This window comes from Vipera ursinii, assembly GCF_947247035.1.
Source record: "Vipera ursinii genome assembly, chromosome: 2".
NCBI classification, from domain to species: Eukaryota; Metazoa; Chordata; class Lepidosauria; order Squamata; family Viperidae; genus Vipera; species Vipera ursinii.
In genome coordinates this window covers 167,763,510-167,972,819 of record NC_139513.1, presented here as the reverse complement: position 1 = coordinate 167,972,819, position 209,310 = coordinate 167,763,510, and the positions used below count along the sequence as shown (strand labels likewise).

At 42.8% G+C, this 209,310-nt stretch overlaps 6 protein-coding genes across 10 annotated transcripts; 4 read left to right on the top strand and 2 right to left on the bottom strand.

The window, feature by feature from the left end:
- Nucleotides 1-6,035: 6,035 nt before the first annotated feature.
- On the bottom strand, nt 6,036-11,871 carry VMA22 (vacuolar ATPase assembly factor VMA22). The gene is made up of 6 exons (XM_083352134.1): nt 11,731-11,871; nt 10,234-10,362; nt 9,830-9,933; nt 8,246-8,352; nt 7,650-7,811; nt 6,036-6,385 (listed from the first exon to the last, which is right to left on the bottom strand). Exons 2-6 carry the CDS (start codon nt 10,360-10,362, stop codon nt 6,264-6,266), a joined length of 624 nt encoding a protein of 207 aa, XP_083208260.1. The 5' UTR covers nt 11,731-11,871; the 3' UTR covers nt 6,036-6,263.
- Nucleotides 11,872-13,169: 1,298 nt separating this feature from the next.
- Nucleotides 13,170-26,047, top strand: IMP4 (IMP U3 small nucleolar ribonucleoprotein 4). Its single transcript, XM_083352786.1, has 9 exons — nt 13,170-13,315; nt 13,895-14,003; nt 15,476-15,559; nt 15,681-15,790; nt 16,250-16,382; nt 17,132-17,286; nt 19,941-20,035; nt 22,940-23,013; nt 25,725-26,047. Exons 1-9 carry the CDS (start codon nt 13,313-13,315, stop codon nt 25,835-25,837), a joined length of 876 nt encoding a protein of 291 aa, XP_083208912.1. The 5' UTR covers nt 13,170-13,312; the 3' UTR covers nt 25,838-26,047.
- Nucleotides 24,357-73,426, bottom strand: PTPN18 (protein tyrosine phosphatase non-receptor type 18). 2 transcript variants are annotated; one of them, XM_083352784.1, is made up of 17 exons: nt 73,057-73,426; nt 58,819-58,927; nt 56,506-56,582; nt 55,214-55,309; nt 54,648-54,686; nt 54,448-54,516; nt 52,959-53,021; nt 52,232-52,374; nt 49,884-49,950; nt 47,025-47,102; nt 45,569-45,658; nt 37,163-37,242; nt 36,252-36,592; nt 34,262-34,344; nt 33,116-33,143; nt 30,794-30,892; nt 24,357-24,413 (listed from the first exon to the last, which is right to left on the bottom strand). In XM_083352784.1, exons 1-17 carry the CDS (start codon nt 73,147-73,149, stop codon nt 24,364-24,366), a joined length of 1,605 nt encoding a protein of 534 aa, XP_083208910.1. In that variant the 5' UTR covers nt 73,150-73,426; the 3' UTR covers nt 24,357-24,363. The 2 variants fall into 2 exon arrangements, with proteins under 2 accessions (XP_083208910.1, XP_083208909.1); XM_083352783.1 differs by lacking the exon at nt 24,357-24,413 and adding an exon at nt 26,282-27,947 and having other exon boundaries at nt 73,057-73,401.
- An 11,699-nt stretch (nt 73,427-85,125) lies between these two features.
- MON1B (MON1 homolog B, secretory trafficking associated) lies at nt 85,126-106,811 on the top strand. 3 transcript variants are annotated; one of them, XM_083352780.1, is made up of 6 exons: nt 85,126-85,173; nt 96,195-96,299; nt 97,768-98,226; nt 102,281-103,079; nt 104,774-104,921; nt 106,583-106,811. In XM_083352780.1, the coding sequence occupies exons 2-6, from the start codon at nt 96,215-96,217 to the stop codon at nt 106,802-106,804; spliced, it is 1,713 nt and encodes a 570-aa protein (XP_083208906.1). In that variant the 5' UTR covers nt 85,126-85,173; nt 96,195-96,214; the 3' UTR covers nt 106,805-106,811. The 3 variants fall into 3 exon arrangements, with proteins under 3 accessions (XP_083208906.1, XP_083208907.1, XP_083208908.1); XM_083352781.1 differs by lacking the exon at nt 85,126-85,173 and adding an exon at nt 85,267-85,475; XM_083352782.1 differs by lacking the exons at nt 85,126-85,173; nt 96,195-96,299 and adding an exon at nt 100,773-100,882 and having other exon boundaries at nt 98,124-98,226.
- Nucleotides 106,812-107,133: 322 nt separating this feature from the next.
- Nucleotides 107,134-162,242, top strand: LOC310634418 (synaptonemal complex central element protein 1-like). The gene is made up of 12 exons (XM_083352787.1): nt 107,134-107,204; nt 127,495-127,557; nt 131,294-131,353; nt 133,438-133,512; nt 139,361-139,408; nt 147,968-148,022; nt 149,145-149,234; nt 150,448-150,511; nt 156,858-156,915; nt 160,177-160,291; nt 160,767-160,856; nt 161,785-162,242. The coding sequence occupies exons 2-12, from the start codon at nt 127,518-127,520 to the stop codon at nt 161,840-161,842; spliced, it is 753 nt and encodes a 250-aa protein (XP_083208913.1). The 5' UTR covers nt 107,134-107,204; nt 127,495-127,517; the 3' UTR covers nt 161,843-162,242.
- A 6,202-nt stretch (nt 162,243-168,444) lies between these two features.
- CXXC1 (CXXC finger protein 1) lies at nt 168,445-202,597 on the top strand. 2 transcript variants are annotated; one of them, XM_083355049.1, is made up of 15 exons: nt 168,445-168,577; nt 169,155-169,270; nt 170,659-170,759; nt 174,254-174,396; nt 178,024-178,182; nt 178,347-178,373; nt 183,639-183,746; nt 188,060-188,244; nt 188,830-189,037; nt 192,754-192,864; nt 195,635-195,684; nt 200,125-200,221; nt 200,765-200,917; nt 201,200-201,350; nt 202,041-202,597. In XM_083355049.1, the coding sequence occupies exons 1-14, from the start codon at nt 168,575-168,577 to the stop codon at nt 201,344-201,346; spliced, it is 1,608 nt and encodes a 535-aa protein (XP_083211175.1). In that variant the 5' UTR covers nt 168,445-168,574; the 3' UTR covers nt 201,347-201,350; nt 202,041-202,597. The 2 variants fall into 2 exon arrangements, with proteins under 2 accessions (XP_083211175.1, XP_083211176.1); XM_083355050.1 differs by lacking the exon at nt 178,347-178,373.
- The last annotated feature ends 6,713 nt before the right edge of the window (nt 202,598-209,310 follow it).

Below are 209,310 nucleotides of genomic sequence, written 5' to 3'. Positions count from 1 at the left end.
CCCTTCTCCTTGTCACCCTGAAATTTCTTCAGTTCAGTTACCTCCCCAGTCTTTTTTGTATTTACTCCTCTACCATCCCCTACCATCCTGTCATTCCTTGTCCCTCTACAATTTGATAAATTGCTCCCTAGTTGTATTGATTTGAACTCTTAAATATTGGTACTCTTCACCCTAACCATTTAAATTACTACTTGCAATCTGTCCTTGCTCCCAGCAAGGGGCTGGGGAGAGGTTTATCTGCTTCCCTTAGATTCCTAATATGGTGCAGATAAGCAGTAAGATCTTGCCATCCCATGGTTCACTTCCCAATAGTGGGTGATACAATCTTTTGAAGATTTGTAAGTGGGTTCCAAGGAATACAGGCTTATCTATAGCCATTCCTTGGTCTCCCTTCCTTGCTACCCAAGCATGGTTCACATTTATCATCTCACCAACCCCCACAAAACCACTCTTTGGATGTTTCCTTCTGCCCCATCACATCCCTGGCCATACCTCTTCCTCGTCCCCATTCCCTTGAGGCCCTCCCAAATATTTCTGCCCTCCCTTCCCGTCTCCGTTGCTCCATCACCTTTCTTTCCATTCTAGTCTCCCAGCCCCTTCATTATACCCTCACCCAAAAGCCCTAGCAGCAGCATCGGGACCCAGCTGCCCCTTAAAACCCCTCCTCCCGCTCCGATAAGCCTTGGCACCTGCCCATCACATTCGGATCACTTCCTGCCAGAAGCCGAGCATCCTCGCCTGCTTGGATTGGGCAACGCGTGGAGGGGAAAAAAACCGGTGCAGATAACTTCCGGCTGATTCTGGAAGCCTTCCTTTCACTGTTGCCATGGTGACCCTTAAGGAGCTGTTATCCTTTGTTTTTGTAGCGTTCGACAAGAAAACGGAAGAAATCGTTTTGCAGCCGGTGGGGTGCAAAAGGGGAGAGTAATCTTTTGCATCGCGTGCAGAAGTTAATACGTTTGCAAAAGATCCGGACGTTTAATCTCAGGCACAGGTCTGAGGTCTGCCCGCAGACATCGTGTGTAGGAATTCTGTGCCTGGATAACCCCGTTTTTACGAGGAAAGCGGTGTGGGTCGGTTCAGCTGTGCACGTACCCGTGTACGGGGGAGGAATTATATATCTCGATGCAGTTGCACAATTGAATGAAGGCAGGTTTAAACCTGGGGTCTTCAAACTTGGCCCTTTTATGACTTGTGGACTTCAGCTCCCAGAATTCCTGAGCCAGGCACGCTGGCTGAGGAATTCTGGGAGATGAAGTCCACAAGTCATAAAAGGGCCAAGTTTGAAGACCCCTGGAACTTAAACCCACCCGCCTAGGTTGGGAAAAGTTTGATGTGCTTATGTCTGGGAAAGTTAGACACAGTTCCTAAATCTTCTCCATAATCCCGTTTGAAGGCATCTGTATGAGTCAGACGAAGGACTGCCAATGTCCTCCACTGATTCCATTCCAGGAGTGGCAATTAAGGTAGCCGGATGGGATTCCTTTTGGAAGAGCCGTTCAATTTCCTCTAGAGCTGTAATTCTCAAGCTCAGATGCGTGGAAATCAACAGCTCCGAGAGTGGAAGTCCACGCATTTTAAAGTTGCTGAGCAAGTTGTCGAGAAACGCGGCATGACAATGGTACCAAGAGTAATTTTATTCGAAAGGAAGTGGTGAAGCGGGAGTGAAACTGACAAGGAAAAGACGTGTCACAGGTTCCCTAATCAATTTTTCTTAAAAAAAATCCCTAATTGGTTTTGCACATTTTACTTAGGCTTGGAGTTTCAATTTCCAAACAGGCGTATATCAATGTTTAAAACAGGGGTCTTCAAACTTGGCCCTTTTATGACTTGTGGACTTCAACTCCCAGAATTCCTTAGCCAGGCATGTTGGCTGAGGAATTCTGGGATTTGAAGTCCACAAGTCATAAAAGGGCCAAGTTTGAAGACCCCTGGTTTAAAACGTCAATCTGCCACTTTTCAATTGAAAACCATCAGAATTTACAAAACGTTTACGCGAAGGCAGTTGGATTTTGAAGGACGACTGCTGCAATTTCCTAAATATGCCTATAGAGGGCAGAAACGATTGTTTTGGCTTAGATTGGACCACCATTTCCTGGAACCGTTCAGCAAGTCCTTCCCATATGGTCTAGCGGTTAGGATTCCTGGTTTTCACCCAGGCGGCCCGGGTTCGACTCCCGGTATGGGAAGAAAGATTGTTTTTGTGCTTGTCATTCTGATTTTTAGGAATACTGTTGCAATTTTTTCCCCCATTTCAAAATACCATATAGTTTCCTCTGTCTTTTAAAACCGAAACTACACATATTATTGAAAATGAAAACGAGAACGAGTGCTACAATATCAATTTCGTTTACAAGAGACATAATTGTGTCTTCTCCCATATGGTCTAGCGGTTAGGATTCCTGGTTTTCACCCAGGCGGCCCGGGTTCGACTCCCGGTATGGGAAAAGAAAGTTTTCTTTTTAAATTTTAAAATAAGATTTCTTCCCTTACAAATACTGTACTCTTCCTAATTAAAACCATTAAAACCCACTGAAATTTCAAACTTACTTGATTACGAAGAGCAGGGTATCAAGTTCTAAACTCTAAAGCAGGGGTCTTCAAACTTGGCCCTTTTATGACTTGTGGACTTCAACTCCCAGAATTCCTCAACCAGCGTGCCTGGCTGAGGAATTCTGGGAGTTGAAGTCCACAAGTCATAAAAGGGCCAAGTTTGAAGACCCCTGCTCTAAAGTGTTACCTTTCAATAAAAGCAAGATTCTTAAAAGAGGACAAACACAGAGTTGATACATCAACTGGGCAAAAGGAATTTGCAGGTATTAGTTTCCAAGAAATATCCAGATCGTTGATTTGTCAGAGGCTTCATAAAACGCGTCTGCTGTAACTTATAGATATAAAATAGGAAGCTCCCTTTCTTCATTTGAGAAAAAGACAGCAACAGGGTGCGAAACTTCGTGCTTTCGTTAATTGCAGAGAACGCAGAGAATACAGAATACAATTTTACCATAAAATTCCAACTTTCCCATACCGGGAGTCGAACCCGGGCCGCCTGGGTGAAAACCAGGAATCCTAACCGCTAGACCATATGGGAGAGGGCGTGAAACCCTTTCAGCCACCAAAAATTCAATCTGACGATCTGGGTTTTAATTCTGCCACTACCAGATTTGCAAGGCTTAATTCCTCGGGCTGCCCATGGCTGAGCAAGAAAAACCTGGGGCTGCGATTATATAATGTGCGCATGGACTGCATATGATGACTCTCCGATTCACTTCGGTATCGGCCCTTAAGTTTGACAAAGTTCGCCTTGAACGAAGCTTTGGACGACCCTGCGTGTAAACTGTGCTGCCTGCCGATGCTCGCGATCGCTTCTCCAGCAAGGGAATGTCGGACTCGGGAAGGGCGGCAGGCTGGCTTCCTCATGGGCCGCGCTAAACCGGGCAGAGGAAACCCTTCCCGGGTTTAGTCGCTTTGCTGAAAGCCGGGGGAAAAAAGTGACTGGGAGGCGGGTGAAGAGAAACCAGTCCCAGCTTGATCGCTTCTAAGGACTCAGCTGGTGCTTAAGGAAGCGATCCCAGCTGTGGATCCAAATGCAACTTCCCCTCCACCTTCCCCCCCACCCCACCCCAGCCCAGTTGCCTTCTCCTCTGCTCAAGTCTCCGCAAACTGAGGCTCCTCGTCCCGATTAATTTATTTGCACGACAGACTTGGAGCTCCTATTGCAAGGGGTCTTCAAACTTGGCCCTTTTATGGCTTGTGGACTTCAACTCCCAGAATTCCTCAGCCAGGCAGGCACGCTGGCTGAAGGAGTTCTGGGAGTTGAAGTCCACAAGTCACAAAAGGGCCAAGTTTTGAAGACCCCCGTGGACCTATTGCAACTTTGGAGGCAATTTCAGTGCTAACGTAAGAAGAGGCACGCGAACTGTGAAAATGTGGTCACGGCGACCTTCTTGTGCCACGCCAGGCTAAGTTTGCCCTTTTAAGACCCCCGAACTCGGCCTCACCAAGAACAAGGCGCAGGCAAAACCTTTCCCTTGTTCCACCTTGTCCGCCGCCTCCCTCGACTCCCAGTTCCGTATCGCAGCACTTTTTGAAAGCAGCTATAAAGGCGTAGCGACCCCTATTGAAAGGCCAGGGAAGTACGCCTTTAAAGGGCCCAACTCGTGCAGATCTGGTCTCAGAGCAGCCTTTGGACGCCCGGGCGTTGTTTTTTTTTTCCTCCCCTCTCCCCTCAAATGTATTCTTTCTCTCGTTCATGTCCTATCTACGCACACGTGAGAACGAGTTAACTATAAAGAGGCCAAACTGAATAATTGTGGCTTCTCCCTAAACATTTCTTTAAACAACAACAACACAGCAACAGGTTTTTTTCGAAGATTCACTTCTTTTAGGGTCCAGAGGGACGAAACTGTCTTCCCATTCGTTCTTGATCCACTAACAAAAAGCAGAGGGGTTGCTTTCGTTGTTTTGCTAATGCTCGCGTCTCCACGGTAAATAACTTAAGATTTTAGAAAAATGTAACAAAGTTAATTTTTTCCCATACCGGGAGTCGAACCCGGGCCGCCTGGGTGAAAACCAGGAATCCTAACCGCTAGACCATATGGGAAGAAACTGTTTGGTGTGTTACACAACTGGCTGATAGAGATAACAGCTCAATAAAGGCAGTCACATATACCAGTATCTCTTGGCCAAAGGTCTTTGAATTTCTTATACCAGTTACTATCCAATTTTTAAAAATATTGGTAGCTTTGGTTAGCATCTCTAATGCACCAGGCTATACTTTTATCTTCTCACCCACTCCTCAGGAATAAAATCACTAAACTTGAAAAACTTATTAAGCATTTTCTGATCTTGCTTCTTTCTTGCACTTAGATAAGTAGGCTTGATGGTGGTAGACTTTTTTTTTACTTTTTGTACTAAGACTCAAATATACAAAAGCTTTGTGCTCTGTGAAGGATGGGTATGAATCAGCCAGGTCTTTTTAAAGACATTCTGCAGCAGCTCAGCATAACTACATGTGTCTGTCTTCTTTTTCTCCCCTCAGGGAGACTTGCAGTATGTTTGGGTTCATCATGACAAACTCTTGCAAGGGAGGTACACCTCTTCACCATTTGAGCTTACCTTTGTGGGGACCCTGTTGCTCCAATTTGCTGGACCAACTCCAGCAGATATAAGAAGGAACATCCCCACCTGAAACTCACAAAACCAGTTTCCTACTAAAATAGAAGAGGCAACCAGTCATTTTTGAATAAGCTATGATAACTAGGTTTACCCAACAACACACTGATTTAGTGTGATGTCAACACATTGGTAGCTTTATTAGATTTGAGGCAATTTCCAGTATTCCTCTAGTGCCCTGTCTCTCAGTCTCAGTAACTTTAAAAGACCGATTTAGGGGCTCATTTTCAAAATCATCACAACTTTGGTCCTTAGAAGAAATTAAAATATCAGTAACCACAATAGGCAGAGGACAAATTTATATTAAAATTAAAACCATTCCCCTGCATTAGTTTCATTGTTGAACTTTTTCTTGAAGAGATACACATCCAAATAAGGCAATATAGGGGCCTATTTCTCTGGAGTTTCCTTTTTTTCCCCTTCAAGATATCAAAATTTAAAAACCCATCACAAATTATGGGTTTTGTTTTAATTATTGTTTTAATGTAATTTATCTTCTGCATTTGGGCACTAGGGTTTAATTTGTTTTCAATTTCTGTATTTGGGCATTTTGATATTTATGTCCCTGTTCACTGCCCTGAGTCCTTCGGGAGAAGGGCGGTATACAAATCAAATAAATAAATAAATAAATAATAAATAAATAAATAAATAAATAAATAAATAAATAATCAAAACCTATGCATCATGTAACTGTTTTTGGTTTGATGGATAAAAAAGTTTTATGATGAAAGCATATAAGATATATGAAAATATGCTACAAATCAAGGACATTTGTTTCAATACTTTAAGAGACGTATTGCCTCAGACAAATAAGAAAAAAAAGTAAGATGAAGAATATACTGTATACACTAAGCTAGATTTTCCATCTATGCTTTATTTTAAAATAAATACATCCATTTTTAGCTTTGTGCAAACAAATCTTTCTAAACGGCACCTATAACTTACAAAGCCATTAATAATTATAATTATCTTTTACACAGAGATTTTAAAACAGTTTAGAACAAACATGGAGATTTCCAAAACTACTCCAGTAAATATGAGCTATACTTTATAGCTTATATTGTATCAGCAGAGATGATCATTATTGATCAAGAATACTGCTTCTTTCCAGCTACCACTTTTTGTTTTTTTTCCAGCAGTGACTGGTAATAACTTCGAGTGGCTTCAATTTCACTTTGTATTGAGGCAATTTCTGCAGCAAGGTGGATCCCTGAAACAGGACAAGATGAAAAAGGAGTTATCAATAGGCAAGTCTAAATAGTATTTATAAAAAGAGAAATTCCATTCTACTCTGCCCCTAAATTGGACTGCTTCCAGATATGATAGAATGCCCAACTTCCATGTTGCCAAGCTCTAACTGGGAATTCCAAGAGCTGGAATCTTCATTTATCCGTGTGGCATTTTGGTTGGAAAAACTGTTTTACGAATGGTGAAGATCTCTAAAAAGCTCATCTGATTTTGGGCCAGTCACTCTCTCTTAGCCCAATCCTCCACAGTTGTTGTGAGGAAAATCAGAAGGAGGTGGAAAATTAGGTATGCTCACTGCCTTGAGTTGTTTATAAAAATAATAGACAGGATATAAATTATATATATATAAATAAATTATATCTATATATCTATATATCTATATATCTATATATCTATATATCTATATATCTATATATCTATATATATATATATATATATATAATTTATATCCTGTCTATTATTTTTATAAACAACTCAAGGCAGTGAGCATACCTAATATATATATATATATAGCATACCATTATATATATATATAATGTTGAGTGTTTGTAAAGTATTTAGAATATCTTGCTAGGCCCCAAACACGGGACAAATCTTATTTCCTGTTTCAGCCTAACCCAAGGCCATCCACAGGCAGTAGTCACAACAGTGACAGCTCATATTTGTGTAATTTTTTTTGGATTGCTAACAAAGAATTAAAAGGAGACTGAAAAGGCCATTTCAAACTTATTTGTTCTCATCAGTCAGCCATACCCTTCTGAGATTCGAACCTGGGCCGATTGCACATTAGGCAATTGTTCTAACCTTTAGGTCACTGGCTCTTTCTCGCTTTGTTAGCTGAGAAGCAAGGGAGATATGTGTTAAGTGTTTGTTAAGTATTTAGAATACCTTGCTAGGCCCCAAACACGGGACAAATATATATATTACAGATCTGGAGCAATGCCCTTATTGCATGTAGGAAGTGCCACAATATACGATAGTAGGTTTGGGTTGAATACCAGAAATTTAGTCAGATTCCTCAGAGGGTAACTACCATAATATGAGCAGAACTTGGCCACAGAACACCTCCCCCAACTGATGATCTGCCGCCCAAGTGGCAGCTTTCACATCAGAAAACAAGGGCTGCATGATAGTATTTATTTCTTAGATCTTTAGACAAGGAATCAGAAGGAGACAGAAGCGCAGACAGTGTTCACTCTGAGTATCCCAGCTGCCATTTTCCTCACCTTCTCGGAAAGTCTTCTGAGCTTGTCGGAGGCTTTGAGGCACAAGGATGCCAAACCAGTTCAGAGGATCTTGTTGGCCTAAAGTCTCCGCAGGCTGGGATGCTGTATTGTGGGGTTGGGCCACATCCTCTGCTTTTCCTGGGCCTTTTCGTCGTCGTAGAACTAGAAGCAATCAAACAGTACCTTCAATCGAAGGGGACTGGCAAGCAGGGAAATGGATGTTGTTGAACTACAATTCCCAGGATGCCTATTGTAGGTTATTTTAGAAAGTGCAGTTGAACAGTTCTCACCTCTATCTTTGAAGAGTGATTGAGGCTGGTTTCTGGTATTTTCAATAGCTACCTTGCATTTGAGTGGTTGTATTGTAGTTCTCATATTATTGGGGACAAAGAATTTCTGATTTGTGTTTCTCTTATACAGAGTTTATTTTCCCAAATTGTTACATCTTTGGTTTTTATTATTAATATTGTAACCAATAGTAATTTTAAGAGGCATCTGGCAGGAAAAGATTCCAACACACCTTGGCAAAATGACTGCAGTTTCTTATCATTTTTGATCAAGTGGATTCAAAAATCTTGTGGGTTTTGTTCCTTTACCTTGTTCACTGGGGCCAATCTCTTCCACAAAAGCTGGACTTTCATCCTTCCCTTTGAAAGAATCTTCTGTGATCACCTGAAACTGAGTCTGCCCATTTTCTGCCTTGCTAAATGGAACAAATAGAGTGTCATATGCAAGACTGAGCATTTAGCCTGAAACCAGTTCACTTCCAAGGAATAGGCAATAGTGATCATCATTATTTGGGGCTCTGGGAAACAGAGATCATTTCAGTTTTAGCTCCCTCTTCCTCCATAGGTGCACATTACATTTGCCCCTATCAATGTTATTCCATAACAAAACTGTCATGTTGATCAGGTTATGAGGGAACTATTTTCCAAAGAATTTTCTACACAGAATGGAGATTTGAATTAGCTTTCTCCAGTCCTCATCCCAAAATCAAAGAAATAAAGCAATCTTCCAGAACTGATTTTATCAACAAAGCCATCCAAATGATCCATAGCAAAACTTCTCTCACTTGCCTAAAACCTTAAGAGGACACAAAGCTCTCATAATTGAAGCATGATTGAATATAGCCAAGTGATACAATCTCTTCTTACAAAGGGAGTTGGATTAACCATTTGTGGAAATATTAGGGTGACCTGATGCTTTGGAACAGCTATTATGGAATGGAGCAATCTTCCCCAATCTGATGCATCTAGCTATTTAATTCCTACTATTCCCCTGCTGAATAGCAATGGAAATAACAGCACTAAATATTTGAAATAATAGCTTAAATATTTGCAGGGAGGTTCCAATAAAAAGACCACAAAATAGATGCCGTCTGGTTTTAGAAAAAATAAAAAGGCAAGAGCATTCATTATACTGGTTAGCTACTTATTATTAGCCCCTGGATTAAGAACATTTTATTTACAGACACCTTGCACTTCTGAATGGGCTGGCTGTTATTAAAAATGGTGGGTGGCATTCTCCTTCCTTGAGATGATGAACCACTGAAGCCATACAATGTTTTCATGAACCGTTGCAGCCTTGTGAATTTTTAATGTTGGATAGTGAGATTGCCAGCATATAAATTTAATAATAAATAATACAGAGCCTGTTTTCAGCAGTTCATGAAAACATTGTGTGGTTTCAGTGGTTCATAGGCTTGAGGAAAGAAAACTCTGTTCAGCATTTGTACTAATAGGCAGTCTGTTCATAAGTCCAGGTTCTGACTTAGATAGAAATCTGAGATAAAGACAGACAGATGATTGGAACTCATTCTTAACTTGAGGACTGCCTGTATACCTATTTTAACACAAATATCCATTTAATGGGTGGGTCAGTCAACAGAGAGAAGAAAGTAATGAAATTGGAAATCTTCAGAAACTAATATAAAAAGCTATAGATTGTTCTAATACCATTGTTCTCTCAATGACAAGATCACACATCAGATTAAACATGGTTGACTGAGTTTATATAACACATTAAGCCATAAGCCATAATTCATTAAGCACAATGATTGTGTCTGTACAACTAAACTAAAAGCAAGGCAATCAGATTTTGGTTTAGCATGATGTATCATTGCAGCTGCTGCCTACCACAGAATTTCCCTCCTTGCCAAAATCCAAAATTTTCCTGCTCACCTAGTTTCTATCCGAACTAGTGGAGTCATCTGGTGTCCATATTGCAGAGTACTTACAGATTTGTTACCCATGGCATAGCGAGATTTGGAGAGTGAGAACCAACCCTGGAGAGGCAAAATCAAAAACACACCTTACAGCAGTCTTTCTGATCAGATAACTCTTAATTTATTTATTTAATTGTGAATAGTTACAAATACCAGAATTCTTAGTCATCATGAAAAGAGAATGAATGATTCTGGATTTTCTGCCATTGGGAAGACAAAGGCAATCTTTGTGACACAGTTCCCAAAAAGGAATCAACAGCTCTGCCCAATTGCAGCAACAATTGGGGAAAGGGAAAGTGACTCCATTGTTTGGCAGCCTGCCCTTGGCCTTTACCCAGGTCTTATGTGCCATGTTCTCACCTGCTCGACCATGCTATTGAAAGTTTCTCTTTTGGTCTGGAGCATTTCCAGAGCATCAAAAATGTGAAGGATAATACGGTCCAATTCCTCGCATATTTCAATTTGTCCAACGTCCCCTGCGGGAGCCATCTAAATAAAAAATTATGCAATTGATCCTACTTGACCTTGTGTCATGTAAATTGTTACTTTATATATTTAATTTGCACATGGTCTTTCCATTAGTGTTCAAAACCACTTAAAAGCAAAAAAAATACAAATAAGATCACAAGTTATGCAATTAAAGCCATTTGCAACTGCCATTTGCAACTGTATGAGACGCATACAACTGGTGGAAGCAGATTCCCTGCCTTTGTCCCAACAACAATATTTTTTTTTCCAAAATATTGTAAAGGAGATGGACAAACCCACTGAATGGGATATGCTCCTGTGGAGGAGGAAGGATCTCTGAAAACAAGGCAAAGTGGGGAATGCTGACAGAATGATTTTTTTTTCCTAAGGATCCCACTATCTCCTCAGGCCCTCTAGCCCATTTGGCAGGACCTTACAATGGTTTGTGCAACATTTGGAAAGCATTTAGGACCATAAAAGAAAGGAAAGGTGAGAAAAGCTTGTTTCTTTTCATCCAGATATACATGTTTAGATCTGTGTCCATATTTGCAAATTACTCTAATCAGCTAAAAACCTGTCTGAATCAATACAACTTGTGCTGATGGAAAGGCATAAAAGAAGACTCAGAATAAGCTTCCTTTGGCAAAGAATCTTAGGAGCTATCACAGTTATTGTGGTGACAATACCAGCCCAAAGCTCACTGGACTCCGGAAGGCTTACTTCTGAACAGACATATCCAGGATTGCTCTGCTTCGTCAGGCTGAATACCACCGCCCTCACCTTTCCCTTCCCTTTTAAAATATGTAAACTGCATATCCAATACTTTATTTTTCGAGCCTTCCTCCAGAGTTCAAAGTGGTTACAGTATTTGAGGATCTTAAAGAGTTCTGACCGATCCATGAGTTTATTCTGCTTCGCTTCACCCGTCATTTCAAGGGGCAGATACCACACGAGGGTTTTTGCATTACTGTGAAGCTGACGAGGGATCCGTGTTGATTTATTAGAGAACTGCAGTGTTGCTTATGACGCCCCAGTAAAAGAAACCTGAAATGTCACAAGCCTCTCGTGTCAAGGTATAAATCACCTTTGTAGAAGGTGAAGGACCGTGCTTCAGAGGATGCATGATGTGCATGAAGGAAGGTAATAAAAAAAAACACGCATAATCTTACTAAATACCTTTTAATTACAAAAATATAAAAACTAAATATATATTATAAAGAAAGCTAGCTGACTACATCCTAACGTAACAGACAGTAACAGCAAAGCGAAAGACAATAAAGAAATAACTGTGAGAACTGACGAACAAAAAAAAACGTGCAGTGACATCTCGTTCTTTCTACCTGCATCTGTGATCGGCTAATCGAAAGAAAGAAAGAAAGAAAGAGATACCTTCTTAAGCAAATATATCAGAGTAACTTCGTAGCTTTTCCTCTACCGAAGGAACCTTGGCCGACCAACCTCCTCTCAATTCTCTCACTCGACCCGATCCGCTTTTCTCAATTGACTTCCTGCCTTTGAAACATGACTCCACCTTCTCTTCTTCCACGGCCAATAAGATCAGAAATGTTAATCTTTGGCCAATCGGCTGTAAACGAGGTAGAGAAGCGACAATACATCTTGGAATATTAGACCGATTGTGAAGCTTTTCGTCTGTCTCTAGGATGGCGATTGTCAGTCGCAGTAATTGTGTGTGGGCTTCAAGTCCCAGAGCTCTCCAACCAGCTCGCTTTAAGTCCGCATAGGTTGAAGTTGCTGAGGTGGAGAAACATTGTTCTAGTCTAGAGGCTTAAGCAGAAACCATGTCTATTTAAGGGAGGTGTTGTTTTTTTGTGCAGGCTTTTATGTATGCTGTGCCCTCTGATATTTCGGGCAAGGGTGGTGATGGGCTCTCTTTTGAATCCATAAAACTGACCAAATAGAGACACACACCCCTTCCCAAAGGCTGGGAAATATATGGGTATCGGATCTGGGCTGAACAAATCCAGTGGATCAAAATATTTGCTGTGTGCTGTCTCGCAGTGGTAAGAATGCTGGCAATTCAGTTCTGGTTTCTCTCCAAGGAGCCCCCCCAAGAGCATTTTCATTTCTCCTTCAGATTAGAATTTTATGGGGGCAGAAGTGTGGAAAAATATGCGAAATATGAAACAGGATCCGTCAGGGGTAGGCGACCTTGGCTCTTTTTTGACTCGTGGACTTCAACTCCCAGAATTCCTCAGCCAGGCATGCCGGCTCTAGAATTCTGGGAGTTGAAGTCCACGAGTCATAAAAGAGCCAAGGTAGCCTTGCCTCTGCGCTAGATCTTTCTTCCGTATTTATGCTTTTTCGCCTATTGTTGGAAGGGAATCGATCTGGAGAAGCACAGAAAGAAAAGAAGGCGGAGGGGGAAAAAAAACCTAGACCCCAGTATTTCAATATTCCATTAGGAAATAAAATCTCAACAACGTTACCCGGTATTCAGCAGCCTATTTTTTATTTATTTATTTATTTTATTTATTTTTATTTTTATTCCATTTATATCCCGCCCTTCTCCGAAGACTCAGGGCGGCTTACAAGCTTAGCAGTATAAAGTTATGAAGGCTATAAAGCACTATGAAGCCGTATATTGCTAAGCTTGTAAGCCGCCCTGAGTCTTCGGAGAAGGGCGGGATATAAATGGAATAAAAATAAAAATAAAAATAAAATATATAAATCTAAGCGTTAGTGCTATTGCTATTCGGAATAGAATTTGCATCCCATCTGTGCGCGCATTTTAGTGACGTCACCGTGGGTGCGTCGGGCACGCGTTCTTATTACGTCACCTTCCCTTGTTCTGCCATGTTTGGTGTGGGCCTAAGGCTTCCTTTTGGGTTTTCATTCTCATCTGTTATAGGCCGTTTCTCCTGACCAATGAGAACCGACATCAAGGGCGGAAGTGATTGAAAGAAGGTGAATCGTGTAACGTGGTCGAGTCTGGGGTGTTCTAGGGGAGATCATGGTAAGAATTCATTTTTGTGCATTGAGCAATATATTTTTTTTCTGGAAGAATGAGCAGTAGTTGGTTTTGCTTTCTGGTTAAGAGAGGGGAGACAGAATTTCAGTTTAGACTTTGTCCAACGTCGAATCAATGAAGCCTCGGTATAGTAGACATTCCAGAATCTGACTAATTCGGAGCAGAGAGCATAGATTTTGTATACGCTGTTTAGAAATTTACCTGTATTTTAATCAGGCTTCTCGGCCTATTTCTTTTTAGGTACATTGAATTACAGTAGTTGACAATGTTGGTTAGATATTTTTTTTTTTGAAATTGCCCCATAATTCTTTAAATGTCTATTTAGCAATCCAACTAAATTTGATGGGATTTATTTCCAAGGAAGCAGCTGTAGGATTACAACCCTAATCTGTTTTAATTGTGGCCTGTCTGAATGCATGTAACTCAAAAGTTAAAATTTCAGGATTTTTAACAAATGTTTCAGGACAGATCCGTTTTCTCCCATCATTAAGTATTTTGAAGTCAGAAGGGAAATGGAAAAAAATGGTATTAATGAATCTAATTGCTGCTTTTGTACTTTTTTAGTTGCGTCGGGAGGCTCGTCAGAGGCGGGAGTATCTTTACCGCAAAGCTCAAGAAGAAAAACTCCGGAGTCTCCAAGAAAAGAAAGAAAAAATTAAAAAAGCTCTGGATGGTACATGTTAATGACTTGGAATTGCAATATATAGCAGCAGGGTCGTATTTTGTGGGAATGTGAAGTTCGAGGGCCAGTTGGCTTTTAAGTAAGCCCTACTAAACTTAATAGATCCTATCCAAGAAAGTATGTATAGTTTGTCCTATAATTGAACCAATGTGCCTTTTTTATTCACATTACAATTGTTCCCCATGTTTCCTTCTATTTACTCGAGATTTCTCCTCAAAAGGTATCTTCACAAATAACTTTGAGAGGTAGACTAGGTGCACAGTTATCCATGAATTAATAGCTTTATGGAGATTTGAAACTAAGTGTCTTTAGTGCTTGTCTGGTATTCTAATCAAAGAAGGGCTGGGTTTTAAGAAGAGATATGCTGATTTATTAAGCCAAGTTATATTTCAGCCATCCAATCTCACAGAATTGTTGAAAAGTAATTTTTGAGAAAGCCAATATAGTGTAATAATTGTACTAGGACAGTGATGGCGAACCTTTTAGAGACCGAGTGCCCAAACTGCAACCCAAAACCCACTTATGTATTGTTGGGTGCCGGGTAGGCATGGCCCATTGGGTGGGTGTGGCCAATTGGGTGGGCATGGCTCATTGGGTGGGCGTGGCTGCGGTGGTAACGGCAGACTGGGAGGGACTAAGAAGTTCAATCAATCAATTCCAACTTTCCGAGATCTTTTTTTTTCACGTGAGAAGTTGAAATTGATTTGATTGATTGAAACTTTTTTTCGTTTTTTGCACATGGCGGCGGAGGCCTAAAGTGAAAAGGTTTTATAAAACCCAGCTGAAGGCCTAGGACTGGGGCGATGGTGCACGTGCCCACAGAGAGGGCTCTGTGTGCCACAGGTTTGCCACCACGGTACTAGGATAAGGAAGGCCCAGATTCAAGACCTGCTTCAGCCCTGGAGTTGACATTTCACCAGGCAGTTTCCCTTTACCAACTTCAAAAGATGTCGATTCTGGGTATAAAATTAGAGGAGAAATAAGACGTACACTTTGTTTTCTGGAAAAAACAGTATAATTCTGATACATAAAAGAGGTGGGAATAGCTGTTCTTGTAAACTCTGCAAAAGTCTGTTGAAAGAGCTAGGCCTTGCAGTTCTTACAGTACTTACCTAAAACAAACAATGATGGGCATGCTAGCTGGTGAGTGGAGGAATCCTCTCACCCCAGCTTTGCTTCCTCATAAGGATGGAACTAATCTTATACTTGTCTTATTTTTTTCTTTTCCCTATTTTTTTAATGTTTAGTCTGCTTGAATTATTGTATTTTATATATTCTTTTATACTACACATACTGCTACGTATACTACAAATACTACAATCACAGCTGTATTTGTGCAATGTTTTGTGATCTTTACTTTAAATGGTAAACCATCTAGAATTGTTGGGAGTTGGGTGAATCAATAACGCAATAATATAGATTTTTACAATCTTTTAAAAGTCATCTCTACTTTTCCCTTCCAGAGAACTGCCTGATTCCCACAGAACTTCGTAAAGAAGCCCTGGTCCTCCAGAAAGCACTTGAGTTTGATGACGGAGGGGCAGAAGGTGAGTGGGTCATTGGAGCCAAACCTCTGAGCTACTGTCCCTAACCTACAGCCCTCTAAATAATTTCTGGGGAATATGTCTATCTCTGGGAAGGTTTGTAATTATAACATTGGCCTGGCAGGAGTCACGAGTCATGTGGATGATGAATATCGCTGGGCTGGAGTGGAGGATCCCCGTATTATGGTTACCACATCCCGTGACCCCAGCTCCCGCCTCAAGATGTTTGCCAAAGTAAGTAAATAGCAAATGCTTTGTTCTGCTTTAGATAGAGGCACAGGTTTAGAAAGCAGGTTGATGGGGCAGAGTGGCTTGGCTGAGTGGTTTAGTAAAAGTCTTACTTTGCTCATTGGAGGACCTGCAGTCTTTCTGGGAATACTTCATACCAAATCTGGCTACGAGCCTGTAAGAAGGAAAACTCATTGAAGAGCTTTACTTTGAGCCAGACCTCAACCCAGTTCAGCTCAGTCTTAGGAAGTTAAGAGATCAAAGCAAATGGTTTAACAGAGGCTCTGTGCCAGGGGATCACCTAAGATCTTAGCTCAAGCTTTCCAGATGAAAAAAAATTCCTTTCAGTAGAGTGAATCTAACCTGTGTTATCGTTAGGTATGGCGATATTGGTTGCTTCTGCTCAGACATCTGATTGCAAATGGCTCCTTATAATTTCACGTGTTGTTCCCGTGTTCTGTTTAGGAAGTGAAGCTAGTTTTCCCTGGGGCCCAGCGAATGAACCGGGGCAGGCATGAGGTGGGTGCTTTGGTCCGTGCCTGCAAAGCCAATGGGGTCACCGACCTGCTGGTGGTACATGAGCACAGAGGGGTGCCAGGTAAGAGTTTTGCAAGCAGTACAGACTAGATAATTGTGGTTTGCATCCTGTAGCTCTGAGAGCATATCTGGCAGAGACTCAAAGGTCATTTTATTTCATTTGTCCTGGACTTGAGGAGGGCAGTTTGATGGAATCGTATAGAACAGGGGTGTCAAACTGCTGGCCCGTGGGCTGGACGCGTCATGCGGAAGCCGTGCCCACCCCATTGCTGGTAATGGCAAAACTGTCCCGATACATTGCATGATGTCACGTGATGTTGCATGTCTGATGTAGAAAGTGCAGTTTTGCTCATTTGGAAATGGGCTGAAGTTGCTTGTTCGATGTCATATCTATCGGCAATGGCTCTACTCTTCAGAAGCAATTTAATGCCTTCCAGATACTTTGTTATACTGTAGTCCAACAATCCTTTGCTAGCTTTCCTCAGGTTGATGAGAGCTGAAATCTAGTATGCTGCTTACTTGACTCGGTAGAAGTTAACATTTAGTGGTAAAGTATATAGGCTGCGCACCCACCTACTCCCAGGTTCAGTCTCTCCAGGTAGAGTTGGGAAGACTTCCATCAGAAGCTTTTGATGATGCTGACCAAGATGGAGTAGCTGATTATAAGCAAAATCGGTGGATAATGCATCATTCCCACACATCAGGCTGTGTCATAATACGTTTTTTTCAATGGGTTCATTTTCTTCCATTGATAGCAACTGGGCCTAACTAGTTTTCTCTTCTCCTTGTTCCCACTTCTTCATTACTTAGATGGACTCATAGTCAGCCACTTGCCTTTTGGCCCCACTGCCTACTTCACCCTTTGCAACGTGGTCATGCGCCATGACATCCCAGACATTGGCACTATGTCAGAAGCCAACCCCCACCTCATCTTCCACAATCTCACATCTCGTCTCGGACAGAGGGTAAGATGAAGTGGAAGGTCAGAATGTTGTTTCCTCGGTGTTAGAGAACTGTTTAGATTGAGGTTGAAAATCGAAATGGAGAAGGTAGCTCTCCAGGTCTGCAAAAAAAGGGCTGGATCTGAGGGATGGCGGGGCAGGAAATCTTTTTTGACTCTGCAGTAAGATCAACTGGCAGAGGTGTGTGCCAAAGTCACTTAAATATGATTGCTGTTTTCTTGGTTTACAAAATGTATCATAAAGCAGATAAATACACTAGGTCAGTGGTGGCGAACCTTTTAGAGACCAAGTGCCCAAACTGCAACCCAAAACCCACTTATCGCTGGGTGCCAGGTGGGCGTGGTCCAATGGGTGTGGTGGTCATGGAAGATTGGGTGGGTGTGGCCAAGGTGGGTGTGGTCACCTCAATGTTGCTCGTGGGGAGGGACACCTGTGGGGGTGGGCAGGGTTGGGGGAGCTCCAGGAGGTCTCTGGCAGTGGGGCGGTAGGCAGAAGACTCATCCTGTGGGGTGAGGCGAGGCAGGGTAGGGGTGCCATTCCCATGGGGCAAGGGCTGGGGCAGCTGCTGCCTGACACCATCAGCACCCGCACACAGAGGCCAGCAAGCGCATGGAGGCCAGCTGTGTCCGTCAGTAACCACAGCCTGCTGGCCCCTCGACAGGTGTATTCTGGGGCTCTGCAGCCCATTACCAGCAGTTCAAAGAAGCTCATCACCAGCAGTTCAAAGATGGATGGTTGGCCAACAGCTGAGGAGGTGATGCAGTGGGTCGTGCCTGGGAAAAGGAGAGCATGCAAAGCCAGGAGGGACAGGATGGGGGGGGAGGGAAACCAGCTGTGCAGGGATGCATTCAGCCACATGGGATCTCAGTGAATTAGCAGGCGGCTGGTTGAAGAAGGACAGTTGCCACCTCCGGGGCATGGCACGGGTGCCCACAGAGAGGGCTCTCAGTGCCACCTCTGGCACCCGTGCCATAGGTTCGCCACTACTGCACTGTTCTTAGCTGCAAAGTCGTGTCCGACCCATCGTGACCTCATGGACAACGTTCCTCCAGGCCTTCCTGTCCTCTACCATCTTCTGGAGTCCATTTAGGCTCACGCCTACTGCTCCAGTGACTCCATCCAGCCACCTCATTCTCTGTCGTCCCCTTCTTCTATTGCCCTCAATCTTTCCCAGCATTAGGCTCTTCTCCAGTGAGTCCTTCCTTCTCATTAGGTGGCCAAAGTATTTGAGCTTCAACTTCAGGATCTGGCCTTCTAAAGAGCAGTCGGGGTTGATCTTCTCTAGGACTGACCGGTTTGATCGCCTTGCAGTCCAAGGGACTCACAGGAGTCTTCTCCAGCACTTCCGTTCTTTGGCACTCAGCCTTTCTTATGGTCCAACTTTCACAGCCATACATTGCAACTGGGAAGACCATAGCCTTGACTATATGCACTTTTGTTGAGAGGGTGATGTCTCTGCTTTTTAGTGTGCTGTCTAGATTTGCCATGGCTTTCCTCCCCAGGAGCAAGCGTCTTTTAATTTCTTGGCTGCAGTCCCCGTCTGTGGTGATCTTGGAGTCCAGGAAAATAAAATCTGTCACTACCTCCATTTCTTCCCCATCTATTTGCCAGAAAATTGAGAGGGCCGGATGCCATTATCTTGGTTTTCTTAATGTTTAGTTTCAACCCAACTTTTGTACTCTTCTCCTTCACCCGCAACAAGAGGCTCTTTAGTTCTTCTTCACTTTCTGCCATTAGAGTGGTATCATCTGCACTAGATCTATTCAATAGACTGAGCCACAATTAAAAAACAACAGGTTCAAAGCCGCTAGATCTTTTAGTGTCCTAGGCTAGCATGTTGTGAACTCAGCCCCTGAGAGCAATGGAAACCACTCCTACAGAAATGAGTATGGGATTATCGCTTGAGCCTGGATCCATCAGCGTTTTTTTTATATGTAGTTTGGGCAAAGTAAAGATGTGAGTATTAGAGAAGTAGCATAACTCACTTTTTTCTATACCAGAAATCATACAAGTAATATTTTAGTTGAGTTGCTAAAGATTATTCTAGCTGGGGATTGTGGGAGGTCTGTGATCAAACCTATTCAAAGACTCTCGTGTGAGTGAAGTCTGATTTATTGGCCGGATCTTGCAATTGTGTTCAGTTATGTATTTCTTTAAATCTGATTCCATTAAGGTAGACATGTCAAACACAAGGCCTGGGGGTCGGATCCGGCCCGTGAAGTGGTTTCATGTGGCCCATGAAGCCATCCTGGAAACAGTGAGGGAACGGCCCCCGCTGCCTTGGCCCTGGCCCAGCGACCCTCCTCCTGCCAGAGACCCTCAGATCTGTCCCACTCCTGCCCAGCCCCCCCCATAGGCACCCTTGATGCGAACAATGTAGAGCTGGCCACGCCCACCCAGTAGGCCATATGCACTTTAGCCACGCCCACCCAGTAGGCCACGCCCACAAAGGCCACACCCGCCCGCCCCCCTGAGGGCAACCGCAATGCTGATGCGGCCCTCCATGAAATTGAGTTTGACACCCCTGCATTAAGGGGAAACTTGACTTTCAGACTATAGGAACATTTGATACTTCATTCACTGTTGTTTCCAGCTTTCATCACGCATCATCCACTTTCTACCACCAAGCTTCTGGCATTTTCCCTTCTCCTTCACAGGTCACTAGCATTCTCAAGTACTTGTTTCCAGTACCTAAAGAAGAGAGCAAGCGGGTCATCACCTTTGCCAACCAAGATGACTACATCTCCTTCAGGTATGAGTACCTAGTTTGGATTCTGAGTGAGGCTGAGGAGAAATGGTTGTGAGAGTGGAGCCAAGAAAATGCGAACTTCTCTGGTGCTAGATTCACTCCTTGTTGGTGCCAGTTGTGAGGTCTTATTCATGGACAATACTCTAGGTCAGGCATGTCAAACACAAGGCCCGGGGGCTGGATCCGGCCCGCAAAGTGGTTTCATGCGGCCCGCGAAGTCATCCTGGAAACAGTGAGGGAACGGCCCCCACTGCCTTGGCCCTGGCCCAGAGACCCTCCTTCTGCCAGAGACCCTCAGATCTGTCCCACTCCTGCCCGGGCCCCCATAGGCACCCTTGATGCGAATGATGTAGAGCTGGCCACGCCCACCCAGTAGGCCATATGCACTCTAGCCACGCCCACCCAGTAGGCCACACCCACCCAGGCCACACCCACCCGGCCCCCTGAGGGCAACCGCAATGCTGATGTGGCCCTCCATGAAATTGAGTTTGACACCCCTGCTCTAGGTGTTAGTACACACTTCCGCAATTTGGTCCCTTCTGAATAGTTGGATTATAATTGCTATACTTGTTGTGGATTGTGGTAAATGAAGTCCCAAGACATGTGAAGGGACTCAGGCCAAAGAAGGATGAGAGAACATTTTTCACGCTGCTTTGGAAATAAGACGGATGGGCAGCCACGGAGAGCATTTTGGGGCTTATTTGCGGATTTGCTTTAGTTCTGCACTTTATTGATTCTTTCAAAATGCAAACAGAGGGAAGCCGTAGCGCTTCTCTTTAGCTAGCGCTGTCTGCCACCAGTTTGAGCTTATCATTATTTAATGAGAAATAATTGCCACTGACTTCCAAATGCAACATTTATTTATTTATTTATTTATTTATTTATTTTATTACATTTATATACCGCCCTTTCCCGAAGGACTCAGGGCGGTTTACAGGGTGATTAAAAACAAAAATACAAAAGTTAAAAACAATTTAAAAAAAATTATATCCGTCCCTGAACAAAGAAAACCCAAGTTAAAATTAAAATTAAAATTAAAATTCTCAGCCTGGGCCAGAGAGCTCGAAGAGCCAGGTCTTCAGGTCCCGGCGGAATGAACGGAGGTCGGGGGCAGTCCTAAGCTCCACTGGCAGCTGGTTCCAAAGGGCAGGCGCACCCACTGAGAAGGCCCTATCCCTGGGTGTCGTCCGCCGGCAATCTCTTACCGGTGGCACCCTGAGAAGACCCTCCCTGTGGGAGCGCACTGGACGAAGAGAGCTTGATGCTGGCAGCAGGTGTTCCCTCAGATATCCCGGACCCAAGCCATTTAGGGCTTTATAGGTCATCACCAGCACCTTGAATCTCACCCGGAGGGCAACAGGGAGCCAATGCAGCTCACGGAGTAGAGGTGTTACATGGGAGTATCGGGAGACCCCCATCACAACTCGTGCGGCTGCATTCTGCACCAGCTGAAGCCTCCGAGTGGTCCTCAAGGGCAGCCCCATGTAGAGAGCGTTGCAGTAGTCTAAACGGGAGGTCACAAGCGCGTGAGTGACTGTGCGTAGGGCATCTCGGTCCAGATAGGGTCGCAACTGGCGCACCAGGCGAACCTGGGCAAAAGCCTCCCTGGTCACAGCTCCTATATGGTCTTCAAAATTGAGTCGTGAATCCAGGAGGACGCCCAAGTTGCGAGCCCTATCAACGGGGGGGGTAACACCTCACCCCCCATCGTTAGAGATGGAATAGTCTGGTTAACCCGAGATGCCGATATGCACAGCCACTCAGTCTTGGCGGGATTGAGACGAAGCCTGTTTCTCCCCATCCAGACCTGGACCGCCTCCAGGCAACGGGACATCACGGCGAGGGCATCGCTGGGTTGGTTTGGGGTGGAAAGAAAAAATTAGGTATCATCAGCGTACTGATGATACCCCACCCCGAAACCACGAATGATCTCACCCAGCGGCTCATATAGATGTTGAACAGGAGGGGTGAGAGAACCGACCCCTGAGGAACTCCACAAACGAGAGGCCTCGGGGCGGATCTCTGCCCTCCCGTCAATAGTTCGTGCAAGTTGCTTCTACAGAGTTTTCAGTCAGTCACCTAGTGGGCAACTTTATTACTTTTATGTGTGTACCTGGCCACAGTTCAGGTACCCAGTGGCGGGCAGGATAAAAAGTTTGTAAATAAAGAAATAAACTTTATTCCTGGCTTCTACTCCATTTGTGGTATGCTGCCGTTGGGTTCATGCAGTGTGTAACACCAAAATATAGTTTCATCTGAAGTTTAATGTAGAATCAACTAAAGTCAATCAACAAGTTGCATTGTTAGCAATGGCCTCAAAGCCGATAGTGCTGTTAATTGTAGAGGGGATGAATTGAATGCAGATATGCACCCTGGAGCTGGCTCTGCCATGGGGAGAATGAAGAGATTTTATTTTATTTTATTTATTTTAATCCCATTTATATCCCGCCCTTCTCCGAAGACTCAGGGCGGCTTACAATTTAAAGCACAAACCAATGTGCTTAGCAATAGCCTTCATTCTGTGTATATGCCTGCTTATTAGGGCTTTTTGCCCCCTCAGATGTGGTTCCACTTGATGGCCTCAGATGTGGTTCCACTTGAAAAGGTAGACAACTACCAGTTTGATTTATATTTCATCATCAAATACGAGGAGAGACATTTGCCAGTATGGTTTGTGTGGGTGGCTTTTGCTGCTTGGCTTGAAATGGGGAAGCGTTTGCCCTTTGTCCATGTTTTAGCAGCTGGGATTTGGGTTGTACTTGTGTTTAATGGGGGGAAGAAACTCAGGAGGAGACGGGACCAAAGAGGCTGATAAAAAGTATAACAGAGCCTGATTGCTGGGGTAGAGGACTGCTCTTAATTCTTCCCGGTGCTTACTCTGTAATTTTCCAATATTATCTGGGGCAGGCACCATGTTTACAAGAAGACTGACCATCGGAATGTGGAGCTCTCTGAGGTTGGGCCAAGGTTTGAAATGAAATGTGAGTATCACCATCAAAGTGTGAACTGTGAAATCAGAAACTTTGTCTCCATCACTGACTTGCCAGACCAGTTTTAACCGAGTCACTCTTCTCTCAGCCTCTGCCACATTTTTATATATTCCTCTCCTGCCTTTGTTATTTTTACAAAATAATTCAAGGTGGTGAACATAATTCAACATACCTTCCTCCTATTTTCCCCACAACAGCTCTGTGAGGTGAGCTGGGCTGAGAGAAAATGACTGCTCGAGGTCACCGGGCTGGCTTTCGTGCCTAAGGCGAGACTTGAATACATGGTTTCCTGCTTTCTAGCTTGGTGCCTTAACCACTAGATCAAACTGGGTTTATATATATATATCTCTATATGTATGTCGCATGGGGATTGGGAATCCGGTTAAGTGGTTGGGAGAGATAGAAGTCCGAACATGGCAGCTGGTTGGCAAGTGGACTGAATCAATATGTGAAAAATAAATGCAATGAACAGGAGGGGCAACGTCAACTTTGTAGCAATAGCACTTAGACTTATACACCACTTCATAGTGCTTTATAGCCCTTCCTAAGCGGTTTACAGAGTCAGCATAATTGCCCTCAGCAATCTGGGTCCTCATTTTGCTGACCTCGGAAAAATGGATGGCTGAGTCAACCTTTTGATACTGTATTTGATACTTGATACAGTAAGTATCAAAAGCATTGAGGAAGGAAAAGGAGGAGAAGGAAGAGAGATGAGGAAATTCTGGAATAATTTTCTATACGTTGGAGCAAGTCCTACTGGGAATTCTAGGTATTGTTCAGCATCCCTTGGATGGGCAAAGCTAATACAGTATATTTATAATGTCACTACCTTTCAGGCTTAAATGGAATGGCTTTTTCCAGGTAAAATCTCCAAGTCAATATTAGAAATACCAAGCTTTAAGTAAACACGTGTAGAGAGGAAATCCATCTTTTTCTCTGACTTTCTTTGCTCTGTCTTTTTGAAAAATATGGCTGACTCCTCAGTAAACAATTGTTTACTACTAATTTACTAATTGCAGCAAATAACAATTAAACAATAAGACACAGTGTACTGTATACAGATTGCAGTGTTTTTAGAGCACACGGAGTCCTCAGTTATTTTCCCCACAACTAGGGTCAGGGGCTATAATCTGATTTCCCCTGTGGTTAACAACAATGTTTTTCAAAAGGATCTCAAGTTCTAGCATGAGTCAATCTGTCTATTTCCTTCCTAACAAAAAGAGGCAACATTTCTGACAATTTTTGCTTTATTGTACTGCAGATGACATAATTTTCTGCTGATGTTTACTGTAAGGCTGCTTCTTAAATGAATGTAGCTTCCTTGTTCAAGAGCAGTGCCCTCTAGTTATGTCTGGTCAAGTCTTGTAATTCATAGGCTATGGCCACAATGGCTGGAAAGGATGAGAATTATGGTTTACCATGTTTGATGGAGCACCACATTTGAGAATGCTGTAAAAAAATCTTTTGTTGCCATGCTTCTTGTGCTTTTATACATAACTCATACTACATGGATTTTCACTTTAAAAACTGGACCAGTGTGTAAATTTGTCCATGACTCTTGTCCTTCTGGGAAAAAAATCCTTTCTGTGCATTTGCTTCAGGGAAGAGAAAAACTAACATAATTGTTCAATATTTATGGATCACAAGGTTCTTCAAATGACTGCTATGTCTGTTAGAACACTAGAATGGATTCAATCAACCTTTTCAGAGTTCAGTAGGATTCTCTTCTTGTTCCTATTCTGATCTAAAGACAATGTGGTTAGGAGCACGTATAATGATGAAGAAGTTGCTGATTCAGATCTCAGCTGACACATGAAGAAGCTGACAGGCTTATTGTAAATCAGAATCTTGGCCTTTGTCCAACTGAATCATTGTGATATGGGGAGGAGGGTAACTACCATTCAATAATGGCTTCTGGTGACTGGGTTCACCTATTGCAGTGGCTTCCTCAACTTTAGAACAATATGTTATGGCTTACTCCGTGACTCATCCTTAAACATACTGTTGCTTAATGTAATCTGTGAGACTCAAATGCTGGGGATAATTATTGCGGTTTCAGGGTTTGCTTTCAGGAATACCTGGCTGGCTGTTTGGAGGTTGTTGTCCTAGAAGACGATCTGGGCCACTTAACTGCGGCTTAAAGAATAATGGTAGTTTCAGTTCACATATATTGCAATTCCCTAACCACTGGTTGTGTTACACTGGCTAGGGTCTCGGCATACTAAGCCAAAATTTAACAAACCCATTAACGTTTAACTGCATGTGTGAACTCAGCCACAGCAGAAAATGCTCTTGAATTTTAAGGATTCTTTCCATTTGGATAGGGTTTATCTTTCCTTGTCCTTTGTCCTAAAAATTCATTTTCTGCAGACCTGAAGACCTGGCTCTTTGAGTTCTCTGGCCTGGTCTGAGCATATTAATTGGGATTTTAACTGTTTTTTAACGGGTTTTATTGCAAGGTCTATATAATTCTTTTTAATTGATTTTAAGTTTTGTAATTGTATCTGTTTTTTTTTAAAAAAAAACTTGTGAACCGCCCTGAGTCCTACAGGAGAAGGGCGGTATATAAATTTAATAAATAATAAATAATAATAATTCAGAGGCTGCAGTTACGCTGGACTGAAAAAAGAATGGTGGGGTTTATTCCCTGAATAAAGCACAGAGCACAACAGCCAGGTCAAACCTTTCTTCTCTTATTGCAGTATATATGATCAAACTGGGGACCTTGGAGCAAGAGAACACCGCTGATGTGGAATGGCGCTGGCATCCCTACACCCACACAGCCAAGAAGCGGAAATTCCTCAGTGTCGAGTAGCCGTACCTCAAAACTGCCACTTTCTCATCAAAGAAGCAGACCGTTGGACCTTACACAAACTGGATTCTTCAAACTTGTTCCCATAAACATGTATTTTTTGTCTTTCTGCCTGTTCTCGGAGCGATCATCTCTTTGGCTCACCCGGGACTTCCCCATTCTGACATGGAACTTGTGATGTTTGTCCAGCAAAAAAGGGGGCTCTTCCACTTCCCTGTTCTGTGTTCCTGGTTCACTTGTGTATTTAATTTAGCAGAAACTGGGTGTTCTGTCCCAGCCTACATACGTCTTTGTTACTTCACAAAGACAAACCCCTCTTTTAACAAGTGGGCTGGAAAACCAACCCCTTTTATTTGAGCTACAGACCTGATAATTGTCCCAAAAGCAAAACGGAGCACGAGTCAAACAGAAAATAGTTCACGGGCAAAGCAAACAAAACATGAGCCCTTGAACCTGGAATCCTTTGCAAATGGTTGCCTTCAGCAACCAGCACCGCCTACACCTTCCCTTTTTATTATGCAGCCCCAAGGCGTAGCTTCTCAATGCCTTCTCCTCCCCTGGAGCCGCCCCATTGCCTCCCTCTGTCCTGCTCTTGTAACCTGTTGGCGTTTGCAAGTGTTTATAATGTGTTCCAACAGTGCGTCCTCATAGTCTGACTCAGCTTCCCAGCACATCTGAGTCTCATCCTGAGCCCGAGTGGAGGGGCCAGGTTCTTCATCAGATTGTAAGTCCAGAGGCTCATCAGAGCCTTCCTCCGACTCTGATGGCTCCCCAGGCCCCTCCTCCTCCTCCTCTTCTGATTCCCTGGACTCAGCTGCTGCGTTCACAGGCTGGCACGGAATCACAACATTGGAACTGGCTGTCCAGTTCTAAAAACATCTATGGGGAATTGATATGGAAAGCTACATTAGCAGCAAAGAAGACAGTCAAACAGCAGTTGTTAAGACTCACGACGATGGAGCACGTGTTCACTGTAATTTACCATAGCATTTTATGACTCTTGTCCTTTCTCAGCCCTCCAATTGGTTTTTATTACTTCATGCCTACAATTTTTCTACAACAACTTCTTTCCTCTTTTGTTGCCTATTGTAGTAATGTTACCTAAACATATAAATAGGACTAAAAGAGATAGCAAAATGGGGTAGGAAACTTTCCTCACCTGCTCTACTATTTTTGCTTTGCTAGCTGTGTCTGTTGAGTTCACCCCAAATGTCTGGACTGTAATTCACTAAACTAACTAATGCACATGCAGCATGATCACTTTTAACATTACAAGGTTATCCGAGTTACATTGGGAGCTCTGTTGAAGAGGAGTGTGTGGGAGAATGAGTTACGAGATTCCTTTCAAAATAGTGTAGTTATCTCTTGGTATGGTCACGCAGAATAGCTTTCTTCTGAAGACTGAATTGACCAAATCCATTCTGATGCAATTATTTGGAAGTGTGTAGTTGTATGGGAGGCACCCTTTTTTCAACACCAAACTTTTATAACTTATGTACAAGAATCCTCCCTTAGGCTCTGGTTTCTTTTTTCTATGCTTTCGATTAGAAAGTGAGACCATCCAAGTGTTGGCCCCACGTTACGCTCACACCCTATTGTAAGTCAAAGCCATCAAGCAACGTAAATGCTCAAATACAATAAGTAGCATCTGACTGGCTGTAACCTAAGGAGAACGTTACATTAATAGCCATATATTTTGTTTCACTGGCTAACTGTTCTGGATTTCCTTGGCATGATTATACCCAGTATTGGGTCTAAGTAATTATTGTTGAAAATCTCCAAGCCAGCCACACTCTTGGCTCCCACAAGTAAACAAGATCTGGTAAAGAAAAGTTAATGTCAAAGTGAGTTCTTCTAAGTGGAGGATTCGGTCGACTTAGAAATGGTCTGAGCTTTAATGCTCATAGTAGCTGTTTGTGGTCAGAAAAACCTGTTTTTGCGTAGTTGCTCCTTATGAAGGAGGTGAACATGTAATATTTAGTGCTCTTCTGCAGAAGCAACAGCTTTCCTTCCTGCTCTTAAAAGAGTGTCCTCAGAAGTGCAGCCTATACCCTGCTCCACTCAGCCGGAGGGTCTCTTGGTCCTTTCGGCTTCCCGATCCGGATGTTAAATCCTATGAGAGAACAGGAAAGACGCTAAATACCATACTGAGAGCTTTGATCATTTTTTGAAATAATGATTTTGCCCATTTCAACTTTTTCCTTACATATCTCAGCCTAAGGTGCACTGTATGCTGTGGAAAATAAAAGACGCAAGGCCTGTGCAGTACGTGGAGGGCCATTCATATAGCATTTGTCAGCATCTCATTAAAGCAGCTGTCTCTTTCCTACAATTGCAAGCCAGCAATGCAGGAAAAGATGCAACTTTTGAAAAGGGTTGCTGAAAGTGCTGTGTGAATGAATGCACCAAAACCTCTTTTCCCCTTTAAATCCAAAGTAGTGAACAGCCCGAGTAGATGCTGACAGAAGTCTTTGCCCTCTTTCAAATTTTTTGAATAATTGCACCTCTTTGTTATTGAATGTCAGAGCTTCACATTAGTTCTATTGACATATAAGGGGACTCGTGAGTGAACAACTAACACTAGTTTGGTGTTTTATTTCATCATAAACAAAGTCACCCAACATGAAATGTGCCACTGTGAAAAAACTGACAAATTCAATTACTAGTTGCACCACTTTTAGCTACAATGACTGCAACGAAATACTTCCCGAAACTGGTAACCCGTTCTCTGGCATCATTGTACTGAAAAGTTTGGGGCATTCTAGGGTGAACTATTTCAGCTAAGTAGCAGGTTTTTAGCATAAACTACTTGATTCAGGTCATGTCCTAACATTTCCATGGGGATTAGGTCCTCTGTAGAATTTTTTGATAAAAGCGTAGCAGTGATAGAAGTGTTAAGGTCCTGAGAAAACAAAGTATTCCCAAACCATCCTACTCTTCTGTACCAGCCTGCTACCGGCCCTGCAGAAAAGGCAGGGACAACCCCTCCACAAACGGCAAGAGGCTGGAACGCCTGCCAAATTTATAGCTACAAAAACAAACAAGACACAACCAAGAAACCGGAGCTTTAAGAAACATGAACCATCCGAGCGGTTGCCTTCAGCAAACCAGCCCTCCCAGACATTCCCCTTATATAGAGTTCAGGGCGTCGCTTCTCTCTGCCTCCTTCCGAGAAGCCCCATTGCCTTCCTCTGTTTACTCCTAATTGACTGCCTCCTGCGTTGGGCGTCCTTGAACAGGGCCAGCTGTGGGTCATCTTCATCCACACTGTCAGGCTCACACAGCTGGGTCTCCGTGGTGACCAAGTGGGAGGGGCCTGGCTGAGGGCTCTCATCAGCAAGATCTTCAACCCCCTCAGCAAGGTCTTCAACACCCCCCTCCTCCTCTGAGTCGTCCGACCCAACTGCCGAACCCACAGGCTGACCCTGAATCACAACACCTACTGCCAACTCCCGGCTTGACAATTGGTATGATATTCTGCGATGTGGTCTTTTGCTTCTGCCTGTTGCAGTCTGAAAAGTTGTGCCATGGACTCATTTTGCCTAGAACATTCCACCAGAAATCTGGAGGATCAAACAAGTGACTTTTGGGCAAACCTGAGACAAGTATCAACGTTTTTAATTAGTGAGCAATAACTTCCTCACTACTTTCCCATGAAGCTCATTTTTATCCAGTGCTTTTCTGGTGGTAGAGTTATGAACTTTAATAATAATGGTGAGAGGAGCCTGCAGACTCCTGGATATTGTTTTGGAATTCTGTGCCACTTCCTGGACAATTTTATGCTGTGCTTTTGGAGTGGTTTGGGTTTCTTAACTCATCCTCAAGAAGATTCTGGGTTGTCTTAATCTTTTCCACATTAAGTCGGAATTACTGGAGCACCAGAAATGAATAAGTGACCTTTTCCAGACTAATACGCATCAGTGACATTTCTACACATGAATTTAAAATTTCATTTGAATAGGTATGATGTGCCTCTTAGGATCTAGGTGGTGAAAAATTCAATGTAATGAAGGGAGCTCAGGTTTGTGAGATTTACATATGGCAAGGCCGGTCCAAAGCAGCTCTGTTTAAGGAGATACCTCCATAACTGGCCCTAGCTGTTCCTTCAAATGTTGGCTGGGGAATTCTGGGAGATAAATTCTTAAAAGTGCAAAGTTTGAAAAACCCTGACGTAGAACAAAATATCATGGATGACTCTGTTTAGAAATAAATAAAAGGTGGAGAAGGATTGGTGTTTATTCGCTCAGTCTCCCTTGATTTATCAGTAGGACCCACATGATGCATGGATCACATTCAGCGGCCAAGGGGCAAAAAGTCAAGAAAGCTGAAGTTGGGAGGAGCAAATGCTTTTTCAGGAACTGCAGCCCTTCTGGGTCACACCTTAAACCAAATGCAGCCATGGAAGGTAGCCACACAATCCCAGAAAAAATGGTTTGTTGTTCTAAGAGGTTGTCAACAGGCAGAATGGGACAACTCACTGCTGGACAGCTTGTTGCGGGACAATTTAACAATTCTATTTAATTATTTTTTAAAAAAATTAGTTTTTGCCATTCACATCTCATTCTGTCCCTCCTCTTACATCCTTTCTTTAATGATTCTATTCCACCATTTCTTTGATATTAGTGTAACTCTTGTCCCACAGTGAGTTGTCCTGTGGCAGTGGGCCATGGCGAATTGTCATAGACCCGTCAACAGGTGCTATGTCAATACTTTCACATGCTCCAAATTACATCCACGTACTGCACAGCCATTTTACATACAGGAATTTGGAACACAAAACTGCTCTTTCCCTCCCTCCCTCTGCTGAGCATTGCTGTTTAGTTGACTTAAGAGTTAGTTAAAATTAAAAACTATGTGTATCCAGTTTTAAATGCTGAAATGTTCTCCCCATCCTAAAGTGTCATACCATCATTGACTGGAATGTTACCATCACAATGTCCTAAAGATCTCCTTACTCACCCATGGCAGAAGATCCTGCAGTATTTGAGCAAGTCCTGACTGGGGTGTCGGCCACATCCTCATACATTTGCGTGGGGACAGTCCGAGACAATGATGATGCTGTTCAGGGACAAAAGTGACTTCTTGACATTTGCCAGTCTGGTCCAAGAAAGAGTTAAGCAAACATTTTGCCAGATCCAGAAAGCTAAGAGAGCTTTGCTTCCAGACCTGATTGAATAATATCATCACCTTTAAAAGGAGTGTTTAAAAAAAAGGAAGGGAAAAAATGTTTCTATTTAAAGTCTTTTGGTGCAGTGTTGCCTCGGCCAAATCTAAAATAATGAAAAATGAAGCAGTGCAACTGGCTGTGGGTTATATATTAACTGCATCACATTTGCCCTCCAAATGTTTCTGAACAACATGTTTTGCACACTCCTAATTATTTTAAGGTCATCCAGAGGACCTGTCATTATTGGGAGATTTAAAGCTGTGTAGTTTTTAAAATAAGGGACGCGGTGGCTCAGTGGTTAGGACACTGAGCTTGTCGATCAGATGGTCAGCAGTTTGGCAGGTTGAATCCCGAGTGCTGCATAGCAGAGTGAGCGCCTGTTACTCGTCCCAGCTTCTGCCAACCTAGCTGTTCGAAAGCACGTAAAAACGCAAGTATAAAAATAGGGACCACTACGGTGGGAAGGTAACAGCGTTCCGTGCGCCTTTGGCCGGCCACATGACCACGGAGACGTCCTCGGACAAGTGCTGGCTCTTCAGCTTTGAAACGGAGATGAGCACCGGCCCCTAGAGTTGGAAATGACTAGCACACAGGTGCGGGGGAACCTTTACCTTTTTAGTTTTTAAAATGATACACAAATGTGATAATACAAGGACAGCCTACTGCTACTGAACTATCCTGAAGAGTAAGAACCCTCTGGTGCCTCAGTAGAGATCATTTATATAGATGGATACTATATATCAAAGTGGAGGAATCTATGGCTTTGAGATGTTGTTGAATTACAACTTGCAGCATGGCAAAGGAGTGCAAGAGTTGGCTCAGCAATATCTGAAAGACGTAATACTTCCCCATCCTTGAAGCCCAGCAAAGGCTAGCTCTGTTATTGAATTGAGTTACCAATAAAGGAAAAGAGTTGTAGCTCAGGGTTGAAATGAGGAGTCCTTGGCACTCTCTGAGCGTGGTTGTTTTCTTGGAGATGTTTCACTACCCAAACTAGGTAACATCATCAGTGCACTAATGGGTAGTGGAATGTCTACAAGAAAAGAACCAAGCTCAGAAAGCACCAAGGACCCCTGAAGTGAGTTAGGTGGAAGAGACACAGACCACTGTAGAGAACCTGTTTGACGTAGTGATTAAGGCACCAGGCTAGAGAGCAGGAGACTGTGAATTCTAATCCTGTTTTAGGCATGAAACACCAGCTGAGTGTCTTTGGGCTAGTCACTCTCTCTCAGCCCAATGGCCCCTCACAGAGTTGTGAGAAAAACAGGAGGAGGAAGGAGTACCTACCGTGTTTCCCCCAAAATAAGACGGGGTCTTTTTTTTGCCTCCAAAAGAGGCACCAGGTCTTATTTTGGGGGGATGTCTTACTTCCGGCACCGACAGCCACGCCAAGCAGGTCCATGTCTTCTGCAGCTGCATTCTGGCCTGCATTTTGCAGTCAGGCCATACTGGAAGGCCTATGCAGCTGAGTACCGAGCTATGGATTCAATCCATAACTCAGTCCTCAGCTGCAGAGAACTTGCAGAACCGAGCTATGGATTGAATCCATAGGTTGGTTCTCGGCTGCAGTGGCCTTCCGGAAGGGCCTGTGATTGAGAAATGCAGGCCCGGCTGCAGAAGATGCCGCAGAAGAAGTGGGCGGTTGAGGAGAGGACTGGCTGCAAGGTAAGGGGATGTGGGGCGTGTAGGGCAGATCCACCCCCCACCCTCACCCTAGTTTGATTTTTAGGTGTGTGCCTTGCCCCAAAACTAGGGCTTATTTTGGGGGTTGAGCTTAAATTAGGCCCACCCCAAAAATCAAGCTAGGACTTATTTTCGGGGTAAGGCTTACTTTTGGGGAAACACGGTATGTCCATTACTTTGAGTTACTTATAAAGTAATAAACGCAGGATAAAATTCTACTAAATAAATATAACATAAAGTTAGGCAGAATGAAGGTTTATATTCAATAGGTTGTGAGCTTCTCTTATATAAATTTGATAAATGAATATACTTTTTTTAGCTTGACTCTATGGTTCTCTCTTTGTAGTTTCCTTGACAACAGCCCTAAGTTGGCTCCTTGTTGCTGACTTCCAGATAGAAGGTGAATCCTCTATAAGTACATTTGTTCTTACCTTTCTTTCCAGATGAGGAGATAAAAACCTAAAAAACAAAAAGTGAAAAAATAAACATTGAATAAAAAGAACTTTTCATTTTGTCCTAAGAAAAAGTGAGTCCTATAGTATGTGGGAATTACAAAGCTGAAGCTTGTTTAGCTGGATGTTGCATCCAGTATTCTGTATGTTCTTTAAACACCCCTGCTATCTACACAGCAGTTGTGTTTACACAGCTTGCTTGTCTGGTCACTAGCTTCACTCACAAAACATGCTAAATCATCATTAGGGGTTTGTACAAATTAGGACTCTTGTTGAGTTTATGGTTCAATGCATTGTGGAAATCTAGGAAATAATTCAGTAACCAAGTTAAGCATGGTGGGCATGCCAACAACAGATAATACGATACTCAAGAGGAAAGATAAATTTATTTTCATTTCTTTGCCTCAATGTCAATTAGGCCAAAGGTGAGCATGAATTTGCCTTGGTCACCGCCGACCTGTTTCAAAAGGTTGGTTAGGAGCCATACAACAAGATTATTGCCTAGCTATATCAACACCCTATATTTCTGAGAGAATGATAGAAAAGTTCCCTTTTTCATAAGAAATGAACTACAGTATCTTTTCCAGACAGTGTATAAATAAATATTCACTGAAAAGCAGAAACGGGCCATCCTTACAAATTAGGCAGAATAATGACTACTTAACTTCTAGAACAGACATGTCAAACACAAGGCCCGGGGGCCAGATCCGGCCCGCGAAGTGGTTTCATGTGGCCCACGAAGCCATCCTGGAAACAGTGAGGGAACGGCCCCCACTGCCTTGGCCCTGGCCCAGAGACCCTCCTCCTGCCAGAGACCCTCAGATCTGTCCCACTCCTGCCCAGGCCCCCATAGACACCCTTGATGCCAACGATGTAGAGCTGGCCACGCCCACCCAGTAGGCCATACGCACTCTAGCCACGCCCACCCAGTAGGCCATGCCCACCCAGGCCACACCCACCCGGCCCCCTAAGGGCAACCGCGATGCTGATGCGGCCCTCAATAAAATTGAGTTTGACACCCCTGTTCTAGAAGGCTTAGTTCTTTTAAAAACTAAGAAATGGAATGTGTATATTATGGCATCTATGGGGTAAGGCTTGTGAAATAAAAAAGATCAGTCTACATACTGGGGGCATCAGATTCCTGAGAAGATTTTTCCCAAGTCCATTTGTATGAGATGGAGATGAGGTGACTCCAGAACTGGACTCTCCTGAAGAAGAGACATCAGGGAAAAAAAACCAAAAACTATTTTTATTCAGATTACAAGAATAAAGAACCAAAACCCCAATCTAACCACCCCAAGGTTATCTCTATTTAATTCCAGTTTGTCAAAAAAAAAACCCAAACAAATCCTAGCAGTTACACTACTGAGAACTTAAATAAGCAATGAGATCTAGGCCATTTCATAATTTATTATTGATATTTTCACCGGCTTATTCTAAAAGCAAAGTCTATACCTAATAACGCTAGGCTCCCTTTGGTATTTTCTTGAATTTTGCTAAATGTTGCAAATGGCAGAAAAGCCAAGATCTGACATTCAGTCCATTTTCAGAGTAATAAACATATTCTTTCTCTAAACTTGCATTTTGTAATCCTCAGTGGGTTTAGAACTAATTTAGCACAGTCAAGTAAGAAAATGTAATTCAGTTTGGGACCTATTTATGATGATGTTCACACATCCATTGTGGCTTGGTTAGTTGTAGAAGGCCTAATGGACTTGTTCAGACCATGATATCACATAAACCATATATTGCTACCTACAATAGCTGGGTTCCCACATCAGATTAAGCCAAAATCAAGCAAACCTCATTATGGCTTAGTACAAATGCAAACCCAGTTCAAAAACTTCTTCAGCTATTAACTGACAAACAGTTCACATATACTTCCTCAAATGCAAAGAGTTCAAGGTAAGCAGTTGCCGGATTCCAATTATAATGGCTTTAGATCAGATAGCAATCTTTTAACACATCTGTCTTTTGTATCTTCAGTAAAATGTGATAGTTCTATAAAGTTGATATAAGGATGAAGTTTATGACAAGTTTTGATTGCTACATAAATACTAAAGTTGACTTCACAAACAAAGGTAACCTATGGCCTGCTTAGCTGTGGCATACTGTGCAATCCAAGATTGTCTGGGTTAAAACCAGTGGTGGGATTCAGCCAGTTCACACCAGTTTGGCAGAACCGCTAGCTAATTTTTTGTTGCCCAGGTCCAGAATGGACTTCTGGAAGCGGCATCCACACAAACAACTGGTTGTTCACATATTTGAATCCCACCAGTGGTTAAAATCATATGCCAAACCATAAAGAATAGTTTCCTAATCACAAGAGCTGGGTTCACATAATGTGTAGCCCTAAATGACTATATTCATTACTGGAACATTAACTCATATGATTTGGACTTATTTCATTATTGCCATAATTGAGCCTTAGAGTTAAAGGATTGTCAATATGACTTTAAATTATTATTGCTTGTCAAAATTACATGTTCTTTTTGGCTATATACACAGGACTTAAAATTGATCAAGCCATCCACAATTGTGGATTCTTCATCATTCAGGTGAGGGAGGGTTATGTGGAGTCAAAGTTATTAATGGATAATATTGGAACACACCTGAATTACATCAGTGAACTGAGGAGATGCACCTTTTGGCCAACATTTATATTCATTGCTTTAGGTCAGAGAGACAAAGGAGAATTTTGATTAATCGGATCAAATTTTGCTAACCGTATGGTTTCCAAGCATTTTTAATTCTTTTCCCTTTGAATTGTACTTTTAAACTACTACTACTACTACTACTACTACTATTATTATTATTATTATTATTATTATTATTATTATTATTATTATTATTATTATTTGTATTTTGCTATTGCTTAAGGCAGGGGTCTTCAAACTTGGCCCTTTTATCACTTGAGAACTTCAACTCCCAGAATTCCTCAGCCAGGCACGCCAGCAAAGGAATTTTGGGGGTTGAAGTCCACAAATCATAAAAGGGCCAAGTTTGAAGACCCCTGGCTTAAGGCAATATGTATGCCGGCATGCACAAAGACATGCATGCACACAAAATCCTTAGCCAAAGTCACAGACTCCAGTGAGTTGTTCTCGCACATCACCTGTCAGAGATGAACTAAGATGGGCATTTTCACAAGCTGTATTTGGAGATGCCCTGTGTATAGGACTTCCAGGCAGAGAGTGACTGGCCTGTACCCCTACAAAGCCACTGGGGTCTATAGATGGAAAGTCAACCATGTTGCTGTTGCGTGGCTTCACGGCAGCATAAAGCTGTGCCTCTCCAGTGGACTTCTCCTCACTGGCAGGAGAAACAGAAGAAGCTCCCGCTCCACTTCGCCGGAGTTTGTTCACAACAGCATAAGTATCACCCATGTTCTTGACGAGTTTTCTTGGCTGTTCAGGAAGTGGTGCTGGTGTTGGATCAGCAGGTACTGAGATGCTCCTAGATCAGAAAAAAACAAGAGGCCGAAATGAAATACCACCTATCAGAATTTCAGCACAGTGAAATTTGTCTCAATCGAAGAATTGGAAGTAGATTTGCTTTGTGATGTACAGTGTTACAACTAATTCCTGCCCAGCTGAACATTTTCCACACATGCCTTTCTGAAATGCCCAGGCCTGACGCTGATATTTGGGAAATGAGGCTAGAAAGACCGTCGTTGGTCTTCAATCATGTATAGCTTCTTTCCTGACTACAATGGCTGTACTCACACCAGTAAAAGACACTATCATCCTCCATACCTCCAAGATGACTTAAACTCAACACAAATGTTTACAAGGCAAAAAAAAGAACAACAAAGCAAGCAGAATTATTAAATCAACCCATATGAAACATGACATACACACGCATGCATCAGCCCTATTAGAAGGTTTTTTCACTCCCCTCCTTAACATTACCCAGTGTCCACACATCCCTGGCTTTTCATGCAAGGGGTCATTACAGAAAAGGCTCTGTTCTTCTAGGGCTGACCATCTCCCACTGCCGAGGCGCTGACCCCCAGCCCCCACTTACCGGAGGATGGAGCTTCGCTTGAGCAAGGGAGCCACTGGTTGCCGGAGGGAGAGGGCGTCGTCATAAAGGGGAAGACGGTTCTATGCAAAACCAAAGAGAAGGGAAGTGAAAAATGTTTTAGGTGAGGACAGCTGTCTGAACTTCCTGTAGCAGGAAATTTACCATAAACCAGATTAACCCTGAAGTAGCCCTGTCCGTGCCCAAAGAGAGAAAAGAATAACTCAAAGTGTCCCTTGAATTACTATTCTTTATTAAAACCTATCCTGTGTTTTGTTGCTTTGGGAAAATTCCTGAGCTTGGGATTTTGTATTTTGTCAGCCAAATGTCTTTATCTCATATTTAATTTTGCAATAAAAATTAAGATACCACAATTAAAATTAAAATAATAAAAATTTGCAATAAAACAATCGAAAGGAAGGAAAACTTCAAATCAAGAGCCAGTTTGGTCTAGCAATTAGGGCACCAGGCTAGAAAGCAAGAGACCATGAGCTCAAGTCCCTCCTTAGGCATGAAAGCTAGTTGCGTGACCTTGGGCCAGTCACTCTCTCTCAGCTCAACCCACCTTGCAGGGTTGTTGTGGGGACAAGTGTATTAGATATATTTGATGCCTGGAGTTATTGGTAAAAATAACGAAAGCAGGGTATAAATAAATAATTGATCCTTAAAATATCCCTGGAACTCAAAAACAGTTTGTGTACAGTTTTAGGAGACAGGTCTAGCTGTATCTTGCTCCAAAGTGGATTTCCGTTCGAGCGGATGCTTGAATTTGCGTTCCTGTGGCAGACAGGGAATAGGATCTGACAGCATATGAGAAAAGTGGAAGAAAGAATATATTAAAGGTAAAGGTTCCCCCGCGGGGCCGGTGCTCATCTCCATTTCAAAGCTGAAGAGAAGAGCCAGCGCTTGTCCAAGGACGTCTCTGTGGTCATGTGGCCGGCATGACTAGACGCCAAAGGTGCACGGAACGCTGTTACCTTCCCACCGTAGTGGTCCCTATTTTTCTACTTCCATTTTTATGTGCTTTTGAACTGCTAGGTTGGCAGAAGCTGGGACGTGTAACAGGCACTCATTCTGCTACGCGGCACTTGGGATTCAAGCCGCCAAACTGCCGACCTTCCGATCAATCTCAGCGTCCTAACCCACTGAGCCACCGCGTCCCGCAAAGAATATATTACCTGTACCAAATTGCCATGATTCATTTCAGAGACACACACATAAAAAAATAATTGAATTAGTCCAAAACAGTTCAAGCCTCTGTAATAACAAAGAACTTTTGTATGAAAGTGCACTGTTGGATTTGCAATCCTTCCAGGACAGAGGCGGGGAGCTGTGTCGCCCTGTAAAAGGACCAACGCATTGTGGAAATGTCTCCAGACTCCAAGCCAACAAGACAAATGTTTGGAAGAAAGTTTTCATTGGGTAAAAGAAGCCTGTGGTAGGAAAGATTCAAACAGCTGGCCAGATACCTCTTGCTTTCCTGCCCAGCTGCAAGATACTATCCTAAGAAAGGAAATGAATGGGGTGGGGGGGAGGTGTTGGGCTCTGAAACAGCCACATTTGCACTAGCGTGTCCTCCCATCCCTTTCTGCACTAGAAGCCCACAAGGAGGAAATGTTCAGAGGCAGAGATATCACCCTCACGTCAAGTTTGGCCTCTGGGTTACAGCGAGAATGCTTCTGACTCGGAAGCCATGTCAACGGTAATAATAAAACCTTTCCTTGGGAAACTTCTGGAGAAAGGAGTAGCCTCAAAATCCATAGCAGAAGGCATTTGTGGGTGTGAAAGGGGGAATTTACGATGAGAGTGAAATGAAAGCAAAAATGAGGATCATTGACAGCCTGTTTGTTACATCGTGAGTTCTGGACTGCATGGCCAAGATGGATGACTCAGGACAACAGGGTTCAACATAGTACACTTTATTGCTTCAGCACAGACTGACTTTAACAAAGGGCAAGTGCCCCTTTTGTATACCTAGCCAGGTATACTTCGAACCAATCCCAATATCCAGATTTCCTGCCAAAGGATGCTCTGCCAATCCTGACAGAGCACCCTGCCACCTGGTGGTGTCAGTGGCTTATCATTGTGTGACATCCCCTATGAGTGTGACATCCCCTATGTACATAACACCCCTTCCCCATACAAGAAAATAAAAATAATAAACAATAATAATAATAAAAATAAAGAAATAAACAAATACAAACACCCACAGTGTGAGGCTTGATTTGTTATGCAATAATAATCCTAACCTCAAGACCTTACATAAACCTTGAGCTACCCGGGAGGCCTATGTTCTCTAGTTGACCTTCTCACAACTAGCTCTGTGTCCAGGTCCCCTGGGTCAGTCGTAGAGTCATCAATTGGGTCTCCTGCTAACAAGAAGTCATCAATTGGGTGGCCAGCTAGGTCCTGATTCCAATCATTGTTTTTCCCTGCCTGATTCTGGCCTGAGGACACTGTGGCTTTTCTGGTTGACGCTTCCTCAACTGGTCAATGTGTCTTCTCACCTGACGGCCCTCCTCCACCTCTACAATGTATGAAACAGGACCCATTTTGTCAACTGCCACCCCCTGAGCCCAGCAGTGTCCAGGACTATAGTTCCGAACCCAAACCATATCAACGATGTGCAGCCCTCTGGTGGTGTTCATTTGGGTTTGGTCCTCTTGTACCGCCACTCTGTCAGGGTGAAGTCTGTCCAACTTAGTTATGAGTCGCCGACCCCAACGTAATTCCGCAGGACTCTTTCCTGTCGATGTGCAAGGTGTAGTATGTTGTGCTAAAAGAAACTGAGCCAACCTTTGATGCCAGTCGCCATCGATGATGCGCCTCAGTGCATCCTTTGTTGTTCTCACCATTCGTTCTGCCATCCCATTAGACGATGGATGGAAGGGCGCTGATGTGACGTGTCTAATCAAGTTGGCTTTGGTGAATGCCTGGAAATCAGCAGATGTGAATTGTGGGCCATTGTCGGAGACCAACACATCAGGCAACCCATGAGTGGCAAATAGCCCCCTCAGCATTTGAACAGTCTTTGCAGTAGTCATGCTAGAGACTGGAACTACTTTTAGCCATATAGAGTGACTGTCAACTACCACTAGGAACGATTGTCCCTGAAAAGGTCCAGCAAAGTCAATATGCAACCTAGACCATGGGGTGTGTGTTGCTTCCCATTTGTGAATGGGGGCCTGAGGCTGATCTGGCTTTGTTCTCTGACACGTGTAACACCCCGCTACCTGCTCCTCTATGGCTTTGTCCAGACCAGGCCACCATGAATAGCTTCTAGCTAGTGCCTTCATCCTTACAATGCCTGGGTGACCCTCATGCAAAGACTGCAAAACCCTTTCCCTCAATTTCTCAGGACTAATGACCCTACTACCCCACAACAGATATCCTTTATGGGAAGACAACTCATGTCTCCTCATAAAATATGCCTGGAATTCTGGGCCCAGGCTCTTATCCTGCCACCCAAACACTACCCAAGTGGTGACCCTGCTCAGTACCTTGTCCGCAGTGGTGCCAGCAGCAATATCTCTCACCTGGAGTGGGCATTCTGGAAGATCTTGGATGAGTAGGATCTGCTCTGCTGGTGCTGGGTCAGGATCAATGCTCATTAAAGGCAATCTACTTAATGCATCAGCATGGCCTATATCCTTCCCCAGTCTGTGTACCAGTTTACAAGCGTAGGAGGATAGGAAGATGGACCACCTGAGCATTCTTGGGGAAATAATTTGTGGTGTTTGTTTATCAGTGGTAAATAACCCCAACAATGGTTTGTGGCAGTAAAAATTGTGAACTCTCTACCATACAGGTAGTCATGGAATTTTTTGACTCCTGACACAATTGCCAGGGCTTCCTTGTCAATTTGTGCATAATTTATTTCCGCTTTTGACAGTGTCCGGGAGTAGTATGCAATTGGTCTTTGTTCCCCATTGTCCTCAATGTGACTTAAGTGATGCATCCATAAGGGGATGCATCACACGCGATGCAAATGGGTTTATCCTCAATAAAATGTGTGATGGTTGAGTCACTGGACAGTAGTAGTTTGAGGCTAGTAAAACTCTGTTCACGGACCTTGGTCCAATTCCATGGGTTTTTTTTATCTAACAGTCTGTGTAAAGTTTCTGCGGTTGCAGCTTTGTGGGGCAAAAATGCATGATAAAAATTAAGTAACCCCAGGAAAGTCTGCAATTCTGCCTTGTTGGTGGGTGTGGGAGCCAATTTAATTGCCTTTACCTTGGAGTCAATAGGGTGAATTCCCTTGGCATCAATCCTGAACCCTAAAAATTTGGTGGAGGCAACTCCAATACTGCACTTATTTTTTTAAGCTTGAGCCCAGCAGCGCCAAATCTGCTTAAAACAGCATGCAGCCTGTCAGCCAGGATCTCCTCAGATTCCCCAGCAGTGAGGACATCGTCAAAATAAGGACACATGCCAGGGAGTACCCTTCAAAGTCCTCTCCATGACTTCTTGGAAAATTCAGGAGCTACTGAAATGCCAAACTGTAAACAGTTAATGCAAAAAGCTCCTCTATGTGTCACTATAGTTTGAGCATCCGCTGTTTCTTTGGAGACAGTCAGCTGGTACGCTTGTGCCAAATCAAGCTTAGCAAAACCCCCACCACCTTGGACAGCAGAGAGAACCTGCTGGACCGTCAAAACCGGGTAAGCATGCGGATTCAAGGTTTGGTTGATTGTAGCCTTATAATCAGCACATATTCTAATTTCCCCATTTGCCTTTAATGGCGTCACGATAGGGGTTTCCCAGTCTCCCCCATACACAGGGTCTAAAACTCCTTGTTCCACCAGCTTGTCTAATTCGCGCTCAATCCTCTGCTTGAGAGTGAACAGAACTCTCTGAGGCTTGATACGCACTGGTGAGACCGACAGATTTAATTTCAACTTGATGGGGGGGACCCGTGTACTTTCCCAGCCTGTCATCGAACACATCTGCAAATTCATTGCAGACGGATTCAAGACACTTGGGCTGGATGCTATTCACTCCCCCCAACCAAATACCCAGGGCATCAAACCAATCCAACCCAACTAAACTAGTTCTCTGCCCGTCAGTCACCAAGATGTCCAAGGGACCCTGAAAATCCTTAAACCCCACTGACATGGTGGCCATTCCCCTGAGTTTAATGGGAGCGTGTTGGAAATCTGACAGTTTTAATGTTGTGGGCTTCAAAGGAACCCTCTTTCTGCCCCTATCGCAAATTCCTTTAAATGTCTCATAAGAAATGATTGAGACTGCGGAACCGGAGTCCAGCTCCATCGTGCAAGGTACCCCTTGCAGATGGACCTGTATTGTTATTTTTGGCTTGAGTAGCTGATGGACTTCCATGTGAGACACGGACTGCATGCTCTTTCCAGGATTGGGGGGGTTAAGCCGGCTTTTGCGCCGAGAGGTAACAGTACCTTCAAGTGCTGATGCCATCGCTTGTAACTCGTTGAGGCTGTCCTGGCTTTGGTTTCGGCAGATGGCTGCAATGTGACCCGTTTTGCCACAGGAGCAACACTTTGCGGATCTGAACCTGCAAGTCACTCGTGGATGATTTCCCCCACAGCTGGCACACTTCTGGTTGGGAGAGTAGGCTCTCTTTTGTTCCTTGCCGCTGTAACCGCCCGCTGAGCCTCTTCTGGTCGGTGCATGTGTCCTGTGACCTCCGTCATTCTCTCACCGAGATGGATGTTTCACTGATCTTTGCTGTACCTCATCTAACTCAGCCTCTCCATCTGTGTCGCCGCTTCCGCTGCTCGAAATGCCTTCATGATGGATCGTCGCACCTGAGCTGCCGCTGGAGGGGTGTGAGGGCTTGCCAGGTTCCATGGCTGCCTTGTAAGCCCTCACCTCAGCCAAAACCTCCTTTAGAGTCATCCGCGGTTTGGCGAGCAGCATCCGTTGGCACTGCTGGTCCCTCAGCCTGAACACCACCTGGTCTCTTAGTCTATCATCGAGAACTGGGAATTCACACTGGTGGGCAGCCAGTCTCAGTGCCGCGACAAAGTGTGAAGTTGACTCGCCAGACTGCTGGATGCGCTAGATGAGTTGATACCTCCAATATATCGGGGCTCTCTCTGGCATGAAATGCTCAAACAATTTGGCCTTGAGGTCATTATACGAGACGTTCTCGACCAGCGTCAGTGAGCACAGACCCATGGCCGCATCATATACATCTTGACCGCTGAGACACAGAAGCGCCACCGCTTTCATCTTGTCTTCTGTGATCTTGGTGAGCATTAAGAACCCTTCGATCCGTCCAAGATGAGCTTCCCATCGCTCGGGTTCATCTATGTTGAAGCAGAATTCAGTGGTCCCGAATTTGGCCATGTTGCTGGTCCTTGAATGCTGCTTCGTTAGGGATGTTCGGAAGATTTTTTTCTTCTGCTCCGCGCGTCTGCAGCGTTAGGAAGTTTCCCTGAGAAAGATTTGCCTTTCCCTTCTTCCTAGACTTCCGCGCTATTTGAAACAGCATCCCACCTTCGTCGCCAGTGTTAGATCGTGAGTTCTGGACTGCATGGCCAAGATGGACGACTCAGGACAACAGGGTTCAACATAGTACACTTTATTGCTTCAGCACAGACTGACTCTAACAAAGGGCAAGTGCCCCTTTTATATACCTAGCCAGGTATACTTTGAACCAATCCCAATATCCAGATTTCCCGCCAAAGGATGCCCTGCCAATCCTGACAGAGCACCCTGCCACCTGGTGGTGTCAGTGGCTTATCATTGTGTGACATCCCCTATGAGTGTGACATCCCCTATGTACATAACACTGTTCAAGTTATTTTACATGCAGTGTAGAATCGTAAATTAGCTATGATGCTGGACTGTGACCCGAAAGACCTAGGTTCATCTCTGTTCTCAGCCATGGAAGCCACCAAGGCTATGACATGCCATGGCATCTTCGGGGATTTGCCAGGCCTCGGGACTCTTGTTGTGCTAGAGAGCCCTTCTCTTGTGCGGCCTCTGGAGCCTTCAAAAAAGCACACAGGAAAGAGGTGCGCGGTCCTGCTGTTTTTTTGGGAGGCCGCAAGATCACACAAGAACATTCTCCAAAGTTTCCAGGCTTTGTGCATAAGCATTTATTTATTTATTTAATAATAAATTTAAATAATGTATTTCTTTGTTATGAATCATTTCTCTTTTGTTCAGGGTATGCATGAGGTGTGTGTGTGTGTGTTAGAGAGAGAGAGAGAGAGAGAGAGAGAGAGAGAGAGAGAGAGAGAGAGAGATGCCAGCAGAAGGCATTTTCTGAATGTTTGACATGCCAAGTCCAAAAGGTTTGCCATCACTGCACTGAAGTGGGGGGTGGGTGGGCAGGGTGTAAATCTAACAAATAAAGAATAACACAGAGAAGTGTACTTTGGCTGGAGTGAAACCATAGTCCTCTCAACTTCCGGGCCACATTTTTCTCTCTTTTTAAACATTTCACAGCAGAACTGACAGGCTCCCAGATGAGCACTGCTCCAGCCAGCTGTGGCCACCACCTTCACAATGCTTAACTTCACAGAAAGTTAAAACAGAAGCAACTCATCTTCTGTTGGTGATGGAGAATATTTTTATTTTCAGATAAAAAGAGGAACCAATTGAGGCAGGGCAGGGAAAGACCACGATGGGTTAGAGCAGGGGTGTCAAACTGCCAGTCTGCTGGCCGGATGCATCACACGGAAAGCCATGGTCACCCTAGCTCCAGCAAGGGGAAAAAAAAAGTCACGATACGTCGTGACATGATGTGTCACGTGACATGATGTCGTGACACGTCGTGACATGATGCGTCAAGTTTGACACCTCTGAGTTAGAGTGTCCAACAGGGAATTTACTCAGGGCTTTTTCTACCCTGCCAGGGTGAATATTTATATAGTGGCATTTCCGCCCCTATTTGCAGAAATGATAGTGCCATTGGGTAGAGAAAATGCAATAAGAAAGGTTAAATCTTCCTTTCTCAGCATCATTACAGCAATGAAATGGGAGCTCCAGTTGAACCACAAGATAGGAGGGTTTTTTTCCCCATCTTTGCATGTTGATCTCAGAATTAATCTCACTAAATACAAAGGACCTAGCTTTAAAAGTCAGAGTAAACATTTGGGAAATGATAGACAACTATGGGGATTAATATGATCATATGAGTGAGAGGGAAATCTAAATCTAAATCCTGAGCCTCATGGGGATAAGTTGTTGTATCTTATATACTAACTAAACAAATAAAATGCAATGAATAATACAGTAACTGGATTTAATTTTTGCCTGCATTATAAACCAAGTATTTCAAAATGGTTCTAGTAAGGTTGCTTCAAGAAAGCAAAATTGCCACATAACTGTCAGAGCTAAAGGGAAACCCCATTTTTCATAGAAGAACAGGGAAGCCATCATGACCTTTGTGGAAAAAGCTTGTTTGCCCACATCTCTTACCTCTTTGAGATTTTCATAATTTGGGCAGGAAATGGCCAGGGCATCCCGGAACATTTCAGTGACTGCACGATACACAAACTCATACTGTTCCTGCCAAGAAAAGATGTGACACAGATGAGTGGGAAACCTATAGTTTTTAAACTATAAGATTAATGCAGATAGGGGTATTGTATCTAGGCTGCAAACTGTAGGCAACTATTAAATCAGCATTCCCCAACTTTTTGTGCACTTGGGACTGGTTTCCTGAAGAGAGGTTTTTCCATGGACCGGAGGGGGCATGGTTTCACATGCTGTCTGCGTCCTGCGGATGGGCTTCTTCGCTTGTTTGTGCGGCCCAGTTTCTGACATGTCCGTGGCCCGGTGCCGGTCCGCGGACTGGAGGTTGGGGATCCCTGCATTAAGTGACAGCAAGGAAATACAGAAAAGGCTAGCTCTTCGCTGCCATCTAGGAAGGTGGTGGATTTGTGTACAGGTAGTCCTTGACTTACAACCACAACAGAACCCAAAATTTCCATTGCAAAGCAAGACAAGTCATTAAGTGAGTTTTGCCCCACATTATGATAATTTTTTTGTCACAGTTGTAAAGTGAATCATGAAGTCGTTAAGTGAATCTGGCTTCCTCCATTGAGTTTGCTTTCAGAAGCAACTAGGAAGGTCGCAGAATGTGTTCAGAAGACCTCAGTACAATTGTCATGAGTCAGGAATACATGCCAGTTGTCAAGCACCCGAATTTTGATCATGTGACCATTGGGATGCTACAGTGGTCAAAAGTGTGAAAACCAATCATACGTCACATTTTCAGTGCCATTGTAACATTGAACAACCATTAAATAAATGGCTGTTAGTCAAGGACTACATGTAGTTGTGGGCCTACACGCATACAAGTATTTGGTACCAATTCTCAGTGGCGCCTATTGAGTTTTGCCAGGTCTAGTAAAACAGGCATAGGTTGACAGCAGGAAAAAAGTGATCCTGAAGGCAATATTAGCTTCCATCCAGTGGTGTTTCTAAGAATACTCTTGTAATTTATTATTTTAATAAATGTATATGTGTTACCATACAATTCCCCTTAGCAAGGACATTCTTCAAGGTTCTCACTCCATAAATTACAGTTTCCTATTGAGAAAAGTGGACTATTTATATCTTCAGACCTATTACCAAGCATTTATTTTAGCTTTGACTATAATTACTGGTTGGAATAAAGGATTTTTCAGAATGCAACTTCTCTTTAGACTCAGGTAGAGTCTAAATGTAATTATTTAGTCCCTTAAGTGCATTATATTCAGAGATTAGTTTCACTATTTGCATGGTATTCCCTACTACGCTAATTTATTCTTCCCAGCTATGACAGACATACAATTTGTCTACTGGTCAAGTCAGCTTCTATATTGCTAAGAAAAGGCCAGCCCTGGTATTTTGCCTCAGTCAAATATCTTGAGTTGGCTATGCGACTCACCTGGGTCTGAACAATAGCTGGCCTCTGCTTCCTCATTTCTAGGACTATATCAAAAATGCTGAAATATGGAGAAATCCTCTGAAAAAAAATGAAAAACTGACATATGAGGACACTTTTTTTCCACAGAGCAACTTATTAATTTATGTATGGGTTTATGCATAAGTTTAAAAAATGCCCGATTCTCAGTGAGACTGGATGTTTTAAATTATAAAATGTTGCACAATAAAGTATAAGAACAAGAGATGTCTGTCCAGCAGAAGAAAATCCAGGTCAAACAAAATCAAATCTTATATGGACTACTACCCTCCTACCTCAAGGTCTAGGAGAATAATTACATTTTCAAAGCCTACCTGGAACATCATCAGAATGGGATCTGGATCTTAACTGTGCCTTATCAAACAGAAGTTATATATGTATGCATATGCTAATCTATTTTACTATTCCCTTCAGTTATAGTTCTCTTTGAGTTTTGAGGGTTATCTAAGTAAGAAGCTGTCTGCGTGAAAAGAAGGACCAGCAACTCAGGAAATTTTTCTGAGAACAAGAAGTACCTTGGTGATGAATGGGTGAGCAAAAAATTGGGCCACCACTTACTGCAATCATCTTTTATTATTATTTATTATTATTATTATTAATTTTATTTGTATACCGCCCTTCTCCCGAAGGACTCAGGGCGGTGAACAGGGCAATACATATTAAAAAACAAGATACAAAAATTGAAAACAATTAAACAAATGCCCATGAATAAGTTAAAACACGTTAAAAATAGATTTTGATTCGGACTGGGTAAAGTTGAAGGGCATTTAATCCTATACACCAGGGGTGTCAAACTCAATTTCATTGAGGGCCGCATCAGCATTGCGGTTGCCCTCAGGGGGCCGGGTGGGTGTGGCCAGGGTGGGTGTGGCCTACTGGGTGGGCATGGCTAGAGTGCGTATGGTCTACTGGGTGGGTGTGGCCAGCTCTACATCGTTCGCATCAAGGGTGCCTATGGGGGCCTGGGCAGGAGTGGGACAGATCTGAGGGTCTCTGGCAGAAGGAGGGTTTCTGGGCCAGGGCCAAGGCAGTGGGGGCCGTTCCCTCACTGTTTCTAGGATGGCTTCGCGGGCCACATGAAACCACTTTGCGGGCCTGATCTGGCCCTCGGGCCTTGTGTTTGACATGTCTGCTATACACTGTGTTTGCAGCTGTTATTTGCATGGGGCAAAGAAAGTTTTGCTTTTGTCCAGCTCACTTAGTCAATTCTTAAGAAAAAGAATCAGGACTATAGACCTTTCCCCGTTTGCATCTAACGGATACAAACATGCCACTTCCCCCACTAACCCCATCTTCCTTCTGCTATGTTTGTACAGCATGACTTTAGTTGGCCACAACTCATGAATGAGATTCATGGTTTAATTCATGCTTATCATTTTCAATATTTAAACATGTTTTTTCCCCCTGGAGCAGGCAGTAACCTACAGCAGTTTCCAAGATGTGTAAAATCTAATGTGCTTTGCTGATTATTCTGACAGTGGCACAGTCAGGAATACATGCCAGTTGTCAAGCATCCGAATTTTGATCATGTGACCATTGGGATGCTACAGTGGTCAAAAGTGTGAAAATCAATCATACGTCACATTTTCAGTGCCATTGTAACATTGAACAACCATTAAATAAATGGCTGTTAGTCAAGGACTACATGTAGTTGTGGGCCTACACGCATACAAGTATTTGGTACCAATTCTCAGTGGCGCCTATTGAGTTTTGCCAGGTCTAGTAAAACAGGCATAGGTTGACAGCAGGAAAAAAGTGATCCTGAAGGCAATATTAGCTTCCATCCAGTGGTGTTTCTAAGAATACTCTTGTAATTTATTATTTTAATAAATGTATATGTGTTACCATACAATTCCCCTTAGCAAGGACATTCTTCAAGGTTCTCACTCCATAAATTACAGTTTTCCCCCTGGAGCAGGCAGTAACCTACAGCAGTTTCCAAGATGTGTAAAATCTAATGTGCTTTGCTGATTATTCTGACAGTGGCACAGCCAGGAATACATGCCAGTTGTCAAGCACCCGAATTTTGATCATGTGACCAGCCAGGGAATCCCTGGAGAAGGAGAAGTGTGATACTGTTGACCGTTTCAAACTGGTGCAGACCCACTCCTCCCAGCTCTCAGATATTCTTCACTGCTACTACTGAGGTTTTTTTTCTCTGTCTGGTAGGCTGCATGGAGTTGCATGGAGGTTTTGAATAGAGGGTTAGAGAACTTTCCAACACACCCTGCTACTGCCCGGTTTTGAATAGATATTTAGTTTTGATTGCTGCCCTCTCCTATGTGGCCAAGCACTATATAGGGATATGCCTTATGTGACTAAATGCCACCAATTGCTTTTATGACCTCTTCTGAGGGAAAATGTACACCAAATAAATCGTGGCAACCGGGAATGTCTCATTGCTTGGAAGTGTATGCAGATAATCATATTAAAGGGCTATATGTGCAAGTGCTTGTAAGCCGCCCTGAGTCTTCGGAGAAGGGCGGGATATAAATGGAATTAAAATAAAATAAAAATAAATAAATACAGTATGTGCTACTGAACATCTTCTCTTCCTCATCATATGCCTTAATATTTTTGCAACTCAGGTTTCTCCAAGTTGATGTTCTCCCAATAAATCATACTATAATTCCCATATCTCCATAGCAGCAGATAGTATGAATCTCATGGCCCAAGGCATTTGGGAGGATCTATGTCATATCAGTATAGACACAGGCCAGAAATAAAGATAAAAAACCATGCACACAAAGTCAGATCCAGTTTACCAAGAAATAAACTTCTTTACTTTTTTCTTGGTGAATTTGCTTAGTAGGGTCCAAGTACCTCTTTAAGCAGCAGCTGCCGTACATATTCCAATGTACAGATCACACCTGTCCGACCGCAGCCAGCACTATAAAGAAAGGAAGAGGAGAAGGAAATAGTGAGAAAAGATCTAAATAAAACCCTCTGGAATCTTGCAAATATGACTGGGCAGGTTCTACAGTGCAACGATGGATGTTTCTTAGATATTTATCCAGTACTTCTGGAGTTCTTTGCAGCTTGCCTAGATCTTCTCCCTAGATCTTTTGCAGCTTAAGGTGGAATTTTTATAGGCAATTAATTTAAGAGTTACTGTGTTGTGGTGTTGATATCATTGAAGGGAGTGTATTGGGATTTTTGACAATTTTTGCCTCATTTGTGTTAGATTTGATTGTTTTAGATCTAAAGTCAATTCTGCTGTTACTGCTTGCTGTCTAATTTTGGTGGTGCAATTTCAGGGAATTCTGGGGATCACAAGAAAGGAGTTTTTGAGTTGCATCCCCCCCTTTGCTCTAAATATGACCACCTCACTATTTACCCTTATCTTCTCATAATTTAAGATCAACATAATTCCCCACTACTGATTTGTATAGTAATATCTTTTAGAATAATCCAACCTTTATAGTGCCAAACAAATACAGGTAGTCCTTGGCTTACAACAGTTCATTTAGTGACTTTCCAAGTTACAAGGGCACTGAAAAAAGTGACTTATGACCATTTTTCATATTTATGACCATTGACACATCCCCCTAGTCATGCTTAGCAGCTGACTCACATTTATGATGGTTGCAGTGTCCCCAGGGGTCATGTGATCCCCTTTTGCAACATCAGAGAAGCAAAGTCAATGGGGGAAGCCAGATTCACTTAACAAACCATGTTACTAATTTAACAACTACAGTGATTCCCTTAATGAGCATGGCAAGAAAAGTGGTAAAAATGGGGCAAATTTCTCAGTTAGCAAAATAAATTTTGGGCTCAGTTGTGGTCATAAGTTGAAGACTACCCTTACTGAAGAAAACACTCAAGGAATCCTAACACAGGTAGTCCTCGATGTACGACCACAAGCCCAACGTTTCTGTTGTTTTGCCCCATTTTACATTTCCTGCCATAGCTGTTAAGTGAATCACTGCAGTTGATAGGTTAGTACCATGGTTGTTAAATGAATCTGGCTTCCCCATTGATTTTGCTTATCAAAAGACTATCACATTACCTTGGAACACAGCAACAGTCGTAAGTGTGGACCAGTTGCTATGCATCTAAATTTTGATCCCATGATCATGGGGCTGCTACAAAGGTTGTAGGTGTGAAAAATGATGTCACTTTTTTCAGTGCCATTGTAGCTTTGAACGGTCATTAAATAAACTATTCTAAGTTGAGGACTACCTGCGTATATTCCAGAGGAAGATGATGATCTATGTCTTTCTACCATGGCATGTGGGAATGACCTTGGGAAACAGGAGGAGGAGGCACATGGACAACTGTCATATAAAAGATAGGTCAGTTCACAGAAGGAGGGGGGCATGGGAATGGTTTCAGAAGAGACCCTTATCAATCAATCAATTAATCAATCAATCAGTTTTTATTATGGTCACAGACCAGCAAAGGGACCCTCCCTAATTTTCTGGAAAGTAAAAAGAGGGGAGAAATATTGAGGGCGGAGGGGGAGAAATAGTAAAAGGAGGGGAGAAATTCTTTTAGTCCTGCAAGATTCTGTTAATGCATGGTTCTTCAAAGTGGTCAGTATAGACCCTCAAGGGTTGATGGGGGCTATCAAATATTATTATGTAAACAAAAATGTGAAATCACAACTACCAGTTTTTTATCTGCTGTTGGCCTTCATACTCACTGACCTCTTCCCAAAAGCCTAGGATGTTGTAATGTATTGGCATAGTATATGTGCATATCCAAGCAGTATGGCATTTGGTAATAGACAAGTGAAAATTTTACCAGTGCACAGATTCTCTAAGTGCCATCCAAGAGTTTTTGATATAGCATGCAGTGTGCCGATAACCACAGGGATTATTCGTATCGTGAATATTCATAGTGTTATTAAAATAGTATTATTAAATTAGTTTCATATAATAAATATTTGGGGGTTGATGAACAATCTGAAAATTCATGAAGGGATCAATGAGAGTTTGGTGACCCTCATGTTAATATAAGTTAGAACTCATAATTGTGTTTCTTGTCTAGATTATCTTGAAGGGCTAACATCTTTAGTGGAAAAAAATATCAATATATTCCTACTCTCTGCATACTTTAATCATTCATTCATTCATAACGACTGTTTTCCCATGTTCAATTGTTACATTTATTTGGTAAATCAGCAATGCGGTCTTTCTACAGAGCCTTGCCACCAAATCCTCCCGTACCTGCAATGCACACAGATGGGTACGGTGTCCTCACCCTGCTTAAATCTCACTTGCTCAATCATGTTGAGGAAGTAACCATAAGTGTCCGGGATGCCTCGGTCTGGCCAAGCCACATACTGGAAATGGGAAATCACCCGTTCTTCCTGAGATCAGAAAAGTAATAGCTTACATTAATACTATAAATGAGGAGACACTCCATTTAACACTTTCATGTGATAAATATTATATTACAGAAGCGTATATATGAATCAGGTTCACAAACATGTCAAATCTCACAAATACAATCACAATACTTTTGAACTGGTATTTTAGAAAGACCTCTTTACAACTGGGGTTCGCAACCTGGAGTCCCTAAGTATTAATCTACCCGCAAATAGCACCCTTGCCTCCCACAAAGCTCCCCTTTCTAAAAAAATGCATTAAAATATTAAATATAACAACTGTATAGTATAATGCCATCCTCCAAGGTCAAAGGAGGCAGTGGGAAGTGCAAGTGACATTTGTCTGTGTTTTGTATGTTTGTGCGTTTGTTTGAACAAGTTAGCAAATTGGTTTTCCATGACTGTGTGTATCTGGCCAGGATTTGCATGTGTATCTGGCCAGTTAATGTGTATGTGTGTTTCTCTTAGCGTTACATTTTTCTTTTGTGCAGTGCAGACAGCTGATCTCAAACTCTGTAGAGTTTCAGGAAATAAATTGGATCTGAATCTATAATATGCAAACTCACCTGCTGAAATGCCAGGGTAAGTACCCGCAAAATGACATCTGGGTTAAGTTCCTGCTCTTTGACCTAAGGCAGAGAAAAGAAAAGAGCCTTGGTGGAGCAGTGGGCTAATGCCTCCTTAAGTAACACCAGCTGCCTGCAATTAGTGCAGGTTCGCATCCCACCAGGCTCAAGGTTGACTCAGCCTTCCATCCTTCCGAGGTAGGTAAAATGAGGACCCAGATTGTTGGGGGCAATTAAGCTGATTTTGTAATAATGCCGCTTGGGGGAGGGGGGGCGAAAGCCCTAATAAGCAGGCATATACATAGAATGAAGGCTATTGCTAAGCACATTGATTTGTGCTTCTTAGATTGTAAGCCGCCCTGAGTCTTCAGAGAAGAGCGGGATATAAATGGGATTTAAAAAAAAAGAAAGAAAGAAAAAAGAAAACAGGCTCAAAATCATTGTGAATCCATAGATTCTCCCTTTCCCTCAGTTATAGGGTTGCAAACATCCAAATAAACCCTAGAGAGGAAAGAGTTGAGAGGGCTCTTTAAAAATCTTTTTTGCTGCCATCCAATGGTCCTAGATTTCTGACAATAAGTTGAGATTTCTGCAGCTCTAGTCAATTCTGCTTTCTTTCCTACTGCATAGGATAGGTAGAACAGTGAGAGATCTGTATGGAAGTCATGTAACAAAGTAATTGATCCTCTGCTCAACAGTAGCACATGTGTCATTCAGTTCACCAACATAAGAAATGGATGATCATAAATTAACTTAGGTCTGGAAAGTATTATGCCACTTGCTCTGCTGATTGGGGAACAATGGGGATTGTAGTTCAATGCATTTAAAGAGCAGTAGGTAAGGGAAAGCTGAATCAGGGGTTTGTCTCGCAACAGCTTTGATCTAAATAAGGCTAGCTTTAAATTTAAAGATAGGCTTGTCAAAGTCCCTTGTAATGGATCTCTTTTCTACTGTGGCAGCAACAGGTGGCTACGGACAGGACTTCTATTTTAAAGTTTAAGTTTCCCACAATGCCCTGGGAATGAGAGCAATCAAGTGGTAGCTTGAAGATTCAGCCCTCAAAACATGGCTGAACTCAACACAGACATAAGCATTGGTGAGCTCTGCCAAGCAAGCAAATCTTCTGCTTTGGAGGTTGTTCAAGATATTCTCAATACCCAACTTTGGGTCTTATTAGACTTCCTGTAAGTGCTCTAAATTCAGCCTTGAAACTCCATTGAGCAAACCAGGAATGATCATCTATTTTTAATGGCCTGCCTGAGAACTTCTGTCGGGTTGGCTGAATGCTGGCCTGGTTTGAATTACCAGGCAATTTCTTTCACTCTTAATTACACTTGCAGAATTTCTAAATGAGACATCTTGATCCTTAATCAAGCTGCGGTGAGTGGTGCAGATGTCTCTGCTAGACTAGGGAAGCAACGTAGCTTGCTATGGCTTGAATTCCTCCTCCTCACGTTGCTTGCTGCCTACCCAGATACAATCATCTCACCTGTGCCACAGAGAAGGGCCCAAAATGCAAGGCTTCCTCGGAAGAAGGCCAGTAACGTTCACACTTTTTCTGATTTTTTTTAAAGAGAAGAAAAAGGAGGTTAGCTAAAATGCTGACAATACTTTCCCCATCAAGCCACAAGACTGGAGGGAAGCAGAAGGAAACTTTCCTGATGCCATTCCTCAGTTACTAGCTCTCACCTTGCCCATTTCTACTTCCCGGCAAGCCATGACAATCACCTGCAGAAAGAGAGATATTGTGAAGGGGGGGAAAAAAACCACCTACGAAAAACAAACATGTTGAGGAAGGCAGGATTGGAAGGATCCTTTCTGGAGCAATTCTCAGAGGTGATCAGATGATATTGGGTTTGAGGAAAACCACACAAGATTTTATCTTACCTTGCCATTATCTCAGTGAAAAATAAAATAAAATTACAAAATCCTTTTTATCAGAAACATTGGCACCAAATCAGCCATGCTCTCTTTGGCAATTCTCTACATTATAAGGGTTGTGGGCTTCTCAGAATACCTCAATTCCCTTTTCCTTCCCCCCCCCCTACCCTGTGCTATTGAGTAGGCAAACTCTGGATGACTATAGTGGTATCTATTGTTTCTCAATGGTTTTATTTATATTAGCAGCAACTTTCTCTCCCCCCCACTTCCATTTTTAGCAGGATCCTGAGGACAAAGTTATAACTTAGGGAATCCCATTGTCCTTTAAGATTCTGCCTTGAGTTCAGTCACTGCAATCCAGTGCTACAACTTACCTTCACCTTGTATTGCCAAATCATACGCCAGAAATCAAGCACTGTATGGGCAAGAGGCCCCTGAGTAGCGATGTAGCATCTCTTGTTGTCCACACCCTGTGAGGAGGACAAAATGGAAGTCATTGGCTGCCCTTTTGATTGATTTATTTTTCAAAAACTCACTTTTGTCCTTTGTCTGGGTCGTTTCATTACTACCGTGCAAATAGAGTGACTTAATGTACATTCAAGCGAAAAATATGGACATTGAATTGATTTCTTAAAAGTGCTTTACTTCTGAAGAAGTAGAATCCTTGTATAGATACCACTGAAGCATTTCACAGGGAATGCAAATGTGCAACCATGTTTTCAAAATGATATCAGGCGATTTTCTGGACTGTATAAAGAGCCATTGACATTTTCTGGTGCAGTAGTTCTCATACTGGGTGGTAGTTGAGTGTACTAGCATACCACAAGAGAACTGCCAGTGTATTTTGAAAAATAAAAGCAAGACTAAAATATCTTTGGAAGATGCGCATGTAGTATCTCTGCATGATATTGTGCTATTCTTGCTTCTTCTCGTTTGTCTCAAACAGAAGCATTGAGGTATGGGTATGAATACCTTCCACAGCAAAGCAGCCATCATTAGAATGATTATGCCAAACTTGCAACGGACCTGACCAAAGCCATTTTTCTCATTCCCGGTTGCCACAACATGGGGGGGGGGGAGAGAATGGGAAGTTTTCTATTAGACTAAACAGGTTTCTGTCCCATGGGAACCAAGGTCATTTCTGTTTCCTTCAGCTAGTGAAGATGATTCTAGTGTTAGAAAGGCCACCTGGATGTATTATTGGGAAACATAGTTGATTGCATAGCCAGTGGGGTGGGAACTGTAACTTTGTATTACTGTTGCTTTTGGGAGAGGATTTTAGTCTTGGTTTCACTTTTGACCGTGCTGATACTTTAAATCCAATAAACATGTTCTTAGAAGAAAACTCAAGCCTCGGAGTTCTGTTCTAATTGGTCTCATCTATCGGAACCATGACATTAAACCAAGACTAAAATCCCCTCCCCAAAGCAACAGTAATAGCTTCCCTGACTGACCCCATGTTCTAGGCTCTTTCTAAGCAAGGGCCCCTTGGTTCTTGCAGCAACACTGCTGAAGATGCTCTCCACAAATACATTTTATAGGCTACAATGTGTAAGACCAACTTGTGCTTTCAGTTTTAATCTTGAATGGTGAGATACCAGTTGCTCCGCTCTGAGAAGTTTTGCTTTAGGGATCTACTATTTAATGGCTGTAGAATATCTGTTACCTGAATGAAACTTGCATTGATGTAATCTGTTTGGCATTCTTCTGCTAGTAAATTCACAACAACTCTCGTCTGGTCATCTGTAAGAGAAACACAATTACTGTAGAACTTAATATCATGGAGAACAGACAGGGACCAGGAGAGCAGTGGAGAAAAGAGGTCTGGGAATAGATGGGAAGGATGGCTTCCTTCCTTAGATTAAAACATTAGTTATGTTAATCTTCCATGAACCAGGCTCCTACCAATGTGTAGATGTCAACTACCAGAATACCCAAGAGATATGGTTAATACTGAGAATTTGGGGAGTTGGTCCATGCACCCAGAAAACACTCAGGTTGGAGAAAGCTATGTTGTATTGACACCTTGCATTTTCAGTGTAATTAAATGCACAGCTTTAGGCATCTGTGATTATGTGTGTGCATGGAAGTCATGAAACATGCACCAAGACATTATGATATAAACTTCACCCTTATATACTTGATTCCTAACAGTGGACCTAAGTATGAAAGTTGCAGAGTTTGTCTTATGATGTTCTTGTGCATCTATCATTTTTCCTCTAATGTGGAAACCTATATTGTGGAAGTCTCCCTCCCTCCCTCCAAAAAAAAAAGCCAATATGATGGCCACTACTGAGCAATTTAAGCCATTCCTTTTTCAATGAAACGATATGTTAAAATGGGTAGAGGTTGTAACTCACAGTTGTGGCATAAAGTATGTTCCTGTGACAGCTGCTTCTCAGGCCAATGTGATACAGTAGTTCAGAGGTAGCACTTGGACTGGAGAGCTATGGAGGTTCACTAGTAACTTTGGGCCAGCCCTCTCTCTCATTCCTATTTATGTCACAGAGTTGTTATTGTGGGTGAAATCATACGTACATCATGTGCTATGTATATCACCTTGAATGTCTAGAGTAGTATTTCTCAATCTTGGCAACTTTAAGATGTGTGCACTTCATCTCCCAGAATTCCCCAGCCAGCATGCTCCCAAAATTCTGGGAGTTGAAATCCACCCATCTTAAAGTTGTCAATTTGCCACTGCTGTAGAGGAAAGCCAGCTTATATAAATTTCCAAATAACTAATTCAATAAATAACAATTCTGATAATTCTGTGATGGGCTAGTAGATGGCCTTGGGCTAGGCTGAAACAGGAAATAAGATTTGTCCCGTGTCTGGGACCAAGCAAGTGCATTCTAAATACTTAAACATTTAACACATATCTTCCTTGCTTCTCAGCTAACAAAGAGAGAGAGAGAGCCTGTGGCCTAGGGGTTAAAACAACTGCTTAAGATGCAGTCGGCCCAGGTTCGAATCTCAGAAGGGTATGGCTGACTGATGAGAACAAATAAGTTTGAAATGATCATATCGGTCTACCTTTATTCTTTGCTAGCAAGCCAAAAAAAAAATTGCACACGCATATGTATATATATATGTATGTATGTGTGTGTGTGTGTATATATATATATATACACACATATATATAAAATGCTTGTTAACTATTTAGATTACCTTGCTAGGCCCCAAACATGGAACAAATCTTTCCTGTTTTGGCCTAACCGAAGGCCATCGACAGGCAGTAGTCACAACAGTGACAGCTCATATTTGTGTAAATTTTAGATTGCTAACAAAGAATTAAAGGGAGACTGATATGCATTTCAAACTTATTTGTTTTCATCAGTCTCAGAAGGGTATGGCTGACTGATGAAAACAAATAAGTTTGAAATGCATATCAGTCTCCCTTTAATTCTTTGTTAGCAATCTAAAATTTACATATGTATATATATATATATATATATATATATATATATATATATATATATATATATATATGTTTTTGTAGATATAAATATGTGTGTGTATGTCTGTATGTATGTGTATGTGTATGTGTACATGTATATATGTATGTGTGTGTACACACACACACATGTATATACGGGGTGGAGCATTCATAACCATTGCTTCCATTGGCAAACCTTCTTTTATTTCCCCCCCCCCCAAGTTTTCAGTAGAGTTTTAGATAACCATGCTACAGCTGATTATAGAGCTACAAAACTCCTGGTTGATGGACCTGAGACTTCTTTTGCCATCCTGAAATGGAGCCCAAATCTGCAGCTGCAAAATTGGAGAAGAGAACACTAGGCCATTCTTTTCCTGGAGAAGAGCAGCTGTGTGTCAGTCAAACTGTCCCTGAGGTGGAGTACTTCAAACTGAAGAATAGGGTAGCCCAGCTAGAGTGACTGCTCAAAAGGACAGATTGGTCCTCCAGGCTATGAATGCAAGCTGTCCTTGGGAAGGGAGCTTTCCATTCTTGTTAACTCACAGGGCAGGATGTCTTTGTAGCGGTTCTTCTTGATATTCTCCTTGTTGCACCCAGCCTCAGCTGAAATGGCCTGCTGCTGCCGAAATGCTAGTGCTCGGGCCTTGATTTCCTGGCAAGAGAGATTAATTTTCATTTTATTTATTTCAGATCATTCTGCTTTATAAACTTAATATCTAGCTTCCAAGATGACAAAAATAGAATGTTGAAAACCACACACATGCGCGCACATACACACACACGCACGTGCACGTGCACACACGCACACACACACCTGGAGAGTGTAGTGGTTAAATTGCCATCTTTGATGCAGGAGACCAGGGTTCAAATCCTGGCTGGTACCTACCTTACCGTTAAGGGCCCTTGGGCAAAGGGCCCTGAAGCTTCATTGCCTATCTCAAAATATGAGACTTGACACAAACTAGGAGAGTCATTGCAGCTCAGACATCACCCATATTTAATAAGGTCCTCAACAGTTATTGGAGAACAAAGACAATCTGATGATATGTGGGCTACTAGAACAAACCATACATGAATGAGACAAGAAGACCTGGAACTGATGGAAACCTGAAAGGGCACACTCAATGGTCCACTAGACTAGATCTTTTTCTGCCGTATGGTTTTTTTTATGTTTCTGTAAGTAAGGCAGTAATACTTACTTCAAACTGAAATGACATCTTACTTTATTTAACATATCTTTTCTGCATTAAAGGGGGAACATTTTTTGTGAAACTTCAAACAGAGAGCTTTCCTCCATCTTACCATGGCCCAAATATGACCTAGTAGCATCTTTTTGTGCTGTGTCTTTAGGAGAAAATGTGTAATTTGGGGATAGTATTCCTTGTACCTATTTATCTCTTGTACAATTTACAACAAGTTTCTCTAGAGGAATATCAATTATCTGGTAGCCTAGGATTCATGTCATACACTAAGTCAAACCCAAAGTACCGGTAGATGTTAAATTTTGAAGGGGAAATTGTATTTTATTTTCATGAGAATTTTCCTTCTACCTTATGTACATATACGAAAATATTCTTTATTTTCATGGAAGTTAATAGTTAAGTTGCTTAGCAGTCCACTTTCATTTGTTTTGAAAACAACTTATAAATTGCATTTGTGGATGTACTGTATTATAACTCTGCTATAATACCTCAGACAGCCACTAGATTAGCAAAGCAATATAGAAAAGTCTGATCCATTGCTGCCATCTAGTGGTCATTCAAGATATAGATTGCCTAGAACGTGAAAAGCTTGTACATACTGTAAATACAGTATGTTTCTTCCACATAATCGTAATGAGAAGGTCAGCAATGTCTATATGAAAAACTTGTTTTGCTGCCTCTTTATGCTACTAATGTTCCTGACAGGTTTATTAATAGCATCAGCATCAGCATAATCAGCATTAGAATTCGGCTTCTTTCCACAGCATCGTGTAAACTGAGTGACCAACCAAACCATATTATCTTTTACCATATTATCATGTGAATGAGGCTATCCCCCTAACCTATAACATGGTTTGTTTGTTTTTAGAATACTATTTTACATTTAAAAAATCTATTATGATTTGTTAACCTTTTTGGGTGGCCTGTCATATGTTTTAAATTTCAACTCCCAGGACAGATGTGAGAGATTCTTGGATTTGTAGTTCAGAAATAATTCAAATGCCACAGGTGCCTTGTCTCCTACTTCTCTGAATACATACTTGCCCTGCCTACTGCTGTCCATTAGCTTGTACTCCATTTCAGCCAGGCCCCAAGATCATCTGGTTTGAGATATTTTGCTGCTTTAGGGTAAAATGGTGCTTCCCATGACATGTTTGGACACTGGCATGAGTAGCTTCCAGACCTTTCTTACAGGTGATGCACATTTATGGGCAAAATTCTAGTCCTGAAGGTGAAATCCTGATGGTGCGGCCCATACAACTCCATCCTCCAATGTTTCACTGCTGATTTCCACCCCTGCTGCCTGAGGTGGGTGTCTCCTTCTGCCAAATTGTCCTGCTTCTTGTTTGTTATGTCTTTCTCTGAACAGGATATTTGGTTCCATGAGTTTACTTCAGTGCCTACTAAGCCAAAATTGTTGAGCAAGCAAAACAAGATAGAAATAATGACCATGGCAGTAAAAATAAATAAATAATAATAATAATAATATATAAAGTTGGAAGGGACCTTGGAGGTCATCTAGTCCAACCCCCTGCTCAGGCAGGAAACCCTATACCATTTCAGGCAAATGGCTGTCCAGTCTCTTCTTAAAAACCTCCAGTGTTGGAGCATTCACCACTTCTGGAGGCAGGTTGTTCCACCGGTTAATTGTTCTAACTGTCAGGAAGTTTCTCCTTAGTTCTAGGTTGCTTCTCTCCTTGACTAGTTTCCATCCGTTGCTTCTTGTCCTGTTTTCAGGTGCTTTGGAGAATAGCTTGACTCCCTCTTCTTTGTGGTAGCCCCTGAGATATTGGAACACTGCTATCATGTCACCCCTCACCCTTCTCTTCATTAAACTACACATACCCAATTCCAGCAACCGTTCCCTATATGTTTTAGCCTCCAGCCCCCTAATCATCTTGGTTGCTCTTCTCTGTACCCTTTCTAGAGTCTCAACATCTTTTTTACATCGTGGTGACCAAAACTGGATGCAGTATTCCAGGTGTGGCCTTACCAAAGCATTGTAAAGTGGTATTAGTACTTCACTTGATCTTGATTCTATCCCTCTGTTAATGCAGCCTAGCACTGTGTTGGCTTTTTTGGCAGCTGCAGCACACCACTGGCTCATATTGAAGTGATTGTCTACTAATTTAATTTAATTTAATTTAATTTAATTTAATAATATTTCTATACCGCCCTTCTCCCTGAGGACTCAGGGCGGTTCACAGGGCAGAATAAAATACTAAATACAAACATTAAAAAGAGATTAAATGATTGCCCAAGTTAAAACAATTGGAATACAATTCTAAAACCCCAAGATAAAATTAAAAAAACAAAAATAAAAAACCCCACCAATCCCCATCAGGCTAGGCCGGCTTGAACAAACAAAAACGTCTTGAGATCGCGACGAAAGGAGCGAAGATCGGGCGCCATCCGGATCTCTACCGGTAGCTGATTCCACAGCTCCGGAGCGCCCACAGAGAAGGATCTCCCCCTGGGGGCCACCAATCGACATTCTCTGATCGGTGGCACCCTGAGGAGGCCCTCTGTGGGAACGCACAGGGCGCAGGGAGCTTGATGCCGGCAGCAGATGTTCCCTAAGGTACTCCAGCCCCATGCCATGGAGAGCTTTGAACACCGTTACCAGTACCTAAGACTCCGAGATCCCTCTCACAGTTACTACTATTGAGCAAGGTACCACCTATACTATACCTATGCATTTGATTTTTCCTGCCTAAATGTAGAACCTTACTTTTTTCACCATTGAATTTCATTTTGTTAGATAGTGCCCAGTGTTCGAGTCTGTCCAGATCCTCCTGTATCTTAAGCCTATCTTCTGGAGTGTTGGCTATTCCTGCCAGCTTGGTGTCGTCTGCAAATTTGATGAGTTCCCCATCTATCCCCTCATCCAAATCGTTAATGAAGATATTGAAGAGCACTGGGCCCAGAACAGAGCCCTGGGGCACCCCACTACACACTTCCTTCCATGTAGTAGTATCCTTCAAGCCCATCTAGTCTTGTGGTAGGTATCCAGAAGTGTCCATAGGGTGGGAGGGAGAGCAGGGACAAAGGACAAAATGAATATTGCACTGCAAGTATTGCTACTTATATAACTTCTCTGTGCTGTTGTGACATAAGCATGAAATGGTGGAGCTTGCAACACACATGTTACATCATTTTGGCATCATTCTGGCTCAGTATGCCTATAAATAGATCCAGGTACATTTCTTTGCACAATCTGAAAATGGTTTGTGTTTGTGACTTCCTTCTTCTGAGATGGGTGGGGAATTTTTTGTTTTTGTTTACTTCTAGATAACTAGTAGAAAAATAAAAGATGAGATAGGAAAGGAGGAAGATGGGGAAAGAAGAAGTTATTTTTTACTGCCAGCCTAGCAGAATGGAATGATGAAGTAGGCAAGAAGGAAGATTGGGAAATAGGAAGTCATCATTATTTCCAGATAACTAGCAGAAGAATACTGTAGAATGAGATGGTTCACAGTGATGGTTATGAGAATATGATTGAAGCAAAAGCTCTATACATACATTAATTTCTGTATAAACAAACAATATACCAAACATTATTATTAATTTTTTCCCCAGTCTCTGCCAGTTAAGTCCTTCTGATCAGAACAGGTCATCCTTTATTTTGGTCATTGACCAATTGAAGTCCTTCCCAGAATGGCCACTTGCAACCTCCTATTATCATTGTTCTTGTCTTCTGCCATTTGAAATTTTACCACTTTACCCTTTTGCAGAAGTGTAGAGTCTGTAGAATAGAACAGAGTTTCTCAGCCTTGATAATTTTAAGAAGCACGGACTTGTCAGTTGTGAAAGACCAGGTCCATTGGTGAAGGTCCAATTAAACTGATTTATTGCTTAACAGTCTATTCACAGGAATCTTCTCAAGTAAAGGTTAGCAACTGCTTGGAATTAGATAAGGGTACATGGAATTCAACAGGGATTGGACTTAGTCTGCTTGTAGGGATTCTAGACTGATCCCTCTTTTAATTCTACTGCCAGGTTCTGCCATGCCTTCTCCTAAGGGTCCCCAACCCCCGGTCCATGGACCGGTACCGGGCCGTGGCATGCCAACAAGTGGTCCGCACAAACAAGGCAGGTTCTGCCATGCCTTCTCCTACAGCAGGGGTTGCCAACCCCCGGTCTGTGGACCGGTACCGGGCCGTGGCATGCCAGCAACCTGTCCACACAAACAAGCAAAGCCCCATCCGTGGGATGCAGGCAGCACATAAAACCACACACTCTCCAGTCCATGGAAAAACTGTTCTCCACGGAACCGGTCCCTGGTGCCCAAAAGATTGGGGACCTCTGTCCTACAGGACTTCAACTCTCAGAATTCTCCAGTTAGCCATTTTAAGGTTGAAGTAGTTGAGAAACATTGGTATAGAATCAGTGAAATTCAGAGCTCCATGAACCTAAAGATATACAGTAGCTTGCCAGGCCATTTCTCCAGCTGATTGTAATTGTGCAGTCAGTAGCCAAATCCTTATCCATAGTTATGAAATCTCTTGGTCTCCTATAATACTGACTATATGTTTAGAGACCAGAAAAGTTTCATTGAGCCTTGCTGGAAAGTCATGTTCTTACTTTTATATTTCCTTCTTCAGAACTGGTTGGGCCACTTAATAGTTTCTCACCTCTCCACCCAAGGTTTTTTATTTTATTTTAAAGATAATGCAGACATTCCCTTGAGCCAAACTGAGACTACATACTGGAATTAGTGGAAAGTCTGGAAATGACTTTTATGATCATTGGGCTTTGGAGCTTTAGAGCCACAACCATCATGTTACCTATCTCCATTTTAAAGTCTTTCCTTTCAGGCATTTGGTTTGGTTTTATCTTCAGGTCTCAGATTCCTTGTTCAAGTTATTATTTCATCCAAAATAATACTGAGGTCAGGTCAGAACCTGGTAGCACTCCATTTGTCTCTTCCCTGTAGATTATAGAAGAGCAGAGCAGGACCTAATATGGGTTTCACCCTCCAATTATGGGGATGAGAAAATTTGAGTTCTCAGTGAAATCCAAAAATCTTTCCTATGTTTTTAGTGCAGTCTTGCTCCTTGCATAGCACTGTTGAAAGGAATCTAAGTGGGCAAAGCAGGAGGTAGGAGGGGACAGCTTTTGAGCAATTTTCACCTAATGATTTTTAGTTATTTTGTTTTGTCTACCTGCCTCTCTGCATTGAAATCAATAAAAGAGAAAATGCATAAATCAACCTCAGGAAAAGAATGGGGTTGTGGGCTTAAAATGGGGTCTTAGAAAAAACGTGTAGCTTTCTATACTGTTGGAAGTCAGCACCCACCCATCCTCCTAGAGAAGGAAATATTTTGGGGGGATATTAAAAAGGACAGAATATTTTATTTCCACAAAGGAATAATGAAAAAAAATCTAAGACAAAACCAGCCCCCAGAAACCAATCCCCTCTCCCTGCCCCAAGCAGTAACCAGCTCTGTAGAAATGCAGATTTGATAATCCTTTCAGAAAGTCTGGAGCCAGGAAGCTTGGAGCTGATGAGATTAGAAAGACAAAGACCCCTAAAAACTACATACCCCACCCAAACTCTAAAGACATGACATTTAGGACATAATCCCACCACTATCAGAATACCAAAAGGACATGCTCGAAAGCTCAGGTCAAAGTTCATGCCACAGGAACAGGAGACAACCTCAAACACAAAAGCCCAAAAAGATATAAAAACCCACCACTCCCAGCTCCATGTGGTCAGCTTTTCCAGAGTCACCTTTCTGTCTGGCTCTGCTCTTCAATAAACTACAACCTTCTTTCTAAAGCAGTCTCCATTTTATTTATTCCTGGCTTGAACTGGACCCTGATGAAGATTTTTCTTGCAACAATACAATGAGTACAAAGTCCTCCAGCTAACAGAACTGCAAGTTAGGATTGTGCTCTTGAATAGGAGTTTTCAAAGAACTTCAGTCTGCAGAACCTGTTAGTTAAAACAAAGTTCCCCAAAGCTTTGATCAAGTAGCAAAGTTCTAGCAATAAACAACTGATTATGCTTGTTGTTGTTGTTGTTAGTTGCGAAGTCGTGTCCGACCCATCGCGACCCTATGGACAATGTTCCTCCAGGCTTTCCTGTCCTCTACCATCTTCTGGAGTCCATTTAAGCTCAGATTATGCTTGAGGTTCCACTAAAAAATGCAAGCTGCCCGCTTAAAGATCAGGAAAGGCATTAGGGAATGAATATTTGATTCATGGGCCTGCATTATTTGCAGAATGTGTTATGAAAGTGAAAACCCGAATTATACTAGTAAACTGTTGTTTATATATATATTTTCCTTTGCTTTTGTGTTTCCTTCCCTACCTAAATATGCACATTGTTTATACCTGAGAGCTTTTTCTATGACATTTTAAATTTGACTCCAGCTCCCAGGCACTGATTTTTCTTTTAGCTTAATCAACAGATGACAGCCTAGTGAAATCCTATGCTGATTAGCCTGGATGTGCCTCTAAGACATCACATGAGTTTCCTTTCTAGTCTTTGTTCCTCTCTTTGCCCAGCCAGGGCTGAGCAATGGCAGGTGAGGGAAAACAGCCCATGACTTGTATTTATACACTATCTTGGTTTGGATAGAGAGACAGCAAAAGATACAAACAGCATCAGGCAAAATGTCCTTTTCTTCCACCTGTATCTGGATAGCTGGTTCTGGCAGAATATAGTTATCCCTTCTGTACAAAACTGTTTCTGGGCACAGAGAGATTATAGGGTGCAGAATCACAATTTTATCAATAGCTGACAGCTTTCTGTCAAAACTATCCCATCATCAGGACCACCTGGGATGCTTTCTTAAAAGACTTTTCATTGATTTGTCCTTTCATATTTTATTCCGGTGAGTTTTCCTTATCTTTAAAGCCATGCCCAACTTTTTTCCCTGCTCTTATTTGTTAGATTTACATCCTGCTTTTCTTTTCTTTTTCTTTTTTTTTTGAGGGGAGGGTGGGTTACAGTTCAAGGCGATGTACTTCTCTTTGTACTTTCCCCATAACAACAGCCCTGAGAAGTGGGCTGGGCTGAATTATAGGGATGGCCCAAAGTCATTCAGCTGGATTCTGTGCCTCAGGTATAGGATTAGAATCTACAATCTCCTCTTTTCTAGTCCAATACTAAGCCAGTCTGGCTCTTGTCGCTCATTGAAGCCTATTTGATAAGAATATATACTTTTCCAGCAAATGTTGTAGTTTTTACCCCAAAGCCTTTCCCTCTATTAGGTTGCTCCTCTGCTATCCTTGAACCCGGAGAAAACTGTATCTGCATGTCATTTCTTGTCTTTATTCTCAATTAGCGTGACCAATTGATTTTATTCCCAAGATGACAAAGCTGAACAGATTTGATAGACGTCAACCTCCCATTGGACAGATTAAGAAGAAAAAAATTCTTATTTTCTATCCTGGAGCAGCTAAGGATGACATTTAATGCATTGGAGCTGAGTTGAAGGCAACTCATGAGTTGAAGGCAACTCATTAGCCCACTGCTTGGTGGAGCAGTGGGCTAATGCCTCCTTAAGTAACACCAGCAGCCTGCAATTACTGCAGGTTCGAGTCCCACCAGGCTCAAGGTTGACTCAGCCTTCCATCCTTCCGAGGTAGGTAAAATGAGGACCCAGATTGTTGGGGGCAATAAGCTGACTTTGTAATAATGCCGCTGGGGGGGGGGGGGGCTGAAAGCCCTAATAAGCAGGCATATACATAGAATGAAGGCTATTGCTAAGCACATTGATTTGTGCTTTAGATTGTAAGCCGCCCTGAGTCTTCAGAGAAGGGCGGGATATAAATGGGATTAAAAAAAAACATCTTGGGGCAGAAAAAGGCATTTTGCCCTGGTGTGTTTGTGCCATGGTCACGTGCAAGAGCAGAAATTTTCTCAGACAAAGGGCTCTTTTTTGTTGATTAAACCCTGCAGAAAGGCATGGACCCTGATAGCTGAAAGATTTAGTATATTCCTTCCAGGAGGGACTTTTTAAAAAAGAGAAATAGGAATGATAGTAAGTACTACTCTGGTCTCATTTCTATTCTACCCTGCTTGTCTGCCTGTGTAACAATAAAATGATGAGTACTGTCCTTGTGTCAAAAGGGTGTCCCCTGCCCCCCCCTCAGTTTTAGAAAAAAATAAATAGCTCAGATATACCTGAGACTGAGTGTGTTAGTATCTGGTAATAAGTTAGTCACGGATCTGGAAGAAAAATATTTATCCTGGAAGTGAATCTATGCAATATGTTTGTAGCATATTTTTTCATGGCAAATAAGAATCTTTTTCTTAAGCCAGTTTGAACCCCATTTTAGAAATCCACCATTCTTTGTTTATAACCCCTATGGAAGCCAACTGTGCATCCCTTTGGTGCAAAGAGACACAGATGGTTCATGTTTTTTATTGTTTTATTACTCTTTAGTGATCTAAGCCCCCAGGGTTTTATGGAAATGGGCAAGCTTTACAATGAATAAAGAAACAAAAGGGGATATTGCAGATATCATTTCAACTAATTTTTCTAACCTTTATGCCTTCCAGACATCTTGGACTAATACCCTTACATTCTCAACCTGAAAGTTAATGAAAGCTGGATTTAAACCCTTGATAGACCCTTATAGAAATTGGCTCCAGTTCGCTCATTCTCTGGGTTTTTACTGGCCATTCACAGGACCATATAACCAGTGTTTGAAAAGGCTCATATGTATTCCAAGGGCTCTTTGGGAAGCCTTCAGGAAGAGAATTGGGTTATATAACAATGAGCAGGAGTGGATGTCTTAGAGTACAGTCACTGTGAGTAGCCTCATGTGGCCAGATATTGCAGGCTGAAACATGCTGCAGCTTGCATAGATCTCAGTAGCTAGCAGGGAAACTGGGCTGCCAGGTTGTCACTTTCAGTCTGTCAGTGGAATAGGAAGCCTAACTGACTATATTCAGGAACCTGGACTTAAAAAGGATCTATATATCAAAGCATGTCTTTATTTGTTTATTTCTTAAAGCTGTATATTGCTGTGTTCTCAGTTTACAGATAATCCAAACATATAACTCAAACATGTAATAACATATAACCCAAATGTTCTTTATACTCTCTCTGGGACATTAGTTCAAAGACTTTTGTGTCCTATTATGCCAGTACGATGTAGTGGTTAAGGTGCCAGCTAAGAAATCAGAAGACTGTGAGTTCTAATCTTGCCTTAGGCACAAAAGCCAGCTAGATGACTTTGGGCCAGTCACTCTCTCTCAGAAAACTCATCTCACAGAGCGGCAGTTGTGGAGAAAATAAGAGGAGGAGAAACATTAAGTATGTTTGCAGCCTTGAGTTACTTACAAAGTAATAATTAAAGTAGGATAAAAAAAATCTAATCAATAAATAAAAATAGAATTTCAATACATACGGTCTTTCCTTCCTCCGTCTCTGAGCTAAAAGTGAAATAGAAATGCACACACAGACGTATTTATTTATTTTATTTTTATTTTAATTCCATTTATATCCCGCCCTTCTCCGAAGACTCAGGGCGGCTTACAAGCTTAGCAGTAGCCTTCATTCTATGTATATGCCTGCTTATTAGGGCTTTCACACACCCCCCCAAGCGGCATTATTACAAAGTCAGCTTAATTGCCCCCAACAATCTGGGTCCTCATTTTACCTACCTCGGAAGGATGGAAGGCTGAGTCAACCTTGAGCCTGGTGGGACGTGAACCTGCACTAATTGCAGGCAGCTGGTGTTACTTAAGGAGGCATTAGCCCACTGCGCCACCGAGGCAATTTCTGTTTCACGATCTAGTTTATGTGCGTATGTGTGTGTAATTGCATCAAAAGCCAGTAGGGATATATTTTCATTTCCTTCTTCTGTTTAAATCAGCAGGCCATTTGATTAGGCCTATTAGCCTTGAGGTCAACATTTCTAGTATGTTAACCAGGTTGGCACAATCTATCCTACCCCGGCATGGCACCTTGTAGATGCATTTGACTACAACTCCCAGAATTCTGAGCCAGCAAAGAAAGAAGTATGCCCCAAATCTTCCATTATTCATTATTATTAAGTGGAGATGGACCAGGGAATATGAGGGAGCGGGAAAGGAATATTACTTTTCCCCCTTCATGTATAACTTCATGCTGTTTGTATCACTTTGTATGTTGTACATTTCTCTTTACTTACCTTTTCCAAGCTAATGTTGCAATCTGTCCTTTTTGAAATGCTACTCTAGCCCTTTCATAATTTTAGTTGCTTTTTTCTGCACCTGCTCCAGTTCTACAATCCTAAAATTAGACATTAAATGGAAGTAGTCATTTTTATTATTAATTCTTCTTTCAATAGTGACTACCAAAATGCTTTACTATGGTAGCCAGTGTGTTCATATGACGAAGTAAGGAGGAGCTGAGCATTCCTAAATGTTACATACATTACAGATGCAAAATAAGTCCATTGAATCTGAAGCACCTCTCCTCCATCTGCTTCCTAGCAGGATGTGATTACATTATGCACAGCAACCCTTTCCCAAATGATTTAATTCAGGACTATGTTTGCAAATGTACTAATTTTTTAAATCCGGTACATGCTGTGTGGCTGCTGACCAAACAGGTTGAATGACATCTTAAATCTTAATTTAAATGAATTGTATCCATGTTATCAGTTAGGGCACGGGTGTCAAACTCGCCGCGTTACATGATGTGCTGCGAAGTAGCGTGACTTTTTTTGCATTGCCAGAGCTGGGGTGGGCGAGGCTTCTGCATGATGCGATCAGCCCACTGGCCAGCAGTTTGACACCCCTGAGTTAGGCCTTTCTTTGCGAACCCTTTATAATAGCACTTTTTTATTTCACTTCAAGATAAATCTTTGAGGCATGTAGAAATATAATATTAGCAACTTGTCATAGGGCTGGCAATCAGAATGGGTATTAAATACCCAATTTTTAAAGGGTATTTTGAATTTGCAAGATGGCTCAGTAGGGACTTCTTACACAGAATGGAAAACTATCTCTATTTCTTTAAATGTAGCTGGCATTGCAAGGACCAAAATATGACTCATAAAATATAGAGGGTTCCTGCATGTGGCCCTTTATGGTGAAATGTAGCTGGCTGTATTTTCCCATCTCTCTAAGGGAGCCAGGCAATGTAATGAGCCTTTCCAGTCAGTTAACCCATAAAGTGACCAATTTCAGCATATCTTGGCACATGATGTGCAGTAGCCAATTGGGACACTGGAGGGCTTAGAAAGATTCATAATTTCATTTGTCTAGCTGAGCATGGAAAAGTCCTGTTGGCTTTGTGTGCCAGAAATTTACAGTCTCAAAGAAAAATCTGTATTCAGATTTATAGAATATAATCTCTTCATTTTGCACAGCTATTGATTTCTAACAACTTGTCCCTCACAATCCTAAAGAATGCATTCTATTTGGGGGGGATCGCAGAGAAAGGAGATACAATCCAGTGCATCCCTTTTGAACTTTTCTCCAGGAAACCTGAAGAGATTCCACAAATAGGAGTCTAATGAAAGAGAATATTTTTAGCTCAGGGTTGAAATGTGGGGTCCTTGATGCTCACTGAGCTTGGTTGTTTTCTTGCAGACGTTTCATTACCAAATTAGGTAGCATCAGTTAGATTAGCACTGATGATGTTACCTAGCTTGATAATGAAATGTCTGTAAGAAAAGAATCAAGCTGAGAGACCACCAGGGACCCCACACAAATATGATTCCATAGCCCCTCCCTCTGAATCATTCAATTCTCATTTTTTGGAATTGGGAATTATTAGGTGCTCTTTGGATGGGAATTTGAAGCAAAAATGCAAAGTCCTGCTCAACAGTGCAGCCGGGGTATGTTACTACATTTTAAAGTAAGTGGTTACGTACAACATGTAGCGTGGAAGAGGTTTCAATCCTGAGTCCAAAGCGAGTGCATCAGTGGCTGAGAACAAATGTAAAATTTCTGGTTTCTAGCATCCCCTTCTTAGTGCCTAAGCCTGCAATATGGAGTTAAATCAGTCCTCTGGCTTTAAAATGACAGAACTTTGAATCAAACACTTCATCAATTTGTTATTCTGCAAACTGGCTGGCAACTTCTATTAGTAAGACTGTAAGATTATTTGCAGAAGGTTTAAGAGTCAAATGGGCTTCAAGATAGTACCACCATTTGCATCTGTAAAGTCTTTTGACAAAGCAGGAGTCAAAGCAATACATTATAATTCAGTATTATCTTGCAAAAGACGGGGTGGAACAGAAAGCTGCCTTGCGTTCTACAGAATTGATGGCAGAAATGACTGAACTGAAATAAATGAATGAATAAATAAATAAATTAACTATAAATATCCTGGTTCACAGTTTACTATGTGCTCATATAAATTTCATTCTAGAGTAGTATTTCTTAAAGTGTGGTCCAAGAACTACTGGGGGTCCCCCAAGACCCTTTCAGGGGTCCATAAAATTAAAAATTATTTGCCATATATTGAAGACATTTGCAAATATTTAAAACAATGCCGCTCTTCTGATTATTTTTTTATTTAAAAGAGTATAGGATTTTTCAGGAAACGTGTTTACTGACATTTATTGATGTTAGTATCTAATGGGCTTAATACTGTTATTTTTCCATAATTCAGTAAATGTTCTGTGAATGCACTGACTTTAATTTTTAATACAGTAAATATCGATAAACGTAACCCATAATTTTTAAAAGTGGGAAGAGTTCCCGCAGCAAAATGTTTTAAGAAACACTGCTCTAGAGTATGTCCACCCCTTCCTCACTGAATACATTGTAATTTAAGAGAAATTCCTGCCATATCTGATTGTTGGTTTGGGGGCAAATGAGATATTGCTTTCTACTAATGCCACAAAAAACAACAACAACCCCTCTTAGCAACTGCTCTCCTTGATAGAGTACTCTTTCCTGACCTGGTTACTTCGCAGTGTTTAAAAGAGATACAGGCGAACACAGCCCAGTTGCTAAACAGTGAAACACACGTATTGCTTCTCTCCAACAGCTACAATAGACTGGTCTTCTCTCTTAGCATTTATTGCCCGGCCGCTTGACCTCAAGAATAATTATTCACCAGTTGTAGAGGGATTGATTATCTTCGCTTTTCCCCTAGCTTTGGCAAAAAGACCCGGCAGTCTTCGCAAGATATCAGGCTAGGATTCATACGAGAGCACATCAGCCCTTCAATACGATAAAAGCTGCACTAATACGTGAGCGAAATGACATTTTTCAGCAGGCCAATTCCACAGAAGCATTAACCAGGTCAGTGGCGTACCACCGCCATCCCGTTTTCCTTCCTATGTATGGGGGGAAAAAGGCATACGTACATCTTGTGTATCAGACAAAAATTCAACAGGTGCAGCTTTCTTGGAATAGAAGCACAGAGCCAGGAACAGCTGTTGAATTTCTATTTGCTGGGTATCTAATCAAAGTACCCCAAAACTGGGAGAAAGAGAGACAAAACCCAACAAAGAGCTTTGCTGCTGCTTTGCTCCTAGCAAAGACAAATCTTTGACTGTAGAAAAAAGGGGGAAATAGGTACTGACAAGGGACAGCACAGGGTAGAGTGAAGTTACTTAGAGCTTCCCCGAGGCCCCGGTCTTCATTTTCAGAGAAATAGTTCTTACTCACCTGGAATTCCTCAGCCAGCTGCCCTTTCTCCTGCCCAGCCTTAGCTTCCACCTGGGCTAGAAAGCCCTTTAGGTATTCTTTACAACGACTCATCCCTCTCTGCTCAAGAAGAGGGATCGAGGGCAACGTTGGAGCTGAAGGTTCTGAAATGCTAAGAGGAAGTTGACATCCTTGCACCACGCCTCCAGATTGTGGCTAGTGGGATGGGCCCAGGAGACCTGCCTGGCTCTCTGCCTGCTCTCAGGGAAAGGGATGGTAACTTTTCCTGCACACTGTGAACAGGGTGTGAACGTTGAGAAGAACCTGAGAAGCACAGCTCAACCAACACTGTTCTTTGGACTATCTTAAGATTTCCAGCACGGATATCTGCTGTTGTAGTAGTTTCCTTAATTGTCAGTTTCCCATGTAGCATTTGGGGGAGATTGTGCCCCCCAACAAGTTCCTTAGTGTGCACATAAATACCTTGCCCTGCCTAATTTATTTATTTTTAAATTAAAAGTTAATGGGAAACCAGCGTGCTTCAAAGAAAAGCATCAGCCTGAAGTCTACCCTGTATTTCCAGCCATGCCTCTTGACTCTACTAGCATTCTTAGAAAATAAAAATGCTGTGTGGCCGAAATCCTCCTTAGCAGTCATTTTACGTGCATTTCTACAACATGCTCTCAAAATTACATATATATCACCTGTTTCCTTCTATTTGGTATTTCAAGTTTTGCTAGCACCTTGAGATGTTGAATGAGTAGAAAAGCAGGAGCTCAATCAATCAAATAAATAAATGAGCTTGTCCAGGAAACTGCTTAACCTGTTAGAACTGCTCTCAGCTGCAACAATAGTGTACATCCATACCATAATTTGTGTCTCATGGCACATTTTTTACATGTTATGTTTGCATCACTAGTTCTAACCTATGTGTGTTTCTTGTAAATAATGTAGAAAGTTTATCTTCACAATAGAGGGGCACCATTGTATAACGCTGACATCATTTTATTATATTCTTCTCCTGTGTATAGTCTCTCTTACGGTAAAAAGGCATAGGATCTGGTTATTGTTCTATTGCTGCAGTAACAACATAAATTATGTTCTCTGAAAACATATTTCCATGGACTAATTCAGCAGATGGATGAAATAACCAAGTCCAGGGAAAAAAACATTGTGGCAATGTAAATGATGTATTTTGTATAATTTACATTATTTGCATAGTAACATCATCGCAGGAATATCGCTAGAATTTGGTTTACTGAACCATGCAAAGTCTGTTCACTTGAAATCAAGAAAACTGAGGACTCACTGTATATGGAATTTCTAAGCTTGTTTTTTCCCCATTTTAATTCCATTTCTTGGTTCTAATCCTCGTGGATAACACTTGGTTTCTCACAACAGAGGATTTAAATGCTTTATTTTAAGCAGCCACATTGAGTTTTCATTTTGATTTCCCTCATTCTCAAGTTCCCATTACAAGACCACATTGTGCTAACTTTGCTCGGTTGGGTGATGGCCTTGAGAAAGAAGTGTGAAGCAATGTGGTTTTAGAATCTGAAGTGAAATTGAATTAGCTTTAGCTAAAAATGTAACAGAGCAAAAAAAAAAAGTAGCTCAAGAAATACCGCGATGGTCAGTTGTTAAAGGAAGAGAGGGTGTAATGAGGTTAGCTTATGATATTCGCAACAGAAAACTCCTGACAATTTTTTTTAAAAAGGCCAGGAAGAAGGATGACATGTAGTATCCCTCCAGGCCCATCATAGCAAATTTTTAAGTCTTCAGACAATGGATTAGCCTACAAGAATGACAATAGATTAGTTTACAAGGATGCATATACTGTATACTAGATTTATATCCTGCTTAAGTAAAGTATTCAAGGCAGCTAGTAGTGACTAAAATAGGAATGCAAAATGGAAAGGTAAGAAGCATACACAAAATTTAGTACCTACTTTAATGAACAATCCTGGTAAAAGTGATGGGTTTTTGGTTTGTTTGTTCTTCTAAAGGTAGACCAAATGGGAGCTAATGATAATTGCCAAGAGAATACATTCAACAACTTTTCCCACAGCTAGTATGCTGTAGTGGTTAAGGTGTTGGATTAAGAGCAATGAGACCCAGGTTCTAATCCTTCCTCACCTTGGGTGACTTTGGGCTAGTCACTCTCTCTCAGCTTAACCTATTTTACAGGGGTGCCATTGCTAGTGGAGACAAGAGGGGGTAATACTAGGTATGCTGCCTTGAGGCCCTAATGGAAAGTCAGGATATGGTGTACATCTAATTAATTAATTAATTAATTAATTAATTAATTACAAGAGCCTCTCCTGCAAATCTTTATAGGCCACTAAACAGGAGGCTTTTTCGGATAGCATGGCTCTAAATCACTTGGGTTTTAAAAATTAATATTAATACCTGAAATTGTACCAGCACAGGGCTTTCAGCAGAGGGGTTATATGATCTATGTACTTCCTACAATTTAGCAGTCCAGCTGCCCCCATTTTGCACCAGTTGCAACTTGTAGATTGTAAGAGTAATCCTGTGTAATGTGCATTGTAATAGTCAAAACGGCAGACTTTGGATATCATTTTATTTATCAAATTTATATGCCGCTCATCTCATAGTGTGAGGGGACATACAGACTGCATGTTTGAAAAGCAGCTAAAGTCCTGTAAATGAACGCTTTCTTGCTTAACTGCATTGACCTCCCAAAGACAAGAGGAGAACAACCACGTATGAATATCTTCAAACCGAACCTTTTTATAGTAGACTATTACTATAAAAAGGTTCGGTTAGAAGAAGTTCACATGTGGTCGTTCTCTTCTTGTTTTTGGGAGGTCAATGCAGTTAAGCAAGAAAGCGTTCATTTATAGGACTTTAGCTGCTTTTTGAATGGGCCTCACTTGGTCTTGGTTTCACCCTCTTGATAGAGCTCAGTGGGGGGTGAGGGGTGGTTTGTTCAGGCAGAGAAGTTCAGTTAAAAAACTATTATTAAAAATTTTGGTTTCTATTTTTTAAAATATAAGTTCAGGCCTATGTTTTGAATGTTGCCATTAAAATAACCCATCCAGAATTTTGGTTGATATAGAGATCTTGAAGCTTCTCTAGCTCTGCAGACTAGCTGCCCTCTCGTAAAGCTATCTCACCCTAATCTTAGAGGCTTCCAGTCTACACAAGTAGGAATCAAGACGTGGCATGTTTCTAAAAGAAAGTTAAAAGAAGAAGGGGTGTGCTTTTAACAACTCATGCCTGTTATACAACGGCCAGAAGAAGGTTGAACAAGTCTATGGTTTATGAATATTCATATAAATTCTTTTTCCTTCTTTTTGAAAACAATAAAATGTATTATATAAAATTCATTTATTGCATTGCAACTACCTGAGTGACTGTATGCTCCAATTATGCCTAAGGCAGAGATGCAGTGGCATTACCAGTCTTTAGCAAGATTGGAAAGAGGAATCACAATCACATCGAGATGCAAGAGTAATCACTACCCATCCTGTAAAGTTGGACCCGTAGAAGAATTGTGTGTTTCGGTGTAAGATCCATTAGACTCTGAAACTTAATATTTAATAAAATATCATTCATGGCATTTTATTTTCTTCTTCCTCCGAAAACCCATGTAGCTTTCCTTCTTTACAATAGTCCTATGAGAAAAATTGGGCTGAGAGAGACAGAGAAAACTATCCTAAGATAATCGGGTGAATTTCATAGATCTAGTTGGAATCTTTGGCATATAAAACATTGATCCAGAATGTCATTTGCTCATTTTGCTGGGTTGCATAAGCACAGTGAATTATGGTTTGATGAACCATTAAGGAGAAACCACCTGAAAGTGAGGAGCTTGCCTCCAGAAATTGTGGGTGCTCCATCACTGGAGATTTTCAAGAAGAGGCTAGACAGTCACTAGTCTGAGATGGTATAGGCTCTCCTTCTTAAGCGGAGGGTTGGACTAGAAGACCTCCAAGGTCCCTTCCAGCTGTATTCTATTCTATTCTAAACTATATTTAAACAACAGGAACGGTTGCTGGAATTGGGTATGTCTAGTTTAATGAAGAGAAGGGCGAGGGGTGACATGGTAGCAGTGTTCCAATATCTCAGGGGCTGCCACAAAGAAGAGGGAGCCAAGCTATTATCCAAAGTGTCTGAAGGCAAAACAAGAAGCAACGGATGGAAACTAATCAAGGAGAGAAGCAACCTAGAACTAAGGAGAAACTTCCTGACAGTGAGAACAATTAACCAGTGGAATAACCTGCCCCCAGAAGCGGTGAATGCTCCAATACTGGAAGTTTTTAAGAAGATACTGGACAGCCATTTGTCTAAAATGGTATAGGGTTTCCTGCCTGAGAAGGGGATTGGACTAGATGACCTCCAAGGTACCTTCCAACATTATTATTATTATAAATCTTGTTTTAACATAATATAATCCCATAATCCCATTTTCTCCGTGCTGGGGTGTTCTAGATGGTTTGGACCATAGCTACCGGTGTCATAATAAACTACCTATGTTAACTGCATGTGATGGGAGCTGTAGACCAACATAGTAAGAGAGAACACAGTTGCAGAAATCTCCTCTGCACGCTTTATTATATGGATACAGAATAATCAGAAAATCAGGTTCCATAGAGACAAAAGTTACAAATATGTCTTGAACATTTTCCTCTCACTCACCAAAAGCTATGACAGAAAGTACTGAATTACTTTAAAATGTTGTATATTAAATATCTCTCAGAATTGTAATGGAACTGGGTGACTTTTAAATTTTGTTAAATAAATAAATAGAACGTAATCTTTCAAATAGAAATCTTATTCCTTTTTAATTTTAGAATATTAGCAATCTATTGAATTTTGCAAGAAATCCCCTTCTACTATACCTTTTAATTTTTATTTGTCAAACAGTAACTATGAATCTGTAGGAGGGATATATTTATTTACTAGATTTTGCTATCTTGGGGGTTGGGAAATATGACCCATTTTTTCTAGTATTTAATCATGGGTCACTGACTGTATATGGAAAGTCCCTTCCAAATGGAAGAATGCAAAGCCAATAAGGCAGACTTGTAGTAGTTCTAACTTTCCGCGTGTCTTTTTCAAAGTGAGAATTACTGAGACTTAAGCTAAGGTTACCAGATCTGGACAGCAAATATCTGGATGGCCACATGATGGCATCAGAGAGTAAGACTTTTTTCTGTCCCTCTTTGCTACAGACTGAATTTTTGCAGCCCAGATCTACATAGGTTCAAGTCCTCATTCTCCTTAGTCTTAGGTTTGTGAAAACTATGACGAATCAGTGGCTGCAGTTTGTTGATGCTGTCATGTGTTTTCTTGGTTGTTGTTACTTCTTCTTACCTAAACAAGGTGTAAAGAAAGAAGGCACAAATTGGCTTCTGGAATTCTTTCCACTCCATTAACCAGCACAGGCCATACAGTTTTGTGCTTTTATGCACTAGGAAAGAAGAGGCAAGGTACGTGTGCTCTGCTGTGGGTCATGCGACTAGATGAGCAGAGGGTGGGGCCTTAGAGTGGTGTTCTAAGTCATGCAGCCTAATTGGGCCCATTTTCTTCCTCCACACCAAATTTGGCTCCATTCTGTTCAGTTCGTGGAGAGCTATGTGCTGATGAACAATTCCAACCTCCTTTACATCATATATATTTTTTTCAACATTCCAGTCGGATTGGAAATAACAATGAGTATGTCCTATGCATATATTTTGGGAGTCTAAAAGAGGAAATGAAGAGAGGAGAAATTTTATATCTTGTCGGAAAACCCTGGATGGCTAAAGCAATTCCTGTGTGAGAAGGATGGTGTAAAATCAGAATGACTAGGATCTGCAGGAAATAAAACTAGGAAAATTTACAGCAGCTCTCTGCGTGGAAATTCTGTCCCTGGGTGCACACAATACAGTGAGGGCTAACCCAGTCAGCCATATTTTAGCCTAACGTATTGTGTGAACCCAGAAAATGAGTTGAAGACAGGTTGGCTTGGTTAAACACAGAGAAAACACACGGCCTGTGTGGTGAGCGGTTAGAACTGCGAGAGAGCAACATATCTGCAGGCTGGGTCTCCTCTGCCCACCCACTGTGACCACTGCCTCTCCCAAATGAGAGGAACTATTTAAAAAGCTTCCTATCTGGATTGAGGCCCCACATAAGCAACAAGGATTCCAGACTATGGAACCACGATGTAAAAAAGATGTCAAGACTCTAGAAAGGGTACAGAGAAGAGCAACCAAGATGATTAGGGGGCTGGAGGCTAAAACATATAGGGAACGGTTGCTGGAATTGGGTATGTGTAGTTTAATGAAGAGAAGGGTGAGGGGTGACATGATAGCAGTGTTCCAATATCTCAGGGGCTACCACAAAGAAGAGGGAGTCAAGCTATTCTCCAAAGCACCTGAAAGCAGGACAAGAAGCAACGGATGGAAACTAGTCAAGGAGAGAAGCAACCTAGAACTAAGGAGAAACTTCCTGACAGTTAGAACAATTAACCAGTGGAACAACCTTCCTCCAGAAGCGGTGAATGCTCCAACACTGGAAGTTTTTAAGAAGAGACTGGACAGCCATTTGTCTGAAATGGTATAAGGTTTCCTGCCTGAGCAGGGGGTTGGACTAGATGACCTCCAAGGTCCCTTCCAACTTTATATTATTATTATTATTATAAAGCACTTCACTTATGGCTTTCGTAATGATGGTGTGGCTTACGGTACCTATCAAAAGTATTCATTTACATGTACATTAATAATTGTCAACCTTGTCCAGAGAAGAAACATACCCAGATGTACTAGCATTAACTTTACTGTAAAGTTACACTAACAGAATCTTTTAAGTCTGAAAGTGCATCTCTCCCCCCCACTCACCTTTACAGTGCAACAAACTAGGGAGGGTCCCTTGTGAGATATTTCCCTTGTACCCATTCCTTGTATGGACTAAGCTGCCACTTGTTTGATGGTGTCAAGTTTGTGGTTCTTTCTCTTCCTGTCTCTGTCTCCCAAAGTCATTCCCACATACCATTACAATAGCCAATTGAAGATAAGAGTTTCAAAGACCTATTGTTCGTTTTTCTTAGACCTGAGATATTTTTAAACAAACTTTTTATTTCCAATAAAAGGCAGTATAACTAGTTTGGGATTAAACTTGGTGCTGAGTTGGTTGTAGACGTTTCTTTACCAAACTAGATAACATGATCAGTGCTAGCGGTGTGAGGTTTGTTCCCCGTTTATATGCAGTAGCTTGCCTTGCAGTGTTGGTGGGGGTCGGGTTTTCTCTTTGATAGCTTCTTGATTAGGGTACAGTATTATTTTCTGTTTGATTGTTTGTTAAGTGTTAATCCCTGCTTATTGGGGTGTTGGCTGCTAGAAAGGATGTATGTAATCTTTTTGTTTCCTTCTTAGCTTTTTAAATGTCTCTTTTGAACGGTATATAAATATGATTTATTTCTATGTTTCTGCTGATGACTGAGTTGTCTAAATGCCAACTTTCCAGGAATTCCCTAACATTTTTGGATTTGGCTTGGTCTAGGATATTCAGTTTCCCAGTTGAAACTATGGTTGATCTGTCCATATGTTATGACATTAAGGGGTTTTCATCATGTCTTCTGCCTGCTACTGTAGTTAATGTTCATGGATGTTCTCTGCTAGTCTTCTGCCTGTCCAACATACTGGGTGTTGCAATCCCTACATTGTATATTTTAGAAAACTCTTTTTTCCCCTTGTGGGCTACTAGGTCTTTTGGTTTACATAAGAATTTTTTGAGGGTTAATTGTAATAGTTTGCTGGTTGGTTTTTGAGGATTTTTTTAATGTATGGCAGTGTTATCCTTTTATTGCTTGTGTGTGTTGCTTAGGCTGTGGTGGGTTAAGTAGTCAGGCACTTTTTAATAAAATTGTGTGGGTATCCATTTTGTTGGAAGATGTTATATAGGTAATTTGTCTCCTTCTTTGGTGTGGGTTGCTACTTGTCTTTTTAGTAGCCAATAGTCCTTTTATTAGATCTTTTAGTAGACTAGGTTTGCCCAACTTGCTAAATCATGGTTAACTCAATCATAGTTCATTGACTTAACAATTCCTGGGTTTTCACAGCTCTGTGAACCATAAAGAATGGCCCCCGACCTTCGCTCCTTCCGGCGCGACCTCAAAACATTCTTTTTCGAACAAGCTGGCCTGGTCTGATGGGATGGGGTTGGGTTTTTAAAACTAGTTTTAACTTTAATATGTATTGATTTTATGGGCAGGATGTTTAATGGTTTTTTAATTTTTTTATTCGATTTTTATTGTGTATTGCCCTGTTCACCGCCCTGAGTCCTTCGGGAGAAGGGCGGTATAGAAATCAAATTATTAAATTAAATTAAATTAAATTAAAGTAACCACTCTAGCTGTTTTGCAAAATAGAGAGGGGCACTAAGTAGCCAAAACTGTTTTGGTGAACTTAGCCAGTATCCTAGGCTCTATCTAGCATTGCCATAGATGATAGTGTAGCTTGTGATAGTAATCCATATTTTACATGTCTTCCGGGTGAGATTCAAGGTACTAGTAATGGTGTTTAAAGCCCTACATGGCAGGGGTCCGGAGTACCTTAGGGAACACCTGCTGCCGGCATCAACTTCCCTCTGCCCTGTGCGTTCGCACAGAGAGGGCCTCCTCAGGGTGCCACCGGTCAGAGAATGTAGATTGGTGGCCCCCAGGGGGAGATCTTTCTCTGTGGGCGCCCCAGAATTATGGAACCAGCTACCAGTTGAGCTCCGGACGGCGCCCGATCTCAGCTCCTTCCGCCGCGACCTAAAAACATACTTGTTCGAACAAGCCGGCCTGGCCTGAGGGGGGATTGGGGGGGGGTTATTATTATTTTATTGGGGTTATTTATTATGTATTAATTGTTCTTTTAACGGGCATGTATTTAATTACTTTTAACTTTTGTAATTTTGTATTTTATTCTTGCCCTGTACACCGCCCTGAGTCCTTCGGGAGAAGGGCGGTATAGAAATATTAATAAATTAAATTAAATTAAAATTTCCATACCCCTTTATCTTAATGAAGTTAACTGGGGGGCGGGGGGGGGGAAGAACAAGAAGAAAAATCCAAATCTTTGAAGGTATGGATATTTTATTTGGCATAATTTTGGGGAAGATCATTTTGTGAGATACGTCACACCTCCCACTTCCTTCTTATTTCCTCCCACAAATATTCGGATTATGAATGTACATATGGGTGGTACATATATACCTTTAAGTATCTGAGGGAGGAGAGAGATGGTGGAATTCCAGAATTACAAAATGTTGGTTTGAAACAGGTGTTATGTCCCAGTTATGCCTGTTTTTTAACCTTTAAGACCAAAATCAAAATGTTTCATCCAATGTATGTTCAGAAGGAGAGGAACTACTTACAAACTGTCATTCTTAATAAATGGTTCCTGTATACCAATATGACATTAATTCCAAAAGAAGGAAGCAAATACGAAAAGTGGCAATATAACCTTCCTAATAATAATTCATTGTTCCCCTATCCTCTAGACAGTGAGTGCAAATAACTAGTTCCTTTATTGTAACACAGAAATACCAATATTTAACTGTGAAGATTCAGCAAGGAACATTGCGGTCTAAAATTGTTTTGTGGAAAAAAAAAACTTGCTGTGATCTAGAAGTGCTCTTCTTACAAAACAATGAGGATTAGTTTTCCAAATGTAAATTGGGTTTTATAGATTCCAATTTCGCCATCTAGTGTCTATTATGCAAAATGCTACAGTAAGGCATTAGACTAGTATAGGGAGAATTTTAAATTTTAAATTAGTAAAGGTAAAGGTTCCCCCGCAAAAGCGTGCTACTCGTTTCTGACTCTAGGGGCCGGTGCTCATCTCCGTTTCATAGCTGAAGAGCCAGCGTTTGTCCGAGGACGTCTCCGTGGTCATGTGGCCGGCATGACTAGATGCCAAAGGTGCACGGAATGCTGTTACCTTCCCACCGTAGTGGTCCCTATTTTTCTACTTGCATTTTTACGTGCTTTCGAACTGCTAGGTGGGCAGAAGCTGGGACGAGTAACAGGCGCTCACTCTGTTACGCGGCACTCGGTATTTGACCCGCCAAACTGCCGACCTTCTGATCGACAAGCTCAGCGTCCTAACCCACTGAGCCACCGCGTCCCTAAATTTTAAATTACTTTTCTAAAAATTTACTTTAGTAATCTAATTGTCGTAGGCAGCACTTCTGATACTTATATAGGATATTTACGTCATTTCCACCACCTAATCCTCTTTTAACATGCATCAGCTCTTCTTGCAGGGGAGCGGTATCTGTTCTACCATATCTCCACCTGACCTGCAGGAAGAAGAAAGCAATCTGGTTCCTTGATAAGAGGGCTGTTCTCTTTTTTTCAATGTGCCAGATGGCTGCTTTATAGGACTCCATTTTGGGGAGAGAATGTCTGCCAGGCACTCAGTTCCATGGCTGTCTCAGTCTCGTTCGTTCAAGAAAAGAAACAAAGTTGTTCCTCTGGTTGGAAGCAGTTCACAAACCTTGTTCGGTTTATGGGGCACACCAGAATGGTAGGGTGGAAATGCAGGTGTGGCAAGAGCTGGAGAAGATACTAAAGGTCCAGTGGAGCTTCTGGCTACTAGTTGCCTTTCCTTAATTTAATCTGTGAAGCTAAGTCATTGTAGTCATCTGGCTGACTTTAGCAAATTAGTGGATTCATGATATGTCTTTATTGATTTTTTTGGGAAATGTTTTTACATTGTTAAAATGGAGCAATGAAGTCTATATTTATTTCTATAGGATCCACATTGAATAATATGTTAAAGGCTTGAATTTTTATTATTATATGCAGCTTTTTTCCTTGTCAGTTTTAGCTGACTTTTAATAATTATGTATATTTTTTTCTTGATTGGATAATCACTTAACGGCTACCATTGTACATTTTCAGTGCATTTTCACCCCAAAAATGAAATAGAAAATAAGTCATAAAAGCTAAGCAGGATCAGACTTGGATATTATTTGAAATGAAAATCAAAAAGCCCAAGGCTCTAGTCTAAACCTGGAATTTAAAAAAAAAAATCCTGGAAGAAAGCAATGACCAACCCATCCTTCTTTATGTTCGACTGCCGTCATTTTGTATGAGAAAGAGCCTCCAGCTCCCCCCCCCCTCACTTTCGGGTACAAAAAAAAATTATCTTCTTCTTCCAATCTGTAATTGTATATTCAGGCTTTATTTTATCCATATATCCTTTTGTTTCAAGCTAGGCTCCGCACATTTCGCGGTTCTTTTATCTGGTTGCAAACACTAAATGTCAAAGCAGGGAGGAATATGCGTTTGCACGGAGATGAAATCAAAACAGGAACCAGAAGAAGAAGCTAACGAAAGCGGCATGAAATGCTAATGCCTGTCTTTTTTTTTTTTCTTAAACGTTCGGTTTTGTATTTTTGTATTTTGGTCGTTACCAGCCTTACCATCCTTCTTAGGATGCCCGAGTCTGAGTTTGTGATGACTGTAGCATCGTACCGCAGTGCAAAAGGACTTTGCTCCGTAGGACAATGACAGCAGCCACTGCTAAATAATCGAGCGCCAGTGTTTCCCTACCAAATGAGCAAGAGGTGCCAAAGCATACAAGCTGACGTCATTCCCCAGCACTCCGCAAACAATGACAGCTTGCAGCGACTTCGCCGGCCTCGCTTCGTTTTCCAAAGTACCGTCTTCTCTCTGATTGGTAGGAGAGGAAAATGTGACCAATCGCAACTGGCTTGAAGTTCTGACTTGATCCGGCCCCTCTCCTCTCCCCCAGCATATTATGATTCAATGACTGATTCGGTCTTAAGGCAGGATTGCCCCGCCTCTCCTTTCATCTTCCCATTTTGATTAGCCAGTTTCCCTGTCGCTCTCTCTCCCCGGCTTCTCACTGTTCCCCTCCGCCCCCGCCCCCTTTTTCATTGACGCGCTTTGTCAAGCGAGGATTCCATTGGTCTGCTCCGTTACGCTCTGACTGTGCGGCCTACGATTCGCGTTTGGACTTCGGCAAGCCACGCCTCCTCCTCTCCATGCGTTATGTGATTAGTGGAGGTAGCCGTCAATGTCTCTACTTTCCCCGCCTTCTGCCATTCCGAATCAGGAAGTGCTGGGGATCTCTTTCTGCGATGGGGAGGCGAGCAGATCCCGGGTCTATGGTGAGAAATAAAGCCGCTGGTTGTGGAACTGAGCGGGAGCGCGGGGATCTCTTTTCGGCTCTCCCTTCTCTCGCAGGGTTAGGGGGTGGGGCTGCCGGCAGCGAGCCTGCGGGGTTTTCCTTCTTTCCGAATCGGATGGCCTCAGGTCTTGTCTTGGGTTGAACCGAAGGCTCCCGAGAAGGGTTCAGGCGTAAGGCTGACCTTGCAGGACCAGTTCTAACAGCGCATCTGGTTCAGCATCCTGTTTTCCGAAACATCCGGCCAGATGTGCCGGGAAAGATCCCAAGGAAGTTGGGGAAAAGGTATTGATTGGCCTGCTCTTCGTGTCCTCAAGGGTGCTGCTTGGAGCTTCTGGTTTCACCGTGAAACTAATCGCTGCTCATAGAGCTAATCTTTGTCGGCCTCCAAAGTTAAGCTAATAGATTTCTGCGTTTGTTGAATTTCTAAGGATTAACACTCTTTCAGGAGTGTGGCAAAGCCTCCATGGCGCCGGAGAATTGCAGCGGTTTAGCCCAAAAGGACAGCAAACGTGCCAATGGTATGATAGGAAATCGTTTTCATGGAAACACAAAGGGCTACATACATCTGACTCCTTCGAATGAAAAATCTTTTAGAAGCAGCAACACCTATAGAATTATCCATTAGTTGTACACAATCTTAAGAAAACGAAACAAGCTCCAGTTTAGCAATCTTGACCCTTTCTGCCAATTTGTTTCCTTGGATCACTCACTTATAGTAGAGGAGGACACTTAGTGGGGGATAAAGGGGTTTGCAAGTCTTTTTGTGAAAGGGAAACTTGTGGGACTGAGTTATTCTGAAATTGTTGAACCTGCTAACCTGGGGTTGCGTTCTGAAAATGTAAGTGCTGTCCTTTCTGAACTACTTAAATGGCTTGACGTCTGTCTAATACTGGATGGTGATGTCCTTGCAAATAGATGTAGGCTTGTGTACAGAGATAAAGAGAGGTTCTGACTTGGCCATAGATACATGTAATATCTTCCAACTCTCTCAGGTAGTGTTGGTAGGAATTGCTTGAGAAATTAGTGAAAAGTTTACGTCTCCATTCCTTTGATCTGAAACACCTGGCATCTTCTACTTGAAATTAATAAATGGTTACCACCTTCTTTTCAGGCTGCTTGGCTTACAAAGGTGTCTGTTAAAGAGATTGTCCAATTCCTGAATTATCCTGGGGTGAACTCAGATTTATTTGCTTGTTTGTTTGAGACAAGCTGATTTGGTAAGCAATCCTATAGGAGATTGTTTTTTTTATTTGGCTGTCAGTAACCTCATTGCATCTGATACTATAGCGTGTTTGTGAAAGAGATTCTTACTTTCTGGAAAATACTGCCTTCATGTTAATGCTTCAGATGGGCGGATGCTACTTGAAATATGTAAATACTCTTCTCATATTTGTTTAACTATGTAGTACAGTAATGCTTTATTCCATACTGCTGTACTTGTGTCATCAGTATGATAACTGAACTTTAAACAATATCAACCAGCACTGCATAACTAGTTCTAACCAGCCTTTGAGGGTGAAGATAGCAGTATATGGAATTTGAGAGCAAGGCTGTTTTCCATTTTTCCAGAAGTCTCAAAGATGCCAGCTTTGGGACAGGGATGGTGTTATGGCATCATTTGGGTAGAGTTTTTTTCTAGGATTGGCAGCATGACACCATGTCTCCTATGGAACCCAACTCTCATCATTAAACATGATTTAATTTGTTTATTATTATTTTAGTTTAGTGTTTCAGGGTTCTTGCATGAGATCCTTCAAAAATTTGGAGAATTTTTGCTGATTTTATTGATTTTAATTTGTATATGTATGGGTTTACCGTGTTTCTGGCAACGGTTAACTATATGTCTGATGGAAATTGCTATTCATGATTATATTGCCGTGTGCCCCCCCAAAAAGTAAAAATAAAATAAATCTGGAGGACTGAGAGAGTTGAACATAATTCCTTGAAGGAGACCTAGACTGTTTTGAATGCAGCAATTTTCAATCCTCTATTTAGGTATTGTGTTGGCTTCACTGTTTGTGATGGCATACAGATTGTCTACAAGCTAGAAATTCAGGCAGTAGCTTTGGAAATCAGTTAACAAAAGTTATTGACATGTTTTTTTTTACCAATTGCCCATGTTTAGCTGTTTGGCTTAATGATCTAGGAAGCAAAAAGGTACATTTTTTCTTCTCCATCTCTGTTTCCAGTTAGTAAAAAAAATTCTTGCACTATAATTTGAAGATATTTCTTCTTTATAAGCCTGATGTAAATTTGAGAATGATACTTTCAGAAGAGGAACTTCTCAGTTTAACAGCAGCTGAAATGGCAGATTGTTCACAATAGGAAACCAAATGCTATACTGTACTGATTTAGTGGGTAATCTTGTTTCTTGTCTAAATCTTCAATTGTATGTTTTACTTAGTTTTTTGGGGGGGAAACCTCAGGTTTCAGATAAGAGATGGAGACATGTGCTTCTTCTTTCTTTTGAAATTGATATTTAGGGGCATGATGTCCCCAGCTGAGAAGCTAAGTTGGGTCTCCAGACTAATAATTTTCAACGTACTTGACCTTTGTGCACTTATTTAGTACCTTTAATGCCATCCACGTTATTGGCCACCATCATGTCTTGTGATATGCACTCTACAGATTATGTGCTTTGTAAGAAGCTTTGTCTGTAAATCTCTTTTTGAGACAGCTTTGCTGAATGGCCCCTGGTCTTAGTCTTTTGAGACAAAGAGTTTTTTAGCTACATAGGCTAGGTTCACATGCTGTACCAAGTCATAATGTGGTTTGCTTGGTTTTGGCTTATGCTATGTTCATCCATAGCTATGGTTTACTGGTAAGGTTTTTTTTTGTCTTTCTGTTATGTGAGAATCGATTCCAGTGTAGTTTATTCACTATGATTTTTAACTCATGGTTAACAAAATATCTTAATTCCATGTGTGTTAAATCTGATTTCAGTCTATATCTATACTTGTCTTTGTTTCTCAAACGGGACTTGGGAGGCTGGTGTGTGGTTGGTTCACATGGTGTGGTAGGATGGAGGGTTTGTTGTCACTGTGTGTTGGGGGGAGAGAGCGGGGGGCGGGGGCTCAGCTAATCTCAATGTACACATGTTGTACTTTTGACAATAAAGGTTTATTATTATAGTATATGGGACATTTTGATTAGAAAAACAAAAATTCTTCATAGCTGGCAGGTTCGTTTTTAGTTGTTCTTTACATGATAACTTGCACTTACTAAAATGTCTTCTATAACAATTTAAAATAAAAAAGATATATCCATGTTGGTATCTGCTTATTTCCAGGTTATTTCTGTTTAGACCAAAATAGAACAGCAAAAAATGTAGAAATGTCTTCAGATCTTTCTCCTAAGTATGAGTACAGCCAATTTTTTTTATTGAAAAGTTTTATCATACATTTTATCTTTAACAATCCCCCCTCCCCCTCCCCTATCCCTCCCTCCCTACCCCTCCCCCCCTCCCCCCCCCCCCCCCCGACTTCCCAGAGCTAAGTACAAGGTATAAAAAACAAAAAAAAACAATCATAAACATCCATATGCTAACAACCATAAACTCTAAAATCTATCTCTCTCTAGCTCATATAGGATAACTACAAACACTATTAATATAAAATATATAAAAAAAGAAAAAAGAAAGAGAAAAGAAAGGAAGACTTATTCAAATGCTACATGAAACTTTTTAGTCCCATATTTATTCTGGATATACTCGATCCATTTTCTCCACTCCATAATATAACGTTCTTGCTAGTGATCTTTCAAATAAGCCGATATCTTTGCCATCTCTGCCAGGTCAGAAACCTTTAAGGTCCATTCTTCTATAGTCGGCAGTTCCGTTGCGGACAAAATTTTATCCTTTGCTTAAAAATATTCTGCATATTCCACCAAATTTTTATCCAAAAAGACTTAACCTTTTTACAAGTCCACCATATATGAAAATATGTTCTTCACCACACCTCCAGCATTTAGGCTGATAGTTCGGATACATACTTGCAAGCTTTTTAGGATCTAAATGCCATCTGTAAAACATTTTATAAAAGTTCTCTCTTAAATTTTGAGCTTGTGTGAATTTTACGTTCCTCACCCAAATCCTTTCCCACGTGTCCATTGTAATAACTTCTTGGATGTTTTGGGCCCATTTAATCATACAATCTTTAACAAGTTCTGTTTCTGAGTCAATTTCTATCAAAGCAAGATATATCCGTTTAATATGTGCTGGACCCTGATTTCTGATTTGGACAATCTTCTCATCTCGCAAGAGGCTGTATGGTTTCAGACACCAGACATTTCTTTCCAAACTTAAAATCTCCTTATACGTAGTCACATCATGTTTAAAACCAACATTTATATTTTCTATTGCGTGTTTTGGGATTGCCCACAATGGTATCTTGCAATCTAACTTATGTCTATACTTCTTCCAAACTCTCAACAATGCCTGTCTTAAAATATGCACTCTAAACACATTATCTACCTTCTTATCATACAACAAATATGCATGCCAGCCAAACAACAAGTCGTGGCCCTCAAGATTTAATAATCTCTCTTGTATCAAATTAATCCAATCACTTATTCCTGCTAACGCAGCAGCTTCATAATATAATTTAAGATTGGGCATTTTAAGACCACCTCTTTCACGAGTACAGCCAATTTTTGTTCATTATTCATTTGACACATTGGATGACAAACCAGCCAAGTACATTATAGTCCAACATATTGTGTAAACCTAGTCAGTGAAATTAGTTTATAGTTTATGCACTCCTAATCAGATTAATTGAGGGTGTGAGTCTCTCCTTCTGAGATACGGCCCGGGGGCGCAGTTGGGCCTGCTGCTGGCGTACCTACCACCTAATCGTGCAGCGGCAGCCCTGCCCAAGCTACTCGATGTCCTCTCAGGGTTGGTGGTTGAATTCCCAAAACTCATGGTCTTGGGCACGGGTCGGCAACCCGCGGCTCCGGAGCCGCATGCGGCTCTTTGAGCCGTCCCCTGCGGCTCCCAGCCGCCCGGTGCGTGCGCACCTCTTCGAACGGGCAGTGGTGCGCGCGCACCTCCCCAAACCTTTGGAGAGGTGCGCGCGGACCTCCGCGCGAATGGGCGGCGGTGCCGCTCGTTGGGAAAGCTGCCGCGGCCCGTTTGCAGGCTGCCGAAAGCGGCAGCTCTGCAAACGGGCCGTGGCAGCTTTCCCAACAAGTGGCGCCGCTGCCCATTCCGAGAGGTGCGCGCGCACCTCTCCGAACGAGCGGAGGTGCGCGCGCACCTCCCCAAACCTTTGGAGAGATGCGCGCGGACCTCCGCGCAAACGGGCAGCGGCGCCGCTCATTGGGAAAGCTGCCGCGGCCCGTTTGCAGGCTGCCGAAAGCGGCAGCTCTGCAAACGGGCCGTAGCAGCTTTCCCAACAAGCGGCGCCGCTGCCCATTCCGAGAGGTGCGCGCGCACCTCTCCGAACGAGCGGAGGTGCGCGCGCACCTCCCCAAAACTTTGCAGAGGTGCGCGCGGACCTCCGCGCGAACGGGCAGCGGCGCCGCTGTTAAGCGGTGAGAGGGCAGATGAAAGAAAGCATGCTGTATTCTCATCTTCGCCGTTTCGAAATCCCTGAATCTCTCTTCTTCCACCGACCCCCCCCGCCCCCGGGCACGCCAAAGAAACCAAACAGAGCCAAATCAGAACCTCGTTAAAACGGGATAGAAAACCAAAAAAGTCCCAAAAAGTTGAAACGATTCGCCTTTTAAAAGACACACGTTCCTCAAGCCCAGCTTTAAAGCGGTCTCAGCCTCACCGAGTATATCGGGGGACGCTCTCTCCCCTCCCTCTTGTGTGAATCCTTTATCATCAGGACGCGATTACACGCGAGTCGTTCGAGGCGGGCAAAAAAAACCAAACCCGACGCGGCCTCGGGACGGTGAGGCCGGTCCAAAGCTGACAGGTCGGCTCCCTCAACCGTGTAACGCAATCAAGGGGAAGCAGGAGATCATAAAGGCTGCGGTCCTACATTGCTCAGTCGACCCAAAGCCCTATCAACCATTTTATGGCTGGCGACGAGCGGGAACGCAGCTGGAGCGTGGAAAGCAGCTTTGCAACTGACAAAAATATTCCCCAGTAACCGAAGCGCCGTGAACTGCAGTCCCCGACACTATTAACATGCAACCAGTGTGGGTGCAACTACTGCCCTTCCCCCTCTCCCCACCCCGTATCGCGGATCTCTTTTCCTTGGCGGAGTTATCTTGGGAGTCGCTGCAAGCAGCAAATCTTTTTAAGATGTTTCTGACAGAGGCTTGAGAGTGGGGATGGGGAGAGGAACTACACCTGGGGTGTTGGGAATTATTTTCTCCTTTATTCAGAATTACGGATCCATTTACTTCCAGATCAGTGGTGCTACCGCCGTTGCCATGACAGCAGGAGGGGCAGGGCCTCCGCGATTTACAACCCCCCCCTTCCCCACCCAAACGAGCAGCCCCGGGAAAGTGGCTTCGGGACTTCTTTTTCTTGCTTCTAAGCATAGGCACCAATCTGGGAAAAGTAACGCGCGCGTCTTTCTCGTCTCCTGCCACGCCTCCTATTGGCGTCTGCTACGGCATACATAGGAAAAGCGAAGTTAGCTGGGGCGGTTCCCCGCGGCGGAGAGATTCTTGAACGGGATTCTTGAACCCGCGGTCCATCTTGGCTCCTCTCGGGGAGGGGGGAGGCGGCTGTGTAGCCGGCACCATGGACGAGGCCTACGACGTGATCGTGCTGGGCACCGGCTTGACCGTGAGTCCTTCGGAGCCACTCACCCTGCCTCTTCCTCTCCCCATCCCGGCATCTTCCACCCCTTGCGCCCCTCCATGCAATTTTGCATTCCTTTCCCTCCGGCTCCTGCATCCATGTCCGTCATCAGCAAACCATCACACATTAAAAAAATGGCAACCGCGTGCGTCCTCGCATGCACAAGAAAAACCCATTTTGCACATGCGCAAAATGTTTTTTTGCGCATGCGCATGCATGGACGCACGCATGCGGCTCCCAGTTTCTTTTATGTGTCATGGAACCGGTTCCCAGTGGCTCTTTACCTTTTTTAGGTTGCCGACCCCTGGTCTTGGGCGACTTTAACCTACCATCCCTGGGAGGATCGTCCGAACTAGCTCGGGAGTTCATGGCTTCCATGGCGGCCATGGACCTGTCGCAAATAATTTCTGGACCGACTCATGAGGGAGGCCACACCCCAGACTTGGTGTTCTTGTCTGGACGGTGGCGTGATGATATCGGTGGGGGTGCCACGACCGTTATGCCCCTGTCATGGACCGATCATCACCTCCTACGGCTAGACTTCCCCTTTGCCACCCCCCGCCATGGGTGCACGGTGCCAACCAGATGGTACCGCCCTAGGCGCCTAATGGACCCTGATAGGTTCCAGGCAGCGCTTGGGGACGCACATGCACTCCCTGCTCACAGCTCGGCGGATGCCTTAGTGGAAGCCTGGGAAAAGGCAGCCACGGAGGCTCTGGACCGAGTTGTACCCCTGCGGCCTCTGACCCGGCGCAGATCCCAGCGAGCCCCATGGTTCACCGCAGAGCTCCGGGAGATGAAGCGTCGGAGATGGGGCCTAGAGAGCCGTTGGAGATCCAGTCGATCCGAATCCGACCGATTGCGATTAAGAATCCTCACCAGGTCTTATCTCGCAGCGATAAGGGTGGCAAAATCCAACTACTTTTCCACCCTCATCGCGTCTGCAGATAATCGCCCGGCTGCCTTGTTCAGGGTGACTCGCTCCCTACTGAACCAAGAGGTGAGGGAGGAACCCTTGCAGGGTCGAGCCGAGGAATTCGGTCAATATCTGTTGGATAAAATCGCTCAGATCCGAACCGGCCTGGACTCCAACTGGGCAGAGTTGGAAGAACAGGACATGGACAGTCTTGTCAACGTCATCTGGGAGGAATTTGATCCTGTGACTCCTAAGGAAGTGGACAGGATTATGAGGAGGTTGAGCTCCTCCACATGCTTACTGGACCCGTGCCCTTCCTGGCTGGCTTATGCGGCTCGAGAGGGGACACGAGGCTGGTTCCTGGCGGTCATCTCTGCTTCTCTGAGTGAGGGTCACTTCCCCACCGCCTTGAAGGAGGCAGTGGTGAGACCTCTCCTCAAGAAGCCCACCTTGGACCCATCCTCTTTGAATAACTTTCGTCCAGTCTCCAATCTTCGCTTCCTTGAGAAGGTTGTTGAGAGCGTGGTGGCGCAGCAACTTCCTCAGGTCCTGGATGAAGCGGTTTATCTAGACCCGTGCCAATCGGGCTTCAGGCCGGGCTACAGCACGGAGACGGCATTGGTCGCTCTGATGAATGATCTCTGGAGAGCCCAGGACAGGGGCCATTCCTCTGTCCTAGTCTTATTAGACCTTTCGGCGGCTTTCGATACCATCGACCATGGTATCTTGCTGCGGCGCCTCAGGGGACTGGGAGTGGGAGGCACGGTTCTGCGTTGGTTCTCCTCCTTTCTCCAGGGTCGCTCGCAGTCGGTGCTGGCAGGGGGACAGAGGTCGACCCCGAGGCCTCTCGTTTGCAGAGTCCCTCAGGGGTCGGTCCTCTCGCCTCTCCTGTTCAACATCTACATGAAACCGCTGGGTGAGATCATTTGTAGCTTTGGAGTAGGGTACCATCAGTATGCTGATGACACCCAGCTTTTCATCTCAACTCCAAACAGCATCAGTGATGCCCTCGACGTGATGTCCCGCTGCCTGAAAGCGGTCCGGGAATGGATGGGGAGGAACAGGCTTCAACTGAACCCGGACAAGACTGAATGGCTGTACGTACCGGCAAGCCAGGATACTCAGAGCATCCCACCCCTTAACATCGGGGATGAGTTACTACCCCCTGTTGATAGGGCCCGCAACCTGGGTGTCCTCCTAGACTCGCAGCTATCCCTGGAAGATCACATAGGAGCTGTGACCAAGGGGGCCTTCTCCCGGGTTCGACTGGTGCGCCAACTACGACCTTATCTGGACCTGGATGCCTTACGTACAGTCACTCATGCCCTTGTGACCTCTCGCCTAGACTACTGTAATGCTCTCTACATGGGGCTGCCCTTGAGATCCACTCGGAAGCTTCAACTGGTGCAAAGTGCAGCGGCACGGACACTTTTGGGGGCCTCCCGATACTCCCATATCACACCTCTCCTCCGTGAGCTGCACTGGCTTCCGGTTGCCTTCCGAGTGAAATTCAAGGTGCTAACAATGACATACAAAGCCCTACATGGCATGGGTCTGGACTACCTACGGGAGCACCTTCTGCCAATGTCAACAACCCACCGTCCTGTGCGCTCCCACAGAGAGGTCCTCCTCAGGGTGCCACCGCTCAAGGAATGTCGGCTGGTGGCCCCCAGGGGGAGGGCATTCTCAGTGGGTGCGCCAGCCCTCTGGAACAGCTTACCAACCGAAATCCGGATGGCCCCCGACCTCCGCACCTTCCGGCACGACTTAAAAACTTACCTGTTCCAGCAGTCCAGCCTGGCCTGATAGCTCTAATTGGGGTCCCAGTTTGTTTTGACTATTGTTTTTCAGTATTGTTTCAATCTGTATACCTACCTTACTCTGTACACCGCCCCGAGTCCCTCGGGAGAAGGGCGGTTTATAAAAATGAATAAATAAATAAATAAATAATAAATAATAATAAATACCTTGTGTGAACACAGTCTATCCAGTAGAGGGCCAAAAGAGAGAGAACATATTTCTCCCCAAAGAAAATCTGGACATATGTACATGTAAAAATTGAGTGAATTTATACGCTTGGATGAAAACTTAGAATTAGATGTATCTCCACCTGTAAAATTGTTTTTACAGAAAAATGGGTATTTAAGATTTCACCTCTCTAAGATTACAAAATGTATTTGTATAAGGTAAAGGTAAAGGTTCCCCCGCACATGTGTGCTAGTCGTTTCCGACTCTAGGGGCCGGTGCTCATCTCCGTTTCAAAGCCGAAGAGCCAGCGCTTGTCCGAGGACATCTCCGTGGTCATGTGGCCGGCATGACTAGATGCCAAAGGCGCACGGAACGCTGTTACCTACCCACTGTAGTGGTCCCTATTTTTTTACTTGCATTTTTACGTGTTTTCGAACTGCTAGGTTGGCAGAAGCTGGGACGGGTAACAAGCACTCACTCTGTTACGTGGCACTCGGGATTCGACCCGCCAAACTGCCAACCTTCTGATCGAAAAGCTCAGCGTCTTAACCCACTGAGCCACCACGTCCCATATCGACCCTCAAATAATGTATTTGCTATTTGCTTCTATACTGGCTTTATTTTTTATTTGTTTTGGACTTTATTACACATTGTTTATATCTCAGTGCTTATTGATGTCATGTTTTTTTTCCTTATTTGAAATAATTATGTAAATAACATGCCATTAATATGGGGAAAGCTAACTTGTGAATGCCTTTGTGTCTAGCCCCTTCAGCCCCCTGTCCTTGTACAAATTATTAATGGCCAATTTCAAGGCCTTTGCTTCTTTTTAAGGGTGCTTTATCTCTAAACCAGGATTCCAGCAAATAGCTTTTCAGGCTGAGGACTGTCTTCTGTAAAGAAAGTTTAGAGTTAGGTTGAATTTTATCAATTATAGCCATGACAGAAACAAAGAAGATTGCTAAGGAGATGCAGCCTCCCCCAGGAATGCAGCTCCAGAAACTTGCTTGTAGTGATTAGTGGCCACATGGCATTTCCTGCTGTCTCTTTGAGACAACCCCTGCTTGGGCATGTGATTGAGATTATAGCTGGGACAACAGGCGCATATCACAGATTGAGTTTTGCAAAAAGCCTGGAAGTGGCTGTGCCCTTTCCCTCAATCTGGGTTGGTTCATTCCGACTTGAAGAGTTGCACACTGTTTGTTATTAAGTTGGAGGGCACAGGACGCTTGGGAGGTGGTACTTGTTGCTCTGTTCCTAATTTGAGAAATGGGTTGGGCCTGGTAAGGAGGCACCAGAGCACCTGCATCCTGTTTGCTACTCAGAATTTCCTCATGTTTGCCTTTTGTCTTTGCAGTTGTTATTTGAGATGTAGAGATGGAGAACAAAGAGCCTGGCTTACCTTGTGAAGGGGAAATGGAGTTCCCTGGGCAGAAATGTGGGCTGGATCCTACAGACAGAAGTGAGTACTTTGAGCTATCTGGTTTGGAGCTACAGAGCGGGGCAGAAAGTGTAGTGCTCAAATACACCCTCTTTGAGGACCACCAGGCTCTCTGCTTGTCTCACTTAGATTCATTTCGCTAAAAAAATAAATAGGAAACCACTTGCTGAAAGCTACGTCAGCTTCTCACAACATTTATTTACAGTAACTGCCTTTTAATTCTCTATGGTTTAATGGAGAGCATCTTGTCTGAAGTAGATTAATTCCTGGGAAGTGAATAATTTCTGGCAAGCATTTTGTGTACAGGCAGATTTTCCGGGGCAACTATTTTGTCGGTGCACCCACTACATACGATTATACCCTCCCTGGCCTAACCTTGATACGGTGTGTTTCTTCTATTCCAAACCTTCTGATTGGCTATCATGAGCTTTTCACTCCGACGCTGGATTCTTTTCACTTTATAGTCACTATTTGGATCCAGCTGGCTAGTTTGATGTGATCATCGCTTGAACTGAGTTTGGTTCAACCAATGTATTTGGTACTGTTCCAAGGGCTGTAAGCAGAAAGTGATAGTACAGTTTAAACTTCCGCACAACAAAGGGAAAAGCAAAAATAAGAATTGTATGTGAAACCACACATTTGCAGATATGTAACCTTTTATTTTCAAAAGCACTAGGACTAATGGGGGGAAAAAAGTGGGCTTGGAAGAACAATTCAGAAAAAAAAATAGCAAGCACTGTATTCACATGATATGTTAAGTATGGTTTATTGACCAAGCCACAATGGACTTTTCACACAAAATAATCCATAAAATATTTTAAATTATTATAGTACTTAAGTTCACACACCTTACTAAAGTATAATGTGGGGGGAAGAACTGGGCTTTTGGCTTAGTATGTTGTACGAAGCCAGCCATATCTTACTGGTATGTATTAATGTAGCATTTATAAGAAATTCAACAACTTGTGGCTAAAACAAATATTGATTTAGCATGATATATGAACCCTGCATTCATTTAACACACAAAGGGAAACAAAAGAGGCGTTGGCGCCTACTTATCCTATCCATGTTTGCCCAAAACTGATAGTATAATTTTCTACCATTTTCAGGAGAGAACTACATAAAAAATTATACTGTAAGCAAAAAAGCACACTCCCCAAACATTTTCTCTTATATACGGGTTAGCCCTAGCCACTTGCAGCAATCAAATCCCACCCGCTGTTAAGTATCCCGTTTTCTGGGAATTAATTCAGTCATTATGAAAAAATAAGAGACTTGACCGTTTGATTTATGACAGTGGGAGAGATACATATGTTGTGGGGAGCTTACTGAATTTGTTGTGAAGACTTTATTCATTGATATAGTTTTATAATCTGCCCAATCAATTGGAATCTCTAGTTATTGACTCAGCTTATGGAATGCGGTTGGGAGGGGACAAAGATTACTTCTGGATTTTTTTCCCCTGTGATTTCTCAATATGCTTTTCCAGATGGGGATGAGTCCTGTCCTGTCTCAGAAAAGCAGGAAGAAGTTCCTGATGCCCCAAATAATGGACCCATGAGTATGGTAATTGACAAAGTGAATGGGCAGGAGATGCCGAGAGAAGCCCCAGAGGACCTGAGTGACAAAGATGTGTCTGATTCAACCTCAACTGACAACACTTGGGAAGATTCGAATGAGTTTCACCGACAAATGGTGATAGGAGATGGACCATCAGGAGAACAGGAGGCAGTGACACAGTCACGCCTGGCTACATACCGAGATGAAGATGTGACTGCAGAGAGTTGGCGGGCACACAGGAAACACGTCTTCATTTTAAGTGAGGCTGGGAAACCCATCTATTCACGTTATGGCAATGAAGAAGCCCTTAGTTCCACCATGGGTGTCATGATGGCACTGGTGTCATTCATCCAAAGTGGGGATAACTCTATTCGCTCCATTTATTCTGGTATGGAAATTTTTTTTAAAAGGACTAATGCTCTTAATAAATTTATTAGGAAGTTGTGTATGCCTATGATTTATCTAAAATAAGAAAAGCTTGGGATTGCAGTGCTTAAAATTCATTAAGGGCCACACACGTAATTTAAGCACTGGATTATGGATCAGTTGGCATGTTTGTACCCATTTTGATAAGTATTGTTTATTAAAATGTCTGAGACCCTTTGCAAGTAGGCTGGTCTAACCATTTCCCCCAAAACAGTTGTATTTCCCTTGCTACTTAATATCTTGAGATTGTCGATATACTATGGTATATGTATACTGTATTGTAGGTGGTGAAATGCATGCCAACTCATAAAGTAATTTCTAAATTAAAAATCTGATTGTGCATAGAATATAGTGGGTTGCTTGATGTAAAACTGAGTTTTGGTTTGGTTTCTAGTATACTGGCCAAAATCTGTTCAAACCTGGCCAGTCTTTAAATGTTAGCAGAATAATGTGGGTATAGTTACAGCTGGTAATCTAGTTGATATTTTTCCTGTCTTACTAAAAATGTTGTTTAAAAAGCCTCCATTGATGAAATTTAAAAACTCGTAAGTAAATCTTGAAGGGCATGAATCAACAATTGAAATGAAAGGGAAAGGAAGAAATACTTATGATGTGTGTTTGGGAAATTATAAAGGGGAAGGTGGACATAGATCTGAACGAAGGTGATCTAGTTTTGTAGAGCAGAGGTGATGAATTCATGTACAGAATTGAAAGTGTAGAGTTAAATTATGAATAAAAGGGACAACAGTGTATTGGCTAATATAAGTTGGGTCAACCACAAATGAGTTTTTAGGAAAAATACTGCAACATTCTGAATAAATGTGAGGCAGGAAAAATTATTTTTAACTGACAGGCAAGTAGATGGGAAGATAAAAGACCATAGAAAAAGTCCCTGGGCCATTTGAAGACTCAGGAATAAATGAGAATGGTGATTGCTTGGAAAAAGGCATTTGTTTAGAAAATGTGGTTTAAATAGGTTTGTGTGAATAAATGCCAAAGAAAGGAATGTAAGTCTAAAAGCATGACATTTGATAGTTTATGCTGAAAAGTTGAACGAACGAGGATCATATTGCAAAACAAATCTATAAAGGAAGAGTGAAGGGGCCAGGAGGAAGACCAAGGAAACCTCAGTTTTGGTACACTGATGAACTTCTCAAAAAGTCAAGGAAGAGAAATTCAAGGAACAAAAGGCAAAGTATGAATTGATATACAGGTAGTCCTGGCTTAACAACCCTCATTGGGACCAGCATTTCTGACACTAAGCAAAGTAGTCATTAGGTGAAGCATCACGTGACTACACCACTTTGTCTAATATTGCCAGTTGGACTCATTAGGCCAAGACTGTGCTGTTGTTAAGCGAGGACCTCACGCTTTTCCTGCTCTGTGTTACTCATCTCCACTTGAACTTTCCCCTCCTGCCTCGCTATCTCCCCCTTCAAGTTCACCTTTTTTGGCTGCCTTGTGCTTTGCTGCCCCTGCACTCCTCTGTCCCTGTTTCCCCAGCTGACTTTCACCAGAGCTGTGATGGCGCAGTGGTTAGGATGCAGTATTCTCCCCACTGCCAGCAGTTCGATTCTCAACGGCTCAAAGTTGACTCAGCCTTCCATCCTTCTGAGGTCGGTAAAATGAGGACCCAGATTGTTGGGGGCAATGTGCTGACTCTGTAAACCGCTTAGAGAGGGCCGTAAAGCACTGTGAAGGGGTATATAAGTCTAAGTGCTACTGCTATTCTTCCTCCCACTGCTAAAGAGGTGTGGCCAACCTGGGCCTGCATGAAACAGCTGCTGACTATATCCAGCCTTCCTGAATATGGAAAGAATAATATGGAAAGCAGAATGTACTCCTTTTTGCTACAGGTTTTTTAAGTAAACTTTTTAAAAATCCGCATGCCAGAAGAACCTGCAATATGTTACTGTATTTTTTCCATTGCTAATTACAAGTAATCCTCGACTTACAACCTTTCATTTAGTGACCGAAGTTACAACAGGACTGAAAAAAGTGACTTATGACCATTTTTCACACTTAGGACTGTTGTAGCATTCCCATGCTCACATGATCCAAATTCGGGTGCTTTTCCACTGGTTCATATTTGTGACAATTGCAGTGTCCTGAGGTCATGTGATCGCTTTTTGCGACCTGTTAAAAAAGTCAGTGGGGGAGCCCAATTCACTTGGTAACCATGTTACCAACTTAACAACGGCAGTGATTCGCTTAACTACTCTGGCAAGAAAGGTTGTAAAATTGGGCTAAGTTCAATTAACAGCTGTCTCACTTAGCAACAGAAATTTTGGGCTCAATTGTCATAAGTCGAGGACTACCTGTATTAAGACAAAATTATTCTAAGATGTTCTAGGTGGGATGGGTAGTTGAACTCGGAGAATAGATACATAAGGGTATAGCTGGAAGAATAAAAGCATGCTTTGACTGTTTTAAAAAGAAATTGTTGTTCCAGCTTGTATTTGATTTTAGTTCTAAGTTTAATAGATAAAATTCTGGCTTTTGTCTTAGTAGAAACCACAGACTATGATGTAGTATTATGCTGAGCAAAGAGAAAGGTGATTTTATGAGCAGCTCTTTATCCAGGAAAGAAAAAAACCCAAACTCTAAAGTAGTTTACGGTGAGCACATCTTAATTCTGGAACTTTTGCCATGCTATTAATATTTTGATATGTGCAGCCGAGTGCCTGCTTGGTGCAAATGCATGCTTCCTTTTAAAGTTCCCAACCACATGTTCACACTCCCAGCAGAAAGCTTAGAAGACTGCTGACGTCACCAAATTTTAATTAAGAGAAAAGGGACTGGATTCACGCACTGAACTAATATGTGATTTGGTGCCAGAATTCTCAGCCAACCTAGCTTGGGATTTATGGGCATTGACGTCTGGATGGATTTAATTTAAAACAGATTCATGTAAAGTTTTAGATAGGAAATTTCATATTTAAATATAAATATATTTATATTTATTTCAATACATTCATATTTAAAATTCTAAATACAATTTAAATTATATTTCACTATTCAGATTAAAATTCTCGTTTCTGATAAAAGTCATTTTTTGTTGTTTACTATAACCGGAAAATATAGTGCTTCGTGAAACATTTAGAAGATACATGATCCATGTCGCACATAGCCAATCTAGACAAATCTTGAAAAAGTTAGTACTATAGTATTTGGATGGGATTAAGCAACCATTTCCTGGGTATTCCAGGACTGTTGATAAAAGTTAGGCAGTCAAAAAAGAATGGAAATGGCAGTGACAAATATTGCCAAGTTGTTAAGCTTGATTCAAGATGCCAGATTTTCATATTAATTTTAAAAATGGGACAATAGTATCATAGTATCAAAGAAGCAATACTTGCAAAATCATTAGGAGCTGAACCAGTTTCAGTTCATTTCTAGAATAACCATCACCAGTTTTTAGTATTACTTGGTTGTACTGATAAAAGTGGAGTAATTAGAGGAATATGCCTCTTTTTCTTAACTGCATTAAACTACCTGACTTCAAACTATTGACCATAAATCAAAATAGGATATTAATATTATTTGTAAGACCTGTTCCTTCCAGCATCTTCAAAGCAGGCGCAGTTTTCACTGTTACTTCATTCAGTCCTTGAATTTCTTTGCCACACCGTCATTAAAATGTTCTTAGATATAATCTCATTTATGATTTGTTTCTAGTTTTACTCAGTAGAAGATACATTTCAGGACCAAAAACAGACTCCTCAAATCGTTATGATAACAAAAATGCATTCTGCTCACTTTTTATTTCGTGGTCTATTTTCCCAATTCCTGGCATTTATACTGAGATTCTTCTTCTTTGCCCAGATTTGCTCCATCAGCTCAAATCCTGTACAGTAAATCCTTGATTTAACTTTTTTTTTTTGAAAAGGCAAACAGGGATTCTAAGAAAGCTAATATTGCATTTGTTCAGTGTCCAAAATTGGTTCTTGTTATAATAATGCCACCCTTCATCTACTGAAGCAGTGACTGTTTTTTCCTCCCTTCTCTTACCATAGATGATCACAAACTGGTTTTTGTGCAGCAGGGCCCCCTGGTACTGGTTTCGGTTTCGCACACCCTACAGTCAGAGCAGCAACTACGCCAGGAGCTTTTGTACGTCTACGATCAGATCATCAGCATGCTTACTCAGGCCAGCATCACTCGCATCTTTGAACGGAAAAAGAACTATGACCTCCGGCGCTTGCTGACCGGTTCGGAGAAGATCCTTGACCGTTTGCTGAACCTGGTAGAATCAGATCCTTGTTTTCTCCTTGGAGCTGTACGCTGTCTACCCCTCCCCGCCTCCCTCCGGGATTCCCTGGGCACTTTGCTCCAAAAAGCCATCACCCCTAATCTGGTCTTCTCTATTTTGGTGGCGCAGAGTCAGTTGGTCACCACAGTGCAGGAGAAAACAGTCATTGAAGATTGCCGGTTAGAACCTACTGACCTACACCTGTTACTCAATCTCATTGGGGCAACTTCTGCCTTCCAAACTGGGGAAATTTGGACACCTATTTGTTTGCCACGTTTCAACCCTGACTGTTACTTTTATGCTTATATTTCTTATTTGGATTCAGAATGTACTGTCTGCCTCATCCTTCTCTCTACGGACAAGGACTCTTTCTATTCTGTCTCGGACTGCAAGAAACGCATTGAAGAAGGCATGAGTACTCAGAACTATCTGCAGGCACTCTCAAGTGGCTTAAAGAGCCCATCTTATAGTGTGGGGCTGGTGGGAGTGCCAGATCTTCGGCACTTTATATATAAACCTCTGGATATACCGGATAATTACCGACAACTTCCCCAATTTACCAGGTAATTGTCAGGACCCACTCCAATCCACGTCTTAGGAAAACAAAAACTCTTGGAGTCAGTTCTAGTCCAAAAGGAATTTTTACTAGGACATACTTGGTTGTGGAAATACAAGACAGGACTTAGTATTGTTTTATAAATTGAAACTTTATAAAGGGTTCCCGGTTCAACCCCACTTCCCTCAACCCCATTTGGTCAGCCCCCATCATTTTACTTCATGTCATCCCTTTCGTGGGAAAAAAGGAACTTCGAATCTTTATGGTTATTGCCTTCTTCCTCTACAGAATTACATGAAGACACAGGCCAGATGCCTTCTTCTCTAACCCTCCCTTTTGTTCCCCCAGTTCAAAAGCTTTCCCTTGATCTTTGAAATAACCTAAGGCAGGCTGAATCCACATGCGCTCCTCCTTCCTCGGGAGATGGCAGAATCCATGGGGGGGCGGATAATGTTTTAAACATTTATGAATGTGATATAAATGGATTCTGACAGTAATAAGTCTGGAGGGTTGAAATCGACTGTGATCAGGACCAAATATATCCTGAAGCAAGGAGGTATCTATGATGTCCTCTTAGGGGCCAGTTTCATCTGTCTTTTGATTCTTCTTCTAAATATTCACAAATGTCTTAATGTGTCATTCGGTTCACGTTTGGAGTAAAATCTGAAAATATGACTAGTGTTTTTAATGGCCTGCACCTGCCTAAGAAAGAATTCCTGAGATTTTTTTTTGTTGTAAGTTTTCCTCATCTCAGGTTAATATTCCTCTTAATTGTGGAGATGTTTTGACAATGTGCAGGTGAAGATGATGTTCTGATATCAAAAACAAAGCTGAATTTGACAGTGGGTTTTGTCATTCCTGGCTGTAAACACCTACTGCAGTTGGAATGTATGCTCAGTGGTAAAGCTACCTTAGATCTTTTTTTCTTTTAAAGTTTGCTGCGTTGAAGCTGTCCTTCTCGCTCCTTTTCTCTTCCCCTCTATAGCTGGCAGCCAGAAACTCTGGGAAATGCTAAGCTGCATTTATTCAATTTGTTTTAAATGGAGCAGTCATGTGACGTTTCTTTTCTCCAGGAAGCTATGTGTAGAAAGAGATTTTGTCTTGGGACTTCTGGGCTGCAAGAAGGGAATCAAAGGCTGAACATCATAAGATCTCAATTAGCTGACAAAATTTATAAACAACAATCTAAAAGTTGTTAAGTAAAGTTGACTCTGATGTATTTTAGTGCCTTAAAGGGATAATGTTGTTTTAGAAATCCTCTTTCTTCTCTTCATTTGCTTCAGGAAAAACTGCATGAATGGTATCCCTACCTTATTAGAATGGGCCATGTGATTTATTTTGAGAACTTGTTCTGCAGTTCCTTCTGTTAAGAGTCTTCCAAGGTCCAGGAAGCCTCTTCTGACCTATATACCGTAGTACAATATATTATAAAACAGTAGGGCACACCGCAAACTTAGCCTGTTTCAGAACCAGATTTGTAGTCGCTTCAGAAGATTCTGAAAAGCTTCCAAAAGCTGACGACATTAAATGCAAACGATTAGCAGTAGTCTGAGCATTGCCACATCTAGCAATGGTCAGTTCTACATCTGTAGAGCAACAGCTCATGGTATACAAATTCTGGAGTCCATTCTGTGGAAGCCATTGTGAGGGTGAACTGAACGCTGCCTGTTTCCTCAATATCTTATTTCTCATCTACTACAGTCCAGAACTGGAAGGGCCATATTGCAGTGAGAATGAACGGCACCGACTCTTTGACCTCTACCACTACCTTCACAGTCGCATCCACAGTACCTCACGTCCTCTACGTCTCATCTACCATGTAGCTGAAAAGGAGACTTTATTGGCTTGGGTGAGGCCTGACAACTTTATTGACTAAGGAAGTAACTCTCTGGTAGCCTTTCAGATGGATGGGCCAGACCTATATCAGATGAGGACATTAGACAGTTCCTAAACCCATGTTTTCTTCATATGACTTATTACATAAGATCTTTAGAAAGGGCAAACATCTTTCAGGAGAGTATTTGGAGAGATGGCGTCTTCAGTCTTTCACCTGTTCCCTTATCATGAATCTTTATTTGGGGTTGGGTTTTTTTGGCCTTACTGATTCCCTATTATGAATCTTTATTTGAGGGTTTTTTGGCCATAAATGCTAATAAGCCATCAACCATAATACTTGATAGGTAGATAAAAATGCCAAATCTAGCCTAAACATCTGGCTGACTACACGGACCAATCATAATTGCTATCAATCTCTCCTTATTAGTTCTAATAATTGTAACATCAGACCGTTTTCTAAACCTGAAATAAGTAATTATTAGCTGCAGAAGGAGGAGAAGCGGAAGGGAAAGATTCTCACATTGCTTTTTAAAAGTGCACTGTGGTAGGTTAAAGTAGTTTTAATCTTTGCCATTAGTGGTAAAGGAAAGGGAAGGTTCAGGAAGGAAAAATAACTATCAGCTAGCTCAGGGGTAGGCAACCTCGGCTTTTTTATGACTCATGGACTTCAACTCCCAGAATTCTTCTGTCAGCTATGCTGACTGAGGAATTTGGGGAGTTGAAGTCCATGAGTCATAAAAGAGCCGAGGTTGCCTACCCCTGAGCTAGAGAGAATCATTACTTTCAGGAAGAATATGAAACTGTTTTAATTATTTCAAGGGAGAACCCTTCGGAGAAGATGTAAATATCCTGGGTATTTTGAAGCAGTGACAGAAAAATTCTATTTCCAATTTTTTTTAAAAAAAGGGAGAAATGTTAACCTGTTCAGTATTTTCTTATTTAAACATAAAATACGGTATATAACGCATAACTATAGTACATAAAATTATGTTACTTGCAATATTTACAAAATTGCAAAGCAATCCTATTCGTGGTTTGCCATGGCCTGCTTCCTCTAGCTGGGAGGGAAGGACTGGCCCTATGTGACCTAGCTGGCTTTGTGCTTAAGGCAGGACTAGACCCCAGGGTTGGTGCTTTAGCCACCACACCAAGCTTACCTATACATGCAGTAGGGTGAAAGCTTTAAAATGATAAATTCCAATTTGTTAATTGACAGAGTATTGAGGAATAGCACTATGTTTAGGCGTCTAGTGAAATTTGTATTTTAGCAGTGTTTGAATGCTTTCAAAAAGCTCTGCAGTACAACTAAGCGTTAGTATTTTTTATTTTTTTTAACATTGAACGTATTTTCCATCCTATACATCTCAGCGAAGCCCGTGTCCTGTAAAACGAAAGCATTTCATGGAAATGCTGGAGCTCATTTGGTCATGTGAAATTTTAGGAACCATAATCATGGATACGTTTTATAATGAACTAAGGTTCCATCTGCTAATTGGGAAAGAACTGGGGTATTTTTAATGCTTTTGCTTATTCGCAAAAAGTTCTCTCTTTCCTCATTGGAATTTTTGGCTTCCCCTGCCTTCTCCAGTTAAGATTTTACGCTTGTTCTCTGGTGGTAGCTGTGCAGCCTGAATGGTCTGTCTTTTTTTTTCTTCTTCTTCCCCGTTCTCACAGGTTACAAGTAAATTTGAATTATACACCTGTTTCAATCCTTTGGTGACGAAAGCTGGTGCCATCAATGTCTTGACCAAACTGTTACGTTGGATAAAGAAGGAAGAAGACCGGCTCTTCATCCGTTACCCACCCAAGTATTCCACTACACCTAATCCTGGGAAAGGAAGCAGGGCTCCCCGAACAGATGGTACTGAAAACGGCTTCTTTGGAGGAGGTCACTAGACCAAGGACTTCCAGTTGCTCTCAGATGCATTCTGAATGTGTATCACCTTACGGATAGCCCTGGATGATGGACTGTTCTGCGAGCTGGGGGAGCTCCTCGTTTTGTTTGCTAAACCAGGACGGGGTGGTGGATAAGAGAAGGATCAGAGTTTACCAGGCTGAGCTGGGTCCCATTGTTGGAGATAAATCCAGAAAGCTTTAGCCCGATGTTTTTAAATATTTATTTCCACTTGTGGTCTTTTATTTCTAGGGAGATACTAAGTCAGATGGAGATCCTGAGATTGACTGGAAATAGATAAGGCTGATATATCTTTGGAAGTGGCATATAACTGGAAGTTACTGAATTTCACGAGGATTGTGCTTAAATTACATTGACGCTTCTGCAGCCTGTTATCACTGGGTAATTGCTTTGTTTTCTCTGTTCAGTTTCCTCTTCCTCCTGAGCAATTTACTCAGGTTGCGTGGTATTTTTTTTCTTTCTCCAGGGAAAAATCAGGAGGTAGGGAAACTGGGGTGCTTTGCTTGTCTCAAAGAAGAGTAGAAATGGGTTAATAATGGAAAGAGAGAGCCACAGTGGGAGACAAAAAGTTAATCTTAGAAAAGTTTGAAAATACTTGCTGCTTTCTGATAAATGGCTTGATTGTGCACAGTTCTCCTGGAATGGGTGTGCAAAGCAGATCTACAGTGGTGGTGATTTATTGGAAGGCTGGCACTTTCGGACAGTGTGTAATTTAGCAAGATTATTTTCTATAAAGATAGCTGATTTGAATCATTTTAATGCAACTTTGGGAGTAGGTCAAAATGCCCAGTTCCAAAGAGTCTTTTATCCTGGGACTATCTAGCAGTATTTTTGATGAACATATGCATTGCATCTTCATGTTGTACTATAAATACCCTTTGAATGAGAGAGGCTGCTTCAGCCCTTTGTTCTGATACCATGAGAAAGTATATAATGTGTGGTATAATGTGGTATATAATGTGTGAAGGGTATTTTGTAGTCCTTTGAGAAATTTGATGTCTGTATGTAATGGCTCAGTTTAGACAATGTAATTAATTATGATGGCATTTTGATTTACCTTTTAATGCAGTTTGAACCTAACTGGATTTAAGTGTTCCTTTGCCTTTCATAACTTTCTTCCTGTCTTCCTTACTCTTCCCCTTGCTCTGTTTCTTCATGTTTTAAAAATTCCTATGTGCAATTGGAATACACTACTCTTAAAAGGATTCTGGAATTTCCCTCCCCCCCTATATTGAGATGCCACTGTTCACTTTTCCCACCTCATAATTAGGAAGACACATAACTCCATCATAAATGTACTTTTAGATTTAGTGCTGACAAGTATCACTCTTCCCATGTCTGCCAAATTTGGATTTTGCCTGAATGTAGTAGGAGATGGGAAAGTATTCTCGGAAAGTGACGTGACTGACAAGCAGTTGTATTCTTTCCCTTCCTGAGCACTTGCTGCTCTGCCATGCAAAGTGTGTTTTGTATAAATTGGTTGCTCTTTTACTGGGTCTTTTTGTGTTTCTATTCCTATTTGTTAAAATTAAGGCTTAGATGTGGGAATATAATCCTATCCCTTTATCATATCTTATGATGAAGGAGGGGAGAGATAGTACGTGTGTGCATAGTGAGGCAAGACTTAATTTAACCTGTGATTCCTGTGTAAGTGTGTTGGTAGTTTTGAACTGCGTATAAAATGGATTTGACCATCTTTGCCAACAGTGCAGACAGTGAAGGAATTATGCTGTTTTGAAGGGTGCATCTGTTGCTAATCAGTTCTTTCTGGTGATGCCAGGTTGCTTCTGGCTGGTATTTTTTTCTGCCCATAAAAGAACAGCACTGCTTGTGTGTGGCTGGCTGGTAATGAAGGTTTATATTTCTAGCTGAGCTGATACAGTGAGAACTAGGGACATCTGATTAAATTTCAACAAAAAAATCCATTTTAAAATCAGGCCCGTCTTGGCATGCATCTGTTTCTTTCTCCATCTGTCTCACATTCTGCAAAAAAATATCTTTTAACTTGCAAGGATTAGCTGCATTATTTGTTTCAGGGATCCTTTGTGGTAATGTTGCAAATAACAAGGGTGTTTCTTTACAATGTTAAAGTAAGTCTAGTGCAGGGGTCAGCAACCTGAAACAGTGAAAGAGCCACTCAGAACCGATTCCCTCACAAAAGGAAAAACTGGGAGCCGCAAAAAATGTGTGCACATGCGTGTACATATGCACATGCGCAGAACAGGATTTGACTGAAGAGTGGAGCCAAGGCGAGATATGCACCTACCCTGCATATTTGAATTGATTGGTTGAACTTTTTTAGTCCCACTTTTTTTTTGGGACTGCACATGGCAGAGGACTGGGAGCCGCAGGAGATGGCTGAAAGAGCCGCATGAGGCTCCGGAGCCGCGGGTTGCAGACCTGTGGTCTAGTGAATTGAATGCAGTCTAGTGATCAGTTAATTTAATTAAACCCGTATCAAATCTGGCTATGTTAAAAAAAAACAATTACTGTAAAAGAAGAACATTTTAAACATTTATTTCTTACCAAGGCAAACTTAAAAGTGGCATTCTTCTTACTTAGAAGGGGAAGAGTTTTGACAGTTGCTGTGCTCTGTAAGTACTTGTAGGTTAAATATCTTGTACTTTTATACAAGTACTTCTATACATAGTTAATTGAGGCACTTATTTAATCTATGCAAATGATTTTAATCTATTTATTTTACTAGAATTGAAGATGTGCAAAAAGTTGACTAACAACGCTTTTAATGAGGCTGCCTGTTTTTAATATAATTTGGTTGGTAATTAATTTCTTGAAAGCAACAGCCTTTTTATCTGGAAGTAATTCCTTCTTATCAGATGTAAGAAGCATACAACTTTTTTTCTAAGTCTGCTTAGAAAAGTTTTTAAATGTTTTAAAATTTACCTGAAGACTGTACTCAACTGATAACCAAGGGTATAAAAAATATTGAAGAGATCCTAAAAGTAGAAACTTAAAAGTTACATTCTTTTACTCCTCTAAAGTTTAGAGAGAGGTAAAGTATAGTTTCTAAATAATATTTTTCTCCTTAACAATTGGGGAAGAAAAAGAAAATCTGAAACACTTGCCAAGAAAGATAGTACTATTGTCAGGAGCCTTTCTACACAATTGTTCTGTACCAGCCTACTACTGGCCCTGCAGAAAAGGCAGGGACAACCCCTTTACAAACGGCAAGAGGCTGGAACTAAGCCTGCCAAATTTATTAACATAAAACAGAGCAAAACAAGACATGAACCATGAAACAGGAGCTATTCAAACGGTTGCCTTCAGCAAACCAGCCCTCCCACACATTCCCCTTTTAAACAGTTCAGGGCGTGGCTTCTCTCTGCCTCCTTCCGAGGTGCCCCATTGCCTTCCTCTGTTTACTCCTGATTGACTGCCTCCTGCGTCGGGCGTCCTTGAACAGGGCCAGCTGTGGGTCATCTTCATCCACGCTGTCAGGCTCACACAGCTGGGTCTGCGTCGTAACCAGATGGGAGGGGCCTGGCTGAGGGCTCTGCGGAGCCTCAAGGCCATCATCAGCAAGCTCTCCAACACCACCCTCCTCCTCCTCTGAATCGTCCGACCCAACTGCCGAACCCACAGGCTGACCCTGAATCACAACACTATCCTGCACCGCAGGGCCCTTCCCCCGGGTCTGCCGATCCGGATGCGGTCGGGATGGAAATTGTTCATGAAAAGCGGTCACCAAAGCAGGGGCATGAACGGCGGTCGCGTCCTCCCAGGTGAACTCCTCTGGTCCATAGCCTTTCCATTCAATCAGGTACTGGAAACAAGCTTTCAGCCAACGGGAGTCCCTGATGCTGGCGACCTTGTACTCGGGGGTGCTGTCTCCATCACGAGGTCCTGATGGGGGAGGTTCCGCTCGGCAGAGTGGACAGGCCGGTTGCTCGGGGACCAACAGAGACCGATGAAAGACTGGGTGCACGCGCAGGGAACGTGGCAAAGTTAAGCGATAGGCAACCGGATTGATGACAGCCTCGACTGGGAACGGTCCTAAAGATCAGTGATCTAACTTTCTCACCGGCCGTGTTGACGGTAGGTTCCTGGTGGACAACCAGACCCTATCTCTCACCAATAGTGGAGGCGTATCCCGCCTTGACCAGTCAGCAAACCTTTTGTAATCGGCCTTGGCCTTCTCTAACTGACGTCACACCAAGCGATGGATCGCCTGTAACTCTGCCATGAAGTCGTTCGCTGCCAGCTCCGGTGAGTCCACGGGAGAAAGGGGGAAAAACTGGGGGTGATATCCCACATTGGCCAAGAACGGTGTCATCTGTGTGGAGGTGTGCTGCGAATTGTTAAATGCAAACTCAGCTATGGCCAGATAGTCCACCCAATTGTTTTGCTGCAGTTTGACGTAGCAGTGCAGATATTGTTCCAGAATACCGATGACCTTCTCGGTTCCCCCGTCAGTTTGAGGATGATGCGTGGACAAGAGGCAAATCTTGATATCCAATGCATGCATCAACTCCTGCTAGAAGCAGACTGTAAACTGGGCCCCCCTATCAGAGACGACTCTATCAGGGAGGCCGTGCAGCCGAAACACCTGCTGAATGAACATACGACTAGTGGTGCAGGCTGACGGTAAGCCGCGACAGGGGATGAAATGCACCATCTTGGTCAGCATGTCCACCACCACATACACTGTTGTAAAACCAGAGGACAGGGGTAAATCCGTCAGAAAGTCCATGGACACAGCCCCCCAGGGTCTTTTGGGTGTCAGCAAGGGCTGCAGTAATCCAGGCGGGGCCCCTGTCGCTGACTTGGCCTGCCTGCATGGGATGCAGGAGGTGACATAGGACTGGACGTCGTGTCAGACTTGGGGCCACCGGAAGGTACAGGAGACCAGGTTCAGGGTCTTGAACAGGCCAAAATGCCCCGCCGCCGGGTTATCGTGACACTGGCGGAGGATGAGTCCCCTGAGTGGCCCTCCCGGAATGTAGAGCCGGTCACGATAATACAAGAGTCCATCCGTGACCGTCCAAGAAGAATTTGGCCCCACCTCCTCCTTCCGCTGAGCCACCCACACCTCCTGCTGCTGTCCCTCCCGGATCCGAGCCCGTATATCATCTGGCTCCCGCACCGCAGCAAAAGACTCGACGGGGATCACTGTCCTGGGCAGAAGCTTGTCTTCCACTCGGGAATATTCGGGCTTCCTGGACAGAGCATCCGCTCTTTGATTGTGCCTGCTAGGTATGTACTGAACTCGGAAGTCGAACCTCGCAAAGAAAAGAGACCACCGGATCTGGCGTTGGTTCAAATTACGAGCGGTCTGCAGGCTTTCCAAATTCTTATGGTCCGTCCGGACCTCGATTTGATGCCGCGCTCCCTCCAGATGATGCCTCCAGGCCTCGAACGCCACTTTGATGGCCAGCAGCTCCTTCTCCCAGACTGTATAATTGCGCTCCGAAGGGTTCAGTTTTCGTGAATGGTACGCGCAAGGGAAGAGGGTATCGCTGGGTGGCGTTGCCTGGAGTAACACCGCCCCAATGGCAATGTCGGAGGCATCCGCCTCCACGACAAACGGCCGTTGCGGGTCAGGATGCTTCAAGATGGGCTCCTTCATGAAGGCTTCCTTCAAAGTCTGGAAAGCCTGTTGTTCTGGAGTGTTCCACTGAAACCGAGTCTTCTTCTGCAGGAGCCGGGTGAGGGGGGCTGTCAAAGCAGCAAACCCAGGGATGAAAGCTCGGTAATAGTTGGCGAATCCAAGAAGTCGCTGAACATCCTTCACAGGACGTGGGGGTTGCCAACTCTGCAAAGACTCAACCTTACTCGGCTCCATGGCGATGCCCTCAGGAGAAATGCGGTGACCCAGGAAATCGATGGTCACCCGGTAGAACTGGCACTTCTCCAACTTGGCAAACAGCCGATGTTCTCGGAGTTGATGCTGGATCTGATGGAGATGTTGATGGTGCACCTCACATGACGGGGAGTAGATCAGGATGTCGTCCAAGTAGATCACGACAAACTGATCCAACAAATCCTGGAAAATATCGTTCATGAAATGCTGAAACACGGCGGGGGCATTGGTCAGGCCAAACGGCATCACCATGTACTCAAAATGTCCATAACGAGTACCAAATGCCGTCTTCCACTCATCACCTGGCTGAACCCTGACGAGGTTGTAAGCTCCACGCAGGTCCAGTTTCGTGAAGATCTTAGCCTCCCGGAGTCGGTCCAAGAGTTCGGGGATGAGGGGCAGCGGGTAACGATTGCGCACCGTGATGGTGTTGAGTTTCCTATAATCGCAGCAAAGCCGCAATTCGCCGGACTTCTTTTTAACAAAGAGCACGGGTGGAGACACTGGCTAGGACGAGGGCCGGATGAAACCGCGAGCCAAATTCTTCTCCAGAAAGTCCCGCAATGCAGCCAACTCGGGGTCCGACATGGAGTACAAACGACCCACTGGGAGAGGCGCATCAGGGACTAAATCAATGTGGCAGTCATAGGGCCTGTGCGGGGGTAATTGATCCGCCTCTGTCTCGCTGAATACATCAGCAAAGTCGGACAGTTCGGGATGCAAGGAAACCCCTTGGGAACCCTCCACCTGGCCGGCACAGATATGGCGGGTGTGGTCCATGCACTGCAAGCTTGGGTAGGTGACCAAGTTCTGTGACCAATAGATCTGTGGGTCATGCACCCGGAGCCACGCCAGTCCCAAGACCACGGGGAAATGCAGATCTGAGGTGATATAGAACTGGATGGCCTCCACTTGGGAACTGATGGCCATACATAATGGTTGTGTGGTAGCCGTAATTGGCCCAGACAGGAGCACTCGACCATCAATAGTCTCCACTAACATGGGCGGATCCACTGGGCACTGGGGAACAGCCCATTTGGCCACAAATGCTGAGTCCATAAAATTTGTGGTGGCCCCAGAGTCAATTAAGGCATGGACTGGAGTCCCCTTTGGCTTGTCAGGAAGGATCAGACGTGCTTCCAATATCAGATGCCGTGGAGGTCCACAGGCAGCATCGGAAAGACGTCGCTCAGTGTTGTTCTGGGACGCCCGATCTATCACACCATCTAGATCGGGCTCGGGGCGTTTCCCTACAGAAAAGTAGGGGACTTTTTCGGGGCAGACTCGGTCACTGATGCCCGCTGTCACTTCTTTGGGCAAAAAGCAGCCAAATGTCCAGGGTCCCCGCAGTAAAAACACAACCCCCCCGATCGTCGTCTGTTCATTTCAGTCACCGATAGACGAGACCTGGCAGCACCCAGCTCCATTGGCTCCTCCCTTTGAACTGGGGGCTCACGCACAACAGGGGCTGCAGGGGTCTGTGGGGTGGCATGGCGACTCCTTCGCTGCTGCAACCGAGCATCGATCCGCAGGCAGACATGGATCAACCCATTGAGGTCTGAGGGAATATCCACACGGGACAGCTCATCCAACATCTCCTCCGACAATCCATCCTGGAAGGCATCCACAAGCGCAGCCTCATTCCAGGCGGAATCCTGGCTAAGCAGCCGAAAATCGCTGATATAGCCCTGTAGGGGGCGTCGACCCTGCCTCAGAGCTTTCAGGCGTCGAGTAGCAGTCTGCGTCTTTATAGGGTCCTCATACATCAGACGCATATGATCACAAAACCCCACAAAGTTGTCCAACAATGGACTAGGTTGAGCCAGCAGAGGCGTGCCCCAATGAGCTGCATCACCCGAAAGAAGGCTTAACACAAACCCCACCTTATCCCGGTCAGTGGGGAAATCACCTGCTCTCACGCTGATAAAGAGCTGGCATTGTCCCAGGAAAGCAGGAAACAGTTCTGGATTGCCAGTAAATTTATCCGGCATCGCAACTTGGCATTTTCTCCTGGGTGGGGGTGATGGTGGGGGTGCAGCATGGACCTGAGCTTGCAATTGAGCCACCTGAGCTGCCAACAAAGCGAGTTGCTGGGTGAGCTGGGCATTCTCAGCACGTAACTGCTCCATAATAATAATAAGGGGTGGGAGGCTGAAGGCAAACTGTTCTGTACTTAATAAACTTAAACTTAAACTTTACTACTGGCCCTGCAGAAAAGGCAGGGACAACCCCTTTACAAACGGCAAGAGGCTGGAACTAAGCCTGCCAAATTTATTAACATAAAACAGAGGAAAACAAGACACGAACCATGAAACAAGAGCTATTCAAACAGTTGCCTTCAGCAAACCAGCCCTCCCACGCATTCCCGTTTTAAACAGTTCAGGGCGTGGCTTCTCTCTGCCTCCTTCCGAGGTGCCCCATTGCCTTCCTCTATTTACTCCTAATTGACTGCCTCCTGCATCGGGCGTCCTTGAACAGGGCCAGCTGTGGATCATCTTCATCCACGCTGTCAGGCTCACACAGCTGGGTCTGCGTCGTAACCAGATGGGAGGGGCCTGGCTGAGGGCTCTGCGGAGCCTCAAGGCCATCATCAGCAAGCTCTCCAACACCCCCCTCCTCCTCCTCTGAATCGTCCAACCCAACTGCCGAACCCACAGGCTGACCCTGAATCACAACAACAATTTTGTTTTCTTTGTTAACTTTTTTAGACTTTTTTTTCTTTGTTCCTCTATTTTGTGTCTTTCCTGCATGTGATTTTGTTCCTTGGTTCCTGCAGTTGATTTTGAGCCTTTGGGGCTCAAAAAACTATTCTGTCCTATGCAGATTAGCTGGCATTAGTGAGTTATGCGTAGTGTTACGACATATATTTCACTGAGATGTTAATTTATTTAATTTTAAATTATTATTTTATTTATAAACCTTCTCTTTAGATAAATAAATCTCTGGAGAAGATGTCCAGGTGGTCTGTCAATACTAATTTGAGAATATTAATTTTCAGAATTAATAGCAACAAAAGAAAGTTGGCCAAAATTGTATGGGACAAAGCTGAGTTATAACGCTGTTTACCTTTTCTCCACTAAGTTAAAATGCTATTTATTGGTCTTGAGTTGTCAAAAAAAACCTATATACTATCATGAATATTGTTGTTTCCTGTTGCTGATTCTTCCTTTACTGAGTGTGTTCGGGGGTCATTGCCAAATGATGCTGACTAAATTATACATAAAAAGGTAAAGGTTTCCCTTGTCCAGTCGTGTCTGACTCTAGGGAGCAATGCTCATTTCCCTTTCTTAGCTGAGGGAGCCAGTGTTGTCCGAACATACTTTGGTGATCATGTGGCCAGCATGACTATATGCAGATTGCGCACAGAATACTATTACCTTCCCGCCAAAGTAGTGCCTATTTATCTATTTGCATTTGCATGCTTTCAAACTGCTAGGAGTTGGGGCAAGTAATGGGAAGGTGGCACTTGGGTCTTGACCGTAAGCTGTCATCTTTTCCAGGTGACAAGCTCAGCAACTTTAACTGCTGAGCCATTGCACCCTCAAATTATACATATATCATAATCTAAAACAGACATGTCAAACTCCAGGCCCGGGGGCCAGATCCGGCCTGCGAAGTGGTTTCATGTGGCCCGCGAAGCCATCCTGGAAACAGTGAGGGAACAGCCCCCTCTGCCTTGGTCCTGGCCCAGAGACCCACCTTCTGCCAGAGACCCTCAGATCTGTCCCACTCCTGCCCAGGACCCCATAGGCACCCTTGATGCGAACGATGTAGAGCTGGCCATGCCCACCCAGTAGGCCATACACACTCTAGCCACGCCCACCCAGTACGCCACACCCACCCTGGCCATACCCACCTGGCCCCCTGAGGGCAACCGCAATGCTGATGCGGCCCTCAATGAAATTGAGTTTGACACCCCTGATCTAAAAGAATACACTGTATGGTACTGTGGGAGATAGGTCTGATTATGGGATCCTGTCCACTTTTTTGAGTCCTATTTCTGTGCCCTATTCAGACAGGACACTTTGAATTAACTTAAAAAAAACAACAGATTCTGCTCACAAAGGAATCTGTATCATATGCAGCAGGATTTCTCTCCCCTTCTCATGTTTTCTTTATGTAAGATAAATGTTGACTTCCAGATTCCTTTGTGGTGTCCTTGAGAGGCAACTGGGAAGGAGAAATTGATCTTGTCATTTTAGAGTTGCTCCATTTTAGTGATTTATATATTATTTCAGCCTGATTTTGTTAATACCATTTCATGATTCTACTGCTTCAGCCTTATTTTAAAACAGTGAGAATATTTATAGTATTGAGCTATACCCAGCTCTTTAGAGTTGATGGCAAAACGGATGAAGATGACCAAGGATTGGAAGAGAAGGGTCATGCTGTAGCCCCAGAATTCATGAACAAATGCCACTCTGGTCCACTCACACTGGTCACCTGATGAAATCTTTCCCTGTTGCACCTAATCATGAAATAAACATGCCATTTTTGTGGTATCTCCACAGTATTACCTTCATCTCATCCTCAATTCATGCTGAGGCAAGCTTTACTCATTCTTAGCTGTACTGTTAAAGCCTATTTTCCTCCTTAAGCTGACAACATCAAAAAGCTGCTGCAATGGGTATAAAACTGGTCATGCTTTGCCTCCCATTATACTGGAGATGAAGTAGCTCACATGATGTAACAAGATGGTGGGTTTGTTGTCACTGTGAGTTGGGGGGGCACGAAGGGAGGCTCAGCCAATCTCAGTGTACACATGTACTTTGATAATAAAGGTTCATTCAGTAGGTTTGGAAGTCCATTTTGAACATTGTATTTGTCACTTTCGCTGAATCTGTTGCCTTGTCGGGAATACAGAGAGCACAACTTAATATTGGTGAATGCTGATTTATTTAGAACTACACCAAATCTGGAATAGGTATATTATATTGCAGGGGTGGGTTGCACTTCAGCTATTATTGGCCCATGCAGTTTAGAGAATTTGGGCTCTTTCTGCATGTCTCCCTTTCTTCAACGAGTGTGGATTTGGATCTTATTTTGGATCTCTTCCAAAAGAGTTGGCTCCTTTCTGTTGTAAGATGTATCCTTGAAGTGCATGTTTTGAAAACATTTTCAAAAGATATCTTTTGCAGTCCAGACTACACAAAGATAATTCTTATTTCTTTTCCATTTGATATAAAGCCTATCAGCAATTATCCTGCACCTGCAGAATAAATTATGTTTTGTATTACCAATGGAAGAATGTTGTATTATATATATGTAAATTACATGTAATTTTTCATTACTGTACATTGGAAACTGGAAGCAGATAAAGCATTGTATTTAAATCTAGACAAAATCAAAAAGTAATGCTCGGCAAGCTTTGTGGTATAAAAGACTTGACTCCATAACTTAAAAGAAACATGGACAAAGTTTTACTACCCAGAGCTCTACTTTTACTTTTATCTTTTTCAGCCACTGAGGGCAACACCATGAGGAGTGATGTAGTTAATCTCCCTGGAGGGGATTGAACCATACGTTTTGGGTTTTTTTCAAAATAGACTTGGTATTTCTTTAATGCAAAATGATGTGTTGTTTTATGTGTCCCCTCTCTTGAAATTGCAGTTACTAAATTGTAGCACCATGGAGTGGTGCTATATATACCGTTTCCCTGAAAGTAAGGTCTACCCTGAAAATAAGTCCTAGCTTGATTTTTAGGGGTGGGCCTAATATAAGCCCTACCCCAAAAATAAGCCCTAGTTTTGGAGCGAGGCACACGTCTAAAAATCAAGCTAGGGTGGGTGTGGGGGTGTGGAGCTGCCCCACACGCCCCGCACCCACTCACCTAGCAGCCAGGCCTTTCCTTGCTAGCCCACTTCTTCTGTGGTGTCTTCTGCAGCCAGGCCTGCATTTCTCAGTCACAGGCCTTTCCGGAAGGCCACTGGAGCCAAGAACCGAGTCATGGATTGAATCCATAGCTCGGTACTCAGCTGTATAGGCCTTCCAGAAACGCTTGACTGCAAAATGCAGGCTGGAATGCAGCTGCAGAATGAAGCTGCTCCTTCAGTCAGAAGAAGTGGGCCGGCTGAGTGGGGCTATCGGTGCTGGATTTGAGTATAAAAGACACCCCCTGAAAGTAACATTTGATGCCTCTTTTGGGGGAAAAAAAAGACCCGGTATTATTTTCGGGGAAACATGGGTATATATAAATTCAGGTCTTTGGAATGATAAAGGTAGGTCACAATAATTATTTATATAGGATTTTGGACAGTATAGTATAGTTGTTTTCAGTGTCCATCTGCAAGGTCAAGGAAAATCCTAAAAAATAGTCTTCAACTTATGACCATTCATTTAATGACAGTTCGAAGTTATGATGGCTTCGGAAAAAGTGATTTATGACCTGTCCTTGAAGCATTGTACTGTCCCCACAGTCATGTGATTGCAATTCAGGCACTTGTCAACTGACTTGCATTTACAATGGTTGCAACATCTTGCGGTCACATGACTGCAATTTGCAACCTTCACAGCTGAATTCCAACAGAGTTAATTAGGGAAGCCGGATTTGCTTAACAGCCATGTGATTTGCTTAATGACCAATTGAAGATAATATATGTAGCTCAGGAGTGAACTGTGGAGACCTTGGTGCTCTCTGAGCTTGGTTGTTTTCTTGCAGACATTTCATTACCTGACTAGGTAACATCTTCAGTGATAGAAGGGAACGGGGTTTGCTTTCTGTTTATATACAGTACATTGTCCACAGGGTCAATGTCTGTAAGACAACAGGGAGCTCAGGGAGCATCAAGCATCACTTCACAGCTTAACAACCATGGTAAAAATGATTGTAAAATTGGATCTAGTCACGTGATGGCTCACTTAGCCACAGTGATTTCTGACAGAAATTCTGGTCCCAACTGTGGTTGTAAGTTGAGGATTACCAGTATGCTTGATTGTCTCTTCTCTCACTCCATGTTATTTACCAAATGTGTTTCATGGAGCTGGTGTTGACCAATAAAGCTGTAAATCTTGTGCTGTGCCAGAAGCATTTCCATCCAAGAAATGCTTCAGGTATAGCACCAATTGTAAGCTTCCTAGAGTCACGAATGTAAGATGAGTGGGTAATTTAAATTCAGTTCAATTCAATTAAGATAGGGCATCATGTATCATAATATTCTGTATTCTGGAGGACCTGATAAAGCCTAGAATAATTTAAGAAGCAGAAATTCAAGTGGGTTTTGTTGACTCTGGTTAGAGCAGATCCTAGAAACCAATTTCTTCTGAGCTGGGAGGGATTGAATTGATTGTTTTAAAAATGTCATCTTTTCTTTTTGGTGCTAAATGAAGAATAATCCCTACTTTGTTATTAATTGAAACAGCTTTTTATTTTTCAGAAACATATATTTGACTTTTATTTTTTGAACTTGAAAACTGTAATTATCATATCATGCTTTCAGTCTTTTATTTGCTTTTCTTCCACTTTTTCCCTTCTCCACATTTTACCAGTATTCTGTTAAGGCACAGCATTTCTTTGATCCTCTTCAGTTGTATAACCTGCCCTAGGATCTTGTATTACTTATGTAATATCTTAAGACTGTTACACTTGACCATTACTTTATTTCCCCCTTTTTGCTGCTTTTGTACATTATAGAAAACTTGATGGAGTGTTGTAAGCAAAGGATCCTTGGCCCCATCAGAGTATTTCTTTTTGGCAGAATCTCTGAGGTCTTGAAGGAAGAACTGAGCTCTTGTAAATAAATAATAAAGCTATGTCAACAGCTGCACTTGAAGGAGCCTACACTAATAAAATATTGGAGACTTAAGTGTGGTTGGTGTCTGAATATTTGCATTTCTGTGTGCTCTTAACAAAAGATTGGAGTATAGCAGTTGCCAGCTTCTGTTTGTGCCCAAATGCGCTTCCTCACAGTATTAGTAACAGCGGGACCATAGAAAAACCCCCACAACTGGCCAGCATAAAAAATGATGAAGACTTTAAAAAAAAAAGAATGGGAAACCTTATATGAACTTTTTTGTTGGAAGAAGAAAATACTGAATTGATGATTTAGAGGTTTAGGGGTTAAAAAAGATTGAGGAGGAAGGGAAGAAAATAAGATGGAATTACTCAAGGGAAAGAAGGGTGGAACTCATAATTCTATGTTTTCTTCTCTGTTTTCTTTCTGTCTTTTTATATTTTTTTCCACTTCAATACTTTTATTGTATTGGAAATTTTAAATATAAAATATGGAGGGAAAAAAAAGGGAAAAAAACATGTCTAAGATCCACACAGTAGCTCTTCCGTACGCACATGCTGGTTTTTGCACACAAGGGCAGGATAAACAGAGGCCTAGTTTTCTTTCCTCAGCCTGCAGCTGAATTGGTCTCTAAGCAACAGAACGGTCACCTCTGAATCTTTTCCTGTGTAGTGTCGGTTGAGAAGAGGTGGGAAGGAGGAAGGACCCTCCTGCATCCTGGAGGAAAAGGATGGAGGGCATCCACCCAGGTAAGGGGATGGGTACGAAGATGGAGACCATCAGAGGAAAGAATCCAGATACTTCAGAGGGGAGGCAACATATCTAGCAGAAGTACCCCATGGTGGGAAGATCACACAGACTCTTTCCCTGCCGCCCCTTTTTTTCTTTTTATTGTAATATTGTAAATCATGATAGCAATTATTTTCAGAGTATTTAGCAGAAGTAATGCCATTTGTAGAACAGAAGGAGTGATATGTTTGAGAGGGATAATGACATTGATTGTAACTGCAGTAATAAAAATTGGAAGACACTTATTTAATTATTATTTTTTCTTTGAAGTGTATTGTGTCCTGTGCTTTTTTTCTCTTCCTTTCTTCTTTTATATGTTACTTATTTTTCTTTTATTCAAGGGAAAATTCTCAATAAAAAATATTTTTAAAAAAATCCCGGAAAGAGTAGAAACCCCGTTTGAGCAAGGCGGGAGGATCATGTACAGTAAATTTCTTTCCCCCCCCCCTCATTTTTCCCCTTTATTGTAACATTGTAGGTCATGATATATGTTATTATTTCAAGGGAGATTTCAGTGCTGTAAGGTTTATATAGTATTAAAACTTACTAATGTTTTATTATTTAAGAAAATGTTTGATTTTAATATTTAAAAGAATAAATATTTATTATTTTATTATTAAAAAGCATAAAGTATTAAGAATTTTTTTTAAAAGGATCCCAGCTGATCCCTAGAGCCCAGCTTGATTAACAGGGTCTCACCACTTGGGGCATGTGGGGCAAGGCCCTAAAAACTGTTAAGAGATTCTTGGTAACAATCAAACCCCCATCCCGAGTCTCTCCTGATCCCACACTCCATCTCTTTTGATATTCTGGAAGGCCCTCAAGACCTGGTTATGTTACGGTATCAGGCCTGGGACTCCCAGGTAACCAGAGACATGCTTAGATGGCTCCATTGTTGAGCTGGCTATTTTTATTCCCTCTGCCCAGGGTTTCTATCTCTGTTTTTGTAATATTTAATGTGATTTTTATATTTTTAATATATGACATGTTTTTTATATATAGTTTTACCTGTTCGTTGTGTGCCACCTAAGAGTTGCCTTTGGTGAAATGGGTGGCTATATCAATCTGATTAATAAATAGTATAAATAAATAAATCCATAAATAAATGGTTTCGGTTCAAAGGAAAAACATCATTTCCTAAACTTCAAAAGGTGGCATTGATGCCATGCTAAAATGCAAATATCTCCTTTTTTAAAATACTAATCAAAGCATACAAATTCTCTATAACAAAAAGAAAAAGAGGGCAAGTAGGCTAGGAAGTAGATCACATTTCCAAGTAAGGACCTGCCAACTACCGGTAGTAGCCACAGGCAGGGGGTATTTGGCAGTATTCCTGCATAGCCATTGCCTAACGCTGTGTGCTTGCTATGCTGGGGCTCTTCTAATAAATAATAATAATAAAAATACGATTCTCCACAAGTGTCATCTGGCATTTTCTTTCCTGGCTTCGAGCAGAACACTAGAAAGGATTTTTTTAATTTTCTTTTAAAAACGGCAAGAAGAAGGGAGGAGATCCTCACAAGATGTGGTAAACTTCTTCACAGTGGGGTTTCTACCCCAATCTCATCCATTTCATCAACATTTCCTTCTCAGCCAGCTTCCCTCCCCCTTTTTTTTAAAAAAGTTGCGGTTTACCGTTAGTGAGAAACATTTGGCAAATGAGCTGTGGTTTTTCTTCTTCTTTCCCCAACTGCTTAATCCAAAAGGAAGGAAAATGATAGTTCAATAGGGCAATGGAAGAAGTAGCTGCTAGATCATTTCTCTTTTGCCAGGTGCGAGTGTTTAGCTTTCTAGATTCGTAATTTCCTGCTGGATTTAAGTTGAGGCTTCCAAAATATTACGTACCGAAATCCAGAAAAAATAAGTATGATCCAGCATTATACTATAATAATAATAATAATAATTTTATTTGTATACTGCCCTTCTCCCAAAGGACTCAGGGCGGTGAACAGGGCAAACATATAAAAGTACAGGAATACAAAAACTAAAAAAGAATTAAACAAGATGCCCAAGTTACAACAGTAGATTAAAATACATTTAAAATAGCAATAAAACCTAAACCCATCCCCCATCAGGCCAGGCCGGCTTGTTCGAACAAATAAGTCTTCAGATCGCGTCGGAAGGAGCGAAGATCGGGCGCCATCCGGAGCTCAACCGGCAAATGATTCCATAAATCCAGGGCGCCCACAGAGAAGGACCTCCCCCTGGGGGCCACCAGACGACATTCTCTGATCGGTGGCACCTTGAGGAGGCCCTCTCTGTGGGAGCGCACAGGGCGGAGGGAAGTTGACGCTGGCAGCAGGTGATCCCTAAGGTACTCCGGACCCATGCCATGTAGGGCTTTGAAAACCATTACCAGAACCTTGAATCTCACCTGGAAGACAACTGGGAGCCAATGCAGCTCACGGAGCAGAGGTGTAACATGGGAGTATCGGGAAACTCCCAACACAACTCTCGCGGCTGCATTCTGTACCAGTTGGAGCCTCCGAGTGGTCCTCAAGGGCAGCCCCATGTAGAGAGCAGGATGACATATTTTATCATTGGTTAGATTTATATTCCACTTTTCCTTTAGTGCAGACATGTCAAACACAAAGCCTGGGGGCCAGATCAGGCCCGTGAAGTGGTTTCATGTGGCCTGCGAAGCCATCCTTGAAACAGTGAGGGAACGGCCCCCACTGCCTTGGCCCTGGCCCAGAGACCCTCCTCCTGCCAGAGACCCTCAGATCTGTCCCACTCCTGCCCAGGCCCCCATAGGCACCCTTGATGCAAACGATGTAGAGCTGTCCATGCCCACCCAGTAGGCCATATGCATTCTAGCCACGCCCACCCAGTAGGCCACGCCCACCCAGCCCCCTGAGGGCAACCGCAATGCTGATGCGGCTGTCAATGAAATTGAGTTTGACACCCCTGCTTTAGGGACTCAAGGTGGCATACACAGGGCTCCCTTGTCCTCTATATCTGCACACACAAAAACACGAGAGGTAGATTAGTCTGAGAGTCACCCATTGAGCTTCTGTGGCTGGATTGGGCTTGGTCCTGGTGTTCCTTGCTCCTAGTCTTTTACCTTTACACAGGGAAGAGAAATTATGTACAGCAAAGCTTGGTTTTGCTTCCCTGAAAGAAGTTAACTGTGAGTATTTTCTCTTTTGGAATGCTGACTAAAACCGGACTTGTTATGAGAGGTCCCTGATTCAGTCCATCCTTGTTTATTAGATTTCTTTCCAAGTGGAGAAAAAAAAAAGTGTAGTCAAAGATTTATCTTATTGTTTTCTTTCAGTTCACTTTTTAATCGAGCGTGGCCAGAATGAAATATTAATAAAGGCTAAAGGGCTCTCAGTTTGGTCCCACTGGATACAGTAGAGGAAAAGTTGTTTAAGTCTCAACCCTGAACTATAAAGGTCTTCTATTATAAAGAAAGTCTATTCTACAAATCCTTTTCTACTCTTAAATATTTCTGCAATATTCTATATTAATATTTAATAGAAACTACAGAATATTTCATGACATATTCTATACTATTATTAATATTAATGTAAATATTATTCTAGTGTTCTATCAGTTCATCTCAGGAAGACCTCACTCTGATGGATGCACTGTAGGGAAGGTACAATAATTTTCTATCCAACTGTATTCATATCTAAAATAACAAAATCTTGCATTGCATTGTACTTCATCCCCCTTCCAGTGAATATGGAAGGCATCTGCCTGAAATGCTTCTGAATAGCAACAGCAATAGCACTTATATACCGCTTCACAGTGCTTTATCCATTCTAAGTGGTTTACAACATCAGCATATTGCCCCCAACAATCTGGGTCTGCATTTTACCTCGGAAGGATTGAAGGCTGAGTCAACCATGAGCCGATGAGAATCGAACTGCCGGCAGTCTTCAGAATTAGCCTGCAATACTGCATTCTAACCACTGTGCCACCATGGTTCTATAATATTCTTATCTTTTGAATTTTTCCCAGGTTTTGAAATATATTTAACCCCTTTTGCCTAAGCACTGTAATAGTTCTTGCATATTTCCATCAAGATCATCCTCCTTACTCTCTACATCAACTGCAGAGGACAGCCACATGAAGAAATCTGAAAATGCACTCATTTGCCGAGAAGACAAATTTACTAAGGAGAAATTCCTTGTGTGTCCAATGAACTTGGCCAATAAAGAATTCTATTCTATTCCCCTCTAATACAAAGTTATATAAAAATAACTATGAAAAATTATGGGGAAAAATTCAAAAAGAAATGGAGAGTTGGGAAAAATTGCAATTGTCTTTGTTGGGGCGAATCGCAGCAGTGAAAATGAATGTCCTGCCTAAATTTTTATTCTTATTTCAAATGATACCGGTTCTTAAGAAAGATTCTAATCTGGAGGAATGGCAGCGAGGTATCAATAAATTTGTTTGGGCAGGGAAAAGGCCACGAGTTAAACTTAAGATTATGCAGGATACTCGTGAAAGAGGTGGTCTTAAAATGCCCAATCTTAAATTATATTATGAAGCTGCTGCGTTAGCAGGAATAAGTGATTGGATTAATTTGATACAAGAGAGATTTATTAAATCTTGAGGGCCACGACTTGTTGTTTGGCTGGCATGCATATTTGTTGTATGATAAGAAGGTAGATAATGTGTTTAGAGTGCATATTTTAAGACAGGCATTGTTGAGAGTTTGGAAGAAGTATAGACATAAGTTAGACTGTAAGATACCATTGTGGGCAATCCCAAAACACGCAATAGAAAATATAAATGTTGGTTTTAAACATGATGTGACTACGTATAAGGAGATTTTAAGCTTGGAAAGAAATGTCTGGTGTCTGAAACCATACAGCCTCTTGCGAGATGAGAAGATTGTTCAAACTTGGTTTCAATATATTCAGCTACGGGCCAGGTGGAAAGAAGATCAGAAAACTGGTTTTACAATGACTGATGAAAATCTGATAAAGCAAATTAGAAATCAGGGTCCAGCACATATTAAACGGATATATCTTGCATTGATAGAAATTGACTCAGAAACAGAACTTGTTAAAGATTGTATGATAAAATGGGCCCAAAACATCCAAGAAGTTATTACAATGGACACGTGGGAAAAGATTTGGGTGAGGAATGTAAAATTTACACAAGCTCAAAACTTGAGAACTTTTATAAAATGTTTTATAGATGGCATCTAGATCCTAAAAAGCTTGCAAGTATGTACCCGAAATTATCAGCCCAAATGCTGGAGGTGTGGCGATGAAGATGCAACATATTTTCACATATGGTGGACTTGTAAAAAGGTTAAGGCCTTTTGGATAAAAATTTGGTGGAATATGAAGAAGATTTTCAAGCAAAGGATAAAGTTTTGTCCGCAACTCTTTTTGTTGGGTATAACTACAGATGCTACGGTTGTGGACACTAAGCTGATGTTGAATTTAATTACGGCAGCAAGACTCTTAATAGGTCAGTATTGGAAGAAGGAGGAACTGCCGACTATAGAAGAATGGACTTTAAAGGTTTCTGACCTGGCAGAGATGGCAAAGATTTCGGCTTATTTGAAAGATCACTCGCAAGAACGTTATATTATGGAGTGGAGAAAATGGATTGAGTATATCCAGAACAAATATGGGACTAAAAAGTTTCATGTAGCATTTGAATAAGTCTTCCTTTCCTTTTTCCTTTTTCCTTTTTTTTATATATTTAATATTAATAGTGTTTGTAGTTATCCTATATGAGCTAGAGAGTGATAGATTTTAGAGTTTATGGTTGTTAACATATGGATGTTTATGATTGTTTTTTTTTGCTTTTATACCTTGTACTTAGCTCTGGGAAGTCGGGGGGGGGAGGGGGAGAGGGGCAGGGAGGGAGGGGTAGGGGAGGGGGAGGGGGGACTGTTAAAGACAAAATGTATGTTAAAACTTTTCAATAAAGAATTCTATTCTATTCTATTCTATTCTATTCTATTCTATTCTATTCTATTCTATTCTATTCTATTCTATTCTATTCTATTCTATTCTATTCTATTCTATTCCATTCCATTCCAGTCCATTCCAGTCCATTCCACTCCACTCCACTCCACTCCACTCCACTCCACTCCACATATTGCTAAATTGCACTAGTTAATTGCTGTTACCTTTTCTGTGTGGAAAATATTATACTTTTGATTTTGTACCAAGTGCAGGGAAAACACTGCAATTTCCATTTCATAGGTGGGCACTTTCAGTTAAGAGAAAAAATCTCCCATATAGGCAAAACCCCTACATGCTGTCCAGATTTTGATATACTGTTATCTGGGTTAATATATACTTGGGTTAATGCAACATTTAAACAATTCTGTTTATTCTTGTTCTTTGTCCAGATTCCTGGAACTTTGCATCAAAAATGGAAGAGACACTGTCACTTGTGAAACAAATGCAAAATGGTATTTTGAAGCTAGGGCCAACAGTTAGATTGGGCACCAGGCATTAGACAACATCTTAGTAAGATTTTGGAGTGTGCACATGACAGCAACATTTGTGAGCTATCAATGGTTAAAGTGGGTAGTTCTCTAGAGAAAATATGATGTTTTACATTTGAGCTATGGCTGATAATTTATTAAAATCTGGAGGACAACAACCATATAGAAAATAGCTGGGAATTGAGGCACTTGGAATTCTTTTCCCTCTTATTATGGAAAGGGTTGTTCTGACTAGAAGATTTATTTATTTATTTATTTTATTACATTTATATACCGCCCTTTCCTTGAGGACTCAGGGCGGTTTACAGGGAATTAAAAACCAACAATACAAAAGTTAAAACCAGTTTAAAAAAGATTAAACTTAACCCTGTGCAAATAAAACCCCAGTTAAAATAAATTAATCCTCAGCCTGGGCCAGAGAGCTCAAAGAGCCAGGTCTTCAGGCCCCGGCGGAATGAACGGAGGTCGGGGGCAGTCCTCAGCTCCACTGGCAGCTGGTTCCAGAGGGCAGGTGCCCCCACTGAGAAGGCCCTATCCCTGGGCGTTACCCGCCAGCAATCTCTTACCGGTGGGACCCTGAGCAGACCCTCCCTGTGGGAGCGCACTGGACGAAGGGCACTTGATGCTGGCAGCAGGTGTTCCCTCAAATACCCCGGACCCAAGCCATGTAGGGCTTTATAGGTAATGACCAGCACCTTGAATTTCACCCGGAGGGCAACCGGAAGCCAATGCAGCTCGCGGAGTAGAGGTGTTACATGGGAGTATTGGGAGACCCCCATTACAACTCGCGCGGCCGCATTCTGCACCAGTTGAAGCCTCCGAGTGGTCCTCAAGGGCAGCCCCATGTAGAGAGCGTTGCAGTAGTCCAAACGGGAGGTCACGAGCGCATGAGTAACTGTGCATAGGGCATCTCGGTCCAGATAGGGACGCAACTGGCGCACCAGGCGAACCTGGGCAAAAGCCCCCCTGGTCACGGCTCCTATGTGGTCTTCAAAATTGAGTCGTGAATCCAGGAGGACGCCCAAGTTGCTAGCCCTATCAACGGGGGTAACACCTCACCCCCCCATCGTTAGAGATGGAATAGTCTGGTTGACCCGAGATGCCGATATGCACAGCCACTCAGTCTTCGCAGGATTGAGACGAAGCCTGTTTCTCCCCATCCAGACCTGGACCGCTTCCAGGCACCGGGACATCACGGCGAGGGCATCACTGGGTTGGTTCGGGGTGGAAAGAAAAAGTTGGGTATCATCAGCGTACACGAATGATCTCGCCCAGCGGCTTCATATAGATGTTGAACAGGAGGGGCGATAGAACCGACCCCTGAGGAACTCCACAAATGAGAGGCCTCGGGGCGGATCTCTGCCCTCCCGCCAACACTGACTGCGAGCGGCCCAGGAGATAGGAGGAGAACCACCGTAAAACGGTGCCTCCCACTCCCAACCCCCTGAGACGCCGCAGCAGGATACCATGGTCGATGGTATCGAAAGCCGCTGAGAGATCTAATAGGACCAGGACAGAGGAGCAACCCCTGTCCCTAGCCCTCCAGAGATCATTTACCAGCGCGACCAATGCCGTCTCCGTGCTGTGTCCGGGTCTGAAACCCGATTGGTACGGGTCCAGATAATCAGTTTCCTCCAGGAACAGAGGAAGCTGATGTGCCACCACACTCTCAACAACCTTCGCCAAAAAGCGAAGGTTGGAGACTGGATGATAGTTATTTAAAACAGCCGGGTCCAAAGCAGGCTTCTTGAGGAGGGGTCTCACCACCGCCTCCTTCAAGGCGGCAGGGAAGACACCCTCCTTCAAAGAAGCAGTTATTACTGCATGGAACCAGCCTCGTGTCCCCTCCCGGGCTGCATAAGCTAGCCAGGAGGGGCACGGATCCAACAAACAGGTGGTGGTGCTCAGTCTCCCCATGATCCTGTCCACATCATCAGGGGAAACAGGGTCGAACTCAGTCCAGATAACATGCTCAAGACCGCCAGATTCCTCCACATCAGACTCTGCCCAGTCAGAGTCCAGACCGGTCCGGATCTGAGCAATTTTGTCCTTCAGATGATGACTAAACTCCTCGGCTCGTCCCCGCAAGGGATCCTCTCTCACCTCCTGGTTAAGGAGGGAGCGAGTTAACCTAAACAGGGCGGCCGGGCGATTATCTGCGGACGCGATAAGGGCAGCAAAGTAGTTAGACTTCGCCGTCCTTATCGCTGCAAGATAAGACCTTATAAAGGTTCTTAACTGCAATCGGTCAGATTCGGATTGGCTGGACCTCCAACCGCTCTCTAGACCTCGTCTCCGACGCTTCATCTCCCGGAGCTCCACAGAGAACCATGGGGCCCAACGGGATCTGCGCCGGGTCAGAGGTCGCAAGGGTACAACGCAGTCAAGTGCCCCGGTGGCCGCCGTTTCCCAGGCATCCACCAGAGCATCGACTGGGCTGTGGGTAAGGGTGATGGGTATAGGCCCAAGCGCCCTCTGGAACCGTTCCGGGTCCATTAGGCGCCTGGGGCGGAACCACCTGGTCGGTTCCGCCGCCCAGCGGCGGGGGGTGGCATAACGGAAAACCAGCCGCAGGAGGTAATGATCTGACCATGACAGGGGGGTGATGGTCGATGAACCCCCACCCAGATCATCCAACCATTGTCCAGATAGGAACACCAGGTCGAGAGTATGATCCCCTACATGAGTCGGGCCCTCAATAACTTGGGTCAGGCCCATGGCCGTCATGGAGGCCATGAACTCCCGAGCTAACTCAGACGACCCTCCCAGTGATGGCAGGTTGAAGTCACCCAGGACTATAAGCCTGGGGAACTCCACCGCCAGCCCTGAGAGAGTGTCGAGCAGCTCGGGCAGGGCTGTTGCCACACAGCCGGGCACCAGGTATGTGAGCAACAAGCCCAACTGAGCCCGAGGACCACATCTCAAGAGGAGGGATTCACTCCCGGCCATCTGGACAATGGTGGCCTCCCGCGGACACAGAGTCTCCCGAATAACCACTGCCACCCCACCACCCCTGCCCTGAGCCCGTGGCTGGTGTAGCACCCGGAAACCTGGAGGGCATAACTCAGTCAGAGGCACCCCTCCCTCCGAACCCAACCAACTTTTCGTAATGCACACTAGATCCGCACATTCCTCCTCGATCAGATCATGAATGAGGGGAGCTTTGTTAACGACAGATCTAGCGTTAAAATAGACCAGCCTGAGCTCAGGGACCTGATCACCCTCATCCCCGGGTAAGAGGGTGCTAACCAGAGGGTCGGAGTGCGCCACCACTCGGAGATAGCGGGGGCGCGATCCCGGGTGTTGATATGGCCCTCCGTGCAAGCACCTGCTGCCATTCCCTATCGTCGTGGGGATTTGAAGCCCCACCCCAACAAGATGAAGTTGGACAGAATCTGAAGGCTGAAATTTCTGAGGTATATTTGTAGGAAATGAGTCTGGTAATTGTGGACTATAAACAAAGAAAGAAAAGTAGCTCCAAATGTGTAAAGTAGCCTGCCACTTCTATCCTTGTACAGCATGTTGCAACATTATCCCTTTACAGTGGAAATAGTTTATTTCATGCTTCCGGGGGGGGGGGGTGGTGGTGGAAAGGAAAAATATACAGTAATAAACAGGAAAGTGGATATGGTGAATTTATATCAAGTTTTATGGTATTAATATAATGAAACTTTCTCCTCCTTTTTCTTTTCCTTAGTAGTGGGAAATCTAGAGCCAAAAGTAGAAGATCTAGTAAAAAGAATTGATAAATTGGAGCAAGGTAAGCAATTCAAATGGGACACAAAATAAAGGGTTGGTTTCTGTGGTTGGCTGGGAGAAGTCACAGATTACATTAATATACTTTATTTGATAAGCTTAATTGAATGAACATAAATTGTGCAGTAGAAATATTTTACTTCATTTGAAGAAATTATTCATTTGATTTAGACATGCTGTGGTATTTTGAGACTTTTGGTAGTTCACAATAGTTCTAAAACAAAACATTTCTATGCTAAATATAAATTTAAAATTAAATCAACATTAAATCAACATTACATAAACCTGACAATATCAAAATTCACCCCCAAACCTTCTGAAGTAACTCATTTTTAACTAACTCCTGAAAAGTTATTATCAATGCAACTAATCTTGCCTCCATAGAAAAGCCTGGGAGAAACATTTTCTGGCCTTGACCTCCCCCCCCCACTTCCTATTTTACAAGATTGGAGGTCTTTTCTTTTTATTTAATGTTCATTGCTGTTTCAGTCTTTTACTATCTACAAACAGTTGTCTGTTAAAAATAAAAAGCAGAATAGCTCCACAATATATTTAATCATTTTAAGGGAGGCGGTGGCTCACTGGGTTAGGACACTGAGCCTGTCGATCAGAAGTTCGGCAGTTTGGCGGGTCGAATCCCGAGTGCCGCGTAACAGAGTGAGCGTCTGTTACTCGTCCCAGCTTCTGCCAACCTAGCAGTTTGAAAGCATGTAAAAATGCAAGTAGAAAAATAGGGACCACTATGGTGGGAAGGTAACAGCGTTCCGTGCGCCTTTGGCGTCCAGTCATGCCGGCCACATGACCACGGAGATGTCCTTGGACAAGCGCTGGCTCTTCGGCTTTGAAATGGAGATGAGCACTGGCCCCTAGAGTCGGAAACGACTAGCACGCATGTGCGGGGGAACCTTTACCTTTACCTTATATTTAATCATTATTATTAGGACTCCTCCATCAGGAAACTCTAGCACAATCTCAGTAAAAATTGTTATTGTTGTACTTTTTTTAGCTGAGTAATATTGTAGGAAGAATCATAAGATATCCCACCCCCTTTATTTCCATGCACCCGAAGAAGGCAAAGAAAAACCATCCACAGTAGCTAAAGCAATCCCTGGTTGCCAGCCAGAATGGCCTCAAGTAACCCTGGTTAGAAGAAACTCAGTCAATGGATACAATACTGTATATCCATTAGGGACAAACAAAGCCACTAGGAAGGTAGCAAGAAGCGGCTTCTGCATTTTAGACTGAGGCAGGCTCAATTGACAGGATTAAGTCAGAAAACACAGCCACACAGAATTTACATTTCCCACCTTTCCCCAAGGTTAGCCTTGACCCCGACCACCCCACAGGAAACATATAGAGACAACTAGAATACAGAAAGGCACATTATTAATCTAATCAAATAACCTCACCAGGCATCTCAATCTCAAAGGTCCAAAAGGGTAGAAAAACCACTCTACTCGCCATTCCAGGCTGTTAGCTCTCCCAGAATTGATTGCTATGTCACTTCACTTCTGATTTCTAAATAAATGGAGACCTCATTTCCTACAGCCTGCCTCCAAATTCATTGGCTCCCGGCTTGGAAACGGACTAGTTTTTATTTCCTACAATATTGTAAAGGTAAAGGTTCCCCCGCACATGTGTGCTAGTCGTTTCCAACCCTAGGGGCCAGTGGTCATCTCCGTTTCAAAGCCAAAGAGCCAGCACTTGTCCGAGGACGTCTCCGTGGTCATGTGGCCGGCATGACTAGACGCCAAAGGTGCACGGAATGCTGTTACCTTCCCACCACAGTGGTCCCTATTTTTCTACTTGCATTTTTATGTGCTTTTGAACTGCTAGGTTGGCAGAAGCTGGGACGAGTAACAGGAGCTCACTCTGTTACGCGGCACTCGGGATTTGACCCGCCAAACTGCCGACCTTCTGATCGACAAGCTCAGCATCCTAACCCACTGAGCCACCGCGTCCCCACTCCTACAATATTACAAAGGTTTAAATGTATTTTGACCATTATAGTATAATATTACTCAAATGCAAAATGTCCTTGTCCTGAGCTGCCCAATCTCAACCTTTGTTCTATGCATTTTTCTTCAGCTAAGAAGATATTAAAGGAAGAGATCTCTGAGGCAATTGAACACAGTAAGACACTTCAGATGGAACTGGAAAAGTGTAGGTTTCTGTTCTGTCATAGTTCAGATTGAAGCCAGTTAATCAAATATCACTAAGTAACCTCTCCACAATCAGTTTTTTTTAAAAATGTATTCATTTCAGAATGCAATCCACTTTGAACAATGCTTAGTTTTAAATAGACGTTGAATAGAATAGAGCTGGAAGGGACATTAGGGGTCTTCTAGTCCAGCCCCCTGCTCAAGCAGGAGAACCTATACCATCTCAGACAACTGACTGTCTAGACTCTTCTTGAAAATCTCCAGTGTTGGAGTGCCCACGATTTCTGGGTGCAAGCTGTTCCACTGGTTAATTGTCCTCACTGTCAGGAAATTTCTCCTTAATTCTAGGTTGCTTCTCTCTTTGATCAGTTTCCAACCATAGTTTCTTGTCCTGCCCTCTAGTGCTTTGGAGAATAACGTGACCCCCTTTTCTTTGTGGCAGCCCCTCAAATACTGGAACACTGCTATCATGTCTCCCCTATTTCTTCTTTTCTTTAGACTAGCCAAACCCAAGTCCTGCAGCCATTCTTCATATGTTTTAGTCTCCAGGCCTTTGATCACCTTAGTTGCTCTTCTCTGAATTTTTTTTACAAGCTCTCAACATCTTTTTTGTGACATGGTGACCAAAATTGGCTGCAGTATTCCAGGTGTGGTCTCCCTAGGGTTTTATAAAGCAGTACTAATACTTCGGGTGATCTTGATTCTATGCCTCTGTTTATACAACCCAGGATTAACCTTTTTGGCTGCTGCTGCACACTGCTGACTCATAGTCAAGTGATTGTCCACTGGGACTCCAAAGTCCCTCTCACAAGATCTTTTTGAATCCTGAATTTGTGTTCTGGGGTGTTGGATACTCCTGCCAGTTTAGTGTCATCTGCAATTTTGATGAGTTCCCCTTCAATTCCCTCATCTAAGTCATTGATGAAGATATTGAAGAGTACTGGGCCTAAGACGGAACCTTGTGGTAACCCACTGCTTACTTCTCTCCATGTGGATGTATTGCCATTGAGAACTACTCATTGAGTACAGTTTGCCAGCCAGCTACATATCCATCTGGTGGTGATGTTGTCTGTTCCATCTTTTTCTAGCTGACCAAGGAGTAGGTTGTGGTCTACTTTATCAAAGGCCTTACTGAAATCTAAATATACTATGTCCACAGCATTTCTCTGGTCTACTTTATCAAAGTAGGCACTTTATCAAAGAATAAAATAAGATTGGTTTGGCATGATCTGTTTTTGACAAACCCGTGCTGGCTACTAGTTATAACTTTGTTTGCTTCTAGTTGTTCGCAGATCTGTTTTTTGATTATCTTTCTAGGATCTTCCCAGGTATTGATGTTTAAACTGATTGGTCTGTAGTTTCCTGGGTCCGTTTTAATTACCTTTCTTGAAGATGGGAACCACATCAGCGCTTTCCTAATCCTCAGGTATTTCCCCGGTGCTCCAGAATTTTTGAAAGATATGGTGCAGTGGTTCTGAGACAACATCTGCCAGCTCCTTCAGAACTCTGGGATGTAGTCTGTTGGGTCCCGGTGATTTATATTCGTCAAGGTCAGATAGGTGTTCTCTTACCATTTTCCCGCTTATTTTAATTTTTGTTTCTAGTTTGTCTTTTGTAGTGTTTTTTTTTGTATGTTGGGCTGTAGTTTCTTTTTGTGTGAAGACTGATGCAAAGAATGAGTTAAACAGCTCTGCTTTCTCCCTGTTGCCTGTTATTTCCTTGCCATCCTCTCTCTTTAGTGGACCTACAGTTTCCTTAACTTTTTTCTTGTTAATATTTTGGAAGAAACTTTTTTTGTTATTATCCTTGATTTCTGTTGCAAGTCTTCGTTCGCTCTGAGCCTTTGCTTTCCTGACTTCATCTTTGCATGTTCTGGCTGTCTGCTGATAATCAGCCTTAGCTATTTGTCCTTTTTGTCTTTCAGTTTGTCAGAGAGATCTTTGTGCAGCCATGCTGGTTTCTTCTTGAATGTCTTGTTTTTCTTTTTCAGTGGTATTGTGCTGGTCTGGGCTTTTATGATCACATTTTTCAGAGTTTCCCACGCTTCTTAGGTTGTTTTCCCCGTTCGGATTTTCATCCATGGAATCTTTCCTAGGTTCTCTCTGAGTTTGTTAAAATTGGCTCTTTTGAAGTTTAAGACACTGGTTGAATTGTTTACTATTGCTAATGTTTGCATTATATTAAATTCCAGTATGATGTGGTCACTTTCACCCAAGGTTCCGGCAAGTTCAATTTCCTCTATCACTTCTTCTCTATTAATAAGAATTAAGTCCAGTATAGCTTTACGTCTAGTTCCCTCCTCCACCTTTTGGATGACAAAGTTCTCAGCTAGGTTAGTTAGGAATCTGTTTGATCGCCTGCTCGCTACAGAGTTTGTCTCCCGGTTGATATCTGGATAGTTGAAGTCTCCCATTACTACTGTGATATGCTTCCTACATACATTTGTTAACTGGTTGGCAAAGAGTTCATCTATTTCTTCTGATTGCTTGGGTGGCTTGTAATATACACCTAGGCCAATGTCACTTTTTTCTCTTTTATATTGACCCATATACATTCTGGAGAGATTTTATTTTGGATCATGTGCATTTCTGTAGATATGTAGTGTTCTCTTACATATAGTGCAACTCCCTGTCCTCTTTTTGTAGACCTGTTTCTTTTGAACAATTTGTATCCATCCATTAGTCCATTCCATTCATGGGTTTTGTCCCACCAGGTTTCTGTAATGCCAACATTGTCATACCCATCTTCATCTACTATTGCTTCTAATTCACCCTGTTTGTTTCCCAATTTTTGAGCAATTGTATATAAGCATTTAATACTTTTATGCCTGTCCGAGGGTATGTTTCCTGCATCTCCTGATTGTTGTTTGAGTTTTTCTTTTTTTCTCATCACTGCCTACCTCATTGTTTGATTTGTTTTCTTGGGATTTATGATTGGTTTTGGTTTCTAGAGATTCTAAAGATTGGTCACCCCTCCCCCTCAATTTTACTTTAAAGCCCTCCTGATGAGTTTGGCCAGTCTTTTTCTGAGTTCATTTCCCCCTGTTTTCGTGAGGTGCAGCCCATCCCTTGCCAAGAGTCCTTCGCATAGGAAATGCAGTCCATGATCCAGGAAACCAAAGTTTTCTTGGCGACACCAACCTTTTAGCCAATGGTTTATTTCTAGAATTCTTTTTTCCCCTCAATGAGTGTTGGCCTTTTGTTGGGAGTACTGATGAGAACACTACTTGTCTCCTAGCTTTTTAACTTTTTTGCCTAGTTGTTTATAATCTCTCACTATTGTACTCAGGTTCTTTGTTGTATCATTTGTTCCAATGTGGAGGAGGAGGAAAAAGTAGTAATCTGCAGGCCTAATTATTTTGGTTAGGTTCTCAGCCATATCTTTGATTTTTGCTCCAGGGAGACAACATACCTCCCTGGATTGTATGTCCGGTCTGCAGATGGATGATTCTGTTCCTTTGAGGATAGAATCTCCTATTACCAACACTTGCCTTCCTTTTTTGGGAGCTGCAGTCTGGGGTGTTTTTCTGTTTGTCTCAGGTGTGTTTGTTTTTTAGGGATATTTGTGTTATGTATGCAGGCACCTGCATAGCAACAGCCACCAGGGGGCGTTGGCCTGAACGGTTTTGGCAAGAAACCCAGTTTCGGCGGTAAACCTAGGGCCAACCCCATTGGCTGTCCACTTACCTGGCTAGGTATTTAAGGAGGCCAGGTAACCCTCATTCTCCAGTTCGCTACCCCTCTCCAATAAAGAGCTGAACTCACACACCGGCTGGCGTCTCTTCCTTGCGTCGGACCCACTACACAATAATTTGAAGTGGCTTTTTTTAGGGATATTTGAAGTGGCTTTTTAAGGGATATTTGAAGTTGTTTCTTTGTTAGGTGTCTGCATGTTTTCTTTGAGGGAATAGGTTATGGGTCTGCATGTTTCCATCTAAGGGGAGAAATCTATTGCTCAGTTTTAATGGGGCTGTTTCTGCTTGGGTTGGATTGGGCAGAAAAGGTTTGTTAGTTGTATGCTGCTTCTTTCTTTGAGTATTGTGTTTCCTTTTATGTGTGACCTACCTCCATGTGTCTTCCTCCAAGGGTTTATCAGTAGGGTCAAATCCTCTGGGTGTTATTTGCTCATTATTTGGTTCGGTTTGGGTAGAGCTTTCTTTTGTATGTTGGGGTTTGGCTAGAGTTGCCTCTATGCCCCTTACTTTTTCCTCCAGTAGTTTACATAGTTTACATCTAATGCATCTATAGTTTGGGTGTTCTTTGGGCATAAGCACATACATGGAACATGTATTGCATACCATAATAGTATCAGTCACCTCTTCTATGAGTTTCTGGTTTGAAAATCCTTCTTTTTGGTTGGTGGATGTGCTTTGCTGTCAGCCTTGTTTCTAGTTTCTCTGTTCTAGGTAATTATGCCTATTTTTCTATCCTTTTTTCTGCCTGTTTGTGCTTGGGTTTTTTGCCTTGTTATTTAGGACGCGGTGGCTCAGTGGGTTAGGACGCTGAGCTTGTCGATCAGAAGATCGGCAGTTTGGCGGATCGAATCCCGAGTGCCGCGTAACAGAGTGAGCGCTTGTTACTCGTCCAAGCTTCTGCCAACCTAGCAGTTCGAAAGCACGTAGAAATGCAAGTAGAAAAATAGGGACCACTGCGGTGGGAAGGTAACAGCGTTCCGTGCGCCTTTGGCGTCTAGTCATGCCGGCCACATGACCACGGAGACGTCCTCGGACAAGCGCTGGCTCTTCGGCTTTGAAACAGAGATGAGCACCGGCCCCTAGAGTTGGAAACGACTAGCACGCAAGTGCGGGGGAACCTTTACCTTTACCTTTAAATGTATGTGGCAGTATGCCCTTTGGTTTTAAAGGGGAAAAATTGCAGTTTATATTGAAGTTAAAAATTAATGTTAGGATAGGGCTATTTAACGAAGGGAAGGGCTGCTTTCTCCTCAACAAGGGATTTGCTTTTAGCTTTCTGCTCTCTACCTAAAAATTCATCCCCATCCTTCCTTAATTTGCTTCTTATTTATCTCTATCCCCTCTGCCTGGCTTTTTTGACTGCCTTCCTGTGCTCAGCCAGTCTTTCTAATTGCCCCCAGTTGCCTCCAGCCGTTGCTCCTCTGAGGTCTCTTCTATATTAAGGCAAGTTTTTAAACCATACTTTGCTGAATAAGTCATAATAGCTGGTTATTACATAACCTAAATCATAATGGATGAGATCATGTATATTATTTTTATTTTTTTTTTTTATTTTAATTCCATTTATATCCCACCCTTCTCCGAAGACTCAGGGCGGCTTACAAGCTTAGCAGTAGCCTTCATTCTATGTATATGCCTGCTTATCAGGGCTTTCACACATACACACACCCAAGTAGCATTATTACAAAGTCAGCTTAATTGCCCCCAACAATCTGGGTCCTCAATAAACAATAATGGGTGGACATCACTAAGCAAGCAGCTATATTATGCTATGTTGCTATGTATGATTTACAGTGCTGTTGATCTGCAGGTGCAGGCCAGTTAATTTAACTATTTTAACAACAGCCAATATATTACCTGAGATGTAACAGTATGCTATATATGGGAACGACTGAGCAGCAGGAGGGAGACCACAAACTGGACAGCCAGCATATAAAAGCATGAAAGATCAATGCAATAAGAATTGTTTTTCTGTTCATGCTTGTAGACAGAGGACATATAACTGTAGAAAATGTGCACTACCTGGGAGCAGAGGGCAGATTTTTATAATGCAGTTTTAGAAAAATAAGCACCAATATCTGAGGTTTCTTCTATATGTATTTTCTACAAGATGATAAAAAATAATGCCTAAATGAAATAACTGCTTCTCTTGTAGTGAATGCTGAGAAGTCAAGACTTGAAGAAACATGGAATGAGAAAAAGGGTAATGGAAAATTCTGAGATACCGTCTTGATTTTTTTTAATGTTATCAGTTTTAGTACTTGTCCACATTATATTCCTTAAAATTTCATATTTATTGCAAGGACAATTCATTATCGATATGATTACAATATGAAATACAGTTTCAAGAGATACATTGCAGTATGAAATGCAGTTTTAAGCGATACTTTACGTTTTGGCCTTATTGTAAAATTAATTCAATTAAGATTTACCGTATCTTTCAATGCTCATAACATTTTGTATAGGTTTCTATTGATAATGTTAGGGAAAAAAATCTAAGTTTTGTGCTAATAGTTTCTTACTGTTGCTGTTACGGTATATGTTTATATTCCATTCTTCAATGCATATATTTCTAGGATGGTTTACAGAACTACAACAGAAACTGAGGATAATCAAATAATCAAATAATCAAATTCATTTGAGACAATGGTAGTACTAAAACATCACATTGCCCTATTTTTTTTAAAGCTACAAAAGTCAGCATTTCTCCTCTCAGCTTCACTTATTCCCATTTGTTACATGAAGATGACGTATTTCATAGGCAGTGAGTTAAGGCAAGGTGAGACCTTGTGGCCACAGGCTATATGCAGCACACGTTTGCTTTTATAGTGCTCTGAGCCATCCCTGACAAAAGGCAACAATTCCCCAAATTTTGTGAGGAGATGCAGATGAAAACTAAGTCCTAAAATACACATATCATAGTTTAAAACCACCTCCAACTTCCCTCAAATTCCTGTCAATTATTCACATCAAAATACGTTGAACACCAAATTCGATGAATTTCAAAGCAGTTGAGTACTAAGATACTATTGTAATTATAGGTAAAAAACAACACAAGAGGCCCCTGGTTAATTTTTTGGCTAAATTTTTTGTGGGGTTAGGGAGAGGGGAGGGATTAGAGTTTCGGTCAGATACTGGGAGGTGTCCACCAACCGCTACTCAGGCCAGGCCTGAGACTGATCACGCTGAAAGGGAGCTTGGACTAGCTACCCCCGGGGCCCCGAAGCAGAGTGTGGGATTACCTATTCCAACGACGGTAGGGAATGGCAGTAGGTGTACGAACAGAGGACCGCATCAACATCCGGGAGTGCGTCCCCGCTATCTTCAAGCGGTGATGCGCTCCGACCCTCTGGTTTTGGCCCGTGGTTCCGGGAGCGAAGATAAACAACCACCTGAGCTCAAGCTTGTATATCTTAATGCCAGATCCATAGTCAATAAAGCTCCTCTCATCCGAGATTTGGTTGAGAGAGAACATGCGGATCTGGCTTGCATTACGGAGACCTGGTTAGGACCTGAGGGTGGTGTCCCTTTGGTGGATCTTTGCCCACCAGGTTTCTGGGTGCTACACAGGCCTCGGGCTCAGGGAAGAGGCAGGGGAGTGGCGGTAGCAGTGAGGGAGAACCTATATCCGCGGGAGGCCACTGTTGTCCAAATAGCTGGGTGTGAGTCTCTCCTCCTAAGATGTGGCCCTAAGGCTCAGTTGGGCTTGCTGCTAGTGTACCTTTCACCTAGTCGCGTAGCGGCAGCCCTGCCCAAGCTTCTTGTCATCCTCTCGGGACTGGTGATTGAGTTCCCCAAAATTATGATCTTGGGTGACTTCAACCTACCATCCCTGGGGGGATCATCTGAGTTGGCTCGGGAGTTCATGGCTTCCATGACGGCCATGGACCTGATGCAGGTAATCCAGGGCCCGACTCATGTAGGAGGTCACATGCTCGATTTGATTTTCCTATCTGGACAGTGGTTAGATGATCTGGGTGGGGGTTCCCCAATTGTTACACCCCTGTCATGGACAGATCATCATCTCCTGCGGCTGACCTTCCGCTTTGCCACTCCCCGTCGTGGGGTTACTGAACCAACGAAATGGTACCGCCCCAGGCGACTAATGGACCCTGGGCGGTTCCAAACAGCCCTTGGGCCCCCACCTGCCTCCTTTGCTCATAGCTCGGCCAATGCCATGGTGGAAGCCTGGGAAAAGGCAGCCACAGAAGCACTCGACCGAGTTGTACCCATGCGGCCCCTGACCCGGTGCAGATCCCAGTGGGCTCCATGGTTTTCTACGGAGCTCTGGGAGATGAAACGTCAGAGACGGGGCCTAGAGAGCTGTTGGAGATCCAGCCGATCCGAATCCGACCGATCACGACTAAGGTCCTTTACGAGGTCTTATCTCTTTGCTACCCTTATCGCGTCCGCAGATAATCGCCCGACCACCCTGTTTAGGGTGACCCGCTCCCTCCTTAATCTAGAGGTGAAGGAGGATCCCTTACGGTCGTGCCGAGGAATTTAGCCAACATCTGCTGGACAAAATCGCTCGGATCCGGACCAGTCTGAATTCCGACTGGGCAGAATCTGACGATGAGAACATGGACAGTCTTGTTGATGTTATCTGGGAAGAGTTCGATCCTGTGACTCTGGATGAGGTAGACAAGATCATGAGGAAGCTGAGCTCCACTACATCCTTATTGGACCCGTGCCCCTCCTGGCTGGTTTATGCGGCCAGGGATGGGACACGAGGCTGGATCCATGCAGTGATAACTGCTTCATTGAAAGAGGGCAGTTTCCACGCAGCCTTGAAAGAAGCTGTGGTGAGACCCCTCCTCAAAAAGCCTTCCCTGGACCCAGCTGTTTTAAACAACTTTCGCCCGGTCTCCAACCTCCGCTTTCTTGCGAAGGTTGTTGAGAGCGTAGTGGCGCATCAGCTTCCTCTGTTCCTTGAAGATACTGATTATCTAGACCCGTGCCAATCGGGTTTCAGGCATGGACACAGCACGGAGACGGCATTGGTCGCTCTGATGAATGATCTCTGGCGAGCTCGGGACAGGGGTTATTCCTCTGTCTTGGTCCTATTAGACCTCTCTGCAGCTTTTTTATTATTTTTTTTTAATTGAAAAGTTTTAAAATACAATTTTCCTTTAAAAAAACCCCCTTCCCCCTCCCTCCTCCCCCCCTACCTCCCCTCCTCCCCCCTCCCTCCTCCCCCCCCTCCCTCCCCCCCTCCCCCCCCCTACTTCCCAGAGCTGAATACAAGGTATATATATATATAAAAAAAAGCAAACCTAAGCAACCATATACTAACAACTATAAATTCTAAAATCCATCACTCTCTAGCTTATATAGGATAAAACAAACCTTAACAATATTAAATATATGTATAAAAAAAACTAGAATAAGAAAAGGACACTCTCTAGCTTATATAGAATGGAACAAACCTTAATAGTATTAAATATATATTAAAGACAAAAAAAAGGAAAAAGAAGAAAAAAACCCCTCCTCAACCCTATACTTATCCTAAATAAACTCCATCCATTTTATCCATTCCATGATATAACATTCTTACAAATAATTTTCCAAATTAACCAAGGATCCCAAATCAAAAAACTTTAAAGTCAACTCTTCTGTAATCGGCCGTTCCTCTTCCAGTACCACATCTATAATTATTCCAAACACAAAAAAGAAAAAAAAAGAAAAAAGATTGCAAACAAAACTTGAACCTTCATTTGAGAATCTTCTATATATTCCCCCAAACTTTAATCCAAAAAAGCTCACCCTTTCCACAGAACCACCAAATATAAAAATATATTGCGTCTACACCCAAATCTTTTCCCCCCTCCCCTACTTGACTACTTGACTATATCGTAAAAGTTCCATAGACTTCTGCGATTCCTGCTACTTTCTCTTCTTAGATCGTTTTGCAGCAGCACGCGTCACCCTCTGTTTTATAGATTCATCCGACGAGGTTGTATCTTGATCTCCTCCAACACCGTTGTCTTCTATCTGACCATCTTCGGCCTCTTGATGCACTCCTTCTCCAGATCCCTTTCCAGCTTCCAAAAGTGTTAATGGCGTTGCATTTAAAACATTATTGTAGAAATCACGCGCTTGCATCACAGTAACCAAACGGTACTTTTTACCTTCGTGCGTCACCATCAACCCCACTGGGATCTCCCATCTGAACCTTATATCTCGCTGCTTGAGCTCTTGCACAAGAAATGTAAAATCCTTCCTTCTCCTTAGAATCTTTGGAGGAATTTCTTTTAAGACCAAAACTTCTTGATTAGCAATCATAACTTTAGTATCATAAGCAGCTTGTATAACTTCATCTCTAGTTTCCCTTTTTGCAAAATATACCACCACATCTCTAGGCAACTTTCTCTGTCTGGCAATCCATGAATTCACACGAAACACTTTGTCCATGCCTCCTTTTATTTCAGATGCTGGCTGTTTCAACACTATTTCAAAAGCCTCAGAAACCAGCTGCTTTAGATCTTCCTTAGTATTCTCCTTTAAGCCTCTAATTCTAATGGCAAACTGCATCTGGAAATATTGAGCAAGACACAGTTCCCTTTCCATTTTATTTTCATTCTCCAATACTTTTGCTTCTAATATAGCATTCTTTTGAGTCAAGTCTTCTAGCTTTTCCTCCAATTCTTCCACACACCGAGCCACTTTACACACTGAAGTCAAGATGTCTACCCTCATCGCTTTAAGCTTCTGTTCCATCCTCTCCTCCATTCTCTCCTCCAATTTCTCCAATTTCTCCTCCATCTGTGCAAATCTAATATTAATTGATTCCAAAATTACCTGGGTATGTTTTTCAAGAGCATCTTGTAAGTCCTTTGATATCAATACATCAGGAGGATGCAGCGCCTGCAATAATGATTGTTGCACGGGAGAAGTTCCAGCACTCCGAAGAGTTTTAGGGGGTGGTTTAGCCGCCATCTTTTACCAAATATGACGCACTTTCACTTCAGATTTGTAATCCAAAAAAGTCCATCAAGCTGGAGAGTAAAACATAGTAATCCTCTTTACCATTTCCTCTTGTATCGCTCTGCCTGCTCCTTTAAATCATAGTCATTCCTTCAGGCAGGGGTGGTCGCAGACGGCTGGCTCTGCTCCAAGAAATCAGGAGCAGAGGCGACGGCCAGCTGGGAGCAACCCAGGCTACGGGGGAGTTCAATCCTTCAGCCGCCCAAGCCATAAGCTCAGGTGGCCCTGGAGAACTCTACCCCTACCTGGGAGCTCGCCCCCTCCTCTTCTCCCGAGGAGGGGGCTTCGAATTCGCCCGAACAGCTGATCGGCGCTGTTTCGGGCGAAAAAACAACAGCTGAGCCGCGGGCAGCCCGGGAAAGCTCCCTCCGCCGCCGCGGAGCCACCGGAAGTCCCTCTCTGCAGCTTTTGATACCATTGACCATGGTATCTTACTGCGGCGTCTCAGGAGATTGGGAGTGGGAGGCACTGTTCTTCAGTGGTTCTCCTCCTACCTTCTGGAACGTTCACAGTGGGTGTTGGCGGGTGGGCAGAGATCGACCCCGAGGCCTCTCATTTATGGAGTTCCTCAGGGGTCGGTCCTCTCACCTCTCCTGTTTAAAATCTATATGAAGCCGCTAGGTGAGATCATCCGTGGTTTTGGAGTGGGATATCATCAGTATGCTGATGACACCCAGCTTTTCATCTCGACCCCAAACCACACCAGTGATGCCCTCGACGTGATGTCCCGTTGCCTGGAAGCGGTCCGGGAATGGATGGGGAGGAACAGGCTTCAACTCAACCCGGACAAGACTGAATGGCTGTACATACCGGCATGTCAGGAAATTCAGATTATTCCATCTCTTAATATTGGGGGCAAGTTATTACCCCCCGTAGATAAGGCTCGCAATCTGAGTGTCCTCTTAGATTCACAGCTCTCCTAAGTTACAAAGGCAAGATAAAAGTCAGATATAGATAGATAGATAGATAGATAGATAGATAGATAGATAGGAGATAGATGATAGATAGATAGATAGATAGATAGATAGATAGATAGATAGAAGATAGATGATAGACAGATGATAGATAGTTGATAGATAGTTGATAGTTAAATGATAGATAGATAGACAGAAAGACAGACAGACAAATAACTACATGTGTTTCACTACTTACCCGTCCCTCAACTCCTAGGGTATTTCTTTTTATAAGGCCACAATGATATTAGTTTAATGAACAAGGTTGCTATAATTACGATATAAGAGATAAAGGGTAAAAAAACAACGTATAAACAGTCGGTCCTTTTATATACTTCTGGGCAAACAAATGCAGAAAAATGGCTTTCCCATCCATGTTTGTATCTTTTGGGCTCGCTGGAATGTAATGAGGGATTAATATGCTCTGTGATGTCCCCAAATTTAATTTAATTACTCCCTGCCAGAGTGGGCGGTTCAGCATTAAAAGTATTTTAACAGAGGACATTCTGTTTCCAGAAAATAAATGCCTTTTGTTGATAAGCCATATTTTCTTGGGCAGAGTACCTATATTAAATAATGGGAGTCCTTATTTAGCTGGCAGGCTGTAAATTTCAGGGCATTTTAGCCAGCCTGCTGCATTTAATTTGGGAGCGATGGGAAACGCAGGAGACGGAGTTTGCTCCCGTTGCAAACAGCTCCTGAAGGAAACACCAGGTGGAGCTTTATCGTGGCCAAAAAGACGATTCCTTGGAAAAATAGGGGAAAATGAATGATATTTTGAGTTCTCTACACTAAAACAGAGAAACCAAATTAGGGCAATGCAGAATCTGAAGCCGGAACACCAAATGTTGCTGATGGCTTCAAACATGTGGCATCTTGAAGGGCTGCCCCAAAGAAGAGGGAGTCAGGCTGTTCTCCGAGGCGCCCGAGGGCGGGACGGGAGGCGGCGGATGGAGACTAATCGGGGAGGGAGGCGGCCTGGAACTGGGGAGAAATTTCCCGACGGTGAGAGCGGTTGATCAGTGGAGCTGCTTGCCACCAGAGGTTCTGGGTGTCCCATCGCTGGAGATTGGATAGCCATTTGTCTGAAATGGTATATCGTCTCAGACAGGTGGATGTCCAGTCTCTTCTTACAAAACCTCCAGTGATGGAGTGCCCACAATTTCTGGTGGCAAGCTGTTCCACTGGTTGATTGTCCTCACTGTTGGGAGGTTTCTCCTCAATTCCAGGTTGCTTCTCTCTTTGGTCAGTTTCCTGCCCTATGGAATCAATTGCCGGTGGAACTCCGGATCGCCCCCGACCTTTGTTCGTTTCGCCGGGACCTAAAAACCTGGCTTTTTGAGTTATCTGGCCTGGACTGAGGGGTTTTAAGGTTTTTTAAAGTCTAATTTTAAACCTTTGGGGGCTATTGACTTCATTTAATTTTATTTTAATTTTTATATTGTACTGTTTTAATTTTGCCCTGTAAACCGCCCTGAGTCCTTCGGGAAAAGGGTGGTATATAAACTGAATTAAATAAATAAATAAATAAATAAATAAATATAGGAGCCGTGACTAGAGGGGCCTTCGCCCAGGTTCGTCTGGTGCGCCAGTTGCGACCCTATCTGGACCTGGATGCCTTGCGTACAGTCACCCATGCACTTGTAACCTCTCGTCTAGACTACTGCAATGCTCTTTACATGGGGCTGCCCTTGAGAACCACTCGGAAGCTTCAGCTGGTGCAGAGTGCAGCTGCATGAGTTCTTTTGGGGGTCTCCCGATACTCCCATATTACACCTCTGCTCCGTGAGCTGCACTGGCTTCCAGTTGCCTTCCGAGTGAAATTCAAGGTGCTGGTGATGACATACAAAGCCCTACATGGCATGGGTCCGGATTACCTACGGGAGGACCTACTGCCGGCGTCAATGTCCCTCCGTCCTGTACGTTCCCACAGAGAGGGCCTCCTCAGGGTACCACCGGTCAGAGAATGTCGGCTAGTGACCCCCAGGGGGAGAGCATTCTCGGTGGGTGCACCAATCCTTTGGAACCGCTTACCAGCTGAACTCCGGATGGCCCCCGACCTTCGCTCCTTCTGGCGTGATCTAAAAACTTATCTATTCGAACAAGCCGGCCTGGCCTGATGGATTTGGGTTTTAGAATTATTTATCTAATGTATTCTTATTTTATTGCCCTGTACACTGCCCTGAGTCCTCCAGGAGAAGGGCGGTATATAACTCAAATAAATAAATAAATAAATAAATAAATAAATAAATAAATAAATAAATAAATAACACTTAAAAGTCATGTGTGCGGAGAGAAAATGATTTCTATGTACTTTCTCCACCTGATAATTTAAATAATTTCTGTACTTGACAATATTAGCCATATTCTATTCTATTCTATTCTATTCTATTCTATTCTATTCTATTCTATTCTATTCTATTCTATTCTATTCTATTCTATTCATTTTTTATTTTACTTCTCAAAGTTTCATAAGATGGAATTAGACTTTTTCATGGAAAGTACATACTGGACCAAAATTTTCATCAAGCTGATCATCACAAGCCCAACACACTTTCCTGATGAGCCTTTTTTCTTTAAATAACTTTTGAATTACCTGTGCTGAATACAGAGGAGAAATAGAACATTCCCTTTCCTGCAGTTCCTTGTTGCTTTATCTAATCATGAAAGTGTGGCATAATGTGATTGCATATGCTCTGTTCCTTGAAAGGAGTGGCATTACTTCGGTGAGATAACATACAGCACATAAAACCATTGCAGAAATATTATGCAGAAAGACAATAACCTGAACTGCTGAGAGTTAATATTTACCTTTCTTGCAGAGATCAAAAAAGTCATGCAGATGCATTCAAAGGAGACAGAAGCTGAAATGCAGAGGTGAGCTAAGGCCTCTGATCCACCTACTTTGTGGACTTAACGGTAGCTATTAAAAAGTGCTGAGCAATGTTCTAGATCAGGGCTTTTCAACCAGTGGTATAGGTACCACCTGTGGTACATTGGCACCTGGCAGGTGGTACACGACCATCCTAGAAAAGTGGGAGCGGGGGAGGGGAATGAGCTGAACCGGTGGCAGCACTGCACAAGCCTGAGCGAGAGATGGCTGGAGCTGCAGGGCTGTCAGGGCACAGTGGAAGCGCCAGGATCAATGCCAGGCTCTAGCTGGAGCTCGGTGCTGATCCTGCCGCTTCTGCTGAGCCCAGAAGAAGCACCAATTGGCTGGAATGTTGCAGCATCTCCAGGGTCTTGTGATTTACATTCAGATGCTTGGCAACTGATTCATATTTATGACGGTCACAGTGTCCCAGAGTCATGTGAAGTGACCAAAACCTGCTACAGCCACCCAGCAGAGGGGGGGGGCGGGAAATAAAAACCTCAGACAGGAGGAAGAGTGCCACCGGGCGGGCAGGCAGGTGTCTTGCTTGGCTGTGGCTTGGGGGGCACTTTTTTCAGTGCCATTGTAACTTCGGACAGTCACTAAGCGAACTGTTGTAAGTCGAGGACTACCTGTACTTCATCACTTTTTTCTTTCTTTTCTTTTCTTTTTTTTTTTGGTCATCAAGTTTTTGACACCTTGCTAGGCGACTGGTGGTACTTGGATGTTGCCATTTCCTAAAAATGGTACAATGGGTGAAAAGGTTGAAAAGCCTAGATCTAGACTACAGAAATACAACAAATTACTTGAAGAAAATCTATATATCAAAACTGCTGTCAATATATATTATGATTTATGATGATTGTATTTTATCATGATTATTACTTGTTGCTTGTATGTACACTGAGAGCTTATGCACCGGAAACAAATTCCTTGTGTGTGTCCACTCACACTTGGCTAATAAAGAACTCTACTCTACTCTGCTCTACTCTGTTCTATTCTGTTCTATTGCATATGTTTTCAGTAAAATAATTTATATTGCAATATATGGCCTAAGAGCAAAGTGATTATCAGAAGAAAATTAAGAATTAACCCATTCAATATCTTGGCTTCTTCTCATTTACCAGGGAGCAGAAATTGAACCTGGACTGTAAGCAACAAATCGAAGGAATCACAACCAAGATCCAGATGGAAAAACTGAAGCAGAGGGAGCAGAGGTTGGTTCCTAAAATCTTGCAATTTTGCTATAAATGTCCATGGGCTGGCATCTTCTGATTTCACTTAATTCATGTATTATCAAAAAGGTTATTACATTTACATTTATCAGATCACATTTCAGACTTCATTCCTTTAGCAAATCATTTTCTGTAAAGAATAAAGCTGCATTAATTGAAATAATATAGTAATGCAACTAAAGAAATCTCTGATTTTGTCACAACATTCTGGTCATTCAATAAAATTGTTTGCAGATAACAAAAATACCATTTTACCTAATATCTTTAGTATATAGAATTCCTTACCACAAAAGGTAATGATAGTTCTTCTGATTTAAATAGTTTGTTGGCCTTAGCCATGATGGGAAACTGCGTGCTATCTCAATATTCTGAAGTCCTGTACTTATTACAAGGTGCAGAAGACAAATATGCAGGAGTTACTATTCCACCATTTTCTTCCTTTGAAAAATGAATAGCCAATATTGAATGCTGAACGTGGAACAAGATGAATCTATAGCAGTGTGTCAAGTATGTCTGTATAACGTTGATATTACATGAACAAGAAAGACAGTATTTTTTAGAAACTCTTGCAGGGTATGTGTATCTTGTGCATCCTCTCTAAAATCAAGCTAGTTTGTGCATGTTGAACTGCGCAAATCGTTGGCAATTCAACATTGACCAGCACTTTGGTGACTGAATCAGAAAAATAATGGTGCTCTGCCTTGACAAAGATTTGCCCTGCCCTACTGCACAGTGGCTGCAATTCCATTAAGTAACATCATAACAGGCAGAGGTTACTAAAGAAAGCTATCAGACCTAGAATACAAATAGACCTAATGCTAGTCAAAGTAACATGGCTGATGCTTTTATTTGCAGCTTCTTGGCTTACTGCACAATTAATAGGCATGGTTACACCAAGCACCCACTCAATAGCAATGCCCTTTAAGACTGGCACCTGCTTCACCTTTCCTAACATATACAGTATAGCTCAGTACTATATATGGCTTAGTACTTCCAAAATTGAGGACCAGGCTTTGCATTTAAGACAGTGCCTCCCTTTGACCAGCCCTGCTAGAAAGCCCATCCAAGTGCTTGATGTGCTACATTCTGTTGCATTTGATATTCTCTAGAAGTGCAGCAAGAAGCTGAAATTATTTGCAATGCAATAATTCAATACGGTCTTCTTCCTGTCTTGTATTTTTTTTTCTACTTTCAGAATGGCATTTGAGCAGTTACTTGATGAGTTGATGGAGAAGCACAGGAATCTCTGGGAACTTTATGTAAGGGTTTGTTTTTTCCCTGTAGCATAAATTATATTCTATTAATATTTATTGTATTAATTAATGTAATACTCATTAAAATTCAATAAATGTAGGCAGCAAAACTGTGAGTTAGAGAGCTTGAATTCCAATCCTATTGCCTTTGGGAATAGTGACATGACATCAAATTAGCTAAAAAACATTTGGCCCTCTCTACAAAAAGATATTTCACAGTTTCATACTGAGGTCTAAAAGTGCAATAGAAAGAATGGATATTACTATATTAGACATGGAAAATCCTTCAGGAGAATCAGCTTTGTGCACTGGAGAAATACTGTAAAGGACCTGTGGGTGTATTAGGAACAGGGAGGTACATATTATTTGCTGACAGACTGCAATTATGCACCAAGCAAACTATTATATAGCTCTTATTTACCCCAAATGGCAAGAACATGCATACAAAGAGACACAATGATCATTCTATACAACTTAGGACAGGGGTGTCAAACTCAATTTCATTGAGGGCCGCATCAGCATTGCGGTTGCCCTCAGGGGGCCGGGTGGGTATGGCCAGGGTGGGTGTGGCCTACTGGGTGGGCGTGGCTAGAGTGCGTATGGCCTACTGGGTGGGCATGGCCAGCTCTACATCGTTCGCATCAAGGGTGCCTATGGGGGCCTGGGCAGGAGTGGGACAGATCTGAGGGTCTCTGGCAGGAGGAGGGTCTCTGGGCCAGGGCCAAGGCAGTGGGGGCCATTCCCTCAGTTTCCAGGATGGCTTCGCGGGCCGCATGAAACCACTTCACGGGCCGGATCTGGCCCCTGGGCCTTGTGTTTGACATGTCTGACTTAGGAATACAGATTGTCCTTGACTTACAACAGTTCATTTAGTGACCATTCAAAGTTACAATAGCCCCCAAAAGAGTGACTTAATGACCATTTTTCACACCTACAAACATTGCAGCATCTCCATGATTGCATGATCCAAATTTGGACACTTGGCAACTGCATGTACCTATGATGTTTACAGTGTCCCGGGGTCATGTGATCACTTTTTGCAACCTTCTAACAAGAAAAGTCAATGGGGAAGCCAGATTCACTGAACTGCAATGATTCACTTAACAACAGTGGCAAAAATGTCATAAAATGGGACAAAAGTCATTTAACAAATGAGCCACATAAATTTTGGGCTCAGTTGTGGTTGTATGTCAAGGACTACCTGTAGACTTACATTACCCCATAGATGCCAGATTACATGCCACCATGGCTCCTCTGCCAATGTACAATTAACGCTGGACAGATGATGGCATGTGAGTGTTACTGAATGCTATACATGCATTTAGTCTATATCTATAGAGTATGGCTGGTTCAAGCACTGTTGATAGGTTTTTCATTATTTGGTAACACTGGAGTTGTCCTCTTTAAGTGAAATGGGCAACGCATGGCTAATATACGGGTTTTAATGTACTTATCGTTCCCATGTCCTACTGAGACTGCTTTGTCTGAATTCAGGAGTAATTCAACATTCAACGTGTTTAGTGGAAAAAGAACAGTACATAAATTCACAATAGATTTAATCTACTGACCATGACATAAAGCACAGCCATTTTGGAAGATGATTCATTTTTAGATAAAACAAATCATGGATACAATTTTTTCTATACATTATTTTCTTATTAAGTATAACCAAGACTTATATTCCTACAAAGTATACTGAGTTAGCTTTATTTGATAACTACCACTAGGATACTTTATGTTTCTTAACAGAGGAGTAACCAAATAAACTTAGCATCAGTGTAAACAAAATTCATATTAAAAAAAAATCTCAAGAGAAAGAGAAACAGTTCCAAATGCAATCTTTCTAGTGAGATTATATTTTTGTTATCCCTTTATATTTATATTTATAAAAGGATAGATCTGATCACAAAAAGACTGCCATTCTCTCCATCTTGTTGTTGTTGTTAGTTGCGAAGTCGTGTCCAACCCATCGCGACACCATGGGCAACGTTCCTCCAGGCTTTCCTGTCCTCTACCATCTTCTGGAGTCCATTTAGGCTCACTCCTACTGCTTCAGTGACTCCATCCAGCCACCTCATTCTCTGTCGTCCCCTTCTTCTCTTGCCCTCAACCTTTCCCAGCATTAGGCTCTTCTCCAGTGAGTCCTTCCTTCTCATTAGGTGGCCAAAGTATTTGAGTTTCAACTTCAGGATCCAGCCTTCTAAAGAGCAGTCAGGGTTGATCTCCTCTAGGACTGACCGGTTTAATCGCCTTGCAGTCCAAGGGACTCGCAGGAGTCTTCTCCAGCACCAGAGTTCAAAGGCTTCAATTCTTTGGCGCTCAGCCTTTCTTATGGTCCAACTTTCACTGCCATACATTGCAACTGAGAAGTCCATAGCCTTGACTATACACACTTTAGTTGACAGGGTGATGTCTCTGCTTTTTAGTGTGCTGTCTAGATTTGCCATGGCTTTCCTCCCAAGGAGCAAGCGTCTTTTAATTTCTTGGCTGCAGTCCCCGTCTGTGGTGATCTTGGAGCTCAGGAAAATAAAATCTGTCACTACCTCCATTTCTTGCCGGCCCATCTAGTAGCCAGGAATTGAGAGGGCCGGATGCCATGATCTTGGTTTTCTTAATGTTTAGTTTCAACCCAACTCTTGCACTCTCCTTCTTCACTCGTAACAAGAGGCTCTTTAGTTCCTCTTCACTTTCTGCTATTAGAGTGGTATTATTTGCATATCTTAGGTTGTTGATATTTCTCCCGGCAATCTTAATTCCAACTTTTGATTCATCTGCCCTGCCTTTCTCATGATGAGCTCTGCATATAAGTTAAACAGGAAAAGCGACAGTATACAGCCTTGCCGGACTCCTTTCCCAATTTTGAACCAGTCAGTGGTTCCGTGTCCAGTTCTCACTGTTGCTTCTTGACCCGCATATAGGTTTCTCAAGAGACAAATAAGATGGTCTGGTACTCCCATCTCTTTAAGAACTTGCCACAGTTTGTTGTGATCCACACAATCAAATGCTTTAGCATAGTCAATGAAGCAGAAGTAGATATTTTTGTGGAACTCTCTAGCTTTCTCCATGATCCAGCGTGTTGGCAATTTGATCTCTAGTTCCTCTGCCTCTTTGAAATCCTGCCTGTACTTCTGGTAGTTCTCGATCCACATACTGCTGGAGTCTAGCTTGTAGGATTTTAAGCATAAATTTACTAGCATGTGAAATAAGTGCAATGGTGCGATAGTTTGAACATTCTTTGGCACTGTCTTTCTTTGGAATTGGAATGTAAACTGATTTTTTCCAATCCTGTGGCCACTTCTGAGTTTTCCAAATTTGCTGGCAAATTGACTGTAGCACTTTTATTATTATTATTATTTATTAAATTTATATACCGCCCTTCTCCCGGAGGACTCAGGGCGGTGAACAGGGCATATAAATAGAAATACAAAAGTTAAAAAAGGATTAAATAATTGCCCAATTAAAACAATCACAATATAAAACCATTAAAACCCTAACGTTCCCCCATCAGGCCAGGCCAGCTTGTTCAAATAAATGGGTCTTTAGCCTGCGCCGGAAGGAGCGAAGATCCGGTGCCGTCCGGAGCTCAACCGGCAGTTGGTTCCATAAAGCCGGGGCGCCCACAGAGAAGGCCCTCCCCCTGGGGGCCACCAGCCGGCATTCTCTGACCGGAGGCACCCTGAGGAGGCCCTCTCTGTGGGAACGCACAGGGCGGAGGGAAGTCGACGCCGGCAGCAGGTGGTCCCCGAGGTATTCCGGACCCATGCCATGTAAGGACTTAAAAACCATCACCAAGACCTTGAACCTCACCCGGAAGACAACTGGTAACCAATGCAGCTCGCGGAGCAAAGGTGTAACATGGGAGTACCGGGAAACTCCCAAGACAACTCTTGCGGCCGCATTCTGTACCAGTTGGAGCCTCCGAGTGGTCTTCAAGGGAAGCCCCATGTAAAGAGCATTGCAGTAGTCCAGACGAGAGGTCACGAGCGCATGAGTGACCGTACACAGGGCATCCCAGTCCAGATAGGGCCGCAACTGACGCACCAGGCGAACCTGAGCGAAAGCCCCCCCTAGTCACGGCTCCTATGTGATCTTCCAAAGTAAGCCGTGAATCTAGGAGGACTCCCAAGTTGTGAGCCCTATCCATTACTGCATCATCTTTTAAGATTTTGAATACTCAGCTGGAATACTGTCACCTCCACTAGCTTTGTGGTTGCTCAGCTTTCCTAAGGCCCATTTCACTTTACATTCTAGGATGTCTGGCTCAAGGTCAGTGACCACCTCACCGTGGTTATCAGGGACATTAAGCTCATTCTTGTATAGTTCTTCTGTGTAATTTTGCCACCTCTTCTGCCTCTGTTAGGTCCCTGCCATTTTGGTCCTTTATCATGCCCATTTTTGCATGAAACGTTCCCTTCATCTCTCCAATTTTCTTGAAGAGATCTCTGGTCCTCCCTATTCTATTGTTTTCTTCTATTTCTTTGCATTGTTCATTTAAAAAGGCATTCTTATCTCTTCTAGCTATTCTCTGGAATTCTGCATTCAATTGGGTGTATCTTTCTTTTTCTCCTTTGCCTTTCACTTCCCTCCTTTCCTCAGCTATATTAGCAAAGCTTCCTCAGACAGCTATTTTGCTTTCTTGCATGTCTTTTTCTTTGGAATGGTTTTAGTTGCTACTTCTTGTACAATGTTGCGAACCTCCATCCATAGTTCTTCAGGCACTCTGTCTATCAGATCTAATTCCTTAAATCTATTTCTCACCTTTACTGTATATTCGTCAGGGATATGATTTAGTTCATACCTGAGTGGCCTAGTGCTTTTCCCTACTTTCTTCAGTTTAAGCCTAAATTTTGCAACGAGAAGCTCATGGTCTGAGCCACAGTCAGCTCCTGGTCTTGTTTTTACTGACTGTATGATAGACATAGCTTCTCCATCTTTGGCTGCAGAGCACGTAGTCAATCTGATTTCTGTGTTGACCGTCTGGTGATGTCCATGTGTAGAGCCATCTCTTGGGTTGTTGGAAAAGCATGTTTGCTATGACCATCGTATTCTCTTGAGAAAATTCTATCAACCTGTGCCCTGATTCATTTTGTACTCCAAGGCCAAACTTGCCTGTTATTCCGGTTATCTTTTGGCTTTCTACTTTAGCATTCCAATCCCCCATGATGATAAAGACATCATTTTTTGGTGTTAGTTCTATAAGGTGCTGTAGGGCTTCATAGAACCAGTCAATTTCATCCTCTTCAGCACCAGTGGTTGGGGCATAGACTTGGACTACTGTGATATTGAATGGTTTGCCTTGGATTCGAACTGAGATCATTCTGTCATTTTGGGGATTGTATCCCAGTATTGCTTTTCCTACTCTTTTATTGACTATGAAGGCTACTCCATTTCTTCTGAGGGATTCTTGTCCGCAGTAGTATACCTGATGGTCATCTGAACTAAATCCACCCATTCCTGTCCATTTTAGTTCGCTGATTCCTAAGATGTTGATGTTCAGCCTTGTCATCTCTTGTCTGACCATGTCCAGCTTGCCTTGGTTCCTGGATCTTACATTCCAGGTTCCTATGGAGAATAGATCTTTACAGCATTGGACTTTCCTTTCACCACCAGACACATCCACAGCTGAGCGTCCTTTCGGCTTTGGCCCAGTCGCTTCATTCTTTCTGGCACTACTAGTACTAGCCCTCTGCTCTTCCCCAGTAGCATATTGGACGCCTTCCGACCTGAGGGGCTCATCTTCCAGTGTCATATCTTTTTGCCTTTTGGTACTGTCCATGGGGTTTTCTTGGCAAAGATACTGGAGTGGGTTGCCATTTCCTTCTCCAGTGGATCTCTCAATCTAGCTAACACTTAAAGAGATGGGATTTTTAGTATTAAAATACATATAATTAATGTAAAAACATTATTCTTATTTGTATTACTTTTATCTTTTACTGTGATATTTTTCCGATTAACATCCTACCTTTCATACTCCTCCCTCATATTAATATTTGTTTGATGAGTAAAACTGGAGGCTATTTATGCATTTAAATATGCGTTTGATTAAAAAATTATTTATTTAATAAATATATACTTAACCATTTACCCCGTGGGACAAATATAATTTATCTCTGATTTTAATTGGGTAAATAGCATGAGTGGAAAGGTTGGCTTCTTCCTGATGCTACAGCACCTGTCTATTAGTTTTTGTTTTTGCTGACCACATTATATAGATATTTAAATAATTTACTTTAAATTTGGGAGATTTTGTTTAAAGTGGGGAGATTTTTTTACTGATTTCCTTCCTCATATCTACAGCATGTTTCTTGTTGTTGTCTTGTTTCTTTTCATGATATCATCTTCTACTTTTCAGGCCAGGGAGAAACCAATGGCTGACATGAAAGAGAGTAAGGAGCAGTTACTACGTGAAGGTGTGAAAGAGAACGTACCATTTGGGGCATTTAGTTAATTTAGATTACCCAATCTAAAATCATTCCAAATGATGTTTTTTTAAATCAGGAATTCAGGATTTCAGGAAATGTGCTGTTCCATAGGGCAGGTGTTCTGACAGAGAAAATATACTTTTTGGGCCCTACTATATGGCACTGTTTCATCTGAGCATCATCATCAAAGACCCCAAACATGCTCATTCTGTTGGTTCTGGTGGGGTGGCCAGATATATTTTGGCACAGATGCTCCCTCAAATAGCCTATCCATGCACCATGTAGATTTTATAGGTAACTACCTACACCTTTAGGACGCGGTGGCTCAGTGGGTTAGGACGCTGAGCTTGTCGATCAGATGGTTGGCAGTTTGGCGGGTCGAATCCCGAGTGCCGCGTAGCAGAGTGAGCGCCTGTTACTCGTCCCAGCTTCTGCCAACCTAGCAATTCGAAAGCACGTCAAAATGCGAGTAGAAAAATAGGGACCACCCTGGTGGGAAGGTAACAGCGTTCTGTGCGCCTTTGGCATCTAGTCATGCCGGCCACATGACCACAGAGACGTCCTCAGACAAGCGCTGGCTCTTCGGCTTTGAAACGGAGATGAGCACCGGCCCCTAGAGTTGGAAACGACTAGCACGCATGTGCGGGGGAACCTTTACCTTTACCTTTTTACCTACACCTTAAATTGCATCCAGATGCTTTTGAGAACAAATTCAACTTCTAAAGCACTGCTGTAACACAGGCATACTGTACTGAGATATGCCCAGAACTATCCACACTGTTGCATTCTGGACCATCTACGGTTTCCAAATGTGTTGCCCCACTCCCATCACACACATGCATGTACAGCAAGAGTCTGCAGGTGTTTATTCAAACTCCCCAAACAGATCCTCCGAAAGCACACTGTTGCACAGGTCTGGATTCCAAGCTTAGCATGGCAAGAGTCATTGGGTAACACAGTCCAATAGGCACATACAAAGTCCAGGAAAGCAGTCCACAAGTCAGGATATACAGCACAAGCACACAAGGCACAGAACTGGGCCTGTTGCTCCAGCAACCTCAAAGTCCTCAGGGTGGGATTAAGTAGGCAATGCCGGTGCAGCCCTTCATGAGAGGCGAGGTTGCCTACTTGCGACTAGTCTAGCTGACTGACATTGTGCCTGTCTCCTCTCTGTTCTACATGTCCTTGGATCAGGAAGAGGTGTGGACTTCACCTTCTCCTCATTGCTAATGGGCAGCAGCTGCTCTTGGTCCTCTCCTGGCACCTCCTGGCCAATTTGCTGCAGCTATGGGTCACCTTGCTCAGCCACAGCCTTATAATTCATCCGATCGACCCAGCTGAGGCTGCTCTGTCAGGCTAGCACTCTTCGAGACCCGATCCTGACCAACACTCAGCTCTGGCTTTCCTCTGCCTACTCAAACTCACCTTCCTCCTCTGAACTTGCACCTGGAGAGGGGTCTGGGTGACAGATCCATGACACCAAATCCCCTTTAGGGCTAGCCCTCTGCAAAACACAGTGCAAAAGCCCTAGGTGTTCTGAAAATGTGATCTGATTGTAAATACACATATGCACAGAAAACTGAATAGTTTTGCACTACAGGTAGTCCTCAACTATGACCACAAATGAGCCCAAAATTTCCGTTGCTAAGCAAGACAATTGTTAAGTTACTTTGGCCCATTTCATGGCTTTTTTTTGCCACACTTGTTAAATGGCTCACTGCAGTTGTTAAGTGAATCTTGCAGTCATTAAGTGAATCTTGCTTTCCCCATTGACTTTGCTTGTCCGAGCAGATAAGGTTACAAATGGTGATCACGTGCCCCTGGGACAGTGTTACTATCATAAATACATGTCAGTTGCCAAGCACCCGAATTTTGTTCACATGACTATGGGGATGCTGCAACAGTCATAAGTGTGAAAACTGGTCATATATAATTTTTTTCAGTGCCATTGTAACTTCAAATGGTCACTAAAAGAATGGTTGTAAGTCGGGCACCATCTGTAGAGTCAATAAAGTGATAGTGCTGCATAACAAATGTGGCAGGTCTCTGTGTATGTGTGTGTGTGTATGTGTGTTTGTGTGTGTGTGTTTTCTGAGGTTTTCGCGGGTGTTTGTATGTAGATCTTTGGTCATTCAGGTTTTTCCCCACGTAGAATTGAAGGTGTAAGAGCAACGTTTCGACGAACTCTCATCCGTCATCCTCAGGCTGGTGGCTTCAGCTTCGTTCTTCTGGGAGAAGTGTGTGGTAGTGGCTGTTTGTTCCTCTTTTTTAAACTGCCAGAGGGGGTGTGTTCTGTGATTGGAGGTGTGCTCTGATTGGGTGGGGGGTTATCTGTGTTCTGATTGGGTGGGGGGTGTTTTGAATGGGGGCTGTGTTCTGATTGGGTGGGGCTGTGTTTTGAGTGGATGGGCTGGTCTCAGCTGCCAGCCTTAGACCTGAACTGGTGAGTTGTGCTGCTTTTGTTCGGCTCCATGTTTGTGGTGGTGCCATGTTTTTATAGTGGGTGTCAGTTTGCTTATTGTGTGCTTTGGAGGGGTTTAAAGTGGCTGATGTTGCAGCTGTAGTTAGGTTTCTGTTTTGTGGTTGTGTATCGTTATCGTTGTGGGTTCGGATTTGCTTTTTGAATGGTTGTGTGGTGGTGATGTCATGTGATGTTATCATGAGTTTGGGTCTGGTATCATTCTTGGGCCCTAGCAAGGTAATCTAAATAGTTAACAAGCATTTAACATATATGTGTAAATATATATATATGGGACGCGGTGGCTCAGTGGGTTAGGACGCTGAGCTTATCGATCAGAAGGTCGGCAGTTTGGCGGGTCGAATCCCGAGTGCTGCGTAGCAGAGTGAGCACCTGTTACTCGTCCCAGCTTCTGCCCACCTAGCAGTTCGAAAGCACGTAAAAATGCAAGTAGAAAAATAGGGACCACTACGGTGGGAAGGTAACAGCATTCCGTGCGCCTTTGGCGTCTAGTCATGCCGGCCACATGACCACGGAGACGTCCTTGGTGAACTTGAAACTATATTCAAGTATAATTTTTTGTCTCTGGAAAGCTATGGTTATGGCAGTGTCTCATTATAAAGGAAGGAAGCTTTTGTCCAATGCCCGAGATCTCTCCCAGCATTAATATAGCACTGCCACAAAGTTAATTTCTAATCTACTTTAAAAGTACCTTCAGTTTTCAAGGCAGGTAAGAATTCTTATGTGTGATGTGCCATAAAAAGGACTTATATGTTGTAATATTCCATTAGAAAAACTAATCCAAGAGAAGCTGGCTCATGTTCAAGATGAACTGGATTTGCTGAGCCAGGATGCATTTAGTGAAGAGAGGAAGTTTCTGAAAAGCCAGGCAGCTGCATCTACGTTGTGAGTATACAGTACTTCCGTTCTCTTCTGGGATAATAACATTTAGAAATATCTAAGAAAATTTGTTCCTTCCAAAGGATATCCAAGAAACTACCTTTTAACATTTAAAATGAACTGTAATAGCAAGTAAAAGTCCCAATAATAAATAAATAAATAAATAAATAAATAAATAACTTTTTAAAAATAAGTAAAAACTTTCCAAGAGTAAAGTTATTAATTAATTAGTTGCCCTTCTTTGAGGGAGATGGGCAGTTTAGAAATGAGATAGAAAGGAATGAATGAATAACTAAATAAAATAAAATAAATTATACATGCCTTGAGCAAAATTACATGAGACATTATTAAAAGCTCTGGAATGCCTCATATTATTTGTAATTTTGGACTGTTGGAATAAAAATGTATATGCTAATAATTTCTCACCACAAAAGCAATTAAGATCTTGATATAACTCTTATTCACACCTTTTCATTTCCAGGGAGTTATTTCAAGAGGAAAACAAAAAAGCAAAAGATTATCTTGAAGCAGCTTCAAAGTACAATTCTGATTTGCAAGAGAAATGCAACAAGTGAGTGGAAAAGTGGGGATGTATTTTGCATAAGTAAACATATAATTAATCTTCTACAGATTCATTTCTGAAAGATGAGAATTTCTAGGCAAGGGAGTAATTATCTTTGGACTATGGTGCATTATATATTTGAAGCAGATTCAAAATATAAATTTTATGTATTTATAAAATCTATTAGGATACAAGCAAAAGTGCCCCCCAAGCCACAGCCGGGCAAGACACCTGCCTGCCTGCCCGGCGGTGCTCTTCCTCCTGTCTGAGGTTTTCATTGTTATGAGCATTTCTGTGGAGGATTGGCAGCGGGGGTGGGGTGGGGGGGGTGTTTGTTTTTTATTCTCCCCCCTCTCTGCTGGGTGGTTGCAGCAGGTTTTGGTCACTTTACATGACCCTGGGACACTGTGACCATCATAAATATGAATCAATTGCCAAGCATCTGAATGTAAATCACAAGTCCCTGGAGATGCTGCAGCTGATTGGCGCTTCTTCTGGGCTCAGCAGACGCACTGGGATCAGCGCCGAGCTCCAGCTGGAGCCTGGTGCTGATCCTGGCGCTTCCGCTGAGCCCTGACAGCCCTGCAGCTCCAGCCGTCTCTTGCTCAGGCTTGTGCAGTGCTGCCACCGGTTCAGCTCATTCCCCTCCCCTAGTACCACTTTTCTAGGTTGGTTGCATACCACCTGCTAGGTGCCAATGCACCACAGGTGGTACCCGTACCACTGGTTGAAAAGCCCTGCTCTAAAACGAAGATAACCACCTCTGCCATCTATCAGGATTCCTACTCCTACAAGTTTTATTTATAATTATAAAAACTTCGTTTAAAAAAAATGAAAACATGGCCACTAGCTTTCTGTCTCCTTTTGTTTGCTTTATATTTACTTCTATTTTGATCCTATTTACATTGTTTAACTTCAAGTATTTAATTTACTTCAGGCTAAGAACAGAGCTGGAAGTCTTTGGGATGGAGGATGGCAGCATTAATGAAGATTAGTTTGTAGTCTGCCATACAGGAAGAAATGTAATATTTTAATGAATTCTTTATTTAACATTTAAAGTACTTCCATACTGTCTATAAAGCAGGACGGGAGCAGCCATTTATCTGGTATTCTAAAATAAGAGAGATTATTAACACAATAAGACTTTTAAATAAAATTAGAATGGAATGAACTCTTATCCCAAAATTTCTAGGCTGCAACCTAAGTGTCCTTGCTTTCTACATAGAGATGTAAAGGAGCCGGAAACTCCTGCATTCAAGGACCAATATTGAAAACTTTGGAATCTTATGCCGTACTAGATATGAGATCATGGGCACAAAATGAAACATTGGTTTCTGAAAATTTTAATAATTAATTCCTATTCACTCGCTCTGATGTATTATCATAAGTAGGGCCTGCCCCCTGGAATGAGGTTCCCTTGAGATCTGGACGGTCTCTATCCTGCAGGTGTTTTGAAAAACACTGAAGATTTGGTTCTTTGCTGTTCTGTACCAGCCTGCTACCGGCCCTGCAGAAAAGGCAGGGACAACCCCTTTTACAAGAAGGCAAGAGGCTGGAACTAAGCCTGCCAAATTTATTAACATAAAAACATAAACAGAGCAGACAGAGCAAAGAGAACAAACACGAACCATGAAACAGGAGCTATTCAAACGGTTGCCTTCAGCAAACCAGCCCTCCCACGCATTCCCCTTTAAACAGTTCAGGGCGTGGCTTCTCTCTGCCTCCTTCCGAGGTGCCCCATTGCCTTCCTCTGTTTACTCCTGATTGACTGCCTCCTGTGTCGGGCGTCCTTGAACAGGGCCAGCTGTGGGTCATCTTCATCCACGCTGTCAGGCTCACACAGCTGGGTCTGCATCGTAGCCAGGTGGGAGGGGCCTGGCTGAGGGCTCTCATCAGCAAGCTCTCCAACCCCCTCAGCAACCTCTCCAACACCCCCATTTTGCTATCTTTTACTCCTTTATTTTTATTAAGATTTTTTTCCTTGCTTTACTTTTTATTTGTGGATTGACCAGAGTTGCTGGGAGGCGAGCAATATATAAATCTCATAAAACAAATCAATCAATCAATCCAGTCAAAGCCTCAATAAAACATTGAAATGCTGCAGCTGTGAGGAGATAGTGCACAGTCTTTCTCAGTTGGCAGGAACTTTTGCTTTCCCTGGCCTCCTGGTTTCTTGAGTTTGCCACTTTTAGTGGATCTTTCAAAGGAAAGACACCCTGATGGCTTTGCAGCTTCCACTCCACTTGAATTTGCCCATGACCAGACAAAAGTATAATGTATGAGAATTTATATGAAAGCAATTTATTGTATTGATCCACTGTGAAGTTGGCAGAAGAGCAGTCCATATCTTCAAACTGCTTCTGATGAAATGGTAGTGTGGCAGTGTTCTTAGGCCTATCTTGATCTAATAAACACTAAAATTAATTTTACCTCGATCCATACAAGGATAGAGGAAAGATTAAAAGACTATAGAAATAATTTCTTAATTTTACATCTCTCTCTATTCCCATCCCCGTGATAGGTTTGTGTCTACAGGAGGAGCTTTGCTTTAGCATTGAGAGAAATCATCTCCATGGAATATTGGATGTCTTGCTTCAGTCTTAAATTTGTGGCAAACCATTTGCTGTTAATAAATTTCCGTTACCTCTGCTGTTGTGAAAATGGTCTAATGGGATTTTTTGTTTATTTCTTGTTGTTATTGATGCAAAGTACCTCTAGATCAGCAACTTTAAAATGTGTGGACTAATATAATTGGCCGGAGAATTCTGGAAGTTAAAGATCACACATCTTAACGTTGCCAAGGTTGAGAAACAGTGATTTAGATATTAGAGTTTTACAAATCATTTGAAACAGATGCTGCACAAAGTGCATTAACAATAAATGAAAGATTTGTCATTAAAGCATTAGCATAGTGTTCTTTTCAGCTTTGCACACCTATTTCAAATTTCATGTGTTTATACCACCAATATTTCTTGGACCCCAACAAAAAAATACAGCCATCCCACACATTTACAAAGGCATAGCTACTTTAATGCTCCAAACAGATATCCTTCATTTGCACAAGTGTACTTTACAGTACAAAGTAGCCCTTTTGAATACTTTACATAGCCTTTCCATACAAAGAAAATAATCATTTGAAGTTAATATGGATTTTTATTAGTATTTATGTTGCCTAGGTGTACTGTATATACACAAAACTTTCCCCAAACAAGTATCTTCTTGATGCAACATGATTTGGTTATTATGGCAGGAACTATGAAAATTACACTCTATCCCTTAAAAATCAATAGTGCACTCTTTTGAATTACTGTTATCTTCAATTAAACAATTTTAACTTTTTTTTTGAAAGCGCTAGCACAATCAACTTCTCTTGAGCAAAAAGAAAAACATTAGAAGGTACATTCAAATTGAAAGTGCGTTAAATTGCTGCAAGGACAAAATTTTCACGTCTTGTATTTTTTTCCTTTTTTAAAAAAAATTAAAACCCATATATTATCACTAAAAATTATTCACATAAAAATGACCTCCAAATGTAAAATCACAGCAATTTAAATGGTTGCTAGGCATTGGAAGCAACCTGATAGCACATAATCAATCAATATATGAAAACAACTATACTGTAATTGGAATCCATGTTTCAAATCCTTAGTATTTTGCATTATGGATTCCACAAACTAAACAGGCAGGAAGAATGAAATCCTTCCATGGCATGACCTATTGACATGTAAAGAGTTATTATGTTTGCCATAATCTGAGATTCTGGTTTGTTTGTGTAAGGGTTGGTTTTGTTTTGTTTTGTTTTGTTTTGAAATGTGAACCGCCCCTATCAGAAATCAGTGCTTCAATTGCTTAAGGTCAAGTCCAGCAGAGAAAAATAATTCAATCCAGTGTTCTGTTGCCAATTTGTTATAACCTCTAGTCACTGAAGCAGAGGGAGAGGTATGAGAAAAGTCTTTACTGATGGTGCAAGAAGATAAAGACATTATTTCACTTTTTATTTCTTACTATTCATCTGGAGCTAAGTAAGTCACAAAGTATTACTCTACAGCCTTATTCTGCAAATAACACGTTACATCTTTTTATCTTAGCACAGCTATTCTGAGGTACTTAGGGCTATCAGGCCTGATCAACATATCAAAATGTAGTTATTGTTCTGATTTAATAGTCAACAATACAGTTCAAAATTCAAATATCATACATCCAATTTTAATGAGAAATCTTAGAAAAATTAATCACATCATGTATCATGCTGGCTACAAGGTCATCCCAACTAAAACATTTGCTGACTATAAAAGGGTACTAAGGTAAATCAGTCTGAACAAATATATTTTAATTTCATGGGGGAAAAACAAACAAACTCAAAAATAGCTGCTATAATTTCAGATATCTTGAGATAATACTTGCAAAAAACTTGAAGTAGTTTAGAAAAGAGAATATTGATCACTTGGTTAGGAAATTAAAATGAGAATGAGGGGTCCTTGGTGCTCACAGCTTGGTTGTTTTCTTGCAGATGTTTCATTTCTCAAACATTACTCAAACTAACACCATTAGCACTACTGTAGTATGTAGTGAAGTTGGGTCTCGCTTTATATTCTAGTGGCTTGTCCTGTTAGCATTGGTAGGAGTGGTCTCAAGTGGAATCAGTAGCACTCCCACATATATACAACCCAAAATATGGATCAAGTTTATAGTTGATACCTTTACTATAATAGAAAAGGACCAACTAGAGAACACATATGAATCCATCCACAACATCTTCAAAAGAATCCAATTCACAAGGGGAAAAAGAAAACAACAATATGATACTTTTCCTGGATATCCTTATCAGCAGACACCTCTGTGGCAAACTAGAAACACGTCTATAGAAAAGTACTATAGCAAGTACTTCATTACCAAAGTAGTAACCCAACCTCTCATAAGAGAAGTTGTGTAAGAACACTATTCAGATGAGCACAAACACACTCAGCAACCCTGAACATAAGAAAAAGGAAACAGATAATCTCTATAACACCTTGAAACAAAATGGGTATCCATGCAACTTCATCAAAACGTGCTTGACCACTCAACCCAATATAACACAACCAACACAAGCTATATGTTGGGTGTTGGTTTGATCTCCGAGCTTGGGGATTTAGCTGCAAATGTTTCATCTTCATTTGGGAGGACATCTTCAGTGTGCTTTGAATTCAATTCAAAGTGCACTGAAGATGTGTGTGGTCCCCCCCCAATGGAGACAAAATGTTTGCAGCCAAATCGCCAAGCTTGCAGATCAAACCAATAGCTCAATCCCGAGCTACTAATATTCCAACACATTACAACAAGCTATAAGGATAACACTGTCACACATCAAAAACATCTCAGAAACCAGCAATAGACTATTACAACCATGTGGCATCAGCATAGCACGCAAACCAACTAAAGCTTTTCAAAATATCCTAGTAAACCAAAAGACCCAGGAATCATTTACAACAGGGGTCTTTAAACTTGGCCCTTTTATGACTTGTGGAATTCAACACCCAGAATTCCTCAGCCAGCGTGCCTGGCTGAGGAATTCTGGGAGTTGAAGTCCACAAGTCATAAAAGGGCCAAGTTTGAAGACCCCTGATTTACAATATACAGTGTAAAGACTGCAACAGCCACTACATAGGACAGGGGTAGGCAACCTTGGCTCTTTAATGACTCATGGACTTCAACTCCCAGAATTCCTGAGTCAGCATAGCTGACTCAGGAATTCTGGGAGTTGAAGTCCATGAGTCATAAAAGAGCCAAGGTTGCGTACACCTGACATAGGACAAACAGAAGACTAGCAGAACATATCCATGAACACCAACTAGCAGTCAGAAGACATGATTAATCTCACAACACACGAACAGACAGAGGTAACTTTATTTGGGAAACTATTACCAAGCTAAGTCCAAAAATGCTAAAGAATTCCTGGAAGCCTGGCACTCTGACAAATCAGCCATCATTAGGCATAGACATAGACATAAACAACATCTACATACCGTACAAAAGAGACAATCAACAAGCCAAAAAGAAAGCAAAAAGACCAAAACACCTCCCCACCATCTATCAACACCCAGATGAACATATAACACCAAGATTAACCTCAGACCAACAATCAAGAAGTAAACCATACCCCAGTCAAGGAACTGCCAGGCAAGCTAACAGTAAACAGCCCAACGAAATAAGCACCAAGACCACTCCCACCAACACTGACAGGGCAAGCCATTAAAATATAAAGAGACAGCAAATCCCACTCCTTAGTAGCCTCGATGATGTTACCTAATTTGGGTAACGAAACATCTGCAAGAAAACAACCAAGCTCTGAGGAGCACCCCAGAACCCGTCATTTCAACGTTGTGCTACAAATATTCTCTAATGGTAAAAGGAGAATTTAAGATACAAGATATTTATGATATACATGACGAGTTTTGCTGTAGCTAAAATTATTTCCCACCCAGGCTACTCATTTTTATTCTCGTAGTAGTCAATATTCCCAGATTTGATGAAATGGGATATGTTGCTTGATATTTTCATTCATTGTGCATACAGCATGAAGAACAGCTGCAGGACTTGGGTTTGGCTAGTCTAAAGAAAAGAAGAAATAGGGGAGACATGATAGCAGTGTTCCAGTATTTGAGGGGCTGCCACAAAGAAAAGGGGGTCACATTGTTCTTCAAAGCACCAGAGGGCAGGACAAGAAACAATGGTTGGAAACCCATCAAAGAGAGAAGCAACCTGGAATTAAGGAGAAGCTTCGTAACAGTGAGGATAATTAACCAGTGGAACAGTCTGCCTTCAGAAATTGTGGGTGCTCTATCCCTGGAGATTTTTGCAACAAATGAAAAGGTGTGTGCTTTCCAAATGTTAAAATATATTACGGTGAGTGTCATATTAAACAGTATCACGACTTCGTTAAGTCACTTTTCTTGTATTATAAGAAAACTATCACGTGTTTCTTAAAACTAAAAAACTTATTTAGTGGAGCCTGGATCAACAATCGCATAGGGAGACTCCTAATCTTGGTCCTCTCCGGATGTAAAATCCTCTCCATCCTGAGCTAGCATAGGATTGCCTCGACCATTATGAACGTTGAGAATCGTAGCACAGCGTAACAATAATGGTTACGGACAACGGGAAATGTAGCTCTACCCCTCTTAGAAAGTCCCAAAGTGGGTAAGGCTACACTTGGTCTATAACAGGGGTAGGCAACCTCGGCTCTTTTATGACTCATGGACTTCAACTCCCAGAATTCCTGAGCCAGCATAGCTGGCTCAGGAATTCTGGGAGTTGAAGTCCATGAGTCATAAAAGAGCCGAGGTTGCCTACCCGTGGTCTATAAAGTCTGAGTGCTTTGTTTTTCTCCCAAACTCCGAGGAAACAGATTAGTCGAGCTCCTCTCTCCAAGACAGGAGGTTATCACTCTCACTTTCACCCTCGTCTCCTACAGAGGGCGCTAACTATTCTGATGGGAATAATTCCGGAATTCGTCCAGGCTCGCCGGGAAATGGCTGCGAGAATCGGCCATCTTTGTAAAGGGCAGAAAAGGCTCTCTCGCTCTCTTTCTCTCGCTCTCTCTCTCCCTCCTCCCCCCCGCGACACGGATGTTATTTCTCTCTTTGAGCGAATGGTAGCGGAAACGGAGACGAGCAGGCCATCTGCCTTCCTGCTGTCTGGCCCCTTGTCTTGATTCGGAAGAAGGGAACTGGCCGGCTGGAGAGATCATGGTGAGCGGATAGTCGTTACGGCTGCATTTCGATCGCCTCTGATCCTATCAGAGCAGGGCCATTTTACGGCAAGGATGTTTGATCGAAGGGCAGTGGAAGAGGAAGGTTGCAGCTTGGGGGAAGCGAGAGTCTTCCGGAGTCTCTTCCGAGTTTTTCCATTAGTGGGACCGCTCAGTGGGTTGACCAATGGTGAAAATTGGACTTTGTAACCTTTGGAAAGAAAATGGGGCTTATGGGATCTGTGGAACGAGACAATTTGTCTGTTGAGCCAGACTTGCTGCTTCTATCAGCACATTTTTAAAGCTGGATAAAGAGGATTTTCCAAACCTTTTTTTTTTCTCCCAGCCTCTTTTGTCGGGGGCAGGGGCTCAACACAATTGGGCTTCCTTGAAATTTCACCCGGTTTATCACATTCAGGGATAAGATCTCATGATCTCCATTTATCCCTAGAAAATATATTTAAGATTTTCCATTGCTTCATTCAAATACTTGAAATAGTGCAATTTAAAGATCAAAATTTCCTACTTTTAATGTCCATGTCACTGTTAATTCTTTCTGTTTTTTTCTTGGAATTCAGGATGAATTTTCTGATCCTGATTTGGCAGTTATGGGTGAGGAATCAAAATCTGAGAATGGAGAGAATGCTCCTGTCTATTGCATCTGTCGCAAACCTGACATCAATTGTTTCATGATGTGAGTATTGTTGGAAGGAATAAAAGAACTTGATCATGACAGCTCTTTCACATGTTAATGAGGTTGCCTTGGCGATGGCATCCAGTGCAAAACCCTTTTGCCAGTATAATATATGCTGGTTTATCTCTGCAAGGTCTTCTGGAACATGTTCTTTCTAAAAAGGAATATTTTTAACTATAAAATTTAAAAACTTTGTTCATTCTGAAGAATACTTTGCGACATAAAGATACTAATGGCATATTAAAAGGGGAATATGAAAAGGGCAAGAGAAGGGCAAAGGGTACAATAAAAAGAAATAAAAAAGAGTTCTCTATTGAATGAAGTAATTGTGAGGGCAAATTACCGAATATTTCCCAAATATTGGAAAAAATAGAAAATAATTAGAAAAATACCAATTACAGTAGATTAGGGCCAATTCTAAACATATATCCAGAGGTTAAAGCCTTTAAGAACCTTGATGCCTGGGGCATACAGAGCATTCATACTGAAGAAGCTATATCTGTCTGATAATTTGAAGAAATATTATTCAATAGCAAGTGAACATCATTAAATCCAAACAGTGCTTCTAGAGATTAAGGTGAATGCACAAAAAAGCACTACGACAAATGTTGAATGTCTTGTGAAGTTATTATGGATTTAGGATAAGAGTCATCTAACAGGAAAAGGCCACTATATGTGATAGCACAGAGATGGCCAAACTTTAACATGACAAGGTTTACTTTTGCTTTTTCCTTTATTAGACGGACACGTTCTGTAAGTTGCAAAGTTGTGGTTTGTGCCTCACCTAGAATTAATGAATGGAGTTCTTTGGATCCTATGCTGAGCCTGGGAATTTATTTTTAGGACCACAACTTTTAACTTTTTCCCCTAATTGCGCTTTTATATGAGGATCTTAAATCATGAAAAAAGTATCTTTATTGCCACTATTAGATATTTGAGAGGTTCAAGAAACTCTTGATCTTCTGAAGTTCATCTAGATATTTATTATTCAACCTCTCTCTCTTTTATCCACCCCTTTCCAATAGAATATGTTATGTTTTTTAAGAGTTCCCTGTTATGCTTAGTTTGTTTGAGCTAGTTTGGCTAAGACCTCAGGCTGGAAACTGGGAGACCTTGAGTTCTAGTCTTGCTTTAATCACAAAGCCAGCTGGGTGACCATTGGCCAGTCACTTTGTCAGCCCTAGGAAGGAGGCAGTAGCAAAGCACTTCTGAAATCTTGTCAGGAAAACTGCAGGGACTTGTCCAGGCAGTCATCAGGAGTCAGCATTTTCTTGAAGGCACACATCCAACTATAGTTAAGTAGATGGTGAGCCCTCTTGTACAAATTCTCAAATGCAGAAGAAACTTGGTTAATGAATCCTTACTTCCTCTTCTTTTTCTCTCTCCAGAGGCTGTGACCATTGCAATGAATGGTTCCATGGCCACTGCATTAACATTACTGAGAAGATGGCAAAAGCAATTCGGGAATGGTACTGCATGCAGTGCCGAGGTAAGTTTAAAATCCTTTGTGTGTGCGTGTGTGTGTGTGATAAATCTGTGTCTCGTGAAGACATATATGGACATGTCCTTAAGCGGTGTGCTAAAAACTTAGAATTTATAGAGTTTTCCCCCCCTCCAACTTAATAATATTTAAAAATGGCAAAACATGCTCAATAATGAATTCTTTAAAAAAAACCTCCTGATCTTTGAATCTATATAGCAAAGCTTTTTGTAGAATATAAAAATACTTTAAGAATAATTGTTCCATATAATAACTAAGATTGACTAAGTGCAGCATAGCATGAACTGGTAAAAACTCAGTTTCCAGGGACAACAGAGACCCAGTTTGGTCTAGTGGTTCTGACCCAGAAACCAGGAGACAGTGATGTCTAGGCCTCCTTTAGGCATGAAAAGCCGGCTGGGTGACTTTGGGCCAGTCACTCTCTCAGTCCAGCTCTCTACACAGGGTTGTTGTGGGGAAAATAGGAAGGAAGGAAGGAAGGAATATAATGTATGTTCACTGCTTTATAAATAAAAAAGAAGGATAAAAAAATATTAAGTAAAACATTGCTTATGCGTTGCCTTGAAATTCAGGCCGATGAGTAGGGTAGCATGGAGCTGGAGGAATTTGGGAGAGAAAACAGTATAGGTAACTTTCAATGTACAACCACAATTGAGCGCCAAAGTTCTGTTACTAATTGAGATAGTTGTTGTGAGTTTTCCCCCATTTTATAACCTTTCTTGCCATAGTTGTTAAGTGAATCACTGGAGTTGTTAAGTTAGTAATACTGTCTTTAAGAGAATCTGGCTTCCCCATTGACTTTTCTTGTCAGAAGGTCACAAAAGGTGATGACATGACCCCCGGATACTGCAACCATCGTAAATATGAGTCAGTTGCCAAGCGTCTGAATTTTGATCATGTGACCATGGGGATGCTGCAGTAGGGACCATGGGGAAGTATGAAAAAAAAGGTCGTCACTTTTTTAGTGCCATTGTAACTTCGAATGGTCATCTAAACCAACTGTTGTAAGTCAAGGACTACCTGTACACTTTTGCAAAGTGGCTTTTTTTACCATCACCATTCCCAACCCAATATGAATCACATATACATCAGGCAAATTGTACAGCATTTACTATGGAGGGTCAAGTTTTTCATAGAGTACAGAAACAAACTATACATTTGGTATGTGTGAGGCATGAAAAATCAACCGAAAGACATTGAATAGATATGAGAATTAAACAATTGATTTTAGCTAATATTTTACAAGTGGCAAATTTATGGATTCACTTTCCCAGCTGACTTTATTGTTTCTTTCTTAATACTTGCAAGTATATTTATATATGGAGGAAGCTGACTATCTGGACCCGTTCCAATCGGGTTTCAGGCCCGGGCACAGCACAGAGACGGCATTGGTCGCTCTGGTGAATGATCTCTGGCGGGCTTGGGACAGGGGTTGTTCCTCTGTTCTAGTCCTATTAGACCACTCAGCGGCTTTTGATACCATCGACAATGGTATCTTGCTGCAGCGTCTCAGGGGGTTGGGAGTGGGAGGCACTGTTCTTCAGTGGTTCTCCTCCTACCTCCTGGGACGTTCGCAGTCGGTGTTGGCAAGGGGGCAGAGGTCGACCTCGAGGCCTCTCGTTTGTGGAGTCCCTCAGGGGTCGGTCCTCTCGCCTCTCCTGTTCAACATCTATATGAAGCCTCTGGGTGAGATCATTCGTGGCTTTGGAGTTGGTTATCATCAGTACGCTGATGATATCCAGCTTTTTATTTCGACCCCAGACCACCCCAGTGATGCCCTCAACGTGATGTCCCATTGCCTGGAGGTGGTCCGGGTCTGGGTGGGGAGGAACAGGCTTCGACTCAACCCTGACAAGACTGAGTGGTTGTGCGTGCCGGCATCACGTGAAATTCAGATTGTTCCATCTCTTACTATGGGGTAAGAGACTATAGGGCTCGCAACTTGGGTGTCCTCCTAGATCAGGGGTGTCAAACTCAATTTCATTGAGGGCCGCATCAGCATTGCGGTTGCCCTCAGGGGGCCGGGTGGGTGTGGCCTACTGGGTGGGCGTGGCTACAGTGCGTATGGCCTACTGGGTGGGCATGGCCAGCTCTACATGGTTCGCATCAAGGGTGCCTATGGGGGCCTGGGCAGGAGTGGGACAGATCTGAGGGTCTCTGGCAGAAGGAGGGTCTCTGGGCCAGGGCCAAGGCAGTGGGGGCCGTTCCCTCACTGTTTCCAGGATGGCTTCGCGGGCCGCATGAAACCACTTCATGGGCCGGATCTGGCCCCCGGGCCTTGTGTTTGACATGTCTGTCCTAGATTCACAGCTTTCCTTAGAAGATCATATAGTAACTTTGACTAGGGGGGCCTTTGCCCAGGTTCGCCTGGTGCGCCAGTTGCGGCCCTATCTGGACCGGGATGCCTTGCGTACAGTCACTCATGCGCTCGTGACCTCTCGGTTAGACTACTGCAATGCTCTCTACATGGGGCTGCCCTTGAGGACCACTCGGAGGCTTCAACTGGTGCAAAATGCAGCCGCGCGAGTTGTGTTAGGGGTCTCCCGATACTCCCATGTTACACCTCTGCTTCGTGAGCTGCATTGGCTTCCAGTTGCCTTCCAGGTGAGATTCCAGGTGCTGGTGATGACCTATAAAGCCCTACATGGCATGGGTCCGGAGTACCTAAGGGAGCACCTGCGGCCGGCGTCAACTTCCCTTCGTCCAGTGCGCTCCCACAGAGAGGGCCTCCTCAGGGTGCCACCGGTCAGAGAATGTCGACTGATGGCCCCCAGGGGGAGGGCATTCTCTGTGGGTGCGCCAGACCTTTGGAATCGTCTACCGGTTGAGCTCCAGATGGCTGCAGACCTTCACTCCCTCCGACGTGATCTAAAAACTCACTTGTTTGAACAAGCTGGCCTGGTCTGATGGGTGATGGGTTTTGGGTTTTAATTACTGATTTTAACTAATTTATTATATTTGGGCACAATTGTTTAATCTGTTTTTAATTTTTGTATTGTATTTTTAGTATTTTATTGCCCTGTACACCGCCCTGAGTCCTTCGGGAGAAGGGCAGTATATAAATCAAATAAATATAAATATAAATATATTTAATGCTCCCTATTGTTTAGTTGCTGAGAAAGCTAGTTTTCACTTATCAAAAGAAATGGCCTTGGATCAGAGTCCTAAAGTTAGAAGAAAGATTGCCATGCTAAAATACTAATGTAAATGTTTAAAAAGCCAATAGTGAAGCCTGAAGTTCCAGGTAACAAATGAAAATGATCTTAGCTTCCTGCTATTTTATTTCTAAAGGAGGGGGTCAGTTCTGACCGTTCCTTTTGCTTTACTTTGGGCAAAATAGCTTTTCCTAAGGTTATATTCTATTTTTTCCTAGTAGCACAGAAAAACATGTATAGTATTAATATAAAAAAAATAAATTACATTCAGATTTTTTTGAAAGGGGATACGGGTTCTCATAACTTAGATCTCTTTCTCTTTTGCAGAGAGAGACCCCACCCTTGAAATCCGATATAGGCACAAAAAGTCCAAGGAGAAGGACCGTGAAGGTGAGCGGGAACGTGCTGAAAAAGATGAGATGCGTCTGAAAGCCCAAGAACTGGCACTGGAGCAGAGCCGCAATTCCAAAGTAAGGGGTTGGGGGTGCAGTGGAGATTACCCCATCTTACAGGGCCTGACATTCTAACTCCAGAATGTTGATGTGATTTGAACTGTTGGGTTCCGAACTAGTACATTGAAGCAACTGCCTTTCCCTAACAGTTGTGCTCAGGCTGTTTATTGTCATTTATTAGATTTACATAGCTACAGGATCAAGATGTAGTCAAATAGGCAACTACTACACTTTGATGTAGTCAAATAGGTAAATACTATACTTAGTTTCTAGCTCCTCTGTGACCCAGCGGTTCTTCCCTTTGATGGAGCAACAGGAAGATGAAGTCACTTTTAGAAGATCATGGGACAGTAAGCGATCCCTGAAGCCAGATTGCATTGGTAATTCGAGGCATTTCCTTTCAGTGTGTCTAGTTTAGTTAATTGCTAAATCAGATGAGATTTTCCTACCCTTTCCTTATTGTTACGGATATTAATGCTTAAACAAATTATTTATTGCCATGACAAAATTTTAAATCAGATGAGCCTTTTTAGGGTATAGAGAGCTAGTTTAGGGTAGTGGTTAAGGTCTGCACTAGAAACTAGGAGATGTTAAGTTCTAATTCTCCCTTTGGCATAGAGCACAGGTATCAAACTTGCTGTGTCACGTGACGTGTCGCGACATATCGTGACTTTTTTTGCATGGCCGGAGCTGAGGTGGGCACGGTCTCCATATGATGCAACCGGCCCAGAGGCCGGCAGTTTGACACTCTTGGCACTCCCTCTCAACACAACCCACCTCACAGAATTCCTGTTAAGAGGAGGAGGAAGTATTTTGTATGCTGCCTTTAGTTGGGATATAAATTGAATAAATATCAGCTGGGATAATCAGTTGCCTTTGTTAATGTTTAATTTTTAAGCATCTTCGATTTTGCATTTTCCTCCTGTATTCTTTCTACAAGTCGGAGATTAATCATAAGGCCAGTTTGACTCATGCGCAAAATCATGAGATTTTGACTAGTGCAATTTTAGAATTCCCTTTATATTGCCTATGTTAGGGTTTTCCATTTTTTTTCCTGTTCTTCAGCTAAAACCACTTATCAGAAAGTCCCCTTGACCAAATACTTTGTCAGTTTAAATGCCCTTGTTGTGTTTGGGTCATGCATTCACGCGTCGTTATCTGAAGAAAAACCGCTTCTACCCAATTCTGGATAATTTACTCAGGTTTGGGAAGCACTGGCCTATATGGAATTATGTACTAGCAGTTGTTTTATAAAATGCAAATCATAGAAATGATAGGTAAGCAAGAGCATAATGGGAAAGTTTAAAAGCTGCTTTGAAAAGATTGAGACCATCATGTTTGTTTCTCCCTATTTTCTAACCCTGTCACTTTTGATCTAAATCTAGAAAGGCTTTATCAAAATTGAAAAGTACTAGCTGTGTATTGGGGAAAGCTGAATTCTCCAACTGAACAAAGCCATTGTTACTTTTAATTAGAGTTTGCTTGGCAGGATATTTTATCTGAAGAAGTGCAAGTAGCCCTAGTTTTCCCTGAATTTTGCAAATGGTATGTTGTAGTTGAAGCCTTCCTTTTACTCTCAATTTTAGTTTTAGAACAGATTTTGGGAGTTCTTCTAGAAGATGCTAAACTGAACTTCCTGGCATTCATAGCTGTAGTCTGAGCATGCCCTCACTTTTTTCTAAAAGAATATTGATTCATGTATATATTAACTTTTGCAATAGCCTTCATGGTTATGAAATCCATGGAAGGATATCTGGACATTGGCTAAACCTTCATCCTTCCACCCAGTGTTCGAAGAGACTGAAAGCAACTTTTGGAGTTCTGTGAGCATGTTGTGGCCAATCCCATTTTGCCTTGGGTTAGGTATTTATGTTTTCACAAAGTGTCCACCATGTGGATGTGGCCAGCCATACATACAGCAGAAGACAAATTGATGAGATGACTTCCATCTGTTGTGGTCTGTTAGGATTTACCCGGCCATCTCCCATTTTCTTTTGTCTTTTGTTCTGGAAAGTAGGTAAACATCCAAACAAAATCAGCTTCTTTACTTCAATATTTTAGGAATGTCAGTGTTGGATCTTAAGTTATGCTCAGAATAAAGATGGAGATGGAAGTTAGGGCTTTGCATTGCAACATGCTAGCTCCTATATAACAGTTTTTATGAAAAAGAAAAGTTAGAGGCCAGCAGGCACAAAGAAAAGCGTCTACTGCTAGCACATAGGCATGATTTAGCAGATGGAGCAATGATATGTTTGCTGGGAAATTGACTCCAAAAAAATTGTGACTTTTCACTTGCTGGACTGACTATAATAAAACAGCAGGACGAACAGATGTAAATGAAAACTGCCAGAAGAATCTCTTTTTCCCCTCTGTTCTGAGGAGGCGAGCAACTTGAGATCCCCAAGCACCATTCTGACGACTCTGGAGACACCTGTGATGATGGGGGTTGAAAACTGGTGGCACATTTTCCCATCACTATGAGTTGGAATACAGTTAACAAATTACTCTATATGAGGGTTAGCATACCTTGCAAAAACGGAATCCTTGATTTGCCAATTAATTTTACTCTTTCTCCCAGTCCTGTTCCCCCTCCCCTTTTGCATTATTGCCTCACCAATTCATTATTACCACTGTTAGCCCAAGACAGCCCAAAAATATTATGTGTAGCCCTCAATCATGAGAAGGTTGTCTATTCCCCTTATATTTACATACCAAGCCCAAAGGATGGGAATAGAAGAATAGAATAGAATAGAATAGAATAGAATAGAATAGAATAGAATAGAATAGAATAGAATAGAATAGAATAGAATAATAGAATAGAATTTTTTATTTTATTTTTATTTTAATTCCATTTATATCCCGCCCTTCTCCAAAGACTCAGGGCGGCTTACAAGCTTAGCAGTAGCCTTCATTCTATGTATATGCCTGCTTGTTAGGGCTTTCACGCCCCCCCCCCCAAGCAGGAATAGAATAGAATAGAATAGAAGAATAGAATAGAATAGAATAGAATAGAATAGAATAGAATAGAATAGAATAGAATAGAATAGAATAGAAGCTGGAAGGGACCTTGGAGGTCTTCTAATAGTCCAACCCCCTGCTCGGGCAGGAAGCCCTATATCATTTCAGACAAATGGTTTTCCAATCTCTTCTTAAAAACTTCCAGTTTTGGAGCATCCACAACTTCGGGAAGCAAATTGTTCCACTGGTTAATTGTTCTAACTGTCAGGAAGTTTCTCCTTAGTTCTAGGTTGCTTCTCTCCTTGACTAGTTTCCATCCGTTGCTTCTTGTCCTGCTTTCAGGTGCTTTGGAGAATAGCTTGACTCCCTCTTCTTTGTGGCAGCCCTTGATATTGGAACACTGCTATCATGTCACCCGTAGTAAACTAGACATATCCAATTCCAGCAACCATTCTTGATATGTTTTATACTCCAGTCCTCTGATCATCTTTATTGGTCTTCTCTGCACTCTTTCTAGAGTTTCATCATCTTTGTTTACATCGTGGTGACCAAAACTGGATGCAGTATTCCAAGTGTGGCCTTGCCAAGGCGTTGTAAAGTGGTATTAACATTTCGCGTGATCTCGATTCTGTCCCTCTGTTAATGCAGCCTAGCCCTTCTCACATCTGTCCGTCGTCTTATTTGCAGCAGATCAAGCGCTCGGCCCGCATGTGTGGAGAATGTGAGGCCTGCCGGCGCACGGAGGACTGCGGACAGTGTGATTTCTGCCGGGACATGAAGAAGTTTGGAGGGCCTAACAAAATCCGTCAGAAATGCCGCCTGAGGCAGTGCCAGGTTCGGGCTCGGGTGAGTGTCACGGTGGGCATTCCCTGCCCTGAGATCATTGCATGTTTTCTCTAGAGGGGCACTTTCTTGGCTGCTCACTCCCAAGAGGCAGCCACCTCAAATTGAAGCTGTTGGTTGTGTGTAGCTCACACGTGATTTTTTTTTTCCCGTTCTTTTCTTCCTAGGAGTCCTATAAATATTTTCCAGCTTCGGTAAGTTTCCTTTTTCCCTCCAGTTTTTTTCTTTTTTTTTTCCTTTTTTTTAAAAAAAAAATCTTAATAATCAGGATTAAGATAATAGGTGAGTGCTAAATTGGGACTCCTGGGATTTTTTTTTCCCCCTAGATAGGGAAGCAGACTGAAGCTTGGCCTATACATCCAGTATAATGAGGTGGCGATAGTCTAGAAGTGGTGGACTGAACTACTTTCAGATTCTGGGTGGAAACTAATCTCTTACAGGTAGTCCTCGACTTACGTCCTTTCATTTAGTGATGGTTTGAAGTTACAAACAGCACCGAAAAAAGTGACTTGTGACCATTGTTCCTACTTATGACCATTGCAGCACCTCCGTGATCGCGTGATCAAAATTCAGACGCTTGGCAACTGACTCATTTTTATGACGGTTGCAGTGTCTCGGGGTGCTGGTGGTCGTGTGGTCCCCTTTTGCGACCTTCTGACAAGCCAAGCCAACGGGGAAGCCAGATTCACTTAGTAACTGTGTTACTAATTTAACAACTGCAGTGGTTCACTCAACAGCTGTGGCCAGAAAGGTCGTAAAATGGGGCAAAACTCACGTAACCGTCTTCCTTACCGCAGACATTGTGGGCTCAATTGTGGTCATAAATCGAGGACTATCTGTCCGTAGCACGTGCACCCATGTTTATCTCCCACTTAAGAGAAAACTAAAACATCAGGGAGAAAGTTTTTTTTCCCCATGCCCTACTCTGGGTTTTCCAACCTTTTAATTGGATGAGGGGTTTTTTGGTCCTCTTCTTTCAACCCCCAGTGAGGCAGCCGTTGTAATTCTATGCCTTTCTCTGTTTAGTGATGGCAGTCCACCTTTTCATCTTATTTCCACCTCATCCTGCTGCCTGTATAGATCCGGTGTAACACTTAGCGGGTTCGTATTTGAAAGGCCGGGTGCTCGAAGAGCCAGACTGCATGCATTATATATTGTGTTAGGTGGCAGGTTTTTGCTGGGCCATTTGGCCCTGCTTCTTGGAGCTCTTAAGCCTTTTCTCCTCTCCACTTTTATTTTATTTTTTATTTATTTTTATTTTTCCAAAGAAGTGGGTTTGGGAATTCTTTTTTCTTTTTTTGCTGCTCGTGCTTTGCCGCTTGGCATTCAGCAAGCCCCATTTTCTCTGTTTGCCACTCTGTGCAGAGGAACAGAAGGGTATGTTTGCACTGTCTTTGGTGCCTTGGTGCTCGTGAAGCCAGGCAGATGGCTTCTTTAATGCTTTCCTCTCTCTCTCTCTCTCTTTTCTTCCCCCCTTTTCCTCTCTCACTGCTTTTTCCCGCTCTCTCCCCACTTCCCCCATCGCTCAATAGATGTTACGGGGGCGGGAGGATGATCTGCAGATGCTAAAGGAACAGCTAGAATCGGCTGCCACACCTGAGCCTCTGTCGGATGATGATCTGCACATAGATCCCGATTTGTATCAGGAGCTTTGTTCAGGGGCCTTCGATGATCAGAATCTGGTGAGACCTATGGTAGACCCATTGCCTTGGGATTCCTAGGTCATGTTGGCAGGGTAAAATGCTTGCTTGGGTAGAAAAACACTGCCCTAGGATAGTGCATGTCCTGGGTCCCCCCCCCCCCTAATGTAATTCAATGCTGCGGAAGGTCATCTATCAGAGGTGTTGGGAACTCTAGCTAAATGTTTGGCTCAACATTTCACGTGGGACTTGACCCAGTTCCTCAGCATTTAAAGCTCCCCGCTTGTCCACTTTCTACTATTTCTTGAGCCTTGTATCTTCAGTTTATTCTCCAGTAATCTTTTTTGCCTTGATTTCCCCTTATTCCTTTATCTTCTCCCTCTTGATTCTTCTACCCTGCTTCCTCTTGGCTCTTTGCTTTTCTGCTGGCTACTCTCTCTCTTTCTGCAAAGATTCCCAATTCTAGGCTTTTTTTTTTTTTGCTTGCCTGTTCCCCTTTGCTAACCACCCATGGGTTTTCTTATGGACGTTTCACGTCTCTCACGGGAGCGGCACTATTGATCATTTGCTCCATGGACTGTTCTTCCCCCCCTAGCCCATGACTGAGAATGTTTGTAAATGGCCAGAGATGTTACTACTATTGCTTTGTTAGACAAGCTCTTGCAGCTTGCCACACGTGGTATACATCTGGAAAAATACGTTCCTTTAATTTGGTTTCTAAATTGTTTTATTAGTTTAGTTTGGTTTTTCAAGTTTTTTTTTAAGAAAAGATTACTACGGCATTTTTCCCTGAGTCTGTAGTGGGCAGTGCAGATAGCCACTGGGTTACGATCACTTGTTCAGCAACGGTTCAAAGTTACAACAGTGCTGAATGTGGAGATTTATGGCTGATCCTCAAAGCCATGACAGCATTGCTGCAGTTATTTGATTGCATGTTCTGTACCAGCCTGCTACCAGCCCTGCAGAAAAGGCAGGGACAACCCCTTTTACAAGAAGGCAAGAGGCTGGAATACGCCTGCCAAATTTATTGCTACAAAAACAAACGGAACAAGACAAACCAAGAAACAGGAGCTTTAAGAAACAGGAACTATCCAAGCGGTTGCCTTCAGCAAACCAGCCCTCCCACACATTCCCCTTATATAGAGTTCAGGGCGTGGCTTCTCTCTGCCTCCTTCCGAGGAGCCCCATTGCCTTCCTCTGTTTACTCCTAATTGACTGCCTCCTGCGTCGGACGTCCTTGAACAGGGCCAGCTGTGGGTCATCTTCATCCATGCTGTCAGGCTCACACAGCTGGGTCTCCGTGGTGACCAAGTGGGAGGGGCCTGGCTGAGGGCTCTCATCAGCAAGATCTTCAACCCCCTCAGCAAGGTCTTCAATACCCCCCTCCTTCTCTGAGTCGTCCGACCCAACAGCCGAACCCACAGGCTGACCCTGAATCACAACATTGCAATTCAGGCACTTGGCAATTGCAATTACCATGGTTGCACTGTCCCCTCGTGTTATCGCTCTTTGTGACCTTCTCTGCTGGTTTCTGCCAAGCAAAGCCATTGGAGAAGCCTGCAGGGGGATCACAAATGGCAGTCATGTGACATTGTGGGATTCATCTAATGCCTGCAACTGGAACTGCCGTTGTAAGTTAGTATGTTCACATGATATTGCATTTTGCAACAGCATCATTTAGAGCAGGGGTGTCAAACGCCCGGCCCATGGGCCGGACGCGTCATCCGGAAGCCACGCCCACCCCATTGCTGGCAATGGCCAAACTGTCCCGATATGTTGCGTGACGTTATGTGACGTCGTGAGTTGGACATGTCTGATTTAGAGAGAGAGTTCCCAGTCTCAATAACTGCCATTATTCAAGGACTATCTGTATAATAACCTCTGTACAGAGAACTGTAGTGTAATAGGCACCAAAGATCCACTTTTTGATTATTACAAACAGCCAGTCTTACTTTTGCTTACTTGATGCTGGGTTAGGCATTTCTTTTAGTGAGACAGTACCACACATCTTAAGGCATATTAACATGACTTTGTTAGCTAAGTGGTCCATTGATGTAACAGCAATATAAATATATTTCTCACTCACTTCCCATTCATTCAGTGTCCATTCAAAGTTACAGTGGTGCTGAAAAAATAACTAGCATATTCATAACCTTTGCAGCATTCCTCAGTCATGTGATTGCCATTACAGTCAGTATGCAATGACTTATGCCTGAATTACAGGTTTTTCTTACAGACACACACAGAGTGCAGAGCAGAGGGATTGGAGGGAAAGCAATTGCAAGGAAGTAAGCTGTTTTTCTACACATTGAAAGCAATGTGATTCTGGCAGCAGCCCAGTGCTACAGTACTCTTTTGAAATCTCTTTCTCTTCAATCTCTTTTTTTCTGTGAGGGAGTTGGTGGGGAGAAAAAAAAAGCAATTTCTGTAGGCAGTTTCTCCTTTGCCTGATCCTCCTCTCCCTCCCCCCTACAGAACAGAAAGATTGAAAAGGGATTTCAAGAGAGTAAGTTGTTTGCTCTTCTATATATTGAGAGTAATGTGGGTAGTTCAGGTCTGAGTGTTGCAGGTGCAAACAGCTTACTTACTCTTCTCTCCAATCTCTCTTCTATGGGTAAGGAAGGAAAAAAAGCAAGCAATTTCTTTAGGCAATCTCTCCTTTGCTTGATCTCGTCTCTCCTGCAGAATGGAAAAATTGGAACAGAAAGATTTCAAGAGAGTAAACTGTTTGCTCTTTTAAGCATCAAAAGCCATGTGATTGCTCTGGAAGTGACAAAGGGTAAGGCAGAGGGGAGATTGCCTACATAAATTGCTTGCTTTTTCCCCCCTCCTCCCCTTAGAGTGGAAAGATTGGAGACAGGGATTTCAAGAGAGCAAACCCTGGCATGCGGCTCCCATCCCTGGAGTAGAGTGCAATAACATTGCTTTTAGTGTACAGGACAGTAAGCAGGCACTCAAGCATTCCAAAGGCAGGGGAGTGGTTAGGAGGCAAACAAGAGCTGAAGATGTGAAACTGAGTAGACTTGTCTCTTTCCAGTTGGAAACTATAGTCACAATCACATGATTTTCCAATTAGTGACTGTTTTACTTAGTGGCAGAGCTACAATTAGGGTCGTTAAGCAAGGAATATATATATAATTACCTAACTAGCAAAGGTAATTTCCATGTCTGTTGGCCGTGCTAGCTGGGCATTTAACAATTAAAATCAAAATGCATTAGAAAGATCTTGGGAAGCTGGAAACAACTTGTGTGAATAGAGTAACTCACAGAGTGAGCCCAATAAAGCTGTTGCACTCTTATGGTTCCCATAAAACTGGGGGGGTTTATGGTTGCCTGCAGTAGAGAAGGTTGCTGAATTTCTACTCAAGTTGAGATTTTCTTGTGTGCTTCATGGTTTCAAGATCAACAGCATTGACTCCTAGGCCAGATGTGCTTTCCTTTCTAAATGCCAATCTTCATGAAGTAAAACAACAACAACAACAACAACCCATCTTGGATTGTCAACATCTGTGACAACAGGGCCATTAATGGAACTGGAGCATGCAGTTTCATGTATTAAATACATTTCTATTTTGCATTTGCATTGTTTTTTTTAAAAAAAATAATCCCAAAGTGGATATCTCTGGTATCTTTTTTTCTCAAAATGGTTCTATGACATACTACGTTGCTGGCCAGAGTAATAGAATTACAGGATGTATTTCCTGAAAGAAGAAACGGAAGCAAAACTGACTGCTCTTTGGCTTTTTCTAAATGTCTCGTACTGGAAATGTTAATCTTTCTTCCCCCCTTTTCCCCTCCCCATCTTATCCCTTCTTTTAGCCATGGCTCAGCGACACAGATGATGTGCCCTTCCTTGATCCTGTGTTGCGGAAACGTGCAGTGAAAGTGAAGCATGTCAAGCGCAGGGAAAAGAAGTCAGAGAAGAAGGTATGAACCCAACATGGCAAGTTGCCAGGATGGGAAGCGGAATTTTTCATGGGGGAAGAGCACATTCTAAAGCTGTAATCCTTTCCACAATGTGCTTACAAGTCCATCAAAGTTGGCTTTCTTTATGGTTTGGGAGGGACCTACTTTTCATTTTCTTCCCTCCTTGATTTAAAATTGCTAAGTCTAAGTCTGCTCCATCAGAAACAGAAGTACTTCTTCATTTATGTATTAGAGGTATAGTTTGCCTTACATTCAGGAGCTCAATGTAGTTCTCCAACCTCCCTTTTCCCCCCCCTCACACCAATAACCTTATGGGTTGTAGGTGAACTGAAAGTGAGTGACTGACCCAAGGTCATCCAGTATATTTCCCTGTTAGAGTTGGACTTGAGCCTAGCTCTCTTCAGTCCTATCCTGGCACCTTAACTGCTATGCCACATTGGCTCTCAAGCTCTCTTCCTGTTGTGATTCAGTGTCAGCCTGCGCTCCCAGCAGCTGAGTCTGAGGAATCTGAGGAGGAGGGGTTTGGAAAGCCTTCAGTGTCGAGGGAGGCTCTGATGCACTGCAGGACTCTCAGCCTGGCCCCTCCAGTCGTGTTCCTCATGAGGTTCAGTTGTGTGAGGAGGAGGGGTCGGACTCAGAGGAGTCACAGCTGAATCTGTTCAGAGACACTAGAAGCAAAAGGCAATCCAGCAGAGCAGAGTAGAGAAAATCTATGAGGCAACTCAGTGAAAGGAGGAGAAGGCACTAAGAAGCCACGCCTTGGGACAGATAATAAAAGGGGAAGGTGTGGGTGGTGCTGGTTGCTGAAGGCAACCGTTCGGAGACATTCAAAGGGAATCCTGGTCTGTTCTTGCTAGTCTGACTCTTGTTTGTTGACTCTTGTTTAATGTTTGAATCATTTATTGAAGAAAATATGCTGCTGCTTTTTTGCTTGAAAGACTTTATCATTTTGGAACTGTAAATAAATTTGGGTTGGGTTTTTTCCAGCCTATTAATTTGTCAGAAGGAAAAAGGGGTTGTCCCTGTCACACAAACAGGGCCAGTCGTAGGCTGGAACAGAACACTTCCTTGGTTACCAGTTGAAACCAGCTATGTGCTGGATGCACAAAATAGAACAACAGTAAACAAAAGAGGGTGCCTAACAAAGATGAATCTTAATGTTGAGCTCTCCTCTACAGCAGAGCTCCCCAACCTTTCCGGGTTGATGGCCTGGAAGGAAAGGAAGGAACAGGGAAATGTACATGCGCATGCGCAAAACAAGCATGCGCATGCCATTGGTGCTAGCAGCCAGGTGCACGCGCAACCATGGTGGTGCTGGTTCCTGCATGCATGCGTAAATGGGCTGCTAGCACCTGCGCACATATGCAAATGGGCCTCTAGAGCCCACATAATGCTGGTGGCAGTGCTAGCGCCCCTGCGCATGTGCAAACCGAACCGCTAACACCTGCGGTGGCACTAGCACACTAGGGAGGGTGCGTGCACATGTGCACATACTCGCCAGCCATTGCTGCGGCCCGGTGGCCAATAGGCTATGGGCTGGTACTAGGCCATGGGCCACAGGTTGGGGACCCCTATTCTAGAGCAGTGTTTCTCAACCTCAGCAAGTTTTTAAGATATGTGAACTTCCCAGAATTCCCCAGGTGGGAGTTGACTCACACATTTTTAAGTTGTTGCGGGTTGAGAAACACTGCTTTAGAGAGATGTAATTACAGCCTGATAGAACTGTGCTACAAAGACACCATCAGCTGGATACGCCATTGAGGTCTTCTGTTTTGTCTTCATTCTTTGGTGATAGCATTGTGGGATCATTGGGCCAGAGAGGGCCTTTTTATCATCTGCTACTTGCTCTTTTTGACAGCAACAGCTGGATGTTATTTACTGCATGCAAGGATAGGTTTCAGCCCCTCTCATCTTGATATATGTGTGTTCTGAGATTTATTGCATCATAATGAACATAAAATGTTATACGAAAGGCACAGTTGAGTGGATGGCAAGCCAGTCTTGAGCAAATGATCTACTAGCACTTGGGAGGACACTTTGGGGTGAACCATAGTGAGGTATTTTTTGCGGGGGGGGGGGGGGGTAAGGGGGGAGAAAGGGAGGTGTAGCCAAAGGAGAAAACAAGGACGTGCTCCACAGAATTTTGAAATGCTTCTGGATTGGGGAAATAAATGCTTGTGCTGGCAGGAGAAAGGGACATCAGGATCTGAAGGCTTGCTATAACTATATGTACATATTTGTATACAGGCTTGTAACAATTTATTAAAGTAGTGTTCTGCATCAAGCCTGAGATAGAACGACAAACCTGAGTTCTTCTTTAGGGCCACCATTACCTAGGATATATTTTTTGGGGGTGTATGTGTGCTATGGACTGGATGATTTTGGGTAATAGGCCAAATTTGACTCACAGGCTATAGGTTGCCAACCCTTTACCTAGGCAGGGGTCTGGTATAGACATTATATTAAATATTTTATTTATTTATTTATTTATTTATTTATTTATTTTATTAGACTTATATACTGCCCTTCTCCCGTAGGGCTCAGGGCGGTTCACAAGGTTTTTTAAAAACAATACAGCAAATTACAAAAATTAAAAACAATTAAAACGATTACATTAACCTTGACATAAAACCCCCAATTAGAATACAATTGAAACCCCAGTTAATACTCTCAGTCCAGGCCAGAAAGCTCAGAGCCAGGTCTTCAGGTCCCGGCAGAATGAGCGAAGGTCAGGGGAAGTCCTAAGCTCTACAGGCAGCTGGTTCCAAAGGGCCGGCGCACCCACAGAGAAGGCCCTCCCCCTGGGTATTGTCCGCCGGCAATCTTTTACCGGCGGTACCCTGAGAAGACCTTCCCTGTGGGAGGATACAGGACGAAGAGAGCTTGATGCCGGCAGCAGGTGTTCCCTCAGATATCCTGGACCCAAGCCATTTAGAGCTTTATAGGTCATCAGCACCTTGAATCTCACCCGAAGGGCAACCGGAAGCCAATGCAGCTTGCGGAGCAGAGGTGTTACGTGGGATTATCGGGAAACCCCCATCACAACCCGCACGGCTGCATTCTGCACCAGCTGAAGCCTCCGGGTGGTCCTCAAGGGCAGCCCCATGTAGAGAGCGTTGCAGTAGTCCAATTGGGAGGTCACAAGCGCATGAGTGACTGTGCGCAGGGCATCTCGGTCCAGGTAGGGCCGCAACTGGCGTACCAGGTGAACCTGGGCAAAAGCCCCCCTGGTCACGGCTCCTATATGGTCTTCAAAACTGAGCCGCGAATCCAGGAGGACGCCCAAGTTGCGAGCCCTATCAACGGGGGGGTAACAGGCTAATAATGCAGGCTGTTTGCTTTTGACGAGTGAAGGTAAACATACGTGTCCCAGGATAATGATGTGAAATCGAATTTGGGTCTGGAAAATTTGGGTCCGTCACTGGAACCAGAGATTTTGTTTGATTTAGGTTCAGCATATTTTGTGAGCTCAGCCAACAATAGTTAATAGCATAATGCATAATTTAAACAAGCCACCTGGTATATGATATGTGGGCTAGCCATTACACTGTTGTCATGACAAGAATGCTGGATTTGGTATATGGGGAGACCCAGGACCAGATCCCCACCTAAACTGAAAATCTTTGGGTGACTTTGTCTGAGTCACCATCTGTCTCTTAGCCTAAACTATTTCAGACTGAAAGAGGGAGGGAAAGATACCGTTTAATTTCTGAAGGAAAAGCAGAATATCACATAGGAACATTTTTTTCATCCTGTCTTTTAATTGTGATAAAAATACAAGAATTTTCCTAGCATTTCGGAAACATGCAAATGTGAGTAGATAAATAGGTACCACTACAGTGGGAAAGTAACAATGACCATATTTTTAGTAAGAAAAAGATGGAGAATCTGGGCTTCCCAAGTCTAGGACTTAAAATTGCTATATATACTTAGTCTGAAATAGTGTTTCCTGTTTAGATCAGGTCAGGATCCATCTAGTCTGCCCAGTGTTTCTCAACCTCATCAACTTTAAGATATGTGAACTTCGGTTCCCAGAATTTCCAGCAATCGGAATCCACTCTAGCTGGGGAATTCTAGGAACTGAAACCTACTCATCTTAAAGCTGATGAGGTTGAGAAACATTGAGCCTGGCCTTGCTTTCAATCAACCATCTGTTGAATGCAGAAAACAAAACAAGAAAAAAAACAGGGTGCCAAAATATGGGTCTTGATATGGAGAAATATGGCCTTCATATTATGAATCTTCACATTGGGGGAAAGGGCTGAATGTGGTTGGATTTCCTTGAGCCCTCCTTTGTGGTTCTTGCTCTGCAGAAGGAGGAAAAATATAAGCGACACAAGCAGAAGCAGAAACACCGTGACAGGTCAAAACATGCCGAACGAGTGGATGCTAAAGATCCTTCTTCCTTACATCAATGTCTGGGCCCTGGCTGCATCCAGGCTGCCCGGGCGACCTCCAAGTACTGCTCCGATGAATGTGGAATGAAGCTGGCAGCCAAGTAAGTAAGAAAACTGTGTCTCCTCAGTGTTTACTTTCCAGCATGGATTGGGGGAAGGGAACTTTTGCCCTTAGAGCTGGAGTGAGATGAAAGGGTAAGATAAATATTGGTAGTGGAATATGAGCATTCCCCCCCCCCCCCAGTTCAGCTGTATGGAAGGCACAGTTATGATGAAACTAAAAGGGACAGTTTTGGGAGTGAGTGTCATAATCCATAATAGAAACCTGTTTTGGTAGAAGAGCACATGGGCACCACGGGTGCCAGGCTTTGGTCTGGAAATTTTTTTCTTGTTCCCGTGGATCGTTACTGCTGTAGACTAGGACAATGGGAAGCTATGTTGGGTAGTGCACGGAGAACCTTTAAAGCACTTTTTTCCTTCTATACATAGGAAATAACGTTCATGGCTTTCTTTCTTTAAACGCACCTGAGGCAGTTGCTTTAATCTTAGAGACGCTTGTGTCTTAAATAGTTCCTTCCCAGCTTACGATATCCTTGAGGCACGTGAATTGGGTAGGATAACGTTCTTACCGCATTTGATCCCCGCTCTTTCATATTGACCTGTGGCGATCTTCTTTCCCTCCTCAGCCGCATCTATGAGATCCTCCCACAGCGCATACAGCAGTGGCAGCAAAGTCCCTGCGTGGCGGAGGAGCATGGCAAGAAGCTGCTGGAGCGGATAAGGCGGGAGCAACAGCAGGCCCGGCTTAAGTTACAAGAAATGGAACGCCGATTCCACGAATTGGAAGCTCTAATTGTCCGGGCCAAGCAGCAGGCTATCAAGGAAGATGAAGAGGTACCTGGAAAAGGTGGCGAAGGAGACAGAATTGCTGGGCCTCCTTTGGATGGACACTTTCTTAGAACAGATTGGGGAGCTTGGATAGATACAGCTAGAGCTCTTTGGCATCTTCACTGTATGCACCTGTTTCTCACCGGTGCAGCTATAGACTGTAAACCAGGGGTCTTCAGACTCGACCCTTTTATGACTTGTGGACTTCAACTCCCAGAATTCCTCAGTCAGCGTTGTAAACCATTCAGAGGCATTGATTGAGATGGGCGGCTCTAGAAATGGAAATAAATAGACATACATTCACACATATTCCTAAACTCTTAGTAGCTTGTGTGCATTCCCAGATTAAATTGAGGTCATTCTCTATAATGTCAGAAGAACTAAGCAGCCATCCGTGAATCTTTTTCATTGTTATAATAGCTTTGTGAAAGGTTCGTTAATTATTGATTTAAGCCCCAGAGGAAACAGTGTAAAAAAAAAACCTATCCTCTTGTCTAAAAGAATTCAGTTGCTTTAGCTGCTACTTATCCTGTCAGTCCACTTGTACGTGGCCTGAGTCTTGCTTACATTAGCATCATTGGTTAGGTCAGACTGGGCCAAACTAGAAGTATAATTCTAGGCTGAAGTTGTAATGGTGAAACTCTTGACCGTTTCTTTTTTAACACAAATGTAAAATAAAATAGTAATAGTTCTTGGTTAGAATACTAGCTAATACTGGAAATTCTTTCAGAATGTTCTCAACACGTAGGACAGGGGTCTTCAAACTTGGCCCTTTTATGACTTGTGGACTTCAACTCCCAGGATTCCTCAGCCAGGCATGCTGTCTGAGGAATTCTGGGAGTTGAAGTCCACAAGTCATAAAAGGGCCAAGTTTGAAGACCCCTGACGTAGGAGAACATCTGCCCCTTTATTTCCTAAGCAAATGATTACGTTAACAAAAGTGTACTCCAGTATGTGGTGTGTTTTGAATTACATACCTCCTCCGGCCATGTGTGTGGCACTAAATTTTGAGTGAAATTTTCTGTGAGCCTGAACCCATTATGTGCTGTGTGATATTGCTTGCAGCAGATGAAAGTACCCTGAACTTTTCAGCTTCCTGGCTGGGAGGGCGAAAAACAGTGGGCAGAACCCAGTGAAAAACATGGCCAGTGGTGATGTGGTGGCGGATATCTTGATTTGAGAAAATTGGACAGTTTTCTCAAGACTGATTTGGAGCAGAATTACCATTGCCCATTGGGAAGTGTGACTGGACGTAAACTGCAGAATTTACGAGCCTATATAATGCTCTAGAGAGCCAGTCTTGGTGTAGCGCCTAAGGCAGCGGACTAGAAACTAGGTGACTGTGAGTTCTAGTCCCTCCTTGGGCACAGAGCCAGTTGGATGACTCTGTCTAGTCTAGTGGCACTCTCTCAGCCCTAAGAAGAAGGCAAAGGCAAAGGCACTTCTGAGAATCTTGTCAAGAATATTACAGGTGAACCTCAGGTTATGGCCATTTGTCCAGCGCCCATTCAAAGATACGACAGTATTAAATGAATGGTAGTTATTACCAGTCCTTCAGCCATTGCAGTGCTCCTGCAGTCAGATGATTAAAATTTATGATCGCAGGAGGCACTTGAACTCCCTCCATCTACCTATCTCTCCCCCCATCTCTGCCCATTTAATAATAACAATAACAACAATAATAATAAAGTTGGAAGGGACATTGGACGTCATCTAGTCCAACCCCCTGCTCAGGCAGGAAACCCTACACCATTTGGCTGCCCTTGCACTGAAAACACGCATGTGCGCACGCACACCCACACACACCACTGCTGTCCCCAGCTGACTTGTGCCATATAGTTTTTCACACTGCTGACCTGCGATCCAAGCCCTGGATGAGGGCGCAGACCCGGATTGTGCACGCTAAGGGTTGCGGAGCCGTGTCTCATGAAGGGAACTTCCTGGGTCTGGCTTCCAAGGGCAGCAGTGCAGGAGAAGGGGCCCCATCTTCCACTGCCAACGTGAGGTGTGATAAGTCTGCAGAAAGTGGAGAGCGCAGTTGGACAGGATGCGAGCCGTGGTGCACTTTGTCGCTAGGGAAGGTGGCCGTGGCTCCCCAAGTGAAGATAGCAATGCGGGGTGGTGGTGGAGGGTGGGGAGTCAGTCATTTCAGGTGGCAACAGAACTGGAAGAAAGAAGGAAAAGGATTCCCCAGAGGCCCAGGAGACATCCCAAACCTCGTGTTGGAAGTGCTCCTGGTGAATTTGTCCACGGGCTTCAGCTTGTTGGAAGGTTCTGGCCCTTTGTGAAGCTTTGCAAGAGGAAGGCTGGCGCGGAGGGTCTGTGGGTACTGGGCTTGCCTCCACCCTTCTTTGAAGACCGCAGGCCAGACCTTCAGGAGCGCTTCCAATGTGAGCTGCAGAGGAGGCGTTTCCCCTTTTCCACATCCTTCCACTTCCTCCAGTTCTGCTGCCACCCTGAATGGCACCTCCCGCGCAGCTGCCACCTTCGCGTTAAGCTGTGCTGTCCCATCTTGCTGTGCTCGCCACAGTCTGTGGGCTATCACTCCTTGCTCTGGTGGCAGAAGATGCGGCTTCTCCTCCTGCAGCGCTGCCTGCCTCTCCCCTGACTGAGCCTGGCAAGCTCTGTTCGGCAGACGAGGCTTCACCACCCTGCCACACTCACTGACTGCAGCCTTGCCCAGTATCTGGATCCTGGGTCAGCAGCGGGAGGAAGACAGGAAGGTCTGCATTGGGTGGGGGGTGGGGGGTCATGGCAGGGGTAGACGGAATGCAGGGCACCCAAAATGCAGGGTACTCCGTTTCCACCCAGGTGGAGGCGGGGCGGGGGTTGTAGTTGTAGCAGAAGCAGTTGCACAAGGCAGGAGAAGTGTGAGGTCCTTGCCTAATGACTGCACAGTCTTGGCCTAACAGCTGCACTCTGGATTGCTTGGACTGCTGTCGTTAAACGGCCTGGTCACGTAATATTGTGCTTCAACGTACACTTTGCTCACCAGTTGAAATTCCTATCCCAATTAGGGTCATAATCCAAGGACTACCTGTTCAGGGACTAGTCCAGGTAATTGCCAGGAATCCGCACTGACTTAAAGGCCCACGTACAGACACAAACGCGCACCCACAAGGGGCCTAATAACCTGGCTCTGCAAGCTTGGTTGGGAAAATGGCTAGATCTGCACATGGTGCTTCATGATAGTATGATTGGTTTAATTAGTGTTGTGTGATACTACATTTTCCTCACCTTTTTTTAAAAAAAAGATACAATTCAAGACAGTGAGGGATACCTAATGTTCCTGCTTCCTCTTTTCCTCATAACAACAGCTTTGTGAGGTAGGTTGGGCTGAGACGGAGAGAAAGAGAGAGAGACAGTGTCCCAAAGTCGCTGGCTGCCTTTGTTGCCCGAGAAAGGCCTAGAACTCAAAGTCTCCTGGTTTCTAGGCCAGCACATTCATCATTACACCAAGGGTTCCTCTTTAAGCTTAGCTTTCTGAGTGTATCCCATGATACCTGATTTGTTCAACAGGCTGGACTAAAAAAACCCAAAAAACTCCCCACCACCACCCTACTGATGACCGCCAATGCATAATTCTCTGTAGTTGGGTTGTTGCCAGATTCTTGATTCTTCTTTGCTTGCCTGGATGGATTAAAAGTTCGGTACATGTATGGGCTAAGGTGCTATTTTCTTTAAAATTCAGGTTGTTGTTTTGACATCTGCTTGTTTCTTAGACCAGTGAAGGAGACAGTGATGACACAGATTTGCAGATATTCTGCGTCTCCTGTGGCCATCCCATCAACCCCAAAGTTGCCCTTCGCCACATGGAAAGATGTTATGCCAAGGTACGTTGGTTTTCCCGGGGCTGCTTAAGTGCGCTCTTGAATTGCATTCGGAAGGATTTAAGCATTGTACAGGTAGTTCTGGAGTTACAACCACCACCCCTTCAGCAACATTCAACATTACAACTGCTGAACGTGTGTGTGTGTGTGGGGGGGGAGGATTTGCAAGCAGTTTGCAGAATTGCGACTGTTGCAACATCCCGGTGATCACGCAAAGTCAGTTGAGGAAGCTGATAGGAAAGGGAGCAAGTCGCTCCTGCCATGTTTTCTTCCAAGGAGCCCCACTATGGAATATGAGAGTCTCTGGGATCTTATATTTTGTAACAAACTCCTGCCTACCTCCGCTCCCTTAATGCCTGCCTGCAGCCCAGGGTGCTCCCCCTGCTGCCCTTGTTGGTCTGGTACCCCCCAGTGCCCACCTGCTGCCTTTGCCAGCCTGCCAGCACTTCCCATTACATTGGCCTGCCCACCTGCACTCCCCAATGCCTGCCTGCAGCACCTCCCCCTTGACACACCCTCCTGCACACCTGGGACTCTGCCTCTTCCTGCTTAACAACCCTTTGCAGTCCTGGGATTATGATGACAGCTGGGATTGCCATTACTAAGCGATGTGGTCACCTAACACTGCTTTATGACCACATCCCTTAGCAATAACAATCCTAGTCCCAATTGCCATCGTCACCTGAGGACTGTGAATAGAATAGAATAGAATAGAATAGAATAGAATAGAATAGAATAGAATAGAATAGAATAGAATAGAATAGAATAGAATAGAATAGAATAGAATCTGGAAGGGACCTTGGTGGTCTTCTAGTCCAGCCCCCTGCTCAAGCAGGAGAACCTATAGGTTCTCAGACAAGTGACTATCTAGCCTCTTTTTAAAAACCTCCAGAGGTGGAGCACCCACGATTTCTGGGAGCAAGCTATTCCACTGGTTAATTGTCCTCACTGTCAGGGTTATACCAAGCCATAAGTTGCCTTCGTTGCTTTGGGTTAGGATGATGTGAAATATTGAAAGGGATCAGTAAATAAGCCATGGTTTATTGATGGATTTTTAAATGCAACCGTGGCTTAGTATGATTTGCCAGAAATAACCCTATGCTCAGTTCCAGTTGCCTTTTAACTCAGCATTGAAGACCACGAATAATCTACAAGCTGGGCAGCAATAGCAACTCATTTTGTTAATGATTTTTAACAGGCGGCAACTACATTCGTATTAGCTGTGTTTGCGTGAAATACGTGTTGGTGGTTATCTTAATCGTTCTATATTCAACCTTAATGCAAAGTGGTGTGTGATCAGCTTAATGTGATCAGCCAGTTATCATTTATTCAAGCAATATTCATTAAATGAAGATAAATTCCTGTTGCTACTTTTTTTTTTTAAATTGCCTAGCTTGTCTAAGTAAGGCTTCAGGGATTAACATGTGTCAGAAAAGATTACCTAACCTTTAGGTTTAGGATTCAGCCAGTTCACACCACTTCGGCAGAACCGGTAGCTAATTTTTTGTTGCCCAGGCCCAGAATGGACTTCCAGAAGCGGAATCCACACAGAGAACCGGTTGTTCACATATTTGAATCCCACCACTGCTTTAGGGATATGCAGGGGACATTTTCAGGTGGTGAAACAAATGGGAATGTTGAAGACAGGTGTGATTTATTTAAATGTTTGCATGGCGTCTTATCTTAAAACTGTGAACTCTGGACAGTCAACTATAATATAAAACAATGTCGTACAAAGAATAAAAACGAGAGACAATAAAAGTTGATTGGGGGTAAATTGAGGAAGAAGCCAAGTAGTAGCTGATAAGAAGGAGTGAAGGTTACAGCTAACGTGTATCAATCCTTCTGTTGTCATGGCACGGTCAGTATACCTAGAATGGTACAGGTAGTCCTCGACTTATAACACTTCGTTTAGTGACCGTTCGAAGTCACAACGGCACCGGGAAAAGTGACATAGGACTGTTTTCCACACTTACGAGCATTGCAACGTCCCCCATGGACACATGTTCACAGTTCATGTTCACATTTCTGACAGTTGTAATGTCCCAAGGTCACGTGGTGACCCCAGCCAGATTCACTTTAACAATCATGTTATTCGCTTAACAAGCTGCAGTCATTCACTTAACAACCGTGGCCAGAAAGGTCGTAAAAGGGGGCAAAATTCCCTTCCCAAATGTCTCGCTTAGTGACAGAAAGTTTGGGGCTCAATTGGGGTTGTAAGTCGAGGACTACCAGCATACTGTAATCCCACCTCCTGCTTGTCCCTCAGTCACCTTCCTTACTTCCTCTCCGCAACTGCTGCTGATAGTGAAGCCTATAGTACTACTGCTGTACTACTGTACTACTCCTTTGCCCACATGCTCATCTACTGATCTTCCCGATACCTTTCCCTGTCCGCGACGGCTCGTACTCCACAGGCCTGCTCACCACCAATCTTCTCCCTTCCCCTCTGCTGCTATTATTTATTTATTTATTTATTTCTGATTGGGACTTATATTATGTTCTCAGCGCCTCTTAATGAATACAGGTAATCCTCGCTTAATGGTAACTCTACCTGTACTTCTACTTTCGAAATCTAAAAAAAACAACAACCCACCCTGCAACCCACTTTAAAAAACTTTACGTGAGATGAGAAGACTCCTGAGCTTTCACGTTAGGTACTACCGTTCGTAGGATTGACTGTTGTTTCCTCACATAACGATGCCAGTGATATTTTTTGTTCTGTTCGGACTTTATAAAACTGTGCTTTATAACTGTTTTTTTCCCTCTGCAGTACGAAAGCCAGACTTCTTTTGGGTCTATGTATCCCACACGTATTGAAGGGTAAGAAATATGAGTTCCTTATATTAGACTCTTTCTGTTTGTCTTGAGATACAGTATGTCTTTCAGTCCTACCTTAGTTTCCTGAAAAGAAGATGGTCCTAAAGTTAAGACATCCCCTCCCCAGGAAGAATAGACGGGGGGGGGGAGGAGGGGGAAAGAACCATACAAACCCCTCTCCTTCCTTTTCTTTCTCCCTATAAGTTAATACCGTAACTAAGAACATGTTTGCCTTCCTAGAATGTCTTACCATTACTGAGAATATGAAAATGAATTATTGTTAAGAATAAAAAAAATACAGTTTGAACTGGGGAGGGGGAAGTACACGTCACTGAATATATCAATACTTGGGATGCCTTTGAAAATGAGATTAGCCAGCCCTACCTTCTGCTTTGCCTAGTTAAATTTAATCCTTTTTTGTGACTCCTAGATGAGCTGTCTCTATTCCCACCCCGTCCAGTTATCTCCTTTTTTTATCCACTTCCATTTTCCTTTCCTTTTCTCCTTTCCTAGTTCAGCTTTCTCTTTCTTTCAACCCAACTCCACACTGCTTTTTCTTCAGGTTTTTCTTTTTTGGGGGGGGGCTTATTTTGGAAGCGTAGAGAGCAACGTGCATAATTTTGTTTTTGTGTTTCTGGGGGAGAATGATTTCCATGTTATATTCAGGTATAATTAATGTTATGAATCTTATAATTATCTTCTGCGTATCTTATTTTACAGCCAATCAATTTTTATTTCTACTAATCTTTTGGGGGGAGAGAATTTGTATATTATGAGAATTTGTATATTAAGGATCATTTTTCTTTCTGATAAATACTATATTTCTCTTATAGAAAGACATTTTTCTCCCTTCAAATAACTATTTATATAATGAGGGTGATCATTTACCCCTTTCCTCATGTTCATCCAATTATATTTCCTTTCCTTCCCAGTACAGTGTGTCCTTACTGCATTGCCATTCTGGTGTTTTTTTTTAAAAAATATTTTTGTTATTTCTGCTGGAATCATGATGGGGACTATGTATGTATTTGTATGTGAAATTGTTTATGAAGTGTCTTCTCTGTTATAGGACCACTTTTGAGGGGAACAGCAAGTTAATTCCCCACCCCCTAAAAGTCCTAGGCCTGTGGTGGCGAACCTATGGCATGCGTGCCACAGGTGGCACGCAGAGGCCTCTCTATGGGCACGCATGCCATCGCCCCAGTCCTAGGCCTTCAGCTGGGTTTTATAAAACCTTTTTGCTTTAGGCCTCTGCCGCCGTGTGCAAAAAACCCCAAAGATTCAATCAATCAATTTCAATTTTTCGCAGGAAAAAAACCAGATCTTCCAAAGTTGGAATTGATTAACTTTTTAGTCCCACCCAGTCTGCCATGACCACCGCAGCCACGCCCACCCAATGGGCCACGCCCACCTGGCACCTGACGATACATAAGTGGGTTTTGGGTTGCAGTTTGGGCACTCGATCTCTAAAAGGTTCGCCATCACTGTCCTAGGCTCACGTTCGCTTGTGTGAACATTCTTCACACTTCCCATTTGAGGAAAGGTTATTGAAAAGGTGATGACGACTCAGCTAGAAGAAATGGACTGTCTTAGATTGCTGCTAGTGGGGATTCAGAAGGAATGGATGGAAACCACATTCTTTGCCCTTGGTGAAGGATTTTTGTGAAGGACCTTGATACCGTTAGACCTTTTGGGCAGTCATAGAGTCTTGCTGGACTGTCTTCAAACACTGGAGTCAGGGCACTGAGCTCCTGAGATTCTACTCTTGCTTGTGTGGATGATTTCAGTCTGTAATCAAGGGGATGGCCAGCACTACAATACAGGTTACCACAAGGTTCAGTGCCGTCTGCCCCATTAATTAACACTTGTGTGATGCCATTAAGAGAAGTCATCTGACAGTTTGGCTGAGGTGTCATCAGTGTGCAGATGGCATCCAGTTGTACATTGCTACCCCAAATCAGACCAGGGATTCTGTTGAAAGCTTGAATTGGTGTCTGGAGGTTGGATGTCAGAGTCTTGATAAAGCAAAATAAGCTTAGACTGAATTATTGCAAAACCTAGGTGCTTTTGGTTCAGCATTTAGGAACTTCCAGCCCTGCTACTTTATTTTGGATGGATAGGATAACAATCTCTTGAAAGAAGGTGTTTGTGATCCAAGGGTTCTCCTGGATTTGTGGTTACTGCTTAAACAGCAGATACTAAGCAGTGATGTGAGTGTGTTTGTGTTGCTTGCCCTGTGTTGGCTGGCATGCCATTTATGATCCTACCTAGAGCAGGATACTTTGACAACAATAATGCATACTTTGATCATCACTCATTTGGATTATTGTAACACACTCTTTCTTGGGACTGTCTTTGAATACTACCCAGAACCTGATTCAGAATGTTATGATTAGACTATTGATGAGATATCCTATCACAATAGATTAACACCACTACTAAAGTTTTTACAATAATTATAAGGTGGTGGTCTGGGACCAATTCAAAGTGCTGATCAATGAAACCCTACATGATATAATACCATACCAGGCTACACAAAGCCTTGCCTTGCCAAGGTTAATCTGACTGTAGTAAGAATATTATGATATGCGGGGGGACAGAGACTAAGTGGCAGGCCTTTCATGTCATTCTTTTTGTGCTTAATCTGTAGTTTTACTCTGCTCAAGAGACTGTAGATAGGGATGAGCTATAAAACTGGTGAACTGAATAAATAATCAAGTTAGCCAAAGTTATAAAAGAAGCAGAAAATGTCTCCAGCTGTACATATAGACAAACGAATTCTAGTAACAGAGTTCAGCCTCAATTTAAAAAGCACGATATAACAATAAGGAAACAGGTTGCCAATACAAATAGTCCTTGACTTAGGACCACCATTGAGCCTTGGAATTTTGGTTGTAGGTTGTGGTCGTAAGTTGAGTCACTGTGTGACTGGACTTGATTTTACCACCATTTTTACAGTGGTCATTAAGCACAACTCACTGGTTGTGTAGGAGAATCACGTGGTTTTAAGTCCAAATAAAGCTTCTCTAATGGGCATTTTTGATGGAAAGCTTTGGAAAATGCAGTTGTGTCACTGCAAGATGCGGCAACCAGTCATAAATGCAAGCTGGTTGCCAAGCGCCCAAAATGTGATGGTATAGCAATCATAACTTTGAGGATAAGTTGCAAATAACTTTTTTTTTTTGAGATGATTGTTAAGTGACCAGTCATAAGTTGAAGATTGCCTGAATATCCGGATAGAAACAGTACAAATGGTTGGATAGGTAAGAGTTAAAACTGAGCTAAGTAGGTGATTTGACTGCTGGATATCCAAGGGTGCTTGAACTTTCCCAACCACATACAGTTTAGCAGTGAGAAAAATAGCGTTCTGCACAGATAGGAAAAATCAAGATTGGTATCTAACTCAGCAGTAATCCTTGTAAAAAAAGAATCTGGGCATCCTGATAGATCAGAGATTATGAAAAAGAATTAAAAGGAATGGATACTTAGCCTAAACAAGAGAAAGCTATAATAGCAGTCTTTCTATACTCAAACAGCTGTCACAGAGAAGGGAAGGACAAGAATCAAGGGAAAACTTTATATAGAAAGATCTAAACTTATTCTTTAGTTCAAGAATAATTTTCCTACCATGAGAGCTAGTAAGCAATGGAACAATGCTGGGGTCATGAGTTCTTTTATCACTGAAGGTTTTCCAATAAAATCTGGATAGGCAATTATCTGGGTTTATTTGAGAATTCCAGCCCGGAGCAATTGGTTTGGAGTAAAAAACGCCCAAAGTCCTTTCCAATCTTATCATTCTATTATTACATTTCAGGAGAAAGATCTGAGATACTAAACTGACTCTTTGGGGGGGGGTGTCTTAAATTGCCTGAACTTGAAATTATTGCTCTAGCAAAACTCATAATATGCCCGAGAGATAGCATCTTTTAGGTAGGATTAGAAAGTGATTACTGAGCACCACTTGCTTAAAGAAGAAACAGAGGACAATTGAATATGTGTGCAGGATAAACTAGTAGAAAATATTGAAAATATCAAGTAGATATAAATTTACTAAATATGTGTTCTGTAAAGAAAATCTTCAAAAGACCAGGAGACCCGTCTTGGGGATATGTTGGATAACTCAATAAAAAAAACAACACCGACACAACTTGCAGCTTTTTTTAAAGGGAAAAAGCCGGCAAAACTTATGTTTGGGATCGTTAGGGAAAGAAATGGGCAACAGCATTTCTTAATTTAGGATGCATTTGTACGAATCCCTGGTGCCGTTATATTTGAAATGCTTCCAGCCACTGAAATTAACAAAGGGCTGAAGCATCTCCTCCGTTAGGAAAGGTTATACCTTTGCAGGTTTTTTAGCTTAGGGGGGGGGAAAGTAAGTGGGGGATGTGTTTGAGGTGTGTAAAATCATGCATGGTTGTGTGTTGTTTTTTTCCCCCCTCCCAGAGCTACTCGTCTTTTCTGTGATGTCTACAACCCACAAAGCAAGACATACTGCAAACGCTTGCAAGTCCTCTGCCCAGAGCATTCCCGGGACCCAAAAGTAAATATAGAGTTGCATTCCTTTGAGGGCCCAGGGTAGTTCTTTGTGGGAGTTAGCCATTGGTCAGAATTCAGCAGAAAATTACGTCAAGTGAGTTCCGCGATTCTGGTAACCGCGCAAGAAAAGCGTAGACTGCCATATAAAGCATTGATCTGGATTTCATTTCAGAATAAAAATAAGTTTTTAAATCTTAGGATTTAAGTATTTTATATCTTACGGGGGGTGGGTTGTGTGTGTGTATACATATACATATATACATACATAAAGACAGAGACTTGTACCTGTACAACTGTTTTATACAGATTCTGACAGTATCTCTTGAACCCTTAACTGGACGCACGGTGGAATACTATTTCCCCGGATTAGGAAGACTTTACTATTCAGAATAAGTTACGTAAATAATCAAATCTGAATCACCCATAGGGTTAGAATTGCACTTTTCTGTGCTGCCTTCGGAATGTCATTGGACGGGGCGATACTTGGTCAGAGTACATGTAACTCCTGTTTAATCCTGCTGAATCTTGACTGTGACGTTTTTCATAGATTTCGGCAGATGAGGTGTGCGGTTGCCCCATGGTGAAAGATGTGTTTGAGCTCACTGGGGAATTCTGCCGGGTGCCCAAACGGAAATGCAATCGACATTACTGCTGGGAGAAGTTGCGCCGGGCTGAGGTGGATTTGGAGCGAGTGCGTGTGGTACGTTCGGGAACCTTCAGGAACACAAAGACTTACCTTTTGTTAAAGGTGTATTTATTTATTTACAAATAACTCGATAAATTGGACTGCTAGCCCCTCTAGTCCAGAATTTTTCACATGGGCTGCCACCAACTCTTCAAATTTTCAGCTCCAGATCAATCTGGAGATGTTTGAGGAGTGAACAGGGAACCTTCTGTATATAGACCTGTTGGGGAAATAAGTTTTCCTGGGGTTGATCTAAGAATTGTGATGGTAATCTAGGGTGTCTTTATTGACTGGCAGTGGTACAAGTTGGATGAGCTGTTTGAGCAGGAACGAAATGTTCGGATGGCTATGACTAACCGGGCTGGGTTACTTGCCCTCATGTTGCATCAGACAATCCAGCATGATCCACTGACCACAGATTTGCGCACAACCACTGATCGTTGAGCTGGTGAGTTATTTGGCCTGGTATTACTTTTGGCTTTTGATTGAGAACGATTGATTGTGTGTATCCAAGTTCTTAAGGAGTTCTTGAATCTGGGCAAAGAAGGTCTAGGGCAGGAGTCTCAAACTCGCAATGTCACGTGACGTATCGCGACGTTTTTTCCATTGCCAGCAAAGGGATGGGTGCGGTTTTGGCATGACGCATCTGGCCCGTGGGCCAGCAGTTTGACACCCCTGGTCTAGGGCATGTCTGGATGCCTCCTTGAAATGGAGAGAGGGGCCATACAGTATGTGCATTATTTATCGTTCAATTCCTTATGCTGCTGGGAAGGGTAGGGAATAAACAGTGTGCAATGTCTATTTTAGGGATAGTGTATATTATCTCTGATCACGTCAGCCATTGCCATAAATCTGAGCCCAAGAACTGATTGTGCCAACTTCTTATGGCATTGAAAATGGACTTAACAAAGTAAGCTATAGGGAACATCAGCTGTAATTCCTGGCTGAGCTAAGATACAGAGCGAGCTCACACATTATGACAAGCCATAATGTGGCTTGTCTGTTTTTTGGTTCATATGTGTCCAGCAAATTATTGGTTATTTAACAAACTATAGTTAAAATTAAGGCTTTTGCAACATGTAAACCCAAAATCTGAACTGTATTTCTTACCTTGATATTCATTTTTATTTTTTTGCAGGTGCTTCCTTGATTGCGGATGATGCCTTCATGATTCAGTGCCAATTGAACCAGAATCTTTTTAAATTATTTTTCTTAAGCTCTTTTTTCATTAAAACTGTCTGGTCTTAGCCACCTTTCCCATCACTCCCATAGAATCTAGTTTTCCTTGACCCTAATCTCTGTGTCAGTATTATAGCCTTGCTGTGAACAGTCCTTTTTTTAATTATTTTTTACATTATTACAGTTCTAAGGTAGAGAAGTCTGACAGTAGGGTCTTGGAGAAATGAATGTAGCGATGGGTCTTCCTGGTTTTCTCCCCCTGTCCTTCCCCACCTTAGCAAAAAAACTTTTGGCTCCCACTGGCTTGGAATGGTCCTTGTAATCGAAGCAGCGTTTGCAGCGAAGACCTTTATAGACAATGGATTCCCATTGCCCTTCTGTGTAGCTTCTGTTGAGAACTTGGAAGTAGCGATTGGAGGCTGTTAAATCAGAGCAAAGGAGACAGCCTTGCACAGATCTACTACCCTATTGTGTGTGCTACTGCCTGGACGTGGAAAATAAAAAACTTCATAAAATACCCAGAAATATTCTTTTTCTTTGTTTTACTGTGGATGGAGACTGTATTTTTTTTTAAAAAAAGAAAATCGTACTAATTCTTTGCTCTACTCCTTCATCCTATCTTTGCATAACTTCACAACTGTCCACGCTTTCCATTTTGTTCTACAGGCAAGACGAATTTTATTATCCCTGCAACCCTAATTACTAATTTGCAGAAAGCCAGTCTCATCAAGCACTGATAGCTCCATTTTTTTTTCTACATGGACAGCTTCCCATATTCTAACTTCTCTTCTTTGTTCCTGTCGGGAATTTTTTTTTGCATCTTAAACATATATGAAAGCAATGGATCAGTACGTAATTGTGCTCATGTGAGACTGGATAAACATGGCTTATTACTTGGTTCATTTATTTGCTAAACCATGGTATGGTTTAATTTGGTAGCTAAATTAGTTTAACGTGAACTCAACTGTGTTTATTCAACTGTTCATGATTAAGTAAATCACAATGTAGCACAGTTTGTAAACCTGACCTGAGTTCCCACTGCAACATCTAAGAAAACATTCTCGATCATTTACTTTTTATATTTAAAATCAGAATTATGTTACCTGTATGCATATGCCCATCATTCTACGCAAAGCACAGAAGTGAAAAACCCAATCTTCATGTTATTCAGCTAGCCCAGGAGTAGGCAACCTTGGTTCTTTTATGACTCATGGACTTCAACTCCCAGAATTTCGGAGCCAGCTGGCAGATAATGTTTCTCCAGCAACAGAAGGTTCACTTGCATTCCATAGCCTCCCCTGCCCACCTGCCCTTAGGAATTCATCCCCCTCCTCCCGGCATTGTTTGGCAAAGCCGTGAGTGAAAGCAGGTGCAGGCAACTATGGAGTAGTCAACTTTGACAGTATGAATTAAAGGGCTGAAGGCATCCTCCTATGAGCTCTAGACCAGAGGTCCACGACCTTTCTGGGTTGGCCCGGTGGGAAAGAGAGGGCCAGGCACCTTTATGCACACATGTACACACACGCTAATGTGGCAGTGCACAGCTGCATGCAATCTGGGCCACAAGCAGGCGCATTTCACAAATGGTGCTAGCGCCGGCGTGAGGCTCGCAGCTCGGCTAGTGCCGGCGGGAGCATGCACATGTGTGTGTGTACTGGCCAGCCACACATGTAGCCCAGTGGCCAACAGGCCACAGCCTGGTAGTGGGCTGAGGCCCATGGGTTAGGGAGCTCTGCTCTAGACCAATAGGTGCATCCTATTTGTGCATCCTTAAATAGCTATTTTTCTGAAATTGGAGATGCAGCTTCTTTAAGGGCCCTCTTATAGCTGGGATATGCGTTTCTACACTCTGAGTCACTATTTAGGAAAAGAGTCCCATGCCAACCCTCTACGAGGGCTACTTAAAAGAAAAAGGGCTTATTAGAAAATGGTTGTTGGATACAACTCAGTGTAATGAAGAAAAGCCCCAACAAAGAAGGCAATCAGTTTCAAAGTTTATGTGTACTAGCAGAATTCCTGTTATTTTCTATTATTTTAGGTACAGCAGCAGGATGTGTAAAAACAGAAAAGTGACCTGCTCTTCTAATGCTATTATTAGTACAGAAATGTATACTCTAGCAGCTTAGTTTTCTTATTTTCAGTTACATATTTCCTAACTTCTTGCTTCCTTCCCCCCCCACCCAATTGGCTGGCATTTTACCTATGTCGGTATTGCTTAGCTTCCTACATGGTGACAGATTTATTTATTTATTTGTTTATTTGTTTTTATATACCGCCCTTCTCCCGAGGGACTCGGGGCGGTGTACAGAGTAAGGTAGGTATACAGTTGAACAATAGTGAAAACAATAGTAAAAACAACTGAGACCCCAAGAGCTATCAGGTCAGGCCGGACTGCTAGAACAGGTAAGTTTTTAAATCGCGCCGGAAGGTGCGGAGGTCGGGGGCCATCTGGATTTCGGTAGGCAAGCAGTTCCAGAGGGTTGGCGCACCCACTGAGAATGCCCTCCCCCTGGGGGCCACCAGCCGACATTCCTTGAGCGGTGGCACCCTGAGGAGGCCCTCTCTGTGGGAGCGCACAGGACGGAGGGGTGTTGACGTTGGCAGAAGGTGCTCCCGTAGGTAGTCCGGACCCATGCCATGTAGGGCTTTGTATGTCATTGTTAGCACCTTGAATTTCACTCGGAAGGCAACCGGAAGCCAGTGCAGCTCACGGAGGAGAGGTGTGATATGGGAGTATTGGGAGGCCCCCAAAAGTGTCCGTGCAGCTGCACTCTGCACCAGTTGAAGCTTCCGAGTGGCTCTCAAGGGCAGCCCCATGTAGAGAGCGTTACAGTAGTCAAGGCGAGAGGTCACAAGTGCATGGGTGACTGTACGTAAGGCATCCAGGTCCAGATAAGGTCGTAGTTGGCGCACCAGTCAAACCCGGGAGATGCATAAAGCCACGTGGGTGAAGTTAGCAATAGTGAGATATATAAGCAAGGTTCTACATTTAGGCAGGAAAAATCAAATGCATAGGTATAGTATAGGTGGTACCTTGCTCAATAGTAGTAACTGTAAGAGGGATCTCGGAGTCTTAGTAGACAATCACTTCAATATGAGCCAGCAGTGTGCTGCAGCTGCCAAAAAAGCCAACACAGTGCTAGGCTGCATTAACAGAGGGATAGAATCAAGATCAAGTGAAGTACTAATACCACTTTACAATGCCTTGGTAAGGCCACACCTGGAATACTGCATCCAGTTTTGGTCACCACGATGTAAAAAAGATGTCGAGACTCTAGAAAGGATACAGAGAAGAGCAACAAAGATGATTGGGGGGCTGGAGGCTAAAACATATAGGGAACGGTTGCTGGAATTGGGTATGTGTAGTTTAATGAAGAGAAGGGTGAGGGGTTACATGATAGCAGTGTTCCAATATCTCAGGGGCTGCCACAAAGAAGAGGGAGCCAAGCTATTTCCAAAGCACCTGAAAGCAGGACAAGAAGCAACGGATGGAAACTAGTCAAGGAGAGAAGCAACCTAGAACTAAGGAGAAACTTCCTGACAGTTAGAACAATTAACCAGTGGAACCACCTGCCTCCAGAAGTGGTGAATGCTCCAACACTGGAGGTTTTTAAGAGACTGGACAGCCATTTGCCTGAAATGGTATAGGGTTTCCTGCCTGAGCAGGGGGTTGGACTAGATGACCTCCAAGGTCCCTTCCAACTTTTTTATATTATATTATATTATTATTATTATTATTATTATTATTATTATTATTATTATTATTATTATTATTATTATTATTATTATTATTATTGTAAAGGCTACTTAAATTGTCTGCATAACCAGGATTTTTTAAAAAAATTCCTCTCCTTTTGGTCTTGCAGTGCTTTTGGCTTTGGATCCAAAGTGAAGGACATACATACAGTACTTATGTTTTTCAGCACCAACATTTACTTAATTACATTACTTAGAAAACATATACCGTATGCTACATTTTGATATAATTAAAGTGTTGGCATAACCATTAACTGTTTTGGGAGCCAGTATGCTGCAAATAACGCCATTAGGCGGTATCCAACAATCAAAAGAAAAATGTGTTTAAAAAAGTAAATACAGCAGCCCAAACTCATAGGATTCTTTGTTCTCACATGATGAGATTTTGATCATTTATTTTTTTTAAAAAATTTAAAAAATGACATTTTTTTAAAAAAAAAACTAGTTTATAGCCATGTGAAATGGTGGGTGGAACCTGAATAGTTGAAAAGGTTGTAGGCCCATTTAATAAATATTAATATGAGTTCTATTGAATCTGTTTGAGCCTATGGAAGAAAACAAAAGGAAGATTAGCATTGGTGAAGATAGAAACTTGCCAAGCCAGAAGGGGCTTAACATTTTTTTTTAAAGTCCAGAATATCCCGATAACATTCAAAAGCAGGTCAAACTCCATAATATTGAACTGTAGGAAGGAACACAATCAGCACGGCACAGTCAGACTTGCAAGACTCTTATTATAGCTAATGTCAATAAAAGTAGCTTTAGTTTAAAGCCTAACGAGAGAGTAGTTGTGGATACTGAAGCCAAGTGAGTCCAGTCTTTGACTCTGGCTAGGATCGTGTTTCTGATAAAATGATCCATAACTAGGAAGTGTGTGGGAAGGAGGAAAGAATTTTTACATACTGGTAGTTGCCGTCTTTTGGGGTAAGGGGTTTTATTTACTGTCATTTAAGCACACTTTTAAGGATAGGTTACTGAAATGTGCTTTACGTATGTCTGCTTTTGAGGACCGTTGAGAAGCTTCCGATGCAACATGCAGTAGCCTAGTTATGGATGCCTTGTGATTCCCACTACTATGGGAGATGCTTTTGTTACTTTATGGGAGAAATTCAAGATGCTGATTGTCAGATATATGGCTCAAGGTCTGGATGGACCACCTTCATATTCATAAAGATCTGGGAGGGAGGACTTGCTGAGGGTCCAACCACAGAAGCAATGCCATCATTGACAGCCTCAGGCTTGAGCATTCGTGGTGAGGACACTCCCCCCCCCACCTTACAGTAACTATTGCACACATGAAACATATGAAAACATGGAACTGCTGCTGAAACATATCATGGTACATCAAATAAACTGGAATAACTGGAGATCTAAAAGTAGCAGCCAGCTGCTTGGAATGCAGGCATAAGTAGAACTACGAAGTGAAATAAAATTATAACTTTATGCTTCTTTGTGCAAATACTATAAAAAGTTTGATGTAAACATGATTCAAGGCTTCGCTTTTGCTGAAGCCATCAGTGAAATGCCCTTTGCTTCTGTGCAGAAATATGACAATTGAGCCCAAAATTTCTGTTGCTAAGTGAGAAATTTGTTAGGTGAGTTTTGCCCCATTTGATGACTTTTCTTGCTACAGTTTGTTAAGTGAATCACTGCAGTTGATAAGTTAGCAGCCCAGTTTGTTCACTGACCCTGGCTTCCCCACTGACTTTGCTTGTGAGCAGGTCGCAAAAGGTGATCCACATGACCTTGGGACACAGCAACCGTCATAAATCTGAACCCATTGCCAAGCATCTGAATTTCTGATCACATAATCACGGAGATGCTGCAGAGGTCGTTAACTGTAAAAAAAATCAGTGCCACTGTAGCTTGGAACCGTCAGTAAACGAACTGTTGTAAATCGAGGACTACCTGTATTTGCAGGAGTGGGACTCGCAGGAGTCTTCTCCAGCACCATACTTCAAAGGCTTCAATTCTTTGGCGCTCAGCCTTTCTCATGGTCCAGCTTTCACTGCCATAAATTGCAACTGGGAAGACCATAGCCTTGAGTATACGGATTTTTGTTGACAGTGTGCTGTCTAGATTTGCCATGGCTTTCCTCCCAAGGAGCAAGTCCCTTGGACTGCAAGGCGATCAAACCGGTCAGTCCTAGAGATCAACCATGACTGCTCTTTAGAAGGCCAGATCCTGAAGCTAAAACTCAAATACTTTGGCCACCTAATGAGAAGGAAGGACTCACTGGAGAAGAGCCTAATGTTGGGAAAGATTGAGGGCAATAGAAGAAGGGGACGACAGAGAATGAGGTGGCTGGATGGAGTCACTGAAGCAGTAGGCGTGAGCTTAAATGGACTCCAGAAGATGGTACAGGACAGGAAGGCCTGGAGGAACATTGTCCATAGGGTTGCGATGGGTCGGACACGACTTCGCAACTAACAACAACAACCTGTATTTGCATTCTACTTTCCTCCACTCTGCTTGATTAATTGGCCCATAAACAAAGCCAGGGTTGGCACTTAATAATAATAATGTTGGAAGGGACCTTGGAGGTCATCTAGTCCAACCCCCGGCTCAGGCAGAAAACCCTATACCATTTCAGACAAATGGCTGTCCAGTCTCTTCTTAAAAACTTCCAGTGTTGGAGCATTCACCACTTCTGGAGGCGGGTTGTTCCAATGGTTAATTGTTCTAACTGTCAGGAAGTTTCTCCTTAATTCTAGGTTGCTTCTCTCCTTGACTAGTTTCCATCCGTTGCTTCTTGTCCTGCTTTCAGGTGCTTTGGAGAATAGCTTGACTCCCTCTTCTTTGTGGCAGCCCCTGAGATATTGGAACACGGCTATCATGTCCCCCCTTGTCCTTTTCTTCATTAAATTATACATACCCAATTCCAGTAAATGTTCTTTATAAGTTTTAGCCTCCAGCCCCCTAATCATCTTTGTTGATCTTCTCTGTACTCTTTCTAGAGTCTCGACATCTTTTTTACATCGTGGTGACCAAAACTGGATGCAGTATTCCAAGTGTGGTCTTACCAAGGCATTGTAAAGTGGTATTAGTACTTGGCTAATACACCTACAACTCAGACCAAGGACTCTCCGGCATCGGAACTCCTTCTGCTTCGTCTGGGGCAGGGGTAGGCAACCTCGGCTCTTTTATGACTCATGGACTTCAACTCCCAGAATTCCTGAGCCAGCTATGCTGACTCAGGAATTCTGGGAGTTGAAGTCCATGAGTCATAAAAGAGCCGAGGTTGCCTATCCCTGGTCTAGGGGGTTCCTACGTGAAGACGCGGCCGGGCAAGACCCTGGCGTGTGGAACGGACTTTCCCAAGCCAAGAAGCGCTGCGTTGTATCGTTATAACGCCAATTCTCGTGGGGCACGGTGAGGACTCTTCCCTGGAAGCGCCACCCCCGATCCCGATATTTTGGTTTACACGTGGAGCCCGGAAAAGGGGTGTGATAAGGTGACACGGAGATGTGCAA

Coding starts and splice junctions, on each gene's coding strand:
- VMA22 (XM_083352134.1), bottom strand. CDS start 10,362: ATGGCTCCCGCAGGGGACGTTGGACAAATTGAAATATGCGAGGAATTG. Junction 9,934..10,233: donor TCAATAGCATGGTCGAGCAG/GTGAGAACATGG, acceptor TTGCCTCTCCAG/GGTTGGTTCTCACTCTCCAA. Junction 6,386..7,649: donor TCAGAAGACTTTCCGAGAAG/GTGAGGAAAATG, acceptor GTCCTGTTTCAG/GGATCCACCTTGCTGCAGAA.
- IMP4 (XM_083352786.1), top strand. Junction 15,791..16,249: donor GCCTCAAGATGTTTGCCAAA/GTAAGTAAATAG, acceptor TGTTCTGTTTAG/GAAGTGAAGCTAGTTTTCCC. Junction 17,287..19,940: donor CATCTCGTCTCGGACAGAGG/GTAAGATGAAGT, acceptor TCTCCTTCACAG/GTCACTAGCATTCTCAAGTA.
- PTPN18 (XM_083352783.1), bottom strand. CDS start 73,149: ATGAGTCGTTGTAAAGAATACCTAAAGGGCTTTCTAGCCCAGGTGGAA. Junction 34,345..36,251: donor TCTTAGTTCATCTCTGACAG/GTGATGTGCGAG, acceptor TCTCTTCTTCAG/GAGAGTCCAGTTCTGGAGTC. Junction 33,144..34,261: donor TCAGGAATCTGATGCCCCCA/GTATGTAGACTG, acceptor TTTGTTTTTTAG/GTTTTTATCTCCTCATCTGG.
- MON1B (XM_083352780.1), top strand. CDS start 96,215: ATGGAGAACAAAGAGCCTGGCTTACCTTGTGAAGGGGAAATGGAGTTC. Junction 96,300..97,767: donor GCTGGATCCTACAGACAGAA/GTGAGTACTTTG, acceptor ATGCTTTTCCAG/ATGGGGATGAGTCCTGTCCT. Junction 103,080..104,773: donor CAACTTCCCCAATTTACCAG/GTAATTGTCAGG, acceptor CATCTACTACAG/TCCAGAACTGGAAGGGCCAT.
- LOC310634418 (XM_083352787.1), top strand. CDS start 127,518: ATGGAAGAGACACTGTCACTTGTGAAACAAATGCAAAATG. Junction 133,513..139,360: donor TCAGATGGAACTGGAAAAGT/GTAGGTTTCTGT, acceptor CTTCTCTTGTAG/TGAATGCTGAGAAGTCAAGA. Junction 160,292..160,766: donor CAGGCAGCTGCATCTACGTT/GTGAGTATACAG, acceptor TTTCATTTCCAG/GGAGTTATTTCAAGAGGAAA.
- CXXC1 (XM_083355049.1), top strand. Junction 178,183..178,346: donor AGTGCCAGGTTCGGGCTCGG/GTGAGTGTCACG, acceptor TTTTCTTCCTAG/GAGTCCTATAAATATTTTCC. Junction 192,865..195,634: donor TGGAAAGATGTTATGCCAAG/GTACGTTGGTTT, acceptor TTCCCTCTGCAG/TACGAAAGCCAGACTTCTTT.